Source organism: Ranitomeya variabilis, chromosome 7 (assembly GCF_051348905.1).
Source record: "Ranitomeya variabilis isolate aRanVar5 chromosome 7, aRanVar5.hap1, whole genome shotgun sequence".
Lineage (NCBI taxonomy): Eukaryota > Metazoa > Chordata > Amphibia > Anura > Dendrobatidae > Ranitomeya > Ranitomeya variabilis.
This window is the reverse complement of record NC_135238.1, coordinates 1,266,543-1,536,109: the sequence shown is the minus strand read 5'-3', so window position 1 is coordinate 1,536,109 and position 269,567 is coordinate 1,266,543. Positions and strand designations below refer to the sequence as shown.

At 47.4% G+C, this 269,567-nt stretch overlaps 2 protein-coding genes and 1 long non-coding RNA gene across 5 annotated transcripts; 1 reads left to right on the top strand and 2 right to left on the bottom strand.

Annotated features, from left to right (window-relative positions):
- Window positions 1-39,752: 39,752 nt before the first annotated feature.
- On the bottom strand, window positions 39,753-44,641 carry TMEM265 (transmembrane protein 265). The gene is made up of 3 exons (XM_077273602.1): window positions 44,487-44,641; window positions 43,780-44,004; window positions 39,753-40,807 (listed from the first exon to the last, which is right to left on the bottom strand). Exons 1-3 carry the CDS (start codon window positions 44,508-44,510, stop codon window positions 40,655-40,657), a joined length of 402 nt encoding a protein of 133 aa, XP_077129717.1. The 5' UTR covers window positions 44,511-44,641; the 3' UTR covers window positions 39,753-40,654.
- Window positions 44,642-44,660: 19 nt separating this feature from the next.
- On the top strand, window positions 44,661-76,285 carry LOC143784982 (uncharacterized). The gene is made up of 3 exons (XR_013217935.1): window positions 44,661-44,810; window positions 75,502-75,605; window positions 75,917-76,285. It is a non-coding gene; the product is annotated as an uncharacterized LOC143784982 (long non-coding RNA).
- Window positions 76,286-79,389: 3,104 nt separating this feature from the next.
- On the bottom strand, window positions 79,390-148,369 carry SRCAP (Snf2 related CREBBP activator protein). 3 transcript variants are annotated; one of them, XM_077273601.1, is made up of 33 exons: window positions 148,153-148,369; window positions 112,861-113,017; window positions 112,329-112,529; window positions 111,968-112,153; window positions 110,607-110,747; window positions 110,209-110,428; window positions 109,685-109,896; window positions 105,755-105,845; window positions 95,257-95,346; window positions 93,341-93,445; window positions 93,075-93,262; window positions 92,773-92,950; window positions 92,562-92,698; window positions 92,257-92,426; window positions 91,956-92,148; window positions 91,745-91,881; window positions 91,467-91,653; window positions 91,202-91,371; window positions 90,961-91,124; window positions 90,736-90,888; window positions 90,495-90,659; window positions 87,501-87,734; window positions 87,234-87,404; window positions 84,406-87,155; window positions 84,111-84,325; window positions 83,830-84,032; window positions 83,568-83,737; window positions 83,279-83,475; window positions 83,090-83,204; window positions 82,731-82,856; window positions 82,229-82,390; window positions 82,063-82,146; window positions 79,390-81,971 (listed from the first exon to the last, which is right to left on the bottom strand). In XM_077273601.1, the coding sequence occupies exons 2-33, from the start codon at window positions 112,888-112,890 to the stop codon at window positions 79,953-79,955; spliced, it is 9,564 nt and encodes a 3,187-aa protein (XP_077129716.1). In that variant the 5' UTR covers window positions 112,891-113,017; window positions 148,153-148,369; the 3' UTR covers window positions 79,390-79,952. The 3 variants fall into 3 exon arrangements, with proteins under 3 accessions (XP_077129716.1, XP_077129714.1, XP_077129713.1); XM_077273599.1 differs by having other exon boundaries at window positions 109,685-109,899; window positions 148,077-148,368; XM_077273598.1 differs by having other exon boundaries at window positions 109,685-109,899; window positions 148,153-148,368.
- Window positions 148,370-269,567: the final 121,198 nt, after the last annotated feature.

Below are 269,567 nucleotides of genomic sequence, written 5' to 3'. Positions count from 1 at the left end.
TCGTCGCCATGGCAACCATTATGACATCTACGTCGATACTATGCCCGTCGCTGATTGGTCGAGGCCTGGCGGCCTCGACCAATCAGAGACGCGGGATTTCCATTATGACATCATCGTCGCCATGCTGTGCCCGTCTCTGATTGGTCGAGGCCTGGGGGCCTCGACCAGAGACGCGGGATTTCCAGGACAGACAGACAGACAGACAGACAGACAGACAGACGGAAAAACCCTTAGACAATTATATATATAGATATATATATATATATATATACAGGGGCTCAACGGTCAGTGTATATACTGTATACACAGGGCGCTCTACGGTCAGTGTATATACTGTATATACAGGGGGCTCTCCGGTCAGTGTATATATATATACAGGGGGCTCTATGGTCAGTGTATATACTGTATACACAGGGCGCTCTACGGTCAGTGTATATACTGTATATACAGGGGGCTCTCCGGTCAGTGTATATATATATACAGGGGGCTCTCCGGTCAGTGTATATATATATACAGGGGGCTCTATGGTCAGTGTATATACTGTATATACAGGGGGCTCTATGGTCAGTGTATATATATATACAGGGGGCTCTACGGTCAGTGTATATATATATACAGGGGGCTCTACGGTCAGTGTATATATATATATATATATATATATATACAGGGGGCTCTACGGTCAGTGTATATATATATATACAGGGGGCTCTACGGTCAGTGTATATATATAAATATATATACAGGGGGCTCTACGGTCAGTGTATATACTGTATATACAGGGGGCTCTATGGTCAGTGTATATATATATACAGGGGGCTCTATGGTCAGTGTATATATATATACAGGGGGCTCTATGGTCAGTGTATATACTGTATATACAGAGGGCTCTCCGGTCAGTGTATATATACAGGGGGCTCTACGGTCAGTGTATATATATATATATATATACAGGGGCTCAACGGTCAGTGTATATACTGTATACACAGGGGGCTCTACGGTCAGTGTATATACTGTATACACAGGGCGCTCTACGGTCAGTGTATATACTGTATATACAGGGGGCTCTCCGGTCAGTGTATATATATATATACAGGGGGCTCTCCGGTCAGTGTATATATATATACAGGGGGCTCTATGGTCAGTGTATATACTGTATACACAGGGCGCTCTACGGTCAGTGTATATACTGTATATACAGGGGGCTCTCCGGTCAGTGTATATATATATACAGGGGGCTCTCCGGTCAGTGTATATATATATACAGGGGGCTCTATTGTCAGTGTATATACTGTATACACAGGGCGCTCTACGGTCAGTGTATATATATATACAGGGGGCTCTACGGTCAGTGTATATATATATATATATTCAGGGGGCTCTACGGTCAGTGTATATATATATATATATACAGGGGGCTCTACGGTCAGTGTATATATATATATATACAGGGGGCTCTACGGTCAGTGTATATATATATATATATATACAGGGGGCTCTACGGTCAGTGTATATATATATACTAGATTGTGGCCCGATTCTAACGCATCGGGTATTCTAGAATATGCATGTCCCCGTAGTATATGGACAATGATGATTCCAGAATTCGTGGCAGACTGAGCCCGTCGCTGATTGGTCGAGGCAACCTTTATGACATCATCATCGCCATGGCAACCATTATGACATCTATGTCGATACTGTGCCCGTCGCTGATTGGTTGAGGCCTGGCGGCCTCGACCAATCAGAGACGCGGGATTTCCAGGACAGACAGAAAGACAGACAGACAGACAGAAAGACAGACAGACAGACAGACGGAAAAACCCTTAGACAATTATATATATAGATATAATCCCACGTCTCTGATTGGTCGAGGCCGCCAGGCCCCAACCAATCAGCGACGGGCACAGTATCGACATAGATGTCATAATGGTTGCCATGGCGATGATGATGTCATAAAGGTTGCCTCGACCAATCAGCGACGGGCTCAGTCTGCCACAAATTCTGGAATCATCATTGTCCATATACTACGGGGACATGCATATTCTAGAATACCCGATGCGTTAGAATCGGGCCACAATCTAGTATATATATATACAGGGGGCTCTACGGTCAGTGTATATACTGTATATTCAGGGGGCTCTATGGTCAGTGTATATATATACAGGGGGCTCTACGGTCAGTGTATGTATATATATATATATATATATATATATATATATATACAGGGGGCTCTATGGTCAGTGTATATATATATATACAGGGGGCTCTATGGTCAGTGTATATACTGTATATACAGAGGGCTCTCCGGTCAGTGTATATATACAGGGGGCTCTACGGTCAGTGTATATATATATATATATATATACAGGGGCTTAACGGTCAGTGTATATATACAGGGGGCTCTACGGTCAGTGTATATACTGTATACACAGGGCGCTCTACGGTCAGTGTATATACTGTATATACAGGGGGCTCTCCGGTCAGTGTATATATATATATACAGGGGGGTCTCCGGTCAGTGTATATATATATATATATATATATATATATATATATATATATACAGGGGGCTCTATGGTCAGTGTATATACTGTATACACAGGGCGCTCTACGGTCAGTGTATATATATATATATACAGGGGGCTCTACGGTCAGTGTATATATATATATATATATACTAGACTGTGGCCCGATTCTAACGCATCGGGTATTCTAGAATATGCATGTCCTCGTAGTATATGGACAATGATGATTCCAGAATTCGCGACAGACTGTGCCCGTCGCTGATTGGTCGAGGCAAGCTTTATGACATCATCATCGCCATGGCAACCATTATGACATCTACGTCGATACTGTGCCCGTCGCTGATTGGTCGAGGCGAATTCACGGCAGACTGTGCCCGTCGCTGATTGGTCAAGGCAACCTTTATGACATCATCGTCGCCATGCTGCGACCTCGACCAATCAGAGACGCGGGATTTCCAGGACAGACAGACAGACAGACAGACAGACAGAAAGACAGACAGACAGACGGAAAAACCCTTAGACAATTATATATATAGATACAGGGGGCTCTACGGTCAGTGTATATATATATATATATATATACAGGGGGCTCTACGGTCAGTGTATATATATATATATACAGGGGGCTCTACGGTCAGTGTATATATATATATATATACAGGGGCTCTACGGTCAGTGTATATACTGTATACACAGGGGGCTCTACGGTCAGTGTATATACAGGGGGCTCTACGGTTAGTGTATATATATATATATATACAGGGGGCTCTACGGTCAGTGTATATACTGTATATTCAGGGGGCTCTATGTTCAGTGTATATATATATATACAGGGGGCTCTACGGTCAGTGTATATATATATATATATATGAACGGCAGAAGAACGGCTTATTTCCAGCAGAGCTGCGGGGTCAGACAAGGCTGCAGCCTAAGTCCAACACTCTTCAACATTTACATCAACGAGCTGGCTACCGTCCTGGAATCCTCCTCAGCACCAGGTCTCACCCTCCACGACACGCAGGTGAAATTCCTGCTGTATGCAGATGACCTGCTGCTGCTGTCACCAACCGAGAAAGGCCTCCAGGACAACCTAAAAATCCTAGAGAAATTCAGCTCCACCTGGGCCCTACCGGTCAACCTAAAGAAAACCAACACCATGGTGTTCCAGAGGAGAAAGAGAAAATCAGACCAGCACCCATCATTTGTCCTCAACAACTGCGACCTCACAGGAACGGACAAATATACCTACCTGGGCCTAGAGATTCACCGGTCAGGGAGCTTCAAACAAGCCATAGAGACCCTGAAAGACAAGGCCTGCAAAACCTTCTATGCCATCCAAAGGAAACTCTACCATCTGAAGCCACCAGTGAGGGTCTGGCTAAAAATCTTCGACTCCATCATCGCCCCAATCCTCCTGTATGGCAGCGAAGTCTGGGGTCCCCACACCTACCCAGACTGGTCAAGGTGGGATTCCAGTCCAACAGAAATATTCCACCTGGAATTCTGCAAGCACCTTCTCCAGGTCCATCGGAGCACCTCCAACACTGCTTGTCGGGCCGAGCTGGGCAGATTCCCTCTACACCTAACAGTTCTAAAGAGGGCGCTGTCATTCCGGGCTCACCTGCATAGGAGCAATCCAAGCTCCCATCACCATAAAGCCCTGATACATGTAGGTGAAACAGAAAAACCAGAACCCTCGGAACAGCCCAGCCAAACCCAACCGGACCAGAACACCAATCACAACAACCTGACAAAAGCCGGAATCAGGAAGATGGCAGACGAAGGCCAGGAGAGGTATGTCAGTGACTGGAAGAATGATATCAACAACTCACAGAAACTGAACACGTACCGGAGTCTACAGAGAGACTACAGACTGGCCCCATATCTGGAGAAACTCCCGGACCCCAGAGATCGCAAGATCCTGAGCCGATATAGACTCAGTGCCCACAGTCTGGCCATCGAATGTGGCCGACACAGGCAGAACTACAAGCCCAGGGAGGAAAGACTGTGCCAACACTGTGATCAGGAGGCCATAGAGGACGAAACCCACTTCCTGCTACACTGCTCTAAATACTCAGCAGTGAGGGACACTCACTTCAGGAGACTCTCACATCTCTTCCCGGACTTCATCACCATGAAGGAGGAAGAGAAGACATATATCCTGCTGGGAGAAGAAGAGAGCGCAGTGGAGATAGCAGCACGGTATGTGAGCGAATGTCATAGACTGCGAGAAAGACAGCCATGATGCCATGGACTATAGCCCCCACAATGGATCTGCCCCCATCCACCTTCCCTATGCCATGGACTATAGCCCCCACCCTGGATCTGCCCCATCCACCTCCCCTATGCCATGGACTATAGCCCCCACCCTGGATCTGCCCTATCCACCTCCCCTATGCCATGGACTATAGCCCCCACAATGGATCTGCCCCCATCCACCTCCCCTATGCCATGGACTATAGCCCCCACCCTGGATCTGCCCCCATCCACCTCCCCTATGCCATGGACTATAGCCCCCACCCTGGATCTGCCCCCATCCACCTCCCTTATGCCATGGACTATAGCCCCCACCCTGGATCTGCCCCCATCCACCTCCCCTACAGCTCCTACCCAACATCCCCACAGTCCCTATTCCCATTGCCTTTATACACTTGCTTTGGCAAAACTGATGTGTATTTGGTCCTGCCAATATAGCTTCTTTGAATCTTGAATCTACTGTATATACAGGGGGCTCTGTGGTCAGTGTATATACAGGGGGCTCTATGATCAGTGTATATATATATATATATATATATATATATACAGGGGGCTCTATGGTCAGTGTATACAGTATATATACATATATATATGTATATACACGGGGCTCTATGGTCAGTGTATATATATATATATATATATATATATATATATATATATATATATATATATATATATATATATATATATATATATATACAGGGGGGCTCTATGGTCAGTGTATATATATATATATATATATATATATATATATATATACAGGGGGCTCTCCGGTCAGTGTATATATATATATATATATATATATATATATATATATATATATATACAGGGGGATCTATGGTCAGTGTATATATATATATATATACAGGGGGCTCTCCGGTCAGTGTATATACTGTATATACAGGGGGCTCTATGGTCAGTGTATATATATATACAGGGGGCTCTATGGTCAGTGTATATACTGTATATACAGGGGGCTCTATGGTCAGTGTATATACAGGGGGCTCTATGATCAGTGTATATATATATATATATATATATATATATATATACAGGGGGCTCTATGGTCAGTGTATATATACAGTTAGGTCCATATATATTTGGACAGAGACAACATTTTTCTAATTTTGGTTATAGACATTACCACAATGAATTTTAAACAAAACAATTCAGATGCAGTTGAAGTTCAGACTTTCAGCTTTCATTTGAGGGTATCCACATTAAAATTGGATGAAGGGTTTAGGAGTTTCAGCTCCTTAACATGTGCCACCCTGTTTTTAAAGGGACGAAAAGTAATTGGACAATTGACTCCAAGGCTATTTCATGGACAGGTGTGGGCAGTCCCTTCGTTATGTCATTCCCAATTAAGCAGATAAAAGGCCTGGAGTTGATTTGAGGTGTGGTGCTGCATTTGGAAGGTTTTGCTGTGAAGTAAACATGCGGTAAAGGAGCTCTCCATGCAGGTGAAACAAGCCATCCTTAAGCTGCGAAAACAGAAAAAAAAACAAGCCGAGAAATTGCTACAATATTAGGAGTGGCAAAATCTACAGTTTGGTACATCCTGAGAAAGAAAGAAAGCACTGGTGAACTCATCAATGCAAAAAGACCTGGGCGCCCACGGAAGACAACAGTGGTGGATGATGGCAGAATAATCTCCATGGTGAAGAGAAACCTCTTCACAACAGCCAACCAAGTGACCAACACTCTCCAGGAGGTCGGCGTATCAATATCCAAATCTACCATAAAGAGAAGACTGCATGAAAGTAACTACAGAGGGTTCACTGCACGGTGCAGCCACTCATAAGAATCAAGAATAAAAAGGCTAAAAACATCTAAAAAAGCCAGCACAGTTCTGGAAGAACATTCTGTGGACAGATGAAACCAAGATCAACCTCTACCAGAATGATGGAAAGAGAAAAGTATGGCGAAGGCGTGGTACAGCTCATGATCCAAAGCATACCACATCATCTGTAAAACCCGGCGGAGGCAGTGTGATGGCTTGGGCATGCATGGCTGCCAGTGGCACTGGGTCACTAGTGTTTATGGATGATGTGACACAGGAATGAATTCTGAGGTATTCAGAGCCATACTGTGTGCTCAGATCCAGCCAAATGCAGCCAAACTGATTGGTCGTCGTTTCATACTACAGATGGACAATGATCCAAAACATGAAGCCAAAGCAACCCAGGAGTTTATTAAAGCAAAGAAGTGGAATATTCCGGAATGGCCAAGTCAGTCACCTGATCTCAGCCCAATTGAGCAGCATTTTACTTGTTAAAGACTAAACTTCAGACAGAAAGGCCACAAACAAACAGCAACTGAAAACCACCGCAGTGAAGGCCTGGGGAGCATCAAAAAGGAGGAAACACAGCGTCTGGTGATGTCCATGAGGTCAAGACTTCAGGCAGTCATTGCCAACAAAGGGTTTTCAACCAAGTACTAAAAATAAACATTTTATTTAAAATTATTGAATCTGTCCAATTACTTTTGGTCCTTTTAAAAACAGGGTGGCACATGTTAAGGAGCTGAAACTCCTAAACCCTTCATCCAATTTTAATGAGGATACCCTCAAATGAAAGCTGAAAGTCTGAACTTCAACTGCATCTGAACTGTTTTGTTTAAAATTCATTGTGGTAATGTCTATAACCAAAACTAGAAAAATGTTGTCTCTGTCCAAATATATATGGACCTAACTGTATATATATATATATATACAGGGGGCTCTATGATCAGTATATATATATATATATATATATATATATATATATATATATATATATATATATACAGGGGGCTCTATGGTCAGTGTATATATATATATATATATATATACACAGTACAGACCAAAAGTTTGGACACACCTTCTCATTTAAAGATTTTTCTGTATTTTCATGACTATGAAAATTGTACATTCACACTGAAGGCTTCAAAACTATGAATTATCACATGTGGAATTATATACTTAACAAAAAAGTGTGAAACAACTGAAATGATGTCTTATATTCTAGGTTCTTCAAAGTATCCACCTTTTGCTTTGATGACTGCTTTGCACACTCTTGGCATTCTCTTGATGAGCTTCAAGAGGTAGTCACCGGGAATGGTCTTCCAACAATCTTGAAGGAGTTCCCAGAGATGCTTAGCACTTGTTGGCCCTTTTGCCTTCACTCTGCGGTCCAGCTCACCCCAAACCATCTCGATTGGGTTCAGGTCTGGTGACTGTGGAGGCCAGGTCATCTGGTGTAGCACCCATCACTCTCCTTCTTGGTCAAATAGCCCTTACACAGCCTGGAGGTGTGTTTGGGGTCATTGTCCTGTTGAAAAATAAATGATGGTCCAACTAAACGCCAACCGGAAGGAATAGCATGCCGCTGCAAGATGCTGTGGTAGCCATGCTGGTTCAGTATGCCTTCAATTTTGAAAAAATCCCCAACAGTGTCACCAGCAAAGCCCCCCCACACCATCACACCTCCTCCTCCATGCTTCACGGTGGGAACCAGGCATGTAGAGTCCATCCGTTCACCTTTTCTATACTGTATATACAGGGGGCTCTATGGTCAGTGTATATATATATATCTATATATATATATATATATATATATACAGGGGGCTCTATGGTCAGTGTATATATATATATATTGTCATGAATCCCCAATGGCTAGGGATAGCACAGGACAAGCAAAGTACAAATAAATAACGGACGAGCTCTAGGGTGATGGAACCTGGGCTGACCGCTGCCCTACGCCTGACAAACGCAACTAGAGATAGCCAGGGAGCGTGCCTACGTTGGTTCTAGACGCCACGCACCAGCCTAAGAGCTAACTAGTACTGCAGAGAAAATAAAGACCTCACTTGCCTCCAGAGGAATGAACCCCAAAAGATATAGTTGCCCCCTCACATGTATTGACGGTGAAATGAGAGGAAGGCACACACATAGAGATGATATATATAGATTTAGCAAATTGAGGCCCGCTGTAAACTAGAAAGCAGAACGATACAAAAGGGGACTGAGCGGTCAGCAAAAAACCCTAATCAAAAAACCATCCTGAGATTACAAGAACCCATGTGCCAACTCATGGCACATGGGGAGAACCTCAGTCCACTAGAGCTACCAGCTAGCATAGAGACATAATAAGCAAGCTGGACAAAAAAAACAAACAACTGAAAATCAGCACTTAGCTTATCCTGAAAGATCTGGGAGCAGGTAGGCAGGAACCAAACAGAGCACATCTGAATACATTGATAGCCGGCAAGGAAATGACAGAAAGGCCAGGTAAAATAGGAAACACCCAGCCTCTGATGGACAGGTGGAAACCAAAGGCCGCAACCCACCAAAGTCACCCAGTACCAGCAGTAACCACCAGAGGGAGCCCACAAACAGAATCCACAACAGTACCCCCCCCCTTGAGGAGGGGTCACCGAACCCTCACGAGAACCCCCAGGGCGATCAGGGTGAGCTCTATGGAAGGCGCGAACCAAATCAGTCGCATGAACATCGGAGGCGATCACCCAGGAATTATCCTCCTGACCATAACCCTTCCACTTAACCAAATACTGGAGTTTGCGTCTGGAAACACGAGAATCCAAGATCTTCTCAACAACATACTCCAATTCTCCCTCCACCAGCACCGGAGCAGGAGGCTCAACCGAAGGAACAACGGGCACCTCATACCTCCGCAACAACGACCGATGGAACACATTATGAATAGCAAACGATGCTGGGAGATCCAAACGAAAAGATACAGGGTTAAGAATCTCCGAGATCCTATAAGGACCGATGAACCGAGGCTTGAACTTAGGAGAAGAGACCTTCATAGGGACAAAACGAGAAGACAACCACACCAAATCCCCAACAAGAAGTCGGGGACCCACGCGGCGACGGCGATTAGCAAACTGCTGAGTCTTCTCCTGAGATAACTTCAAATTGTCCACCACCTGATTCCAAATCTGATGTAGCCTGTCCACCACCATGTCCACTCCAGGACAATCCGAAGACTCCACCTGACCAGAGGAAAAACGAGGATGAAACCCCGAATTACAAAAAAAAGGAGAGACCAACGTGGCAGAACTAGCCCGATTATTAAGAGCAAATTCGGCCAGTGGCAAAAAAGCAACCCAGTCATCTTGGTCAGCAGAAACAAAACACCTCAAATAAGTTTCCAAGGTCTGATTAGTTCGCTCCGTCTGGCCATTCGTCTGAGGATGGAATGCAGACGAGAAAGACAAATCAATGCCCATCTTGGCACAAAACGTCCGCCAAAATCTAGACACAAACTGGGATCCCCTGTCAGAAACGATATTCTCCGGAATCCCATGCAAACGAACCACGTTCTGAAAAAATAAAGGGACCAACTCAGAGGAGGAAGGCAACTTAGGCAAGGGCACCAAATGAACCATCTTAGAAAAGCGGTCACACACAACCCAGATAACGGACATTTTCTGTGAAACCGGGAGATCAGAAATAAAATCCATGGAAATGTGCGTCCAAGGCCTCTTCGGGATGGGCAAGGATAACAACAACCCACTGGCCCGAGAACAGCAAGGCTTAGCTCGAGCACACACTTCACAAGACTGCACAAAGGTACGCACATCCCTAGACAAGGAAGGCCACCAAAAAGACCTGGCCACCAAGTCTCTAGTACCAAATATTCCAGGATGACCAGCCAACACAGAAGAATGGACCTCGGAGATGACTCTACTGGTCCAATCATCCGGAACAAACAGTCTTTCTGGTGGACAACGATCCGGTTTATCCACCTGAAACTCCTGCAATGCACGTCGCAAGTCTGGGGATACGGCGGACAATATTACCCCATCCCTAAGGATACCAGTAGGCCCAGAGTCTCCAGGAGAGTCAGGCACAAAACTCCTGGAAAGAGCATCTGCCTTCACATTCTTTGAACCTGGCAGGTATGAAACCACGAAATTGAAACGAGAAAAAAATAATGACCAACGAGCCTGTCTAGGATTCAAACGCCTGGCAGACTCAAGGTAAATGAGATTCTTGTGATCAGTCAAGACCACCACACGATGTTTAGCACCCTCAAGCCAATGACGCCACTCCTCAAATGCCCACTTCATGGCCAAAAGCTCCCGATTACCCACATCATAATTGCGCTCGGCGGGCGAGAATTTTCTAGAGAAGAATGCACATGGCTTCATCACCGAGCCATCAGAACTTCTCTGTGACAAAACCGCCCCCGCTCCAATCTCGGAAGCATCAACCTCAACCTGAAAAGGAAGTGAAACATCTGGTTGACACAACACAGGAGCAGAAGAAAACCGGCGCTTAAGTTCCTGAAAGGCCCCCACAGCCGCAGGAGACCAATTAGCAACATCAGCACCCTTTTTAGTTAAATCAGTCAAAGGTTTAACAATACTGGAAAAATTTGCAATGAACCGATGATAAAAATTAGCAAACCCCAAGAACTTCTGTAGGCTCTTAACAGATGTAGGTTGTGTCCAGTCACAAATTGCCTGAACCTTAACGGGATCCATCTCAATAGTAGAAGGAGAAAAAATGTACCCCAAAAAAGAAATCTTCTGGACTCCGAAGAGACACTTTGAGCCCTTCACAAACAGAGAATTGGCACGCAAAACCTGAAACACCTTCCTGACCTGTAGAACATGAGACTCCCAGTCATCAGAAAACACCAAAATATCATCCAAATACACAATCATAAACTTATCCAGATATTCACGGAAAATATTGTGCATAAAGGACTGAAAGACTGACGGAGCATTGGAGAGTCCAAAAGGCATTACCAAATACTCAAAATGGCCCTCAGGCGTATTAAATGCGGTTTTCCACTCATCACCTTGTTTTATCCGCACCAGATTATACGCACCGCGAAGATCTATCTTAGTGAACCACCTAGCCCCCTTAATGCGAGCAAACAAGTCAGTCAATAATGGCAATGGATACTGATATTTGACTGTAATCTTATTCAGAAGGCGATAATCTATACAAGGCCTCAGGGAACCATCTTTTTTTGCCACGAAAAAAAAACCTGCTCCCAGAGGGGACGAAGATGGACGAATATGTCCCTTTTCCAAGGACTCCTTAATATAATTCCGCATAGCAGTATGCTCTGGCAGTGACAGATTAAATAAACGACCCTTAGGGAACTTACTGCCAGGAATCAATTCTATAGCACAGTCACACTCTCTATGAGGAGGGAGCGAATTGAGCTTAGGCTCCTCAAAAACATCCCTATAGTCAGACAAAAACTCAGGGACCTCAGAAGGAGTAGATGAAGCTATTGAAATCAGAGGTGCATCATCATGAACCCCCTGACATCCCCAGCTTAACACAGACATTGTTTTCCAGTCCAGGACAGGATTATGAGTTTGTAACCATGGCAGACCCAGCACTAGTACATCATGTAAATTATACAGTACAAGGAAGCGAATCACCTCCTGATGAACGGGAGTCATGCGCATGGTCACTTGTGTCTAATACTGCGGTTTATTCATAGCCAATGGTGTAGAGTCAATTCCCTTCAGAGGAATAGGGACTTCCAGAGGCTCCAGACTAAAACCGCAGCGTTTAGCAAATGACTAATCCATAAGACTCAGGGCAGCGCCCGAATCCACATAGGCATCAACGGAAATGGAAGACAGTGAAAAAATCAGAGTCACAGACAAAATGAACTTAGGCTGCAGAGTACCAATGGCAAAAGATTTATCAAGCTTTTTTGTGCGTTTAGAGCATGCTGATATAACATGAGCTGAATCACCACAATAAAAACACAATCCATTTTTCCGCCTATAATTTTGCCGTTCACTTCTGGACTGAATTCTATCACATTGCATAGTCTCAGGTGCCTGTTCAGAAGACACCGCCAACTGGTGCACGGGTTTGCGCTCCCGCAAACGCCGATCAATCTGAATGGCCATAGCCATAGACTCATTCAGACCTGTAGGCGTAGGGAACCCCACCATAATATCCTTAATGGCCTCAGAAAGACCATTTCTGAAGTTTGCAGCCAGGGCGCACTCATTCCACTGAGTAAGCACCGACCATTTCCGAAATTTTTGACAATATATTTCCGCTTCATCATGCCCCTGAGAGAGGGCTAATAAAGCCTTTTCAGCCTGAATCTCCAGGTTGGGTTCCTCATAGAGCAATCCCAATGCCAGAAAAAACGCATCCACACTGAGCAATGCAGGATCCCCTGGTGCCAATGCAAATGCCCAATTCTGAGGGTCGCCCCGCAGGAAAGATATTACAATCCTGATCTGTTGAGCAGGGTCTCCAGAGGAGCGAGATTTTAAAGAAAGAAACAATTTACAATTGTTCCTGAAATTCAGGAAGGTAGATCTATCTCCAGAGAAGAACTCTGGAATAGGAATTCTAGGTTCAGACATGGGAGTGTGAACAACAAAATCCTGTATGTTTTGAACTTTTGCCGCGAGATTACTCAGGCTGGAAGCCAAACTCTGGACATCCATGTTAAACAGCTAAGATCAGAGCCATTCAAGGGTTAAGAGGAGGTAAGAAGCAGCTAGACAGCAATTAAGGGCTAGGCAGCAAAACTCTGAAGGGAAAAAAAAAAAAAAAAAAAATTCCCTTAAACACTTCTTTTTCTCCTGCTTCAGCCCAAACAATTAACACTTTGTGGGCCGGCTATACTGTCATGAATCCCCAATGGCTAGGGATAGCACAGGACAAGCAAAGTACAAATAAATAACGGACGAGCTCTAGGGTGATGGAACCTGGGCTGACCGCTGCCCTACGCCTGACAAACGCAACTAGAGATAGCCAGGGAGCGTGCCTACGTTGGTTCTAGACGCCACGCACCAGCCTAAGAGCTAACTAGTACTGCAGAGAAAATAAAGACCTCACTTGCCTCCAGAGGAATGAACCCCAAAAGATATAGTTGCCCCCTCACATGTATTGACGGTGAAATGAGAGGAAGGCACACACATAGAGATGATATATATAGATTTAGCAAATTGAGGCCCGCTGTAAACTAGAAAGCAGAACGATACAAAAGGGGACTGAGCGGTCAGCAAAAAACCCTAATCAAAAAACCATCCTGAGATTACAAGAACCCATGTGCCAACTCATGGCACATGGGGAGAACCTCAGTCCACTAGAGCTACCAGCTAGCATAGAGACATAATAAGCAAGCTGGACAAAAAAAACAAACAACTGAAAATCAGCACTTAGCTTATCCTGAAAGATCTGGGAGCAGGTAGGCAGGAACCAAACAGAGCACATCTGAATACATTGATAGCCGGCAAGGAAATGACAGAAAGGCCAGGTAAAATAGGAAACACCCAGCCTCTGATGGACAGATGGAAACCAAAGGCCGCAACCCACCAAAGTCACCCAGTACCAGCAGTAACCACCAGAGGGAGCCCACAAACAGAATCCACAACAATATATATCTATATCTATATATATACAGGGGGCTCTATGGTCAGTGTGTGTATATATATATATATATATATATATACAGTGGGGCAAAAAAGTATTTAGTCATTCAGCAATAGTGCAAGTTCCACCACTTAAAAAGATGAGAGGCGTCTGTAATTTACATCATAGGTAGACCTCAACTATGGGAGACAAACTGAGAAAAAAAAATCCAGAAAATCACATTTTCTGTTTTTTTATCATTTTATTTGCATATTATGGTGGAAAATAAGTATTTGGTCAGAAACAAACAATCAAGATTTCTGGCTCTCACAGACCTGTAACTTCTTCTTTAAGAGGCTCCTCTGTCCTCCACTCATTGCCTGTAGTAATGGCACCTGTTTAAACTTGTTATCAGTATAAAAAGACACCTGTGCACACCCTCTAACAGTCTGACTCCAAACTCCACTATGGTGAAGACCAAAGAGCTGTCAAAGGACACCAGAAACAAAATTGTAGCCCTGCACCAGGCTGGGAAGACTGAATCTGCAATAGCCAACCAGCTTGGAGTGAAGAAATCAACAGTGGGAGCAATAATTAGAAAATGGAAGACATACAAGACCACTGATAATCTCCCTCGATCTGGGGCTCCACGCAAAATCCCACCCCGTGGGGTCAGAATGATCACAAGAACGGTGAGCAAAAATCCCAGAACCACGCGGGGGGACCTAGTGAATGAACTGCAGAGAGCTGGGACCAATGTAACAAGACCTACCATAAGTAACACACTACGCCACCATGGACTCAGATCCTGCAGTGCCAGACGTGTCCCACTGCTTAAGCCAGTACATGTCCGGGCCCGTCTGAAGTTTGCTAGAGAGCATTTGGATGATCCAGAGGAGTTTTGGGAGAATGTCCTGTGGTCTGATGAAACCAAACTGGAACTGTTTGGTAGAAACACAACTTGTCGTGTTTGGAGGAAAAAGAATACTGAGTTGCATCCATCAAACACCATACCTACTGTAAACCATGGTGGTGGAAACATCATGCTTTGGGGCTGTTTCTCTGCAAAGGGGCCAGGACGACTGATCCGGGTACATGAAAGAATGAATGGGGCCATGTATCGTGAGATTTTGAGTGCAAACCTCCTTCCATCAGCAAGGGCATTGAAGATGAAACGTGGCTGGGTCTTTCAACATGACAATGATCCAAAGCACACCGCCAGGGCAACGAAGGAGTGGCTTTGTAAGAAGCATTTCAAGGTCCTGGAGTGGCCTAGCCAGTCTCCAGATCTCAACCCTATAGAAAACCTTTGGAGGAGTTGAAAGTCTGTGTTGCCAAGCGAAAAGCCAAAAACATCACTGCTCTAGAGGAGATCTGCATGGAGGAATGGGCCAACATACCACCAACAGTGTGTGGCAACCTTGTGAAGACTTACAGAAAACGTTTGACCTCTGTCATTGCCAACAAAGGATATATTACAAAGTATTGAGATGAAATTTTGTTTCTGACCAAATACTTATTTTCCACCATAATATGCAAATAAAATGATAAAAAAACAGACAATGTGATTTTCTGGATTTTTTTTTCTCAGTTTGTCTCCCATAGTTGAGGTCTACCTATGATGTAAATTACAGACGCCTCTCATCTTTTTAAGTGGTGGAACTTGCACTATTGCTGACTGACTAAATACTTTTTTGCCCCACTGTATATACAGGGGGCTCTATGGTCAGTGTATATATATATATATATATATATATATATATATATATATATATATATATATATATATATATATACAGGGGGCTCTATGGTCAGTGTATGTATATATATATATATATATATATATATATACAGGGGGATCTATGGTCAGTGTGTATATATATATATACAGGGGGCTCTATGGTCAGTATAAATATATATATACAGTGGGCTCTATGGTCAGTGTATATATATATACAGGGGGCTCTCCGGTCAGTGTATATACTGTATATACAGGGGGCTCTATGGTCAGTATATATATATATACAGGGGGCTCTATGGTCAGTGTATATATATATACAGGGGGCTCTCCGGTCAGTGTATATACTGTATATACAGGGGGCTCTATGGTCAGTATATATATATATATACAGGGGGCTATATGGTCAGTGTATATATATATACAGGGGGCTCTCCGGTCAGTGTATATACTGTATATACAGGGGGCTCTATGGTCAGTATATATATATATACAGGGGGCTCTATGGTCAGTGTGTGTATATATATATATATATATATATATATATATATAGGGGGCTCTATGGTCAGTGTATATATATATACAGGGGGCTCTCCGGTCAGTGTATATACTGTATATACATGGGGCTCTATGGTCAGTATATATATACAGGGGGCTCTATGGTCAGTGTATATATATATACAGGGCGCTCTCCGGTCAGTGTATATACTGTATATACAGGGGGCTCTATGGTCAGTATATATATATACAGGGGGCTCTATGGTCAGTGTATATATATATATATATATATATATATATATATATATATATATATATATATATATATATATATATATACAGGAAAGAAATATATCTGGGTACCGTGTTAGCCAGTAGATAGAAAAATATTTAGAATTGAGAGTCCTCAGTGGTTGATACCTTTTAATGGCGAACTGAAAAGATGGTAAAAAATTGCAGCTTTCGAGACTACTCAGGTCTCTTCATCAGGCAAAGACTAAAACAAATTCTGAAGAATCACATATTTATGGACAACATAGCACAGAAAAAAAAAAAAAATCATGGATAAGCCAGGTGACATGAAGCAGAATTACCATGAGTGATAAACAGTTATGTCCATAAATATCGGGCCAGTTCTTAGATAAGGAATGTTTTATTGGGGTCTGGTTCTGTTGTGATGACCCCACATGGTCTGATGGGCAAGTTCCTTAGTTGATGTAAAAAGACATAAATCCGTGTGACACATTCATTCCTGCACTGAGACAGTCAAAGGTCGTCATCAGTTTATATTCCCAGACTATTCTGTCTCTGAGATTTGAAGTTACCCTTTAATACAAGTAATTTCAGGTCCATGGTGCTGTGATTTGGGAGACAGACATGTTTGGCCACAGGTAGATCCATTCTTTTTTCTCTTATTGTGTGGTGGTGAGAGTTCATCCTTGTTCTCAGTTTCTGCCCTGTCTCCCCCACATACAGACCCCCAGTTGGACATTTAGTACATATAATTAGGTACACCACATTAGAAGTGACGCAGCTGAATGTACCTGGGATCTTGTAGTCCTGATGTGAGTTGTGATCTTTATCTTGTCCGTGGTCATTATAAATGGACAGGTTTTACATTTTTTCTGGTTGCAGGTTCCTGCAGCTGTTGGAGAGGACAGGGAGCTTCTGACAATGATGCTTCATACATTTGGGGGCTGCCTAAAACACAGTAGTGGGGGGTCTGGAAACATGGATTGTAATCGGGCATCTTTTTGCAGTAAAGGCTGTAATTTCCATGCAGCTCCCCTTAGCACCTCCAGATTTGGATTGTAGGTAACTACTAGAGGCACCCGGTTATTTCCTTCTTTAGCTTTGTAATGTAGCAGGTGGCTCAAAAAGGGGAGCATTGTGCTGTTCCAGTTTTTTCTATCTATATATATATATATATATATACAGGGGGCTCTCCGGTCAGTATATATATATATATATATATATATATATATATATATATATATATATACAGGGGGCTCTATGGTCAGTGTACACTCACCGGCCACTTTATTAGGTACACCTGTCCAACTTCTTGTTAACACTTAATTTCTAATCAGCCAATCACATGGCGGCAACTCAGTGCATTTAGGCATGTAGACATGGTCAAGACAATCTCCTGCAGTTCAAACCGAGCATCAGTATGGGGAAGAAAGGTGATTTGAGTGCCTTTGAACGTGGCATGGTTGTTGGTGCCAGAAGGGCTGGTCTGAGTATTTCAGAAACTGCTGATCTACTGGGATTTTCACGCACAACCATCTCTAGGGTTTACAGAGAATGGTCCGAAAAAGAAAAAAAATCCAGTGAGCGGCAGTTCTGTGGGCGGAAATGCCTTGTTGATGCCAGAGGTCAGAGGAGAATGGGCAGACTGGTTCGAGCTGATAGAAAGGCAACAGTGACTCAAATCGCCACCCGTTACAACCAAGGTAGGCCTAAGAGCATCTCTGAACGCACAGTGCGTCGAACTTTGAGGCAGATGGGCTACAGCAGCAGAAGACCACACCGGGTACCACTCCTTTCAGCTAAGAACAGGAAACTGAGGCTACAATTTGTACAAGCTCATCGAAATTGGACAGTAGAAGATTGGAAAAACGTTGCTTGGTCTGATGAGTCTCGATTTCTGCTGCGACATTCGGATGGTAGGGTCAGAATTTGGCGTAAACAACATGAAAGCATGGATCCATCCTGCCTTGTATGGAGCATCTTTGGGATGTGCAGCCGACAAATCTGCGGCAACTGTGTGATGCCATCATGTCAATATGGACCAAAATCTCTGAGGAATGCTTCCAGCACCTTGTTGAATCTATGCCACGAAGAATTGAGGCAGTTCTGAAGGCAAAAGGGGGTCCAACCCGTTACTAGCATGGTGTACCTAATAAAGTGGCCGGTGAGTGTATATATATATACAGGGGGCTCTCCGGTCAGTGTATATATATATATATACACAGGGGGCTCTCCGGTCAGTGTATATATATACAGGAGGCTCTATGGTCAGTGTATATATATATATATATATATATATATACAGGGGGCTCTATGGTCAGTGTATATATATATATATATATATATAGGGGGCTCTATGGTCAGTGTATATATATATATATATATATATATATATATATATAAAGGGGCCTCTATGGTCAGTGTATATATACAGTATATACTGGGGGCTCTACGGTCAGTGTATATATATATAAATGGGGCTCTACGGTCAGTGTATATATATATATATATATATATATATATATAGGGGGCTCTATGGTCAGTGTATATATATATATATATAAAGGGGCCTCTATGGTCAGTGTATATATACAGTATATACTGGGGGCTCTACGGTCAGTGTATATATATATACAGGGGGCTCTACGGTCAGTGTATATACTGTATACACAGGGCGCTCTACGGTCAGTGTATATATATATACAGGGGGCTCTATGGTCAGTGTATATATATATATACAGGGGGCTCTATGGTCAGTGTGTATATATATATATATATATATATATATATATATATATATATATACTAGACTGTGGCCCGATTCTAACGCATCGGGTATTCTAGAATATGCATGTCCCCGTAGTATATGGACAATGATGATTCCGACTGTGCCCGTTGCTGATTGGTCGAGGCAACCTTTTTGACATCATCGTCACCATGGCAACCATTATGACATCTACGTCGATACTGTGCCCGTCGCTGATTGGTCGAGGCGAATTCGCGGCAGACTGTGCCCATCGCTGATTGGTCGAGGCAACCTTTATGACATCATCGTCGCCATGCTATGCCCGTCGCTGATTGGTCGAGGCCCAGGCAGCCTCGACCAATCAGAGAATGAATAAACGGGACAGACAGACAGACGGAAAAACCCTTAGACAATTATATATATATATACAGGGGGCTCTCCGGTCAGTATATATATATATACTAGACTGTGGCCCGATTCTAACGCATCGGGTATTCTAGAATATGCATGTCCCCGTAGTATGTGATTCGCGGCAGACTGTGCCCGTCGCTGATTGGTTGAGGCAACCTTTATGACATCATCGTCGCCATGGCAACCATTATGACATCTACGTCGATACTGTGCCCGTCGCCTGGCGGCCTCGACCAATCAGCGACGGGCACAGTCTGCCGCGAATCACATACTGATCTAGAAGTTCTAGAATATGCATGTCCCCGTAGTATGTGATTCGCGGCAGACTGTGCCCGTCGCTGATTGGTCGAGGCAACCTTTATGACATCATCGTCACCATGGCAACCATTATGACATCATCGTCGCCATGCTGTGCCCATCTCTGATTGGTCGAGGCCGCCCGACAAACCGTCGACCACTCCATATAAGGTATGGTCTACAAACCGCCGACCACTCCATATAAGGTATGGTCTACAAACCGCCGACCACTCCATATAAGGTATGGTCTACAAACCGCCGACCACTCCATATAAGGTATGGTCTACAAACCGCCGACCACTCCATATAAGGTATCCTGTTTGTAGACCATACCTTATATGGAGTGATTTCCAGGACAGACAGACAGACAGACAGACAGACAGAAAGACAGACAGACAGACAGACAGACAGACGGAAAAACCCTTAGACAATTATATATATAGATACTAGACTGTGGCCCGATTCTAACGCATCGGGTATTCTAGAATATGCATGTCCCCATAGTATATGGACAATGATGATTCCAGAATTCGCGGCAGACTGTGCCCGTCGCTGATTGGTCGAGGCAACCTTTATGACATCATCGTCACCATGGCAACCATTATGACATCTACGTCGATACTGTGCCCATCGCTGATTGGTCGAGGCGAATTCGCGGCAGACTGTGCCCATCGCTGATTGGTCGAGGCAACCTTTATGACATCATCGTCGCCATGCTGTGCCCGTCGCTAGATTGTGGCCCGATTCTAACGCATCGGGTATTCTAGAATATGCATGTCCCCGTAGTATGTGATTCGCGGCAGACTGTGCCCGTCGCTGATTGGTTGAGGCAACCTTTTTGACATCATCGTCACCATGGCAACCATTATGACATCTACGTCGATACTGTGCCCGTCGCCTGGCGGCCTCGACCAATCAGCGACGGGCACAGTCTGCCGCGAATCACATACTGATCTAGAAGTTCTAGAATATGCATGTCCCCGTAGTATGTGATTCGCGGCAGACTGTGCCCGTCGCTGATTGGTCGAGGCAACCTTTATGACATCATCGTCACCATGGCAACCATTATGACATCATCGTCGCCATGCTGTGCCCATCTCTGATTGGTCGAGGCCGCCCGACAAACCGTCGACCACTCCATATAAGGTATGGTCTACAAACCGCCGACCACTCCATATAAGGTATGGTCTACAAACCGCCGACCACTCCATATAAGGTATGGTCTACAAACCGCCGACCACTCCATATAAGGTATGGTCTACAAACCGCCGACCACTCCATATAAGGTATCCTGTTTGTAGACCATACCTTATATGGAGTGATTTCCAGGACAGACAGACAGACAGACAGACAGACAGAAAGACAGACAGACAGACAGACAGACAGACGGAAAAACCCTTAGACAATTATATATATAGACTAGACTGTGGCCCGATTCTAACGCATCGGGTATTCTAGAATATGCATGTCCCCGTAGTATATGGACAATGATGATTCCAGAATTCGCGGCAGACTGTGCCCGTCGCTGATTGGTCGAGGCAGCCTTTATGACATAATCGTCGCCATGGCAACCATTATGACATCTACGTCGATACTGTGCCCGTCGCTGATTGGTCGAGGCCTGGCGGCCTCAACCAATCAGAGACGCGGGATTTCCATTATGACATCATCGTCGCCATGCTGTGCCCGTCTCTGATTGGTCGAGGCCCGGCGGCCTCGACCAATCAGAGAGGCGGGATTTCCAGGACAGACAGACAGACAGACAGACAGACGGAAAAACCCTTAGACAATTATATATATACTAGATTGTGGCCCGATTCTAACGCATCGGGTATTCTAGAATATGCATGTCCCCGTAGTATATGGACAATGATGATTCCAGAATTCGCGGCAGACTGTGCCCGTCGCTGATTGGTCGAGGCAACCTTTATGACATCATCGTCGCCATGGCAACCATTATGACATCTACGTCGATACTGTGCCCGTCGCTGATTGGTCGAGGCGAATTCGCGGCAGACTGTGCCCGTCGCTGATTGGTCAAGGCAACCTTTATGACATCATCGTCGCCATGGCAACCATTATGACATCTACGTTGATACTGTGCCCGTTGCTGATTGGTCGAGGCCGCCAGGCCTCGACCAATCAGAGACGCGGGATTTCCATTATGACATCATCGTCGCCATGCTGTGCCCGTCGCTGATTGGTCGAGGCCTGGCGGCCTCGACCAATCAGAGACGCGGGATTTCCTGGACAGACAGACAGAAAGACAGACAGACAGACAGACGGAAAAACCCTTAGACAATTATATATATAGATATATATATATATATATATATATATATATACAGGGGGCTCTATGGTCAGTGTATATATATATATATATATATATACTAGAATGTGGCCCGATTCTAACGCATCGGGTATTCTAGAATATGCATGTCCCCGTAGCATATGGACAATGATGATTCCAGAATTCGCGGCAGACTGTGCCCGTCGCTGATTGGTCGAGGCAACCTTTATGACATCATCGTCGCCATGGCAACCATTATGCCATCTACGTCGATACTGTGCCCGTCGCTGATTGGTCGAGGCCTGGCGGCCTCGACCAATCAGAGACGCGGGATTTCCAGGACAGACAGACAGACAGACAGACAGACAGACAGACAGACGGAAAAACCCTTAGACAATTATATATATAGATATATATATATAGGGGGCTCTCTGTTGTGATTTTGCTTTTTGCTCCCTCTAGTGGTCATTAGTGATTTGACTCTGGAGCGTCTGTCTTTTCCTATATCCTCACCTGGGCCGTTAGTTCAGGGGCGTTGCCATATTAGCTCCCTGGACCTTCAGTTCAATGCCTGGCATCGTTGAAATCAGAGCTAATCTGTTGTGCTCTTTGTCATGATTCTCAATGGCGAGAGAACATAGCCCAGCATATATGAGAACTAGCTCTTGGAAGATGGAAACTATACTGACCATGAACTAAACCTGCCGCACAACTAGAAGTGGCCGGGTAGCATGCCTACGTTTTTTATCCCTAGATGCCCAGCGCCAGCCGGAGAACTACCTAATCCTAGCAGAGGAAAAGACAGTCCTGGCTCACCTCTAGAGAAATTTTCCCAAAAGGCAGACAGAGGCCCCCACATATATTGGCGGTGATTTTAGATGAAATGACAAACGTAGTATGAAAATAGGTTTAGCAAAATCGAGGTCCGCTTACTAGATAGCATGAAGACAGAAAGGGCACTTTCATGGTCAGCAGAAAACCCTATCAAAACACCATCCAGAAATTACTTTAAGACTCTAGCATTAACTCATAACACCAGAGTGGCAATTTCCGCTCACAAGAGCTTTCCAGACACAGTAACGAAACAGCAGCTGTGAACAGGAACAAAATGCAAAAACACACAAGGACAAAAGTCCAACTTAGCTAGGAGTTGTCTAGTAGCAGGAACATGCACAGAAGGCTTCTGATTACATTGTTGACCGGCATGAAACTGACAGAGGAGCAAGGTTATATAGCGACTCCCACATCCTGATAGGAGCAGGTGAACAGAGGGGATGATGCACACAAGTACAATTCCACAAGTGGCCACCGGGGGAGCCCAGAATCCAATTTCACAACAGCTCTTGTCCTCTGATCCTGGTTCCTGTTTTTCAAGCTAAGTCTGCTTCTTTGCTTTTTGCTTTTGTTTTGTTTGGTATTTTTGTCCAGCTTGTTCCTATCTGTATCCTGACCTTTGCTGGAAGCTCTAGGGGGCTGGTGTTCTCCCCCCGGACCGTTAGACGGTTCGGGGGTTCTTGAATCTCCAGCGTGGATTTTTATAGGGTTTTTGTTGACCAGATAAGTTATCTTGCTATATTCTGCTATTAGTAAGCTGGCCTCTCTGTGCTGAACCTGGTTCATTTCTGTGTTTGTCATTTCCTCTTACCTCACCGTTATTATTTGTGGGGGGCTTGTATCTTGCTTTGGGGTCCCTTTCTCTGGAGGCAAGAGAGGTCTTTGTTTTCTTCTCCTAGGGGTAGTTAGATTCTCCGGCTGGCGCGAGTCATCTAGCGATCACCGTAGGCATGATCCCCGGCTACTTCTAGTGTTGGCGTTAGGAGTAGCTATTTGGTCAACCCAGTTACCACAGCCCTATGAGCTGGATTTTTGTATCTTGCAGACTTACACGTTCCTCTGAGACCCTGTCCACTGGGGTCATAACAGTATGCCAGGCCAGTATTAAATGTTTAATGCATTGCAGAAGTGGGATTATAAGAAAGAAAATTTTGAGTTTTTTTTTTTCCCTCTCTCATTTTTTTTTTCTTTTCCCCTTTACCTCAGAGTGGCTTAAGCTTGCTGCAGACATGAATGTCCAGACCTTGATTACAAGTGTGGACCAGCTTGCCGCTCGTGTGCAGGGTATACAAGATTATGTTACCAGAAATCCTAGGTCTGAACCCAAGATTCCGATTCCTGAACTGTTTTCAGGAGACCGATTTAAGTTTAGGAATTTCAGGAATAATTGTAAATTATTTTTGTCCCTGAAACCTTGTTCGTCTGGAGACTCCGCTCAGCAAGTGAAAATTGTTATTTCTTTTTTACGGGGTGACCCTCAGGATTGGGCTTTCTCACTGGCGCCAGGAGATCCGGCATTGGCTGATATTGATGCGTTTTTTCTGGCGCTCGGTTTACTTTATGAGGAACCCAATCTTGAGATTCAGGCAGAGAAAGCCTTGCTGGCTATGTCTCAGGGCCAGGACGAGGCTGAGGTGTATTGCCAAAAATTTCGGAAATGGTCCGTGCTGACACATTGGAACGAGTGTGCACTGGCCGCTAATTTTAGAAATGGCCTTTCTGAGGCCATTAAGAATGTTATGGTGGGTTTTCCCATTCCCACAGGTCTGAATGATACCATGTCCCTGGCTATTCAAATTGACCGGCGGTTGCGGGAGCGCAAAACCGCAAATTCCCTCATGTTGTTGTCTGAACAGACACCTGATGTGATGCAATGTGATAGAAAAACCGCAAATTCCCTCATGGTGTTGTCTGAACGGACACCTGATTTGATGCAATGTGATAGAATCCTGACTAGAAATGAGAGGAAAATTCATAGACGCCGGAATGGCTTGTGCTACTACTGTGGTGATTCTACACATGTTATCTCAGCATGCTCTAAACGTATATCTAAGGTTGTTAGTCCTGTCACTGTTGGTAATTTGCATCCTAAGTTTATTCTGTCTGTAACTTTGATTTGCTCACTGTCATCTTATCCTGTCATGGCGTTTGTAGATTCAGGTGCTGCCCTGAGTCTTATGGATCTCTCATTTGCTAAGCTCTGTGGTTTTGTTCTTGAACCATTGGAAAATCCTATCCCTCTTAGGGGTATTGATGCTACGCCATTGGCAGAAAATAAGCCGCAGTATTGGACACAGGTTACCATGTGCATGACTCCTGAACACCGCGAGGTGATACGTTTTCTCGTTCTACATAAAATGCATGATTTGGTTGTTTTGGGGCTGCCATGGTTACAGACCCATAATCCAGTCCTTGACTGGAAGGCTATGTCAGTGTCTAGTTGGGGCTGTCGTGGTATTCATGAGGATTCCCTGCCTGTGTCTATTGCTTCTTCTACGCCTTCGGAAGTTCCGGAGTACTTGTCTGATTATCAGGATGTCTTTAGCGAGTCCAGGTCCAGTGCACTGCCTCCTCATAGGGACTGTGACTGTGCTATAGATTTGATCCCAGGCAGTAAATTTCCTAAGGGAAGACTGTTTAATCTGTCGGTACCTGAACATACCGCTATGCGTTCATATATCAAGGAGTCTCTGGAGAAAGGACACATCCGTCCGTCTTCTTCCCCTCTTGGTGCGGGATTCTTTTTTGTGGCTAAAAAGGACGGATCTTTGAGGCCTTGTATTGACTATCGGCTTTTAAATAAGATCACTATCAAATTTCAGTATCCTTTGCCGCTGTTGTCTGACTTGTTTGCCCGGATTAAAGGTGCCAAGTGGTTCACCAAGATAGACCTTCGTGGTGCGTACAACCTTGTGCGCATTAAGCAAGGGGATGAATGGAAAACCGCATTCAATACGCCCGAAGGTCATTTTGAGTACTTGGTGATGCCTTTTGGGCTCTCTAATGCCCCTTCAGTTTTTCAGTCCTTTATGCATGACATTTTCCGGAACTATCTGGATAAATTTCTGATCGTTTATCTGGATGATATTCTGTTTTTTTCTGATAATTGGGACTCGCATGTGGAGCAGGTCAGGATGGTCTTTAAAATTTTGCGTGAAAATTCTTTGTTTGTCAAGGGCTCAAAGTGTCTTTTTGGTGTACAGAAGGTTCCCTTTTTGGGGTTCATTTTTTCCCCTTCTGCTGTGGAGATGGACCCAGTCAAGGTCCGAGCTATTCTTGATTGGACTCAGCCCTCGTCAGTTAAGAGTCTTCAGAAGTTCTTGGGTTTCGCTAACTTCTACCGTCGTTTTATCGCTAACTTTTCTAGCATTGTGAAACCTTTGACGGATATGACCAAGAAGGGCTCCGATGTGGTTAATTGGGCTCCTGCTGCCGTGGAGGCTTTCCAGGAGTTGAAACGTCGGTTTACTTCGGCGCCTGTTTTGTGCCAGCCTGATGTCTCGCTTCCCTTTCAAGTTGAGGTGGATGCTTCAGAGATTGGAGCAGGGGCCGTTTTGTCGCAGAGAGGCCCTGGTTGCTCTGTTATGAGACCTTGCGCCTTTTTCTCTAGGAAGTTTTCGCCTGCGGAGCGAAATTATGATGTGGGCAATCGGGAGTTGTTGGCCATGAAATGGGCATTTGAGGAGTGGCGTCATTGGCTCGAGGGTGCTAAGCATCGTGTGGTGGTCTTGACTGATCACAAAAATCTGATGTATCTCGAGTCTGCTAAACGCCTGAATCCTAGACAGGCCCGCTGGTCATTGTTTTTCTCCCGTTTTGACTTTGTGGTCTCGTATTTACCAGGTTCAAAGAATGTGAAGGCCGATGCTCTTTCCAGGAGCTTTGTGCCTGATGCTCCTGGAGTCGCTGAACCTGTTGGTATTCTTAAGGATGGTATTATCTTGTCAGCTATATCTCCTGATCTGCGACGTGTGTTGCAGAGATTTCAGGCTGATAGGCCTGATTCTTGTCCACCTGACAGACTGTTTGTGCCTGATAAGTGGACCAGCAGAGTCATTTCCGAGGTTCATTCCTCGGTGTTGGCAGGTCACCCAGGAATTTTTGGCACCAGAGATCTGGTGGCCAGATCCTTTTGGTGGCCTTCCTTGTCTAGGGATGTGCGGTCATTTGTACAGTCCTGTGGGACTTGTGCTCGAGCTAAGCCTTGCTGTTCTCGTGCCAGCGGGTTGCTCTTGCCCTTGCCTGTCCCTAAGAGACCTTGGACACATATCTCCATGGATTTCATTTCTGATCTTCCGGTGTCTCAGGGCATGTCTGTTATCTGGGTGATATGTGATCGCTTCTCCAAGATGGTCCATTTGGTTCCTTTGCCTAAACTGCCTTCCTCTTCCGATCTGGTTCCTGTGTTTTTCCAGAACGTGGTTCGTTTGCACGGCATCCCTGAGAATATTGTGTCAGACAGAGGATCCCAGTTCGTTTCCAGATTCTGGCGATCCTTTTGTAGTAGGATGGGCATTGACTTGTCGTTTTCGTCTGCTTTCCATCCTCAGACTAATGGACAGACGGAGCGAACTAATCAGACTTTGGAGGCTTATTTGAGGTGTTTTGTCTCTGCTGATCAGGACGATTGGGTGACCTTCTTGCCGTTAGCTGAGTTTGCCCTTAATAATCGGGCTAGTTCCGCCACCTTGGTTTCGCCGTTTTTCTGCAACTCTGGTTTCCACCCTCGTTTTTCTTCGGGTCATGTGGAACCTTCTGACTGCCCTGGGGTGGATTCTGTGGTGGATAGGTTGCAGCGGATCTGGAATCTTGTGGTGGACAACTTGAAGTTGTCACAGGAGAGGGCTCAGCGCTTTGCCAACCGCCGCCGCGGTGTGGGTTCCTGACTACGTGTTGGGGATTTGGTGTGGCTTTCTTCCCGCTTTGTTCCTATGAAGGTTTCCTCTCCCAAATTTAAACCTCGTTTTATTGGTCCTTACAAGATATTGGAAATTCTTAATCCTGTATCCTTTCGCCTGGATCTACCTGTGTCGTTTGCTATCCACAACGTGTTTCATAGGTCCTTGTTGCGGCGGTACGTTGTGCCTGTGGTTCCGTCTGCTGAGCCTCCTGCTCCGGTGTTGGTTGAGGGCGAGTTGGAGTACGTGGTGGAGAAGATCTTGGATTCTCGTCTCTCCAGGCGGAGGCTTCAGTACCTGGTCAAGTGGAAGGGCTATGGTCAGGAAGATAATTCCTGGGTGGTCGCCTCTGATGTTCATGCGGCCGATTTAGTTCGTGCCTTTCACGCCGCTCATCCTGATCGCCCTGGTGGTCATGGTGAGGGTTCGGTGACCCCTCACTAAGGGGGGGGTACTGTTGTGATTTTGCTTTTTGCTCCCTCTAGTGGTCATTAGTGATTTGACTCTGGAGCGTCTGTCTTTTCCTATATCCTCACCTGGGCCGTTAGTTCAGGGGCGTTGCTATATTAGCTCCCTGGACCTTCAGTTCAATGCCTGGCATCGTTGAAATCAGAGCTAATCTGTTGTGCTCTTGTCCTCTGATCCTGGTTCCTGTTTTTCAAGCTAAGTCTGCTTCTTTGCTTTTTGCTTTTGTTTTGTTTGGTATTTTTGTCCAGCTTGTTCCTATCTGTATCCTGACCTTTGCTGGAAGCTCTAGGGGGCTGGTGTTCTCCCCCCGGACCGTTAGACGGTTCGGGGGTTCTTGAATCTCCAGCGTGGATTTTTATAGGGTTTTTGTTGACCAGATAAGTTATCTTGCTATATTCTGCTATTAGTAAGCTGGCCTCTCTGTGCTGAACCTGGTTCATTTCTGTGTTTGTCATTTCCTCTTACCTCACCGTTATTATTTGTGGGGGGCTTGTATCTTGCTTTGGGGTCCCTTTCTCTGGAGGCAAGAGAGGTCTTTGTTTTCTTCTCCTAGGGGTAGTTAGATTCTCCGGCTGGCGCGAGTCATCTAGCGATCACCGTAGGCATGATCCCCGGCTACTTCTAGTGTTGGCGTTAGGAGTAGCTATTTGGTCAACCCAGTTACCACAGCCCTATGAGCTGGATTTTTGTATCTTGCAGACTTACACGTTCCTCTGAGACCCTGTCCACTGGGGTCATAACAGCTCTCCAGTCAGTGTGTATATATATATATATATATATATATATATATATATATATATATATATATATATATATATATATATATATATACAGGGGGCTCTCCGGTCAGTGTGTGTATATATATATATATATATATATATATATATATATATATACAGGGGGCTCTATGGTCAGTGTATATATATATATATATATATATATATATATATATATATATATATATATATATATATATATATATATATATATATAGGGGGCTCTCCAGTCAGTGTGTATATATATATATACAGGGGGCTCTCCAGTTAGTGTATATATATATATATATATATATATATATATATATATATATACAGGGGGCTCTATGGTCAGTGTATATATATATATATATATATATATATATATATATATATATATATATATATATATATACAGGGGGCTCTCCGGTCAGTGTATATATATATATATACAGGGGGCTCTCCAGTTAGTGTATATATATATATATATATATATATATATATATATATACAGGGGGCTCTATGGTCAGTGTATATATATATATATATATATATATATATATATATATACAGGGGGCTCTCCAGTCAGTGTGTATATATATATATATATATATACAGGGCGCTCTCCGGTCAGTGTATATACTGTATATACAGGGGGCTCTCCGGTTAGTGTATATATATATATATATATATATATATATATATATATATATATATATATATATACACAGGGGGCTCTATGGTCAGTGTATATATACAGTATATACAGGGGGCTCTACGGTCAGTGTATATATATCTGTTCCTTCCTCAGCCCACAATCTACTAAGACTTTTGTGCATGTCCTCATCATCTCCCGCCTCGATTACTGCAACACCCTCCTCTGGCCTCCCCGCTAACTCTCTTGCACCGCTCCAGTCTGTCCTCAACTCTGCTGCCTGCCTAATCCACCTCTCTCCTCGCTACTCCCCTGCTTCTCCCCTCTGCAAATGCCTCCACTGGCTCCCAATTCCCAACGAATCCAGTTCAAACTACTAACACTGATCTACAAAGCCATCCACAACCTGTCCCCTCCCTATATCTCTGATCTAAATACCATCTGTGACCACAAGAGGGAGCCTGAAAATGGAGTTCACAACAGTAACTGGGCAATATACTACGTCACTGGGCAATGTACTACGTAACTGGGCAATATACTACGTGACTTGGCAATATACTACGTCACTGGGCAATATACTATGTAACTGGCAATATACTACGTAACTGGGCAATGTACTACGTGACTGGGCAATATACTACGTGGCTGTGCAATATACTACGTGGCTGGGCAATATACTACGTAACTGGGCAATATACTACGTGGCTGGGCAATATACTACGTGGCTGTGCAATATACTACGTGGCTGGGCAATATACTACGTAACTGGGCAATATACTACGTGACTTGGCAATATACTACGTCACTGGGCAATATACTACGTAACTGGGCAATATACTACGTGACTTGGCAATATACTACGTCACTGGGCAATGTACTACGTAACTGGGCAATATACTACGTGGCTGGGCAATATACTACGTCACTGGGCAATATACTATGTAACTGGGCAATATACTACGTAACTGGGCAATGTACTACGTGACTGGGCAATATACTACGTGGCTGGGCAATATACTACGTCACTGGGCAATATACTACGTCACTGGGCAATATACTACGTGGCTGGGCAATATACTACGTCACTGGGCAATATACTACGTGGCTGGGCAATATACTACGTCACTGGGCAATATACTACGTCACTGGGCAATATACTACGTGGCTGGGCAATATACTACGTCACTGGGCAATATACTACGTAACTGGGCAATATACTACGTAACTGGGCAATATACTACGTGGCTGGGCAATATACTACGTCGCTGGGCAATATACTACGTGGCTGGGCAATATACTACGTGGCTGGGCAATATACTACGTCACTGGGCAATATACTACGTAACTGGGCAATATACTACGTGGCTGGGCAATATACTACGTGGCTGGGCAATATACTACGTAATGGGCAATATACTACGTGGCTGGGCAATATACTACGTAACTGGGCAATATACTACGTAACTGGGCAATATACTACGTAATGGGCAATATACTACGTGGCTGGGCAATATACTACGTGGCTGGGCAATATACTACGTAACTGGGCAATATACTACATAACTGGGCAATATACTACGTGGCTGGGCAATATACTACGTAATGGGCAATATACTACGTGGCTGGGCAATATACTACGTGGCTGGGCAATATACTACGTAACTGGGCAATATACTACGTAACTGGGCAATATACTACGTGGCTGGGCAATATACTACGTAATGGGCAATATACTACGTGGCTGGGCAATATACTACGTGGCTGGGCAATATACTACGTAACTGGGCAATATACTACGTAACTGGGCAATATACTACGTGGCTGGGCAATATACTACGTGGACATGCATATTCTAGAATACCCGATGCGTTAGAATTGGGCCACAATCTAGTGTATATATATATATATATATATATATATATATATATATATACATATACATATATATATATATATATATATATATATATACATACAGGGGGCTCAAGATTCAAGATTCAAAGAAGCTTTATTGGCAGGACCAAATACACATCAGTTTTGCCAAAGCAGGTGTATAAAGGCAATAGGAGTAGGGACTGTGGGGATGTTGGGTAGGAGCTGTAGGGGAGGTGGATGGGGGCAGATCCATTGTGGGGGCTATAGTCCATGGCATAGGGGAGGTGGATAGGGCAGATCCAGGGTGGGGGCTATAGTCCATGGCATAGGGGAGGTGGATGGGGGCAGATCCAGGGTGGGGGCTATAGTCCATGGCATAGGGGAGGTGGATGGGGGCAGATCCAGGGTGGGGGCTGTAGTCCATGGCATAGGGGAGGTGGATGGGGCAGATCCAGGGTGGGGGCTATAGTCCATGGCATAGGGAAGGTGGATGGGGCAGATCCATTGTGGGGGCTATAGTCCATGGCATCATGGCTGTCTTTCTCGCAGTCTATGACATTCGCTCACATACCGCGCTGCTATCTCCACTGCTCTCTCTTCTTCTCCCAGCAGGATATATGTCTTCTCTTCCTCCTTCATGGTGATGAAGTCCGGGAAGAGATGTGAGAGTCTCCTGAAGTGAGTGTCCCTCACTGCTGAGTATTTGGAGCAGTGTAGCAGGAAGTGGGTTTCGTCCTCTATGGCCTCCTGATCACAGTGTTGGCACAGTCTTTCCTCCCTGGGCTTGTAGTTCTGCCTGTGTCGGCCACATTCGATGGCCAGACTGTGGGCACTGAGTCTATATTGGCTCAGGATCTTGCGATCTCTGGGGTCCGGGAGTTTCTCCAGATATGGGGCCAGTCTGTAGTCTCTCTGTAGACTCCGGTACGTGTTCAGTTTCTGTGAGTTGTTGATATCATTCTTCCAGTCACTGACATACCTCTCCTGGCCTTCGTCTGCCATCTTCCTGATTCCGGCTTTTGTCAGGTTGTTGTGATTGGTGTTCTGGTCCGGTTGGGTTTGGCTGGGCTTTACGGTCAGTGTATATATATATATATATATATATATACAGGGGGCTCTATGGTCAGTGTATATATATATATATATATATATATATATATATATATATATATATATATATATATATATATATATATATATATATACAGGGGGCTCTATGGTCAGTGTATATATATATATATATATATATATATACAGTGGGGCAAAAAAGTATTTAGTCAGTCAGCAATAGTGCAAGTTCCACCACTTAAAAAGATGAGAGGCATCTGTAATTTACATCATAGGTAGACCTCAACTATGGGAGACAAACTGAGAAAAAAAAATCCAGAAAATCACATTGTCTGTTTTTTTTATCATTTTATTTGCATTTTATGGTGGAAAATAAGTATTTGGTCAGAAACAAAATTTCATCTCAATACTTTGTAATATATCCTTTGTTGGCAATGACAGAGGTCAAACGTTTTCTGTAAGTCTTCACAAGGTTGCCACACACTGTTGTTGGTATGTTGGCCCATTCCTCCATGCAGATCTCCTCTAGAGCAGTGATGTTTTTGGCTTTTCGCTTGGCAACACGGACTTTCAACTCCCTCCAAAGGTTTTCTATAGGGTTGAGATCTGGAGACTGGCTAGGCCACTCCAGGACCTTGAAATGCTTCTTACGAAGCCACTCCTTCGTTGCCCTGGCAGTGTGCTTTGGATCATTGTCATGTTGAAACACCCAGCCACGTTTCATCTTCAATGCCCTTGCTGATGGAAGGAGGTTTGCACTCAAAATCTCACGATACATGGCCCCATTCATTCTTTCATGTACCCGGATCAGTCGTCCTGGCCCCTTTGCAGAGAAACAGCCCCAAAGCATGATGTTTCCACCACCATGCTTTACAGTAGGTATGGTGTTTGATGGATGCAACTCAGTATTCTTTTTCCTCCAAACACGACAAGTTGTGTTTCTACCAAACAGTTCCAGTTTGGTTTCATCAGACCATAGGACATTCTCCCAAAACTCCTCTGGATCATCCAAATGCTCTCTAGCAAACTTCAGACGGGCCCGGACATGTACTGGCTTAAGCAGTGGGACACGTCTGGCACTGCAGGATCTGAGTCCATGGTGGCGTAGTGTGTTACTTATGGTAGGCCTTGTTACATTGGTCCCAGCTCTCTGCAGTTCATTCACTAGGTCCCCCCGCGTGGTTCTGGGATTTTTGCTCACCGTTCTTGTGATCATTCTGACCCCACGGGGTGGGATTTTGCGTGGAGCCCCAGATCGAGGGAGATTATCAGTGGTCTTGAATGTCTTCCATTTTCTAATTATTGCTCCCACTGTTGATTTCTTCACTCCAAGCTGGTTGGCTATTGCAGATTCAGTCTTCCCAGCCTGGTGCAGGGCTACAGTTTTGTTTCTGGTGTCCTTTGACAGCTCTTTGGTCTTCACCATAGTGGAGTTTGGAGTCAGACTGTTTGAGGGTGTGCACAGGTGTCTTTTTATACTGATAACAAGTTTAAACAGGAGCCATTACTACAGGTAATGAGTGGAGGAAAGAGGAGACTCTTAAAGAAGAAGTTACAGGTCTGTGAGAGCCAGAAATCTGGATTGTTTGTTTCTGACCAAATACTTATTTTCCACCATAATATGCAAATAAAATGATAAAAAAACAGAAAATGTGATTTTCTGGATTTTTTGTTCTCAGTTTGTCTCCCATAGTTGAGGTCTACCTATGATGTAAATTACAGACGCCTCTCATCTTTTTAAGTGGTGGAACTTGCACTATTGCTGACTGACTAAATACTTTTTTGCCCCACTGTATATATATATATATATATACAGGGGGCTCTATGGTCAGTGTATATATATATATACAGGGGGCTCTCCGGTCAGTGTATATATATATATATATATATATATATATATATATATATATATATATATATATATATATATATATACAGGGGGCTCTCCGGTCAGTGTATATATATATATACAGGTCCTTCTCAAAAAATTAGCATATAGTGTTAAATTTCATTATTTACCATAATGTAATGATTACAATTAAACTTTCATATATTATAGATTCATTATCCACCAACTGAAATTTGTCAGGTCTTTTATTGTTTTAATACTGATGATTTTGGCCTACAACTCCTGATAACCCAAAAAACCTGTCTCAATAAATTAGCATATCAAGAAAAGGTTCTCTAAACGACCTATTACCCTAATCTTCTGAATCAACTAATTAACTCTAAACACATGCAAAAGATACCTGAGGCTTTTAAAAACTCCCTGCCTGGTTCATTACTCAAAACCCCCATCATGGGTAAGACTAGCGACCTGACAGATGTCAAGAAGGCCATCATTGACACCCTCAAGCAAGAGGGTAAGACCCAGAAAGAAATTTCTCAACAAATAGGCTGTTCCCAGAGTGCTGTATCAAGGCACCTCAATGGTAAGTCTGTTGGAAGGAAACAATGTGGCAGAAAACGCTGTACAACGAGAAGAGGTGACCGGACCCTGAGGAAGATTGTGGAAAAGGACCGATTCCAGACCTTGGGGAACCTGAGGAAGCAGTGGACCGAGTCTGGTGTGGAAACATCCAGAGCCACCGTGCACAGGCGTGTGCAGGAAATGGGCTACAGGTGCCGCATTCCCCAGGTAAACAGCGGCAGAAGCGCCTGACCTGGGCTACAGAGAAGCAGCACTGGACTGTTGCTAAGTGGTCCCAAGTACTTTTTTCTGATGAAAGCAAATTTTGCATGTCATTCGGAAATCAAGGTGCCAGAGTCTGGAGGAAGACTGGGGAGAAGGAAATGCCAAAATGCCTGAAGTCCAGTGTCAAGTACCCAGTCAGTGATGGTGTGGGGTGCCATGTCAGCTGCTGGTGTTGGTCCACTGTGTTTCATCAAGGGCAGGGTCAATGCAGCTAGCTATCAGGAGATTTTGGAGCACTTCATGCTTCCTGGCACCTGCTCACAGTGCCAAAACCACTGGTAAATGGTTTACTGACCATGGTATTACTGTGCTCAATTGGCCTGCCAACTCTCCTGACCTGAACCCCATAGAGAATCTGTGGGATATTGTGAAGAGAAAGTTGAGAGACACAAGACCCAACACTCTGGATGAGCTTAAAGCCGCTATTGAAGCATCCTGGGCCTCCATAACATCTCAGCAGTGTCACAGGCTGATTGCCTCCATGCCACGCCGCATTGAAGCAGTCATTTCTGCCAAAGGATTCCCGACCAAGTATTGAGTACATAACTGAACATTATTATTTGATGTTTTTTTTGTTTGTTATTAAAAAACACTTTTATTTGATTGGACGGTTGAAATATGCTAATTTATTGAGACAGGTTTTTTGGGTTATCAGGAGTTGTAGGCCAAAATCATCAGTATTAAAACAATAAAAGACCTGACAAATTTCAGTTGGTGGATAATGAATCTATAATATATGAAAGTTTAATTGTAATCATTACATTATGGTAAATAATGAAATTTAACACTATATGCTAATTTTTTGAGAAGGACCTGTATATATACAGTTAGGTCCATATATATTTGGACAGAGACAACATTTTTCTAGTTTTGGTTATAGACATTACCACAATTAGTTTTAAACAAAACAATTCAGATGCAGTTGAAGTTCAGACTTTCAGCTTTCGTTTGAGGGTATCCACATTAAAATCGGATGAAGGGTTTAAGAGTTTCAGCTCCTTAACATGTGCCACCCTGTTTTTAAAAGGACCAAAAGTAATTGGACAGATTCAATAATTTTAAATAAAATGTTCATTTTTAGTACTTGGTTGAAAACCCTTTGTTGGCAATGACTGCCTGAAGTCTTGAACTCATGGACATCACCAGACGCTGTGTTTCCTCCTTTTTGATGCTCTGTCAGGCCTTCACTGCGGTGGTTTTCAGTTGCTGTTTGTTTGTGGCCTTTCTGTCTGCAGTTTAGTCTTTAACAAGTGAAATGCTGCTCAATTGGGTTGAGATCAGGTGACTGACTTGGCCATTCAGGAATATTCCACTTCTTTGATTTAATTAACTCCTGGGTTGCTTTGGCTTCATGTTTTGGGTCATTGTCTATCTGTAGGATGAAACGACGACCAATCAGTTTGGCTGCATTTGGCTGGATCTGAGCACACAGTATGGCGGCTCTGAAGACCTCAGAATTCATTCCTGTGTCACATCATCAATAAACACTAGTGACCCAGTGCCACTGGCAGCCATGCATGCCCAAGCCATCACACTGCCTCCGCCGTGGTTACAGATGATGTGGTATGCTTTGGATCATGAGCTGGACCTCGCCTTCGCCATACTTTTCTCTTTCCATCATTCTGGTAGAGGTTGATCTTGGTTTCATCTGTCCACAGAATGTTCTTCCAGAACTGTGCTGGCTTTTTTAGATGTTTTTTAGCCTTTTTCTTCTTGATGCTTATGAGTGGCTGCACCGTGCAGTGAACCCTCTGTAGTTACTTTCATGCAGTCTTCTCTTTATGGTAGATGTGGATATTGATACGCCGACCTCCTGGAGAGTGTTGGTCACTTGGTTGGCTGTTGTGAAGGGGTTTCTCTTCACCATGGAGATTATTCTGCGATCATCCCCCACTGTTGTCTTCCGTGGGCGCCCAGGTCTTTTTGCATTGATGAGTTCACCAGTGCTTTCTTTCTTTCTCAGGATGTTCCAAACTGTAGATTTTGCCACTCCTAATATTGTAGCAATTTCTCGGATGGGTTTTTTCTGTTTTCGCAGCTTAAGGATGGCTTGTTTCACCTGCATGGAGAGATCCTTTACCGCATGTTTACTTCACAGCAAAACCTTCCAAATGCAGCACCGCACCTCAAATCAACTCCAGGCCTTTTATCTGCTTAATTGAGAATGACATAACGAAGGGATTGCCCACACCTGTCCATGAAATAGCCTTGGAGTCAATTGTCCAATTACTTTTGGTCCCTTTAAAAACAGGGTCGCACATGTTAAGGAGCTGAAACTCCTAAACCCTTCATCCAATTTTATTGTGGATACCCTCAAATGAAAGCTGAAAGTCTGAACTTCAACTGCATCTGAATTGTATTGTTTAAAATTCATTGTGGTAATGTCTATAACCAAAATTAGAAAAATGTTGTCTCTGTCCAAATATATATGGACCTAACTGTATATATATATATATATATATATATATATATATATATATATATATACAGGGGGCTCTACGGTCAGATGTCATAGATGGCAAATGTCATAGACTGCGAGAAAGAGAACTATGATGCCATGGACTATAGCCCCCACCCTGGATCTGCCCCCATCCACCTCCCCTACAGCTCCTACCCAACATCCCCACAGTCCCTATCCCTATTGCCTTTATACACTTGCTTTGGCAAAACTGATGTGTATTTGGTCCTGCCAATAAAGCTTCTTTGAATCTATATACACAGGGCTCTCCGGTCAGTGTATATATATATATATATATATATATATATATATATATATATATATATATATATATATATATACAGGGGGCTCTACGGTCAGTGTATATATATACAGGGGGCTCTACGGTCAGTGTATATACTGTATATACAGGGGGCTCTACGGTCAGTGTATATACTGTATATACAGGGGGCTCTCTGGTCAGTGTATATATATATATATATATATATATATATATATATATATATATATATATATACAGGGGGTTCTACGGTCAGTGTGTATATATATACAGGGGCTCTCTGGTCAGTGTATATATATATATATATATATATATACAGGGGGCTCTACGGTCAGTGTATATATATATATATATACAGGGGGCTCTATGGTCGGTGTGTATATATATATATACAGGGGGATCTATGGTCAGTGTATATATATATATATATATATATATATATATATATATATATATATATATATACAGGGGGTTCTACGGTCAGTGTGTATATATATACAGGGGCTCTCTGGTCAGTGTATATATATATATATATATATATATATACAGGGGGCTCTACGGTCAGTGTATATATATATATATATACAGGGGGCTCTATGGTCGGTGTGTATATATATATATACAGGGGACTCTCCGGTCAGTGTATATATATATACAGGGGGCTCTCCAGTCAGGGTGTATATACAGGGCCCCTCTCCGGTCAGGGTGTATATACAGGGTCCCTCTCCGGTCAGGGTGTATATACAAGGCCCCTCTCCAGTCACTGGGTATATACAGGTCCCCTCTCCGGTCAGGGTGTATATACAGGTCCCCTCTCCGGTCAGGGTGTATATACAGGGCCCCTCTCCGGTCAGGGTGTATATACAGGGCCCCTCTCCGGTCAGGGTGTATATACAGGGCCCCTCTCCGGTCAGGGTGTATATACAGGGCCCCTCTCCGGTCAGGGTGTATATACAAGGCCCCTCTCCAGTCACTGGGTATATACAGGTCCCCTCTCCGGTCAGGGTGTATATACAGGTCCCCTCTCCAGTCACTGGGTATATACAGGTCCCCTCTCCGGTCAGGGTTTATATACAGGTCCCCTCTCCGGTCAGGGTGTATATACAGGGCCCCTCTCCGGTCAGGGTGTATATACAGGGCCCCTCTCCGGTCAGGGTGTATATACAGGGCCCCTCTCCGGTCAGGGTGTATATACAGGGCCCCTCTCCGGTCGGGGTGTATATACAGGGCCCCTCTCCGGTCAGGGTGTATATACAGGGCCCCTCTCCGGTCAGGGTGTATATACAGGGCCCCTCTCCGGTCAGGGTGTATATACAGGGCCCCTCTCCGGTCAGGGTGTATATACAGGTCCCCTCTCCAGTCACTGGGTATATACAGGTCCCCTCTCCGGTCAGGGTTTATATACAGGTCCCCTCTCCGGTCAGGGTGTATATACAGGTCCCCTCTCCGGTCACTGTGTATATACAGGGCCCCTCTCCGGTCACTGTGTATATACAGGGCCCCTCTCCGGTCACTGTGTATATACAGGGCCCCTCTCCGGTCACTGTGTATATACAGGGCCCCTCTCCGGTCACTGTGTATATACAGGGCCCCTCTCCGGTCAGGGTGTATCGCGTTGCTCACCCCTTGACACATTTCTTTCAGTTCAGGCCTTTATTATATACACATTCAGTATAAAATCTTCGATATTTTGAGTCTTTGTACAGATTTTGGGCTCCGCTCAGGGTGTATATACAGGGCCCCTCTCCGGTCAGGGTGTATATACAGGGCCCCCCCTCCGGTCAGGGTGTATACACAGGGGTCCTCTCCGGTCAGGGTGTATATACAGGGGTCCTCTCCGGTCAGGGTGTATATACAGGGCCCCCTCTCCGGTCAGGGTGTATATACAGGGCCCCCCCTCCGGTCAGGGTGTATACACAGGGGTCCTCTCCGGTCAGGGTGTATATACAGGGCCACTCTCCGGTCAGGGTGTATACACAGGGCCCCTCTCCAGTCAGGGTGTATACACAGGGGTCCTCTCCGGTCAGGGTGTATATACAGGGCCCCTCTCCGGTCAGGGTGTATATACAGGGCCCCCCCTCCGGTCAGGGTGTATACACAGGGGTCCTCTCCGGTCAGGGTGTATACACAGGGGTCCTCTCCGGTCAGGGTGTATATACAGGGCCCCTCTCCGGTCAGGGTGTATACACAGGGGTCCTCTCCAGTCAGGGTGTATACACAGGGCCCCTCTCCGGTCAGGGTGTATACACAGGGCCCCTCTCCGGTCATGGCGGTGTCCTCAGTCCTTGCTGCAGATGTCACTCGATCAGAGTCATCAGGTAGGAGAAGAGGACCAGGAGGAAGGGCAGAGACAACAGGAAGCCGAAAAACAGCAGGATACTCAGGACAGAGAACCTCCGGGAGCGGCGGGAGAGGGCGCTCTTCATCTCCTGGTCACATGCCTGCTCTGCCTGTGAGCAACAAATCAGAGGGTCAGAGAGCACGGACAGAGAGTGGGGGGCTCTGCAGAGGCGGACAGGGTGCGGGGGGCACTGCACAGGCGGACATGGTGCAGGGGGCTCTGCAGAGACGGACAGGGTGCGGGGGGCACTGCACAGGCGGACATGGTGCGGGAGGCTCTGCACAGGAGGACAGGGTGCGGGGGCTCCGCACAAGAGGACAGGGTGTGGGGGCTCTGCACAGGAGGACAGGGTGCGGGGGCTCTGCACAGGAGGACAGGGTGCCGGAGGCTCTGCACAGGAGGACAGGGTGCTGGGGGGCTCTGCAGGGACGGACAGGGTGCGGGGGGCTCTGCACAGGAGGACAGGGTGCAGGGGCTCTGCACAGGAAGACAGGGTGTGGGGGCTCTGAACAGGAGGACAGGGTGCGGGGGCTCTGCACAGGAGGACAGGGTGTGGAGGGGCTCTGCACAGGAGGACAGGGTGCAGGGGGGCTCTGCTCAGGAGGACAAGGTGCGGGGGGCTCTGCAGGGATGGACAGGGTGCGGGGGGGTCTGCACAGGAGTACAGGGTGCGGAGGGCTCTGCACAGGAGGACAGGGTGCAGGGGGCTCTGCACAGGAGGACAGGGTGCTGGGGGCTCTGCACAGGACAGGGTGCGGGGGGCTCTGCACAGGACAGGGTGCGGGGGGCCCTGCACAGGAGGACAGGGTGCGGGGGGGCCCTGCACAGGAGGACAGGGTGCGGGGGGCTCTGCTCAGGAGGACAGGGTGCGGGGGGCTCTGCACAGGAGGACAGGGTGCGGGGGGGCTCTGCACAGGAGGACAGGGTGTGGAGGGGCTCTGCACAGGAGGACAGGGTGTGGGGGGGCTCTGCACAGGAGGACAGGGTGTGGAGGGGCTCTGCACAGGAGGACAGGGTGTGGGGGGGCTCTGCACAGGAGGACAGGGTGTGGGGGGGCTCTGCACAGGAGGACAGGGTGTGGGGGGGCTCTGCACAGGAGGACAGGGTGCGGGGGGCTCTGCAGGGACGGACAGGGTGCGGGGGGCTCTGCACAGGAGGACAGGGTGCGGGGGGCTCTGCACAGGAGGACAGGGTGCGGGGGGGCTCTGCACAGGAGGACAGGGTGCGGGGGGGCTCTGCACAGGAGGACAGGGTGCGGGGGGGCTCTGCACAGGAGGACAGCGTGTGGGGGGCTCTACACCAGAGGACAGGGTGCGGGGGGCTCTGCACAGGAGGACAGGGTGCGGGGGGCTCTGCACAGGAGGACAGGGTGCGGGGGGCTCTGCACAGGAGGACAGGGTGCGGGGGGCTCTGCACAGGAGGACAGGGTGCGGAGGGCTCTGCACAGGAGGACAGGGTGCGGGGCGCTCTGCACAAGAGGACGGGGTGCTGGGGGCTCTGCACAGGAGCACGGGGTGCTGGGGGCTCTGCACCGGAGGACAGGGTGCGGGGGGCTCTGCACTGGAGGACAGGGTGCGGAGGGCTCTGCACTGGAGGACAGGGTGCGGGGGGCTCTGCACAGGACAGGGTGCGGGGGCTCTGCACAGGAGGACAGGGGGTGCGGGGGGCTCTGCACCGGAGGACAGGGTGCGGGGGGCTCTGCACAGGAGGACAGGGTGCGGGGTGCTCTGCACCAGAGGACAGGGTGCGGGGGCCTCTGCACAGGAGGACAGGGTGCGGGGGGCTCTGCACCGGAGGAGAGGGTGCGGGGGGCTCTGCACAGGAGGACAGGGTGCTGGGGGGCTCTGCAGGGACGGACAGGGTGCGGGGGGCTCTGCACAGGAGGACAGGGTGCGGGGGCTCTGCACAGGAAGACAGGGTGTGGGGGCTCTGAACAGGAGGACAGGGTGCGGGGGCTCTGCACAGGAGGACAGGGTGTGGAGGGGCTCTGCACAGGAGGACAGGGTGCAGGGGGGCTCTGCTCAGGAGGACAAGGTGCGGGGGGCTCTGCACAAGAGGACGGGGTGCTGGGGGCTCTGCACAGGAGCACGGGGTGCTGGGGGCTCTGCACCGGAGGACAGGGTGCGGGGGGCTCTGCACAAGAGGACGGGGTGCTGGGGGCTCTGCACAGGAGCACGGGGTGCTGGGGGCTCTGCACTGGAGGACAGGGTGTGGAGGGCTCTGCACTGGAGGACAGGGTGCGGGGGGCTCTGCACAGGACAGGGTGCGGGGGCTCTGCACAGGAGGACAGGGGGTGCGGGGGGCTCTGCACCGGAGGACAGGGTGCGGGGGGCTCTGCACAGGAGGACAGGGTGCGGGGGGCTCTGCACCAGAGGACAGGGTGCGGGGGCCTCTGCACAGGAGGACAGGGTGCGGGGGGCTCTGCACCGGAGGAGAGGGTGCGGGGGGCTCTGCACAGGAGGACAGGGTGCTGGGGGTCTCTGCAGGGACGGACAGGGTGCGGGGGGCTCTGCACAGGAGGACAGGGTGCAGGGGCTCTGCACAGGAAGACAGGGTGTGGGGGCTCTGAACAGGAGGACAGGGTGCGGGGGCTCTGCACAGGAGGACAGGGTGTGGAGGGGCTCTGCACAGGAGGACAGGGTGCAGGGGGGCTCTGCTCAGGAGGACAAGGTGCGGGGGGCTCTGCAGGGATGGACAGGGTGCGGGGGGGTCTGCACAGGAGTACAGGGTGCGGAGGGCTCTGCACAGGAGGACAGGGTGCAGGGGGCTCTGCACAGGAGGACAGGGTGCTGGGGGCTCTGCACAGGACAGGGTGCGGGGGGCTCTGCACATGACAGGGTGCGGGGGGCCCTGCACAGGAGGACAGGGTGCGGGGGGGCCCTGCACAGGAGGACAGGGTGCGGGGGGGCTCTGCTCAGGAGGACAGGGTGCGGGGGGCTCTGCACAGGAGGACAGGGTGCGGGGGGCTCTGCACCTGAGGACAGGGTGCGGGGAGCTCTGCACCGGAGGACAGGGTGCGGGGGGCTCTGCACCGGAGGACAGGGTGCGGGGGGCTCTGCATCACGTTATTACTGGATGTACCTGCAGAGCCAGGATTAAGGCTCGGATCCCCACGCAGGAGACCCCGCAGATGATGCTCACTATGGCCAATCTTCGCAGACTGCAGGACGGCTGACGTGTGGGATGGTCCTGTCTGTGCTGCCGACTGTCTGGGGGACTTGTGGGCTCTGGCACCGGTCTGATGAAGATCTCGATTTCCTCATCTGCTCCATTTTGAAGCTTCTGATTCTCAGACATTGGCCGAGCCTAGGATTAGAGACGTGTTAGGTGAGATCGCTGCTCCCCATCCCGTTATATTGCAGCACGTTAGGACGACGGCCCCATGACAGCACTATATGTACTGGACCATCCGCAGCCCACCCAAGTGCCAGCAGATCTCAGGCTCCTCCGGGAGCCCACGTCCCCTCTGTGCTCCTTCACCGTGGCCCCTATCCATGCAGGGCCACAGACCCCGGAGTGACATGGCGGCCCCTAACCTGTGGCTGCCCCCTCACCTGTGGGTGCCCCCTCACCTGTGGCGGCCCCCTCACCTGTGGCTGCCCCCTCACCTGTGGCTGCTCCCTCACCTGTGGCTGCTCCCTCACCTGTGGCGGCCCCCTCACCTGTGGCTGCCCCCTCACCTGTGGCTGCCCCCTCACCTGTGGCTGCCCCCTCACCTGTGGCGGCCCCCTCACCTGTGGCGGCCCCCTTACCTGTGGCGGCCCCCTCACCTGTGGCTGCTCCCTCACCTGTGGCTGCTGTGCCTCAGTCATGTCCTCTCATCCTGCAGGGCGCTCAGCTGCTGGCGGAGGTCGGGTGCTCACTGCCGTCACTGCCGACGATGACTCAATGGGACAGGTATGAAATACCTGGGGAAGGTGCGGGACTCTCCGTGACTCACACAGCCCGGAATGAGAGCACATTCCACAGCGCAGACCCAGCCCACTGTGGACGAGGGCGAAGGACGAGGACGGGCGGGAAATTATACCGGTGAATCACTGGAGGGACGTTATGTGCAGAATGAGGAGGCGACCAGGGACTGATCCTTACAGCAGCATTCTGTATAGTGTAAGGTGTGAGGACTGTTCATTCTGTATAGTGTAAGGTATGAGGACTGTTCATCCTGTATAGTGTAAGGTATGAGGACTGTTCATTCCGTATAGTGTAAGGTATGAGGACTGTTCATTCTGTATAGTGTAAGGTATGAGGACTGTTCATTCCGTATAGTGTAAGGTATGAGGACTGTTCATTCCGTATAGTGTAAGGTATGAGGACTGTTCATTCTGTATAGTGTAAGGTATGAGGACTGTTCATTCCGTATAGTGTAAGGTATGAGGACTGTTCATTCTGTATAGTGTAAGGTATGAGGACTGTTCATTCTGTATAGTGTAAGGTATGAGGACTGTTCATTCTGTATAGTGTAAGGTATGAGGACTGTTCATTCTGTATAGTGTAAGGTATGAGGACTGTTCATTCTGTATAGTGTAAGGTATGAAGACTGTTCATTCTGTATAGTGTAAGGTATGAGGACTGCTCATTCTGTATAGTGTAAGGTATGAGGACTGTTCATTCTGTATAGTGTAAGGTATGAGGACTGTTCATTCCGTATAGTGTAAGGTATGAGGACTGCTCATTCTGTATAGTGTAAGGTATGAGGACTGTGCATTCTGTATAGTGTAAGGTGTGAGGACTGTTCATCCTGTATAGTGTAAGGTATGAGGACTGTTCATTCCGTATAGTGTAAGGTATGAGGACTGCTCATTCTGTATAGTGTAAGGTATGAGGACTGTTCATTCCGTATAGTGTAAGGTATGAGGACTGCTCATTCTGTATAGTGTAAGGTATGAGGACTGTTCATTCTGTATAGTGTAAGGTATGAGGACTGTTCATTCCGTATAGTGTAAGGTATGAGGACTGCTCATTCTGTATAGTGTAAGGTATGAGGACTGTGCATTCTGTATAGTGTAAGGTGTGAGGACTGTTCATCCTGTATAGTGTAAGGTATGAGGACTGTTCATTCCGTATAGTGTAAGGTATGAGGACTGCTCATTCTGTATAGTGTAAGGTATGAGGACTGTTCATTCCGTATAGTGTAAGGTATGAGGACTGTTCATTCCGTATAGTGTAAGGTATGAGGACTGCTCATTCTGTATAGTGTAAGGTATGAGGACTGTTCATTCTGTATAGTGTAAGGTATGAGCACTGTCCATTCTGTATAGTGTAAGGTATGAGGACTGCTCATTCTGTGTAGTGTAAGGTGTGAGGACTGCTCATTCTGTGTAGTGTAAGGTGTGAGGACTGTCCATTCTGTATAGTGTAAGGTATGAGGACTGCCCACTCTGTATAGTGTAAGGTATGAGGACTGTTCATTCTGTATAGTGTAAGGTATGAGGACTGCTCATTCTGTATAGTGTAAGGTATGAGGACTGCTCATTCTGTATAGTGTAAGGTATGAGGACTGTCCATTCTGTATAGTGTAAGGTATGAGGACTGGTCATTCTGTATAGTGTAAGGTATGAGGACTGTCCACTCTGTATAGTGTAAGGTGTGAGGACTGTTCATTCTATATAGTGTAAGGTATGAGGACTGCTCACTCTGTATAGTGTAAGGTATGAGGACTGTGCATTCTGTATAGTGTAAGGTATGAGGACTGCCCACTCTGTATAGTGTAAGGTATGAGGACTGTCCACTCTGTATAGTGTAAGGTATGAGGACTGCTCATTCTGTATAGTGTAAGGTATGAGGACTGCTCATTCTGTATAGTGTAAGGTATGAGGACTGTTCATTCCGTATAGTGTAAGGTATGAGGACTGTTCATTCCGTATAGTGTAAGGTATGAGGACTGCTCATTCTGTATAGTGTAAGGTATGAGGACTGTGCATTCTGTATAGTGTAAGGTGTGAGGACTGTTCATCCTGTATAGTGTAAGGTATGAGGACTGTTCATTCCGTATAGTGTAAGGTATGAGGACTGCTCATTCTGTATAGTGTAAGGTATGAGGACTGTTCATTCCGTATAGTGTAAGGTATGAGGACTGTTCATTCCGTATAGTGTAAGGTATGAGGACTGCTCATTCTGTATAGTGTAAGGTATGAGGACTGTTCATTCTGTATAGTGTAAGGTATGAGCACTGTCCATTCTGTATAGTGTAAGGTATGAGGACTGCTCATTCTGTGTAGTGTAAGGTGTGAGGACTGTCCATTCTGTATAGTGTAAGGTATGAGGACTGTCCATTCTGTATAGTGTAAGGTATGAGGACTGCCCACTCTGTATAGTGTAAGGTATGAGGACTGTTCATTCTGTATAGTGTAAGGTATGAGGACTGCTCATTCTGTATAGTGTAAGGTATGAGGACTGCTCATTCTGTATAGTGTAAGGTATGAGGACTGTCCATTCTGTATAGTGTAAGGTATGAGGACTGGTCATTCTGTATAGTGTAAGGTATGAGGACTGTCCACTCTGTATAGTGTAAGGTGTGAGGACTGCTCATTCTGTATAGTGTAAGGTATGAGGACTGCCCACTCTGTATAGTGTAAGGTATGAGGACTGTCCACTCTGTATAGTGTAAGGTATGAGGACTGCTCATTCTGTATAGTGTAAGGTATGAGGACTGCTCATTCTGTATAGTGTAAGGTATGAGGACTGCCCACTCTATATAGTGTAAGGTATGAGGACTGTTCATTCTGTATAGTGTAAGGTATGAGGACTGCTCATTCTGTATAGTGTAAGGTATGAGCACTGTCCATTCTGTATGGAGTAAGGTGTGAGGACTGCTCATTCTGTATAGTGTAAGGTATGAGGACTGCGCATTCTGTATAGTGTAAGGTATGAGGACTGCTCATTCTGTATAGTGTAAGGTATGAGGACTGCTCATTCTGTATAGTGTAAGGTATGAGGACTGTTATGACCCCAATGGCAGAGGGTCTCAAAAGTACATACCAAGTCTGCAAACACAAAAAACCAGCTCATAGGGCAGTGGTAACTGGGCTGACCATATATCTAATCCTAGCACCACAAATAGCAGCAGCCGGGGAACGTGCCTACGTTGGTTCTAGACGTCTCGCACCAGCCGGAGAACTAACTAACCCTAGAAGGGAAAAGATAGACCTTTCTTGCCTCCAGAGAAAAGACCCCAAAAGTTGGATACAAGCCCCCAACAAATAATAACGGTGAGGTAAGGAGAAAAGACAAACGTAAGAATGAACTAGATATTTAGCAAAGAGAGGCCCACTGACTAATAGCAGAATATAGTAAGATGACTTATACGGTCAGCAAAAACCCTATCAAAATTTCCACGCTGGATATTCAAGAACCCCCGAACCGTCTAACGGCCCGGGGGGAGAACACCAGCCCCCCAGAGCTTCCAGCAAAATCAGGAATCACATTTAGTACAAGCTGGACAAAAAATAAGAGCAAAGCAAATAGCCAAAAAACAAGGAAGCAGGACTTAGCTTAATTTTGCAAGATCCAGGACCAGCAGACAGGAGCAAACAGAAAGGAACTGATTACAACGATGCCAGGCACTGGACTGAGAATCCAGGAAGTTTATATAGCAACACCCCTGGACTAACGACCCAGGTGGGTGCCAAACTGAGGAAAGACAATCCCAGAGTCATATCACTAGTGACCACAAGAGGGAGCCAAAAAGGTCTAATTCACAACAGTACCCCCCCTTTAAGGAGGGGTCACCGAACCCTCACCAAGACCACCAGGGCGATCAGGATGAGCAGCGTGAAAGGCACGAACTAAATCGGCCGCATGCACATCAGAGGCAACCACCCAGGAATTATCCTCCTGACCATAGCCCTTCCACTTGACCAGATACTGAAGCCTCCGCCTGGAGAGACGAGAATCCAAGATCTTCTCCACCACCTACTCCAACTCGCCCTCAACCAACACCGGAGCAGGAGGCTCAACAGAAGGAACCACAGGTACAACGTACCGCCGCAACAAAGACCTATGGAACACGTTGTGAATGGCAAACGACACCGGAAGATCCAAGCGAAAGGACACAGGATTAAGGATTTCCAATATCTTGTAAGGACCGATGAAGCGAGGCTTAAATTTAGGAGAGGAGACCTTCATAGGAACAAATCGAGAAGACAGCCATACCAAATCCCCAACACGAAGTCGGGGACCCACACCGCGGCGGCGGTTGGCAAAACGCTGAGCCTTCTCCTGTGACAACTTCAAGTTGTCCACCACATGATTCCAGATCTGCTGCAACCTATCCACCACGGAATCTACCCCAGGACAGTCAGAAGGCTCCACATGTCTCGAGGAAAAACGAGGATGGAAACCAGAGTTGCAAAAAAAAGGCGAAACCAAGGTAGCGGAACTAGCCCGATTATTAAGGGCAAACTCAGCCAACGGCAAGAAGGTCACCCAATCATCCTGATCTGCAGAAACAAAACACCTCAAATAAGCCTCCAGAGTCTGATTAGTTCGCTCCGTTTGTCCATTAGTCTGAGGATGAAAGGCAGACGAAAACGACAAATCAATGCCCATCCTAGCACAAAAGGATCGCCAGAACCTGGAAACAAACTGGGATCCTCTGTCAGACACGATATTTTCAGGAATGCCGTGTAAACGAACCACATTCTGAAAGAACACAGGAACCAGATCGGAAGAGGAAGGCAGCTTAGGCAAAGATACCAAATGGACCATCTTGGAAAAGCGATCACATACCACCCAGATGACAGACATTCCTTGAGACACCGGAAGATCTGAAATGAAATCCATGGAAATGTGTGTCCAAGGCCTCTTCGGGACAGGCAAGGGCAAGAGCAAGCCGCTGGCACGAGAACAGCAAGGCTTAGCCCGAGCACAAGTCCCACAGGGACTGCACAAATGACCGCACATCCCGTGACAAGGAAGGCCACCAAAAGGACCTAGCCACCAGATCTCTGGTGCCAAAAATTCCCGGATGCCCTGCCAACACCGAGGAATGAACCTCGGAAATGACTCTGCTGGTCCACTTATCAGGAACAAACAGTCTGTCAGGTGGACAAGAGTCAGGTCTACCAGCCTGAAATCTCTGCAACACACGTCGCAAATCCGGAGAAATGGCTGACAAGATTACTCCCTCTTTAAGAATACCAACTGGTTCTGCGACTCCAGGAGAGTCAGGCACAAAGCTCCTTGAAAGAGCATCAGCCTTCACATTCTTTGAACCTGGTAAATACGAGACCACAAAGTCAAAACGGGAGAAAAACAATGACCAACGGGCCTGTCTAGGATTCAGGCGTTTAGCAGACTCGAGATACATCAGATTCTTGTGATCAGTCAAGACCACCACACGATGCTTAGCACCCTCGAGCCAATGACGCCACTCCTCAAATGCCCACTTCATGGCCAGCAACTCCCGATTGCCAACATCATAATTCCGCTCAGCAGGCGAAAACTTCCTAGAGAAGAAAGCACATGGTCTCATTACAGAGCAACCAGGGCCTCTCTGCGACAAAACGGCCCCTGCCCCAATCTCAGAAGCATCCACTTCAACCTGAAAGGGAAGTGAGACATCAGGCTGGCACAAAACAGGCGCCGAAGTAAACCGGCGCTTCAACTCTTGAAAAGCTTCCACGGCTGCAGGAGCCCAGTTAGCAACATCAGAACCTTTCTTGGTCATATCCGTCAAAGGTTTAACAACGCTAGAAAAATTAGCGATAAAACGACGGTAGAAGTTAGCAAAACCCAAGAACTTCTGAAGACTCTTAACTGACGTGGGTTGAGTCCAATCATGAATAGCTCGGACCTTGACTGGGTCCATCTCCACCGCAGAAGGGGAAAAAATAAAACCCAAAAAGGGAACCTTCTGTACTCCAAAGAGACACTTTGATCCCTTAACAAACAAAGCATTCTCACGCAAAACCTGAAACACCATCCTGACCTGCTCTACATGCGAGTCCCAATCATCAGAAAAAAACAGAATATCATCCAGATAAACAATCATAAATTTATCCAGATACTTCCGGAAAATGTCATGCATAAAGGACTGAAACACTGAAGGAGCATTAGAGAGCCCGAAAGGCATCACCAAGTACTCAAAATGACCTTCGGGCGTATTAAATGCAGTTTTCCATTCATCTCCTTGCTTAATGCGCACAAGGTTGTACGCACCACGAAGATCTATCTTGGTGAACCACTTGGCACCTTTAATCCGGGCAAACAAGTCCGACAACAGAGGCAAAGGATACTGAAATTTAACAGTGATTTTATTCAGAAGCCGATAGTCAATACAAGGTCTCAAAGATCCGTCCTTCTTGGCCACAAAAAAGAATCCCGCACCAAGAGGGGAAGAGGATGGATGGATATGCCCCTTCTCCAGAGATTCCTTGATATACGAACGCATTGCGGTATGCTCAGGTACAGACAGATTAAATAATCTTCCCTTAGGAAATTTACTACCTGGAATCAAATCTATAGCGCAGTCACAGTCCCTATGAGGAGGAAGAGCACTGGAGCTGGACTCGCTGAATACATCCTGGTAATCAGACAAATACTCAGGAACTTCCGAAGGAGTAGAGGAAGCAATAGACACCGGCGGGGAATCATCATGAATTCCCTGACAGCCCCAACTTGACACAGACATTGCCTTCCAATCCAAGACTGGATTATGGGTCTGTAACCATGGCAGACCCAAAACGACCAAATCATGCATTTTATGCAGAACAAGAAAACGAATCACCTCCCGATGTTCAGGAGTCATGCACATGGTTACCTGTGTCCAAAACTGCGGTTTATTTTCCGCCAATGGCGTAGCATCAATACCTCTAAGAGGGATAGGATTTACCAACGGCTCAAGAACAAAACCACAGCGCTTGGCAAATGACAGATCCATAAGACTCAGGGCAGCACCTGAATCCACAAACGCCATAACAGGGTAAGAAGACAATGAGCAAATTAAAGTCACAGACAAAATAAATTTAGGTTGCAAATTACCAATGGCGACAGGACTAACAACCCTAGTTAGGCGTTTAGAGCATGCTGATATAACATGTGTAGAATCACCACAGTAAAAACACAACCCATTCTGACGTCTATGATTTTTCCGTTCATTTCTAGTCTGAATTCTACCACATTGCATTAAATCAGGTGTTTGTTCAGACAACACCACCAGAGGATTCGCGGCTTTGCGCTCCCGCAAACGCCGGTCAATTTGAATAGCCAGCGCCATGGAATCATTCAGACCTGTAGGAATGGAGAAACCCACCATCACATTCTTAATGGCTTCAGAAAGGCCATTTCAGAAATTTGCGGCCAGAGCACACTCATTCCACTGAGTAAGCACGGACCATTTCCGAAATTTTTGCCAATACACTTCAGCTTCATCCTGCCCCTGAGAAATAGCCAACAAGGCTTTTTCTGCCTGAATTTCAAGATTGGGTTCCTCGTAAAGCAATCCGAGCGCCAGAAAAAACGCATCAATATTTGCCAATGCCGGATCTCCTGGCGCTAGCGAGAAGGCCCAATCCTGAGGGTCGCCCCGTAAGAAAGAGATAACAATTTTTACTTGCTGAGCTGAATCTCCAGATGAACGGGGTCTCAGAGATAGAAACAATTTACAATTATTCCTGAAATTCCTAAACTTAAATCGGTCTCCAGAGAACAGCTCAGGAATAGGTATTTTAGGTTCAGACATTGGACTACTGGTAACAAAATCTTGTATACCCTGCACACGAGCAGCAAGCTGATCCACACTTGTAATCAAAGTCTGGACATTCATGTCTGCAGCAAGCACAAGCCACTCAGAGGTAAAGGGGAGGAAAAAAGAGAGGAAAGAAAAAAAAAAAAAAAAAACTCAGACTTTCCTTTCTTGTAATCCCACTTCTGCAATGCATTAAACATTCAACCTTGGCCTGGCATACTGTTATGACCCCAATGGCAGAGGGTCTCAAAAGTAAATACCAAGTCTGCAAACACAAAAAACCAGCTCATAGGGCAGTGGTAACTGGGCTGACCATATATCTAATCCTAGCACCACAAATAGCAGCAGCCGGGGAACGTGCCTATGTTGGTTCTAGACGTCTCGCGCCAGCCGGAGAACTAACTAACCCTAGAAGGGAAAAGATAGACCTTTCTTGCCTCCAGAGAAAAGACCCCAAAAGTTGGATACAAGCCCCCAACAAATAATAACGGTGAGGTAAGGAGAAAAGACAAACGTAAGAATGAACTAGATATTTAGCAAAGAGAGGCCCACTGACTAATAGCAGAATATAGTAAGATGACTTATACGGTCAGCAAAAACCCTATCAAACTTTCCACGCTGGATATTCAAGAACCCCCGAACCGTCTAACGGCCCGGGGGGAGAACACCAGCCCCCCAGAGCTTCCAGCAAAATCAGGAATCACATTTAGTACAAGCTGGACAAAAAATAAGAGCAAAGCAAATAGCCAAAAAACAAGGAGGCAGGACTTAGCTTAATTTTGCAAGATCCAGGACCAGCAGACAGGAGCAAACAGAAAGGAACTGATTACAACGATGCCAGGCACTGGACTGAGAATCCAGGAAGTTTATATAGCAACACCCCTGGACTAACGACCCAGGTGGGTGCCAAACTGAAGAAAGACAATCCCAGAGTCATATCACTAGTGACCACAAGAGGGAGCCAAAAAGTCTAATTCACAACAGAGGACTGCCCACTCTGTATAGTGTAAGGTATGAGGACTGTTCATTCTGTATAGTGTAAGGTATGAGGACTGCTCATTCTGTATAGTGTAAGGTATGAGCACTGTCCATTCTGTATAGAGTAAGGTGTGAGGACTGTTCATTCTGTATAGTGTAAGGTATGAGGACTGCTCATTCTGTATAGTGTAAGGTATGAGGACTACTCATTCTGTATAGTGTAAGGTATGAGGACTGTCCATTCTGTATAGTGTAAGGTATGAGGACTACTCATTCTGTATAGTGTAAGGTATGAGGACTGTTCATTCTGTATAGTGTAAGGTATAAGGACTGTCCATTCTGTATAGTGTAAGGTATGAGGACTGTTCATTCTGTATAGAGTAAGGTATGAGGACTGTCCATTCTGTATAGTGTAAGGTGTGAGGACTGTTCATTCTGTATAGTGTAAGGTATGAGGACTGCGCATTCTGTATAGTGTAAGGTATGAGGACTGTCCATTCTGTATAGTGTAAGGTATGAGGACTGCGCATTCTGTATAGTGTAAGGTATGAGGACTGTCCATTCTGTATAGTGTAAGGTATGAGGACTGCTCATTCTGTATAGTGTAAGGTATGAGGACTGTCCATTCTGTATAGTGTAAGGTATGAGGACTGCGCATTCTGTATAGTGTAAGGTATGAGCACTGTCCATTCTGTATAGAGTAAGGTGTGAGGACTGTTCATTCTGTATAGTGTAAGGTATGAGGACTGTCCATTCTGTATAGTGTAAGGTGTGAGGACTGCTCATTCTGTATAGTGTAAGGTGTGAGGACTGTCCATTCTGTATAGTGTAAGGTGTGAGGACTGCCCACTCTGTATAGTGTAAGGTATGAGGACTGCTCACTCTGTATAGGGTAAGGTATGAGGACTGCTCATTCTGTATAGGGTAAGGTATGAGGACTGCTCATTCTGTATAGTGCAAGGTGTGAGGACTGCGCATTCTGTATAGTGTAAGGTATGAGGACTGTCCATTCTGTATAGAGTAAGGTATGAGGACTGTCCATTCTGTATAGTGTAAGGTATGAGGACTGTTCATTCTGTATAGTGTAAGGTATGAGGACTGTCCATTCTGTATAGAGTAAGGTGTGAGGACTGTTCATTCTATATAGTGTAAGGTATGAGGACTGTTCATTCTGTATAGTGTAAGGTATGAGGACTGCTAATTCTGTATAGTGTAAGGTATGAGGACTACCCATTCTGTATAGTGTAGGGTATGAGCACTGTCCATTCTGTATAGAGTAAGGTGTGAGGACTGTCCATTCTGTATAGAGTAAGGTATGAGGACTGTCCATTCTGTATAGTGTAAGGTGTGAGGACTGTTCATTCTGTATAGTGTAAGGTATGAGGACTGCTAAATATGTATAGTGTAAGGTATGAGGACTACTCATTCTGTATAGTGTAGGGTATGAGCACTGTCCATTCTGTATAGAGTAAGGTGTGAGGACTGTCCATTCTGTATAGAGTAAGGTATGAGGACTGTCCATTCTGTATAGTGTAAGGTGTGAGGACTGCTCATTCTGTATAGTGTAAGGTATGAGGACTGCGCATTCTGTATAGTGTAAGGTATGAGGACTGTCCATTCTGTATAGTTTAAGGTATGAGGACTGCACATTCTGTATAGTGTAAGGTATGAGGACTGTCCATTCTGTATAGAGTAAGGTGTGAGGACTGTTCATTCTGTATAGTGTAAGGTATGAGGACTGTCCATTCTGTATAGTGTAAGGTATGAGGACTGCTCATTCTGTATAGTGTAAGGTATGAGGACTGTCCATTCTGTATAGAGTAAGGTATGAGGACTGTCCATTCTGTATAGTGTAAGGTATGAGGACTGCTCATTCTGTATAGTGTAAGGTATGAGCACTGTCCATTCTGTATAGAGTAAGGTGTGAGGACTGTCCATTCTGTATAGTGTAAGGTGTGAGGACTGTTCATTCCGTATAGTGTAAGGTATGAGGACTGCTCATTCTGTATAGAGTAAGGTATGAGGACTGTCCATTCTGTATAGAGTAAGGTGTGAGGACTGTCCATTCTGTATAGTGTAAGGTGTGAGGACTGTTCATTCCGTATAGTGTAAGGTATGAGGACTGTTCATTCTGTATAGAGTAAGGTATGAGGACTGCTCACTCTGTATAATGTATGGTATGAGGACTGTCCACTCTGTATAGTGTAAGGTATGAGGACTGTGCATTCTGTATAATGTATGGTATGAGGACTGTCCACTCTGTATAGTGTAAGGTATGAGGACTGTGCATTCTGTATAGTGTAAGGTATGAGGACTGTGCATCCTGTATAGTGTAAGGTATGAGGACTGTCCATTCTGTATAGTGTAAGGTATGAGGACTGCTCACTCTGTATAGTGTAAGGTATGAGGACTGTGCATTCCGTATAGTGTAAGGTATGAGGACTGTGCATTCTGTATAGTGTAAGGTATGAGGACTGCTCACTCTGTATAGTGTAAGGTATGAGGACTGTCCATTCTGTATAGTGTAAGGTATGAGGACTGTCCACTCTGTATAGTGTAAGGTATGAGGACTGCTCATTCTGTATAGTGTAAGGTATGAGGACTGCTCATTCTGTATAGTGTAAGGTATGAGGACTGCTCATTCTGTATAGTGTAAGGTATGAGGACTGTCCACTCTGTATAGTGTAAGGTATGAGGACTGCTCACTCTGTATAGTGTAAGGTATGAGGACTGTGCATTCTGTATAGTGTAAGGTATGAGGACTGTCCACTCTGTATAGTGTAAGGTATGAGGACTGTTCATTCCGTATAGTGTAAGGTATGAGGACTGCGCATTCCGTATAGTGTAAGGTGTGAGGACTGCGCATTCCGTATAGTGTAAGGTATGAGCACTGTCCATTCTGTATAGTGTAAGGTATGAGGACTGCTCACTCTGTATAGTGTAAGGTATGAGGACTGTGCATTCTGTATAGTGTAAGGTATGAGGACTGTCCACTCTGTATAGTGTAAGGTATGAGGACTGTTCATTCCGTATAGTGTAAGGTATGAGGACTGTTCATTCCATATAGTGTAAGGTATGAGGACTGCGCATTCTGTATAGTGTAAGGTATGAGGACTGCTCATTCTGTATAGTGTAAGGTATGAGGACTGCTCATTCCGTATAGTGTAAGGTATGAGGACTGTGCATTCTGTATGGTGTAAGGTATGAGGACTGTCCACTCTGTATAGTGTAAGGTATGAGGACTGTTCATTCCGTATAGTGTAAGGTATGAGGACTGTTCATTCCATATAGTGTAAGGTATGAGGACTGCGCATTCTGTATAGTGTAAGGTATGAGGACTGCTCACTCTGTATAGTGTAAGGTATGAGGACTGTGCATTGTGTATGGTGTAAGGTATGAGGACTGTCCACTCTGTATAGTGTAAGGTATGAGGACTGCTCACTCTGTATAGTGTAAGGTATGAGGACTGTGCATTCTGTATGGTGTAAGGTATGAGGACTGTCCACTCTGTATAGTGTAAGGTATGAGGACTGTTCATTCCGTATAGTGTAAGGTATGAGGACTGTTCATTCCATATAGTGTAAGGTATGAGGACTGCGCATTCTGTATAGTGTAAGGTATGAGGACTGCTCATTCTGTATAGTGTAAGGTATGAGGACTGCCCACTCTGTATAGTGTAAGGTATGAGGACTGCTCATTCTGTATAGTGTAAGGTATGAGGACTGCCCACTCTGTATAGTGTAAGGTATGAGGACTGCTCACTCTGTATAGTGTAAGGTATGAGGACTGTGCATTCTGTATAGTGTAAGGTATGAGGACTGCTCATTCTGTATAGTGTAAGGTATGAGGACTGCTCACTCTGTATAGTGTAAGGTATGAGGACTGTGCATTCTGTATGGTGTAAGGTATGAGGACTGTCCACTCTGTATAGTGTAAGGTATGAGGACTGCTCACTCTGTATAGTGTAAGGTATGAGGACTGTTCATTCCGTATAGTGTAAGGTATGAGGACTGTTCATTCCATATAGTGTAAGGTATGAGGACTGCGCATTCTGTATAGTGTAAGGTATGAGGACTGCTCACTCTGTATAGTGTAAGGTATGAGGACTGTGCATTCTGTATGGTGTAAGGTATGAGGACTGTCCATTCTGTATAGTGTAAGGTATGAGGACTGGTCACTCTGTATAGTGTAAGGTATGAGGACTGCTCATTCTGTATAGTGTAAGGTATGAGGACTGCCCACTCTGTATAGTGTAAGGTATGAGGACTGCTCACTCTGTATAGTGTAAGGTATGAGGACTGTGCATTCTGTATAGTGTAAGGTATGAGGACTGCTCATTCTGTATAGTGTAAGGTATGAGGACTGCTCACTCTGTATAGTGTAAGGTATGAGGACTGTGCATTCTGTATGGTGTAAGGTATGAGGACTGTCCACTCTGTATAGTGTAAGGTATGAGGACTGCTCACTCTGTATAGTGTAAGGTATGAGGACTGTTCATTCCGTATAGTGTAAGGTATGAGGACTGTTCATTCCATATAGTGTAAGGTATGAGGACTGCGCATTCTGTATAGTGTAAGGTATGAGGACTGCTCACTCTGTATAGTGTAAGGTATGAGGACTGTGCATTCTGTATGGTGTAAGGTATGAGGACTGTCCATTCTGTATAGTGTAAGGTATGAGGACTGGTCACTCTGTATAGTGTAAGGTATGAGGACTGTGCATTCTGTATGGTGTAAGGTATGAGGACTGTCCACTCTGTATAGTGTAAGGTATGAGGACTGTTCATTCCGTATAGTGTAAGGTATGAGGACTGTCCATTCCATATAGTGTAAGGTATGAGGACTGCGCATTCTGTATAGTGTAAGGTATGAGGACTGCCCACTCTGTATAGTGTAAGGTATGAGGACTGCCCACTCTGTATAGTGTAAGGTATGAGGACTGCCCACTCTGTATAGTGTAAGGTATGAGGACTGCCCACTCTGTATAGTGTAAGGTATGAGGACTGTTCATTCCATATAGTGTAAGGTATGAGGACTGCGCATTCTGTATAGTGTAAGGTGTGAGGACTGCGCATTCCGTATAGTGTAAGGTGTGAGGACTGCGCATTCCGTATAGTGTAAGGTATGAGGACTGCCCACTCTGTATAGTGTAAGGTATGAGGACTGCCCACTCTGTATAGTGTAAGGTATGAGGACTGTTCATTCCATATAGTGTAAGGTATGAGGACTGCTCATTCTGTATAGTGTAAGGTATGAGGACTGCCCACTCTGTATAGTGTAAGGTATGAGGACTACTCATTCTGTATAGTGAACGTAGAGCAAAAGAACTCAAGGAGAGTTTCCAGGAATGTGGTTACAATAACCACTCCCTAAAAATGCATTTAACAGGGTCAAAAACTCTAGTCGTCATGGCCTCGTCTATGCTTCCCATGCGTGTCCACCCAATACAAAAATCCCTATAATTGCACAGTATCATTCTCTCTGGCACTTGATGAAGAAATCGTTGGAGAAATAGTTTCTAATTTTTTTAGGGGAGAAAACACAACCAATATTTGTTTCCTAAACCTGATATTTTTGCGAGATGCAGCAAAAGCTTGAGGGTCCTGCTGGTGCAGAGTCATTGCAGCTACACCAATCAGATGACCTTGTCTTTTGCTCGCACACATGTTCCAAGTTGGGAATGTTCTCCATGTGGGAAGTGTGTGGTGTGCCCCAATATTGAAAAAAACAACCACTTTCTATTTCTTTGATGGCCTCACTGAGTTTAAGGTTTAAGGTCACTCAATTCATCACGTGTTCTACAAAGGTTGCAGTTTATTGTACCAGCTGCCCCAAAATATACAAAGGACTTACTACGCGGGCTTTACAAGTGCGTGTTCAGGAACATGTGCGGGATATCCTAGCAGCGAAAGAAGTGAGTAAGGTGGAGAATCTACGCACGTTACCAAAACACTTTACAAGTCCACCTAACTGTAGTGAATGCCTGTTGTCTCATATCATAGGCTGTATTGGATATCTATTGTCTTAGGTGCTCTTATACCTTTATGGTTTATGTCAGAGGTCCCCAACCTTTCTGACCTTGAGAGCCACAGCCAGCTCCTCCCCCACTCTCAGTAGTGACACCGAGAGCCTCCATCACACCAAGGTAGTATGCCAAGCTCCACTGTTTCCTATCTCACTCCCATTCAAATCTGCTCTTCTGTCCAGAGCTACACACAAAAGTAACCATTTAGGGATCTTCTCTTAATAGTTATTTACATCTGGTGATAATGCACCAAGCTGGCAGGCAGCCACGAGCCACACATCATGGGCTCGCGAGCCACATGTGGCTCCCGAGCTACAGCTTGGGGACCCCTGGTTTATGTGAAAGGGTAGGCCAGGGCGGTAGTCATGGCTGAAGACTCCGGCTTCATCGCACCCTGACCTCCCCTCACATAAACAAGGTGCTCCTTACTCAGCATACGTGTGTCTTCAGGTCCAGCATCATCAGGTTCTCTTCAGCGCCACTGAAGGCTGTCTGCAGACGCTTTTCCAAGAATTGAGACACAGTTCATTCCAACTTTAAACTGAACACTTTACAGTTTCCATTTCTCAGCACATCCAAGTATTTCACAGCATTAACCACAGATTGCACAGCACATGTATCTTCACCTTTCCCTGCACTACTTGCCACGTCCTCCAATACATTATGGGTAATAGTGCCTTTGGCGGCACTGCAGCGTCCTCCATATCCAGACTCACTGTATTTGGGGTTCTCCTCGTCCGTTTCGCACCAGAACAAAGGATATCAACCCATTCAATGACCTGCCACATATTGGACAATCTGCGCCTTGTATTATTCTTTCTGTCACACAGTACGTATCCGGGACGGACCGTACCTTTCGATCCGTCAGCACTCCCCCTTTTCAGCTGTCACGGTCCGGCGTCCTGCAGTCTGTTTCACCCCAGACACATGAACTTCAGCCCCTGAAGTCAGCTGCAAAATGGTGAGTGACCTGCCCTTCTATGCTGGTGTAACGTCACCTGCTGTTCTTCAGCCTCTGTTCCAACCCTGCTGTAGCCTGCTGCTGTGAACTTTTCCAGCAGCTCCAATTCTCATTAACCCCTTAAGCCCCAAGGGTGGTTTGCACGCTAATGACCAGGCCAATTTTTACAATTCTGACCCCTGTCCCTTTATGAGGTTATAACTCTGGAACGCTTCAACGGATCCCAGTGATTCTGACAATGTTTTCTTGTGACATATTGTACTTCATGATAGTGGTAACATTTCTTTGATATAACTTGCGTTGATTTGTGAAAAAAAGACATTTTCCAACTTTGAATTTTTATGCCCTTAAATCACAGATGTCACACAAAATAATAAGTAACATTTCCCACATGTCTACTTTACATCAGCACAATTTTGGAACCAATTTTTTTTTTTTGTTAGGGAGTTATAAGGGTTAAAAGTTGGCCAGCAATTTCTAACTTTTACAACACCAATATTTTTTAGGGACCACATCCCATTTTAAGTCATTTTGAGGGGTCTATATGATAGAAAATAACCAAGTGTGACACCATTCTAAAAACTGCACCCCTCAAGGTGCTCAAAACCACATTCAAGAAGTTTATTAACCCTTGAGGTGTTTTACAGGAATTTTTGGAATGTTTAAAAAAATATGAACATTGAACTTTTTTTCACAAAAAATTAATTTCAGCTCCAATTTGTTTTATTTTACCAAGGGTAACAGGAGAAAATGGACCCCAAAAAATGTTGTACAATTTGTTCTGAGTATGCTGATACCCCATATGTGGGGGTAAACTACTGTTTGGGTGCATGGCAAAGCTCGGAAGGGAAGGAGCGCCGTTTGACTTTTCAATGCAAAATTGACTGGAATTGAGATGGGATGCCATGTTGCGTTTGGAGAGCCCCTGATGTGCCTAAACATTGAAACCCCCCACAAGTGACACCGTTTTGAAAAGTAGATCCCCTAAGGAACTTATCTAGATGTGTGGTGAGCACTTTGACCCACCATGTACTTCACAGAAGTTTATAATGCAGAGCCGTCAAAATAAAAAATCATTTTTTCACAAATATGATATTTTCGCCCCCAATTTTTTATTTTCCCAAGGGTAAGAGAAGAAATTGGACCCCAAAAGTTGTTGTGCCATTTGTCCCGAGTACGCCGATACCCCATATGTGGGGGTAAACCACTGTTTGGGCGCATGGCAGAGCTCGGAAGGGAAGGAGCGCCATTTGACTTTTCAACGCAAAATTGACTGGAATTGAGATGGGACACCATGTCACATTTGGAGACCCCCTAAGGAACTTATCTAGATGTGTTTTGACAGCTTTGAACCCCCAAGTGTTTCACTACAGTTTATAACGCAGAGCCGTGAAAATAGAAATTCCTTTTTTTTTTTCACAAAAATTATTTTCTAGCCCCCAGTTTTGTATTTTCCCAAGGGTAAAAGGAGAAATTCGACCCCAAAAGTTGTTATCCAATTTGTCCTGAGTACGCTGATACCCCATATGTGGGGGGGAACCACCATTTGGGCGCATGGCAGAGCTCGGAAGGGAAGGAGCGCCATTTGGAATGCAGACTTAGATGGATTGGTCTGCGGGCGTCACACGTTGCATTTGCAGAGCCCCTGATGCACCTAAACAGTAGAAACCCCCCACAAGTGACACCATTTTGGAAACTAGACCCCCCAAGGAACTTATCTAGATGCAGGGGTGGGATTCAGCCGGTACGACCCGGTACGGGGCAGCCGTTTACTAAAATTTCTATCTGCCAGCGTTCCGGGAGCCGGCTCTGCAGCGTGAGTGAACCGACTCTTTTTTTTTTTTTTTCCTTGTCTGGCGCCTGCAGCCTATCAGATTCAGCGAGCTCAGTGAAGTGTGACTGTGAGTCATGTGGGAGGAGCAGACAGGAGAGAGGGAGATGTGAGTCTGTGGAGTGTAAAGAAATGCCGGTGAGTCCAGTGATGTGATCACAAAATCAGTCCCCACTCCCTAGGAAGGCACAGCCGGTGCGGTTGAAGTGTCGCTGTATTGTTCCCCTCAGCACCCGGGCATTCACCTCACACAGGTACCGCAGCTGTGCAGCCTGTAGCCTCCCGTCAGGCCAGGCTTGTGCTGGAGAGGTGGCCAGGCTTGTGCTGGAGAGGTGGCCATGCTGTTAGTATCAGCTCCCTCTAATAACGGCTGCAGTTCTGTGCCATCTCCAATTATCTGACACTCTGCAGCTCTTCTTGTCTTTACACTTTTGCAACCTTTTTAATGCACCCAAAATATCTGCAAATCATGGTGATTAACCCCTTCATGTTGCAGCTATTGTTCTTTTTCTGCCACACCTTTCAGGAGCCTTTGTAAGGGCTTGGGGTTTTGTTTTTCTTTTTTGCAGGACAAGTTTTAGTTCTGAATGAGCCCATTTTACCATATAATGTCCTGAAAAACCAGGAAAAAAAAAGTTCACAGTGAGGTAAAATGAAGGTGGGGAAGCAATTCCACCGTATAGTTTGGTGGATTTGTTTTGCGTAGTTCAGAGTGCACGGTTTCATTTGAGGTGGTCTCACACGTGGCATCACAGGAGGCTGGGGCTGCACTCGCTTCTCTGCAGCGTCTCGCCACATTGATCACCTACAGTAAGGGTACCGTCTCACAGTGGCACTTTGGTCGCTACGACGGTACGATCCGTGACGTTCCAGCGATATCCATACGATATCGCTGTGTCTGACACGCAGCAGCGATCAGGGACCGATCAGAATCGTACGTCGTAGCAGATCGTTTGGAACTTTCTTTCGTCGCTGGATCTCCCGCTGACATCGCTGGATCGACATGTGTGACACCGATCCAGCGATGTGTTCGCTTGTAACCAGGGTAAACATCGGGTTACTAAGCGCAGGGCCGCGCTTAGTAACCCGATGTTTACCCTGGTTGCCATTGTAAATGTAAAAAAAACCAAAAACACTCACCTTCTGATGTCTGTCACGTCCCTCGCCGTCTGCTTCCCGCACTGACTGTGAGCGCCGGCCGTAAAGTAAAAGCAGAGCACAGCGGTGACGTCACTGCTGTGCTGTGCTTTACGGCCGGCACTAACAGTCAGTGCGGGAAGCCGCCGGCGGGGGACATGACAGACATCAGAATGTAAGTATGTAGTATTTGTTTTTTTTTACACTTACAATGGTAACTAGGGTAAACATCGGGTTACTAACCGCAGCCCTGCGCTTAGTAACCCGATGTTTACCCTGGTTACCCGGGACCTCGGCATCGTTGGTCGCTGGAGAGCGGTCTGTGTGACAGCTCCCCAGCGACCACACAACCACTTACCAACGATCACGGCCAGGTCGTATCGCTGGTCGTGATCGTTGGTAAATCATTTAGTGTAACGGTACCTTAAGGCCAGGCCATCAATGTTAGTCATGGACAATCTCTTTAAACTTGTTCTATCTGTAATACTACCTCAATCATATTTACTGTAACTTAACTGTTAATAAAGTTGGTATGTAACTAGGGTTGCAGTGCCATATTCTGTTTGACTTGCTGGGATTTGTAGTGCTGTGCACCACCAGCAGGAGTTGATGGTATAGTAGCATTTATACATTTCTGTTCCACGTTGTGTTGAAATAAACTGAGTTTACTATTCCGTATGCTTTGCACAGCGTGTGTGTGTGTGTGTTTGTGTGTGTACAGTGTATACATTGCGTATGTACACAGTGTATGTGTGTGTAGTGTGTGTACAGTGTGTGTATACAGTGTGCGTGTAAGGCTACTTTCACACTAGCGTTGTTTGGTGTACGTCGCAATGTGTTGTTTTGGAGAAAAAACGCATCCTGCAGAATTATCTGCACGATGCGTTTTTTCTCCATAGACTTTTATTAGCGACGCATTGCGATGTAAGGCCACACGTCGCATCCATCGTGCGACGGATGCGTTGTGTTTTGGTGGACCGTCGGCACAAAAAAAGTTCCATGTAACTTTTTTTGTGCGTCACATCTGCCATTTTCGACTGCGCCCCCTCCTCCCCAGACCTTACAATGGGCAACGGATGCATTGAAAAACTGCATCCGCTGCCCACGTTGTTCATTTCTTTCACAACGTGCGTCAGTACATCGGGCTGACGCATGGCGACGGCCCCGTACCGACGCTAGTGTGAAAGTAGCCTTAGCACAGTGCTTGCAGCATGCCTTTATTTTTATGAATTACAATCTTATACAGCACCAACATATAGCACAGCACTTACTAATTCAGAAAGGACGTGTACAAAAACCGGCAAATATTACAAAGTAATACAGGTTAGGCCGGGTTCACATTGCGTTAGTGGCGTCTGTTAGACGGACTACGTTACACAGCGGCATAAACGCGGTGTAACGCAGTCCGTTACGGCCACCATTGACTCCATTGTCGGACGCATCACTAGCGCCCACCCACAATGGGCGAGCGCTAGGGATATGCCATCATTGAGTGATGGACCCGGAGCCGCGGGCTGCAGCGTTTCCGGGTCCGTCACTGCTAGCGCAGATAGAGCTAGAAGATGCTCTATCTGCGCTAGCGCGATGTAACGTCGGCACTTGCGTTAACAGCAGCCCGTTACCGTATGTGCTGAGCGGGCTGCTGCTAACGCAGTGTGAACCCGGCCTTAGGACTACAACCGAGGAGCGCGGGCTCTGTTCACAAGAGCCAACAATCTGCGGAAACAGCAATGCTAAAAAACAGTCTGCACTGCTTCACTAGATACTTACACAGGTGTATCATGAGGCTGTCACTTTACAGGCAAAGAGTGGGAACGATGACAGAGTAAAATCTAGTTTTATTTAAAAAAAGAGCCGGTTCACTAGCCGAAAGAGCCGGCTCTTTATAGTGAGCGGAGCCGAAAGAGCCGGATCACCAAAAAGAGCCGGACTGCCCATCACTAGCTCTCAGCGACTGCACGACTGCAGCTCGCCCTGTGTGAGCGGTCACATGGTGCCGCCTCATTAAGGTGATGAATATTCATCATCTTAAATGACCGTTACCACCTGACCGCGGCGCTCACACAGGACGAGGAGGACGGTGCAGTGCTGCGCAGGGACAGAGCGAGGTGGAGGATTCCGTTCCTCTGCTACGCGGTGTGTGAGCCTGTGAGGTGACTCAGGTGAGTATGAATCATTCCAGCCAGGGAGGACGGGGGAGCCGGCGGGGAGGAGGAGGCCTGCGGTGGACGGCCAGGACGGGGAGCCATGCCCATGAATGATACAAGATGGGACTGGGAGCGTCGGGGAGCCGGCGATGAGCCACGCATGGGGGGGGGGGGGGCGGCGGGATGAATCATGAATCATTCCAGGCAGGCAGCCAGGGAGGATGAAGGGAGCCGGCGGCGAGCATGTAGGAGGTCCGCGGTGGACGGGGAGCCATGATACAAGATGGGACTGGGGAGCCGCGCCGGCGATGGGCCACGCATACGGGGGGGGGGGGGGGGGATGGGAGGTGAGCCAGTGCCTGAGCCACCCATGCATACATAACGTATTCTTGTCATTAAGGGAGACAAACTGCTCCCAAAAATATGAATCGTGCCACTGGGCGTGGCTTATTAGTATGGGCGGGGTTATTGAAAATGGGCGTGGCCAAAATTCTGGCGACTTAGAGGACCTGTTGTTAAAAATTTGAATCCCACCCCTGTCTAGATGTGTTGTGAGAACTTTGAACCCCCAAGTGTTTCACTACAGTTTATAACGCAGAGCCGTGAAAATAAAAAAAACTTTCCCACAAAAATGTTTTTTTTAGCCCCCCAAATTTTTATTTTCTCAAGGGTAACAAAAGAAATTGGACCCCAATTGTTGTTGTCCAATTTGTCCTGAGTATGCTGATACCCCAGATGTTGGGGTAAACCCGTTTTGGTGCACGGGAGAGCTCGGAAGGGAAGGAGCACTGTTTTACTTTTTCAACGCAGAATTGGCTGGAATTGAGATCGGACACCATGTCGCTTTTCGGGAGCCCTGATGTGCCTAAACAGTGGAAACCCCCAATTCTAACTGAAACCCTATCCCAAACACACCCCTAACCCTAATCCCAACCATAACCCTAACCACACCCCTAACCCTGACAAACCCCTAACCCTAATCCCAACCGTAAATGTAATCCAAACCCTAACTTTAGCCCTAACCCTAACTTTAGCCCCAACCCTAACTCTAACTTTGGCCCCAACCCTAACCCTAACTTTAGCCCCAACCCTAACCCTAACTTTAGCCCCAACCCTAACCCAAACCCTAGCCGTAGCCCTAACCCTAGTCCTAACCCTAATGGGAAAATGGAAATATAAAAAAATTAAAGAAAATGTATTTATTTCCGTAACTTAGGGGGTGATGAAGGGGGGAGGGTTTGATTTACTTTTATAGCGGGTTTTTTAGCGGATTTTTATGATTGGCAGCCGTCACACACTAAAAGACGCTTTTTATTGCAAAAAAAAATATTTTTTGCGTTACCACATTTTGAGACCTATAATTTTTCCATGTTTTGGTCCACAGAGTCATGTGAGGTCTTGTTTTTTGCGGGACAACTTGATGTTTTTATTGGTACCATTTTTGGGCATGTGACATTTTTTGATCGCTTTTTATTCTGATTTTTGTGAGGCAGAATGACCAAAAACCAGCTATTCATGAATTTCTTTTGGGGGGGGGGTTTATAACGTTCCACGTTTGGTAAAATGGATAAAGCAGTTTTATTCTTTGGGTCAGTACGATTACAGTGATACCCCATTTACATTTTTTTTGTTTTGGCGCTTTTATACGATAAAAACTTTTATAGAAAAAATAATTGTTTTTGCATCGCTTTATTCTGAGGACTATAACTTTTTTATTTTTTTGCTGATGATGCTGTATGGCTGCTCGTTTTTTGCGGGACAAGATGTCGTTTTCAGCAGTACCATGGATATTTATATCCGTCTTTTTGATCGCGTGTTATTCCACTTTTTGTTCGGCGGTATGATAAGCATTGTTTTTTGCCTTTTTTTTAGGTGTTCACTGAAGGGGTTAACTAGAGGGACAGTTTTATAGGTCAGGTCGTTACGGACGCGGCAATACTAAATATGTGTACTTTTATTTATTTTTTATTTAGATAAAGAAATGTATTTATGGGAACAATATATATATTTTTTTCTTTATTTAGGAATTTTTTTACACATTTAATTTTTTTTTTTTACTTTGTCCCAGGGGGGACATCACTGTATAGTGACAGATCGCTGATCTGACACTTTGCAGAGCACTGTGTTAGATCAGCGATCTGACATGCAGGGCTCCTGGCTTACCAGCGCCTGCTCTGAGCAGGCACTTGGTAAGCCACCTCCCTGCAGGACCTGGAAATAGCCCCGTGGCCATTTTGAATCCGGGGCCTGCAGGGAGGAGACGCTCGGTATAAGGTGAGCACATCGCCTTGTACCGATTGTCTCAGGGAAGCCCGCAGGGAGCCCCCTCCCTGCGCGATGCTTCCCTGTACCGCCGGAACACCACGATCATGTTTGATCGCGGTGTGCTAGGGGTTAATGTACTGGGAGCGGTCACAGACCGCTCCTGGCACATAGTGCCGGATGTCAGCTGCGATAGCTGACACCCGGCCGCACTCCCCCCGTGAGCGCGGCCGATCGCATGATGTACTATCCCGTCACTGGCAATTAAGTCCCAGGTCACCTTGACGGGATAGTACGTCATATGGGATTAAGGGGTTAAATACTGTCATTGCTGCTGGTCCTGGATGGCTGAGCTTCTCCCTTGGTAACATTACATGGCCACTGTGTTGTTCTGGACATTAAGCCTGTCACGATTCACACCGTGCTGCCAACAATATGTCACGGATCCCAACAATATGTCAGGGATCCCAGGGGGGATATTTTTATTATCTTTATCATCCCCACTACCCACACCAATTTGTCATGAACTGGGGTTGCTTTGGTTACCCCGGTTCCTTCTGAAGGGGATTTAGCTACATCCCACTTCCCAGTTCCGGTTTGGAACTTGCAGCTCTCTGGCCAGAGACTAATCAGGTCAGATTAGGTACTACACCTAGGGTAATAAGTCACCAGAAAGGCTGCCTGCTATGTACTGGCTATTGGGCACGATGCAGCAAGGGCAATATAACTACTCCCACTCAGGCAGGAACAATAATTATCAACGCCGCCATCGCTACGAAGATTTCCAATCGCACAGAACAAGGTCGCTGCCACCAGCTCCAATTTTCACCAGAGGTTAAAGGGGCCGGAGCCAACCCAAATCAGTAGCATAATTCACCTCAGAGGACACACAGTCATATAGAGCATGAAGAGACAAGCTAGTAAAATTTTATAGTTTACTCCATAAAAGATAGGCAGTATTTACAAAAATCCTGAGAAGGGCAAGACTAGCTGGAATGTGTTATCTTGTGTGCGCCAGAGTACAAGAAAAATACCCAATGCAGATTGACTTAATATTCAAATAGTGAGGGTTAACCTCATCCCATCTTCTGCCTGACCTGTGGATGATGGCCTGGATGACAGCTGTGGGTATAAAACAGGACCTTTATCCTTCTGCAATGAGACTCTACAGAATAACAGCTAAGGCACTATGGCTCTATCAAGAGGAAGACAGATTTGTAAAGCAGTCAATACAAGAGAAGATAGTATTCTGCTACAGGTGGATCTGGATAAGTTGGAAACTTGGGCCGAAAGGTGGCAGATGCGGTTTAACAATGATAAATGTAAGGTTTTACACATGGGAAGAAGGAATCAATATCACCATTACACACTGAACGGGAAACCACTGGGTAAATCTGACATGGAGAAGGACTTGGGGATCCTAGTTAATGATAAACTTACCTGGAGCAGCCAGTGGCAGGCAGCAGCTGCCAAGGCAAACAGGATCATGGAGTGCATTAAAAGAGGTCTGGATCCACATGATGAGAGCATTATACTGCCTCTGTACAAGCCAGTATGGTGTTGGTGGCCAAGACAGACAAAAGCACTCGCTTCTGTGTAAATTATAGGCGACTCAATGAGGTTACCAATACAGATGCCTACCCCATGCCTCAGGTGGATGAACTACTAGACAGATTAGGAAGATCTCGGTTCATATCTACCATCGATTTGAGCATGGGATACTGGCAGATCCCACTCACACAGAGGCTCAAGAGAAATCTGCTTTGATCATCGCTTTTGGCCTGTATGAGTTTACCAGCATGTCATTTTGGATAAAGAATGCCCTGGATACCTTCCAAAGGATGGTGGTTATAGAGGGATGTCAGTGGTATGCCCAGGCCTACCTGGATGACATCGCTATCTTGAGTGACAACTGGGAAGAGCATCTTCAGGATGTTTCCCAGGTTCTGCAGAGGGTAGCCAAAGCCCAGCTTACCATCAGTACTATACTTCGGACATCGGGTGGACAGTGGGCGTGCATTATCCCAAACCTGCAAAAGTAGAAACCATTACCCAGTGGCCTCACCCAGCCAACCAAAAACAGGTCCGTGCATTCCTAGGGACAGCAAACTATCATTGAAAGTTTATCCCTAATTACAACACAGTAGCAAAGCCCCTCACTGACCTCACTATCAAGAGTTATGCCCGCAATCTTATCTGGACATCAGAATGTGAGTCCACATTTCTCCAGTTGATAACCCAGTTAGCCCAAAGCCTAGTCCTAACTTCTGCTGATGTTTCATTTTCAAACATACGCATGGGATACTGGATTGGGAGCCATACTCCATCAAGTGGGGGCCAACGGTCAGGAACACCCGGTAGCCTGTTTCCAGGAAGCTGTTGGATTGGGAGAAGGCATACACGACAATAAAAAAAGGAATGCTTGGCCATATTCTGAACCGTGTAAAAAATTGCAGCTATACCCTATAGCAAGGAATTCATGGTCATAACCGACCACAATCCTTTATGTTGGCTAAATCGGACTGCTGGGGACAATTGACGTTTACTCAGACTCTGGCCTTACAGTACTGGGGGCAGTGGGTGCTCTAGTCCGTTAGCTGAAACCGCATGGACCAGGGATCATCCCACCAAACGCCAGCTCTCCTTTTACAATAGGCATAATACCACTCAGACAACACAGGGTGAGGGTAACACTGTTAAAATAATTTATTGATCCAAAAAACAGGCAAATAACGCATAGAACAGTCCCAGCAAAATACCCAAGATGGTGAAAAATTAGAGTCTATCCCTTTCGCTGATTCACCAGGATGAGGAGCTGGGACTTCAGAGCTTCCAGGTCCACCTACCCCCACCTGTGGCACGCACATAGAGGAGGTAACGACAAGCTTAGGAAGCTGCCAGTCCATTGAGGTACAAGGCCAGATGGCCGAAGGGTCACAACCTGGCTTCTCTAAACATTACCATGGAGCCAGGTGACCAGTGGGTCCCATTCCTGGCTTTCTCAAGCGTATCCATGGGGCTCAGGTGACTGGTGGGTCCAAATCCTAACAAGCCAAACATGAATGGGTTCAGTGATGATCAATGGAATAGATCATTCAGCTGTGGTCCCCTAAGCTGGCATCCTGTAGAACAGTGTTTGTCAACTCCAGTCCTCGAGACCCACCAACAGGTCAAGTTTTCAGGATATCCTTAGTACTGCACAGGTGATAATTTCATCACCTGCTCAAGCATTAATTCCATCACCTACGCAATACTAAAGAAAGCCTGGAAACATGACCTGTTGGTGGGTCCTGAGGACTGGAGTTGAGAAACACTGCTGTAGAATGTCAAATCTGTCCCTCATGATGGAGCCATGATTTGGCAGCTGTCCCGTAGTGTTCCTGGCTATGGTTTTGTAAGGAGTCTCTGGGGTATTTGGATGTATATTGTTAGAGGCATATCCCACTTATATAGCTCACAACTGTTGTACTTCAAGCCAGCATCCAGAGGTCAAGAGGAAGATGTGATGAGATTAATGCATTTGACTTTTTAATCACAATAGCTCAATGGGATTGAGATCTGGTGACTGCACTGGCCACTCCATTACAGATAGAATATCAGCTGCCTGCTTCTTCCCTAAATAGTTCTTGCATCATTTGGAGGTGTGCTTTGGGTCATTGTTCTGCTGTAGGATGAAATTGGCTCCAATCAAGCGCTGTCCATAGGGTATGGCATGGCGGTGCAGAATGGAGTGATAGCCTTCCTTATTCAAAATCCCCTTTACCTTGTACAAATCTCCCACTTTACCAGCACCAAAGCAAATATCATATTACCTCTGTGACGGGGTGTACGGCAGAGCAGAAAGGGACAACAGGCCAAGGGACGATCCAACGAGATTTATTAAAGCAGGGAGCATACAACATCAAATATCCATAATGTCCTTCAAGTCCACGAGAAGTCCAAGTAAAGAAACAGATCTGGAGGTGCTTTCCAGTAATCCCGCACCCGATAAACGAAACAATAGTCCTTCCACGAGTCCAAAAGATCCACCACAATCACACGGATACCGATTGCTTCCTCAGAGAGCTTCGGTTCCTTCTCTTCCAGTATCCAACCCACAACTGACTAGATCACACATGGGTCTCTTGTCTGTGCTCCTGGGGTCAGCCCATGTGTGTGTAGGGGAGGAGGGTTCATCCGAAGCTTCTAGAATGGTAGGCTCCGGTGTGTCTAGAAGTTTGTGTATTTGGAGTTATCTTCTGTTTACGAAAACAATGGGGAAATTCCCCTAGCTGTTGGCACAAGCCTGAATTAAATTAAGGTCAAGGTACACAATTCTTGTGGAAAGGAGACAGGTTACTTACATAATTACATTAGAGTCCAGGAATGCAATTGTTGGGGAGACATATTGTTACAGGTGAACTCCCAGCACAAGAAAATACATAAATTACAGCTAATAGAAACCTGAGAACAGTTACATACATCAAATGGCATATTATTCAAATACAGGACAAGGCAAAAGTACATATCATGACAACCTCCACCATGCTTGACAGATGGCGTCACACTCTTCCAGCATCTCTTCAGTTGTTCTGCGTCTCACAAATGTTCTTCTGTGATCCAAACACATTAAACTTGGATTCTGTCATACTCGCGCCCAGACTGGTTGGCGCGGGCGTGCGGGGGAGTGGCCCCACTGGACCACAGACCAAACTTCCCAGGAAGGGGCGTAACTAAGTAGCTTCCTAGGTGTTCGCTGGAGCCTCTGATGGTGAGGTCAGACTTGTGCAATAGGGAGCTACCAGGTACCACTCCAGGGTGGAGTCTGGTTGTGGCTGCTGATCCCACCGGGGAACGGAACATAGACAAGCAAGCGGGCACGGCTGGCACATAGGCAGGCAGACGGGTACAACAGGAACACTGTCAGGCAGGCGGGCACGGCTGGCTCTCAGGTAGGCAGGCACGGCTGGCTCTCTGGCAGGACTGGTGGACAAGACTGGCATACTGGAAGAACCAGTAGGGACCGGTCTGCAGGCAGGTATGTAGAACGGGTAAGAACCTGTTCAGACACGAGGACTTAGGAATAAGTAGAAAAAGACCGCAAGAGCGGATGCAGAGCGAAAGCACAGGAGCTAGAGGCAAGAACAGAAGTGCAGGAGGCGGAGCCAAGAGCAAAACCGCAGGAGGCGGAGCCAAGAGCTGGAGGCGGAGCCAAGTGCAAACAGGCAGGAGGCGGAGCCAAGAGCTGGAGCCAAGTGCAGATAGGCAGGAGGTGGAGCCAAGAGCAGACAGGCAGGAGGCGGAGCCAAGAGCTGGCGGCGGAGCCAAGTGCAGGAGAAGTAGAACCGCAAAGAGCGGAGCCAGGTAGAACCGCAAGGAGCGGAGCCAGGTAGAACCGCAAGGAGCGGAGCCAGGTAGAACCGCAAGGAGCGGAGCCAGGTAGAACCGCAAGGAGCGGAGCCAGGTAGAACCGCAAGGAGCGGAGCCAGGTAGAACCGCAAGGAGCGGAGCCAGGTAGAACCGCAAGGAGCGGAGCCAGGTAGAACCGCAAGGAGCGGAGAGGAGCTGCAGGAGGGGTCTCTGCAGCAAAGCTGAGCAGAGCCACAAGGAATGTTGAGAGAAGCTGCAGCAAGGGATAACTGCAACAGCAGAAGATAAGCTGAGAAGAAAGGAGCAGAAACGCAGAAGTGAGGAGCAGAGGTAAAGTCACAAAGGTTCAAAGCAGGCAGAGCTGCAAGAGTGCGGAGTGAAAGCAGACTGAGAATACAAGGAAAGACAACAGGGAAGGAAGCCAAAGACTAGGAGACCGAGGGAAGACTAAGTGCAGACAAGGCAATGGAACAAGACACAAGGACAAAGACACTGGGACCAGGATATTCTGCCTCCTGGTGAGCGGACAACAAGACCAAGGAATTAACACAGAGAATCCTCCAGAGAGGGAGTAACTCAGAGAAAGGCCAGGCAAACTCAGAAGCAAGACACTAACTGAGCTAACACATTGCACAGGCCCAGACCACTGGGTGGAGCTGCACTATATACTGGAGGCCTCTTGGTAATTGGTCAGGAACAGATTGGACAGATGCACCTGATTCCTATAAGAACCAGAGTTCAGGCGCCGGCCCCCTATACACACACAGCCATGAAGCATGCAGGAGAGCAGAGACATAGAACATGGTGCTGGCAAGAAACAGAAACCACAACATGACCTGGAGCAGTGGGTAAGATAGTGTGAGAGATGTGAGGCCATGCCGTGATGCCAGCAGAGTTGTTACAGATTCGTCTGTCCATAACACTTTCTTCCAATCTTCCTCTGTCCAATGTCTCTGTTCTTTTGCCCGTATTAATCTTTTCCTTTTACTAGCCAGTCTCAGATATGGCTTTTTCTTTGCCACTATGCCCTGAAGGTCAGCATCCCTGAGTCGCCTCTTCATTGTAGACGTTGACACTGGCAGTTTGTTTGTACTATTTAATGAAGCTGCCAGTTAAGGACCTGTGAGGCGATGACTTCTCAAACTACAGACTCTAATGCACTTGTCTTGTTGCTCGGTTGTGCAGCAGGGCTTCCCACTTATCTTTCTCTTCCTACATAGTCCAATCCAGTCTGGACTGGACTATGACTTAATTGTTTTAATGTTATTTGAAGCTATGGATTAAAAGAAAATGGATTTTATGGACTTACAGAGCTGGACTTATTCCTTTCAAGTTCTGAAAAACTTGCTGCGCTGCGCTGCGCAGCGCGCTCTAGGGGTTGGTGAGCAGACACTACATTTTTTTGTATAACAAATGTAATGATCCAGATTCTCAACTAGCTCAGAGGAAGGTCAGGTTTATAGGTTCTCTAATCAGCCAAACTGTTTTCAGCTGTGCTAACATACTTGCACAAGGGTTTTCAAGGGTATTCTAACCATCCATTAGCCTTCTTACACAGTTAGACACAGTTAGCAAACACAAAGTACCATAAGAAAACTGGAGTGATGGCTGTTAGAAATGAGCCTCTATACACCTATGAAGATATTGCATTACAAACCAGACTTTTGCAGCTAGAATAGTCATTTACAACATTAACAATGTATAGTGTATTTCTGAATCATTTAATGTTAGATTCATTGGAAAAAAATGTGCTTTTCTTTCAAAGAAAATAAGTAAATTTCTAAGTGATCCTAAACTTTTGAACGGTAGTGTATGCATGAATTCAAAAGTCAACATATAGATAAGAGTCTATTACTCCTGGCTTACTGAAAATAGATGTCTGGTTAAGATAAAATGCAGTCTCGTCACAGTATATTTTCAGTATGCCAGAAGAATGACTATTGTTCATGAGTCTGAACGTTGACTCTTGAAATGATTGTGTTGCCATCTTTGGATGCCAGGGACGCAGGGTCATTGAACAATCGATGTTTGCTAATATGTTGCTTAACTATTGTATGACTCCATGTAATTTGTTAACCTGCAAAATAGTGATGAACAAACTATGCAGATTGATTAAATACTTTAACAATAAGATTTAACCTCATTACACCTTCCACTTGACCTGCGGATGATGGCCTGGGAGGTAGGGCTGTAGAGTAGGTTAGCCAAACCTCAGGCGCCTCAATTTCCCTGACTTCTTCATACATGCTTCACTACTGAGCATATATATATATAAAGTGTAGCACACATTCATCTAAACTAAAAGATCCTTAAATCAGGAATACAACAGACATTTTTAGGACATTTCATAATTTTCCCAATTTTTTATGAAAAAATATTCAGCACATATTGCACTGAACTACTGTACCCAATTTATTATATATTTTAGGCATCAGTTCATTCAGACTCCACAGCCCTGTTTGGAGGACAGCTGTCGATGTAGAAAGGGACCTTTATCTTTCTGCAGTGAGACTCTACAGAACAACAGCTAAGGCTACGTTCACATTTGCGGTGTGCGCCGCAGCGTCGGCGCCGCAGCGCACAACGCAAACAAAAACGCGGCAAAACGCACGCTAAAACGCTGCGTTTTGCGCCGCATGCGTCCTTTTTGGCCGAAAGTTGGACGCAAAAAAAATGCAACTTGAAGCGTTTCTTGCGTCCAACGCTTGCGGCCATGCGGCGCAAAACGCAGCACAACGCATGTCCATGCGTCCCCATGTTAAATATAGGGGCGCATGACGCATGCGGCGCCGCTGCGGCGCCCGACGCTGCGGCGCTGACCGCAAATGTGAACGTAGCCTTAGGCACCATCCAGAGGAATACAGATTTGACATTTTACAGGATTCCAGCTTAAGAGACCACGGCCCAGCTGGAGGAATACAGATCTGCTTCTCTTGATCATCACTAAACCCATAGACTCTCCCGTCCCCTGGCAACCAGGTTGGGAAAATCGTGTCACCTGAATTGAATGTCAACTTCGTAAGCTTGCCGTTACCTCTTCTCTGTGGGTGCCTGCCAAATACGTGGAGCCCTGGAAACCCCAGCTGCTCTAATTCCGGCGAGCCAGAGGAAGGGTGAAAATCCATCATTTCCACCATCTTGGGTATTTGCTGGGACTGTTCTATACATTGTCAGTTGGTAGTTCAATAAATTGCCACACTGTTTTACCCTCACTGAGTTGTCTGAGTGGTATTCTGCTCATGGGAAAGGCGTGCGGGCATTCAGTGGGATGACCCCTGGTCCATGTGGTCTTAAGACAGCCGGGCCAGCGGACGAGAGCACCCACTGACCCTCATGTCTCCACAGCTGGTTATGTATTGTGCCTCTCGTTCACGCAAGTCCAGGCAGAAGACAGTAAAACAAACAAAAAAAGACACTTCTTGAGGATTGTGCGATAGCCCTTGTTCAATTAAAACTGGAGAACCCGGAGAAAAGCCACACAAACATGGGGAGAATATACAAACTACTTGTATATGTTGTCCTTGGTCGGATTTGAACCCAGGATTCCAGAGCTACAAGGCTGCAGTGCTAACCACTGAGCCACCGTGCTTGCCATACTTCTCTATAAGGTAAAAAGCTAAAGTATCTATTTTGAGGACTTCCACTACAGCCGAAAATGACTGAAAAGGATGTTACTTGTAAGGTTATTGGTTCCAGTTGCACCGAAACAGAACCAGACAGAAGATAAATATATATTATTGGGCTTCTTCTGCCCCCGAAGCCCAATGAGCGAACCATGCGTTGGGGCACTGTCCTGGACGGTCATCCGGCATATTTTCCCACATGGGTAATCACTACATGCACTTTCCCTGCATTTTAGGAGAGGGATTAAGCTATACTTCATGACACTTTCTTCTTTCTTTCCTTTTTGACTTGTTTCCTTCCCCCTACTCAAGATCAATAATATATACGGTATTTATCTTGTCTGGTTCTGCTTCGGTGCCTGTTTACTTTCTTGGCACGGCCTATAAAAATTTGCACTTGATACATGAACTGCAGTTGTTTAAAGGAAATCTGTCACCCCAAAAATCGTGTATGAGCTAAGGCCACCAGCATCAGGGGTTTATCTACAGCATTCTGTAATGCATACTGTAATGCTGTAGACAAGCCCCCGATGTATCCTGAAAGAGGAGAAAAAAGGTTAGATTATACTCACCCAGGGGCGTTCCCGATGTGGTCCGGGGCCTCCCATATTCATAGGATGACGTCCTCTTCTTGTCTTCCTGCCGTGGCTCCGGCGCACTTTGCCCTGTTGAGGCAGAGCAAAGTACTGCAGTGCGCAGGCACTGGGAAAGGTCAGAGAGGCCCAGCACCTGTGCACTGCAATACTTTACTCTGCCCTCAACAGGGCAAATCAGTACTCCGGAGCCGCAGTGTGAAGACCAGAAGAGGACGTCATCGTATGAAGATGGGAGGCCCCGGACCGGACCGCGACCCCATCGGACCAGACCACAGCGGGACCGCCCCTGGGTGAGTATAATCTAACCTCTTTTTCTCATCTTTCAGGATACATCGGGGGTAGAATGCTGTAGATAAGCCCCTGATGACGGTGGCCTTAACTCATATACGATATTTGGGGTGATGGATTCCCTTTAAGCGGTAGCAGAACTAGACTTAAGAAAGTAGTACCTGACATCTATTGATCTAAGGGGTCTCTGGCATTATTAAAGGGAATTTGTGCAGCATCTGTGCAATTGCTGGATTTCACCTTCAGGTTCTATTTTGTATCATCACCTACACTAATTTGTAATTACTGTTTTTGTCTCTTAAATTTGATTCCAATAAAAGGTATATTTTTATTCATATCTGTAGTCTTTATATACTTGTCCTATAGGGCTCTATGCTTCCTTTTGCTGCAGGTTTCTTTGAACATTAGGCCTGACATTAGGCTAGGCCAAGTAGTAAATTCCTTCCAGCCTGACCTCACTGCCTGACCTGCTGCATGCGCTATGACCTCACTGCCTGACCTGCTACATGCGCTATGGCCTCACTGCCTGACCTGCTACATGCGCTATGGCCTCACTGCCTGACCTGCTACATGCGCTATGGCCTCACTGCCTGACCTGCTACATGCGCTATGGCCTCACTGCCTGACCTGCTACATGCGCTATGACCTCACTGCCTGACCTGCTACATGCGCTATGACCTCACTGCCTAACCTGCTACATGCGCTATGGCCTCACTGCCTGACCTGCTACATGCGCTATGACCTCACTGCCTGACCTGCTACATGCGCTATGGCCTCACTGCCTGACCTGCTACATGCGCTATGGCCTCACTGCCTGACCTGCTACATGCGCTATGACCTCACTGCCTGACCTGCTACATGCGCTATGACCTCACTGCCTAACCTGCTACATTTATTATTATTATTCATTTTTATAGCGCCATTTATTCCATGGCGCTTTACATGTGAAATACGGGGCAAATATAGACAAATACATTAGACATGAGCAAAAAAAAACAAGGCACATGGGTACATAAGGAGGGAGGACCCTGCCCGCGAGGGCTCACAATCTGCAGGGGATGGGTGATGATACACTAGGAGAGGGCAGTTTTTGTCTCTTAAATTTGATTCCAATAAAAGGTATATTTTTATTCATATCTGTAGTCTTTATATACTTGTCCTATAGGGCTCTATGCTTCCTTTTGCTGCAGGTTTCTTTGAACATTAGGCCTGACATTAGGCTAGGCCAAGTTGTAAATTCCTTCCAGCCTGACCTCACTGCCTGACCTGCTGCATGCGCTATGACCTCACTGCCTGACCTGCTACATGCGCTATGGCCTCACTGCCTGACCTGCTACATGCGCTATGGCCTCACTGCCTGACCTGCTACATGCACTATGACCTCACTGCCTGACCTGCTACATGCGCTATGACCTCTCTGCTCAGCTGAAAATACCGTGGTGACCCAAGTAAAACTGAAAGATTGAGGCCAGAAATCAGACAAATGCAAATGGATTATACGCTGGTTTTAGACGCCCATCTCATAACAATGCAGAGTAACCATTTCAGCTCCAAAGCAATCTGAAGGGCGAAGAGAATCTATCATGAAGGGAATGCAGTCCAATGCTCGCCCGTGGTCCCGGAGACTCACACCACGCATGATGCTCTACATTCATCTACATATGAGGGTATTTTATGCTTGTGCTTAATATTCGAATCATTTACTCCATGTTGCACTCACTGCCCTATAGTCATGGACGCATGAGCACTATCAGTCAATGCAGCACCTAATTAAAAGTTCTGAGTGAAGAAGCCAGCTCGGACATTAGGGAGAGGAAGGCGACACCATCAACAACTTTATTCCAATGATACAACAGACAAAAATAGAGAATTTCATGTGCATTGCTAGTTCTCGGAATCAGACCAGACTGTGCTAATATAGTAAAACAATACAGTTCATGGTAGATTCCCTACAGCAACATACAGAGACCGCCGCCGCTCACCCTGACAGAGGGGCCTCTCCACACACAGCGGACGTCACTCAACACTTTATTTTCAGGACAGAAATACAGTAAATTCTGTAGAAACAAGTCCAAAGCATTGAGGCTGTGAGTGCCCATGACATGCCCACCCCCCAGTGACACCTAATACTACAGGGCCTGACAACCCAGAACACCGAGAGAGCGTAGTGCCTGATCCCCTGCAACATATTGAGTCCATCCCATCTTCTTGCATAGATTGTAGTTTCCAGTAACAGGGCTGCAGGTTTACAGCCAACACTTGGCCAATCTCAAAACAAATCTGTGGTCAAACATCGGGACCCCTTCTCCTGCTCTTAAGTAATTTGTTATGGTGGCCTTTCCAAAGAAAACATTGGTCACTGCCAATTGCACTCACGTTTTGGCCTTTCTGCCTTTGTGGCTACTTGGAGAATTAAGGAGAGGGGAACGTGACGAGCGAGTGTTACTCGCAGGGTTGGCAGTAAGGGAGCTGCGCAGAACCCGCTCTGCAGGGGGACAAGGACGCTTCCTGCTTTCGCTGGAACTGCCATGTGGAGGAGAAGAGGAAGATGGGCTGGGAGAACTCACACTCTGAGGCTTCCTTTTTTTGGTGGGAAGTTTTTCCTGGATAGGAATTGTGTGTGGAGAACGTCCACAGGGAGATTTGGAAGATACAACAGAGTTCTGAATGACTACAGGAGGTCTCTGGTTTGTGCTCTGTAGTCTAGTCCTGACATTACGTGTCAAAGGGGCGCTCACAGTAACCTCCTCATCAGAAGAATCATCAGTGTCAGCAAGGTAGGAGTTCTGCTCCATCGGATCCAGGGGTTCCACCTTAAGTGGTTTGCAATTTCTCTGTAGAGAAGTCCTTGTGACTTGGTGCCTGGGAGATCTTTCTGGAGAACTGTCAACTATGGGTAACATAGGACTAGAGTTGATTTGGAGCACAGGACGAACCTTGGGAGGGCGGCCACGTTTACGCTTTGGAGGGGACATGGGCTCCTCAGCACAACTGCTGCTTGTACCTTCAGCTGGCACCGTGGGAATGTTGGAAGATACACTGGGAATGATGGGATCAGGAGACTGACCAGACAACAATGAAGACTCATTCTGTCCATCAGATTTACTGCGGGCAAAAACTGAAGAGCAAGTTCCTCGAGTTGTGTCTCTGTCATGGACCTCAGGTGTGGAGTCTCTGTGAGGAAACAATGGCGATACAAGGATAGGCTCCCCCACTAAATCTTCATGTTTCTTGGGCGAGACTAATGATGCAAAAGTGGACTCTTCATGCAGTTTGGAGGATGCCAGTAAAGGAGCACAAGAAGTTGAGTCAAGTTTATGGGGTGACATAGGGGTGGCATATGTTTTGGGAGGTCGCCCTCTTTTTCTTTTCTCAATAGGTGATTTACTTACAATTTCAGAACTCGTCTTTATATAACTATTTGGACTTCCTGGAGTCTGGACTACAACAGAAGACGTCACCAAATCTATGGTGGGTCTTTGAAAAGCAGTGCCGAGATCTAGAGACGTGTGGGCAGAGGAGTCCACAGGGAGCATATCAATAGGGAAACAAGTTGGCGACATGTCTCCTCTTGTTTTCGGGGGTCTTCCTCTCTTTCGCTTTGGTGGAGGACTGCCTGTTTCAGAAGTCTCTTCAGATAATCGATCATGAGGAGAGCTATGAGAAATGGGGATAGTAGAATTCTGACTGTCATTCCCAGTAGCTATTTGGCATCCTCTACCCCTATTTTGGCGCCGAGGACTGGGAAGCCATTCTTGTACTATGGTAACGAGACGCCCTGGCAGCCGCCTAAGCACTTTAGCAGTTGGCGAGTCCTCTGAAGCCCCAGCAAGCATAATCTCAGAGTCTGCAAAGACTTTCCTGCGAGGTGTGCGGGGTGGAATGGGGCTGCCTGGCACTGCACTCACTGGGCTGCCTGGCACAGACCCCGTATCTGCTACATTTTCCATCACAAGTACCTCAGCATCTTCCTTGCGTACAGGAACAGTTTCCTCCTCAGAGACACCAATAGGGGGCAAGGTAGTGGACAGTGGGTCCATTGTAAGAACCTGGGTGGCTGTGATATCTGCACTTGGACTGGCATCATCGGGCTCTGGAGTGGCTTGATTACTCCGGGTGGGGGGTGGACTGTCATGGACAACTTCGTCTTCCTGGGATTGGGGTGCAGTGTCTGGAATGGTCAGGTTCTCCATGTGGTCCAAACTTTCAATTGGTCTGCTTCCTCTTAACCGTTCACTTGTGCGAACCCCAACACGTTCTAGAGGTTTGTTGGGCACTGGAGTCTTCACTTTACGATTTCTTCTGCTGTCGTCATCCCATTTCTCTTCTGTCATCAGTCCTACCTCATCTTTAGAAAGGAAAAGGTCTTTGCGTGCAGCCTCCACCTGCTCCTGGAAAGGAATGAGGGGAAACCTGATTAGATTGTTGTAGAGATTAGGAAAGCACCAGTGAGTGCAGTGGAGACGAGCTGCAGTCACTTACCTCTGCCTGCTTCAGCTCCTCTTTACTGACCTCTTCCAATGAAGCTTCCAGATAGTACATAGCATATCTCTCAATAGGCGTCAGCTGGGGGTGACAAACGCATGCATTACTGATCATTACTACCATCACAAATTCACCATTTTCATGCTGTCATTTCTAGCATTACCTGTTCCACCAAAGCAGATATTTCCTGCTCCGCCCGGCTCTGCTCCTCTTCTTCTGGCTCCAAAGGAACATTTTCATTAAATTCTGCAAGATCTGCAACTTGCTCGGCTCGAACCAGAGAGGCAGCAAGGGTATCCTCCTCATCCTCGGCACCACACAGCGCCTGCACAAGGCAAACACACGGTGGGCAGTGAGTGCAATGCTGCCGCTGTACACCGAGCAGACTTCAATGGGTTTGTCACTTTCTTTGGGGCTGCCCAAAACCACCGATACTCAGAAACATTATTTACACTGCGCCATGTATAGTTATGATGGACAAAAAAGCCAAGTGTATGACACTACATGCCTGTGCCCTGCATGATAAAGGGGGCGAAGTACAGGTGTGCGTACTGTTTAAAAACAGGTCCCACCTCACCCTACACAGAGAGTCAGAATAAGTGTCAGTCAGCAGAGCGACCTACAATAACGCCCCTGGTCACATACCCAATGGCCGCAGGACTTACTTGCTCCAGTATATTCTCTTGTCGAGATGTTGCTCCCTCCTCTGTGTTATGGTCTGGGGATGCATTACGGGTCTCCACCTCCTTGCGTGATGTATCTTCCATATCAAACAGTTCCCTGATCGTGTGCTAAAATAAAAGAAATATATAGATCGGTCATCACAAGCGTCACACAAAGCGGTGGAGGCTCCTGTAGATCCCTTTCTTACATTATGTATAGGAAACAGAAGGCAGCCATAACAAGTCGCAACAGATTCTACAAGTGACCAAGTATTAGACTAGAATAGTCCTGAATGCCCTGGAAAGCAGGCTTCGATCTCACAGAGGACAGGCTGGCCCATCAGGAAAATTCCAAGTCTTACCTGTTTGAAGTAAGCCGTAGTGAAGTTTCCACCCTCAATGGCCATGTCTCCCAGCAAACGCTTCTGCTGGGCTTTCTTCAGAATGTTTTCTTCCACTGTTCGTTCACTGACCAGCCTGCAACGAGGACGGGGGCAAATGTAGCCGAGATCACAGGACAGGCTGCAGCACGAGACAACTGCACGACATACCTGTATATGTGCACGTCCCGTGTCTGCCCGATGCGGTGACAGCGGTCCTGAGCTTGTGCATCCATTGTGGGATTCCAGTCACTGTCATAAAAAATGACAGTATCTGCCCCCGTTAGGTTCACTCCGACCCCTCCACTGCGTGTAGAAAGAATGAAGCAGAAGATGCGCTTGTCCATGTTGAATCGTTCCATCAGCACCTGGAAGTGAGCGAGAATAGAATGACACCGCGGCGCACACCCTCACTGCACCATAAGCCAAGCACCCTCCACTGCAGTCACCACCACGTTACCTGTCTCTGCTCCACACGTGTAGATCCATCTAGGCGCACATAAATGTGGCCGTGATAATTCAGGAACTGCTCCAGGACATCTAACATCCGTGTCATCTGCGTGAATATGAGCACCCGATGGCCACCAGATTTCAGCTGACGCAGCAGGCGATCCATGGTCTGTAGCTTTCCTGTATACAACCACATTCACAAATGTACCATCACTACACATACAGCCCAAGAAGTTTCAGGACTAATGGAGGATTGGTCCTTGTATGCTTACCGCAGTCATACTGGATGAGGCGCAGGTCAGGGAACTGTGTCCTCATATTGGAGATAATGCCGTGAAGGCAGCGAGTGTGTGGGGTCAGCCCCTGGGACAGGGTATCTCTGAAGACCGACTCTTGCAGCACCAGGGAGGGTGGTGGGTGTGAGGTGTGGAGAGTAATCTGTGGGGCCTCCACGGGAGGCATAGCAAATATAAACCTAGAAGAACAATATAAATGCAGATGTGGAAGACAGCCAGAAAGCTACAGTGCTCCCATGAAGGACCTATCCACCCACCTCTCGATGATGGGGGCCAGCTGTTCCAAGCGCTGCTCTGCAGTGAAGGTGCATCTACGGAAAGCGTCCGTCTGCTGGCTGGAGAAAGGTATGGCGCAGGCCTCTAGCACCTCTGTCCCATAGATCGGAGCTAGGCTGCTTCTCCTCTCGTTCAGATGAAAAATCCTGTCAAGTCTCTCCAATTTCTGTCTTCTCCGTCGTTCCTCTAGTGGCTCCTGACGAGAGAAGACTCGGAACTCTCACATCATCTCGTGCATCAGTACAGCCAGCATATCCTCACAAAAGTTTCACTTACCAAGTAGAAAGGAGACCGAGGTGGGGGTGGCAGCTGACGTCGAGGTCGCACACAAGCCGATGTCACGGCACTGTGCAATGGCCGTTCGTCTTCCATTGTGCCGTCAGACTCTGCAGCTGAGCCAAGTGTCATGCTGATGGTTGGAGGGTCAGCCACAGAAAGTGACAGAGATGGCTCCTGGACACTGGAGGGCAGAAGGCTATTGACAGGTAGCGTGGACTGAGTGTCTGGTGTGGGAGAAGCCGCAGCGATGGAGGCGGCAGCGGGGAATACACTACTTTCTACTGCCGTGACGGGCCCTGGACAGGATGGGATGGGCTTCGCATGCAGGGCAGCTGATGGTGACTGGGGAGGGAGCACCGAAGCAGCGAGTACAGGAAGGTGAGAATGAGAAGACACTGCTAATGAAGGGGAGGAAGCAGCCAGTGTCAGGGGAGCAGAAAACGAGATCACCAGAGGATGGGGAGCCGGGGGAGGCGTCAGGAGTGAGGCGGAGGGAGAGTCTACAGGCTGTGCACAAGCAGAAACAGAGGACGACAAATCAGGGGCTGGAGAGGGCAGTAGCAACAGTGAGGCTGGATCCAAGGACGATGCCGACAAGGAGTTCATAGGTGAAGGTGTGGAGGCTGGCAACAGGGGCAAAGGAATAGGAGTGGAGGCAGGCATTGAGGGCATGGGTGCTGGCATTGAAGGTGGCTGTGTGGACACTGGCAAAGAAGGCTGTGGAGCTGGAATCCTAACAGACAGGCAGGGGAGTGCGGACTGAGAGAAGCCAGAAATGACCGGCGGCACAGACGACACACCAGCTGCCTCCAGAGCAGGAAGCAAGGTGACCTGGCCATCAGCCGAGGCAGGAGGCAAAGTAACCTGGGCTTTAGCGGTCAGTGGGGTCTGCGCCTCGGCGGGGACAGAGGGCAAAGTCATCATCTTTGTCATCACAGCAGGCACAGGGGTGGATGAGGGAGGACATGAGCCAGGGGCAGAATGCCTCATTGATGCTAGGGCTATAGGAGCAGGTATCAGTATGGAATGCGAGGAGAGCGGGTCACCGGGCAAACAGGACGGCCCAGCACCCGCCAGCAGAGGAAGGGGCGCTGTCTGAGGGGCAGAGAGCAAGCATGATGGCTGGAGCCCTGCTGTGGAGGGAGCAGAGGTGGCGTTAACCATGGGGATTGACATCTTCGCAGAAGCTGCTGCCAGGAGAGGAACTGTACCAGAGGCAGACAACAAAGGCACAGAGGATGGTGCTGCAGAGCACAACTTCAGAGATGACAAGGAATCAGATGCAAAGGCTTCTCGCAGAGGCACAGAGGCAGAATCAGAGGACAGAACAAGAGGCTGGCTACCAGCAGCCTCCAGGATAGCTGGGGGCAGTGCAGACCGTCCCAGGAGAGGAGTGGCCGCACCAGAAGGTGGGGCAGACCATAGCGGGAGAGGAGTGGCCGCACCAGAAGGTGGGGCAGACCGTAGCGGGAAAGGAGTGGTCGCACCAGAAGGTGGGGCAGACCGTAGCGGGAAAGGAGTGGTCACACCAAAAGGTGGCGCAGACCGTAGCAGGAGAGGAGTGGTCGTACTAGCAGGCGGAGCAGACATAGGAAGGAGGGCAGTAGCAACAGGAGGTGGAGAAGACAGCAGAGGGGCAGTAGCCCGAGGTGGTGCAGACTGCAGAGGAAAGGGCGCGGTAGTCAGAAGCGGGACAGACTGCAGAGGCAGGGCAGCTGTAGTCAGAGGCGGGACAGACTGCAAAGGCAGGGGGGAGGGAGCCGCAGGTGGAACAGACTGCACAGGCAGGGAGATGGTAGCTGACATCAGTGGCAGGGGAGCGGCAGCCGCAGGTGGGGCAGACTGCGGAGGCATGGGACCAGCAGCTGGGGGCGGGGCAGACAGAGAGAGGGAGGAGACTGTTGTAGCAGGTAGACTTCCAGCTGCTGATAATGGCATTATATGGGATGGAGTCTCAACAGACAATGAACTCTGGGTGGAGGAGGACACGGGCAGAGGAGCTGTGAATGACACAGGAGCTGTGAGTAATGGCAGAGAGGCAGACACTGAGGCTGCAGGGAAGGCGGTGGCACCAGGTGCAGTGTACAGCACCGAGGTGGCCCCACTGTTGCTAGAAGGTAGAGGAGACAGCGCGAGTAGAGACACTGGACTGGTTAGGAACCGAGCAGGGATGGGGTAAGAGCTGGACACTGTACTGGGACCTGAGTTTGCTAAAAGAGCAGGCACTAAACTCAGGTTGTATGTGGGGGTGGCAGTGGTAATTTTGGAGATGTTGGCAGAAGGAGGAGAAGGAGGATTTGTGAGGAGATTAACATACAAAGCACTGTCTGCAGAGCTAGTGGGGGTTGTTACAGGCTGCGACACCTGGACTGCTGTACCATTACCATTCTGCACAGATTGAGGGTCCTGGGCACCAACACGGGAAGGACAGGGTGTAGCATCTGGACATACAGTGTGTGTGGAGGAGCAGTTGGAGATGCTGGGGTTCTGGATGGGGGTAGGACAACAGTTGGGAAGAGACGGACTCTGAGTGTGTCTAGGAGGAGATGAGTGGTGGTTTGTCAGCTGTACTCCTGCAGACGTTGTCAGAAGCCGTAAGGCTACACCAGACATGGGGGGCACAGAGGACTCTTCTATATTCGGCTGAGCAGGATGAGGAGAAGGGAGCCTTGAGGACAGTCCTGGGCTGGACATCATAAGCAGCGGACTTGTTGCCAGAGTCAAGGTGGAGGAGGATACGACCGGAGCTGCATAAAAAAAATCCACAAACCCTAGTCAGTAATATCTGGATAGGACACAAGAAAGTGTATGAAAAAAGGACATACCTGCTCGCTGCTCCCCGGGTCCTTCTCGGGCTGTAGACTGTTCTGCAGATGGACCAGGAACAACTCTGAGAAGAGGCCGCACCGGTGGGGCCACGGGATGGTGCAGAGGAGATGCAGGAACGTCTCTGGTAGTTTGTCTTACCACAATCTTCACCACCCCTGGGGACGGTGCTTAAAAAAAAAAAAAAAAAAAAAAGAAAAAAGGGGTATCATCCCTTGCGCAGAGAGAAGTAGGAAAGGAGGCACCACCCAAGCACCTGAACTCACCTTGCCCTGGAGAAGCTGCGGGAAGGCTGGAGCTGTTCACCAATGTGTGCTGCAGGGACTGCAGAGACATGGCCTGAACCCCAATCTGCGCCTGACTGGTATTCTGTACCAAATGAGGCACCGGTGGTGCTGGCGATGCTGCCTGCTGTGCCAAGGCCTGGATGAGCGCGAGCTGGGCAGGCTGGCTAAGCAGATGATGCTGTCCACCAGACGAGACGAGGTGAAGCACGTTACCTGTGACAAAATAAAGTCAGTTCCCTACAGGGTAACATTGCACATTCACAATCCTCACTTCTGCTCCTCTCCAACCAAAACTCCCCACCTTTAAATGAAACCACAGATCTCATTACTCCCTGTAAGCCTCACGGGCAGGGTCCCTCTCATTACTCCCCTGTAAGCCTCGCGGGCAGGGTCCCTCTCATTTCTCCCCCGTAAGCCTCACGGGCAGGGTCCCTCTCATTACTCCCCTGTAAGCCTCGCGGGCAGGGTCCCTCTCATTTCTCCCCCGTAAGCCTCACGGGCAGGGTCCCTCTCATTACTCCCCTGTAAGCCTCGCGGGCAGGGTCCCTCTCATTTCTCCCCCGTAAGCCTCACGGGCAGGGTCCCTCTCATTACTCCCCTGTAAGCCTCGCGGGCAGGGTCCCTCTCATTTCTCCCCCGTAAGCCTCGCGGGCAGGGTCCCTCTCATTTATCCCCCGTAAGCCTCGCGGGCAGGGTCCCTCTCATTTCTCCCCCGTAAGCCTCGCGGGCAGGGTCCCTCTCATTTCTCCCCCGTAAGCCTCGCGGGCAGGGTCCCTCTCATTTCTCCCCCGTAAGCCTCGCGGGCAGGGTCCCTCTCATTTCTCCCCCGTAAGCCTCGCGGGCAGGGTCTCTCTCATTTCTCCCCCGTAAGCCTCGCGGGCAGGGTCCCTCTCATTTCTCCCCCGTAAGCCTCGCGGGCAGGGTCTCTCTCATTTCTCCCCCGTAAGCCTCGCGGGCAGGGTCCCTCTCATTTCTCCCCCGTAAGCCTCGCGGGCAGGGTCCCTCTCATTTCTCCCCCGTAAGCCTCGCGGGCAGGGTCCCTCTCATTTCTCCCCCGTAAGCCTCGCGGGCAGGGTCCCTCTCATTTCTCCCCCGTAAGCCTCGCAGGCAGGGTCCCTCATTTCTCCCCCGTAAGCCTCGCGGGCAGGGTCTCTCTCATTTCTCCCCCGTAAGCCTCGCGGGCAGGGTCCCTCTCATTTCTCCCCCGTAAGCCTCGCGGGCAGGGTCTCTCTCATTTCTCCCCCGTAAGCCTCGCGGGCAGGGTCCCTCTCATTTCTCCCCCGTAAGCCTCGCGGGCAGGGTCCCTCTCATTTCTCCCCCGTAAGCCTCGCGGGCAGGGTCCCTCTCATTTCTCCCCTGTAAGACTCGCGGGCAGGGTCCCTCTCATTTCTCCCCTGTAAGACTCACGGGCAGGGTCCCTCTCATTTCTCCCCCGTAAGCCTCGCAGGCAGGGTCCCTCTCATTTCTCTCCTGTAAGACTCGCGGGCAGGGTCCCTCTCATTTCTCCCCTGTAAGACTCACGGGCAGGGTCCCTCTCATTTCTCCCCCGTAAGACTCGAGGGCAGGGTCACTCCCATGATGCCTCTGTAAGCCTCACACGCGGGCAGGGTCACTCCCATGGCGCCCTGTAAGCCTCGCAGGCAGGGTCCCTCTCATTTCTCCCCCGTAAGCCTCGCAGGCAGGGTCCCTCTCATTTCTCCCCCGTAAGCCTCGCGGGCAGGGTCCCTCTCATTTCTCCCCCGTAAGCCTCGCGGGCAGGGTCCCTCTCATTTCTCCCCCGTAACCCTCGCGGGCAGGGTCCCTCTCATTACTCCCCTGTAAGACTCGCGGGCAGGGTCCCTCTCATTTCTCCCCCGTAAGACTCGAGGGCAGGGTCACTCCCCATGATGCCTCTGTAAGCCTCGCGCAGGCAGGGTCACTCCCATGACGCCCTGTAAGCCTCGCGCAGGCAGGGTCACTCCCATGACGCCCTGTAAGCCTCGCAGGCAGGGTCCCTCATTACTCCCCCGTAAGCCTCGCAGGCAGGGTCCCTCATTACTCCCCCGTAAGCCTCGCGGGCAGGGTCCCTCTCATTTTTTCCCCCGTAAGCCTCGCGGGCAGGGTCCCTCTCATTTTTTCCCCCGTAAGCCTCGCGGGCAGGGTCCCTCTCATTTTTCCCCCCGTAAGCCTCGCGGGCAGGGTCCCTCATTTCTCCCCCGTAAGCCTCGCGGGCAGGGTCACTCCCATGATGCCTCTGTAAGCCTCGCGGGCAGGGTCACTCCCATGACGCCCTGTAAGCCTCGCAGGCAGGGTCCCTCATTACTCCCCCGTAAGCCTCGCGGGCAGGGTCCCTCATTTCTCCCCTGTAAGACTTGCGGGCAGGGTCTTCTCATTACTCCCACAGATGCCTCGAGGGCAGTCACTACCATGACGCCCCCATAAGCCTCGCGGGCAGGGTCCCTCATTTCTCCCCTGTAAGACTTGCGGGCAGGGTCTTCTCATTACTCCCACAGATGCCTCGAGGGCAGTCACTACCATGACGCCCCCATAAGCCTCGCGGGCAGGGTACTCATTACTCCCACAGAAGCCTCAAAGCAATCACTCCTATGACGCCCTCATAAGCCTCGCGGGCAGGGACTCTCCCATGACTCCCACCTTAAGCCTCGCGGGCAGGGTCCTCTCATTACTCCCCCAGAAGCCTTGAGGGCAGGGTCCTCTCATTACTCCCCCATAAGCCTCGCGGGCAGGGTCCTCTCATTACTCCCACAGAAGCCTTGAGGGCAGAGTCACTCCCATGACTCCCCCATAAGCCTCGCGAGCAGAGTCTCTTCCATGACTCCCACCTTAAGCCTCGCGGGCAGGGTCCTCTCATTACTTCCCCAGAAGCCTTGAGGGCAGGGTCCTCTCTCACTTTGTGCCAGTCACTAATTTAGTCATGTTTAGTTCTGCTTTTGAGCTCTGGAATTAAGGACACTATAATAAACGATGATTTACCCTGCAGCGGTCGAGGTTGCCCCACTCCGAGGGGCCGCACTGGAGCACCACCTAAAGTCAGTTTGGCACCCTGAAGCTGCAGTGTAAGTGGCTTTGTGATGGACTGACTTTGGATGGGTCTTCCCCCAAGGGTTGCCAATTGTGCCAGGCTGATGACTTCTCCGGCTAGAAAACAAACACGTCAGTGAATAAGAAGCGCACGAGCAGGCTCATGTACTGTGCAGGCGTTACCGCTACTTACAGGGCAGGCGTGCTTGCATTTCAGGGGTCAGTATGAGCCTCTGGGGAGCCGCACACACCGGCTGAGCGTTCTGTACAGGAACAGATTTAACAGCCCCGATGGACACTGGAGTCACAGATGTGACAGCTGGACAGGACTGGACAGAGAGAGGAGCTGCACACAGCAAATGACACAATGGTTATTAACACAAAGCTACGAGCCCCAGGCTGTGGGCACACAACTCACCCTTCAGGGCAGGCGGCAGAGGAGGAGTACAGTTACTGGATGCCAACAGAGGAGCCGCTGGCTGGGGGGCGGCAGAGGGGAGCACGTCCGGAGACTTCTGAGCCAGACGAGAATTGTTCACTACCACTACCGAGCGAGGGTCAGGCTTCACAGGCTGGAACATCCTGAGGGAAGAGGGCCGTGTCAGCAAATCTCCAAGGACAGACATGTGGATGAAATGGCGCCCCTCAGGTAAACACACCTGTTCACCTTCATCTTAAGCGTCCGAGGTCTAGGAGGTGGCTCCGGGGATTCTGCAATCTCTTGGATCAGGGAACGCGAATGCTTGTACTGGGGCAGGAAAACGTCCCGCTCATAACGGCTCACCCGCCCCTCCATGTTAATGAAGTCAAACAAAGACATGTCCATATGCTGGGGACAGAGGAAGAAGACACCATTGTAGCCCTCAAAACTCCATGTAAGCAGTAACATCCGCAGTCCGCACCCCCTGTGGGCCCTGTACCTGCCTCGAGTGGATGGCGCTGCAGAGCACGAAGAACCAAGGAAGGGACTGTGTAGCAGATGCCGCTGGTTATGAAGGGCGAATGGATTGGACGCGGATCAAACAGATTGGGATGATTGCACACCTTGCGGAGCTGCATCAGGATGTTAATGACACTCATGAAATGCCCGCTGGCCAGAGTCTCCCGGGTCCTGTGGAGAAAGAGTCAAGACATGGAAGAGTGCAAACGGAGGAAGTGAGAGGAAACGTGGGGAGCCCTCACTACAGGCCGCTGCGACTTACGCTGCTTGTGACATGAAGTCATCATACAAGAAGCGCTGGCGCTTAGACAGACGGCAGTAGACAATATGCTCATATTTTTTGGGCATCTGCTTTTCCACATCCAGCTTAATCCTGCGGAGGAGGAATGGGCGCAGCACCTGTGGATAACACGGGAAAATCAGCAAGCCGGCCACAGTCCGAGCAACAATGTAAGCGGCGTCAGCTCTCCCACCTTGTGCAGTCGGCGCACTAGACCCTCGTTGTACTCCTGACTCCCTTCTATCATGCCGGTCAGGGGATTAGAGAACCATTCCTTAAACTCTCGGTGAGACTGGAAGACGTGAGGCATCAAAAAGTGCATGAGTGACCACAGCTCCATCAGAGAGTTCTGCAGCGGCGTCCCGGTGAGCAGCAGCCGCCTCTGACTGGGGAGAACAGCAGGGTCAGAATGGGACCCCTGAGAAGGGGGCCACTCCGTCACCCCCCATGCAGCTGCCGGGCTGGGGGACCCCCAGCAGCACACTCTTTCTCACCTGTTGAAGTTAAGGAGACTCTGCCACCGCTGAGACTTAAAGTTCTTGATGTTTTGTGCCTCATCCAGGATCAGATACTTCCAGTTCTTTCTACGGAAGGCCTGGTGATCCTGTAGAACCAGCTTGTAAGAGGTGATGCACACGTGGAAAGCGTTGGCTTTTGTCCATCCCTATCAATGGAAAAGATAAATTAAGCATATCAGTCAAACCACCCAGAGCCCCCCATACACCATAGACAGAGCCCACCTGACCTCCCATAGCCAAAGGCACCCCCCATAATGAGAGGCCCACCACCATCAACCTACCTGTCTTTTCAGCTTCCGCTCTTTCTGGGAGCCATAATACGTCAATATTTTAAAACTGGGACACCAGCGTTTCAGCTCCATTTCCCAGTTCAAAATGACACTGGTGGGAACAATGATGAGATGAGGTCCCCAATTACCTGGAAAATAAAATGGAGATATGTACCACCTGCTAGAAGCTGCGCACAGCAGGACCACGCGCCACCACACTCACCTCTCTCACATGCCAGATGCGCCAGCAGGGAGATGGTCTGAATGGTTTTCCCAAGCCCCATCTCATCGGCCAGGATGCCATTAAGCTTCTTTTCGTACATGGTCACGAGCCACTCCAGACCAATGTGCTGGTATTCCCGGAGCTCCCCGCGCAGTAGGAAAGGAACCGCCGTCTTCACCTGGAAGAAAAGGAGGACAGATCACAGTCCGCTAAGAGTGCACACCACCTGTCCTCCGCCCCCATATCCGAGCCCTGAGAAGACGGCCCCCACAATGTCTGCACTGCATGCTCAGCAGTGGTACCTGAGTGGTGGCCAACGTGTACCCCTTTGGCTGCAGAGATTCGGCCGTAGCAGCAATATCTGTGATTTCTTTCTTGGGCTCAGGAGGATCATGGGTTAAGTGGTCACTTCCGGGGTCGTCCTCATCCTGTTTGACAAGAAACTCCACTCCTTCAGATTCACAATCCGAGGGGTGGCAATCAGAAGAGTCTGAAAGGTAACGAGACGTATAAACCTCATCCCTGACCGACCAGCTGACCCTCCGAGTATTGCCATGCACCCACTCACCATAGTCCTCATTTCCCACGCTGTCACGCTCGCTCGGGCTAGTGCTCTCTTGATCTGATGGCAGCACAGAGTATTTCAGCAGCAGCTCCTCTAATGACATCTCTCCTGTGAAAATTTGTTAAAATTTGTTAAGTGAATCATTAGAAGGATGTGGTCATTTATAACCTCCCTAATTACTGCTGTAGGGTGACTGGTGCCGCGTCTCTGCATGGCCCCCGTTCATTCATCTACTCGCAGAATGTGAACGCTCTCACATCACCCCGATATCCTGTCTAGAGAGTGCAGCCCTGCCAGGAGAGGTGGGAGGCACAAGGAAGGGGTTAGTCACACATGTATAAAGCCCCTCTTAGTGAGCACATGGTGGCTGCAGTCACCTCCTCCTCTCAAGTCACACACCGAGTCCACCATGGTCAGACAGCGCTGATCACGGCTCGGGCAAACTACCAAAGGCCGTGATTCCGCCTCATGACTGCCAGCACTGCTGCGGTGGGCCACTTAGATACGAGGATGGCACTTGACGTTCACAAGGTTTGGAACCGCGGGTCCCGTCTCCGGACACATAGTGGATATGGGACTTCTTGAAATCCACTATGTTGTAACATCTGTCCACTACGGGTCTGTCACCTCAGAAGTACGTAGGGTCAAAACCGCAGCAACTCCAGATCGTGGACACATACCCTTACTGATGAATGAGGGGCCATCCGCCGTCCCGCCAGACACGTGGGGCCCTCCGCTGTCTCCCAAACCACCCCCTCCCCGAGAAACGAGGGGCCCTCCGCCATCCCAGCATTAGGATTACTGCGGACCACCTTGGTACACCACGCTTACAATCACGGAGGATGCAGGCCACCTCTGTACACCACGCTTACAATCACGGAAGCTGCAGACCACCTCTGTACACCACGCTTACAATCACGGAGGATGCAGGCCACCTCTGTACACCACGTTTACAATCACGGAAGCTGCAGACCACCTCTGTACACCACGCTTACAATCACGGAAGCTGCAGACCACCTCTGTACACCACGTTTACAATCACGGAGGCTGCAGACCACCTCTGTACACCACGTTTACAATCACGTAGGCTGCGGACCACCTCTGTACACCACGCTTACAATCACGGAAGCTGCAGACCATCTCTGTACACCACGTTTACAATCACGGAGGCTGCAGACCACCTCTGTACACCAGGTTTACAATCACGGAAGCTGCAGACCACCTCTGTACACCACGCTTACAATCACGGAGGATGCAGACCACCTCTGTACACCACGCTTACAATCACGGAGGATGCAGACCACCTCTGTACACCACGCTTACAATCATGGAGGCTGCGGACCACCTCTGTACACCACGCTTACAATCACGGAGGATGCAGACCACCTCTGTACACCACGCTTACAATCACGGAGGATGCAGACCACCACTGTACACCACGCTTACAATCACGGAGGATGCAGACCACCTCTGTACACCACGCTTACAATCACGGAGGATGCAGACCACCTCGGTACACCACGCTTACAATCACAGAAGCTGCAGACCACCTCTGTACACCAAGTTTAGAATCACAGAAGCTGCAGACCACCTCTGTACACCACGATTACAATCACGGAAGCTGCAGACCACCTCTGTACACGTTTACAATCACGGAAGCTGCAGACCAGCTCTGTACACCACGTTTACAATATCGGAGGCTGAAGACCACCTCTATACACCACTTTATAATCACGGAGGCTGCGGACCACCTCTGTACACGTTTACAATCACGGAAGCTGCCGACCACCTCGGTACACCACGTTTACAATCACGGAAGCTGCAGACCACCTCGGTACACCACGTTTACAATCAAGGAGGCTGCGGACCACCTCTGTACGTGCAGAGATAAGAGTATGGAGGTAATGCCTAGCACCTACCTTCTCTAGCCAGCTGGGAGAGCTCCTCGGCATGATCCTGCTTTCCTGCCATCTCCTCCTCTGCTTCAATTGTGTCCTCCTCGTCCTCAGCTGCAAAAAGCACACAATGTACAGTGAGCTAACTGAAGGAACAGAAAAAGCAGGAGACTCCAAAAACGCATTGCCCATCACCCACTGTATGACCCTGGTTGCAGGAGGCACTGGCTGCACAAGCCACTTGTTATGTACTCACCTAAACATCCTGCTCTGTGAACACACTGGGGGCACAAGACCGCGAGTAAATGTCATGCTAGCAGGTGAAAGTGTTCACTTCGCACGGTGGGCTTCCGTCATTCTCTCCGCAGACAAAAGGCAGCTCAGTTTAGTGCCAAAAGCAGGAGAGGAACACGAAAACCAGATAAAGTAACACAAAACCTGTCAGGAACCAACATGACCTGAACCCAGGGAAGACCACCACAGGCAACGAGAACTGACCCACAGGTAGGACCACCAGGAAGTCGGGTGGGAGCAGTGCTCCCCAATACATTCATGACAAAGTGATTTTACGCCAAGTAGAAAAATCCAATTTTCTCTGTAACCTGGGAAATACAGGACCATGAGACGTCCCAATGAGTGGGAAAAGAACAAAAGCTGACAGTGGGCCACTGACCAGGGCGACGTGACGTCACAAGCCAGCATTGACAGAAGCCAGAGGGGATTTTGTACAATTTTATGATGGGTGTGGATGGCCAACAGACCCTTCTGTAGACCTTCAGGGATTGCTAAAAGGGAATCAGAACGCCAAAAGATGGATCCAGTCAGCGCTAACCAGATCCAGAAGATGGAGGAGAGGGCAGGAGGACAATGTACGGAGTGATGACGAAGGCAGACAACACCCATGGAAGAGAGGATGGTATAGGGTCCTACAGGAAATGGCAGCGAGCTCAGACACTCGGAGAATGGAGGTTACACTCACAAGACATGCCAACGTCCACCAAATAAAGATGGGGACATACAGTAAAAGGCCTTACAGGGGTGATCCAAAACCAACATTAAAGCGCTTGTCATCAGGATTGTGCTCAGTTACTACAGTGGCAGGTCAGCGCCGTTATACTGATTACACGGATACCTGCTGATGAAATCCGTCTTGTGGTTGTTGTGTGATCTCTATTGTCAGTTAATGAGTTTCTTGTGCGCTGGGGAACCCTGTGTGCGGGGTTTTATGTGGTGCTCTACTTACGTACATATTCATCTGTAAGGCTTATGACAGGTGACTGATCCCTCACGGACCCACCCCATATTTTACATACTATATATATGTATATCATAGTGCTCGCTTTGGAAAAAAAATAAAAATAACCTCATTGTAGCAACTACACAAGTATCCTCAGGAGGCATTCCTCTTCCCACAGGGAGACATCCTTGTACCATACAAGTATCCTCAGGAGACGTTCCTCATCACACAGGGAGACGTCCTTGCACTACACAAGCGTCCTCAGGAGACGTTCCTCATCACACAGGGAGACATCCTTGTACCATACAAGTATCCTCAGGAGACGTTCCTCATCACACAGGGAGACATCCTTGTACCATACAAGTATCCTCAGGAGGTATTCCTCATCACACAGGGAGACAACCTTGTACCATACAAGTATCCTCAGGAGACGTTCCTCATCACACAGGGAGACATCCTTGTACCATACAAGTATCCTCAGGAGGTATTCCTCATCACACAGGGAGACATCCTTGTACCATACAAGTATCCTCAGGAGACATTCCTCATCACACAGGGAGACATCCTTGTACCATACAAGTATCCTCAGGAGGTATTCCTCATCACACAGGGAGACAACCTTGTACCATACAAGTATCCTCAGGAGGTGTTCCTCACCACAAAGGGAGACATCCTTGTACTACACAAGTATCCTCAGGAGGTGTTCCTCATCACACAGGGAGGCATCCTTGTACCATACAAGTATCCTCAGGAGGCGTTCCTCATCACACAGGGAGACATCCTTGTACCATACAAGTATCCTCAGGAGGTGTTCCTCATCACACAGGGAGACATCCTTGTACTACACAAGTATCCTCAGGAGGCGTTCCTCATCACACAGGGAGGCATCCTTGTACCATACAAGTATCCTCAGGAGGCGTTCCTCATCACACAGGGAGACGTCCTTGTACTACACAAGTATCCTCAGGAGGTATTCCTCATCACACAGGGAGACATCCTTGTACTACACAAGTATCCTCAGGAGGTATTCCTCATCACACAGGGAGACATCCTTGTACTACACAAGTATCCTCAGGAGGCGTTCCTCATCACACAGGGAGACATCCTTGTACGATACAAGTATCCTCAGGAGGCGTTCCTCATCACACAGGGAGACATCCTTGTACCATACAAGTATCCTCAGGAGGCGTTCCTCATCACACAGGGAGACATCCTTGTACCATACAAGTATCCTCAGGAGGCGTTCCTCATCACACAGGGAGACATCCTTGTACCATACAAGTATCCTCAGGAGGTATTCCTCATCACACAGGGAGACATCCTTGTACCATACAAGTATCCTCAGGAGATATTCCTCATCACACAGGGAGACATCCTTGTACCATACAAGTATCCTCAGGAGGCGTTCCTCATCACACAGGGAGGCATCCTTGTACCATACAAGTATCCTCAGGAGGTATTCCTCATCACACAGGGAGACATCCTTGTACCATACAAGTATCCTCAGGAGGTGTTCCTCACCACAAAGGGAGACATCCTTGTACTACACAAGTATCCTCAGGAGGCGTTCCTCATCACACAGGGAGGCATCCCTGTACCAAACAAGTATCCTCAGGAGGCGTTCCTCATCACACAGGGAGACATCCTTGTACCATACAAGTATCCTCAGGAGGTGTTCCTCATCACAAAGGGAGACATCCTTGTACTACACAAGTATCCTCAGGAGGCGTTCCTCATCACACAGGGAGATGTCCTTGTACTACACAAGTATCCTCAGGAGGTGTTCCTCATCACACAGGGAGACGTCCTTGTACTACACAAGTATCCTCAGGAGGTGTTCCTCATCACACAGGGAGACGTCCTTGTACCATACAAGTATCCTCAGGAGGTGTTCCTCATCACACAGGGAGACATCCTTGTACCATACAAGTATCCTCAGGAGGCGTTCCTCATCACACAGGGAGGCGTCCTTGTACTACACAAGTATCCTCAGGCTGCGTTCCTCATCACACAGGGAGACATCCTTGTACTACACAAGTATCCTCAGGAGGTGTTCCTCATCACACAGGGAGACGTCCTTGTACTACACAAGTATCCTCAGGAGGTGTTCCTCATCACACAGGGAGACGTCCTTGTACTACACAAGTATCCTCAGGAGGTGTTCCTCTTCCCACAGGGAGACATCCTTGTACCATACAAGTATCCTCAGGAGGTATTCCTCATCACACAGGGAGACATCCTTGTACTACACAAGTATCCTCAGGCTGCGTTCCTCATCACACAGGGAGGCGTCCTTGTACTACACAAGTATCCTCAGGAGGCGTTCCTCATCACACAGGGAGACATCCTTGTACCATACAAGTATTCTCAGGAGGCGTTCCTCATCACACAGGGAGACATCCTTGTACCATACAAGTATTCTCAGGAGGCGTTCCTCATCACACAGGGAGACATCCTTGTACTACACAAGTATCCTCAGGCTGCGTTCCTCATCACACAGGGAGACATCCTTGTACTACACAAGTATCCTCAGGAGGCGTTCCTCATCACACAGGGAGACATCCTTGTACCATACAAGTATCCTCAGGAGGCGTTCCTCATCACACAGGGAGACATCCTTGTACCATACAAGTATACTCAGGAGGCGTTCCTCATCACACAGGGAGACATCCTTGTACCATACAAGTATCCTCAGGAGGTGTTCCTCATCACACAGGGAGACATCCTTGTACCATACAAGTATCCTCAGGAGGTATTCCTCATCACACAGGGAGACGTCCTTGTACCATACAAGTATCCTCAGGAGACGTTCCTCATCACACAGGGAGACATCCTTGTACCATACAAGTATCCTCAGGAGGTATTCCTCATCACACAGGGAGACATCCTTGTACCATACAAGTATCCTCAGGAGGTATTCCTCTTCCCACAGGGAGACATCCTTGTACCATACAAGTATCCTCAGGAGGCGTTCCTCATCACACAGGGAGACGTCCTTGTACCATACAAGTATCATCAGGAGGCGTTCCTCATCACACAGGGAGACGTCCTTGTACCATACAAGTATCCTCAAGAGGCGTTCCTCATCACACAGGGAGACATCCTTGTACCATACAAGTATCCTCAGGAGGTATTCCTCATCACACAGGGAGACATCCTTGTACCATACAAGTATCCCCAGGAAGTATTCCTCATCACACAGGGAGACGTCCTTGTACTACACAAGCGTCCTCAGGAGGTGTTCCTCATCACACAGGGAGACATCCTTGTACTACACAAGTATCCTCAGGAGGCATTCCTCATCACACAGGGAGGCGTCCTTGTACTACACAAGTATCCTCAGGAGGTATTCCTCATCACACAGGGAGACATCCTTGTACCATACAAGTATCCTCAGGAGGTGTTCCTCATCACACAGGGAGACATCCTTGTACCATACAAGTATCCTCAGGAGGTGTTCCTCATCACACAGGGAGACATCCTTGTACCATACAAGTATCCTCAGGAGGCGTTCCTCATCACACAGGGAGACATCCTTGTACTACACAAGTATCCTCAGGAGGCGTTCCTCATCACACAGGGAGACATCTTTGTACTACACAAGTATCCTCAGGAGGTATTCCTCATCACACAGGGAGACATCCTTGTACCATACAAGTATCCTCAGGAGGTATTCCTCATCACACAGGGAGACATCCTTGTACCATACAAGTATCCTCAGGAGGCGTTCCTCATCACACAGGGAGACATCCTTGTACCATACAAGTATCCTCAGGAGGCGTTCCTCATCACACAGGGAGACATCCTTGTACCATACAAGTATCCTCAGGAGGTATTCCTCATCACACAGGGAGACATCCTTGTACCATACAAGTATCCTCAGGAGGCGTTCCTCATCACACAGGGAGACATCCTTGTACCATACAAGTATCCTCAGGAGGCGTTCCTCATCACACAGGGAGACATCCTTGTACCATACAAGTATCCACAGGAGGCGTTCCTCATCACACAGGGAGACATCCTTGTACCATACAAGTATCCTCAGGAGGCGTTCCTCATCACACAGGGAGACATCCTTGTACCATACAAGTATCCTCAGGAGGCGTTCCTCATCACACAGGGAGACATCCTTGTACTACACAAGTATCCTCAGGAGGTGTTCCTCATCACACAGGGAGACATCCTTGTACTACACAAGTATCCTCAGGAGGTGTTCCTCATCACACAGGGAGACATCCTTGTACCATACAAGTATCCTCAGGAGGTATTCCTCATCACACAGGGAGACATCCTTGTACCATACAAGTATCCTCAGGAGGCGTTCCTCATCACACAGGGAGACGTCCTTGTACTACACAAGTATCCTCAGGAGGTATTCCTCATCACACAGGGAGACATCCTTGTACTACACAAGTATCCTCAGGAGGTATTCCTCATCACACAGGGAGACGTCCTTATACCATACAAGTATCCTCAGGAGGCGTTCCTCATCACACAGGGAGACATCCTTGTACCATACAAGTATCCTCAGGAGGTATTCCTCATCACACAGGGAGACATCCTTGTACCATACAAGTATCCTCAGGAGGTATTCCTCATCACACAGGGAGACATCCTTGTACCATACAAGTATCCTCAGGAGGTATTCCTCATCACACAGGGAGACGTCCTTGTACTACACAAGTATCCTCAGGAGGCGTTCCTCATCACACAGGGAGACGTCCTTGTACCATACAAGTATCCTCAGGAGACGTTCCTCATCACACAGGGAGACGTCCTTGTACTACACAAGCGTCCTCAGGAGACGTTCTTCATCACACAGGGAGACATCCTTGTACCATACAAGTATCCTCAGGAGGCGTTCCTCATCACACAGGGAGACATCCTTGTACTACACAAGTATCCTCAGGCTGCGTTCCTCATCACACAGGGAGACATCCTTGTACTACACAAGTATCCTCAGGAGGCGTTCCTCATCACACAGGGAGACGTCCTTGTGCCATACAAGTATTCTCAGGAGGCGTTCCTCATCACACAGGGAGACATCCTTGTACTACACAAGTATCCTCAGGAGGCGTTCCTCATCACACAGGGAGACATCCTTGTACCATACAAGTATCCTCAGGAGGCGTTCCTCATCACACAGGGAGACATCCTTGTACCATACAACTATCCTCAGGAGGCGTTCCTCATCACACAGGGAGACATCCTTGTACCATACAAGTATTCTCAGGAGGCGTTCCTCATCACACAGGGAGACATCCTTGTACCATACAAGTATCCTCAGGAGGTATTCCTCATCACACAGGGAGACATCCTTGTACTACACAAGCGTCCTCAGGAGGTGTTCCTCATCACACAGGGAGACATCCTTGTACTACACAAGTATCCTCAGGAGGCGTTCCTCATCACACAGGGAGACATCCTTGTACCATACAAGTATTCTCAGGAGGCGTTCCTCATCACACAGGGAGACATCCTTGTACCATACAAGTATTCTCAGGAGGCGTTCCTCATCACACAGGGAGACATCCTTGTACCATACAAGTATCCTCAGGAGGCGTTCCTCATCACACAGGGAGACATCCTTGTACTACACAAGTATCCTCAGGCTGCGTTCCTCATCACACAGGGAGACATCCTTGTACTACACAAGTATCCTCAGGAGGCGTTCCTCATCACACAGGGAGACATCCTTGTACCATACAAGTATCCTCAGGAGGCGTTCCTCATCACACAGGGAGACATCCTTGTACCATACAAGTATACTCAGGAGGCGTTCCTCATCACACAGGGAGACATCCTTGTACCATACAAGTATCCTCAGGAGGTGTTCCTCATCACACAGGGAGACATCCTTGTACCACACAAGTATCCTCAGGAGGTATTCCTCATCACACAGGGAGACATCCTTGTACCATACAAGTATCCTCAGGAGGTATTCCTCATCACACAGGGAGACGTCCTTGTACCATACAAGTATCCTCAGGAGACGTTCCTCATCACACAGGGAGACATCCTTGTACCATACAAGTATCCTCAGGAGGTATTCCTCATCACACAGGGAGACATCCTTGTACCATACAAGTATCCTCAGGAGGTATTCCTCATCACACAGGGAGACATCCTTGTACTACACAAGTATCCTCAGGAGGCGTTCCTCATCACACAGGGAGACATCTTTGTACTACACAAGTATCCTCAGGAGGTATTCCTCATCACACAGGGAGACATCCTTGTACCATACAAGTATCCTCAGGAGGTATTCCTCATCACACAGGGAGACATCCTTGTACCATACAAGTATCCTCAGGAGGCGTTCCTCATCACACAGGGAGACATCCTTGTACCATACAAGTATCCTCAGGAGGCGTTCCTCATCACACAGGGAGACATCCTTGTACCATACAAGTATCCTCAGGAGGTATTCCTCATCACACAGGGAGACATCCTTGTACCATACAAGTATCCTCAGGAGGCGTTCCTCATCACACAGGGAGACATCCTTGTACCATACAAGTATCCTCAGGAGGCGTTCCTCATCACACAGGGAGACATCCTTGTACCATACAAGTATCCACAGGAGGCGTTCCTCATCACACAGGGAGACATCCTTGTACCATACAAGTATCCTCAGGAGGCGTTCCTCATCACACAGGGAGACATCCTTGTACCATACAAGTATCCTCAGGAGGCGTTCCTCATCACACAGGGAGACATCCTTGTACTACACAAGTATCCTCAGGAGGTGTTCCTCATCACACAGGGAGACATCCTTGTACTACACAAGTATCCTCAGGAGGTGTTCCTCATCACACAGGGAGACATCCTTGTACTACACAAGTATCCTCAGGAGGTATTCCTCATCACACAGGGAGACGTCCTTATACCATACAAGTATTCTCAGGAGGTGTTCCTCATCACACAGGGAGACATCCTTGTACCATACAAGTATCCTCAGGAGGTATTCCTCATCACACAGGGAGACATCCTTGTACCATACAAGTATCCTCAGGAGGCGTTCCTCATCACACAGGGAGACGTCCTTGTACTACACAAGTATCCTCAGGAGGTATTCCTCATCACACAGGGAGACATCCTTGTACTACACAAGTATCCTCAGGAGGTATTCCTCATCACACAGGGAGACGTCCTTATACCATACAAGTATCCTCAGGAGGCGTTCCTCATCACACAGGGAGACATCCTTGTACCATACAAGTATCCTCAGGAGGTATTCCTCATCACACAGGGAGACATCCTTGTACCATACAAGTATCCTCAGGAGGTATTCCTCATCACACAGGGAGACATCCTTGTACCATACAAGTATCCTCAGGAGGTATTCCTCATCACACAGGGAGACGTCCTTGTACTACACAAGTATCCTCAGGAGGCGTTCCTCATCACACAGGGAGACGTCCTTGTACCATACAAGTATCCTCAGGAGACGTTCCTCATCACACAGGGAGACGTCCTTGTACTACACAAGCGTCCTCAGGAGACGTTCTTCATCACACAGGGAGACATCCTTGTACCATACAAGTATCCTCAGGAGGCGTTCCTCATCACACAGGGAGACATCCTTGTACTACACAAGTATCCTCAGGCTGCGTTCCTCATCACACAGGGAGACATCCTTGTACTACACAAGTATCCTCAGGAGGCGTTCCTCATCACACAGGGAGACGTCCTTGTGCCATACAAGTATTCTCAGGAGGCGTTCCTCATCACACAGGGAGACATCCTTGTACTACACAAGTATCCTCAGGAGGCGTTCCTCATCACACAGGGAGACATCCTTGTACCATACAAGTATCCTCAGGAGGCGTTCCTCATCACACAGGGAGACATCCTTGTACCATACAACTATCCTCAGGAGGCGTTCCTCATCACACAGGGAGACATCCTTGTACCATACAAGTATCCTCAGGAGGCGTTCCTCATCACACAGGGAGACATCCTTGTACCATACAACTATCCTCAGGCTGCGTTCCTCATCACACAGGGAGACATCCTTATACCATACAAGTATCCTCAGGAGGCGTTCCTCATCACACAGGGAGACATCCTTGTACCATACAACTATCCTCAGGCTGCGTTCCTCATCACACAGGGAGACATCCTTATACCATACAAGTATCCTCAGGAGGCGTTCCTCATCACACAGGGAGACATCCTTGTACCATACAAGTATCCTCAGGAGGCGTTCCTCATCACACAGGGAGACATCCTTGTACCATACAAGTATCCTCAGGAGGTATTCCTCATCACACAGGGAGACGTCCTTGTACTACACAAGTATCCTCAGGAGGCGTTCCTCATCACACAGGGAGACATCCTTGTACTACACAAGTATCCTCAGGAGGCGTTCCTCATCACACAGGGAGACGTCCTTGTGCCATACAAGTATTCTCAGGAGGCGTTCCTCATCACACAGGGAGACATCCTTGTACCATACAAGTATCCTCAGGAGGCGTTCCTCATCACACAGGGAGACATCCTTGTACCATACAACTATCCTCAGGAGGCGTTCCTCATCACACAGGGAGACATCCTTGTACCATACAAGTATCCTCAGGAGGTATTCCTCATCACACAGGGAGACATCCTTGTACCATACAAGTATCCTCAGGAGGCGTTCCTCATCACACAGGGAGACGTCCTTATACCATACAAGTATCCTCAGGAGGTGTTTCTCATCACACAGGGAGACATCCTTGTACTACACAAGCGTCCTCAGGAGACGTTCCTCATCACACAGGGAGACATCCTTGTACCACACAAGTATCTTCAGGAGGCGTTCCTCATCACACAGGGAGACGTCCTTGTGCCATACAAGTATCCTCAGGAGGTATTCCTCATCACACAGGGAGACATCCTTGTACTACACAAGTATCCTCAGGAGGTGTTCCTCATCACACAGGGAGACATCCTTGTACCACACAAGTATCTTCAGGAGGCGTTCCTCATCACACAGGGAGACGTCCTTGTGCCATACAAGTATTCTCAGGAGGCGTTCCTCATCACACAGGGAGACGTCCTTATACCATACAAGTATCCTCAGGAGGCGTTCCTCATCACACAGGGAGACATCCTTGTACCATACAAGTATTCTCAGGAGGCGTTCCTCATCACACAGGGAGACATCCTTGTACCATACAAGTATCCTCAGGAGGCGTTCCTCATCACACAGGGAGACGTCCTTGTACCATACAAGGATGTCTACAGAGGAGAATGGTCGACCATGACACAAACAAGTAAAAAGTAAAATGCTGAACTCACCGTCATCCTCGTTTGCAGTGAACTCATCGTCGTTCTCCACTTTTCCTTGTTCTACCTCCTCCTCAGTTTCTTCATCACTGGAAACAAGGTCCTAAAAAAATAAACCGATCCAACAATCTCCAGCCAATCCTATGATGTTCTAGACTCCAGCGTCAGGAGACAGTAAGGGGCGAGAAGAGGCGGCCGACGAAGGCACGAAAAGGGGGCGAGACGAGGCGGCCGACGGAGGCACGAAGAGGGGGCGAGAAAAGGCGGCCGACGAAGGCACGAAGAGGGGGCGAGACGAGGCGGCCGACGGAGGCACGAAGAGTGGGCGAGACGAGTGGGCGAGACGAGGCGGCCGACGGAGGCACGAAGAGGCGGCCGACGGAGGCACTAAGAGGGGGCGAGACGAGGCGGCCGACGGAGGCACGAAGAGGGGGCGAGACGAGGCGGCCGACGGAGGCACGAAGAGTGGGCGAGACGAGGCGGCCGACGGAGGCACGAAGAGGGGGCGAGACGAGGCGGCCGACGGAGGCACGAAGAGGGGGCGAGACGAGGCGGCCGACGGAGGCACGAAGAGTGGGCGAGACGAGTGGGCGAGACGAGGCGGCCGACGGAGGCACGAAGAGGCGGCCGACGGAGGCACGAAGAGGCGGCCGACGGAGGCACGAAGAGGCGGCCGACGGAGGCACTAAGAGGGGCGAGACGAGGCGGCCGACGGAGGCACTAAGAGGGGGCGAGACGAGGCGGCCGACGGAGGCACGAAGAGGGGGCGAGACGAGGCGGCCGACGGAGGAACGAAGAGGGGGCGAGACGAGGCGGCCGACGGAGGAACGAAGAGGGGGCGAGACGAGGCGGCCGACGGAGGAACGAAGAGGGGGCGAGACGAGGCGGCCGACGGAGGCACGGAGAGGGGGCGAGACGAGGCGGCCGACGGAGGCACGAAGAGGGGGCGAGACGAGGCGGCCGACGGAGGCACGAAGAGGGGGCGAGACGAGACGGCCGACGGAGGCACGAAGTGGGGGCGAGACGAGGCGGCCGACGGAGGCACGAAGAGGGGGCGAGACGAGGCGGCCGACGGAGGCACGAAGAGGGGGCGAGACGAGGCGGCCGACGGAGGCACGAAGAGGGGGCGAGACGAGGCGGCCGACGGAGGCACGAAGAGGGGGCGAGACGAGGCGGCCGACGGAGGCACGAAGAGGGGGCGAGACGAGGCGGCCGACGGAGGCACGAAGAGGGGGCGAGACGAGGGGGCGAGACGAGGCGGCCGACGGAGGCACGAAGAGGGGGCGAGACGAGGCGGCCGACGGAGGCACGAAGAGGCGGCCGACGGAGGCACGAAGAGGGGGCGAGACGAGGCGGCCGACGGAGGCACGAAGAGGGGGCGAGACGAGGCGGCCGACGGAGGCACGAAGAGGAGGCACGAAGAGGGGGCGAGACGAGGCGGCCGACGGAGGCACGAAGAGGGGGCGAGACGAGGCGGCCGACGGAGGCACGAAGAGGGGGCGAGACGAGGCGGCCGACGGAGGCACGAAGAGGGGGCGAGACGAGGCGGCCGACGGAGGCACGAAGAGGGGGCGAGACGAGGCGGCCGACGGAGGCACGAAGAGGGGGCGAGACGAGGCGGCCGACGGAGGCACGAAGAGGGGGCGAGACGAGGCGGCCGACGGAGGCACGAAGAGGGGGCGAGACGAGGCGGCCGACGGAGGCACGAAGAGGGGGCGAGACGAGGCGGCCGACGGAGGCACGAAGAGGGGGCGAGACGAGGCGGCCGACGGAGGCACGAAGAGGGGGCGAGACGAGGCGGCCGACGGAGGCAGGAAGAGGGGGCGAGACGAGGCGGCCGACGGAGGCACGAAGAGTGGGCGAGACGAGTGGGCGAGACGAGGCGGCCGACGGAGGCACGAAGAGGCGGCCGACGGAGGCACAAAGAGGCCGCCGACGGAGGCACTAAGAGGGGGCGAGACGAGGCGGCCGACGGAGGCACTAAGAGGGGGCGAGACGAGGCGGCCGACGGAGGCACGAAGAGGGGGCGAGACGAGGCGGCCGACGGAGGAACGAAGAGGGGGCGAGACGAGGCGGCCGACGGAGGCACGGAGAGGGGGCGAGACGAGGCGGCCGACGGAGGCACGAAGAGGGGGCGAGACGAGGCGGCCGACGGAGGCACGAAGAGGGGGCGAGACGAGGCGGCCAACGGAGGCACGAAGAGGGGGCGAGACGAGGCGGCCGACGGAGGCACGAAGAGGGGGCGAGACGAGGCGGCCGACGGAGGCACGAAGAGGGGGCGAGACGAGGCGGCCGACGGAGGCACGAAGAGGGGGCGAGACGAGGCGGCCGACGGAGGCACGAAGAGGGGGCGAGACGAGGCGGCCGACGGAGGCACGAAGAGGGGGCACGAAGAGGGGGCGAGACGAGGCGGCCGACGGAGGCACGAAGAGGGGGCGAGACGAGGCGGCCGACGGAGGCACGAAGAGGGGGCGAGACGAGGCGGCCGACGGAGGCACGAAGAGGGGGCGAGACGAGGCGGCCGACGGAGGCACGAAGAGGGGGCGAGACGAGACGGCCGACGGAGGCACGAAGTGGGGGCGAGACGAGGCGGCCGACGGAGGCACGAAGAGGGGGCGAGACGAGGCGGCCGACGGAGGCACGAAGAGGGGGCGAGACGAGGCGGCCGACGGAGGCACTAAGAGGGGGCGAGACGAGGGGGCGAGACGAGGCGGCCGACGGAGGCACGAAGAGGGGGCGAGACGAGGCGGCCGACGGAGGCACGAAGAGGCGGCCGACGGAGGCACGAAGAGGCGGCCGACGGAGGCACGAAGAGGGGGCGAGACGAGGCGGCCGACGGAGGCACGAAGAGGGGGCGAGACGAGGCGGCCGACGGAGGCACGAAGAGGGGGCGAGACGAGGCGGCCGACGGAGGCACGAAGAGGGGGCGAGACGAGGCGGCCGACGGAGGCACGAAGAGGGGGCGAGACGAGGCGGCCGACGGAGGCACGAAGAGGGGGCGAGACGAGGCGGCCGACGGAGGCACGAAGAGGGGGCGAGACGAGGCGGCCGACGGAGGCACGAAGAGGGGGCGAGACGAGGCGGCCGACGGAGGCACGAAGAGGGGGCGAGACGAGGCGGCCGACGGAGGCACGAAGAGGGGGCGAGACGAGGCGGCCGACGGAGGCACGAAGAGGGGGCGAGACGAGGCGGCCGACGGAGGCACGAAGAGGGGGCGAGACGAGGCGGCCGACGGAGGCACGAAGAGGGGGCGAGACGAGGCGGCCGACGGAGGCACGAAGAGGGGGCGAGACGAGGCGGCCGACGGAGGCACGAAGAGTGGGCGAGACGAGGCGGCCGACGGAGGCACGAAGAGTGGGCGAGACGAGGCGGCCGACGGAGGCACGAAGAGGGGGCGAGACGAGGCGGCCGACGGAGGCACGAAGAGGGGGCGAGACGAGGCGGCCGACGGAGGCACGAAGAGGGGGCGAGACGAGGCGGCCGACGGAGGCACGAAGAGGGGGCGAGACGAGGCGGCCGACGGAGGCACGAAGAGGGGGCGAGACGAGGCGGCCGACGGAGGCACGAAGAGGGGGCGAGACGAGGCGGCCGACGGAGGCACGAAGAGGGGGCGAGACGAGGCGGCCGACGGAGGCACGAAGAGGGGGCGAGACGAGGCGGCCGACGGAGGCACGAAGAGGGGACGAGACGAGGCGGCCGACGGAGGCACGAAGAGGGGACGAGACGAGGCAGCCGACGGAGGCACGAAGAGGGGGCGAGAAAACAGGAATGACAACGGAGAAGAGGGGAACATTTTGAAGCCAGAACTTCATCCTAAAGGAACGCTCACATTTAACTTTACAATTGAAGTTGGAATGAAAAAGCAAGGACCCCATTTATAGATTACTACAGTGAATCTTTCTAACCCACAGTCAATCATTTTTCGAACGAGAGCAGTTTTACCTGCACAGGAGAGCAGTCCTGCAGGATCTCCGGAGGCAGGTTCTGCAGCAGCTCATCCAGGGGAAGCTCACTCTCCTGTCTGAGAAGCTCCAGCTCTAGACGATGAGCCTCAGCATCATTACCCTCCTGCTGCTCCTCTAACTCTATGGTCTCCTCATCGTCCTCCTCTTCAGCTTCAATCTCAAGGGGGAGAAAGTCGCCATCAACGTCTGCTGCTGGAAAAAGGGCAAAGAGATATCCCCGTCACCAACCAATAATACAACAATCATGGTACATGTCCCTCCATGTAGAGGGTACAGGGTCACCCCAGGCAAGTGTTCCTGTTTCCATGTGACTAGATTCCTCACCCCATTGGAGTGCATGTCCCTCTCTGCCTGTTTCGGCGTCACTAAGATGACACTTAACTACAGTAGAGAGAAGTTTCTATGGCACCAGCTACCAAATCCGAGCCTACAGAGCCAGGCGGGGACCTGTTTTATCAGTGCGCATCGTTGTAGCATGGACTACTTTGTCCCTCTGCTCACCTTTCTGACAGATGGACGGGGTTGGGCTGGTCCTCAGCGAACCCCCCTGAGATGATCCAACACACGAGGAGCTTGTCTTGCTAACAGGAAGAGTTTCACTTAGACTCTGGCTGAGAAGATCAGAATACTTTTCAGTCTGGCCAACAATAAAGTCGAGCTGCAGGTCCAGAGCCTTCTTCCTTTTCTCTTCTAGACGAGACTGCTGCTTAAATTGCACCACCTGAAACACCATGCACAGTCATGGCACACACTGTGGGAGGGTGACGAGGCGGTGTAGGCCTGAGGGGAGGGTGAAGATGCGGCGCACACAAAGTGGGGAGAGGGAAGGGGCAGCGCAGACCTGGTGGGAAGGGGGGGGGTTGGACAGGCGAGAGGTTGCACAGCCCCAGAAAGCCCACCTTCTCCACGTTGCTCCAGAACTGGCGCACTTCTTTAGCAATAGAGGTAGCGATGCGCCTCAGCTTGGCCTGCTCATCTCTCCGAGCCCTCTCCTCTTTCTGCTTGAGCTCCTCATGATGACGGGCCACCATCCTCACAACCTGCACAGAACAAGAGCAGCAGAAAAGTTACAGACCAGAATAAAACCTGCCCCAAATGCGTGGATACCATACAGCAGAAGAAATTTTACCATGTACCAGAGTGTATCCTTCTAATAATGTTCCAGAAAAGGGCTGGCAGACAGCTTATAGCAAAACCAGGACCTGCCACAACACATGAAAGGCTCTGCTGCATCGAGCACAGGCCCAGGAAAGCCACTGGGCCAGCACGACACGCTGTACATCCAACAGCTTGGAACATACAGCAAAAAAACCCTGAACCTTGGAAACATGATGAGAAGTGAGTATAGGTCTGCCCTCCCCCCATCATGGTACATGCCTCCATCCCCCAGTAATACCCGCCGTCTACCATTGTGCATATGTCCTCCCTGCCCTGTTAATCCTCCCCCAGGACCGGTCCATCATGGTACATACTTCCTGCCCCTCAGTAACTGTGCTGGTTTCACGTGTCCCTTGTTTACGTTCCCCATTGGGGCACACGTCCCCCTCCGTATGTCTAGTTTCCTCTGCCCATCGGAGAAAATGTCCCTCCCAGTATGTCTTGCTTACGCTCCTCATTTGGGCACACGTCCCTCCCCATATGTCATATGTCTCGTTTCCTATGCCCATCGGAGGAAATGTCCCTCCCCGTATGTCTTGTTTACGCTCCCCATTGGGGCACATGTCCCTCCCCATATGTCTAGTTTCCTCTGCCCATTGGAGGAAATGTCCCTCCCAGTATGTCTTGCTTACGCTCCCCATTGGGGCACACGTCCTTCCCCATATGTCTAGTTTCCTCTGCCCATCGGAGGACATGTCCCTCCCAGTATGTCTTCTTTACGCACCCCATTGGGGCACATGTCCCTCCCCATATGTCTCGTTTCCTCTGCCCATCGGAGGAAATGTCCCTCCCAGTATGTCTTGCTTACGCTCCCCATTGGGGCACACGTCCCTCCCCATATGTCTAGTTTCCTCTGCCCATCGGAAATGTCCCTCCCAGTATGTCTTGTTTCCTCTCCCCATTGGGGAATGTGTCCTTCTCCATAAGTCTCATTTCCTCCCCCAATTGGAGCGTGTCTTTCTAAGGCACCAGCTACCAGATCTCAGCCTACAGAGCCAGGCGGGGACCTGTTTTATAATTGCGCTGTGCTGACAACGCCCCAGAACAGCGCACTATTCTCTACCACCCAACAACAACGTGCATTATAGGTCCTGGCGCCCACCTTCCTGGCCACGCCTCTTTTCCAGCGCCGCTCTTGGCCAAAGTCAGCAGATAGCCACTGCATCTCCTCACACAAATAGTCCCAATGGACTTTGGGACGAGTGGGTTCAGGAAATTTTGACAGGCGGCGTGGGGTCCAGAAGCCCTCCTTCCGCAGCTCTGCAATTCTATTCTCTATCTCTGCTTCCTGCTCAAGAAATGGAGAAACAAAATGAGCAGACGAAGGGGTCGGGTTACGCCGGGGGGACTCGAGCGGCTGGCGCCGGGGGGACTCGAGCGGCTGGCGCCGGGGGGACTCGAGCGGCTGGCGCGGGGGGGGGGGGGGGGGGGGGGGGACGGGGACGACTCGGGCGGGTACTCACATGTTTGGCCTGCTCTGCAATTTCTGTATGGTTGTCCCATTTCTGTCCTGCGGAACTGTCTTGCTGGTTTCCGTCCAGTCCATCATCTGTGGGGGAACCAGGGCATATATCCCCTATGTCACCTGAGAGGTCAAAGGGTGACAGTTCCCCGCTGGAGTCTGGAGACATGGGGGGTATGCCGCTGGTCAATACATCCGATGCCTGTAAGACAGAGCAGTCAATAATGGGCACTCACAAGCATCTCTTACAGGGGGTGCTTGAGAGTCCAATAAGGGGGCTGCCCTAATGTGTATGCCCCAATCGCCCCAGTGCAGATGGTTTACGTCAGACCCGAGACACACAATAAGGAGAGGATACTTAGATGTAAAGTGCAGGGACATACTCATATCCTGCCCACGTCTACAAACAGGAAATATAGTTTGTGGAATAATTATGCAAAAATGAAAATGATGTCGTTAAGGGGTTGACAATCGCCCCCAAACCTCCACTAGTGAGAATGTGACGCCACCGTCATAAATGGTCCTGAACCCACCGGCATGTGCCTCCGAGGACAGGGCTCCATTGTGGGGCGTCTGGCAGACTCTTCTTTCTCTCGATACTCCAGTAAGGGGAGAGTGACTTGCCGCGGTGCATGCTGGGATGCCGCCTCATCCTGGGCCGGACTCTCCAGCCTCCACTCGTGTAAAGGGCTAGAAGAAAAAAAATAATGGCATGAGAGGACACGTAAACATGGCGGAGGCACATATGAGAGCCATGTACATCCCCCTTCAACCAGTCCACAGGCACAGCACTGTGCAAAAGTTACAGACAGATGCGGAGTCACAAGTGTCACACAGAGAAGGGGAAAGGGATTAGTTAACAAAATACAAAGAATGAAGAAATGAAGAGTAAATCCCGTTGCAGAAGTACGCGCCCTACTGAAAACCATCTGCTAAAATCCACATCGACAAAAAACGGAGCTTCAACTGCCAATATCTCTGCAATGAAGAGGAGCAAAACAAACAATCAACAGACAATTACTTCTGTGGCCACTATTACATCCTATGTCCAGTTCAGCATGAAAAATTTGGTGAAAAGACCTCCAGGAACGATTTTCGGAGTAAAGTACAAGGAGTTCTAGGGATGATGATCTGGCCCCGGAGCCCTGACCTTACTTCATCCGTCTGCCTGGGATCACATGGAGAGATCTACACAACCCTCACACACAGAACACCTGGGGGTGATGATCCGCCCCCGGAGCCCTGATCTTACTTCATCCGTCTGCCTGGGATCACATGGAGAGATCCACATAACCCTCATACACAGAACACCTGGGGGTGATGATCCGGCCCCGGAGCCCTGACCTTACTTCATCCGTCTGCCTGGGATCACATGGAGAGATCCACACAACCCTCAGGGTATGTGCACACGTTCAGGATTTCTTGCAGAAATTTCCTGAAGAAAACCGGAAATTTTCTGCAAGAAATCCGCATTTTTTTTTTTGCGTTTTTTTTCCGTTTTTTTCGCGTTTTTTTAGCATTCTGCAAGCGTAATTAGCTTGCAGAATGCTAAGTTTTCCAAGCGATCTGTAGCATCGCTTGGAAAACTGACTGACAAGTTGGTCACACTTGTCAAACATACTGTTTGACAAGTGTGACCAACTTTTTACTATAGATGCTGCCTATGCAGCATCTATAGTAAAAGATAGAATGTTTAAAAAAAATAAAAAAATGCTTATACTCACCCAGACATCTCATCAGCGGCGTCCGTTCGTCTTCCTATAGCTGGTGTGTGCGCGCAGGACCTTCCGTGACGTCACGGTCACGTGAGCGGTCACATGACCGCTCACGACCAATCACAGGACAGTGACATCATCGGTGAGGTCCTTCGCCGCACATCAGCTACAGGAACCGAACGGCAGCGTGCAGTGGAGGCGGGAACACTGCGCGGGACATCGAGGGTGAGTATATCGCTATTTTTTATTTTATTTCTTATTTTTTGACCACTTATATGGTGCCCAGTGCGTGGAGGAGAGTCTCCTCTCCTCCACCCTGGGTACCAACCGCACATAATCTGCTTACTTCCCGCATGGTGGGCACAGCCCCGTGCGGGAAGTAAGCAGATCAATGGACCCCTAGGTGTGCGGAATCCCTGCAATTCCGCATTTTTAATGAACATGTTGCTTTTTTTTCCGCTATGCGATTTTTTCACGGAAAAAATCGCAACATTTGCACAAAAAATGCGGAATACCTTGTAAATAATAGGAGGCATAGGTTAGCGTTTTTTTCGCGTTTTTATCACGTTTTTATAGCGAAAAAACGCGAAAAAAACGCTAAAAATCCTGAACGTGTGCACATGGCCTCATACACAGAACACCTGGGGGTGATGATCCGGCCCCGGAGCCCTGACCTTACTTCATCCGTCTGCCTGGGATCACATGGAGAGATCTACACAACCCTCACACACAGAACACCTGGGGGTGATGATCCGCCCCCGGAGCCCTGATCTTACTTCATCCGTCTGCCTGGGATCACATGGAGAGATCTACACAACCCTCATACACAGAACACCTGGGGGTGATGATCCGGCCCCGGAGCCCTGACCTTACTTCATCCGTCTGCCTGGGATCACATGGAGAGATCCACACAACCCTCATACACAGAACACCTGGGGGTGATGATCCGGCCCCGGAGCCCTGATCTTACTTCATCCGTCTGCCTGGGATCACATGGAGAGATCCACACAAGCCTCATACACAGAACACCTGGGGGTGATGATCCGGCCCCAGAGCCCTGATCTTACTTCATCCGTCTGCCTGGGATCACATGGAGAGATCTGCACAACCCTCATACACAGAACACCTGGGGGGTGATGATCCGGCCCCGGAGCCCTGACCTTACTTCATCCGTCTGCCTGGGATCACATGGAGAGATCCACACAACCCTCATACACAGAACACCTGGGGGTGATGATCCGGCCCCGGAGCCCTGACCTTACTTCATCCATCTGCCTGAGATCACATGGAGAGATCCGCACAACCCTCATACACAGAACACCTGGGGGTGATGATCCGGCCCCGGAGCCCTGATCTTACTTCATCCGTCTGCCTGAGAGCACATGGAGAGATCCACACAACCCTCATACACAGAACACCTGGGGGTGATGATCCGGCCCCGGAGCCCTGATCTTACTTCATCCGTCTGCCTGAGAGCACATGGAGAGATCCACACAACCCTCATACACAGAACACCTGGGGGTGATGATCCGGCCTCGGAGCCCTGATCTTACTTCATCCGTCTGCTTGAGAGCACATGGAGAGATCCACATAACTCTCATACACAGAACACCTGGGGGTGATGATCCGGCCCCGGAGCCCTGATCTAAGGGTACCGTCACACATTGAAATTTCCATCGCTACGACGTTACGATTCGTGACGTTCTAGCGATATCGTTACGATATCGCAGTGTCTGACACGCAGCAGCGATCAGGGATCCTGCTGAGAATCGTACGTCGTAGCAGATCGTATGGAACTTTCTTTCGTCGCTTGATCACCCGCTGACATCGCTGGATCGTTGTGTGTGACAGCGATCCAGCGATGTCTTCGCTTGTAACCAGGGTAAACATCGGGTAACTAAGCGCAGGGCCGCGCTTAGTAACCCGATGTTTACCCTGGTTACAAGCGTAAACGTAAAAAAACAAACCGTACATACTCACCCGTCGGTGTCCTTCAGGTCCCTTGCAGTCTGCTTCCTGCTCTGAGTGCCGGCCGGAAAGTGAGAGCAGATCACAGCGGTGCTGCGCTCTGCTCACTGTACGGCTGCACTCAGAGCAGGAAGCAGACGGCAAGGGACCTGAAGGACACCGACGGGTGAGTATGTACTGTTTGTTTTTTTTACGTTTACGCTGGTAACCAGGGTAAACATCGGGTTACTAAGCGCGGCCCTGCGCTTAGTTACCCGATGTTTACCCTGGTTACCCGGGGACTTCGGCATCGCTCCAGCGCCGTGATTACAACGTGTGACCGCAGTCTACGACGCTGGAGCGATATTCATACGATCGCTGCGACGTCACGGATCGTGCCGTCGCAGCGATGAAAATTTCAATGTGTGACGGTACCCTTACTTCATCCGTCTGCCTGAGAGCACATGGAGAGATCCACACAACCCTCATTCACAGAACACCTGGGGGTGATGATCCGGCCCCGGAGCCCTGACCTTACTTCATCCGTCTGCCTGAGATCACATGGAGAGATCCGCACAAGCCTCAAACAGAACACCTGGGGGAAGTTCTCCAAGATGTTTGGAACAACCTCAATTTCCAATTACGTGTTAGGCTATGTGCACACGTTCAGGAATTCTTGCAGAAAATTCCTGAGAAAAAACTGAAATTTTCTGCAAGAAATCTGCATGCGTTTTTTGCGCGTTTTTGATGCGTTTTTTTCCGGACATTTCCCAATGCATTTTATAGTGGGAAATCCGCGAAAAACCCAGCAAAATTAATGAACATGCTGCGTTTTTTACAGCGATGCGTTTTTTTCGTGGAAAAAAAAGCCGCATCATGTGCACAATACATGCGGAATTCATTCTAAACGATGGGATGCATATTGTATGCTGTTTATTTGCGGTTTTATAGCGTTTTTATCGGGAAAAAAACGTGAAAAAAAAGAGAAAAATCAGCAACGTGTGCACACAAGCCTTATTGTTTTTTCTTCCTTTCTTCCAAAAGACAGAACTTTTTCATTTTTCAGCCTATTTCCTTCTACATAGCAGTATGAGAGACCACTCATTTTACTGTGCATCATACTGGAAATCATGAAAAAAATTCCAAGTGCAATGAAATGTACGGTTCGGTACAGGTATGGGGATACCACATTTGTTCAGGATTTTCTTCTATTTCAGTGAAGAAAATAAAAGTCTGAAATCTGTAAAGAAAAAAATGACTGCTGCCATATTCTGAGAGCTTGGACTCTTTATTCGACCTTGGAGCCGAGTGGGGGGCTTGTTCTCCTCTGCTGCGGAGCGGATTGTTGTATTAATACCATATAGGGGGACAAAGAACTTGAGGGCGTCGGATTAGATTTTAGGGAGTTTAGGGCAACCAACATACAATTATGGCGTCATACCACATATGTTAAGAAACATCAAAATTGTCAAAAATTAAGGGTTAAAAAGAAGGGCGAGAATGACTTCATTTAAGGATTTCACTTTAAACATTTTTTATAATTTGTATTATACTAGATGGAGGCGCGAGTTATCGCATCAGGAGGGCGGTAATGTCGCGATAGAGATACATTACACATCTGTATACTCCCATTATCCTCTGTATACTGTATATACACATCCTCCATCTATACATTACACATCTGTATACTCCCATTATCCTCTGTATACTGTATATACACATCCTCCATCTATACATTACACATCTGTATACTCCCATTATCCTCTGTATACTATATATACACATCCTCCATCTATACATTACACATCTGTATACTCCCATTATTCTCTGTATACTATATATACACATCTGTATACTCCCATTATCCTCTATATAAAATATATACACATCCTCCATCTATACATTACACATCTGTATACTCCCATTATCCTCTATATACTATATATACACATCCTCCATCTATACATTACACATCTGTATACTCCCATTATCCTCTGTATACTGTATATACACATCCTCCATCTATACATTACACATCTGTATACTCCCATTAACCTCTGTATACTATATAAACATCCTCCATCTATACATTACACATCTGTATACTCCCATTATCCTCTGTATACTATATATATACACATCCTCCATCTATACATTACACATCTCTATACTCCCATTATCCTCTGTATACTGTATATACACATCCTCCATCTATACATTACACATCTGTATACTCCCATTATCCTCTGTATACTATATATATATACACATCCTCCATCTATACATTACACATCTGTATACTCCCATTATTCTCTGTATACTATATATACACATCCTCCATCTATACATTACACATCTGTATACTCCCATTATCCTCTATATAAAATATATACACATCCTCCATCTATACATTACACATCTGTATACTCCCATTATTCTCTGTATACTATATACACATCCTCCCTCTATACATTACACATCTGTATACTCCCATTATCCTCTGTATACTATATACACATCCTCCATCTATACATTACACATCTGTATACTCCCATTATTCTCTGTATACTATATATACACATCCTCCATCTATACATTACACATCTGTATACTCCCATTATCCTCTGTATACTATATACACATCCTCCATCTATACATTACACATCTGTATACTCCCATTATTCTCTGTATACTATATACACATCCTCCCTCTATACATTACACATCTGTATACTCCCATTATCCTCTGTATACTATATACACATCCTCCATCTATACATTACACATCTGTATACTCCCATTATTCTCTGTATACTATATATACACATCCTCCATCTATACATTACACATCTGTATACTCCCATTATCCTCTATATAAAATATATACACATCCTCCATCTATACATTACACATCTGTATACTCCCATTATCCTCTGTATACTATATACACATCCTCCATCTATACATTACACATCTGTATACTCCCATTATCCTCTGTATACTATATATACACATCCTCCATCTATACATTACACATCTGTATACACCCATTATCCTCTGTATACTATATACACACATCCTCCATCTATACATTACACATCTGTATACTCCCATTATCCTCTGTATACTATATATACACATCCTCCATCTATACATTACACATCTGTATACACCCATTATCCTCTGTATACTATATACACATCCTCTATCTATACATTACACATCTGTATACTCCCATTATCCTCTGTATACTATATATACACATCCTCCATCTATACATTACACATCTGTATACACCCATTATCCTCTGTATACTATATACACATCCTCTATCTATACATTACACATCTGTATACTCCCATTATCCTCTGTATACTATATATACACATCCTCCATCTATACATTACACATCTGTATACACCCATTATCCTCTGTATACTATATACACATCCTCCATCTATACATTACACATCTGTATACTCCCATTATCCTCTGTATACTATATATACACATCCTCCATCTATACATTACACATCTGTATACTCCCATTATCCTCTGTATACTATATACACACATCCTCCATCTATACATTACACATCTGTATACTCCCATTATCCTCTATATACTATATACACATCCTCCATCTATACATTACACATCTGTATACTCCCATTATCCTCTGTATACTATATACACACATCCTCCATCTATACATTACACATCTGTATACTCCCATTATCCTCTATATACTATATACACATCCTCCATCTATACATTACACATCTGTATACTCCCATTATCCTCTATATACTATATACACACATCCTCCATCTATACATTACACATCTGTATACTCCCATTATCCTCTGTATACTATATACACACATCCTCCATCTATACATTACACATCTGTATACTCCCATTATCCTCTATATACTATATACACATCCTCCATCTATACATTACACATCTGTATACTCCCATTATCCTCTGTATACTATATATACACATCCTCCATCTATACATTACACATCTGTATACTCCCATTATCCTCTGTATACTATATACACATCCTCTATCTATACATTACACATCTGTATACTCCCATTATCCTCTGTATACTATATATACACATCCTCCATCTATACACTACACATCTGTATACTCCCATTATTCTCTGTATACTATATATACACATCCTCCATCTATACATTACACATCTGTATACTCCCATTATCATCTGTACACTATATACACATCCTCCATCTATACATTACACATCTGTATACTCCCATTATCCTCTGTATACTATATATACACATCCTCCATCTATACATTACACATCTGTATACTCCCATTATCCTCTGTATACTATATACACATCCTCCATCTATACATTACACATCTGTATACTCCCATTATCCTCTGTATACTGTATATACACATCCTCCATCTATACATTACACATCTGTATACTCCCATTATCCTCTGTATACTATATACACATCCTCCATCTATACATTACACATCTGTATACTCCCATTATCCTCTGTATACTATATACACATCCTCCATCTATACATTACACATCTGTATACTCCCATTATCCTCTGTATACTGTATATACACATCCTCCATCTATACATTACACATTTGTATACTCCCATTATCCTCTGTATACTATATACACATCCTCCATCTATACATTACACATCTGTATACTCCCATTATCCTCTATATACTATATATACACATCCTCCATCTATACATTACACATCTGTATACTCCCATTATCCTCTGTATACTATATACACATCCTCCATCTATACATTACACATCTGTATACTCCCATTATCCTCTGTATACTATATATACACATCCTCCATCTATACATTACACATCTGTATACTCCCATTATCCTCTATATACTATATACACACATCCTCCATCTATACATTACACATCTGTATACTCCCATTATCCTCTATATACTATATATACACATCCTCCATCTATACATTACACATCTGTATACTCCCATTATCCTCTGTATACTATATATACACACATCCTCCATCTATACATTACACATCTGTATACTCCCATTATCCTCTATATACTATATATACACATCCTCCATCTATACATTACACATCTGTATACTCCCATTATCCTCTGTATACTATATATACACATCCTCCATCTATACATTACACATCTGTATACTCCCATTATCCTCTGTATACTGTATATACACATCCTCCATCTATACATTACACATTTGTATACTCCCATTATCCTCTGTATACTATATACACATCCTCCGTCTATACATTACACATCTGTATACTGCCATTATCCTCTATATACTATATATACACATCCTCCATCTATACATTACACATCTGTATACTCCCATTATCCTCTGTATACTATATACACATCCTCCGTCTATACATTACACATCTGTATACTCCCATTATCCTCTGTATACTATATATACACATCCTCCATCTATACATTACACATCTGTATACTCCCATTATCCTCTGTATACTATATATACACATCCTCCATCTATACATTACACATCTGTATACTCCCATTATCCTCTGTATACACATCCTCCATCTATACATTACACATCTGTATACTCCCATTATCCTCTGTATGCTATATACACATCCTCCATCTATACATTACACATCTGTATACTCCCATTATCCTCTGTATACTATATACACATCCTCCATCTATACATTACACATTTGTATACTCCCATTATCCTCTGTATACTATATATACGCATCCTCCATCTATACATTACACATCTGTATACTCCCATTATCCTCTATATACTATATATACACATCCTCCATCTATACATTACACATCTGTATACACCCATTATCCTCTGTATACTATATATACACATCCTCCATCTATACATTACACATCTGTATACTCTCATTATCCTCTGTATACTATATACACACATCCTCCATCTATACATTACACATCTGTATACACCCATTATCCTCTATATACTATATACACATCCTCCATCTATACATTACACATCTGTATACACCCATTATCCTCTATATACTATATATACACATCCTCCATCTATACATTACACATCTGTATACTCCCATTATCCTCTATATACTATATATACACATCCTCCATCTATACATTACACATCTGTATACTCTCATTATCCTCTGTATACTATATATATACACATCCTCCATCTATACATTACACATCTGTATACTCCCATTATCCTCTGTATACTATATACACACATCCTCCGTCTATACATTACACATCTGTATACACCCATTATCCTCTGTATACTATATACACATCCTCCATCTATACATTACACATCTGTATACTCCCATTATCCTCTGTATACTATATACACATCCTCCATCTATACATTACACATCTGTATACTCCCATTATCCTCTGTATACTATATACACACATCCTCCATCTATACATTACACATCTGTATACTCCCATTATCCTCTGTATAGTATATACACATCCTCCATCTATACATTACACATCTGTATACACCCATTATCCTCTGTATACAAATCAAATCAAAGAAGCTTTATTGGCAGGACCAAATACACATCAGTTTTGCTAAAGCAGGTGTATAAAGGCAATAGGAGTAGGGACTGTGGGGATGTTGGGTAGGAGCTGTAGGGGAGGTGGATGGGGGCAGATCCATTGTGGGGGCTATAGTCCATGGCATAGGGGAGGTGGATGGGGGCAGATCCAGGGTGGGGGCTATAGTCCATGGCATAGGGGAGGTGGATGGGGGCAGATCCAGGGTGGGGGCTATAGTCCATGGCATAGGGAAGGTGGATGGGGGCAGATCCATTATGGGGGCTATAGTCCATGGCATCATAGTTCTCTTTCTCGCAGTCTATGACATTCGCTCACATACCGCGCTGCTATCTCCACTGCTCTCTCTTCTTCTCCCAGCAGGATATATGTCTTCTCTTCCTCCTTCATGGTGATGAAGTCCGGGAAGAGATGTGAGAGTCTCTTGAAGTGAGTGTCCCTCACTGCTGAGTATTTGGAGCAGTGTAGCAGGAAGTGGGTTTCGTCCTCTATGGCCTCCTGATCACAGTGTTGGCACAGTCTTTCCTCCCTGGGCTTGTAGTTCTGCCTGTGTCGGCCACATTCGATGGCCAGACTGTGGGCACTGAGTCTATATTGGCTCAGGATCTTGCGATCTCTGGGGTCCGGGAGTTTCTCCAGATATGGGGCCAGTCTGTAGTCTCTCTGTAGACTCCGGTACGTGTTCAGTTTCTGTGAGTTGTTGATATCATTCTTCCAGTCACTGACATACCTCTCCTGGCCTTCGTCTGCCATCTTCCTGATTCCGGCTTTTGTCAGGTTGTTGTGATTGGTGTTCTGGTCCGGTTGGGTTTGGCTTGGCTGTTCCGAGGGTTCTGGTTTTTCTGTTTCACCTGCATGTATCAGGGCTTTATGGTGATGGGAGCTTGGATTGCTCCTATGCAGGTGAGCCCGGAATGACAGCGCCGTCTTTAGAACTGTTAGGTGTAGAGGGAATCTGCCCAGCTCGGCCCGACAAGCACTGTTGGAGGTGCTCCGATGGACCTGGAGAAGGTGCTTGCAGAATTCCAGGTGGAATATTTCTGTTGGACTGTAATCCCACCTTGACCAGTCTGGGTAGGTGTGGGGACCCCAGACTTCGCTGCCATACAGGAGGATTGGGGCGATGATGGAGTCGAAGATTTTTAGCCAGACCCTCACTGGTGGCTTCAGATGGTAGAGTTTCCTTTGGATGGCATAGAAGGTTTTGCAGGCCTTGTCTTTCAGGGTCTCTATGGCTTGTTTGAAGCTCCCTGACCGGTGAATCTCTAGGCCCAGGTAGGTATATTTGTCCGTTCCTGTGAGGTCGCAGTTGTTGAGGACAAATGATGGGTGCTGGTCTGATTTTCTCTTTCTCCTCTGGAACACCATGGTGTTGGTTTTCTTTAGGTTGACCGGTAGGGCCCAGGTGGAGCTGAATTTCTCTAGGATTTTCAGGTTGTCTTGAAGACCTTTCTCGGTTGGTGACAGCAGCAGCAGGTCATCTGCATACAGCAGGAATTTCACCTGCGTGTCGTGGAGGGTGAGACCTGGTGCTGAGGAGGATTCCAGGACGGTAGCCAGCTCGTTGATGTAAATGTTGAAGAGTGTTGGACTTAGGCTGCAGCCTTGTCTGACCCCGCGGCTCTGCTGGAAATAAGCCGTTCTTCTGCCGTTCACACTCACGCTGCAGCGGTTCTCGGTGTAGGAGCTTTTGATGACATCATAGGTCTTTCCTCCTATTCCGCTCTCCAGCAGTTTCAGGAATAAGCCCGGGTGCCACACTGAATCAAAGGCCTTTTTAAAGTCCACAAAGCAGGCGTATATCTTCCCATTCTTTGTATTGTAGACGTGTCTCTGAATGAGGCTGTGCAGAGTGTAGATGTGGTCAGTGGTCAGTGGTCGGTGGTTCGGCATGAACCCTGCTTGGCTCTTGCTGAGGACGTTGTGCTCGGTGAGGAAGGTGAGGATCCTCTTGTTCAGGATACTGTTGAACAGTTTTCCCAGGTTGCTGCTGACACATATGCCTCTGTAGTTGGCTGGGTCATACCTGTCCCCACTCTTGTGGATGGGTGTGATGAGGCCTTGGTTCCAGGTACGAGGGAAGTAGCCAGCACTCAGCACAATATTGAAGAGTTTAACCATTGCAGCCTGTATTTCTGGTGGGCTGTACTTCAGCATTTCTGGTAGGATTCCGTCCAGGCCACCGGCTTTTCTACATCTTATGGAGGAGAGTCTCTCGGCTACTTCCTGTAGTGTTATAGGTGTATCCACCGGGTTTTGGAAGTTTTTGATTTTTTCCTCCATTGCTTTTAGTTTCGCCATTATGTTTTCCTGTTCTTGGCTTAGCTCTTCCTTTGGAATGTCTTTATAGAGGTCTCTGAAGTATTGGAGCCAGAGGTTGCCATTTTGGATATGGGTGTTGTTTTTCTTGTCTTTGGTGCCCATGTGGTTCCATAGTTCCCAGAAGGAGTTGTCTTGGAGGGCGTCTCGGAGTTGGTTAAGCTTGGTAGAGATGTAACTCTGCTTCTTCCTCCTGAGGAGGGTTTTGTACTGCCTTTGTATGGAGTCATAGGCTTCCCTCAGACCCAGGTGGTTGGGGTCTCTGTGTTTCTTGTTGGAGGCTGTTCTCAGGGTCTTCCGTACAGCTTTACATTCTTTGTCAAACCAGCCATTGACCTGTGTTTCTTTTGGTCTCTTGTAGTAGACTTTTTTAAGGTCGGACAGTCTGGCCATTGCGTAGAATATATTGTTGAGGTCCTTTGCGGCTTGGCTCACTCCCTCTGAGTTTGGCTTGTACTCGAGGTTGTAGAAGTGGTGCAGCATCCGCTGTATTTCAGGTCTGCTGGAAGCTTCTTTATACTTTAGTGCCGACATTTTGGACCATTTTGTATACTATATACACACATCCTCCATCTATACATTACACATCTGTATACACCCATTATCCTCTGTATACTATACACATCCTCCATCTATACATTACACATCTGTATACTCCCATTATCCTCTGTATACTATATATACACACATCCTCCATCTATACATTACACATCTGTATACTCCCATTATCCTCTGTATACTATATATACACATCCTCCATCTATACATTACACATCTGTATACTCCCATTATCCTCTGTATACTATATACACATCCTCCATCTATACATTACACATCTGTATACTCCCATTATCCTCTGTATACTATATACACACATCCTCCATCTATACATTACACATCTGTATACTCCCATTATCCTCTGTATACTATATACACACATCCTCCATCTATACATTACACATCTGTATACTCCCATTATTCTCTGTATACTATATATACACACATCCTCCATCTATACATTACACATCTGTACACACCCATTATTCTCTGTATACTATATATACACATCCTCCATCTATACATTACACATCTGTATACTCCCATTATCCTCTGTATACTATATACACACATCCTCCATCTATACATTACACATCTGTATACTCCCATTATCCTCTGTATACTATATACACATCCTCCATCTATACATTACACATCTGTATACTCCCATTATTCTCTGTATACTATATACACATCCTCCATCTATACATTACACATCTGTATACTCCCATTATTCTCTGTATACTATATACACATCCTCCATCTATACATTACACATCTGTATACTCCCATTATCCTCTGTATACTATATACACACATCCTCCATCTATACATTACACATCTGTATACTCCCATTATCCTCTGTATACTATATATACACATCCTCCATCTATACATTACACATCTGTATACTCCCATTATTCTCTGTATACTATATACACATCCTCCATCTATACATTACACATCTGTATACTCCCATTATCCTCTGTATACTATATATACACATCCTCCATCTATACATTACACATCTGTATACTCCCATTATCCTCTGTATACTATATATACACATCCTCCATCTATACATTACACATCTGTATACTCCCATTATCCTCTGTATACTATATATACACATCCTCCATCTATACATTACACATCTGTATACTCCCATTATCCTCTGTATACTATATATACACATCCTCCATCTATACATTACACATCTGTATACTCCCATTATTCTCTGTATACTATATACACATCCTCCATCTATACATTACACATCTGTATACTCCCATTATCCTCTGTATACTATATATACACATCCTCCATCTATACATTACACATCTGTATACTCCCATTATCCTCTGTATACTATATATACACATCCTCCATCTATACATTACACATCTGTATACTCCCATTATCCTTTGTATACTATATATACACATCCTCCATCTATACATTACACATCTGTATACACCCATTATTCTCTATATACTATATACACATCCTCCATCTATACATTACACATCTGTATACTCCCATTATTCTCTATATACTATATACACATCCTCCATCTATACATTACACATCTGTATACTCCCATTATCCTCTGTATATACACATCCTCCATCTATACATTACACATCTGTATACTCCCATTATCCTTTGTATACTATATATACACATCCTCCATCTATACATTACACATCTGTATACTCCCATTATCCTCTGTATACTATATATACACATCCTCCATCTATACATTACACATCTGTATACTCCCATTATCCTCTGTATACTGTATATACACATCCTCCATCTATACATTACACATCTGTATACTCCCATTATCCTCTGTATACTATATATACACATCCTCCATCTATACATTACACATCTGTATACTCTCATTATCCTCTATATACTATATACACACATCCTCCATCTATACATTACACATCTGTATACTCCCATTATCCTCTGTATACTATATATACACATCCTCCATCTATACATTACACATCTGTATACTCCCATTATCCTCTATATACTATATATACACATCCTCCATCTATACATTACACATCTGTATACTCCCAATATCCTCTGTATACTATATATACACATCCTCCATCTATACATTACACATCTGTATACTCCCATTATCCTCTGTATACTATATATACACATCCTCCATCTATACATTACACATCTGTATACTCCCATTATCCTCTGTATACTATATATACACATCCTCCATCTATACATTACACATCTGTATACTCCCATTATTCTCTGTATACTATATACACACATCCTCCATCTATACATTACACATCTGTATACTCCCATTATTCTCTGTATACTATATACACATCCTCCATCTATACATTACACATCTGTATACTCCCATTATTCTCTGTATACTATATATACACATCCTCCATCTATACATTACACATCTGTATACTCCCATTATCCTCTGTATACTATATATACACATCCTCCATCTATACATTACACATCTGTATACTCCCATTATTCTCTGTATACTATATACACACATCCTCCATCTATACATTACACATCTGTATACTCCCATTATTCTCTGTATACTATATACACATCCTCCATCTATACATTACACATCTGTATACTCCCATTATTCTCTGTATACTATATACACACATCCTCCATCTATACATTACACATCTGTATACTCCCATTATTCTCTGTATACTATATATACACATCCTCCATCTATACATTACACATCTGTATACTCCCATTATCCTCTTTATACTATATATACACATCCTACATCTATACATTACACATCTGTATACTCCCATTATCCTCTGTATACTATACACACACATCCTCCATCTATACATTACACATCTGTATACTCCCATTATCCTCTTTATACTATATATACACATCCTACATCTATACATTACACATCTGTATACTCCCATTATCCTCTGTATACCAAATCAAATCAAATCAAATCAAATCAGCTTTATTGGCAGGACCAAATAAACATCAGTTTTGCCAAAGCACAAGTACAATAGGGAATAGGGAGCAGGGACTGTGGGGATAATGGGTGAGGACTGTGGGGACGATGGATGGGGTGCAGGGTGGGGGTAAGGAAGTCCATGGCATATCATGGTTGTCTTTCTCGCAGTCTATGGCAAGCGCTCACATACTGGGCTGCTATCTCCACCGCGCTCTCTTCTTCCCCCAGCAGGATATATGTTTTCTCTTCCTCCTTCATGGAGCTGAAATCCGGGAAGAGATGTGAGAGTCTCCTGAAGTGAATGTCCCTCACTGCTGAGTATTTGGGGCAGTGTAGCAGGAAGTGGGTCTCATCCTCCAGGGTCTCCAAGTCACAGTGTAGGCACAGTCTGTCTTCTCTGGGCTTGTAGCTCTGTCTGTGCCGGCCGACCTCGATGGCCAGATTGTGGGCACTGAGTCTATACCGGCTCAGGATCTGGCGGTCTCTGGGATCTGAGAGTTTCTCCAGATATGGGGCCAGTCTGTAGTCTCTCTGTAGACTCTGGTACACTATATATACTATATACATATATATATACTATATATACACATCCTCCATCTATACATTACACATCTGTATACTCCCATTATCCTCTTTATACTATATATACACATCCTACATCTATACATTACACATCTGTATACTCCCATTATCCTCTGTATACTATATATACACATCCTCCATCTATACATTACACATCTGTATACTCCCATTATCCTCTGTATACTATATATACACATCCTCCATCTATACATTACACATCTGTATACACCCATTATCCTCTGTATACTATATACACACATCCTCTATCTATACATTACACATCTGTATACTCCCATTATCCTCTGTATACTATACACACATCCTCCATCTATACATTACACATCTGTATACTCCCATTATCCTCTGTATACTATATACACACCCTCCATCTATACATTACACATCTGTATACTCCCATTATCCTCTATATACTATATATACACATCCTCCATCTATACATTACACATCTGTATACTCCCATTATCCTCTGTATACTATATATACACATCCTCCATCTATACATTACACATCTGTATACTCCCATTATCCTCTGTATACTATATACACATCCTCTATCTATACATTACACATCTGTATACTCCCATTATCCTCTGTATACTATATACACATCCTCCATCTATACATTACACATCTGTATACTCCCATTATCCTCTATATACTATATATACACATCCTCCATCTATACATTACACATCTGTATACTCCCATTATCCTCTGTATACTATATACACATCCTCCATCTATACATTACACATCTGTATACTCCCATTATCCTCTATATACACACATCCTCCATCTATACATTACACATCTGTATACTCCCATTATTCTCTGTATACTATATATACACATCCTCCATCTATACATTACACATCTGTATACTCCCATTATCCTCTGTATACTATATACACATCCTCCATCTATACATTACACATCTGTATACTCCCATTATCCTCTATATACTATATATACACATCCTCCATCTATACATTACACATCTGTATACACCCATTATCCTCTGTATACTATATACACACATCCTCCATCTATACATTACACATCTGTATACTCCCATTATCCTCTATATACTGTATATACACACATCCTCCATCTATACATTACACATCTGTATACTCCCATTATCCTCTGTATACTATATACACATCCTCCATCTATACATTACACATCTGTATACTCCCATTATCCTCTGTATACTATATACACACATCCTCCATCTATACATTACACATCTGTATACTCTCATTATCCTCTGTATACTATATACACATCCTCCATCTATACATTACACATCTGTATACTCCCATTATCCTCTATATACTATATATACACATCCTCCATCTATACATTACACATCTGTATACTCCCATCATCCTCTATATACTATATATACACATCCTCCATCTATACATTACACATCTGTATACTCCCATTATCCTCTGTATACTATATATATACACATCCTCCATCTATACATTACACATCTGTATACTCCCATTATCCTCTGTATACTGTATATACACATCCTCCATCTATACATTACACATCTGTATACTCCCATTATCCTCTGTATACTATATATATACACATCCTCCATCTATACATTACACATCTGTATACTCCCATTATCCTCTGTATACTATATACACACATCCTCCATCTATACATTACACATCTGTATACTCCCATTATCCTCTGTATACTATATATACACATCCTCCATCTATACATTACACATCTGTATACACCCATTATCCTCTGTATACTATATATACACATCCTCCATCTATACATTACACATCTGTATACTCCCATTATTCTCTGTATACTATATACACATCCTACATCTATACATTACACATCTGTATACTCCCATTATCCTCTGTATACTATATACACACATCCTCCATCTATACATTACACATCTGTATACTCCCAATATCCTCTGTATACTATATATACACATCCTCCGTCTATACATTACACATCTGTATACTCCCATTATCCTCTGTATACTATATACACACATCCTCCATCTATACATTACACATCTGTATACACCCATTATCCTCTGTATACTATACACACATCCTCCATCTATACATTACACATCTGTATACTCTCATTATCCTCTATATACTATATACACACATCCTCCATCTATACATTACACATCTGTATACTCCCATTATCCTCTGTATACTATATATACACATCCTCCATCTATACATTACACATCTGTATACTCCCATTATTCTCTGTATACTATATACACATCCTCCATCTATACATTACACATCTGTATACTCCCATTATCCTCTGTATACTATATATACACATCCTCCATCTATACATTACACATCTGTATACTCCCATTATCCTCTGTATACTATATATACACATCCTCCATCTATACATTACACATCTGTATACTCCCATTATTCTCTGTATACTATATACACATCCTCCATCTATACATTACACATCTGTATACTCCCATTATCCTCTGTATACTATATATACACATCCTCCATCTATACATTACACATCTGTATACTCCCATTATCCTCTGTATACTATATATACACATCCTCCATCTATACATTACACATCTGTATACTCCCATTATCCTTTGTATACTATATATACACATCCTCCATCTATACATTACACATCTGTATACACCCATTATTCTCTATATACTATATACACATCCTCCATCTATACATTACACATCTGTATACTCCCATTATTCTCTATATACTATATACACATCCTCCATCTATACATTACACATCTGTATACTCCCATTATCCTCTGTATATACACATCCTCCATCTATACATTACACATCTGTATACTCCCATTATCCTTTGTATACTATATATACACATCCTCCATCTATACATTACACATCTGTATACTCCCATTATCCTCTGTATACTATATATACACACATCCTCCATCTATACATTACACATCTGTATACTCCCATTATCCTCTGTATACTGTATATACACATCCTCCATCTATACATTACACATCTGTATACTCCCATTATCCTCTGTATACTATATATACACATCCTCCATCTATACATTACACATCTGTATACTCTCATTATCCCCTATATACTATATACACACATCCTCCATCTATACATTACACATCTGTATACTCCCATTATCCTCTGTATACTATATATACACATCCTCCATCTATACATTACACATCTGTATACTCCCATTATCCTCTATATACTATATATACACATCCTCCATCTATACATTACACATCTGTATACTCCCAATATCCTCTGTATACTATATATACACATCCTCCATCTATACATTACACATCTGTATACTCCCATTATCCTCTGTATACTATATATACACATCCTCCATCTATACATTACACATCTGTATACTCCCATTATTCTCTGTATACTATATACACACATCCTCCATCTATACATTACACATCTGTATACTCCCATTATTCTCTGTATACTATATACACATCCTCCATCTATACATTACACATCTGTATACTCCCATTATTCTCTGTATACTATATATACACATCCTCCATCTATACATTACACATCTGTATACTCCCATTATCCTCTGTATACTATATATACACATCCTCCATCTATACATTACACATCTGTATACTCCCATTATTCTCTGTATACTATATACACACATCCTCCATCTATACATTACACATCTGTATACTCCCATTATTCTCTGTATACTATATACACACATCCTCCATCTATACATTACACATCTGTATACTCCCATTATCCTCTATATACACACATCCTCCATCTATACATTACACATCTGTATACTCCCATTATTCTCTGTATACTATATATACACATCCTCCATCTATACATTACACATCTGTATACTCCCATTATCCTCTGTATACTATATACACATCCTCCATCTATACATTACACATCTGTATACTCCCATTATCCTCTATATACTATATATACACATCCTCCATCTATACATTACACATCTGTATACACCCATTATCCTCTGTATACTATATACACACATCCTCCATCTATACATTACACATCTGTATACTCCCATTATCCTCTATATACTGTATATACACACATCCTCTATCTATACATTACACATCTGTATACACCCATTATCCTCTGTATACTATATACACATCCTCCATCTATACATTACACATCTGTATACTCCCATTATCCTCTGTATACTATATACACATCCTCCATCTATACATTACACATCTGTATACTCCCATTATCCTCTATATACTATATATACACATCCTCCATCTATACATTACACATCTGTATACACCCATTATCCTCTGTATACTATATACACACATCCTCCATCTATACATTACACATCTGTATACTCCCATTATCCTCTGTATACTATATACACATCCTCCATCTATACATTACACATCTGTATACTCCCATTATCCTCTGTATACTATATACACACATCCTCCATCTATACATTACACATCTGTATACTCTCATTATCCTCTGTATACTATATACACATCCTCCATCTATACATTACACATCTGTATACTCCCATTATCCTCTATATACTATATATACACATCCTCCATCTATACATTACACATCTGTATACTCCCATCATCCTCTATATACTATATATACACATCCTCCATCTATACATTACACATCTGTATACTCCCATTATCCTCTGTATACTATATATATACACATCCTCCATCTATACATTACACATCTGTATACTCCCATTATCCTCTGTATACTGTATATACACATCCTCCATCTATACATTACACATCTGTATACTCCCATTATCCTCTGTATACTATATATATATACACATCCTCCATCTATACATTACACATCTGTATACTCCCATTATCCTCTGTATACTATATACACACATCCTCCATCTATACATTACACATCTGTATACTCCCATTATCCTTTGTATACTATATATACACATCCTCCATCTATACATTACACATCTGTATACACCCATTATTCTCTATATACTATATACACATCCTCCATCTATACATTACACATCTGTATACTCCCATTATTCTCTATATACTATATACACATCCTCCATCTATACATTACACATCTGTATACTCCCATTATCCTCTGTATATACACATCCTCCATCTATACATTACACATCTGTATACTCCCATTATCCTTTGTATACTATATATACACATCCTCCATCTATACATTACACATCTGTATACTCCCATTATCCTCTGTATACTATATATACACACATCCTCCATCTATACATTACACATCTGTATACTCCCATTATCCTCTGTATACTGTATATACACATCCTCCATCTATACATTACACATCTGTATACTCCCATTATCCTCTGTATACTATATATACACATCCTCCATCTATACATTACACATCTGTATACTCTCATTATCCCCTATATACTATATACACACATCCTCCATCTATACATTACACATCTGTATACTCCCATTATCCTCTGTATACTATATATACACATCCTCCATCTATACATTACACATCTGTATACTCCCATTATCCTCTATATACTATATATACACATCCTCCATCTATACATTACACATCTGTATACTCCCAATATCCTCTGTATACTATATATACACATCCTCCATCTATACATTACACATCTGTATACTCCCATTATCCTCTATATACTATATATACACATCCTCCATCTATACATTACACATCTGTATACTCCCAATATCCTCTGTATACTATATATACACATCCTCCATCTATACATTACACATCTGTATACTCCCATTATCCTCTGTATACTATATATACACATCCTCCATCTATACATTACACATCTGTATACTCCCATTATTCTCTGTATACTATATACACACATCCTCCATCTATACATTACACATCTGTATACTCCCATTATTCTCTGTATACTATATACACATCCTCCATCTATACATTACACATCTGTATACTCCCATTATTCTCTGTATACTATATATACACATCCTCCATCTATACATTACACATCTGTATACTCCCATTATCCTCTGTATACTATATATACACATCCTCCATCTATACATTACACATCTGTATACTCCCATTATTCTCTGTATACTATATACACACATCCTCCATCTATACATTACACATCTGTATACTCCCATTATTCTCTGTATACTATATACACATCCTCCATCTATACATTACACATCTGTATACTCCCATTATTCTCTGTATACTATATACACACATCCTCCATCTATACATTACACATCTGTATACTCCCATTATTCTCTGTATACTATATATACACATCCTCCATCTATACATTACACATCTGTATACTCCCATTATCCTCTGTATACTATATACACATCCTCCATCTATACATTACACATCTGTATACTCTCATTATCCTCTATATACTATATACACACATCCTCCATCTATACATTACACATCTGTATACTCCCATTATCCTCTGTATACTATATATACACATCCTCCATCTATACATTACACATCTGTATACACCCATTATCCTCTGTATACTATATACACATCCTCCATCTATACATTACACATCTGTATACTCCCATTATCCTCTGTATACTATATACACACATCCTCCATCTATACATTACACATCTGTATACTCCCATTATCCTCTGTATACTATATATACACATCCTCCATCTATACATTACACATCTGTATACTCCCATTATCCTCTGTATACTATATACACACATCCTCCATCTATACATTACACATCTGTATACTCCCATTATCCTCTGTATACTGTATATACACATCCTCCATCTATACATTACACATCTGTATACTCCCAATATCCTCTGTATACTATATATACACATCCTCCATCTATACATTACACATCTGTATACTCCCATTATCCTCTGTATACTGTATATACACATCCTCCATCTATACATTACACATCTGTATACTCCCATTATCCTCTGTATACTGTATATACACATCCTCCATCTATACATTACACATCTGTATACTCCCATTATCCTCTATATACTATATATACACATCCTCCATCTATACATTACACATCTGTATACTCCCATTATCCTCTGTATACTGTATATACACATCCTCCATCTATACATTACACATCTGTATACTCCCAATATCCTCTGTATACTGTATACACACATCCTCCATCTATACATTACACATCTGTATATTCCCATTATTCTCTGTATACTGTATATACACATCCTCCATCTATACATTACACATCTGTATACTCCCAATATCCTCTGTATACTGTATACACACATCCTCCATCTATACATTACACATCTGTATACTCCCATTATTCTCTATACTATATATACACATCCTCCATCTATACATTACACATCTGTATACTCCCATTATCCTCTATATACTATATATACACATCCTCCATCTATACATTACACATCTGTATACTCCCATTATCCTCTGTATACTGTATATACACATCCTCCATCTATACATTACACATCTGTATACTCCCAATATCCTCTGTATACTGTATACACACATCCTCCATCTATACATTACACATCTGTATACTCCCATTATCCTCTGTATACTGTATATACACATCCTCCATCTATACATTACACATCTGTATACTCCCATTATCCTCTGTATACTGTATATACACATCCTCCATCTATACATTACACATCTGTATACTCCCATTATCCTCTGTATACTGTATATACACATCCTCCATCTATACATTACACATCTGTATACTCCCAATATCCTCTGTATACTGTATACACACATCCTCCATCTATACATTACACATCTGTATACTCCCATTATTCTCTGTATACTATATACACATCCTCCATCTATACATTACACATCTGTATACTCCCATTATTCTCTGTATACTATATACACACATCCTCCATCTATACATTACACATCTGTATACTCCCATTATCCTCTGTATACTATATACACACATCCTCCATCTATACATTACACATCTGTATACTCCCATTATCCTCTGTATACTATATACACACATCCTCCATCTATACATTACACATCTGTATACTCCCATTATCCTCTGTATACTATATATACACAACCTCCATCTATACATTACACATCTGTATACTCCCAATATCCTCTGTATACTATATATACACATCCTCCATCTATACATTACACATCTGTATACTCCCATTATCCTCTGTATACTATATATACACATCCTCCATCTATACATTACACATCTGTATACTCCCATTATCCTCTGTATACTATATACACACATCCTCCATCTATACATTACACATCTGTATACTCCCATTATCCTCTGTATACTGTATATACACATCCTCCATCTATACATTACACATCTGTATACTCCCATTATCCTCTATATACTATATACACACATCCTCCATCTATACATTACACATCTGTATACTCCCATTATCCTCTATATACTATATATACACATCCTCCATCTATACATTACACATCTGTATACTCCCAATATCCTCTGTATACTATATATACACATCCTCCATCTATACATTACACATCTGTATACTCCCATTATCCTCTGTATACTGTATATACACATCCTCCATCTATACATTACACATCTGTATACTCCCATTATCCTCTGTATACTATATATACACATCCTCCATCTATACATTACACATCTGTATACTCCCATTATCCTCTGTATACTATATATACACATCCTCCATCTATACATTACACATCTGTATACTCCCATTATCCTCTGTATACTGTATATACACATCCTCCATCTATACATTACACATCTGTATACTCCCATTATCCTCTGTATACTATATACACACATCCTCCATCTATACATTACACATCTGTATACTCTCATTATCCTCTGTATACTATATATATACACATCCTCCATCTATACATTACACATCTGTATACTCCCATTATCCTCTATATACTGTATATACACACATCCTCCATCTATACATTACACATCTGTATACTCCCATTATCCTCTATATACTATATACACACATCCTCCATCTATACATTACACATCTGTATACTCCCATTATCCTCTGTATACTATATATACACATCCTCCATCTATACATTACACATCTGTATACTCCCATTATCCTCTGTATACTATATACACATCCTCCATCTATACATTACACATCTGTATACTCCCATTATCCTCTGTATACTATATACACACATCCTCCATCTATACATTACACATCTGTATACTCCCATTATCCTCTGTATACTATATACACATCCTCCATCTATACATTACACATCTGTATACACCCATTATCCTCTGTATACTATATATACACATCCTCCATCTATACATTACACATCTGTATACTCCCATTATCCTCTGTATACTATATACACATCCTCCATCTATACATTACACATCTGTATACTCCCATTATCCTCTGTATACTATATATACACATCCTCCATCTATACATTACACATCTGTATACTCCCATTATCCTCTGTATACTATATATACACATCCTCCATCTATACATTACACATCTGTATACTCCCATTATCCTCTGTATACTATATACACACATCCTCCATCTATACATTACACATCTGTATACTCCCATTATTCTCTGTATACTATATATACACACATCCTCCATCTATACATTACACATCTGTATACACCCATTATCCTCTATATACTATATATACACATCCTCCATCTATACATTACACATCTGTATACTCCCATTATCCTCTGTATACTGTATATACACATCCTCCATCTATACATTACACATCTGTATACACCCATTATCCTCTGTATACTATATACACATCCTCCATCTATACATTACACATCTGTATACTCCCATTATTCTCTGTATACTATATATACACATCCTCCATCTATACATTACACATCTGTATACTCCCATTATTCTCTGTATACTATATATACACATCCTCCATCTATACATTACACATCTGTATACTCCCATTATCCTCTGTATACTATATACACACATCCTCCATCTATACATTACACATCTGTATACTCCCATTATCCTCTATATACTATATATACACATCCTCCCTCTATACATTACACATCTGTATACTCCCATTATCCTCTGTATACTATATATACACATCCTCCATCTATACATTACACATCTGTATACTCCCATTATCCTCTATATACTATATATACACATCCTCCATCTATACATTACACATCTGTATACTCCCATTATCCTCTGTATACTATATATACACATCCTCCATCTATACATTACACATCTGTATACTCCCATTATCCTCTGTATACTATATACACACATCCTCCATCTATACATTACACATCTGTATACTCCCATTATCCTCTGTATACTATATATACACATCCTCCATCTATACATTACACATCTGTATACTCCCATTATCCTCTGTATACTGTATATACACATCCTCCATCTATACATTACACATCTGTATACTCCCATTATTCTCTGTATACTATATATACACACATCCTCCATCTATACATTACACATCTGTATACTCCCATTATCCTCTGTATACTATATACACATCCTCCATATATACATTACACATCTGTATACTCCCATTATCCTCTGTATACTGTATATACACATCCTCCATCTATACATTACACATCTGTATACTCCCATTATCCTCTGTATACTATATACACATCCTCCGTCTATACATTACACATCTGTATACTCCCATTATCCTCTGTATACTATATACACACATCCTCCATCTATACATTACACATCTGTATACTCCCAATATCATCTGTATACTGTATATACACATCCTCCATCTATACATTACACATCTGTATACTCCCATTATCCTCTATATACTATATATACACATCCTCCATCTATACATTACACATCTGTATACTCCCATTATCCTCTGTATACTATATACACATCCTCCATCTATACATTACACATCTGTATACTCCCATTATCCTCTGTATACTATATACACACATCCTCCATCTATACATTACACATCTGTATACTCCCATTATCCTCTGTATACTGTATATACACATCCTCCGTCTATACATTACACATCTGTATACTCCCATTATCCTCTGTATACTATATACACACATCCTCCATCTATACATTACACATCTGTATACTCCCATTATCCTCTGTATACTGTATATACACATCCTCCATCTATACATTACACATCTGTATACTCCCATTATCCTCTATATACTATATATACACATCCTCCATCTATACATTACACATCTGTATACACCCATTATCCTCTATATACACATCCTCCATCTATACATTACACATCTGTATACTCCCATTATCCTCTGTATACTATATACACACATCCTCCATCTATACATTACACATCTGTATACTCCCATTATCCTCTGTATACTATATATACACATCCTCCATCTATACATTACACATCTGTATACTCCCATTATCCTCTGTATACTATATACACACATCCTCCATCTATACATTACACATCTGTATACTCCCATTATCCTCTGTATACTATATATACACATCCTCCATCTATACATTACACATCTGTATACTCCCATTATCCTCTGTATACTATATACACACATCCTCCATCTATACATTACACATCTGTATACACCCATTATCCTCTGTATACTATATACACATCCTCCATCTATACATTACACATCTGTATACACCCATTATCCTCTGTATACTATATACACATCCTCCATCTATACATTACACATCTGTATACTCCCATTATCCTCTGTATACTGTATATACACATCCTCCATCTATACATTACACATCTGTATACTCCCATTATCCTCTGTATACTATATATACACATCCTCCATCTATACATTACACATCTGTATACTCCCATTATCCTCTGTATACTATATACACATCTGTATACTCCCATTATCCTCTGTATACTATATATACACATCCTCCATCTATACATTACACATCTGTATACTCCCATTATCCTCTGTATACTATATACACACATCCTCCATCTATACATTACACATCTGTATACTCCCATTATCCTCTATATACTATATATACACATCCTCCCTCTATACATTACACATCTGTATACTCCCATTATCCTCTGTATACTATATATACACATCCTCCATCTATACATTACACATCTGTATACTCCCATTATCCTCTGTATACTGTATATACACATCCTCCATCTGTACATTACACATCTGTATACTCCCATTATCCTCTGTATACTATATACACACATCCTCCATCTATACATTACACATCTGTATACTCCCATTATCCTCTGTATACTATATATACACATCCTCCATCTATACATTACACATCTGTATACTCCCATTATCCTCTGTATACTATATATACACATCCTCCATCTATACATTACACATCTGTATACTCCCATTATCCTCTGTATACTATATATACACATCCTCCATCTATACATTACACATCTGTATACTCCCATTATCCTCTGTATACTATATATACACATCCTCCATCTATACATTACACAGCTATACACTATACACCCATTATCCTCTGTATACTATATACACATCCTCCATCTATACATTACACATCTGTATACTCCCATTATCCTCTGTATACTATATATACACATCCTCCATCTATACATTACACAGCTATACACTATACACCCATTATCCTCTGTATACTATATACACATCCTCCATCTATACATTACACATCTGTATACTCCCATTATCCTCTGTATACTGTATATACACATCCTCCATCTGTACATTACACATCTGTATACTCCCATTATCCTCTGTATACTATATATACACATCCTCCATCTATACATTACACATCTGTATACTCCCATTATCCTCTGTATACTATATACACACATCCTCCATCTATACATTACACATCTGTATACTCCCAATATCCTCTGTATACTGTATACACACATCCTCCATCTATACATTACACATCTGTATACTCCCATCATCCTCTATATACTATATATACACATCCTCCATCTATACATTACACATCTGTATACTCCCATTATCCTCTATATACTATATACACACATCCTCCATCTATACATTACACATCTGTATACACCCATTATCCTCTGTATACTATATACACACATCCTCCATCTATACATTACACATCTGTATACTCCCATTATCCTCTATATACTATATATACACATCCTCCCTCTATACATTACACATCTGTATACTCCCATTATCCTCTGTATACTATATATACACATCCTCCATCTATACATTACACATCTGTATACTCCCATTATCCTCTGTATACTATATACACACATCCTCCATCTATACATTACACATCTGTATACTCTCATTATCCTCTGTATACTATATATACACATCCTCCATCTATACATTACACATCTGTATACTCCCATTATTCTCTGTATACTATATACACACATCCTCCATCTATACATTACACATCTGTATACTCCCATTATTCTCTGTATACTATATATACACATCCTCCATCTATACATTACACATCTGTATACTCCCATTATCCTCTATATACTATATATACACATCCTCCCTCTATACATTACACATCTGTATACTCCCATTATCCTCTGTATACTATATATACACATCCTCCATCTATACATTACACATCTGTATACTCCCATTATTCTCTGTATACTATATACACATCCTCCATCTGTACATTACACATCTGTATACTCCCATTATCCTCTGTATACTATATACACACATCCTCCATCTATACATTACACATCTGTATACTCCCATTATCCTCTGTATACTATATATACACATCCTCCATCTATACATTACACATCTGTATACTCCCATTATCCTCTGTATACTATATATACACATCCTCCATCTATACATTACACATCTGTATACTCCCATTATCCTCTGTATACTATATATACACATCCTCCATCTATACATTACACATCTGTATACTCCCATTATCCTCTGTATACTATATATACACATCCTCCATCTATACATTACACAGCTATACACTATACACCCATTATCCTCTGTATACTATATACACATCCTCCATCTATACATTACACATCTGTATACTCCCATTATCCTCTGTATACTGTATATACACATCCTCCATCTGTACATTACACATCTGTATACTCCCATTATCCTCTATATACTATATACACATCCTCCATCTATACATTACACATCTGTATACTCCCATTATCCTCTGTATACTATATATACACATCCTCCATCTATACATTACACATCTGTATACTCCCATTATCCTCTGTATACACATCCTCCATCTATACATTACACATCTGTATACACCCATTATCCTCTGTATACTATATACACATCCTCCATCTATACATTACACATCTGTATACTCCCATTATCCTCTGTATACTATATATACACATCCTCCATCTATACATTACACATCTGTATACTCCCATTATCCTCTGTATACTATATACACATCCTCCATCTATACATTACACATCTGTATACACCCATTATCCTCTGTATACTATATATACACATCCTCCATCTATACATTACACATCTGTATACTCCCATTATCCTCTGTATACTATATATACACATCCTCCATCTATACATTACACATCTGTATACTCCCATTATCCTCTATATACTATATATACACATCCTCCATCTATACATTACACATCTGTATACTCTCATTATCCTCTATATACTATATACACACATCCTCCATCTATACATTACACATCTGTATACACCCATTATCCTCTGTATACTATATATACACATCCTCCATCTATACATTACACATCTGTATACTCCCATTATCCTCTGTATACTATATATACACATCCTCCATCTATACATTACACATCTGTATACTCCCATTATCCTCTATATACTATATATACACATCCTCCATCTATACATTACACATCTGTATACTCTCATTATCCTCTATATACTATATACACACATCCTCCATCTATACATTACACATCTGTATACACCCATTATCCTCTATATACTATATATACACATCCTCCATCTATACATTACACATCTGTATACTCTCATTATCCTCTATATACTATATACACATCCTCCATCTATACATTACACATCTGTATACACCCATTATCCTCTGTATACTATATATACACATCCTCCATCTATACATTACACATCTGTATACTCCCATTATCCTCTGTATACTATATACACACATCCTCCATCTGTACATTACACATCTGTATACTCCCATTATCCTCTGTATACTATATATACACATCCTCCATCTATACATTACACATCTGTATACTCCCATTATCCTCTGTATACTATATACACATCCTCCATCTATACATCACACATCTGTATACTCCCATTATCCTCTGTATACTATATACACATCCTCCATCTATACATTACACATCTGTATACTCCCATTATCCTCTGTATACTATATATACACATCCTCCATCTATACATTACACATCTGTATACTCCCATTATCCTCTGTATACTATATACACATCCTCCATCTATACATTACACATCTGTATACTCCCATTATTCTCTGTATACTATATATACACATCCTCCATCTGTACATTACACATCTGTATACTCCCATTATCCTCTGTATACTATATACACACATCCTCCATCTATACATTACACATCTGTATACTCCCATTATCCTCTGTATACTATATACACATCCTCCCTCTATACATTACACATCTGTATACTCCCATTATCCTCTGTATACTATATATACACATCCTCCATCTATACATTACACATCTGTATACTCCCATTATCCTCTGTATACTATATATACACATCCTCCATCTATACATTACACATCTGTATACTCCCATTATCCTCTGTATACTGTATATACACATCCTCCATCTATACATTACACATCTGTATACTCCCATTATCCTCTGTATACTATATATACACATCCTCCATCTATACATTACACATCTGTATACTCCCATTATCCTCTGTATACTATATACACATCCTCCATCTATACATTACACATCTGTATACTCCCATTATCCTCTGTATACTATATATACACATCCTCCATCTATACATTACACATCTGTATACTCCCATTATCCTCTGTATACTATATACACATCCTCCATCTATACATTACACATCTGTATACTCCCATTATCCTCTGTATACTATATATACACATCCTCCATCTATACATTACACATCTGTATACTCCCATTATCCTCTGTATACTATATATACACATCCTCCATCTATACATTACACATCTGTATACTCCCATTATCCTCTGTATACTATATACACATCCTCCATCTATACATTACACATCTGTATACTCCCATTATCCTCTGTATACTATATATACACATCCTCCATCTATACATTACACATCTGTATACTCCCATTATCCTCTGTATACTATATATACACATCCTCCATCTATACATTACACATCTGTATACACCCATTATCCTCTGTATACTATATATACACATCCTCCATCTATACATTACACATCTGTATACTCCCATTATCCTCTATATACTATATATACACATCCTCCCTCTATACATTACACATCTGTATACTCCCATTATCCTCTGTATACTGTATATACACATCCTCCATCTATACATTACACATCTGTATACTCCCATTATCCTCTATATACTATATATACACATCCTACATCTATACATTACACATCTGTATACACCCATTATCCTCTGTATACTATATACACACACATCCTCCATCTATACATTACACATCTGTATACTCCCATTATCCTCTATATACTATATATACACATCCTCCATCTATACATTACACATCTGTATACTCCCATTATCCTCTGTATACTATATATACACATCCTCCATCTATACATTACACATCTGTATACTCCCATTATCCTCTATATACTATATACACACATCCTCCATCTATACATTACACATCTGTATACTCCCATTATCCTCTGTATACTATATATACACATCCTCCATCTATACATTACACATCTGTATACTCCCATTATCCTCTGTATACTATATACACACATCCTCCATCTATACATTACACATCTGTATACTCCCATTATCCTCTGTATACTATATATACACATCCTCCATCTATACATTACACATCTGTATACTCCCATTATCCTCTGTATACTATATATACACATCCTCCATCTATACATTACACATCTGTATACTCCCATTATCCTCTGTATACTATATACACACATCCTCCATCTATACATTACACATCTGTATACTCCCATTATCCTCTGTATACTATATATACACATCCTCCATCTATACATTACACATCTGTATACTCCCATTATCCTCTGTATACTATATACACATCCTCCATCTATACATTACACATCTGTATACTCCCATTATCCTCTGTATACTATATACACATCCTCCATCTATACATTACACATCTGTATACTCCCATTATCCTCTGTATACTATATACACATCCTCCATCTATACATTACACATCTGTATACTCCCAATATCCTCTGTATACTATATACACACATCCTCCATCTATACATTACACATCTGTATACTCCCAATATCCTCTGTATACTGTATATACACATCCTCCATCTATACATTACACATCTGTATACTCCCATTATCCTCTGTATACTATATACACACATCCTCCATCTATACATTACACATCTGTATACTCCCATTATCCTCTGTATACTATATACACATCCTCCATCTATACATTACACATCTGTATACTCCCATTATCCTCTGTATACTATATACACATCCTCCATCTATACATTACACATCTGTATACTCCCAATATCCTCTGTATACTATATACACACATCCTCCATCTATACATTACACATCTGTATACTCCCATTATCCTCTGTATACTATATACACACATCCTCCATCTATACATTACACATCTGTATACTCCCATTATCCTCTGTATACTATATACACACATCCTCCATCTATACATTACACATCTGTATACTCCCATTATCCTCTGTATACTATATACACATCCTCCATCTATACATTACACATCTGTATACTCCCATTATCCTCTGTATACTATATATACACATCCTCCATCTATACATTACACATCTGTATACTCCCAATATCCTCTGTATACTATATACACACATCCTCCATCTATACATTACACATCTGTATACTCCCATTATCCTCTGTATACTATATACACATCCTCCATCTATACATTACACATCTGTATACTCCCATTATCCTCTGTATACTATATACACATCCTCCATCTATACATTACACATCTGTATACTCCCAATATCCTCTGTATACTATATACACACATCCTCCATCTATACATTACACATCTGTATACTCCCATTATCCTCTGTATACTATATATACACATCCTCCATCTATACATTACACATCTGTATACTCCCATTATTCTCTATATACTATATACACACATCCTCCATCTATACATTACACATCTGTATACACCCATTATTCTCTATATACTATATATACACATCCTCCATCTATACATTACACAGCTATACACTATATACACACATCCTCACACTGGATATGACACATCACTATACTCACACCGTGTCCTCCCCCACTGCACACCACAGCCTGTCCGTGCACTCTCTCCTCGGCCGCCATCTTGTCTGATCCTCACCTGCGCGCTTTCTGGTGCGCTCCCGGTTCCGCTCAGCGGTCACAATCCGGCGCCATCCGTGTCGGTAGTTGGTGAGGGTGCGCTGGCGCTCAGGGGGCGGGCAGCGGGCGGCACGGGGGCCGGTGAGCACTCGGAGGTGGTCGTTACACTCAGCCAACAAACGACTTTCCTGTCAGCTGGACGGAGCCGGCGCTCACTGCGCAAAATGGCGACGTGGGCGGAGACTCAGGGCTTTTTACGAAGGGCGGGGATTTCTACGTCATGTTCCTTAGAGCATGCTGGGAAACTTGGGCGTGGCTCCGCTTCTTCACTGAGGGCCGGGGAAGAGCGGGAAATTACAAGTGTGTCTGTCTTCCCGTGTGTATATACCTCTCTCACCGTGTGTGACCTGTGTGTATATACCGCCCTCACCGTGTGTATATACCTTCCTCACCGTGTGTGACCCGTGTGTATAGAGCGCCCTCACCGTGTGTGACCTGTGTATATACCTCCCTCACCGTGTGTGACCCGTGTGTATATACCTCCCTCACCGTGTGTATGTACCTTCCTCACCGTGTGTGACCCGTGTGTATATACCTCCCTCACCGTGTGTGACCTGTGTATATACTGCCCTCACCGTGTGTGTATACCTCTCTCACCGTGTGTATGTACTGCCCTCACCGTGTGTGACCCGTGTGTATATACCTCTCTCACCGTGTGTGATCTGTGTGTATATACCGCCCTCACCGCGTGTATATACTGCCCTCACCGTGTGTGACCCGTGTGTATATACCGCTCTCACCATGTGTATATACCTCCCTCACCGTGTGTGACCCGTGTGTATATACCGCTCTCACCATGTGTATATACCTCCCTCACCATGTGTATATACCTCTCTCACCATGTGTGACCCGTGTGTATATACCGCTCTCACCATGTGTGTATATACCTCTCTCACCATGTGTGACCCGTGTATATACCCCCCTCACTGTGTGTATGTACTGCCCTCACTGTGTGTATATACCTCTCTCACCGTGTGTGTATATACCGCCCTCACCGTGTGTGACCTGTGTATATACCTCTCTCACCGTGTGTGTATATACCGCCCTCACCGTGTGTGACCTGTGTATATACCTCCCTCACCGTGTGTATATACTGCCCTCACCGTGTGACCCGTGTGTATATACCGCTCTCACCATGTGTGTATATACCTCCCTCACCGTGTGTGACCCGTGTGTATATACCTCTGTCACCGTGTGTATGTACCGCCCTCACCGTGTGTGTATGTACCGCCCTCACCGTGTGTGTATGTACCGCCCTCACCGTGTGTGTATGTACCGCCCTCACCGTGTGTGTATGTACCGCCCTCACCGTGTGTGTATGTACCGCCCTCACCGTGTGTGACCCGTGTGTATGTACCGCCCTCACCGTGTGTGACCCGTGTGTATGTACCGCCGTCACCGTGTGTGTATGTACCGCCGTCACCGTGTGTGTATGTACCGCCCTCACCGTGTGTGTATGTACCGCCCTCACCGTGTGTGACCCGTGTGTATATACCTCTCTCACCGTGTGACCCGTGTGTATGTACCTTCCTCACCGTGTGTGACCCGTGTGTATATACCTCTCTCACCGTGTGTGATCCATGTGTATATACCGCCCTCACCGTGTGTGACCTGTGTATATACCTCCCTCGCCGTGTGTATATACTGCCCTCACCGTGTGTATATACTGCCCTCACCGTGTGTATATACTGCCCTCACCGTGTGTGACCCGTGTGTATATACCACTCTCACCATGTGTGTATATACCTCTCTCACCGTGTGTGACTCGTGTGTATATACCTCTGTCACCGTGTGTATGTAACTCCCTTACCGTGTGTGACCCTTGTGTATATACCTCCCTCACCGTGTGTGACCCTTGTGTATATACCGCCCTCACCGTGTGTGACCTGTGTATATACCTCTCATCGTGTGTGATCCGTGTGTATATACCTCACCGTGTGTGATCCGTGTGTATATACCGCCCTCTCCGTGTGTGACACATGTATATACCTCCCTTACTGTGTGACCTGTGTATATACTTCCCTCACCGTCTGTATATACCGCCCTCACCGTGTGTGACCTGTGTATATACCTCCCTCACCGTGTGTATACCTCCCTCACCGTGTGTGACCTGTGTGTATACCTCCCTCACCGTGTGTATATACCGCCCTCACCGTGTGTGACCCGTGTGTATATACCTCCCTCACCGTGTGTGACTCGTGTGTATATACCTCCCTCACCGTGTGTATGTACCGCCCTCACCGTGTGTGACCTGTGTATATACCTCCCTTACCGTGTGTGACCCATTTGTATATACCTCCCTCGCCGTGTGTGACCTGTGTGTATATACCTCTCTCACCGTGTGTGACCCGTGTATATACCGCCCTCACTGTGTGCCCTGTGTGTATATACCTCCCTCACTGTGTGTGACCCGTGTATATACCTCCCTCACCTTGTGTATATACCTCCCTCACCGTGTGTGACCTGTGTATATACCGCCCTCACCGTGTGTGACTCGTGTGTATATACCTCCCTCACCGTGTGTATATACCTCCCTCACCGTGTGTATATACCTCCCTCACCGTGTGTATATACTTCCCTCACCGTGTGTATATACTTCCCTCACCGTGTGTATATACTTCCCTCACCGTGTGTATATACTTCCCTCACCGTGTGTATATACTTCCCTCACCGTGTGTATATACTTCCCTCACCGTGTGTATATACTTCCCTCACCGTGTGTATATACTTCCCTCACCGTGTGTATATACTTCCCTCACCGTGTGTATATACTTCCCTCACCGTGTGTATATACTTCCCTCACCGTGTGTATATACTTCCCTCACCGTGTGTATATACTTCCCTCACCGTGTGTATATACTTCCCTCACCGTGTGTATATACTTCCCTCACCGTGTGTATATACTTCCCTCACCGTGTGTATATACTTCCCTCACCGTGTGTATATACTTCCCTCACCGTGTGTATATACTTCCCTCACCGTGTGTATATACTTCCCTCACCGTGTGTATATACTTCCCTCACCGTGTGTATATACCTCCCTCACCGTGTGTATATACCTCCCTCACCGTGTGTATATACCTCCCTCACCGTGTGTATATACCTCCCTCACCGTGTGTATATACCTCCCTCACCGTGTGTATATACCTCCCTCACCGTGTGTATATACCTCCCTCACCGTGTGTATATACCTCCCTCACCGTGTGTATATACCTCCCTCCTCACCGTGTGTATATACCTCCCTCCTCACCGTGTGTATATACCGCCCCCCTCACCGTGTGTATATACCGCCCCCCTCACCGTGTGTATATACCGCCCCCCTCACCGTGTGTATATACCGCCCCCCTCACCGTGTGTATATACCGCCCCCCTCACCGTGTGTATATACCGCCCCCCTCACCGTGTGTATATACCGCCCCCTCACCGTGTGTATATACCGCCCCCCTCACCGTGTGTATATACCGCCCCCCTCACCGTGTGTATATACCGCCCCCCTCACCGTGTGTATATACCGCCCCCCTCACCGTGTGTATATACCGCCCCCCTCACCGTGTGTATATACCGCCCCCCTCACCGTGTGTATATACCGCCCCCCTCACCGTGTGTATATACCGCCCCCCTCACCGTGTGTATATACCGCCCCCCTCACCGTGTGTATATACCGCCCCCCTCACCGTGTGTATATACCGCCCCCCTCACCGTGTGTATATACCGCCCCCCTCACCGTGTGTATATACCGCCCCCCTCACCGTGTGTATATACCGCCCCCCTCACCGTGTGTATATACCGCCCCCCTCACCGTGTGTATATACCGCCCCCCTCACCGTGTGTATATACCGCCCCCCTCACCGTGTGTATATACCGCCCCCCTCACCGTGTGTATATACCGCCCCCCTCACCGTGTGTATATACCGCCCCCCTCACCGTGTGTATATACCGCCCCCCTCACCGTGTGTATATACCGCCCCCCTCACCGTGTGTATATACCGCCCCCCTCACCGTGTGTATATACCGCCCCCCTACCGTGTGTATATACCGCCCCCTCACCGTGTGTATATACCGCCCCCCTCACCGTGTGTATATACCGCCCCCCTCACCGTGTGTATATACCGCCCCCCTCACCGTGTGTATATACCGCCCCCCTCACCGTGTGTATATACCGCCCCCCTCACCGTGTGTATATACCGCCCCCCTCACCGTGTGTATATACCGCCCCCCTCACCGTGTGTATATACCGCCCCCCTCACCGTGTGTATATACCGCCCCCCTCACCGTGTGTATATACCGCCCCCCTCACCGTGTGTATATACCGCCCCCCTCACCGTGTGTATATACCGCCCCCCTCACCGTGTGTATATACCGCCCCCCTCACCGTGTGTATATACCGCCCCCCTCACCGTGTGTATATACCGCCCCCCTCACCGTGTGTGTCCCGTGTGTATATACCGCCCCCCTCACCGTGTGTGTCCCGTGTGTATATACCGCCCCCCTGACCGTGTGTGAACCATGTGTACACTGTGTTCCAAATTATTCTGCACATAGAGTTTAGGAGTGATAAGGTTAGAATTTTTTTGTTTGTCATTTAAACTCATTGATGGTGATGTGTGTCAGGGCTCTTTATATCACTGAATTGCAGAGACCTGTGCACATTAGTTTGGCCGGTGTGTCCAAATAAAGGCAAGACTACTTAAGAAGCCTGTTCCACATTATTAAGCAGCCTACATTTTTTGCCAAAATGGGAAAGAAAAAGGATGTGTCGGCTGCTGAGAAGCAACAAATTGTGGAGTATTTAGGTCAAGGCATGACTACAATCAACATTGCCAAGACACTTCATCGTGATCATCGCACAATCAAGAAGTATCTAGCTGATTCCCAGCACACACGTGTGCGTGCTGATAAGGACGAATTGAGGACTCTTTCCAACAGGCAATTGTGTAAGGTTAAAAGAGCAGCTGCAAAAATGCCTCGTCATAGCAGCAGACAAGTTTTTGAAGCTGCTGGTGCCTCCAACGTCCCCAGAACAACAAGATGCAGGGTCCTTCAGAGGTTTGCAGCTGTGCGTAAGCCGTCCTGTCAACCACCTCTATCCACTGCAACAAGCAGAAACGGCTCCAGTGGGCCAAACAATACATGAAGACTGACTTCCAAACTGTTTTGTTCACCGATGAGTGCCGTGCAACGCTCAATGGTCCAGATGGATGGAGTGGAGGATGGCTGGTTGATGGACACCCCATGAAAACACGGCTAAGGCACCAACAAGGAGGAGGTGGAGTAATGTTTTGGGCTGGAATCATGGGGAGAGAGATTGTCGGCCCCTTTATGATCCCTGAAGGGGTAAAGATGAACTCCATAATCTATGTGGATTTTCTAAAACAACACTTCCTGCCATGGTTCAAGAGGAAGAACTGTGCTTTCCACAGCAAGATCATTTTCATGCATGATAATGCACCGTCTCATGCTGCAAAAAACACATCTGCATCTCTGGCTGCTATGGGCATAAAAGAGGACAAACTTACGGTGTGGCCACCATCTTCCCCTGACCTCCACCCCATTGAGAACCTCTGGAGCATCATCAAAAGGAGTGTCTATGATGGCGGGAGGCAGTTCACATCTAAGCAACAGCTCTGGGGGGGATTCTGTCCACATGCAAAACAATTGAGGCAGAAACCATCCAAAAACTGACAAATTCAATGGACGAGAGAGTTCAGAAGCTTCTTTCCAACAAGGGGTCCTATGTGCAAATGTAACATCACCTAGAATAAAGGTTTCACTTGAAAACTGTATGATTTCATTTTGTAATAAGCTGATAATGTTTATAACTTCACAACTGACCATTTTTTTGTTCCAAATAAAAAAAAAAGGTTGAAAACTCTGCTGTGCATAATAATTTGGAACATGCATTTTGAGTGTTTATTTTTTTTAAAGATACTGATTTCATAGGTAGTTTGTTCCAAAACATTGCAATTATACTAGAATAGTAGATGACTGGAAAATAACAATGACTGCAATTCAGATGGGTAATTTAGAGAAAATAGGAGGAAATGTTACTTGCATAATAATTTGGAACACAGTGTATATACCTCCCTCACCGTGTGTGACCTTTGTGTATATACCTCCCTCACCGTGTGTGACCTTTGTGTATATACCGCCCTCACCGTGTGTATATTCCTCCCTCACCGTGTGTGACCTCTGTGTATATATTTATAGTGCTTTGGAACAAAGCACTATACTGTTATTCCATCGTGGATAACTTCTTATTATAGTGCTTTGGAACAAAGCACTATACTGTTATTCCACCGTGGTAAACTTCTTCTTCTTATTATTTTTCTTATTATTAGGCTTTTTTTCGCAGTTAATGCGGCCCGAACCGCTGAACGCACAGACTCCAGTGAGGTGTCATTTCGAAGCCAGCGTCCACGAGAGGTGTGCTAAGTTATTTTCATGTCGATCGGATTTGTAGTTTTGGCGCAATTTGCATTTGAAAATTGTTTCCCCCTCATTGGAAAGCATTGTTTCAATGCATTTCAATAGGGAAATTTTGCTATACGTTTAAAATGGGCTGGTTTCTGAGGCAATTTCTAAAAATAACTTAACTGCCAAATGCCACCTGGCTGATTAGCTCATTGATATGCGCAGTCAGACACAGTTACTATGCCAACGCCAACCAACTCCACCAGGTCACCGTTTTGTCAGATAATATCAGCTCTTAAAGTGACAGCACAGCACAATTCAAAAGGACTATCTGTAGTCTTATTATTATTACAGTATAAAGCGCAGAGCCCCGCAGTATACAGCGCAGAGCTCCGCATTATACAGCGCGGAGCCGCGCAGCATACAGCGCGGAGCCGCGCAGCATACAGCGCGGAGCCGCGCAGCATACAGCGCGGAGCCGCGCAGCATACAGCGCGGAGCCGCGCAGCATACAGCGCGGAGCCGCGCAGCATACAGCGCGGAGCCGCGCAGCATACAGCGCGGAGCCGCGCAGCATACAGCGCGGAGCCGCGCAGCATACAGCGCGGAGCCGCGCAGTATACAGCGCCCACCAAATCGGACCCAGAGTGGCTACAACTACCAAACCAGCGCCTGAGGGGCACCCAAGTGTGAAAGTCTTGCTGGGGCAACCCGGGCACCATTCCAAAGCACTATCTGTAGTTCCTTCAGGAAATACCCATCGTTTTCTCTCTGTTATCAGCCATTCCCCTGTCCTGCTGTCAGTCTATTTCTTTCTGTTATCAGCCATTCCCCTGTCCTGCTGTCAGTCTATTTCTCTCTGTTATCAGCCATTCCGCGTCCTGCTGTCAGTCTATTTCTCTCTGTTATCAACCATTCCCCTGTCCTGCTGTCAGTCTATTCTCTCTGTTATCAGCCATTCCCTTGTCCTGCTGTCAGTCTATTCTCTGTTATCAGCCATTCCCTTATCCTGCTGTCAGTCAGAGTGACCCGGCCCACCAAATCGGACCCAGAGTGGCCCGGGCCACCAAATCGGACCCAGAGTGGCCCGGGCCACCAAATCGGACCCAGAGTGGCCCGGGCCACCAAATCGGACCCAGAGTGGCCCGGGCCACCAAATCGGACCCAGAGTGGCCCGGGCCACCAAATCGGACCCAGAGTGGCCCGGGCCACCAAATCGGACCCAGAGTGGCCCGGCCCACCAAATCGGACCCAGAGTGGCCCGGCCCACCAAATCGGACCCAGAGTGGCCCGGCCCACCAACTCGGACCCAGAGTGGCCCGGGCCACCAAATCGGACCCAGAGTGGCCCGGGCCACCAAATCGGACCCAGAGTGGCCCGGCCCACCAAATCGGACCCAGAGTGGCCCGGCCCACCAAATCGGACCCAGAGTGGCCCGGCCCACCAAATCGGACCCAGAGTGGCCCGGCCCACCAAATCGGACCCAGAGTGGCCCGGCCCACCAAATCGGACCCAGAGTGGCCCGGCCCACCAAATCGGACCCAGAGTGGCCCGGCCCACCAAATCGGACCCAGAGTGGCCCGGCCCACCAAATCGGACCCAGAGTGGCCCGGCCCACCAAATCGGACCCAGAGTGGCCCGGCCCACCAAATCGGACCCAGAGTGGCCCGGCCCACCAAATCGGACCCAGAGTGGCCCGGCCCACCAAATCGGACCCAGAGTGGCCCGGCCCACCAAATCGGACCCAGAGTGGCCCGGCCCACCAAATCGGACCCAGAGTGGCCCGGCCCACCAAATCGGACCCAGAGTGGCCCCGCCCACCAAATCGGACCCAGAGTGGCCCGGCCCACCAAATCGGACCCAGAGTGGCCCGGCCCACCAAATCGGACCCAGAGTGGCCCGGCCCACCAAATCGGACCCAGAGTGGCCCGGCCCACCAAATCGGACCCAGAGTGGCCCGGCCCACCAAATCGGACCCAGAGTGGCCCGGCCCACCAAATCGGACCCAGAGTGGCCCGGCCCACCAAATCGGACCCAGAGTGGCCCCGCCCACCAAATCGGACCCAGAGTGGCCCGGCCCACCAAATCGGACCCAGAGTGGCCCCGCCCACCAAATCGGACCCAGAGTGGCCCGGCCCACCAAATCGGACCCAGAGTGGCCCGGCCCACCAAATCGGACCCAGAGTGGCCCCGCCCACCAAATCCTCAACCCTAAGGAGCTACAACTACCAAACCAGCATCTGAGGGGCACCCAAGTGTGAAAGTCTTGCTGGGGGCAGCCCGGGCACCATTCCAAAGCACTATCTGTAGTTCCTTCAGGAAATACCCATCTAGTTATAGTGCTTTGGAACAAAGCACTATACTGTTATTCCACCGTGGTAAACTTCTTCTTATTCTTATTATTCAGTCCGCACGTAATGCGGCCCGAACCGCTAAACTCACAGACTCCAGTGAGGTGTCATTTCGAAGCCAGCGTTCCTGAGAGGTGTGCTAAGTATTTTTCGTGTCGATCGGATTTGTAGTTTTTGCGCAATTTGTGTTTGAAAAAAGTCTTTCAATGCGTTTCAATGGAGAAATTTTCCTATACGTTTATAATGGGCTGGTTTCTGAGGCAATTTCTAAAAATAACTGCCACCTGGCTGATTAGCTCATTGATATGCGCAGTCAGACACAGTTACTATGCCAACTCCTATGAAATCTACATCAGCTCACCAGGTCACAAGTTTTGTCAGATAATATCAGCTCTTAAAGTGACAGTACAGCACAATTCCAAACCACTATCCGTAGTCTTATGATTATTAGACTGTGGCCCGATTCTAACTCATCGGGTATTCTAGAATATGCATGTCCACGTAGTATATTGCACAGCCACGCAGTATACAGTGCAGAGCCGTGCAGTACACAGCGCAGAGCCGCGCAGTACACAGCGCAGAGCCGCGCAGTACACAGCGCAGAGCCGCACAGTATAAAGCGCAGAGCCGCGCAGTACACAGCGCAGAGCCGCGCAGTACACAGCGCAGAGCCGCGCAGTACACAGTGCAGAGCCGCACAGTACACAGCACAGAGCCGCGCAGTACACAGCGCAGAGCCACCCAGTATACAGCGCAGAGCCGCGCAGTACGCAGCGTAGAGCCACGCAGTATGCAGCGCAGAGCCGCGCAGTATACAGCGCTGAGCCGCGTAGTATACAGCGCAGAGCCCCGCAGTATACAGCGCAGACACGCGCAGTACACAGCACGGACACGCGCAGTACACAGCGCAGAGCCGCGCAGTACACAGCGCAGAGCCGCGTAGTATACAGCGAAGAGCCACGCAGTATATAGCGCAGAGCCGCGCAGTACAAAGCGCAGAGCTGCGCAGAGCTGCGCAGTATACAGCGCAGAGCCGCGCAGTATACAGCGCAGAACGCGCAGTACACAGCGCAGAGCCGCGCAGTACACAGCGCAGAGCCGTGCAGTACACAGCGCAGAGCCGCGCAGTACACAGCGCAGAGCCGTGCAGTACACAGCGCAGAGCCACGCAGTATACAGCACAGAGCCACGCAGTATACAGCGCAGAGCCACGTAGTTATACTGCCCAGTCACGTAGTATATTGTCCAGTCACATAGTATACTGCATATCCCTGTTAAAAAAAAAAAGAATTAAAATAAAAAAGTTACATACTCACCTCCTGGAGCGGCCGGTATCTGATGGTTGTTGCACCTCCTAGAGCGGCCGGTACACGATGCTTGTTGCACCTGGAGTGGCCGGTACCCGATGCTTGTTGCGCGCTCCGGTCCCAAGAGTGCATTGCGGTCTCACGAGATGATGACGTAGCGGTGTTGTGAGACAGAAAGACGGAAGTGCCCTTAGATAATTAGATAGTAGATTACCCCGCTCACCAATTCGGAACCCGAGAGGCCCGGCCCACCAAATCGGACCCCGAGGGGCCCGGCCCACCAAATCGGACCCAGAGTGACCCCGCCCCCTAAATCAGACCCAGAGTGACCCCGCCCACCAAATCGGACCCAGAGTGGCTCCGCCCACCAAATCGGACCCAGAGTGACCCCTTCCACCAAATCAGACCCAGAGTGACCCCTTCCACCAAATCGGACCCAGAGTGACCCCTTCCACCAAATCGGGCCCAGAGTGACCCCGCCCACCAAATCGGACCCAGAGTGACCCCACCCACCAAATCGGACCCTGAGGTGCCCAGCCCACCAAATCAGACCCTGAGGTGCCCAGCCCACCAAATCGGACCGAGTGACCCCACCCACCAAATTGGTCCCTAAGGTGCCCCGCCCACCAAATCGGACCCAGAGTGGCTCCGCCCACCGAATCGGACCCAGAGTGGCCGCGCCCACAGAATCGGACCAAAAGTGACCCCGCCCACCGAATCGGACCTAGATTTACCCCGCCCACAAAATCAGACCCAGATTGACCCAACCCACCAAATCGGACCGCCTGAGGGGCACCCAAGTGTGAAAGTCTTGCAGGGGCAGCCCGGGCACCATTCCAAAGCACTATCTGTAGTTCCTTCAGGAAATACCCATCTAGTTATAGTGCTTTGGAACAAAGCACTATACTGTTATTCCACCGTGGTAAACTTCTTCTTATTCTTATTATTCAGTCCGCACGTAATGCGGCCCGAACCGCTAAACTCACAGACTCCAGTGAGGTGTCATTTCGAAGCCAGCGTTCCTGAGAGGTGTGCTAAGTATTTTTCGTGTCGATCGGATTTGTAGTTTTTGCGCAATTTGTGTTTGAAAAAAGTCTTTCAATGCGTTTCAATAGGGAAATTGTCCCATACGTTTATAATGGGCTGGTTTCTGAGGCAATTTCTAAAAATAACTGCCACCTGGCTGATTAGCTCATTGATATGCGCAGTCAGACACAGTTACTATGCCAACTCCTATGAACTCTACATCAGCTCACCAGGTCACAAGTTTTGTCAGATAATATCAGCTCTTAAAGTGACAGTACAGCACAATTCCAAACCACTATCCGTAGTCTTATGATTATTAGACTGTGGCCCGATTCTAACTCATCGGGTATTCTAGAATATGCATGTCCACGTAGTATATTGCACAGCCACGCAGTATACAGTGCAGAGCCGCGCAGTACACAGCGCAGAGCCGCGCAGTACACAGCGCAGAGCCGCGCAGTACACAGTGCAGAGCCGCGCAGTACACAGCGCAGAGCCGCGCAGTACACAGCGCAGAGCCGCGCAGTACACAGCGCAGAGCCGCGCAGTACACAGCGCAGAGCCGCGCAGTACACAGCGCAGAGCCGCGCAGTACACAGCGCAGAGCCGCGCAGTACACAGCGCAGAGCCGCGCAGTACACAGCGCAGAGCCGCGCAGTATAAAGCGCAGAGCCGTGCAGTACACAGCGCAGAGCCGCGCAGTACACAGCGCAGAGCCGCGCAGTACACAGCGCAGAGCCGCGCAGTATAAAGCGCAGAGCCGCGCAGTACACAGCGCAGAGCCGCGCAGTACACAGCGCAGAGCCGTGCAGTACACAGCGCAGAGCCGCGCAGTACACAGCGCAGAGCCATGCAGTACACAGCGCAGAGCCGCGCAGTATAAAGCGCAGAGCCGTGCAGTACACAGCGCAGAGCCGCGCAGTACACAGCGCAGAGCCGCGCAGTACACAGCGCAGAGCCGCGCAGTATAAAGCGCAGTACACAGCGCAGAGCCGTGCAGTACACAGCGCAGAGCCGCGCAGTATACAGCGCAGAGCCGTGCAGTACACAGCGCAGAGCCGTGCAGTACACAGCGCAGAGCCGCGCAGTACACAGCGCAGAGCCGCGCAGTACACAGCGCAGAGCCATGCAGTACACAGCGCAAAGCCGCGCAGTATAAAGCGCAGAGCCGCGCAGTACACAGCGCAGAGCCGCGCAGTATACAGCGCAGAGCCGCGCAGTACACAGCGCAGAGCCGCGCAGTACAGAGCGCAGAGCCGCACAGTATAAAGCGCAAAGCCGCGCAGTACACAGCGCAGAGCCGCGCAGTACACAGCGCAGAGCCGCGCAGTACACAGTGCAGAGCCGCACAGTACACAGCGCAGAGCCACCCAGTATGCAGCGCAGAGCCGCGCAGTACGCAGCGTAGAGCCACGCAGTATGCAGCGCAGAGCCGCGCAGTATACAGCGCTGAGCCGCGTAGTATACAGCGCAGAGCCCCGCAGTATACAGTGCAGAGCCCCGCAGTATACAGTGCAGAGCCGCGCAGTACACAGCGCAGAGCCGCGCAGTACACAGCACGGACACGCGCAGTACACAGCGCAGAGCCGCGCAGTACACAGCGCAGAGCCGCGTAGTATACAGCGAAGAGCCACGGAGTATATAGCGCAGAGCCGCGCAGTACAAAGCGCAGAGCCGCGCAGTATACAGCGCAGAGCCGCGCAGTATACAGCGCAGAACGCGCAGTACACAGTGCAGAGCCGCGCAGTACACAGCGCAGAGCCGTTCAGTACACAGCGCAGAGCCGCGCAGTACACAGCGCAGAGCCACGCAGTATACAGTGCAGAGCCGCGTAGTATACAGCGCAGAGCCGCGTAGTATACAGCGCAGAGCCACGCAGTATACAGCACAGAGCCACGCAGTATACAGCGCAGAGCCACGTAGTTATACTGCCCAGTCACGTAGTATATTGTCCAGTCACATAGTATACTGCATATCCCTGTTAAAAAAAAAAAAAGAATTAAAATAAAAAAGTTACATACTCACCTCCTGGAGCGGCCGGTATCTGATGGTTGTTGCACCTCCTAGAGCGTCCGGTACACGATGCTTGTTGCACCTGGAGTGGCCGGTACCCGATGCTTGTTGCGCGCTCCGGTCCCAAGAGTGCATTGCGGTCTCACGAGATGATGACGTAGCGGTGTTGTGAGACAGAAAGACGGAAGTGCCCTTAGACAATTAGATAGTAGATTACCCCGCTCACCAATTCGGAACCCGAGAGGCCCGGCCCACCAAATCGGACCCCGAGGGGCCCGGCCCACCAAATCGGACCCAGAGTGACCCCGCCCCTAAATCAGACCCAGAGTGACCCCGCCCACCAAATCGGACCCAGAGTGGCTCCGCCCACCAAATCGGACCCAGAGTGACCCCTTCCACCAAATCAGACCCAGAGTGACCCCTTCCACCAAATCGGACCCAGAGTGACCCCTTCCACCAAATCGGGCCCAGAGTGACCCCGCCCACCAAATCGGACCCAGAGTGACCCCACCCACCAAATCGGACCCTGAGGTGCCCAGCCCACCAAATCAGACCCTGAGGTGCCCAGCCCACCAAATCGGACCGAGTGACCCCACCCACCAAATTGGTCCCTAAGGTGCCCCGCCCACCAAATCGGACCCAGAGTGGCTCCGCCCACCGAATCGGACCCAGAGTAGCCGCGCCCACAGAATTGGACCAAAAGTGACCCCGCCCACCGAATCGGACCTAGATTTACCCCGCCCACAAAATCAGACCCAGATTGACCCAACCCACCAAATCGGACCGCCTGAGGGGCACCCAAGTGTCAAAGTCTTGCAGGGGCAGCCCGGGCACCATTCCAAAGCACTATCTGTAGTTCCTTCAGGAAATACCCATCTAGTTATAGTGCTTTGGAACAAAGCACTATACTGTTATTCCACCGTGGTAAACTTCTTCTTATTCTTATTATTCAGTCCGCACGTAATGCGGCCCGAACCGCTAAACTCACAGACTCCAGTGAGGTGTCATTTCGAAGCCAGCGTTCCTGAGAGGTGTGCTAAGTATTTTTCGTGTCGATCGGATTTGTAGTTTTTGCGCAATTTGTGTTTGAAAAAAGTCTTTCAATGCGTTTCAATGGAGAAATTTTCCTATACGTTTATAATGGGCTGGTTTCTGAGGCAATTTCTAAAAATAACTGCCACCTGGCTGATTAGCTCATTGATATGCGCAGTCAGACACAGTTACTATGCCAACTCCTATGAAATCTACATCAGCTCACCAGGTCACAAGTTTTGTCAGATAATATCAGCTCTTAAAGTGACAGTACAGCACAATTCCAAACCACTATCCGTAGTCTTATGATTATTAGACTGTGGCCCGATTCTAACTCATCGGGTATTCTAGAATATGCATGTCCACGTAGTATATTGCACAGCCACGCAGTATACAGTGCAGAGCCGCGCAGTACACAGCGCAGAGCCGCGCAGTACACAGCGCAGAGCCGCGCAGTACACAGCGCAGAGCCGCGCAGTACACAGCACAGAGCCGCGCAGTACACAGCGCAGAGCCGTGCAGTACACAGCGCAGAGCCGCGCAGTACACAGCGCAGAGCCGTGCAGTACACAGCGCAGAGCCGCGCAGTATAAAGCGCAGAGCCGCGCAGTACACAGAGCAGAGCCGCGCAGTACACAGCGCAGAGCCGTGCAGTACACAGCGCAGAGCCGCGCAGTATAAAGCGCAGAGCCGTGCAGTACACAGCGCAGAGCCGCGCAGTACACAGCGCAGAGCCGCGCAGTACACAGCGCAGAGCCGCGCAGTATAAAGCGGAGAGCCGCGTAGTACACAGCGCAGAGCCGCGCAGTACACAGCGCAGAGCCGCACAGTATAAAGCGCAGAGCCGCGCAGTACACAGCGCAGAGCCGCGCAGTACACAGTGCAGAGCCGCACAGTACACAGCACAGAGCCGCGCAGTACACAGCGCAGAGCCACCCAGTATACAGCGCAGAGCCGCGCAGTACGCAGCGTAGAGCCACGCAGTATGCAGCGCAGAGCCGCGCAGTATACAGCGCTGAGCCGCGTAGTATACAGCGCAGAGCCCCGCAGTATACAGCGCAGACACGCGCAGTACACAGCACGGACACGCGCAGTACACAGCGCAGAGCCGCGCAGTACACAGCGCAGAGCCGCGTAGTATACAGCGAAGAGCCACGCAGTATATAGCGCAGAGCCGCGCAGTACAAAGCGCAGAGCTGCGCAGAGCTGCGCAGTATACAGCGCAGAGCCGCGCAGTATACAGCGCAGAACGCGCAGTACACAGCGCAGAGCCGCGCAGTACACAGCGCAGAGCCGTGCAGTACACAGCGCAGAGCCGCGCAGTACACAGCGCAGAGCCGTGCAGTACACAGCGCAGAGCCACGCAGTATACAGCACAGAGCCACGCAGTATACAGCGCAGAGCCACGTAGTTATACTGCCCAGTCACGTAGTATATTGTCCAGTCACATAGTATACTGCATATCCCTGTTAAAAAAAAAAAGAATTAAAATAAAAAAGTTACATACTCACCTCCTGGAGCGGCCGGTATCTGATGGTTGTTGCACCTCCTAGAGCGGCCGGTACACGATGCTTGTTGCACCTGGAGTGGCCGGTACCCGATGCTTGTTGCGCGCTCCGGTCCCAAGAGTGCATTGCGGTCTCACGAGATGATGACGTAGCGGTGTTGTGAGACAGAAAGACGGAAGTGCCCTTAGATAATTAGATAGTAGATTACCCCGCTCACCAATTCGGAACCCGAGAGGCCCGGCCCACCAAATCGGACCCCGAGGGGCCCGGCCCACCAAATCGGACCCAGAGTGACCCCGCCCCCTAAATCAGACCCAGAGTGACCCCGCCCACCAAATCGGACCCAGAGTGGCTCCGCCCACCAAATCGGACCCAGAGTGACCCCTTCCACCAAATCAGACCCAGAGTGACCCCTTCCACCAAATCGGACCCAGAGTGACCCCTTCCACCAAATCGGGCCCAGAGTGACCCCGCCCACCAAATCGGACCCAGAGTGACCCCACCCACCAAATCGGACCCTGAGGTGCCCAGCCCACCAAATCAGACCCTGAGGTGCCCAGCCCACCAAATCGGACCGAGTGACCCCACCCACCAAATTGGTCCCTAAGGTGCCCCGCCCACCAAATCGGACCCAGAGTGGCTCCGCCCACCGAATCGGACCCAGAGTGGCCGCGCCCACAGAATCGGACCAAAAGTGACCCCGCCCACCGAATCGGACCTAGATTTACCCCGCCCACAAAATCAGACCCAGATTGACCCAACCCACCAAATCGGACCGCCTGAGGGGCACCCAAGTGTGAAAGTCTTGCAGGGGCAGCCCGGGCACCATTCCAAAGCACTATCTGTAGTTCCTTCAGGAAATACCCATCTAGTTATAGTGCTTTGGAACAAAGCACTATACTGTTATTCCACCGTGGTAAACTTCTTCTTATTCTTATTATTCAGTCCGCACGTAATGCGGCCCGAACCGCTAAACTCACAGACTCCAGTGAGGTGTCATTTCGAAGCCAGCGTTCCTGAGAGGTGTGCTAAGTATTTTTCGTGTCGATCGGATTTGTAGTTTTTGCGCAATTTGTGTTTGAAAAAAGTCTTTCAATGCGTTTCAATAGGGAAATTGTCCCATACGTTTATAATGGGCTGGTTTCTGAGGCAATTTCTAAAAATAACTGCCACCTGGCTGATTAGCTCATTGATATGCGCAGTCAGACACAGTTACTATGCCAACTCCTATGAACTCTACATCAGCTCACCAGGTCACAAGTTTTGTCAGATAATATCAGCTCTTAAAGTGACAGTACAGCACAATTCCAAACCACTATCCGTAGTCTTATGATTATTAGACTGTGGCCCGATTCTAACTCATCGGGTATTCTAGAATATGCATGTCCACGTAGTATATTGCACAGCCACGCAGTATACAGTGCAGAGCCGCGCAGTACACAGCGCAGAGCCGCGCAGTACACAGCGCAGAGCCGCGCAGTACACAGTGCAGAGCCGCGCAGTACACAGTGCAGAGCCGCGCAGTACACAGCGCAGAGCCGCGCAGTACACAGCGCAGAGCCGCGCAGTACACAGCGCAGAGCCGCGCAGTACACAGCGCAGAGCCGCGCAGTACACAGCGCAGAGCCGCGCAGTACACAGCGCAGAGCCGCGCAGTACACAGCGCAGAGCCGCGCAGTATAAAGCGCAGAGCCGTGCAGTACACAGCGCAGAGCCGCGCAGTACACAGCGCAGAGCCGCGCAGTACACAGCGCAGAGCCGCGCAGTATAAAGCGCAGAGCCGCGCAGTACACAGCGCAGAGCCGCGCAGTACACAGCGCAGAGCCGCGCAGTACACAGCGCAGAGCCGCGCAGTACACAGCGCAGAGCCATGCAGTACACAGCGCAGAGCCGCGCAGTATAAAGCGCAGAGCCGTGCAGTACACAGCGCAGAGCCGCGCAGTACACAGCGCAGAGCCGCGCAGTACACAGCGCAGAGCCGCGCAGTATAAAGCGCAGTACACAGCGCAGAGCCGTGCAGTACACAGCGCAGAGCCGCGCAGTATACAGCGCAGAGCCGTGCAGTACACAGCGCAGAGCCGTGCAGTACACAGCGCAGAGCCGCGCAGTACACAGCGCAGAGCCGCGCAGTACACAGCGCAGAGCCATGCAGTACACAGCGCAAAGCCGCGCAGTATAAAGCGCAGAGCCGCGCAGTACACAGCGCAGAGCCGCGCAGTACACAGCGCAGAGCCGCGCAGTACAGAGCGCAGAGCCGCACAGTATAAAGCGCAAAGCCGCGCAGTACACAGCGCAGAGCCGCGCAGTACACAGCGCAGAGCCGCGCAGTACACAGTGCAGAGCCGCACAGTACACAGCGCAGAGCCACCCAGTATGCAGCGCAGAGCCGCGCAGTACGCAGCGTAGAGCCACGCAGTATGCAGCGCAGAGCCGCGCAGTATACAGCGCTGAGCCGCGTAGTATACAGCGCAGAGCCCCGCAGTATACAGTGCAGAGCCCCGCAGTATACAGTGCAGAGCCGCGCAGTACACAGCGCAGAGCCGCGCAGTACACAGCACGGACACGCGCAGTACACAGCGCAGAGCCGCGCAGTACACAGCGCAGAGCCGCGTAGTATACAGCGAAGAGCCACGGAGTATATAGCGCAGAGCCGCGCAGTACAAAGCGCAGAGCCGCGCAGTATACAGCGCAGAGCCGCGCAGTATACAGCGCAGAACGCGCAGTACACAGTGCAGAGCCGCGCAGTACACAGCGCAGAGCCGTTCAGTACACAGCGCAGAGCCGCGCAGTACACAGCGCAGAGCCACGCAGTATACAGTGCAGAGCCGCGTAGTATACAGCGCAGAGCCGCGTAGTATACAGCGCAGAGCCACGCAGTATACAGCACAGAGCCACGCAGTATACAGCGCAGAGCCACGTAGTTATACTGCCCAGTCACGTAGTATATTGTCCAGTCACATAGTATACTGCATATCCCTGTTAAAAAAAAAAAAAGAATTAAAATAAAAAAGTTACATACTCACCTCCTGGAGCGGCCGGTATCTGATGGTTGTTGCACCTCCTAGAGCGGCCGGTACACGATGCTTGTTGCACCTGGAGTGGCCGGTACCCGATGCTTGTTGCGCGCTCCGGTCCCAAGAGTGCATTGCGGTCTCACGAGATGATGACGTAGCGGTGTTGTGAGACAGAAAGACGGAAGTGCCCTTAGACAATTAGATAGTAGATTACCCCGCTCACCAATTCGGAACCCGAGAGGCCCGGCCCACCAAATCGGACCCCGAGGGGCCCGGCCCACCAAATCGGACCCAGAGTGACCCCGCCCCTAAATCAGACCCAGAGTGACCCCGCCCACCAAATCGGACCCAGAGTGGCTCCGCCCACCAAATCGGACCCAGAGTGACCCCTTCCACCAAATCAGACCCAGAGTGACCCCTTCCACCAAATCGGACCCAGAGTGACCCCTTCCACCAAATCGGGCCCAGAGTGACCCCGCCCACCAAATCGGACCCAGAGTGACCCCACCCACCAAATCGGACCCTGAGGTGCCCAGCCCACCAAATCAGACCCTGAGGTGCCCAGCCCACCAAATCGGACCGAGTGACCCCACCCACCAAATTGGTCCCTAAGGTGCCCCGCCCACCAAATCGGACCCAGAGTGGCTCCGCCCACCGAATCGGACCCAGAGTAGCCGCGCCCACAGAATTGGACCAAAAGTGACCCCGCCCACCGAATCGGACCTAGATTTACCCCGCCCACAAAATCAGACCCAGATTGACCCAACCCACCAAATCGGACCGCCTGAGGGGCACCCAAGTGTCAAAGTCTTGCAGGGGCAGCCCGGGCACCATTCCAAAGCACTATCTGTAGTTCCTTCAGGAAATACCCATCTAGTTATAGTGCTTTGGAACAAAGCACTATACTGTTATTCCACCGTGGTAAACTTCTTCTTATTCTTATTATTCAGTCCGCACGTAATGCGGCCCGAACCGCTAAACTCACAGACTCCAGTGAGGTGTCATTTCGAAGCCAGCGTTCCTGAGAGGTGTGCTAAGTATTTTTCGTGTCGATCGGATTTGTAGTTTTTGCGCAATTTGTGTTTGAAAAAAGTCTTTCAATGCGTTTCAATGGAGAAATTTTCCTATACGTTTATAATGGGCTGGTTTCTGAGGCAATTTCTAAAAATAACTGCCACCTGGCTGATTAGCTCATTGATATGCGCAGTCAGACACAGTTACTATGCCAACTCCTATGAAATCTACATCAGCTCACCAGGTCACAAGTTTTGTCAGATAATATCAGCTCTTAAAGTGACAGTACAGCACAATTCCAAACCACTATCCGTAGTCTTATGATTATTAGACTGTGGCCCGATTCTAACTCATCGGGTATTCTAGAATATGCATGTCCACGTAGTATATTGCACAGCCACGCAGTATACAGTGCAGAGCCGCGCAGTACACAGCGCAGAGCCGCGCAGTACACAGCGCAGAGCCGCGCAGTACACAGCGCAGAGCCGCGCAGTACACAGCACAGAGCCGCGCAGTACACAGCGCAGAGCCGTGCAGTACACAGCGCAGAGCCGCGCAGTACACAGCGCAGAGCCGTGCAGTACACAGCGCAGAGCCGCGCAGTATAAAGCGCAGAGCCGCGCAGTACACAGAGCAGAGCCGCGCAGTACACAGCGCAGAGCCGTGCAGTACACAGCGCAGAGCCGCGCAGTATAAAGCGCAGAGCCGTGCAGTACACAGCGCAGAGCCGCGCAGTACACAGCCCAGAGCCGCGCAGTACACAGCGCAGAGCCGCGCAGTATAAAGCGGAGAGCCGCGTAGTACACAGCGCAGAGCCGCGCAGTACACAGCACAGAGCCGCGCAGTACACAGCGCAGAGCCACGCAGTACACAGCGCAGAGCCGAGCAGTACACAGCGCAGAGCCGCGCAGTACACAGCGCAGAGCCGCGCAGTACACAGCACAGAGCCGCGTAGTACACAGCGCAGAGCCGAGCAGTACACAGCGCAGAGCCGCGCAGTACACAGCGCAGAGCCGCGCAGTACACAGCACAGAGCCGCGTAGTACACAGCGCAGAGCCGAGCAGTACACAGCGCAGAACCGCGCAGTACACAGCACAGAGCCACGCAGTACACAGCGCAGAGCCGCGCAGTATAAAGCGGAGAGCCGCGCAGTACACAGTGCAGAGCCGAGCAGTACACAGCGCAGAGCTGCGCAATACACAGCGCAGAGCCGCGCAGTACACAGCGCAGAGCCGCGCAGTACACAGCGCAGAGCCGCGCAGTACACAGCGCAGAGCCGCGCAGTACACAGCGCAGAGCCGCGCAGTAAAAAGCGGAGAGCCACGCAGTACACAGCGCAGAGCCGAGCAGTACACAGCGCAGAGCCGCGCAGTACACAGCGCAGAGCCGCGCAGTACACAGCGCAGAGCCGCGCAGTACACAGCGGAGAGCCGCGCAGTACACAGCGCAGAGCCGAGCAGTACCCAGCGCAGAGCCGCGCAGTACACAGCGCAGAGCCGCGCAGTACACAGCGGAGAGCCGCGCAGTACACAGCGGAGAGCCGCGCAGTACACAGCGCAGAGACGCGCAGTACAGAGCGCAGAGCCGCGCAGTATAAAGCGCAGAGCCGCGCAGTACACAGCGCAGAGCCGCGCAGTACACAGCGCAGAGCCGCGCAGTACACAGCGCAGAGCCGCGCAGTACACAGCGCAGAGCCGCGCAGTACACAGCACAGAGCCGCGCAGTACACAGCGCAGAGCCACCCAGTATACAGCGCAGAGCCGCGCAGTATACAGCGCAGAGCCGCGCAGTACACAGCGTAGAGCCACGCAGTATGCAGCGCAGAGCCACGTAGTTATACTGCCCAGTCACGTAGTATATTGTCCAGTCACATAGTATACTGCATATCCCTGTTAAAAAAAAAAAAGAATTAAAATAAAAAAGTTACATACTCACCTCCTGGAGCGGCCGGTATCTGATGGTTGTTGCACCTCCTAGAGCGGCCGGTACACGATGCTTGTTGCACCTGGAGTGGCCGGTACCCGATGCTTGTTGCGCGCTCCGGTCCCAAGAGTGCATTGCGGTCTCACGAGATGATGACGTAGCGGTGTTGTGAGACAGAAAGACGGAAGTGCCCTTAGACAATTATATAGTAGATTACCCCGCTCACCAAATCGGACCCCGAGGGGCCCGGCTCACCAAATCAGACCCAGAGTGACCCCGCCCCCTAAATCAGTCCCAGAGTGACCCCGCCCACCAAATCGGACCCAGAGTGGCTCCGCCCACCAAATCGGACCCAGAGTGACCCCTTCCACCAAATCAGACCCAGAGTGACCCCTTCCACCAAATCGGACCCAGAGTGACCCCTTCCACCAAATCAGGCCCAGAGTGACCCCGCCCACCAAATCGGACCCAGAGTGACCCCACCCACCAAATCGGACCCTGAGGTGCCCAGCCCACCAAATCAGACCCTGAGGTGCCCAGCCCACCAAATCGGACCGAGTGACCCCACCCACCAAATTGGTCCCTAAGGTGCCCCGCCCACCAAATCGGACCCAGAGTGGCCGCGCCCACAGAATCGGACCAAAAGTGACCCCGCCCACCGAATCGGACCTAGATTTACCCCGCCCACAAAATCAGACCCAGATTGACCCAACCCACCAAATCGGACCGCCTGAGGGGCACCCAAGTGTCAAAGTCTTGCAGGGGCAGCCCGGGCACCATTCCAAAGCACTATCTGTAGTTCCTTCAGGAAATACCCATCTAGTTATAGTGCTTTGGAACAAAGCACTATACTGTTATTCCACCGTGGTAAACTTCTTCTTATTCTTATTATTCAGTCCGCACGTAATGCGGCCCGAACCGCTAAACTCACAGACTCCAGTGAGGTGTCATTTCGAAGCCAGCGTTCCTGAGAGGTGTGCTAAGTATTTTTCGTGTCGATCGGATTTGTAGTTTTTGCGCAATTTGTGTTTGAAAAAAGTCTTTCAATGCGTTTCAATGGAGAAATTTTCCTATACGTTTATAATGGGCTGGTTTCTGAGGCAATTTCTAAAAATAACTGCCACCTGGCTGATTAGCTCATTGATATGCGCAGTCAGACACAGTTACTATGCCAACTCCTATGAAATCTACATCAGCTCACCAGGTCACAAGTTTTGTCAGATAATATCAGCTCTTAAAGTGACAGTACAGCACAATTCCAAACCACTATCCGTAGTCTTATGATTATTAGACTGTGGCCCAATTCTAACTCATCGGGTATTCTAGAATATGCATGTCCACGTAGTATATTGCACAGCCACGCAGTATACAGTGCAGAGCCGTGCAGTACACAGCGCAGAGCCGCGCAGTACACAGCGCAGAGCCGCGCAGTACACAGCGCAGAGCCGCGCAGTATAAAGCGCAGAGCCGCGCAGTACACAGCGCAGAGCCGCGCAGTACACAGCGCAGAGCCGTGCAGTACACAGCGCAGAGCCGCGCAGTATAAAGCGCAGAGCCGTGCAGTACACAGCGCAGAGCCGCGCAGTACACAGCGCAGAGCCGTGCAGTACACAGCGCAGAGCCGTGCAGTACACAGCGCAGAGCCGCGCAGTACACAGCGCAGAGCCGCGCAGTACACAGCGCAGAGCCGCGCAGTATAAAGCGCAGAGCCGCGCAGTACACAGCGCAGAGCCGCGCAGTACACAGCGCAGAGCCGTGCAGTACACAGCGCAGAGCCGCGCAGTTTAAAGCGCAGAGCCGTGCAGTACACAGCGCAGAGCCGCGCAGTACACAGCGCAGAGCCGTGCAGTACACAGCGCAGAGCCGTGCAGTACACAGCGCAGAGCCGCGTAGTATACAGCGAAGAGCCACGCAGTATATAGCGCAGAGCCGCGCAGTACAAAGCGCAGAGCTGCGCAGAGCTGCGCAGTATACAGCGCAGAGCCGCGCAGTATACAGCGCAGAACGCGCAGTACACAGTGCAGAGCCGCGCAGTACACAGCGCAGAGCCGTGCAGTACACAGCGCAGAGCCGCGCAGTACACAGCGCAGAGCCACGCAGTATACAGCGCAGAGCCGCGTAGTATACAGCGCAGAGCCGCGTAGTATACAGCGCAGAGCCACGCAGTATACAGCACAGAGCCACGCAGTATACAGCGCAGAGCCACGTAGTTATACTGCCCAGTCACGTAGTATATTGTCCAGTCACATAGTATACTGCATATCCCTGTTAAAAAAAAAAAAGAATTAAAATAAAAAAGTTACATACTCACCTCCTGGAGCGGCCGGTATCTGATGGTTGTTGCACCTCCTAGAGCGGCCGGTACACGATGCTTGTTGCACCTGGAGTGGCCGGTACCCGATGCTTGTTGCGCGCTCCGGTCCCAAGAGTGCATTGCGGTCTCACGAGATGATGACGTAGCGGTGTTGTGAGACAGAAAGACGGAAGTGCCCTTAGATAATTAGATAGTAGATTACCCCGCTCACCAATTCGGAACCCGAGAGGCCCGGCCCACCAAATCGGACCCCGAGGGGCCCGGCCCACCAAATCGGACCCAGAGTGACCCCGCCCCCTAAATCAGACCCAGAGTGACCCCGCCCACCAAATCGGACCCAGAGTGGCTCCGCCCACCAAATCGGACCCAGAGTGACCCCTTCCACCAAATCAGACCCAGAGTGACCCCTTCCACCAAATCGGACCCAGAGTGACCCCTTCCACCAAATCGGGCCCAGAGTGACCCCGCCCACCAAATCGGACCCAGAGTGACCCCACCCACCAAATCGGACCCTGAGGTGCCCAGCCCACCAAATCAGACCCTGAGGTGCCCAGCCCACCAAATCGGACCGAGTGACCCCACCCACCAAATTGGTCCCTAAGGTGCCCCGCCCACCAAATCGGACCCAGAGTGGCTCCGCCCACCGAATCGGACCCAGAGTGGCCGCGCCCACAGAATCGGACCAAAAGTGACCCCGCCCACCGAATCGGCCCTAGATTTACCCCGCCCACAAAATCAGACCCAGATTGACCCAACCCACCAAATTGGACCGCCTGAGGGGCACCCAAGTGTGAAAGTCTTGCAGGGGCAGCCCGGGCACCATTCCAAAGCACTATCTGTAGTTCCTTCAGGAAATACCCATCTAGTTATAGTGCTTTGGAACAAAGCACTATACTGTTATTCCACCGTGGTAAACTTCTTCTTATTCTTATTATTCAGTCCGCACGTAATGCGGCCCGAACCGCTAAACTCACAGACTCCAGTGAGGTGTCATTTCGAAGCCAGCGTTCCTGAGAGGTGTGCTAAGTATTTTTCGTGTCGATCGGATTTGTAGTTTTTGCGCAATTTGTGTTTGAAAAAAGTCTTTCAATGCGTTTCAATGGAGAAATTTTCCTATACGTTTATAATGGGCTGGTTTCTGAGGCAATTTCTAAAAATAACTGCCACCTGGCTGATTAGCTCATTGATATGCGCAGTCAGACACAGTTACTATGCCAACTCCTATGAAATCTACATCAGCTCACCAGGTCACAAGTTTTGTCAGATAATATCAGCTCTTAAAGTGACAGTACAGCACAATTCCAAACCACTATCCGTAGTCTTATGATTATTAGACTGTGGCCCGATTCTAACTCATCGGGTATTCTAGAATATGCATGTCCACGTAGTATATTGCACAGCCACGCAGTATACAGTGCAGAGCCGTGCAGTACACAGCGCAGAGCCGCGCAGTACACAGCGCAGAGCCGCGCAGTACACAGCGCAGAGCCGCACAGTATAAAGCGCAGAGCCGCGCAGTACACAGCGCAGAGCCGCGCAGTACACAGCGCAGAGCCGCGCAGTACACAGTGCAGAGCCGCACAGTACACAGCACAGAGCCGCGCAGTACACAGCGCAGAGCCACCCAGTATACAGCGCAGAGCCGCGCAGTACGCAGCGTAGAGCCACGCAGTATGCAGCGCAGAGCCGCGCAGTATACAGCGCTGAGCCGCGTAGTATACAGCGCAGAGCCCCGCAGTATACAGCGCAGACACGCGCAGTACACAGCACGGACACGCGCAGTACACAGCGCAGAGCCGCGCAGTACACAGCGCAGAGCCGCGTAGTATACAGCGAAGAGCCACGCAGTATATAGCGCAGAGCCGCGCAGTACAAAGCGCAGAGCTGCGCAGAGCTGCGCAGTATACAGCGCAGAGCCGCGCAGTATACAGCGCAGAACGCGCAGTACACAGCGCAGAGCCGCGCAGTACACAGCGCAGAGCCGTGCAGTACACAGCGCAGAGCCGCGCAGTACACAGCGCAGAGCCGTGCAGTACACAGCGCAGAGCCACGCAGTATACAGCACAGAGCCACGCAGTATACAGCGCAGAGCCACGTAGTTATACTGCCCAGTCACGTAGTATATTGTCCAGTCACATAGTATACTGCATATCCCTGTTAAAAAAAAAAAGAATTAAAATAAAAAAGTTACATACTCACCTCCTGGAGCGGCCGGTATCTGATGGTTGTTGCACCTCCTAGAGCGGCCGGTACACGATGCTTGTTGCACCTGGAGTGGCCGGTACCCGATGCTTGTTGCGCGCTCCGGTCCCAAGAGTGCATTGCGGTCTCACGAGATGATGACGTAGCGGTGTTGTGAGACAGAAAGACGGAAGTGCCCTTAGATAATTAGATAGTAGATTACCCCGCTCACCAATTCGGAACCCGAGAGGCCCGGCCCACCAAATCGGACCCCGAGGGGCCCGGCCCACCAAATCGGACCCAGAGTGACCCCGCCCCCTAAATCAGACCCAGAGTGACCCCGCCCACCAAATCGGACCCAGAGTGGCTCCGCCCACCAAATCGGACCCAGAGTGACCCCTTCCACCAAATCAGACCCAGAGTGACCCCTTCCACCAAATCGGACCCAGAGTGACCCCTTCCACCAAATCGGGCCCAGAGTGACCCCGCCCACCAAATCGGACCCAGAGTGACCCCACCCACCAAATCGGACCCTGAGGTGCCCAGCCCACCAAATCAGACCCTGAGGTGCCCAGCCCACCAAATCGGACCGAGTGACCCCACCCACCAAATTGGTCCCTAAGGTGCCCCGCCCACCAAATCGGACCCAGAGTGGCTCCGCCCACCGAATCGGACCCAGAGTGGCCGCGCCCACAGAATCGGACCAAAAGTGACCCCGCCCACCGAATCGGACCTAGATTTACCCCGCCCACAAAATCAGACCCAGATTGACCCAACCCACCAAATCGGACCGCCTGAGGGGCACCCAAGTGTGAAAGTCTTGCAGGGGCAGCCCGGGCACCATTCCAAAGCACTATCTGTAGTTCCTTCAGGAAATACCCATCTAGTATTATTATTGTAATCCAAACTTGGTAAACTTATTATTTTTCAGTTTTTTTCCGCAATTAATGCGGCCCAAACCACTGCACGCACACACTCCAGTGAGGCGTCATTTCGAAGCCAGCGTCCACGAGAGGTGTGCTAAGTATTTTTCGTGTCGATCCGATTTGTAGTTTTTTTTTAAATTGCTTTTTAAAAAAAATCCCATAGGAAATAATGGCGAACTTTCCATTACCCCCAACTTGACCTTCCAAAGATGGCAGCTATGCAAATGTACTGTGTCCATTTTAGGACCTGATCATTTATCAAAGTCAAACATCAGAATAAAGTGACTATGACACCCACTCGTCCCGTGTGTGAAAAGAAAGTGGACCCCCGGTCCCGTGGGTGAAAACTAAGTGCACCCCAATCCCGTAGGTGAAAAGTAAGTGCACCGAGTGGCCCGCCCCCCAAATTGGATCCTGAGTGACCCCGCCCACCAAATCGGTCCCAGAGTGACCCCGCCCACCAAATCGGACCCAGAGTGACCCCGCCCACCAAATCGGACCCAGAGTGACCCCTCCCACCAAATCGGTCCCAGAGTGACCCCACCCACCAAATCGGTCCCAGAGTGACCCCGCCCAAAAAAATCAGTCCCAGAGTGACCCCGCCCACCAAATCGGTCTGAGTGACCCCGCCCACCAAATCGGTCCCAGAGTGACCCCGCCCACCATATCGGTCCCAGAGTGACCCCGCCCACCAAATCGGTCCCAGAGTGACCCCACCCACCAAATCGGTCCCAGAGTGACCCCGCCCAAAAAAAATCGGTCCCAGAGTGACCCCGCCCACCAAATCGGTCCCAGAGTGACCCCGCCCACCAAATCGGTCTGAGTGACCCCGCCCACCAAATCGGTCCCAGAGTGACCCCGCCCACCATATCGGTCCCAGGGTTCTTAGCCCACTAAATCGGACCCCGAGGTGCCCAGCCCACCAAATCGGACCCCGAGGTGCCCAGTCCACCAAATCCTCAACCCTGAGGGGCACCCAAGTGTGAAAGTCTTGCAGGGGCAGCCCGGGCACCATTCCAAAGCACTATCTGTAGTTCCTTCAGGAAATACCCATCTAGTTCTTCTTATTATTCAGTCCGCACGTAATGCGGCCCGAACCGCTTCACTCACAGACTCCAGTGAGGTGTCATTTCGAAGCCAGCGTCCCCAAGAGGTGTGCTAAGTATTTTTCGTGTCGATCGGATTTGTAGTTTTGGCGCAATTTGCGTTTGAAAATGTTTTTTCCCCTCATTGTAATGCATTTCAATAGGGAAATTTTCCCATAGGTTATAATGGCCGGGTTTCTGAGGCAATTTGAAATGTACCTGCCACCTGGCTGATTAGCTCATTGATATGCTCAGTCAGGCCCAGTTACTATGCCAACGCCTGCGAACTGTACATGACCCCAGCACAGTTTTGCCAGATAATATCAGCTCTTAAAGTGATAGCACAGCACAATTTCAAAGCACTATCAATAGTCTTATTATAATTATTGCCCCGCTCACCAAATCGGACCCAGAGTGGCGCCGCCCGCCAAATCGGACCCAGAGTGGCGCCGCCCGCCAAATCGGACCCAGAGTGGCGCCGCCCGCCAAATCGGACCCAGAGTGGCGCCGCCCGCCAAATCGGACCCAGAGTGGCGCCGCCCGCCAAATCGGACCCAGAGTGGCGCCGCCCGCCAAATCGGACCCAGAGTGGCGCCGCCCGCCAAATCGGACCCAGAGTGGCGCCGCCCGCCAAATCGGACCCGGAGTGGCGCCGCCCGCCAAATCGGACCCGGAGTGGCGCCGCCCGCCAAATCGGACTTGGAGCGGCGCCGCCCGCCAAATCGGACCCAGAGTGGCGCCGCCCGCCAAATCGGACCCAGAGTGGCTACAACTACCAAAACAGCGCCTGAGGGGCACCCAAGTGTGAAAGTCTTGCTGGGGGCAACCCGGGCACCATTCCAAAGCACTATCTGTAGTTCCTTCAGGAAATACCCATCTAGTTCTTATTATTATTCAGTCCGCACGTAATGCGGCCCGAACCGCTTCACTCACAGACTCCAGTGAGGTGTCATTTCGAAGCCAGCGTCCCCAAGAGGTGTGCTAAGTATTTTTCGTGTCGATCGGATTTGTAGTTTTGGCGCAATTTGCGTTTGAAAATGTTTTTTCCCCCTCATTGTAATGCATTTCAATAGGGAAATTTTCCCATAGGTTATAATGGCCGGGTTTCTGAGGCAATTTGAAATGTACCTGCCACCTGGCTGATTAGCTCATTGATATGCGCAGTCAGGCCCAGTTACTATGCCAACGCCTGCGAACTGTACATGACCCCAGCACAGTTTTGCCAGATAATATCAGCTCTTAAAGTGATAGCACAGCACAATTTCAAAGCACTATCTGTAGTCTTATTATAATTATTGCCCCGCTCACCAAATCGGACCCAGAGTGGCGCCGCCCGCCAAATCGGACCCAGAGTGGCGCCGCCCGCCAAATCGGACCCAGAGTGGCGCCGCCCGCCAAATCGGACCCAGAGTGGCGCCGCCCGCCAAATCGGACCCAGAGTGGCGCCGCCCGCCAAATCGGACCCAGAGTGGCGCCGCCCGCCAAATCGGACCCAGAGTGGCGCCGCCCGCCAAATCGGACCCAGAGTGGCGCCGCCCGCCAAATCGGACCCAGAGTGGCGCCGCCCGCCAAATCGGACCCAGAGTGGTGCCGCCCGCCAAATCGGACCCAGAGTGGCGCCGCCCGCCAAATCGGACCCAGTGTGGCGCCGCCCGCCAAATCGGACCCAGAGTGGCGCCGCCCGCCAAATCGGACCCAGAGTGGCGCCGCCCGCCAAATCGGACCCAGAGTGACCCCGCCCGCCAAATCGGACCCAGAGTGACCCCGCCCACCAAATCGGACCCAGTGACCCCGCCCACCAAATCGGACCCAGAGTGACCCCGCCCACCAAATCGGACCCAGAGTGGCCTCAAACCTGAGGGGCTACAACTACCAAACCAGCGCCTGAGGGGCACCCAAGTGTGAAAGTCTTGCAGGGGCAGCCCGGGCACCATTCCAAAGCACTATCTGTAGTTCCTTCAGGAAATACCCATCTAGTATTTATTACTATAGCACCATTTATTCCATGGCGCTTTACATGTGAGGAGGGGTATACATAATAAAAACAGGTACAATAATCTTGAACAATACAAGTCACAACTAGTACAGGAGGAGAGAGGACCCTGCCCGCGAGGGCTCACAATCTACAAGGGATGGGTGAGAATACAGTAGGTGAGGGTAGAGCTGGTTATGCAGTGGTTTGGTCGATCGGTGGATACTGCAGGTTGTAGGCTTGTCGGAAGAGGTAGATCTTCAGGTTCTTTTTGAAGGTTTCGATGGTAGGCGAGAGTCTGATATGTTGGGGTAGAGAGTTCCAGAGTATGGGGGATGCGCGGGAGAAATCTTGTATGCGATTGTGGTTAGAGGAGATAAGCGAGGAGTAGAGAAGGAGATCTTGTGAGGATCGGAGGTTGCGTGCAGGAAAGTACCGGGAGACAAGGTCACAGATCTATGTAGGAGACAGGTTGTGGATGGCTTTGTACGTCATGGTTAGGGTTTTGTACTGGAGTATCGCCCTCTCTGTGTGTATATACCTCCCTCACCGTGTGTGACCTGTGTGTATATACCTCCCTCACCGTGTGTGACCTGTGTGTATATACCTCCCTCACCGTGTGTGACCTGTGTGTATATACCTCCCTCACCGTGTGTATATACCTCCCTCACCGTGTGTGACCTCTGTGTATATACCTCCCTCACCGTGTGTGACCTGTGTGTATATACCTCCCTCACCGTGTGTGACCTGTGTGTATATACCTCCCTCACCGTGTGTGATCTCTGTATATACCTCCCTCACCGTGTGTGATCTGTGTGTATATACCTCCCTCACCGTGTGTGACGTGTGTATATACCTCCCTCACCGTGTGTATATACCTCCCTCACCGTGTGTGACCTCTGTGTATATACCTCCCTCACCGTGTGTGATCTGTGTGTTTATACCTCCCTCACCGTGTGTGACCTGTGTGTATATACCTCCCTCACTTTGTGTGCCCTGTGTTTATATACCTCCCTCACCGTGTGTGCCCTGTGTGTATATACCTCCCTCACCATGTGTGACCTCTAATAATAATAATAATAATAATAATTTTATTTATATAGCGCCAACATATTCCGCAGCGCTTTACAACTTATAGAGGGGACTTATACAGACAACAGACATTACAGCATAACAGAAATCACAGTTCAAAACAGATACCAGGAGGAATGAGGGCCCTGCTGCTCGCAAGCTTACAATCTATGAGGAAAAGGGGAGACACGAGAGGTGGATGGTAACAATTGCTTTAGTTATTTGGACCAGCCATAGTGTAAGGCTCGGGTGTTCATGTAAAGCTGCATGAACCAGTTAACTGCCTAAGTATGTAACAGTACAGACACAGAGGCTATTAACTGCATAAAGTGTATGAGAACATGATGCGAGGAACCTGATTATGGTTTAAGTTTTGTGAATGGGCCACACAGGGATAGTTAGGTTAATGCGTTGACCTCTGTGTATATACCTCCCTCACCGTGTGTGATCTGTGTGTATATACCTCCCTCACCGTGTGTGACCTGTGTGTATATACCTCTCTCACCGTGTGTGACCTCTGTATATATACCTCCCTCACCGTGTGTGATCTGTGTGTATATACCGCCCTCACCGTGTGTGACCTCTGTATATACCTCCCTCACCGTGTGTCCTGTGTTTATATACCTCCCTCACCGTGTATGACCTGTGTATATACTTCCCTCACCGTGTGTGATCTGTGTTTATATACCTCCCTCACCGTGTGTATATACCTCCCTCACTGTGTGTATATACCTCCCTCACCGTGTGTGACCTCTGTATGTATCTCCCTCACCGTGTGATCTGTGTGTATATACCTCCCTCATCGTGTGTGACCTGTGTGTATATACCTCCCTCACCGTGTGTATATACCTTCCTCACCGTGTGTGTCCCCGTGTGTATATACCTCCCTCACCGTGTTTGCCCTGTGTGTATAAACCTCCCTCACCGTGTGCCCTGTGTGTATATACCTCCCTCACCGTGTGTGCCCTGTGTGTATATACCTCCCTCACCGTGTGTGCCCTGTGTATATACCTCCCTCAGTGTGTGACCTGTGTATATACCTCCCTCACCGTGTGTATATACCTCCCTCACCGTGTGTAACCTGTGTGTATATACCTCCCTCACTGTGTGACCTGTGTGTATATACCTCCAGATCCGTGTGTGACTGTGTATATACCTCCCTCACCGTGTGTCTGTGTATATACCTCCCTCACCGTGTGTGACCTGTGTGTATATACCTCCCTCACCTTGTGACCTTTGTGTATGTACGTCCCTCACCGTGTGTGACCTGTGTATACACCTCTCACCGTGTGTTACCTGTGTGTATATACCTCCCTCACCGTGTGTGACCTGTATATACCTCCCTCTCCGTGTGACCTCTGTGTAGATACCTCTCTCACTGTGTGTGACCTCTGTGTAGACACCTCTCTGTCCGTGTGTGACCTCTGTGTATATACCACCCTCACCGTGTGTGACCTGTGTGTGTATATACCTCCCTCACTATGTGAGACCTGTGTATATACCTCCCTCACAGTGTGACCTGTGTGTATATACCTCCCTCAGTGTGTGACCTGTTGTGAATTTGGATTCTGGGCTCCCCCGGTGGCTACTGGTGGAATTGAACTGGTGTCTTCATCTTCTCTGTTCACCTGTTCCCATCAAGATGTGGGAGTCGCTATATAACCTTGCTGCTCTGTTAGTTGCTTGCCGGTCAACAATGTTATCAGAAGCCTCTCTGTGCTTGTTCCTGCTCCTAGACAACTACTAGATAAGTTGGACTCTTGTCCATGTTTGTTTTTGCATTTTTGTTCCAGTTCACAGCTGTAGTTTCGTTACTGTGTCTGGAAAGCTCTTGTGAACAGGAATTGCCACTCTGGTGTTATGAGTTAATGCCAGAGTTTTAAAGTAATTTCTGGATGGTGTTTTGATAGGGTTTTCAGCTGACCATGAAAGTGTCCTTTCTGTCTTCTGCTATGTAGTAAGTGGACCTCAAATTTGCTAAACCTATTTTCATACTACGTTTGTTATTTCTTCTTAACTCACCGCCAATACATGTGGGGGGCCTCTGTCTCCTTTCGGGGTATTTCTCTAGAGGTGAGTTAGGACTTATATTTTCCTCTGCTAGCTTTATTTAGTCCTCCGGCTGGTGCTGGGCATCTAGAATCAACGTAGGCATGCTACCCGGCCACTGCTAGTTGTGCGTTAGGTTTAGTTCATGGTCAGCTCAGTTCCCATCTTCCAAGAGCTAGTTCCAATATATGTTGATGCTATGTTCTCTTGCCATTGAGATCATGACAGTTGCTATGTTCTCTTGCCATTGAGATCATGACAGTTTGACCGGCACACTAAAGGGTTAAAATCCTTGGCTGAGAAAGGAGAGAAATAAGTAGTCTGCTGAAATTTTTTTTTTTTTTTTTTCTCTCCTTCTAATCTTTGAATGGCTCTGTGTCCACCTGTTTGTAATGGATCTTCAGAGTGTAACTGCAGGTTTGAATGATCTCGCCACGAAGGTACAAAAATTGCAAGATTTTGTTTGTCATGCACCTGTATCTGAGCCGAGAATTCCTTTGCCGGAATTTTTCTCGGGGAATAGATCTGGGTTTCAGAATTTTCGAAATAATTGCAAATTATTTTTGTCCCTGAAATCTCGCTCTGCCGGAGACCCTGCACAGCAGGTCAGGATTGTGATTTCCTTGCTCCGGGGCGACCCTCAAGACTGGGCTTTTTCATTGACACCAGGGGATCCTGCGTTGCTCAATGTGGATGCGTTTTTTCTGGCCTTGGGGTTGCTTTATGACGAACCTCATTTGGAGCTTCAGGCAGAAAAAACTTTGATGTCCCTATCTCAGGGGCAAGATGAAGCGGAAATTTACTGCCAAAGATTCCGTAAATGGTCTGTGCTTACTCAGTGGAATGAGTGCGCCCTGGCGGCGACTTTCAGAGAGGGTCTCTCTGATGCCATTAAGGATGTTATGGTGGGGTTCCCTGTGCCTGCGGGTCTGAATGAGTCCATGACAATGGCTATTCAGATCGATAGGCGTTTGCGGGAGCGCAAACCAGTGCACCATCTGGCGGTGTCCACTGAGAAGTCGCCAGAGAGTATGCAGTGTGATAGAATTCTGTCCCGAAGCGAGCGGCAGAATTTTAGACGGAAAAATGGGTTGTGTTTCTATTGTGGTGATTCTACTCATGTTATATCAGCATGCTCTAAGCGCACTAAAAAGCTTGGTAAATCTGTTTCCATTTGCACCTTACCGTCTAAGTTTATTCTATCTGTGACCCTGATTTGCTCTTTGTCATCTATTACCACGGACGCCTATGTCGACTCTGGCGCCGCTTTGAGTCTTATGGATTGGTCCTTTGCCAAACGCTGTGGGTATGATTTAGAGCCTTTGGAGACTTTTATTCCTCTGAAGGGGATTGACTCCACCCCATTGGCTAATAATAAACCACAATACTGGACACAAGTAACTATGCGTATTAATCCGGATCACCAGGAGATTATTCGTTTTCTGGTGCTGTATAATCTACATGATGATTTGGTGCTAGGATTGCCTTGGCTGCAATCTCACAACCCAGTCCTCGACTGGAGAGCTATGTCTGTGTTGAGCTGGGGATGTAAGGGGGCTCATGGGGATGTACCTGTGGTTTCCATTTCATCATCTATTCCCTCTGAAATTCCTGAGTTCCTGTCTGACTATCGTGATGTCTTTGAAGAATCCAAGCTTGGTTCGTTACCTCCGCACCGAGAGTGCGATTGTGCCATAGATTTGATTCCGGGTAGTAAATATCCAAAGGGTCGTTTATTTAATCTGTCTGTGCCTGAACATGCTGCTATGCGAGAATATATAAAGGAGTCCTTGGAAAAGGGACATATTCGTCCATCGTCATCTCCCTTAGGAGCCGGTTTTTTCTTTGTGTCAAAAAAAGACGGCTCTTTGAGACCATGTATTGATTATCGGCTTTTGAATAAAATCACTGTTAAATATCAATACCCATTGCCGTTGCTGACCGATTTGTTTGCTCGCATAAAGGGGGCCAAGTGGTTCTCTAAGATTGACCTTCGTGGGGCGTATAATTTGGTGCGAATCAGGCAGGGGGATGAGTGGAAAACCGCATTTAATACGCCCGAGGGCCACTTTGAGTATTTAGTGATGCCTTTTGGTCTTTCAAATGCTCCGTCAGTTTTCCAGTCCTTTATGCATGATATTTTTCGCGATTATTTGGATAAATTTATGATTGTGTATCTGGATGATATTCTGATTTTTTCGGATGACTGGGACTCTCATGTCCAGCAAGTCAGGAGGGTTTTTCAGGTTTTGCGGTCTAATTCTTTGTGTGTGAAGGGTTCTAAGTGTGTTTTTGGGGTACAGAGGATTTCCTTTTTAGGATATATTTTTTCCCCCTCTTCCATTGAAATGGATCCTGTCAAGGTTCAAGCTATTTGTGATTGGACGCAGCCCTCTTCTCTTAAGAGTCTTCAGAAATTTTTGGGCTTTGCTAACTTTTATCGTCGATTTATTGCTGGTTTTTCGGATATTGCCAAGCCATTGACCGATTTGACTAAGAAGGGTGCTGATGTTGCTGATTGGTCCCCTGATGCTGTGGAGGCCTTTCGGGAGCTTAAGCGCCGTTTTTCCTCTGCCCCTGTGTTGCGTCAGCCTGATGTTGCTCTACCTTTTCAGGTTGAGGTCGACGCTTCTGAGATCGGAGCTGGGGCAGTGTTGTCGCAGAAAAGTTCTGACTGCTCCGTGATGAGGCCTTGTGCCTTCTTTTCCCGTAAATTTTCGCCCGCTGAGCGGAATTATGATGTTGGGAATCGGGAGCTTTTGGCCATGAAGTGGGCTTTTGAGGAGTGGCGCCATTGGCTTGAGGGGGCCAGACATCAGGTGGTGGTATTGACTGACCACAAAAATTTGATTTATCTTGAGACCGCCAGGCGCCTGAATCCTAGACAGGCGCGCTGGTCATTATTTTTCTCTCGGTTTAATTTTGTGGTGTCATACCTACCGGGTTCTAAGAATGTTAAGGCGGATGCCCTTTCTAGGAGTTTTGAGCCTGACTCGCCTGGTAACTCTGAGCCCACAGGTATCCTTAAGGATGGAGTGGTATTGTCAGCCGTTTCTCCAGACCTGCGGCGGGCCTTGCAGGAGTTTCAGGCGGATAGACCTGATCGTTGCCCACCTGATAAACTGTTTGTTCCTGATGATTGGACCAGTAGAGTCATCTCTGAGGTTCATTCTTCTGCGTTGGCAGGTCATCCTGGCATTTTTGGTACCAGGGATTTGGTGGCAAGGTCCTTCTGGTGGCCTTCCCTGTCACGAGATGTGCGAGGCTTTGTGCAGTCTTGTGACGTTTGTGCTCGGGCCAAGCCTTGTTGTTCTCGGGCTAGTGGATTATTGTTGCCCTTGCCTATTCCTAAGAGGCCTTGGACGCACATCTCGATGGATTTTATTTCAGATCTGCCTGTCTCTCAGAAGATGTCTGTCATCTGGGTGGTGTGTGACCGTTTCTCTAAGATGGTCCATTTGGTTCCTCTGCCCAAGTTGCCTTCTTCTTCCGAGTTGGTTCCTCTGTTTTTTCAAAATGTTGTTCGTTTGCATGGTATTCCTGAGAATATCGTTTCTGACAGAGGGACCCAATTCGTGTCTAGATTTTGGCGGGCATTCTGTGCTAGGATGGGCATAGATTTATCTTTTTCGTCCGCTTTCCATCCTCAGACGAATGGCCAGACCGAGCGGATTAATCAGACCCTGGAGACATATCTGAGGTGTTTTGTGTCTGCTGACCAGGATGATTGGGTTGCTTTTTTGCCATTGGCGGAGTTCGCTCTCAATAATCGGGCCAGCTCTGCCACTTTGGTGTCCCCGTTTTTCTGTAATTCGGGGTTTCATCCTCGATTTTCCTCTGGTCAGGTGGAATCTTCGGATTGTCCTGGAGTGGATGCTGTGGTGGAGAGATTGCATCAGATCTGGGGGCAGGTGGTGGACAATTTGAGGTTGTCCCAGGAGAAGACTCAGCTTTTTGCCAACCGCCACCGTCGTGTTGGTCCTCGGCTTTGTGTTGGGGATTTGGTGTGGTTGTCTTCTCGTTTTGTCCCTATGAGGGTCTCTTCTCCTAAGTTTAAGCCTCGGTTCATCGGCCCGTATAAGATATTGGAGATTCTTAACCCTGTTTCCTTCCGTTTGGACCTCCCTGCATCCTTTTCTATTCATAACGTTTTTCATCGGTCATTATTGCGCAGGTATGAGGTACCGGTTGTGCCTTCCGTTGAGCCTCCTGCTCCGGTGTTGGTTGAGGGTGAGTTGGAGTACGTTGTGGAGAAAATCTTAGACTCTCGTGTTTCCAGACGGAGACTCCAGTATCTGGTCAAGTGGAAGGGATACGGCCAGGAGGATAATTCTTGGGTGAATGCATCTGATGTTCATGCCTCTGATCTGGTTCGTGCCTTTCATAGGGCCCATCCTGATCGCCCTGGTGGTTCTGGTGAGGGTTCGGTGCCCCCTCCTTGAGGGGGGGGTACTGTTGTGAATTTGGATTCTGGGCTCCCCCGGTGGCTACTGGTGGAATTGAACTGGTGTCTTCATCTTCTCTGTTCACCTGTTCCCATCAAGATGTGGGAGTCGCTATATAACCTTGCTGCTCTGTTAGTTGCTTGCCGGTCAACAATGTTATCAGAAGCCTCTCTGTGCTTGTTCCTGCTCCTAGACAACTACTAGATAAGTTGGACTCTTGTCCATGTTTGTTTTTGCATTTTTGTTCCAGTTCACAGCTGTAGTTTCGTTACTGTGTCTGGAAAGCTCTTGTGAACAGGAATTGCCACTCTGGTGTTATGAGTTAATGCCAGAGTTTTAAAGTAATTTCTGGATGGTGTTTTGATAGGGTTTTCAGCTGACCATGAAAGTGTCCTTTCTGTCTTCTGCTATGTAGTAAGTGGACCTCAAATTTGCTAAACCTATTTTCATACTACGTTTGTTATTTCTTCTTAACTCACCGCCAATACATGTGGGGGGCCTCTGTCTCCTTTCGGGGTATTTCTCTAGAGGTGAGTTAGGACTTATATTTTCCTCTGCTAGCTTTATTTAGTCCTCCGGCTGGTGCTGGGCATCTAGAATCAACGTAGGCATGCTACCCGGCCACTGCTAGTTGTGCATTAGGTTTAGTTCATGGTCAGCTCAGTTCCCATCTTCCAAGAGCTAGTTCCAATATATGTTGATGCTATGTTCTCTTGCCATTGAGATCATGACAGTTGCTATGTTCTCTTGCCATTGAGATCATGACAGTGACCTCTGTGTATATACCTCCCTCACCGTGTGTGACCTGTGTGTATATACCTCCCTCTCCATGTGTGGCCTGTGTGTATATACCTCCCTCACCGTGTGTGACCTCTGTGTATATAAGTCTCTCACCGTGTGTGACCTCTGTGTATATACCTTGTCACGAGATTGTATGAAATATAATATGATTTTGTATCTTTGCCTGTCAGACCCATGCTGCGGGCTAAAAAAAACCCCTTCCCTCTGTGTTTGTGTTTGCTGAGATGTGGATGTGTAGAAAAGGTTTTATTGCTCTAGTCGTAAATTCCAGGCTTTGGGCAACTTCCTCATCTCTCCTCCCATCTAGAAGCAGCTAGAACTGGTAAAGAAGTTTCCCAAGATCCATGAAGTCCTTTGTTCTAATATGATAAGATATTGGGCCAACGGTTTAAGCTAGGAAAATAATACGTTCAGTTTGTGAATCAACATCGGTGGATCTATCGGCCACGGTAAACGCGGCCTTCTAGTTCCAACAGGGACAGAGTATGGATTTCTCTGGAACTGTGTGTCACAAATAGCACAAATTTGCTCTCATTAGAACGCCAATGTTAATACAAGATGAATGCTGGGTGTGTTATGATTCTGACATGTTCTGTAGCGGAGATACAGGCATTAGACAAATGTGTTAAATTTACTAAGACTGAAGAGATAGGAGGGACTGAGGAAGCCAGCCCTGTTCGTGATGTCACAAGGCTGTGGTTATTTAAGTGACTCCACTTTACCCAGCCTCCAGAGTCTGTCTGAGTCTTATCAGAGGAGTCCTGACTGTCAGTCCTGATGCATTGGGACATATGGGAACTCCACCCACTAGCCTGGTTGCCTGCAATGTCCTGAGAATATGTGAGTGTTACCTTTTCTTATTTAATCCCTTTATTTTATAATTACCTTGCCCCTTTTCAATTGTCTCATATTGTAACATCTTTATATGCCTTTTTGTAAACACTGCCTTAAACTTTCGGAGTAAAATATATAAATTACTAGTTCGTTCTTCCTGTTCTAAAATGTTCCTTAAGCCTTCTGAAGGGAATTACGCTACTGTTTTGGGTTAGCTTCGGCCCCGTTTAATCGAAGCTGGGTGGCGGCATACCTTTGTACCTGGTAGTTGGGAGTCGTTGTAGTGACTGCGGCGTTGATAATTATTGTTGCTGCCTGAGTGGGAGTAGTTATATCGCCTCGCTGCAGCGTGCCCAATAGCCAGTACATAGCAGGCAGCCTTTCTGGCGACTACCCTAGGTGCAGTACCTAATCTGACCTGAGAGTAAGGGGGGCGCCAGAGAGCTGCAAGTTTCAAGTGGAACTGTAAGCGGGATATACATAAATCCCTGCAGTTTGTGGTATATTGAAGAGCAGTGGGATACCTAAAATAAGCCCCTGCTGTAAACTAAGAGGTCAATAGCCTTGTGTGTGTTTTCTCATCACATTGTAGCAGTGGAGGGATAACTAAGATAAGCCCCCCCTGCACATGTGATAGCCGTCTGTTGGCCTAAAGTCACCCCGATCCGTGACGTAGGGGTGACAGTCACGGTGTGGATCCATGACAAATTGGTGGCAGCGGTGTGGATTCATGACATACCTCCCTCACTGTGTGTGACCTGTGTGTATACCTCCCTCACCATGTGCGACCTCTGTGTATATACCTCCCTCACTGTGTGTGACCTGTGTATCTACCTCCCTCTCCATGTGTGGCCTGTGTGTATGTACCTCCCTCGACGTGTGTGACGTCTGTGTATATACCTCCCTCACCGTGTATGACCTGCGTGTATATACCTCTCTCACTGTGTGACCCGTGTATATACCTCTTTCCGTGTGTGACCTCTATGTATATACCTCCCTCACCGTGTGTGATCACTGTGTATATACCTCACTCTCCGTATGTGACCTGCATGTATATACCTCTCTCTGTGTGTGTGACCTCTGTGTATATACCTCCCTCACCGTGTGTGACCTGTGTGTATATACCTCTGTGTATGTGACCTCTGTATATACCACCCTCACCGTGTGACTGTTGTGTATATACCTCCCTCACCGTGTGTGTGACCTCTGTGTATATACCTCCCTCACCGTGTGTGACGTGTGTATATACCTCCCTCACTGTGTGTGTGACCTACATCTCCCTCACCGTGTGTGTGACCTGTGTGTGTATGTACCTCCCTCACCGTGTTTGACCTGTCTGTGTATGTACCTCCCTCACCGTGTGTGACCTGTGTGTATATACCTCCCTCACCGTATGTGTCGTGTGTATGTACCTCCCTCACCATGTGTGACCTGTGTGTATGTACTTCCCTCACCGTATGTGTGTATGTACCTCCCTCACCGTATGTGACGTGTGTGTATGTGACGTGTGTATATGTACCTCCCTTACCGTGTGTGTGTGTGTATATACACTGTACCTCCCTCATTGTGTGTGACCTGTGTGTGTATGTAGGAAGAATAGTAGTCTCTCTTGCGTGTCCCGGCCGGAACTGTCACTATTGTTGCCGGGGGAAGCACTTTCTGACTGGAGTACTCCTTTGCACCTGACTGCTGCGGGCGGGTGTGTTATAAAAGGGACTGCGCGGGAACGGGCTTTTGGCGTGTACCCAGCGTGTGCTACAGGAGAAGGTTGACTCCCTCTCTGCTGACAGATGCCAATTAACAAGGCCGCTTTGCAGCGCTCCATTCCCTGCGCATATAGACTGCATTACCCGAGATTAATTCCCCGTTACTCCCTGACCTTAATAGCACTAACTGGTCGGTACATCTGACACCTTCTGTCCCTCCTTGCGGGGCTGGTCTGGCGTTGCATGCAGTTGGTAATGGTGAGACTGCGGCCTCCAGTCCGGGACTGTGCACATCGTTAGCCGTGCAGCAGACCTTTCCTTGTTCCAGGATCACAAGACTACAGGAAAGAACAAGACGCTTCGTCGCAGTACAGAGACAGTGCTACACTTTCCTTCAGGACCTGCTCAGAGACTTCATGCGCCACCTACGCCACCAGATACTGGTAAGTTAACCTGTGTTAATCCATTGTAGTTACCGTATATACTCGAGTATAAGCCGAGACCCCTACCTAATTTTGCCGCAAAAAACTGGGAAAACTTAATGACTCGAGTATAAGCCTATGGTGGAAAATGCAGCAGCTAACGGTAAATGTCAAAAAATAAAAATAGATACCAATAAAAGTAAAATTAATTGACACATCAGTAGGTTGTGTTTTTGAATATCCATATTGAATCAGGAGCCCCATACAATGGTGTCATGTCGGATGCTGTTCAGACCAGGTCGTCCGACAGACAGCGGTAATTCCGCTTTTGACCACTATTTGCTCATTGGCGTCTGCTAGATTTTATCTAACTGTTCCGGGGTTAATTTACCTAATCCTCGGATTGGAAGTTGGGCCATTCCCATGGCCTTTAAATAGTTCTCCTGTTCATTGGGCGTCGCCGATTATAGCTTCTGTCTTGTGCTTTGTTATCTCGGTCTGGAGTGGAGAGCTGGTTGTTGGAGATTCGTTGCTGGTGGTGTATTTTCCTCTCTTATTTACTCCTTCCTATATTTGTATTATTTTGCCCTGCACGTTTATAGTGTATTCCTGAGTGACTGCGGCGTGGTGTATATTTTCCTTTATCCTTGTCTGTGCTAACTGTGGGTATTGGAATATTACCTCTTCACTGGGTGGAGGGCGGAGGTATCAGCCTAGGGTTAAAACAGGAGTCAGGGTGAGGTTCGAGGCCTAGACATGCACACCATCAGTGTAAACTTCAGGTAGAGGGTCAGTCAGCATTTCCCTAGTCTGAGGGAAACTGCAGGGGCCCGGGTTATTAGCTCTTGCTCACCTAGTCTCCCCGTGACATTATAATCGGCCCAACAACAACAAAAAAAAGGGGGTTTCTTTTTTTTTTTTTTTTTGTGTTTTGTCATGGATCCCATGACTTCCATAACCCGCCAGTTGGAGGCGCTGTCCCTACAGGTCACTGAGTTGAGGGAGGCAGTACAGCAACAGGGACTAGCAGTATCTAATGTTCAGGCTGGAGCGACAGGAGGAGTTGCTGAGCCTAAATTTCCTTTGCCTGAAAGATTTACTGGGGAACGCAGTAAATTTGTTTCTTTTCGTGAAGCTTGCAAACTATATTTCCGTATGCGCCCGACCTCCTCGGGTAATGAGGCTCAGCGTGTGGGCCTGGTGTTGTCATTGTTAAGCGGGGATCCCCAAACATGGGCGTTTTCTTTGCCATCTGATTCTGTTGCATTTGACTCTGTGGTGAGTTTTTTTTCTTCTCTTGGGAAAATCTACGATGAACCTGACAGAATGGCTCTAGCAGAATCTAAGATACGCACTATTCACCAGGGGGAGCGAGTTGCAGAGGATTACTGTTCTGAATTTCGTCGCTGGGCGATCGATACACAATGGAATGATCCAGCATTGCGGAGTCAGTTTATGCAAGGGATTTCTGGAAGGGGTAAAAAAGCCCTTCTGATGTACGAGACTCCTGCTTCTCTAGATTCCGCCATGAGTCTGGTTGTCCGCATAGATCGCCGTTTGCGTCAGGGGGAGCATGAAACACCGCCTATGGGAGAGGGCTTAGGTTCACGTGAGGTTGCTGCAGGTGAGCCCACGGAGCCTATGCAAATCGCAGGGGTGTCACATGTCAAGCGTCAAGCCCCTGAGCTCAGGAAGCAGGGAGCCTGTTTTTACTGTGGTAAAACTGGTCATTTTATTAACATCTATCCTCTGCTGTCTAAGAAAAACGCAACGGCGGAAAACTTCTAAGCTCAGAGGGTGTGGAGGAGACCAATCTGAGCTTATGTATATCCTCCATGGTGGTTTCTCAATGCATGCTCCCTGCTAAGGTTTTTATTGCTGGCAGTGAGCTGCCAATTACTGTTTTTGTGGATAGTGGTTCAGCCACAAATCTCATTGATGAGGAGTTTGTGCGCCCCGCAGGTTTTAGGATTGAAAAACTGTCTCATCCTATCCGCGTGGTCACCATCAATGCTGCTCCTCTCTCTCAGGGGGAGATAACTGAATTTGTGGCTGAGGTGAAACTCCACATAGGAGTTCTACTGTACATTCCGAGCGGGTTACATGTAAGGTGCTCAGGAATCTTCCTGCTCAGGTGGTTTTGGGTTTTCCTTGGTTGTCTATGCACAACCCGGTAATTGACTAGAAAACTCAGGACATAATTCAGTGGAGCGAGTTCTGCCAGGAGAATTGCCTGGCCACGTGTGGCTGCGGTGACTTCAAGAGTTCCGGAGTCACTTCTGGATTTTGTGGATGTATTCTCTGAGAAGGGTTGTTCAGAGTTGCCGCCACATCGTCCTTATGACTGTTCTATCAGGTTTGCCTAAAGCAAGGATGTTTAACATCTCCGGTCCGGAGAGACAAGCGTTAAAAGATTACATTGCTGAAAGCTTGAGCAAAGGGCACATCAGGCCGTCATCCTCGCCGGTGGCAGCAGGGTTCTTCTTCATGAAGAAGAAAGATGGCAGATTACACCCGTGTTTGGATTTCAGGGAGTTGAACCAGATTACGGTTCGTGATCCATACCCTATGCCTCTGATACCAGATTTGTTCAACCAGGTGGCAGGTGCTAAGTGGTTTACCAAGCTTGACCTCAGGGGGGCGTACAACCTCATAAGAGTCCGTCAAGGTGATGAGTGGAAGACAGGCTTTTAATACTCCTGAAGGTCATTTTGAAAATTTGGTGATGCCGTTTGGGTTGACTAACGCACCTGCAGTGTTCCAACATTTCATCAATGATGTGTTCTCGCATGTTTTGGGGAAATTCGTTATCGTGTATCTAGATGACATTCTCATATATTCTTGCGACCGTGATGCTCATTTAGATCATGTCAGGCAGGTGTTACAGCTTCTCAGAGAAAATAAGCTGTATGCTAAACTTGAGAAATGTGTATTTTCTGTTCAAGAGTTGCCTTTCTTGGGTTATATTGTGTCTGCTTCTGGGTTTAAAATGGACGCCGCTAAGGTGCAAGCGGTGCTGCATTGGGAACGTCCTGATAACCTGAAAGCACTTCAGCGGTTCCTTGGGTTTTCTAACTACTATAGGAAATTTATCAAGGATTTTTCCATCATTGCTAAACCGCTAACTGACATGACTAAAAAGGGTACCAATTTCTCCGTTTGGCCTGAGGCTGCTGTGCACGCATTTGAATTTCTTAAGAACAGTTTTGTTTCAGCCCCCATTCTTGTGCAGCCAGACGTATCTAAACCCTTTGTTGTGGAAGTCGATGCGTCTGAGGTTGGTGTGGGGGCGGTACTGTCTCAAGGCTCATCTTTGAGTGGTTTACGTCTGTGCGCCTATTTCTCCAAGAAACTGTCGTCCGCCGAACGTAACTACGATATCGGCAACAGGGAGTTGTTGGCAATTAAGTTGGCCTTTGAGGAATGGCGACACTTCTTGGAGGGGTCGGTACATCAGGTTACTGTTATTACCGATCATAAGAATCTGCTGTATTTGGAGTCACCCAAGCGTCTGTCCCCCAGGCAGGCTCGCTGGGCATTGTTTTTCACGCGGTTCAATTTTGTGGTCACTTACAGACCGGGGTCTAAAAACACTAAGGCGGATGCTCTGTCCAGGTGTTTTCCGGGGGGAGAACCTCGGGAGGATCCAGTACCCATCCTCCAAAAGGGTGTTGTGGTTTCTGCTCTCACTACCGAGGTTGAGGCTGAGATTGCCGAGGCTCAGGAGGAGGTACCATCTGAGCTTCCCGTCAACAAATCTTTTGTACCGCTTCATCTCCGCCTAAAGGTTTTGGCGGAGCATCATGATGCTGTCCTGGCTGGCCACCCAGGGGTTAGAGGTACCTTGGAGTTGGTGTCACGTCGGTTTTGGTGGCCCAAGATCCGACAGGACGTGGTCTCATACGTGTCGGCTTGTACCACGTGCGCTAGGGCTAAGACGACTCGCTCCCGTCCTGTTGGCACACTACTTCCTCTTGAGGTGCCTAGTAAGCCTTGGACGGAAATCTCCATGGATTTCATCACTGATTTGCCCTCATCAGCTGGGAACACGGTCATCTTGGTGATTGTTGATCGGTTTTCTAAAATGTCGCACTTTGTGTCTTTGCCTTCATTGCCTAACGCTAAGACTCTGGCTCAGCTATTTGTGCAGGAGGTGGTCAGACTTCATGGGGTTCCGTCTGACATCGTGTCTGATAGGGGGTCTCAGTTTGTGGCAAAATTTTGGAGAGCATTTTGCTCACAGCTGGGGATCAAGTTATCTCATTCTTCGGCGTTTCATCCTCAGTCAAATGGTCAGACTGAGCGTATGAACCAAAATTTGGAACAGTACTTACGCTGCTTTGTCTCTGATAACCAGGAGTGGTCTACCTTTCTTCCTTTGGCTGAGTTTGCCATCAATAATCACCGTCAGGATTCGTCTGGGGAGTCTCCGTTTTTTTGTGTTTACGGGCTACATCCTCAATTTTGTACCTTGAGTCAGAGGGGCTCTTCCGGCGTTCCGGTGGAGGACCAGTTGGGGACACAATTGTCATCAGTCTGGAGGAGAGTTAAGCAGCGCCTGTTGAATGTGGGTGCTAGGTACAAGCGTGTGGCTGACAGTAGGCGTGTGCCAGGTCCGGACCTGAGTGTGGATGACTGGGTGTGGTTATCCACAAAAAACATAAGACTCAAAATACCGTCCCTTAAATTGGGTCCACGGTTTATTGGTCCATTTAGGGTCACCGCCGTCATTAACCGTAGCGTACGGATTGGAGCTCCCTACGGTGTATAAGATACACAATGTGTTCCACAGGTCTCTTCTAAAGAAGGTGGTGGGTTCTGTGGACGCAGCGCCTATGCCACCTCCAGTCTTGGTGGATGGTAATTTGGAGTTTGAAGTCTCCAAGGTGGTTGACTCTCGTGTAGTGCGTCGCACTTTACAGTACTTGGTACACTGGCGTGGTTATGGGCCTGAGGAGAGGTCCTGGGTACCAGCCTCGGACATTCATGCGGATCGGCTTGTCAGGTTTTTTCATCGTCGCCATCCAGACAAGCCGGGTCCTATAAGCCGTGAGGGCCCTAGGGTCCCTCGTAGAAGGCGGGGTACTGTCATGTCGGACGCTGTTCAGACCAGGTCGTCCGACAGACAGCGGTAATTCCGCTTTTGACCACTATTTGCTCATTGGCGTCTGCTAGATTTTATCTAGCTGTTCCGGGGTTAATTTACCTAATCCTCGGATTGGAAGCTGGGCCATTCCCATGGCCTTTAAATAGTTCTCCTGTTCATTGGGCGTCGCCGATTATAGCTTCTGTCTTGTGCGTTGTTATCTCGGTCTGGAGTGGAGAGCTGGTTGTTGGAGATTCGTTGCTGGTGGTGTATTTTCCTCTGTCTTATTTACTCCTTCCTATATTTGTATTTATTTTGCCCTGCACATTTATAGTGTATTCCTGAGTGACTGCGGCGTGGTGTATATTTTCCTGTATCCTTGTCTGTGCTAACTGTGGGTATTGGAATATTACCTCTTCACTGGGTGGAGGGCGGAGGTATCAGCCTAGGGTTAAAACAGGAGTCAGGGTGAGGTTCAAGGCCTGGACATGCACACCATCAGTGTAAACTCCAGGTAGAGGGTCAGTCAGGATTTCCCTAGTCTGAGGGAAACTGCAGGGGCCCGGGTTATTAGCTCTTGCTCACCTAGTCTCCCCGTGACAAATGCTCCATACAGTTCATGATGGCTCCATAAGATGTTCCATACAAAATACGCCCCATATAATGCTCCGTACAGTTTATGATGGGCCCCATAAGATGCTCCATATTAACCCCTTTCTGACATTAGACGTACTATCCCGTCGAGGTGGGGTGGGCCCGTATGACCACCGAAGGGATAGTATGTCATATGCGATCGGCCGCGCTCACGGGGGGAGCGCGGCTGGGTGTCAGCTGACATCCGGCACTGTGTGCCAGGAGCGGTCACGGACCGCCCCCGGCACATTAACACCCGGCACACTGCGATCAAACATGATCGCAGTGTTCCGGTGGTATAGGGAAGCATCGCGCAGGGAGGGGGCCCCCTGCGTGCCTCCCTGAGACCCCCGGAGTAACGCGATGTGATCGCGTTGCTCCGAGGGTCTCTTACCTCCTCCTCCCTGCAGCAGGCCCGGATCCAAAATGGCCGCGGCATCCGGGTCCTGCAGGGAGGTGGCTTCACAGCGCCTGCTCAGAGCAGGCGCCGGGAAGCCTGGAGCTGTGCACGTCAGATCGCCGATCTGACACAGTGCACAGCAGTGTCAGATCAGCGATCATACACTATAACATAATGCCCCCCCCCCCCCCCCCCGGGGCCATGTAATAGTGTAAAAAAAAAAATATTCACGTGTAAAAAAAAAAAAAAAAAAATATTGTTCCTATAAATACATCTCTTTATCTAAATTAAAAAAACAATAAAAGTACACATATTTAGTATCGCCGCGTCTGTAACGACCCGACCTATAAAACTGTCCCACTAGTTAACTCCTTCAGTGAACATTGTAAAAAAAAAGAGGCAAAAAACCGCTTTATTATCATACCGTCAAACAAAAAGTGGAATAACACGCGATCAAAAAGACGGATATAAATAGCCATGGTACCGATGAAAACGTCATCTTGTCCCGCAAAAAACGAGCCGCCATACAGCGCCATCAAAGAAAAAATAAAAAAATTATAGTCCTCAGAATAAAGCGATGCAAAAATAATTATTTTGTCTATAAAATAGTTTTTATCGTATAAAAGCGCCAAAACATAAAAAAATGATATAAATGAGGTATCGCTGTAATCGTACTGACCCGAAGAATAAAACTGCTTTATCCATTTTACCTAACGCGGAACGGTATAAACGCCTCCCCCAAAAGAAATTCATGAATAGCTGGTTTTTGGTCATTCTGCCTCACAAAAATCAGAATAAAAAGTGATCAAAAAATGTCACGTGCCCGAAAATGTTATCAATAAAACGACAACTTGACCCGCAAAAAACAAGACCTCACATGACTCTGTGTTATGGTTCTCAATGGCAAGAGAACATAGCCCAGCAAACATACGAACTAGCTCTTGGAAGGATGGAAACTAAACTGACCATGAACTAAACCTGCCGCACAACTAACAGTAGCCGGGTAGCGTAGCCTGCGTTTTATCCCTAGACGCCCAGCGCCGGCCGGAGGACTAACTAATCCTGGCAGAGGAAAATATAGTCCTGGCTCACCTCTAGAGAAATTTCCCCGAAAGGCAGACAGAGGCCCCCACAAATATTGGCGGTGATTTTAGATGAAATGACAAACGTAGTATGAAAATAGGTTTAGCAAAATTGAGGTCCGCTTACTAGATAGCAGGAAGACAGAAAGGGCACTTTCATGGTCAGCTGAAAACCCTATCAAAATACCATCCTGAAATTACTTTAAGACTCTAGTATTAACTCATAACATCAGAGTGGCAATTTCAGATCACAAGAGCTTTCCAGACACAGAAACGAAACTACAGCTGTGAACTGGAACAAAATGCAAAAACAAACAAGGACTAAGTCCAACTTAGCTGGGAGTTGTCTAGCAGCAGGAACATGCACAGAAAGGCTTCTGATTACAATGTTGACCGGCATGGAAGTGACAGAGGAGCAAGGCTAAATAGCGACTCCCACATCCTGATGGAAACAGGTGAACAGAGAGGATGATGCACACCAGTTCAATTCCACCAGTGGCCACCGGGGGAGCCCAAAATCCAATTTCACAACAGTACCCCCCCCTCAAGGAGGGGGCACCGAACCCTCACCAGAACCACCAGGGCGATCAGGATGAGCCCTATGAAAGGCACGGACCAAATCGGAGGCATGAACATCAGAGGCAGTCACCCAAGAATTATCCTCCTGACCGTATCCCTTCCATTTGACCAGATACTGGAGTTTCCGTCTGGAAACACGGGAGTCCAAGATTTTTTCCACAACGTACTCCAACTCGCCCTCAACCAACACCGGAGCAGGAGGCTCAACGGAAGGCACAACCGGTACCTCATACCTGCGCAATAATGACCGATGAAAAACATTATGAATAGAAAAAGATGCAGGGAGGTCCAAACGGAAGGACACAGGGTTAAGAATCTCCAATATCTTGTACGGGCCGATGAACCGAGGCTTAAACTTGGGAGAAGAAACCCTCATAGGGACAAAACGAGAAGACAACCACACCAAGTCCCCAACACAAAGCCGAGGACCAACCCGACGCCGGCGGTTGGCAAAAAGCTGAGTCTTCTCCTGGGACAACTTCAAATTGTCCACTACCTGCCCCCAAATCTGATGCAACCTCTCCACCACAGCATCCACTCCAGGACAATCCGAAGATTCCACCTGACCAGAAGAAAATCGAGGATGAAACCCCGAATTACAGAAAAAGGGAGACACCAAGGTGGCAGAACTGGCCCGATTATTGAGGGCAAACTCCGCTAAAGGCAAAAAAGCAACCCAATCATCCTGATCTGCAGACACAAAACACCTCAAATATGTCTCCAAGGTCTGATTCGTCCGCTCGGTCTGGCCATTAGTCTGAGGATGGAAAGCAGACGAGAAAGACAAATCTATGCCCATCCTAGCACAGAATGCTCGCCAAAATCTAGACACGAATTGGGTACCTCTGTCAGAAACGATATTCTCCGGAATACCATGCAAACGGACCACATTTTGAAAAAACAGAGGAACCAACTCGGAAGAAGAAGGCAACTTAGGCAGGGGAACCAAATGGACCATCTTAGAGAAACGATCACACACCACCCAGATGACAGACATCTTCTGAGAAACAGGAAGATCCGAAATAAAATCCATCGAGATGTGCGTCCAGGGCCTCTTCGGGATAGGCAAGGGCAACAACAATCCACTAGCCCGAGAACAACAAGGCTTGGCCCGAGCACAAACGTCACAAGACTGCACGAAGCCTCGCACATCTCGAGACAGGGAAGGCCACCAGAAGGACCTTGCCACCAAATCCCTGGTACCAAAGATTCCAGGATGACCTGCCAACGCAGAAGAATGAACCTCAGAAATGACTTTACTGGTCCAATCATCAGGAACAAACAGTCTACCAGGTGGGCAACGATCAGGTCTATCCGCCTGAAACTCCTGCAAGGCCCGCCGCAGGTCTGGAGAAACGGCAGACAATATCACTCCATCCTTAAGGATACCTGTAGGTTCAGAATTACCAGGGGAGTCAGGCTCAAAAAACCTAGAAAGGGCATCCGCCTTAACATTCTTAGAACCCGGCAGGTAGGACACCACAAAATTAAACCGAGAGAAAAACAACGACCAGCGCGCCTGTCTAGGATTCAGGCGTCTGGCGGACTCAAGATAAATTAGATTTTTGTGGTCAGTCAATACCACCACCTGATGTCTAGCCCCCTCAAGCCAATGACGCCACTCCTCAAAAGCCCACTTCATGGCCAAAAGCTCCCGATTCCCAACATCATAATTCCGCTCGGCGGGCGAAAATTTACGCGAGAAAAAAGCACAAGGTCTCATCACGGAGCAATCGGAACTTCTCTGCGACAAAACCGCCCCAGCTCCGATTTCAGAAGCGTCGACCTCAACCTGAAAAGGAAGAGCAGCATCAGGCTGACGCAACACAGGGGCGGAAGAAAAGCGGCGCTTAAGCTCCCGAAAGGCCTCCACAGCAGCAGGGGACCAATCAGCAACATCAGCACCCTTCTTAGTCAATTCAGTCAATGGTTTAACAACATCAGAAAAACCAGCAATAAATCGACGATAAAAGTTAGCAAAGCCCAAAAATTTCTGAAGACTCTTAAGAGAAGAGGGTTGCGTCCAATCACAAATAGCCTGCACCTTGACAGGATCCATCTCGATGGAAGAGGGGGAAAAAATATATCCCAAAAAGGAAATCTTTTGAACCCCAAAAACGCACTTAGAACCCTTCACACACAAGGAATTAGACCGCAAAACCTGAAAAACCCTCCTGACCTGCTGGACATGAGAGTCCCAGTCATCCGAAAAAATCAAAATATCATCCAGATACACAATCATAAATTTATCCAAATAATCACGGAAAATGTCATGCATAAAGGACTGAAAGACTGAAGGGGCATTTGAAAGACCAAAAGGCATCACCAAATACTCAAAGTGGCCCTCGGGCGTATTAAATGCGGTTTTCCACTCATCCCCCTGCTTAATTCGCACCAAATTATACGCCCCACGGAGATCTATCTTAGAGAACCACCTGGCCCCCTTTATGCGAGCAAACAAATCAGTCAGCAGTGGCAACGGATATTGATATTTAACCGTGATTTTATTCAAAAGCCGATAATCAATGCACGGCCTCAAAGAGCCATCTTTCTTAGCCACAAAGAAAAAACCGGCTCCTAAGGGAGATGACGAAGGACGAATATGTCCCTTTTCCAAGGACTCCTTTATATATTCTCGCATAGCAGCATGTTCAGGCACAGACAGATTAAATAAACGACCCTTAGGGTATTTACTACCCGGAATCAAATCTATGGCACAATCGCACTCCCGGTGCGGAGGTAATGAACCAAGCTTAGGTTCTTCAAAAACGTCACGATATTCAGTCAAGAATTCAGGAATCTCAGAGGGAATAGATGATGAAATGGAAACCACAGGTACGTCCCCATGCGTCCCCTTACATCCCCAGCTTAACACAGACATAGCTTTCCAGTCAAGGACTGGGTTATGAGATTGCAGCCATGGCAATCCAAGCACCAACACATCATGTAGGTTATACAGCACAAGAAAGCGAATAATCTCCTGGTGATCCGGATTAATCCGCATAGTTACTTGTGTCCAGTATTGTGGTTTATTGCTAGCCAATGGGGTGGAGTCAATCCCCTTCAGGGGTATAGGAGTTTCAAGAGGCTCCAAATCATACCCACAGCGTTTGGCAAAGGACCAATCCATAAGACTCAAAGCGGCGCCAGAGTCGACATAGGCATCCGCGGTAATAGATGATAAAGAACAAATCAGGGTCACAGATAGAATAAACTTAGACTGTAAAGTGCCAATTGAAACAGACTTATCAAGCTTCTTAGTACGCTTAGAGCATGCTGATATAACATGAGTTGATTCACCGCAATAGAAGCACAACCCATTTTTTCGTCTAAAATTCTGCCGTTCACTTCTGGACAGAATTCTATCACATTGCATATTCTCTGGCGTCTTCTCAGTAGACACCGCCAAATGGTGCACAGGTTTGCGCTCCCGCAGACGCCTATCGATCTGGATAGCCATTGTCATGGACTCATTCAGACCCGCAGGCACAGGGAACCCCACCATAACATCCTTAATGGCATCAGAGAGACCCTCTCTGAAATTCGCCGCCAGGGCGCACTCATTCCACTGAGTAAGCACAGCCCATTTACGGAATTTCTGGCAGTATATTTCAGCTTCGTCTTGCCCCTGAGATAGGGACATCAAGGCCTTTTCCGCCTGAAGTTCTAACTGAGGTTCCTCATAAAGCAACCCCAAGGCCAGAAAAAACGCATCCACATTGAGCAACGCAGGATCCCCTGGAGCCAATGCAAAAGCCCAATCCTGAGGGTCGCCCCGGAGCAGAGAAATCACAATCCTGACCTGCTGAGCAGGATCTCCAGCAGAGCGAGATTTCAGGGACAAAAACAACTTGCAATTATTTTTGAAATTTTGAAAGCAAGATCTATTCCCCGAGAAAAATTCAGGCAAAGGAATTCTAGGTTCAGATATAGGAACATGAACAACAAAATCTTGTAAGTTTTGAACTTTCGTGGTGAGATTATTCAAACCTGCAGCTAAACTCTGAATATCCATTTTAAACAGGTGAACACAGAGCCATTCCAGGATTAGAAGGAGAGAGAGAGAGAAAGGCTGCAATATAGGCAGACTTGCAAGAGATTCAATTACAAGCACACTCAGAACTGAGAAAAAAAAAAAAAATCTTCAGCAGACTTCTCTTTTCTCTCCTTTCTCTGTCAATTAATTTAACCCTTTTCTGGCCGGTCAAACTGTTATGGTTCTCAATGGCAAGAGAACATAGCCCAGCAAACATACGAACTAGCTCTTGGAAGGATGGAAACTAAACTGACCATGAACTAAACCTGCCGCACAACTAACAGTAGCCGGGTAGCGTAGCCTGCGTTTTATCCCTAGATGCCCAGCGCCGGCCGGAGGACTAACTAATCCTGGCAGAGGAAAATATAGTCCTGGCTCACCTCTAGAGAAATTTCCCCGAAAGGCAGACAGAGGCCCCCACAAATATTGGCGGTGATTTTAGATGAAATGACAAACGTAGTATGAAAATAGGTTTAGCAAAATTGAGGTCCGCTTACTAGATAGCAGGAAGACAGAAAGGGCACTTTCATGGTCAGCTGAAAACCCTATCAAAATACCATCCTGAAATTACTTTAAGACTCTAGTATTAACTCATAACATCAGAGTGGCAATTTCAGATCACAAGAGCTTTCCAGACACAGAAACGAAACTACAGCTGTGAACTGGAACAAAATGCAAAAACAAACAAGGACTAAGTCCAACTTAGCTGGGAGTTGTCTAGCAGCAGGAACATGCACAGAAAGGCTTCTGATTACAATGTTGACCGGCATGGAAGTGACAGAGGAGCAAGGCTAAATAGCGACTCCCACATCCTGATGGAAACAGGTGAACAGAGAGGATGATGCACACCAGTTCAATTCCACCAGTGGCCACCGGGGGAGCCCAAAATCCAATTTCACAACAACTCTGTGGACCAAAATATGGAAAAATTATAGCTCTCAAAATGTGGTAACGCAAAAAATATTTTTTGCAATAAAAAGCGTCTTTCAGTGTGTGACGGCTTCCAATCATAAAAATCCGCTAAAAAACCTGCTATAAAAATAAATCAAACCCCCCTTCATCACCCCCTTAGTTAGCGAAAAATTAAAAAATTAAAAAAATGTATTTATTTCCATTTTCCCGTTAGGGCTAGGGTTAGGGCTAGGGTTAGGGCTAGGGTTAGGGTTTGGGCTATAGTTCGGGTTGGGGCTAAAGTTGGGTTAGGGTTGGGGCTAAAGTTAGGGTTTGGATTACATTTAGGGTTGGGATTAGGGTTAGGGGTGTGGTTAGGGTTACCGTTGGGATTAGGGTTAGGTATGTGTTTGGATTAGGGTTTATTATAATTGGGGGTTTCCACTGTTTAGGCACATCAGGGACTCTCCAAACGCGACATGGCGTCCGATCTCAATTCCAGCCAATTCTGCGTTGAAAAAGTAAAACAGTGCTCCTTCCCTTCCGAGCTCTCCCGTGCGCCCAAACAGGGGTTTACCCCAACATATGGAGTATCAGTGTACTCAGGACAAATTGGACAACAACTTTTGGGGTCCAATTTCTCCTGTTATCTTGGGAAAATACAAAACTGTGGGCTAAAAAATAATTTTTGTGGAAAAAAAAAGATTTTTTATTTTCACGGCTCTGCGCTATAAACTGTAGTGAAACACTTGGGGGTTCAAAGTTCTCACAACACATCTAGATAAGTTCCTTGGGGGGTCTAGTTTCCAATATGGGGTCACTTGTGGTGGGTTTCTACTGTTTAGGTACATTAGGGGCTCTGCAAACGCAATGTGACGCCTGCAGACCAATCCATCTACGTCCGCATTCCAAATGACGCTCCTTCCCTTCCGAGCTCTGCCATGCGCTCAAACGGGACAACAACTTTTGGGGTCTAATTTCAACTGTTACCCTTGGAAAAATACAAAACTGGGAGCTAAAAAATAATTTTTGTGGAAAAAAAATATTTTTTATTTTCACAGCTCTGCGTTATAAACTGTAGTGAAATACTTGGGGGTTCAAAGTTCTCACAACACATCTAGATGAGTTCCTTAGGGGGTATACTTTCCAAAATGGTGACATTTGTGGGGTTTTCAATGTTTAGGTACATCAGTGGCTCTCCAAACGCAACATGGCGTCCCATCTCAGTTCCTGTCAATTTTGCATTGAAAAGTCAAACGGCGCTCCTTCCCTTCTGAGCTCTCCCATGCGCCCAAACAGTGGTTTACCCCCATATATGGGGTATCAGCGTACTCAGGAAAAATTGGACAACAACTTTTGGGGTCTAATTTCTTCTCTTACCCTTGGGAAAATAAAAAATTGGAGCTGAAGTAAATTTTTTGTGAAAAAAAAGTTAAATGTTCATTTTTATTTAAACATTCCAAAAATTCCTGTGAAACACCTGAAGGGTTAATAAACTTCTTGAATGTAGTTTTGAGCACCTTGAGGGGTGCAGTTTTTTGAATGGTGTCACACTTGGGTATTTTCTATCATATAGACCCCTCAAAATAACTTCAAATGAGATGTGGTCCCTAAAAAAAAAAATGGTGTTGTAAAAATGAGAAATTGCTGGTCAACTTTTAACCCTTAACTCCCTAACAAAAAAAAAAAAATTGGTTCCAAAATTGTGCTGATGTAAAGTAGACATGTGGGAAATGTTACATATTAAGTATTTTGTGTGACATATCTCTGTGATTTAATTGCATAAAAATTCAAAGTTGGAAAATTGCGAAATTTTCGAAATTTTCGCCATATTTCCTTTTTTTCACAAATAAACGCAGGTAATATCAAAGAAATTTTACCACTATCATGAAGTACAATACGTCACAAGAAAACCGTGTCAGAATCACCGGGATCCGTTGAAGCGTTCCAGAGTTATAACCTCATAAAGGGACAGTGGTCAGAATTGTAAAAAATTGGCCTGGTCATTAACGTGCAAACCATCCGTGGAGGTAAAGGGGTTAAAATATGCCCCATATAATGCTGCACAAATGTTGATTATGGCCCCATAAGATGCTCCATACAGATATTTGCCCCATAAGATGCTCCATAAGACAATTGCCCCATATGCTGTTGCTGCGATTAGAAAAAAAATTACATACTCACCTCTCAGGCCCCCCGGCACTTGCTATATTCACCTGCTCCGCGTTCCACCGACGGGTGCCGCTGTGTCTTCCCCGTCCTCTGCACTGACTGTTCAGGGAGAGGTCGTGGCCCGCACACTAACGCGTCATTGCGCCCTCTGACATGAGCATCACTGCATCATGGTGGGGTGGTGCTACACCAGATGACCTGACCTCCAGTCACCAGACCTGAACCCAATCGAGATGGTTTGGGGTCAGCTGGACCGCAGAGTGAAGGCAAAAGGGCCAACAAGTGCTAAGCATCTGTGGGAACTCCTTCAAGATTGTTGGAAGACCATTCCCGGTGCCTACCTCTTGAATCTCATCAAGAGAATGCCAAGAGTGTGCAAAGCAGTCATCAAAGCAAAAGGTGGATACTTTGAAGAACCTAGAATATAAGATATATTTTCAGTTGTTTCACACATTGTTGTTAAGTATATAATTCCACATGTGTTAATTCATAGTTTTGATGCCTTCAGTGTGAAATTACAATTTTCATAGTCATGAAAATACAGAAAAATCTTTAAATGAGAAGTTGTGTCCAAACTTTTGGTCTGTACTGTATATAATATATATTCTACCTCCTTGGTCTGCCCCCTGCTCATCACTGCATCCCGCGTTCCTTCTAGTTCCTTACATTTGACGTAGTCGGCAGGATGCAGTCTAACAGCACGGAGGTGGAAGACCAAGCAGTTGGGGGAGGCCCTAGGTCCAGTATCTCGCTGGGGGCAATGTTGAATAATTTATCAAAGTTTATGGGAAGTAACACCATGTTGTGGAGCTGGACTGAGCGTATAAGGGGAATGATGAGGATGCACCCCATGACCCCTGCATTGGAAGCCGAAGTGGCTGTAATGGCGTTAGATGGAGAAGCCAGAGACTCCGTTATGTTGTGGACCCCCAGGGAGCGAGACACTTTTAATAAAGTGCTGCACATTCTGGAAGAGACCCATGGGGACCCCACAGACGTAGGGGAGCTGAAGACACGTTTCTTAAGTTGCATGCAGAGGGAGGGGGAGACCGTGAATCAGTACATGAACACACTGCAGGAATTACATACTGCGATTGTTAGGAAAGATGGCATTGGCATAGGCCGTACGGACATAATGCTGGGAGACCTTTTAGTGATAGGTTTGTGGGACGCTATGACGAAACAGACCCTGCAAGAGTCTGTGCGGGTAAACCCTCGAGTAACTTTTGCTGAGCTAGAAAGTGAAGTGCGCTCTCATGAACCGGAGAAGGGGGTGACAGTCCTGGTGGGGAACATCCGGAGTGGGGAGGTGACCGTAAATACAATCACCGAACCCCAATGGGATGGGTGGAAGAATTGAGGAGAGAGCTTCTGAATATTAAAGGAGAATTGGCTGATGTTAAAAATAAGTCAGAGACTGCCAAAAATGTTTCGGGAAATAGGGAAGGCCCGGAGTCCCACTGTGACACCAGAATGCTCTGTCGATACAGACCCCTCACTTGCTTTAATTGTGGCGAGAGTGCCCATATAGCGTGGGAGTGTACATGGCGGGAAATAGTTACACTCTGTCGTCCGTTGTTAAACTAATAGGCTCCGAGCCAGGGTGACGCCGCCCGTTGCCAAAACAGATGCAGAGGAGTAGTGGAAGTCCCACAGCGTCAGCGTGCCCTCTAGATTGGGCCAAATTTCATGGTCGTGCAGTGCGCTGCATGGTGGACACAGGTTCACAAGTAACAACGATGCCAGAAACTTCCGGTGACATTTTCCTGAAGCAAGGTGGCTCAGTAATAAAGTTAATGGCTGCCAACCAACTGCCCATTCTGGTCGCAGGGGTGGTGTGTATGCACAACTCCATTTGTGGAAAGGACCTGGGATGGAAAGGTGTGGTGCTGACCCAGGAAGAAGTGAGTAGCGAACATACAGTCACTTTAGGGATGAACGTGTTGAAGGAATTCGGGAGTCTCATAAATGAACCCTCCAATGAGACTCTGAAGCAATAGAGTCCACATACGTCTCAAAGAAGAGTGTTCCAGCAGTTAGTGCATGCAGCTCAAGAAGCTTGCTGTGAAGGAGGAGTTTTGGGTAAAGTAAATGTTCCTGCTTCTTCCAAACTCATTCTACCACCCGGACAAACATTACTCAGTCTGCCCGTCCAAGCTCGCGTCTCATCAAAATGATTTGAGATTCAAATTGAGCCTTCTTCCTCGGAGCAACTTCCCTCGGGATTCTTGTTAGCCATTGCACGCGATGGACTCTTCCTGTACGCTGTGTCAAATTAGAGGATCAACAAGACATCACAGTTCTCCCCAAATTCGAAGTATCCTGGATCGTGAGAATGCCTGAAGAGAGAGTACCATCTCAGTCTGCACAGCTTTAGGTTCAGCAGGGAGACCCTTGGACTGTGCCGGTTAACTCCTCTTTGTCACTAGAGCTCCAACACATTTAGGATGGATGACTTGTTCTGGAACAAATGTGGTCCGAATTGGCTGGACTCACTCAGGCACAAGTGCTACAGGTGGAAGCTCTGATAGGGCGATATAGGGGTGTGTTCGCTTGCCATGAAGACTATTTTGGCTGCACCACGGCTATCACACATGAGATACCTACTGGAAATAACACGCCCATTAGAGAAGGCTATTGCTATATGCTGCTGAAAGGTGTCATCAGAGAGAGTCTGAGTCCCGGGGCTGCTCCGATCCTGCTAGTGCGGAAGGACGGGACTCTGCGTTTTTGTGTGTGTCACGATATGGTATGAAATATCATATAAGTTTAGTTTCTCTTGTCAGCCCAGGATGTGGGCTAAGAAACCCCCCTTCTCTTTTTCTTCAGAGTTGAGCTGCCTTTCCACTGTGCATGGGGGAAGAGAGTTTTATTGACGAAAGGCATTTACGACCGGTATTTCCTGTAGTAGACAGTGCTCAGCTTTAACTGTTAGAGAAGATTCTAGAATCATGAAAGTCCTTTGTTCTGTTTTTGAAAGATATTAGGCAAACGATTTAAAATACGAACACAAAAATATATCGTCATAATCACACTCGGAGGATCTACCCATCCCTCGAAACACAGGTTTCTAGCCCCCTCTGGTACAGAGGTAGGGATTTCTCGGTCAGTGTGCGTGACAAATAGGACTTATTTGATCTCATCGGAATGCCCACGATACTACGAGATGAATGATGGGTATGGTGCGATTATTTTATGTTCTGTAGCGAAGTTACGGGCATCAGATATATTTAATGCCCAGTGAGTAATACTGAAAAAGTAGGAGGGGTTGGAAAAGCCAGCCCTTTCTGTGAGGTCACAGCCTGCAGGTTTTAAGTTGCTGGGAGACTTTCAGGAGGCAGAGTTGTGAGTTTTTACCTGAAGCGACCAGACTGCGAGTGCCAATGCACTGGGATAGGTGGAAAGCTCTCCTAGCCTAGCCTGCAATGCAATGATCTAAGAACATGTGAGTGTTATCTTTTCTTCCTTTAATCCTTTTATTTTCATAATTACCTTGTACATATTGGCAATTGTCTCATTTGTAACATCTTTGTAAAATATTTTATAAACACTGCCTAAAAATCATTTATGGGGTATAATATTTATTACTAGTTCGTTTCCATGCTCTAAAAACGTACCCTGTCTTTGAAGGGAATTTACGCTACTGTTTTGGGTTAGCAGCCGGACCCGTTTAATCGGCGCTGGTGGCAGCTTACCGTGTGCCGGCTTTTGGGGGTCACTGTAGCGACTGCGGCTTGATAATTATTGTTCCTGCCTGAGTGGGAGTAGTTATCGCGTCGCTGCAGTGCACCCAATAGCCAGTACATAGCAGGCAGCGTTTCTGGCGACTAATTACCCTAGGTGCAGTACCTAATCTGACCTGAGAGTAAGGGGGGCGCCAGAGAGCTGCAAGTGTTAAGTGGAACTGTAAGCGGGATAGACACAAATCCCTGCAGTTCATGGTATATTGAAGAGCAGTGGGATACCTAAAATAAGCCCCTGCTGTAAACTAAGAGGTCAATAGCCTCGTGTGTGTGTGTGGTTTTTTTTTCATCACATTGTGGCAGTGGAGGGATAACTAGGATAAGCCCCCTGCACATGTGACAGCCGTCTGCTGGTCTAAAGTCACCCCGATCCGTGACCTATTGTGGGCAGCGGCTGAGGGATCTTGACAGTCACGGTGTGAATCGTGACAATTGGTGGCAAGGCGGTGGGATATTAGAGCATTAGTGATTTGGTTTGAGCAATCATTCCTCTCACTAAAAACTTGCAGAAAGTTCTTGCGAGAACTCTGCGCAAATAAGTTTGGAGAACGAACTCAGTGTTTATTAGTCTTGAGACAATTGTGTACTGGTGATTATCCCCTCCCTTTTTCTTCGTTTTTCTATCCTATCTTTTATTTGGCAACCATGGCAACGAAAGGAGAAGCCTGGTACACCCAGCAGAAGAGGGACACTCTTGCTGTGATATGCATGTACCATGGCCTGAAACCCCAGGACAAGTCCAAGGCTCAAATGGTCGCTGAACTGGTGCAATTTGAAGCAGACCAAGCCAGGCCACAGAGCCCAGAGGCCGCAGAAGCCGGCACAAGCGAGCATGGTGCTGCAGCCGAGGTCCAACCACAGAATACGGGCCCTACTGGCAACCAGGGGGGTGCAGACCCCCTCCTGCAGCTGGCTCTGCAACAATGCTCCGCAGATGACCTGGAGAGACGTCTGCAGCTGATCCAGCAATACCAGGAGCGAGCCGAGGCCCGAGCCGAGCGAGAGGCCCAAGCGCAGCGGGAGTACCAGCTGCAGATGGCCCAACTGCAAATGCAGGGGTCGTCCCAGTCCAGCCGTGAGCCCAGCAGCGCTCAGACACCAAAGCCCCGGCCCGACCACTTTCCTGTTATGGAAAAGGATGGGGACTTGGACACTTTTCTGCGGGCCTTTGAGAAAGCCTGCAGACAGTACCAGCTGCCTACACAAGAATGGGCACGATACCTGACACCAGGGCTGAGAGGAAAAGCTCTGGAGGCGTTTGCTGCACTCCCTCAAGAACAAGATGGTGACTATGAGGCCATCAAGCAGGCTCTCATAGCTAAGTACCAGCTTACACCCGAGGTGTACCGCAAAAAGTTTCGGACCCTCCAACGTGGCCCACACGACAGTTACAGTGATGTGGTGCATGGACTGGGGACCCACTTTGACCAGTGGACCCAAGGACTGTCAGTGACCACCTTTGCACAGCTGCGAGACCTGATGATCAAAGACCAGTTCTTCCGTCTTTGCCCAACTGAGGTGCGACAGTTCGTGATGGACAGAGAACCCAAAGACGTGACGAAAGCAGCGCAGATTGCCGATGCCTATGAGGCCAACCGTAGATCGGAAGTGCGGAAGCCAGTCACCACCAGCTGGAGAGGGGGTAAGCCTGCAGCCAACGCCAGTACCCCTGCCAGCCAACACACCAGAGGTCCTGTCCCCGTGGCCAACAGCACCAGACCTACCACCGAACTTCGCCAGTGTTACCACTGCAGGCAGACTGGACACCTCAGTCACCAATGTCCAGCCAAGCAGAAGAACCCCTCATCCCAGGGCCTAATGCAGCTGTTCTTTTGGTGGGTGGTGTGGTTGGGAGGGTGTGTGACAACGTACAGCCCGTCACTGTGGGAGGTCGTGTTGCTACAGGCCTCAAGGACACCGGGGCTGAACGAACCCTCATCCGACCCGAACTGGTGGCCCCTGAAGAAATCATTCCGGGGAAAACCCTAACTGTCACTGGGATTGGGGGCATCAGCTGTCCCTTACCGATGGCCCGGGTTTTTATTGATTGGGGTGCCGGGAGCGGGGTGAAGGAAGTGGGGCTGTCTGATAATTTGCCCACTGATGTTTTGTTGGGGACTGATTTGGGGAGGTTGGTTGCATACTTCGTGGATGACCCTCCTCCCCAATCTACTAATGAGGGTAAAGTTAACCCTGGTGATGATGATGATGATGATGATGGGAAATCGCATGTGTTACCTGACCATGCTTTATCTTGTAGTGATGCATCGGCTAACCATTTTTTCCCTAGGATTGATGGTGAAAATGTTGTACCTGTGCCAACTGTATCTGATAATGATGTTTCTGTGAAAGTTGATGTGTCCATAGGTACAGGAATGCTCAGCCACGTCGCTCTGCGGAGTGAGACGGCTGAGGAACCCCTAGCAGGGGCAAGTGTTGGTGCTACAAGAAATGGGGAGATACATGGGAACCGTGAGCAAGGTGATGCCATGCAATTGACCAGGGCCACCGAGGAAGGTAACTGGCCCATATGTAGCAATGCTCCTGAGGTAATGGGGGTGGATGGGGAGGTAGAGCCCATAGCAGCGACGGCTGTTGGGTCTGTAGAAATCCCCGGGGAGACAGCCTACGTAGCTGCTGTCACCCGCAGTCAGAGTGCCCGGAACGCAGATAACTGTCTGCCTTCCGGACCCTCCTCAGTCATCAGTGTGACTGAACCAGAGGTGGACCCAGAGCAGGTCCAAGAGGGTTCCCGTGGGGAAGGGACCCTGACGTCGCTTTTGGCTTCCCCTAGCCAGGAGTTTCAGGCCGCTCTGCACACAGATGCGAGCCTAGAGAGTTTGAGACAACTCGCCGGGACGCGCTTCTCCGAGACTGATAAGGAGAAGGTGTTCTGGGAAGGAGGAAGGTTGTACCGGGAGACAGTACCCGGAGAATCACAAAAGGAGTGGTTGAGGGAAAGACAGCTGGTCGTCCCACAGCAATTCCGGGGTGAGTTGCGGATTGCCCATGAGATCCCGCTAGCTGGACACTTGGGTATCAGCAAAACTAAGGCCCGGCTGTCTCAACACTTCTATTGGCCTAAGATGGGGACAGATGTGTCAAACTACTGCCGCTCCTGTGTCACCTGTCAAAGAGTGGGGAAGGCGGGGCCTGCTCTTAAGGCTCCCCTGATCCCTTTGCCAGTGATAGAGGAGCCTTTCCAGAGGATTGCGGTGGACATTGTGGGCCCGCTGGCCGTCTCCAGCAGCTCTGGAAAGCGATTTATTCTTACTGTGGTAGACTACGCTACCCGGTACCCAGAGGCAGTAGCTCTGTCGTCAACTAGGGCAGATAAGGTGGCGGATGCCCTGTTGGCCATCTTTTCACGGGTAGGATTTCCCAGGGAAATGCTTACTGATCGAGGGACCCAATTTATGTCTCACCTAATGGAGGCTCTCTGTAAGAAAATGCAGGTGAAGCACCTGGTATCGAGTGCGTATCACCCACAGACCAATGGCTTGTGTGAACGTTTCAATGGTACCCTCAAACAGATGCTACGCATGCTGGTTGAGACACAAGGGCGCGACTGGGAGCGGTACCTCCCACACCTGCTATTCGCTTACAGAGAGGTTCCGCAGGCCTCGACGGGGTTCTCCCCCTTTGAGCTCCTGTACGGCAGGCGAGTCCGGGGACCCCTTGGGTTGGTAAGAGAATCCTGGGAAGAGGAGCCGAACCCTTCTGAAGTGTCCATAGTGGAGTATGTCATGCGCTTCCGTGACAAGATGCAGACCTTGACGCAGTTGGTGCATGACAACATGACGCAGGCTCAGGCTGATCAGAAGCACTGGTACGACCAGAACGCCCGGGAGCGGACCTACCACGTGAGTCAAAAGGTGTGGGTGCTGGTTCCTGTACCAACGGATAAGCTTCAGGCAGCCTGGGAGGGCCCGTACGTCGTCCACCAACAGCTCAACCCGGTCACCTATGTGGTCACGCTTGACCACACTCGGGGTAGGCGAAAGGCCTTTCGCGTCAACATGATGAAGGCTCATCACGAACGCGAACCTTTCATCCTACCGGTCTGCAGCGCACCCGAAGACGGGGAGGAAGACGCCCTCCTGGACATGCTGGCCCAAGCCAAGGCCCGTGGGTCCATTGAGGATGTGGAGGTAAGCGCCTTGCTAGATGAACCACAGCGGTTGCAGTTGCAAACCACACTGGAACCCTTCCGGGTCGTGTTCTCCAACCGGCCTGGAAGGACTGAGTTAGCGGTCCACGAGGTGGACACCGGGAATCACGCCCCACTATGGCGAACACCCTATCGAATCTCTGACCAGGTGCAGCAGATTATGCGCCAGGAGATCGATGAGATGTTACAGCTGGGGGTGATTCGACGGTCAAAGAGCGCGTGGGCCTCACCTGTAGTTCTCGTGCCAAAGAAGGACCGGACCACCCGGTTCTGCGTGGACTACAGGGGGCTCAACGCCATTACAGCCTCTGACGCGCACCCAATGCCGCGCATCGAGGAGCTGCTTGAGAAGTTAGCTGGCGCAGAATACCTGACAATAATGGATCTGAGTCGCGGATACTGGCAGATTCCCCTGAGCCCCGAGGCGCAGGAGAAGTCCGCCTTTATCACACCCTTTGGACTGTACGAGTCCACGGTCATGCCCTTCGACATGAAGAATACCCCTGCCACTTTCCAGCGGATGGTCAATCTCCTGCTTCAGGGACTGGAGAAGTACGCTGTGGCGTACTTAGATGACATTGCCATCTTCAGTCCCTCCTGGGATGAACACCTGCAGCATCTCGAGGAGGTGCTTGGGCGAATTCACCGAGCAGGACTGACTATCAAGCCGGGAAAGTGCCAGATGGGCATGAGGGAGGTTCACTACCTGGGGCACCGGGTAGGTGGAAACACCCTAAAGCCAGAGCCTGACAAAGTGGGCGTGATCGTGAACTGGCCCACTCCCAGGAACAAGAAACAGGTGATGTCCTTCCTGGGCACTGCAGGGTACTATAGGCGCTTCGTGCAGCACTATAGTAGCCTGGCAAAACCTTTGACGGACCTCACCAGGAAGAAGCTACCCCACATCGTCAACTGGACAGATGGCTGTGAGGGGGCCTTCCAGGCGTTGAAAACCGCACTGTGCAACGCCCCTGTGTTGAAAGCAGTCGACAGCAGTCGACCATTCTTGGTACAGACCGACGCCAGCGAGTTTGGCCTTGGTGCTGTGCTCAGCCAGGTGGACTCGGAGGACCAAGAGCACCCCGTGTTGTACCTGAGCCGGAAACTTTTGCCGAGGGAAGTGGCCTACTCCACCATTGAGAAGGAGTGCCTGGCCATAGTCTGGGCCCTGCAGCGCTTGCAGCCCTACTTGTACGGTCGCACCTTCACGGTGGTGACCGACCACAACCCTCTGCGCTGGCTAAGCACCATGTGTGGAACCAATGGCAGGTTGCTACGCTGGAGCCTTGCCCTTCAGCAATTTGACTTCACCATTAAACACAAAGCGGGCAAAGAGCATGGGAATGCAGATGGACTCTCCCGCCAGGGTGAACCCACGGAGGTGCGCATGGAGGCATACCGAGAGGTTCTGCCGCCGTAGCGCACGCTAAAAGGGGGAGGTGTCACGATATGGTATGAAATATCATATAAGTTTAGTTTCTCTTGTCAGCCCAGGATGTGGGCTAAGAAACCCCCCTTCTCTTTTTCTTCAGAGTTGAGCTGCCTTTCCACTGTGCATGGGGGAAGAGAGTTTTATTGACGAAAGGCATTTACGACCGGTATTTCCTGTAGTAGACAGTGCTCAGCTTTAACTGTTAGAGAAGATTCTAGAATCATGAAAGTCCTTTGTTCTGTTTTTGAAAGATATTAGGCAAACGATTTAAAATACGAACACAAAAATATATCGTCATAATCACACTCGGAGGATCTACCCATCCCTCGAAACACAGGTTTCTAGCCCCCTCTGGTACAGAGGTAGGGATTTCTCGGTCAGTGTGCGTGACAAATAGGACTTATTTGATCTCATCGTAATGCCCACGATACTATGAGATGAATGATGGGTATGGTGCGATTATTTTATGTTCTGTAGCGAAGTTACGGGCATCAGATATATTTAATGCCCAGTGAGTAATACTGAAGAAGTAGGAGGGGTTGGAAAAGCCAGCCCTTTCTGTGAGGTCACAGCCTGCAGGTTTTAAGTTGCTGGGAGACTTTCAGGAGGCAGAGTTGTGAGTTTTTACCTGAAGCGACCAGACTGCGAGTGCCAATGCACTGGGATAGGTGGAAAGCTCTCCTAGCCTAGCCTGCAATGCAATGATCTAAGAACATGTGAGTGTTATCTTTTCTTCCTTTAATCCTTTTATTTTCATAATTACCTTGTACATATTTGCAATTGTCTCATTTGTAACATCTTTGTAAAATATTTTATAAACACTGCCTAAAAATCATTTATGGGGTATAATATTTATTACTAGTTCGTTTCCATGCTCTAAAAACGTACCCTGTCTTTGAAGGGAATTTACGCTACTGTTTTGGGTTAGCAGCCGGACCCGTTTAATCGGCGCTGGTGGCAGCTTACCGTGTGCCGGCTTTTGGGGGTCACTGTAGCGACTGCGGCTTGATAATTATTGTTCCTGCCTGAGTGGGAGTAGTTATCGCGTCGCTGCAGTGCACCCAATAGCCAGTACATAGCAGGCAGCGTTTCTGGCGACTAATTACCCTAGGTGCAGTACCTAATCTGACCTGAGAGTAAGGGGGGCGCCAGAGAGCTGCAAGTGTTAAGTGGAACTGTAAGCGGGATAGACACAAATCCCTGCAGTTCATGGTATATTGAAGAGCAGTGGGATACCTAAAATAAGCCCCTGCTGTAAACTAAGAGGTCAATAGCCTCGTGTGTGTGTGTGGTTTTTTTTTCATCACATTGTGGCAGTGGAGGGATAACTAGGATAAGCCCCCTGCACATGTGACAGCCGTCTGCTGGTCTAAAGTCACCCCGATCCGTGACCTATTGTGGGCAGCGGCTGAGGGATCTTGACAGTCACGGTGTGAATCGTGACAGTGTGAATTACCGGAAACTCAATGGTTGTACCGTGAGAAACTCATACCCTTTACCCAGGATTGAAGAATTCCTGTCCGCGCTGGGAAAAGCCAAATTCTTTTCTACAATGAATCTCGCCAGTGACTATTGGCAAGTGCCAATGTCCAAACTGGATCGAGTGAAGACCACTTTCATTCTACCCATGGGCCTGTTTGAATTCAACCGAATGCCGTTCGGCTTGGCCAACGCTCCTGGAACTTTTCAGCGTCTCATGGAAAAGTGTCTGGGCGACTTGAATTTTGAAGCCACCCTAATCTATCTAGACGACATTATAGTCTACACTAATTCATTTGAGGAACATCTCCGATGACTGGAACAGGTGTTTTCGCCTCCAAAAGCACGGATTAAAGGTGAAACCTCAAAAATGTAATTTGTTCCGTACACAGATTGAGTACTTGGGCCATGTTGTTTCTGCAGATGGGGTGAAACTATTCCGAGAAAAGATCGCGGTGATACAGGATTGGCCCACTCCAGAGATGTGAAAGATGTCCGAGTGTTTCTGGGATTAACCAGGTATTACTGCTGCTTTGTGAATAATTTTGCCCGCCAAGCAAGACCGCTGCAGGAGCTGCTTAAAGGGATGCCCTCTGGTGCAAAGAACTGGAGCATTCATTGGAAGGAACATCAGGAGGAAGCTTTTCAAGATTTGAAGAAAGCATTGACGGAAGCTCCTGTGTTGGCCTACGTGGACCTTTCTCAACCGTTTATTCTCCACACTGATGGAAGTTTGCTGGAACTTGGGGCTGTGTCACAGATACATGACGGGAGAGAGAGGGTGATCTCTTACGCAAGTCGGTCCCTTCACGATTTCAAACATAATCCGGACAATTACAGTTCTTTTAAGTTAGAACTGCTGGCGTTGGTGTGGGCTATGACTGAGAGGTTCACAGAATATTTGATGGGTTCCAAAGTGCTGGTGTGCACCGATAACAACCCATTGGCTCACCTGGAAAATGCGAGGCTGGGAGCTCTGGAACAACGATGGGTAGCTAGGATGGCAAAGTTTCATTACAAAATTGCCTACAAAAGGGAGCAGAGAACACTCATGTAGATGCCCTTTTGTGATGATAATGTATAATATGATTTTTATTTTCCCTTATCACACACGCTGCGGGCTAGTCCGACTTCCCACTCTTCGCTTCTGCTGCTGTGTGTTTGAATCCCAAACCTCTCATTCCCTCCTCCCAAAAGAATGTTTATGGCCCCTGTAGCTGCAGTAGACAATTCTCCCATCTAGTACCAGCTGAAACTGGTATAGTCTCTCAAAAGACATGAGGTTGTTTGTTCTATTAGAGTGAGATATTGGGCCACCGATTTGGGCTAGGAAAATGAGTACATATTGTGAATTTCCATCGGTAGATCTGTCAATCACTGTAAGCGCTAGCAGCTAAACGCAACGAGTACAAAGTGCGGATTTCTCCTGAACCATGTGGAACAACTAGTCTGAGTGCGGTATCATTAGAAAGCTAATTGCAATATAAGATGAGTGATGTGTGTGCCATTACTCTGCTAGGTTCTTAAGCCAAGTTATGAGAATTATAGGTATTGCTGATAAATCTATAACTCAGAGGAAAGGGGAGGGCGAGGGTAACTCAACCCCCTTTAGTGATGTTACTGCCAGTGAACCCAGCACTCACTCTTGCCTGGGACTTCACACCAAGAAGACTCTCTGATGAATTGGGACATTTGGCTCCGCCCTCCAGCATGGTTAGCTAGGATGATCTGAGCACATGTGAGTGTTAATTTCTGTTTATTTTGTGATTGCTTTGTACATACTTTAAATTGTCTCATATTGTAAAACCTTTATATACCTTTTATAAACACTGCCTAATCTTTTATGGAGTAAAATATAAAACTACTAGCTTTGTTTTCCTTGCTCTAAAACGTACCCTAAGTCCTCTGAAGTTAATTACGCTACTAATTTGGGTTGGTTCTGAACCCCTCTGTGGAGAAATCTGAGCTGGTGGCAGTGAAGTGTGTTCTGGGCCAGGCAGGTGAGCTGGCAGTGACGGAACGGGGTTTTATTAGCTATTGTCTGGCTGCGGCCTGAGCATTTATATTTCCCTTGCTGCAGCGTGCCTGCTAGCCAGTCCACAGTGAAGCAGCCCAACCGGCGACCAATTATCCTAGGTTTAGTTCCCTGACTGACCAGAGGGTAAGGGGGGCTCCGGAGAGCTGCAAGTTCTGAAGCGGAACTGGAAAGCGGGATATACATAAATCACTGCAGTTCGTGATATATTGTAGCAGCAGTGGGATAACTAAAATAAGCCCCTGTGGTAAATTGATAGGTCAATAGCCTTGTTTGTGTTTGCATCACATTGTAGCAGTGGTGGGATAACTAAGACAAGCCCCCTGTACATGTGATAACTGTGTGCTGGCCAAAGGTCACCCCCGATTCGTGACATATTGGTGGCAGAGCAGTGGGATTATAGAGCATTAGTGATTTGGTTTGAGCAATCATTCCTCTCACTAAAACTAGCACGGTTCTTCCAGGGACCCTGCAGCAATAGTTTGGAGAATGAATTTGGTGTTTACTAGTCCTGAGACAATTGTGTGTACTTGCAACTACCCCCTCCCTTTCACTTGGTTTTTCTATCCTATCTTTTATTTGAAAGCCATGGCTGTAAAGGGAGAAGACTGGTATAAGCAGCTTAAGAAGGACGCTCTTATTGCCCTTTGCGGGGTGTGGCGGATCGACACCACGAACAAAAACAAAGGCCAACTAGTCGTGGCTCTGGTGCAACGGGAAAACGGCCAGAGCCCAGCGGGCGCAGAACCCAGCCCAAGCAGATGTGGTGCTGCAGCAGAGGTCCAACCACTGAATGCTGGCCCTACTAGCAACCACGGCAAATTGGACCCCCACCTGCTGATGGCCTTGGAACAACTCCACGCTGACTACCGTGATGGACGTCTGCAGCTGATCCAGCAGTAACGGCAGGAGGCCCCAGCCGAGCGAGAGGCCCAGCGATCCAAGCGCCAAGCCCAGCGAGAATATGAACTGGAGATGGTCTGGCAGGGGGGATACCCTCCACCGCCCGGAGCCGTGAGCCCAACAGTGCTCAGATACCAAAGCCCTGGCCCGAGCACTTTCCTGTGATGGAAAAGGACGGGGACTTGGACACTTTTCTGCCGGCCTTTGAGAAAGCCTGCAGACAGTATGGGCTGCCTGGGGACCAATAGGCACGATACCTGACCCCAGGGCTGAGAGGCAAAGCTCTGGAGGCGTTTGTTGCCCTCCCTCACGAATTAGATGGTGACTGAGGCCATCAAGTAGGCCCTGATAACAAAGTACCAGCTTACACCTGAGGTTTACTGTAGAAGGTTCCGGAACCTCCAACGTGGCCCACACGACAGCTACAGCGATGTGGTGCATGGACTCAGGACCCACTTTAACTAGTGGATCCAAGGACTGTCAGTGACCACCTTTTGAGCAGCTGGGAGACCTGATGATTAAAGACCAGTTCCTACATCTTTGCCCAGCTGAGGTGCGACAGTTCGTGATGGACAAAGAACCCAAAGACGTTACGAAAGCAGCGCAGATTGCCGATGCCTATGAGGCCAACAGTAGATTGGAAGTGCGGAAGCCAGTCACCACCAGCTGGAGAGGGGGTAAGCCTGCAACCAATGCCAGTACCCCTGCCAGCCACACAACGGAGGCCCTGTCCTCATTGCCAACAGCACCAGACCTACCACCGACCGCCAGTGTTATGTTTGCAAATGGACTGGTCATATCAGTCCCTACTGTCCGGAGAAGCAGAAGAACCCACCAGCCAAGGCCCCAGGGCCTAATGGCGCAGTTCTTTTGGTGGGTGGGGCGGTTGGTAGAGGGTGTGACAACGTGCAGCACGTCACCTTGGGGGGCCATGTCGCTACAGGCCTCAAGGACACCAAGGCTGAACGGACCCTCATCCGACCCGAACTGGTGGCCCCTGAAGAGATCATTCCGGAGAAAACCCTAACTGTCACTGGGATTGGGGGCATCTGCTGTCTTTTGCCGATGGCCTGGGTTTTCATTGATTGGGGTGCTGGGAGTGGGGTGAAGGAAGTGGGGGTGTCTGAAAACCTGCCCACTGATGTTTTGTTGGGGACTGATTTGGGAAGGATGGTTGCATACTATGTCCCTAACACCCCTCCCCAATCTGATAAGGGTAATGCTAACCATGATGATGATGGGAAACTAAATGTGTTACATGATAATGCTTTATCGAGTAATGATGCATCTGTTAACCATTTTTTCTCTAGGAATGATGCTGAAAATGATGAAAATGTGCCAACTGAACCTGATAATGATTTTTCTGCAAACGTTGATTTGTCCATAGGCGCAGGAGAGCTCAGCTACTTTGCTCTGCGGAGAGAGATGGCTGAAGAACCCATAGCAGGGGCAAGCGCTGGTGCTACAGGAAATGGGGAGATTAGAAAGGTGATGCCATGCAACTGACCAGTGCCACCGAGGAAGGTAACTGGCCCACAAGTAGCACTGACCCTGAAGTAGTGGGGGTGGATGGAGAGGTAGAGCCCATAGCAGCGCCGGCTGATGGGTCTGTGGAAATCTCCGGGGAGACAGCCTACGTAGCTGCTGTCACCCCCAGTCAGAGTGACCGGAACGCAGATAACGGTCTGCCTTCCGGACCCTCCTCAGTCATCGTTGTGACTGAACCAGAGATGGACTCAGAGCAGGTCCCAGAGGGTTCCCGTGGGGAAGGGACCCTGTCGCTTCTGGCTTCCCCTATCCAGGAGTTTCAGGCCTCTCTGCGCACAGATGCGAGCCTAGAGAATTTGAGACAACTTGTTGAGACGCCCACCTCCGTGACTGATAAGGAGAGGTGTTCTGGGAACGAGGGAGGTTGTACCGGGAGACAGTACCCGGAAAATCGCAAAAGGAGTGGTTGAGGGAAAGACAGCTGGTCGTCCCGTAGCAATTCCGGAGTGAGTTGCGGATTACCCATGAGATCCCGCTCGCTGGACACTTGGGGATCAGCAAAACTAAGGCCCGGCTGTCTCAACACTTCTATTGCCCAAGATGGGGACAGATGTGACAAACTATTGCCGCTCCTGTATCGCCTGTCAGAGTGGGGAAGGCGGGGCCTGCTCTTAAGGTGCCCCTGATCCCTTCGCCAGTGATAGAGGAGCCTTTCCAGAGGATTGCGGTGGACATTGTGGGCCCGCTGGCCGTCCCCAGCAGCTCTGTAAAGCAATACATCCTTACTGTGGTAGACTACGCTACCCAGTACCCAGAGGCAGTGGCTCTGTCCTCAACTAGGGCAGATGTATAAATCCCTGCAGTTTGTGATATATTGTAGCAGCAGTGGGATAACTTAAATAAGCCTATGCAGTAAATTGATAGGTCAATAGCCTTGTTTGTGTTTGCATCACATTGTAGCAGTCATGGGATAACTAAGATAAGCCCCCTGCACTTGTGATAACTGTGCTGGCCAAAGGTCACCCCCGATCCGTGACACCTTTCTAGGGCAAAACATGCTAAATCTGAGGGGAATAGAAATGAAGAACTGGAAAGTGAGGATGTCCCCACATTCCTACTCCTCGCCGGTGTGGTGGTGGCATCGCTGGACCAGGTACAGATCCCTACTCAGGGGGGCATCTTGGGCCGACCTCGGGATTAGTTGGTCCGGTTACAACTAGAAGATAGTGAGCTTGCTCTGCTTAGATGGTGTGTGATCTTAAAGAAACCTCCCAGTATGGCAGAGAGAAGTCCCCTGTCTCAGGAAACCCTGAGGATTCTTTGAAAAGGGGTGCAGTTTGGCCAGGAGAAGACCTTTCAGTGGTTGCAATGGTTCATTTTTCATCCTCTGTTAAAAGCGGTCGTGGAAGAGACTTGTACAGGGTGGGCCATTTATATGGATACACCTAAATAAAATTGGAATGCTTGGTGATATTAACTTCCTGTTTGTGGGACATTAGTGCATGGGAGGGGAGAAAATTTTCAAGATTTGTGGGTGTCACAGGGTCCTTCTCTGGCACCACACAATCAACAGAGCCAGTGAAGAGTGAACAATCCCAAGACCTAGATTTAGGCAAAAGTACGAAAGGTCCATATACGATCCACCACACAAAGGATAAAATATTCCAGAACACGAATGCAGTTCAGTTACAGAATAAAAGTCCAACAATCCAGCACAGAGGATAGCAGTCCATATTCCCTTCTTTCTCTCTCTCTGAAGTGCTGTCTTCACATCATGGGTCCACACAGGATCTGAATTCCCCCCAGCTCCTGTCCTTATGTCCAGGAGTAGTCAGACAGGTTGGGGTGGTTTTCAGGCCTCCCACACCTGGCAAAAGTGCCTGGTGGATTAAGGCACTACAGAGGGTCATTGTTACAACAAGCTAGTTCAATATGTCATTAGCATATTAGCAAACAGGTTTATTCACTGACCCTGTGGAGAGATAACAGTACAGGAATGTGGGGGCTGATGTCAGATGGCAAATAGCAGCAATTCATCAATTGGCAAATAACTCATACTATGAGGCCATGTGCACACGTTCAGGATTTTTAGCGTTTTTTTCGCGTTTTTTCGCTATAAAAACGTGATAAAAACGCGAAAAAAACGCTAACATATGCCTCCTATTATTTACAAGGTATTCCGCATTTTTTGTGCAAATGTTGCGATTTTTTCCGCGAAAAAATCGCATAGCGGAAAAAAAAGCAACATGTTCATTAAAAATGCGGAATTGCAGGGATTCCGCACACCTAGGAGTCCATTGATCTGCTTACTTCCCGCACGGGGCTGTGCACACCATGCGGGAAGTAAGCAGATTATGTGCGGTTGGTACCCAGGGTGGAGGAGAGGAGACTCTCCTCCACGCACTGGGCACCATATAACTGGTCAAAAAATAAGAAATAAAATAAAAAACAGTCCTATACTCACCCTCGATGTCCCGCGCAGTGTTCCCGCCTCACCGCTGCACGCTGCCGTTCGGTTCCTGTAGCTGGTGTGCGGCGAAGGACCTTGCCGATGACGTCACTGTCCTGTGATTGGTCGTGAGCGGTCATGTGACCGCTCACGTGACCGTGACGTCACGGAAGGCCCTGTGCGCACAGACCAGCTATAGGAAGACGAACGGACGCCGCTTATGAGATGTCTGGGTGAGTATAAGCATTTTTTTATTTTTTTTATTATTTTTAAACATTCTATCTTTTACTATAGATGCTGCATAAGCTGCATCTATTGTAAAAAGTTGGTCACACTTGTCAAACAGTATGTTTGACAAGTGTGACCAACTTGTCAGTCAGTTTTCCAAGCGATGCTACAGATCGCTTGGAAAACTTTAGCATTCTGCAAGCTAATTACGCTTGCAGAATGCTAAAAAAACGCGAAAAAAAACGGAAAAAAAACGCAAAAAAAAAATGCGGATTTCTTGCAGAAAATTTCCGGTTTTCTTCAGGAAATTTCTGCAAGAAATCCGCAACGTGTGCACATACCCTAAGAGAACACATGATAATCAGTAAAATAGAAATATACACAAAATGATACCCACATAACATATCCCACCATCACAACCTCTCCCCCCTCATAAGTGAACACGCCATGAGGCCTACACAGACCTCTGGCCTGCTCACTTTAGTCCCCATTGCTCAATAGTTTACAGTTCCTTGTACAGTGGCAGGGGTAGGTCGGCCTGGGAAGCCTATGGGTCTTGTCGAGACAGTCCATCAGCGTTCTGGTGTTGGCTTCCCCGCTTGTATTGGATGGGGAAGCTGTAGGGTTGTAAGGACAAGCTCCACCGCAGCAATCTTCCATTGTCCCCTGAAATGCGGTTCAGCCATGTGAGGGGGTTGTGGTCGGTAATAATTGTAAAGTCTCTGTCATACAAGTATGGCAGCAATTTTTTTTAGTGCCCATACGATGGCAAGGCACTCCTTTTCAACAGTAGCATAGGCAACTTCCCGATCCTGTAGTTTCTGACTGACAAAAGCAACAGGATGTTCTCCGGCGGCGTTCACTTGGCTAAGTACTTCCCCAATACCAAAGGTGGATGCATCTGTCTGCACGAGGAAACTTCGCTTATAATCAGGGGCAGCCAAGACAGAAGCAGTGATGAGGGCGGTCTTTAACGCTGAAAAGGCATCCTCGCATGCAGTTGTCCATGTCACATTCCCAGGCATGTTCTTGCGGGTCAGGTCGGTTAGTGGCTTGGCCAAGGTGCTGAAGTTAGAAACAAATTTTCGATAGTAACCAGAAGTTCCTAAAAATGCAAGTACCTGCTTTTTAGTCTGGGGTCTACACCAGTTGCTAATGGTTTCCACCTTGGCAGGCTCAGGCCTTAGGGTTCCACCCCCTACTCTATGCCCGAGGTACTGCACCTCAGCCATCCCTATTTGGCATTTATCAGGGCAAATGGTCAGTCCTGCAGCAAGGATACAGTCTAGCACTATGCCCAAGTGTTTAAGATGTTCCAGGTGGTGCTAAAAATGGCAATGTCATCTAAATAAGCACAGGCAAACTCCTGACATTGTTGCAACAGTTGATCTACCAGTCTCTGGAAAGTAGCGGGTGTATTTTTCATCCCAAAGGGCATTCCAGGAACTCAAAAAGCCCAAATGGAGTAATGAAGGCCGAGCGCTCCCGAGCGTCCTCCGTTAGGGGTATCTGCCAGTACCCCTTGCTCAAGTCTAACGTGGTCACAAATTGGGCACTGGCCAGACGATCCAATAGACCATCAATCCTGGGCATGGGGTAAGCATCACTCTTGATGGCATCATTTAATCGTCTGTAATCAACGCAGAATCGTGTTGTACCATCCCTCTTGGGGACCAGGACGTCAGGAGAGGCCCAAGAACTGTGAGATGGCTGAACAACTCCCAGTCGTTTCATCTCCTCCAGTTCATTCTTTATCATACCTTGAACAGCCTCTGGAACCCGGTAGGCAGTCTGCTGGATGGGGCGTTGTCCGGGAGTTTCCACATGGTGGCTGGTGAAAGTAGTCTTCCCTGGCTTTGAAGAGAAAGCAGCAGCCCTCGGCCTTAGTATGGCGAAAATATCGTCCTTTTGTATATCCGATAAATGGGAGCCCAGGGGAACTTGTTCCAGTGATTCTCCCGCTTGGGCGACCTGGAGAAGATCGGGGAGATACTCGTCGTTGGCGGTATCACTAGTGTGGCAGACGGCTAGAACAGGCAGAGATCGATCGTCGTAGTCTTTCAGCATGTTAATGTGGACAGTTTTCTGTTGTCGACCACTAGAGTCCCAGGCAATAACATAGTGTCATTAATTTTCTTGACAACCTGATAAGGGCCTTCCCACACTGCTTGAAGCTTGTTGGCAGGGGAAGCAGTAATCATGAGCACTTGTTGTCCTTCCATAAATTCCCGGGTCCTGGCATTACGGTCATACCAGGTTTTTTGTCTGGACTGGGCCATTCGCTGATGTTCTTTAGCCAAGGTAGCTAGCTGGGTGAGACGGTCTCTGAACTCCAGAACATAGAAAATGATGGGCATTCCGGTGTCTGAGATATCTCCCTCCAAATGTTCTTTCAGAAGAGTGAGAGGCCCACGGACCTTCCAGCTAAACAGTAGTTCGAAGGGAGAGAATCCAGTGGACTCTTGGGGAACCTCCCGATAGGTGAAGAGGAGATGTGGCAGGTATTTTTCCCAGTCTTTTTCAACTTCAACAAAAGCCGTCAGCATATTTTTTTTAGGGTTCCATTAAAGCGTTCACATAGTCCGTTGGTCTGCGGGTGGTATGGGGTGGTGCGAATGGCTCGAACACCACAGGTATGCCATAGGGATTGGACCAGATCTGACATGAACTGAGTGCCTTGATCTGATATTTTACTAGGAAACCCTACCCGGGTAAATATGGTAACAAGGGCCTCGGCTACCTTTACTGCTGTAATACTGGACAGGGCCACAGCTTCAGGATACCTAGTGGCATTGTCCACCACTGTCAGGATATATTTTTTCCCCGACCGGCTGGTGTGGGCCAGAGGACCTATGATGTCAACAGCTACACGTTGAAATGGTTATTCAATTATGGGCAGGGATTGCAGGGGTACCTTATGTCAAGCTCCTGGATGCCGCATTCGCTGGCACACATCGCAGGTGCGGCAATAATGGGCTACCGACTGCGAGATGCCAGGCCAGTAAAAACTTTGGGTGAGTCTCTTTTCAGTCATTTTCCTCCTTTGATGCCCAGCCAAGGGGATGTCATGGGCCAGTTGGAGTAGCTGTGCCCTGTACTTCTGAGGGACAATGAGTTGCCTAGTCTTTGCGTCAGGGTTGCCCCTGTCACTGACCTTTGTTATAAGATAATACAGTCCGTTTTCTTGAATGAAGCCATCCCCATTATCTCCCATGTGCCCAGTTTCTGCCCTTAGCCTAAGGGCTGCTAAGGTAGTGTCATCCTCTATTTCTCTCCTAAACTCCTCTCTATCCCAAGACTCTCCCAATGTAGCAGCAAACGTATTGCTTACCAACTCTGATGCGGTTCGTGGTGGTTGCTCCCCGTTGTGGTCCGGATGACGAAGTGCTTGAAGGGCCTGTAGTCGGGTGACTGCTCCCACAAATTGTCACTGTAACTCCCCAATGTCATTCCCAAGGAGGATATCTGCAGGAAGTCCTCCCATAACTCCAATCCAACACAGTTTTTCTCCACAACCATAATCTAAACGCACAGAAGCTCGCTGTATATATTTGCGGGCACCCCCCGCCAAGACAATGGGAATTCCCAGACCCTGGTAAATTGCCTCGGGTCGAACCACACGGGGGTCAGCGATAGTCAGGAATGCCCCCGTGTCTCTAAATCCGGACACTTTGTATCAATCAATTAAGACATCCAGCAGGTGGCTTTGCCGTTGCTCTGGGTAGCTAAAGGACAAAGGCCAGACTCCGTACATTCCAAGAGGGTTATCTATGGTGCCGTGGTCGGTGGTCCACTCTGGTGGGGGTGGTGGTAGCTCTTCCTCAGGCGGGATGGAGTGTACAGGATGCACTGGACGAGGTGGGGCTCCCTCCGAATCCTTGAGGGACAGCCAGACTACAAATATCCAGGTTGCCCACACCCATAACATCTCTCTGATACCCCCAGGTCGTGGTCGGAACTGTTGGGGCCCAGGATTGTGAGACGTGATTGTCATTGGCTTGCGACTAGGTGAAATGGCAGATATAATCGGAGGGGGCCGGGGCGCGGGAACAGGCCGTGGTTCATTGTCCAGAAGCCTCCTCCATTGTGGCCGGATAGTAAGGGCTTCATCAGCCAGGGCTGCAGCTCTATCCACGGTGCACGGCGTGCGCTCCTGGACCCATTCCCGTACCTCTGCGGGGCACTTGGCAAGAAATTGTTCTATAAGGAACGCCTGTATAACATCTTCCACAGTAAAGGCATTTTCTGCTTCCAGCCATCTCCGACATGCCTGAGACATCTTATGTGCATACATCCTAAACGATCCCCCCGTAGTGCATGGGAGGTCTCAGAACTTGGCCCTATATGAGTCTGGGGTGATAGCATGGTAATCCAGGATAGTCCGCTTTACAATGTTATAATCCCAGTTCCGCTGGGAGTCAATGGTTCGGTAAGCCTCCGCCATGCTACCGTTCAGGAGTCCCACTAACAAACGCATCCAGCCAGAGTGGGGCACCTCCATCACAGCACACTGTGCTCAAAGTCCTTGAAGAACCCCTCCACATCTCCTGAAACCTCATCAAATGGCTTAAAGTCTGTCCGGGTGATCCGTACAGGCTCCCGGATCGTTGGGTTTACATTCTACATCGCGTTACTCCCTCTTTCAAGCTCCATTGCTTCTTGTCTCCGCTGTGCCCGGTGGGCAGCCTCCTCCTTGTACTGAGAGACGCCTGGGCCCAGAACCGCCATCTCTTCTTTGTACCACAACACCCTCTGGCTTTTTGGGGTGGGGAACCCTGTCTCCTGCGCTTGTCCTTCAGACATATGGGAGGAGGTGGTCTGGTTAGCACCCACCAGTAGATCAGTTAAGTCTTCTTTAGTCAGTCCCTGGTAGTTCAGGCCCAGGTCTCTGGCTCTCTCCTGTAAACTGCATACAGTCCAATTTCTGTACTCACTCTGTGGGTGGTTCTCTATTAGGTTACACTCTGTTGATCCCGCTGCTTGCCACCAGTTGTCACAGGGTCCTTCTCTGGTACCACACAATCAACAGAGCCAGCGAAGAGTGAACAATCCCAAGACCTTTATTTAGGCAAAAGTACGAAAGGTCCATATACGATCCACCACACAAAGGATAAAATATTCCAGAACACGAATGCAGTTCAGTAACAGAATAAAAGTCCAACAATCCAGCACAGAGGATAGCAGTCCATATTCCCTTCTTTCTCTCTCTCTGAAGTGCTGTCTTCACATCATGGGTCCACACAGGATCTGAATTCCCCCCAGCTCCTGTCCTTATGTCCAGTAGTAGTCAGACAGGTTGGGGTGGTTTTCAGGCCTCCCACACCTGACAAAGGTGCCTGGTGGATTAAGGCACTACAGGGGGTCATTGTTTCAACAAGCTAGATCAATATGTCATTAGCATATTAGCAAACAGGTTTATTCACTGACCCTGTGGAGAGATAACAGTACAGGAATGTGGGGGCTGTTGTCAGATGGCAAATAACAGCAATTCATCAATTGGTAAATAGCTCATACTACAAGAGAACACATGATAATCAGTAAAATAGAAATATACACAAAATGATACCCACATAACATATCCCACCATCACAGTGGGGACCATGGTGGCCATTTTGGATCCAACTTTATTTTTTTCAATGGGACTTAAAAAACGTATTTAGAATTTCACAAGAAAAACAATTGTGTGCTTGGTTTTAACATAACTTTATTCTTTCATGAGTTATTTACAAGTTTATGACCACTCATAAAATGTGTTCAAAGTGCTGCCCGTTGTGTTGGATTGTCAATGCAACCCTCTTTTCCCACTCTTGACACACTGATGGCAACACTGCGGAAGAAATGCTGGCAAAGGCTTCCAGTATCCATTGTTTCAGATGCTTTGGCCTTGTCTATCAAAAGACCCAGTACGATCAGAAGAGATCCCAGAGACTCCTGAGCCAGTTCCCCCGATAGAGGAAGAAGAGGATGAGGAGAGTGAGGAACCAAGACCCGGGGTCTCCGAAGAATCTGATCCCGGGAATACAGAGGCACTATTGCTCCCTTCGGTGCAACCTGATTCTACCACTCAAGAGGACTCCACTACTCCTTCCAATTTACTACGCTCCGAACGAACAACAGCAGGCAAACCCCCCAATCTTTTTGATCAGGAACATTTGATTTGGCAACAAAATGTACTAAAGAAAAGTCGGCAATGTGATTCACAAGAACCCTCACCCGTGGAATGGCAAGCTAAAGAAGTGGGGGAAGATGGACCAGAATAGTAGTCTCTCCTGCATGTCTGGGCCGCAACTGTCGGGACTGTCACCATTGTTGCCGGGGGGGGGGGGGGGAAGTACTTTCTGACTGGAGTAGACCTTTGCACCTGACTGCTGGGGGCATGTGTGATACAAAAGGGACTGCGCCCGACGTACCGACGGATGTTGTGCTAAATTTAGCAGTTTTACAATGCACCCGCTGCCCATTGTGATGAGTGGGGAGGAGGGGGCAGAGTTCCGGCCGCGCATGCGCGGTCGAAATGTCGGATCCAACGGACAGAAAAACGTTACATTGAATGTTTTTTTGTCACGACGGACTGCTAAAACATGACGCATCCGTCGCACGACGGATGCGACGTGTGGCCATCGGTCGTCCATTAAAGTGTATGGTAAAAAAACATTTGCAGGATCCGTTTTTTTGCCATAACGACGAATTGCGACGGAGGCAAAAAGACGGAAGTGTGAAAGAGGCCTAAGCGATCTGTACATCTGACGCCTTCTGTCCCTCCTTGAGGCAGTGGTCTGGCGGTGCACGTGGTTCATAATGGTGAGACTGCAATCTCCAGTCTGGGACTGTGCACATCGTTAGCCGTACAGCAGACCTTTCCCCATTCATCACCTTGTTTCAGGATCACAAGACCACAGGAAAGAAAAACAGGACGCTTCGTCGCAGTACAGAGAAAGTACACTTTCTCAGTCGCCCATGACAGCACTACCAGAGAGAGGGGATCTGCTCTTCAGGGACAGGAAACGTATAGGATAAAAGGGCGGTACCTCTCCCCTGCATCAGTTTGGCTTCCTGTCCCTGATGGGGAACCTTCTAGGAGTTGGTACCTAAGAAGAACCCGGAGCCGGCCAGTCGGGTTATGGCAGCGGGGAGGCCTCTGTCCCGGCTGGTGCGGTGTCCGATGCCACCACTGCTGTGACCGACGGGTCTGCAGAGTGCGCGGTGGAAGCGCAGCCGCCATTCCGGATAGGAGGTAGGGGCTTCAGGGACCCGGACGCCAGGAAGACAGCGGGCAGAATGGGCACTTCTGGTTTTGGGTCGGCACGTGTTCATGGTGTGCTTAGGGTACACCAAGATGGCCGCCACCCCGGATATAGTGCCTTTCCATTTCTGGGTCCCGGGCAGTGGTGCATGCGCAGAAGAGGGGAAAAAAAATATGGAGATCAGCGCTTTCCTGGTGACGCAGCCTTGGAGGAGGGGGCTGGTATTGGCGCCATGTTTAACCCCTTCGCGACCTGTAACACCACGTGGCGTCATGAAAGTCAGTGCCAATCTGACCTGTGATGCCTATGTGGCATCATGGAGGGATCGCGTCCCTGCAGATCGGGTGAAAGGGTTAACTCCAATTTCACCCGATCTGCAGGGACAGGGGGAGTGGTACTTCAGCCCAGGGGGGGTGGCTTTGCCCCCACGTGGCTACGATCGCTCTGATTGGCTGTTGAAAGTGAAACAGCCAATCAGCGATTTGTAATATTTCACCTATGAAAATGGTGAAATATTACAATCCAGCCATGGCCGATGCTGCAATATCATCGGCCATGGCTTTAAACCCTGATCTGCCCCCCCCCCACCGCCACCGATCGCCTCCAGTCCTCCATCCTGTGCTCCGCTCCCCTCCGTCCGCCTGTCCGCTCCCCCGTGCTCCGATCCCACTGCCGTGCTCCGATCCCCCCTCCCGTGCTCCGATCCCCCCCTCATACTTTCCGAGCCTCCCGGTGTCCGTCCGTCTTCTCCATGGGTGCCGCCATCTTCCAAAATGGTGGGCGCATGCGCAGTGCACCCGCCGAATCTGCCGGCCGGCAGATTCGTTCCATGTACATTTTGATCACTGTGATAGGTTTTATCACAGTGATCAAAGTAAAAAAAAATAGTAAATGAACCCCCCCTTTATCACCCCCATAGGTAGGGACAATAATAAAAATAAAGAAAATATATTTACTTTTATTTTTACACAAGGTTAGGGTTAGAATTAGGGTTAGGGTTAGAATTAGGGTATGTGCACACGCTGCGGATTTCGCTGCGGAACGTGGAACCGCAGCTTTTCCGCAGCTGCAGGTCCGCAGCAGTTTCCCATAATTTTATAGTACAATGTAAACCTATGGGAAACGAAATCTGCAGTGCACATGCTGTGGAAAAAACCATGCGGAAACGCAGCGGTTTATATTCCACAGCATGTCAATTCTTTGTGCGGATTCCGCTGCGGGTTTACACCTGCTCCAATAGAAAACTGCAGGTGTAAACCCACAGTAGAAACCACACTAGAAACAGCAATAAATCCGCAGTAAAAACCGCAGTGGTTTTGCAATGCGCATTTATCAATTCTGCTGCAGAAAATTCCGCAATGGAATCCGCAGCGTGGGCACATACCCTAAGGCTATGTGCACACGGTGCAGATTTGGCTGCGGATCCACGGTGGATTGGCAGCAGTTTTCCATCAGGTTTACAGTACCATGTAAACCTATGGAAAACCAAATCGGCTGTGCCCATGGTGCAAAAAATACCGCGCGGAAACGCTGCATTGTATTTTCCGCAGCATGTCAATTCTTTGTGCGGATTCCATAGCGTTTTACACCTGTTCCTCAACAGGAATCCACAGGTGAAATCCGCACAAAAAACGCTGGAAATCCGCAGGTAAAACGCAGTGCATTTTACCTGCAGATTTTTCAAAAATGGTGCAGAAAAATCTCACTCGAATCCGCAACGTGGGCACATAGCCTTAGGGTTAGGGTTGGAATTACAGTTAGGGTTGGAATTGGAAATAGGGTTAAGATTAGGCTTGTGGTTAGGGTTAGGGGTGTGTTGGGGTTAGGGTTGTGGTTAGGGTTGGGATTAGGGTTAGGATTAGGGTTGGGATTAGGGTTAGGGGTGTGTCGGGGTTAGGGTTGTGGTTAGGGGTGTGTTGGGGTTAGGGTTGTGATTAGGGTTATGGCTAGAGTTGGGATTAGGGTTAGGGGTATGTTGGGGTTAGTGTGTTAGTGTTTGAGTTAGAATTGAGGGGTTTCCACTGTTTAGGCACATCAGGGGTCTCCAAACGCAACATGGCGCCACCATTGATTCCAGCCAATCTTGCGTTCAAAAAGTCAAATGGTGCTCCCTCCCTTCCGAGCCCTGACGTGCGCCCAAACAGGGGTTTACTCCCACATATGGGGTACTAGCGTACTCAGGACAAACTGGGCAACAACTATTGGGGTCCAATTTCTCCTGTTACCCTTGCGAAAATAAAAAATTGCTTGCTAAAACATAATTTTTGAGGAAAGAAAAATGATTTTTTATTTTCATGGCTCTGCGTTATAAACTTCTGTGAAGCACTTGGGGGTTCAAAGTGCTCACAACACATCTGGATAAGTTCCTTGGGGGGTCTAGTTTACAAACTGGGGTCACTTGAGGGGAGGTTTCTACTGTTTAGGCACATCAGGGGCTCTGCAAACGCAACGTGACGCCCGCAGACCATTCCATCAAAGTCTGCATTTCAAAACGTCACTACTTCCCTTCTGAGCCCCGATGTATGCCCAAACAGTGGTTTACCCCCACATGTGGGGTACAAACATACTCAGGACAAACTGGGCAGCAAATATTGCGGTCTAATTTCTCCTGTTACCCTTGTGAAAATAAAAAATTGCTTGCTGAAACATAATTTTTGAGGAAAGAAAAATGATTTTTTATTTTCACGGCTCTGCGTTATAAACTTCTGTGAAGCACTTGGGGGTTTAAAGTGGTCACCGCACATCTAGATTAGTTCCATGGGAGGTCTAGTTTCCAAAAAGGGGTCACTTATGGGGGAGCTCCAATGTTTAGGCACACAGGGGCTCTCCAAACACGACATGGTGTCTGCTAACGATTGGAGCTATTTTTTCATTCAAAAAGTCAAATGGCGCTCCTTCCCTTCCAAGCCCTGCCGTGTGCCCAAACAGTGGTTTACCCCCACATGTGAGGTATTGGTGCACTCAGGAGAAATTGCCCAATAAATGTTAGGATCCATTTTATCATGTTGCCCATGTGGAAATGAACAAATTGAGGCTAAAAGAATTTTTTTGTGAAAAAAAAGTACTTTTTCATTTTTACGGATCAATTTGTGAAGCACCTGGGGGTTCAAAGTGCTCATTATGCATCTAGATAAGTTCCTTGAGGGGTCTAGTTTACAAAATGGGGTCACTTGTGGGGGAGCTCTAATCTTTAGGTACACAGGGGCTCTCCAAACGCGACATGGTGTCCGCTAACGATTGGAGCTAATTTTTCATTCAAAAAGTCAAATGGCACTCCTTCCCTTCCAAGCCCTGCCGTGTGCCCACACAGTGGTTTACCCCCACATGTGAGGTATCGGTGTACTCAGGAGAAATTGCCCAACACATTTTACGATCCATTTTATCCTGTTGCCCATGTGAAAATGAAAAAATTGAGGCTAAAAGAAATTTTTTGTGAAAAAAAGTACTTTTTAATTTTTACGGATCAATTTGTGAATCACCTGGGGGTTCAAAGTGCTCACTATGCATCTAGATAAGCTCCTTGGGGGGTCTAGTTTCCAAAATGGGGTCACCTGTGGGGCAGCTCCAATGCTAAAGATTGGAGCCAATTTTTCATTGAAAAAGTCAAATGGCGCTCCTTCCCTTCCGAGCCCTGTTGTGCGCCCAAACAGTGGTTCCCCCTCATATGGGGTATCGGCGTAATCAGGACATATTGTACAATAACTTTTGGGTTCCAGTTTCTCTTTTTACCCTTTGGAAAATAAAAAAAATGTTGCTAAAAGATCATTTTTGTGACTAAAAAGTTAAATGTTCATTTTTTCCTTCCATGTTGCTTCTGCTGCTGTGAAGCACTTGAAGGGTTAATAAACTTTTTGAATGTGGTTTTGAGCACCTTGAGGGGTGCAGTTTTTAGAATGGTGTCACTTTTGGGTATTTTCAGCCATATAGACCCTTCAAACTGACTTCAAATGTGAGGTGGTCCCTAAAAAAAATGGTTTTGTAAGTTTCGTTGTAAAAATGAGAAATCGCTGGTCAAATTTTAACCCTTATAATTTCCTAGCAAAAAATTTCCAAAATTGTGCTGATGTAAAGTAGACATGTGGGTAATGTTATTTATTAACTATTTTGTGTCACATAACTCTCTCGTTTAACAGAATAAAAATTCAAAATTTGAAAATTGCGAAATTTTCAAATTTTTCGCTACATTTTCATTTTTTTTCACAAGTAAATGCAAAAATTATCGACCTAAATTTACCACTAACATCAAGCCCAATATGTCATGAAAAAAAATCTCAGAACCGCTAGGATCCGTTGAAGCGTACCTGAGTTATTACCTCATAAAGGGACACTGGTCAGAATTGCAAAAAACGGCCAGGTCATTAAGGTCAAAATAGGCTGGGTCATGAAGGGGTTAAAATGAGGTGTGAGGCGCAATTCGTTGCTGCATGCCGTCCAAAGCCATGGAGGACAGCGATCAGCAGCTCCAGCCGCCGCAGCCACTACAGCTGCAGCAGCAGCGCCACCATCAGCATAAGCTGGATGTACAAAGGAAGAGGTCCTCTGTCGACACTCGCAATACCCGGTCCAGCAGCCATTCCACACAACGTAGCAAAGGCTCCAGTGTTGTAAACCAGCTGATACCACCACCTGCGGATCTGATACAGGATCCTACACCTCCTCCAGAACCAGTACCTGTGGCTGCGCAAGATGGGTGAGTGATCTTCGTGAAAGTTCACTAGTGTAATGGGGTCCCCTCTTCTCCGTTTATTTTAGGCAAGGAAATTAACGGGGAAAACTAAACACAGAACCTGCCCACTGTGTGAAAAACCCTTACCGCAGTCCTGGGATAAGAAGTTGTGTGATTCCTGTATAGGACAAGTCCTCTGTGAGGAAACCCCAAACTTCGCCTCTGAATTACGATCAGTAATAAAATCAGAGGTAGAGACAGTGTTTAAATCCCTTAAAGGAGAAAGGGTTAAGGAGAAAACACCCATACCCTATTCCTACTCTAATTCCTCTAGTTCTGACATTGGAGACTCAGACAGGATTCCTCCTCCTCCTTCCTCGGATAACGAGAGTGGAGGTCGCCACTGCTTTCCTTTAGATGAAGTCGATGCACTTGTGAAAGCAGTAAGGTCGACCATGGGCGTCCTAGATCCCCGGGCTGACAAGACAGTACAGGACATAATGTTTGGAGGATTAGGTCAAAAAAAGCGCAGGGTATTTCCTATTAATGAAAACATCCAAGCCTTAATTAAAAGGGGGTGGGAAAAGCCAGAGAGAAAAAACTCAGGTACCATCCCTTAAAAGGAAATATCCCTTCGAGGAAGAGGCTTTTACTTCATGGGATAAGGCCCCTAAACTTGACGTAGCAGTAGCCAAGGCCTCAAAAAAATTTGATTTGCCCTTTGAGGACATGGGAACTCTGAAGGATCCTCTTGACAAAAGAGCGGATACCTTCCTTAACCCCTTCCCGACCCATGACGCCACGTAGGCGTCATGAAAACCCGTGCCAATCCGACCCATGACGCCTATATGGCGTCATGGAATGATCGCGTCCCTGCAGATCGGGTGAAGGGGTTAACTCCTATTTTACCCGATCTGCAGGGAGAGGGGGAGTGGTGCTTCAGCCCAGGGGGGGGTGGCTTCACCCCCCCGTGGCTACAATCGCTCTGATTGGCTGTTGAAAGTGAAACTGCCAATCAGAGCGATTTGTAATATTTCACCTAAAAAACTGGTGAAATATTACAATCCAGCCATGGCCGATGCTGCAATATCATTGGCCATGGCTGGAAAACCTGAAGTCACCCCCCCCCCACACCCACCGATCGCCCCCCCAGTCCTCCGTTAGTCCTCCGGTCCCCTCCGTCCGCCTGCCGGCTCCCCCGTCCTGCTGTCCGCTCCCCCCTGTGGTCCGATCACCCCCCCTGTGCTCCAATCACCCCCCCTGTGCTCCAATCCACCCCCCCACCACTCCTTCATACTTACCGATCCTCCCGGTGTCCGTACGCCTCCTCGCTGGGCGCCGCCATCTTGCAAAATGGCGGGCGCATGCTCAGTACGCCCGCCGAATCTGCCAGCCGGCAGATTCCTTACAGGTACATTTTGATCGCTGTGGTAGGTTCTATCACAGCGATCAAAATAAAAAAATAATAAATAAACCCCCCCCTTTATCACCCCCATAGGTAGGGACAATAATAAAATAAAGAAAATATTTTTTTTTCTTTTTCCACTAGGGTTAGGGTTAGAACTAGGGTTAGAACTAGGGGTAGGGTTAGGGGTAGGGTTAGGGTTACGGGTAGGGTTAGGGTTAGGGGTAGGGTTATGGCATGTGCACACAGAGCGGATCGGCCGCGGATCCGCAGCAGATCCGCAGCGGATCGGCAGCGGATCCGCAGCGGATCGGCAGCGGATCGGCCGCGGATCCGCAGCGGATCGGCCGCGGATCCGCAGCGGATCGGCCGCGGATCCGCAGCGGATCGGCCGCGGATCGGCAGCGGATCGGCCGCGGATCCGCAGCGGATTGGCCGCTGCGAATTCGAAGCAGTTTTCCATCAGGTTTACAGTACCATGTACACCTAAGGAAAACCAAATCCGCTGTGCCCATGGTGCGGAAAATTCCGTGCAGAAACGCTGCGTTGTATTTTCCGCAGCATGTCAATTCTTTGTGCGGATTCCGCAGCGTTTTACACCTGTTCCTCAATAGGAATCCGCAGGTGAAATCCGCACAAAAAAAACACTGGAAATCTGCTGTAAATCCGCAGGTAAAACGCAGTGCCTTTTACCTGCAGATTTTTCAAAAATCGTGCGGAAAAATCTCACACGAATCCGCAACGTGGGCACATAGCCTTAGGGTTAGGGTTGGAATTAGAGTTAGGGTTGGAATTAGGGCTAGGGTTTGAAATAGGGTTAAGATTAGGCTTGTGGTTAGGGTTACGGATAGGGTTAGGGGTGTGTTGGGGTTACAGTTGTGGTTAGGGTTGGGATTAGGGTTACGGTTGGGATTAGGGTTAGGATTAGGGTTGGAATTAGGGTTACGGGTGTGTTGCGGTTAGGGTTGTGGTTAGGGGTTTGTTGGGGTTAGGGTTGTGATTAGGGTTATGGCTACAGTTGGGATTAGGATTAGGGGTGTGTTGGGGTTAGTGTTGAAGTTAGAATTGAGGGGTTTCCACTGTTTAGGCACATCAGGGGTCTCCAAACGCAACATGGCGCCACCATTGATTCCAGCCAATCTTGCGTTCAAAAAGTCAAATGGTGCTCCCGCCCTTCCAAGCCCCGACGTGCGCCCAAACAGTGGTTTACCCCCACATTTGGGGTACCAGCGTACTCAGGACAAACTGGGCAACAACTGTTGGGGTCCAATTTCTCCTGTTACCCTTGCAAAAATAAAAAACTACTTGCTAAAACATAATTTTTGAGGAAAGAACAATTATTTTTTATTTTCACGGCTCTGCGTTATAAACTTCTGTGAAGCACTTGGGGGTTGAAAGTGCTCACCACACATCTAGATAAGTTCCTTCGGGGGTCTAGTTTCCAAAATGGGGTCACTTGTGGGGTGTTTCTACTGTTTAGGCACATCAGGGGCTCTGCAAATGCAATGTGACGCCCGCAGACCATTCCATCAAAGTCTGCATTTCAAATGTCACTACTTCCCTTCCGAGCCCTGACGTGTGCCCAAACAGTGGTTTACCCCCACTTATGGGGTATCAGCGTACTCACAACAAACTGGGCAACAAATATTGGGGTCCAAATTCTCCTGTTACCCTTGTGAAAATAAAAAATTGCTTGCTAAAACATCTTTTTTGAGGAAAGAAAAATGATTTTTTATTTTCACGGCTCTGCGTTGTAAACTTCTGTGAAGCACTTGGGGGTTCAACGTGCTCACCACACATCTAGATAAGTTCCTTGGGGGGTCTAGTTTCCAAAATGGGGTCACTTGTGGGGGGTTTCTACTGTTTAGGCATATCAGGGGCTCTGCAAACGTAACATGATGCCCGCAGACCATTCCATCAAAGTCTGCATTCCAAAACGTCACTACTTCCCTTCCGAGCCCCGGCATGTGCCCAAACAGTGGTTTACCCCCACATATGGGGTATCAGCGTACTCAGGAGAAACTGGACAACAACTTTTGGGGTCCAATTTCTCCTGTTACTCTTGCAAAAATAAAAAAATTCTGGGCTAAAAAAATATTTTTGAGGAAAGGAAACACATTTTTTATTTTCACGGCTCTGCGTTATAAACTTCTGTGAAGCACTTGGGGGTTCAAAGTGCTCACTACACATCTAGATAAGTTCCCTTGGGGAACTTGGGGGTCTAGTTTCCAAAATGGAGTCAATTGTGGGGAGTTCCTACTGTTTAGGCACATCAGGGGCTCTGCAAACGCAACCTGACGCCCGCAGAGCATTCCATCAAAGTCTGCATTTCAAAACGTCACTACTTCCCTTCCGAACCCCGACGTGTGCCAAAACAGTGGTTTACCCCCACATATGGGGTATCAGCGTACTCAGGAGAAACTGGACAACAACTTTTGGGGTCCAATTTCTCCTGTTACCCTTGGGAAAATAAAAAATTGTGGGCTAAAAAATCATTTTTGAGAAAAGAAAAATTATTTTTTATTTTCATGGCTCTGCGTTATAAACTTCTGTGAAGCACTTGGGGGTTCAAAGTGCTCACCACACATCTAGATTAGTTCCTTGCGAGGTCTAGTTTCCAAAATGGGGTCACTTGTGCGGGAGCTCCAATGTTTAGGCACACAGGGGCTCTTCAAACGCGACATGGTGTCCGCTAATGATTGGAGCTAATTTTCCATTCAAAAAGCCAAATGGCGTGCCTTCCCTTCCGAGCCCTGCCGTGCGCCCAAACAGTGGTTTACCCCCACATATGGGGTATCATCGTACTCAGGACAAACTGGACAACAACATTTGGGGTCCAATTTCTCCTATTACCCTTGGGAAAATAAAAAATTCTGGGCTAAAAATCATTTTTGAGGAAAGAAAAATTATTTTTTTATTTTCACGGCTCTGCGTTATAAACTTCTGTGAAGCACCTGGGGGCTATAAGTGCTCACTATGCATCTAGATAAGTTCCTTGGGGGGTCTAGTTTCCAAAATGGGGTCACTTGTAGGGGAGCTCCAATGTTTAGGCACACAGGGGCTCTCCAAATGCGACATGGTGTCCGCTAACGATTGGAGCTAATTTTCCATTCAAAAAGTCAAATGGCACGCCTCCCCTTCCGAGCCTTGCCGTGCACCCAAACAGTGGTTTACCCCCACATATGAGGTATCGGCATACTCAGGAGAAATTGCCCAACAAATTTTAGGATCCATTTTATCCTGTTGCCCATGTGAAAATGAAAGAATTGAGGCTAAAAGAAATTTTGTGTGAAAAAAAAGTACTTTTTCATTTTTGCGCATCAATTTGTGAAGCACCTGGGGGTTTAAAGTGCTCACTATGCCTCTAGATGAGTTCCTTGGGGGGTCTAGTTTCCAAAATGGGGTCACTTGTGGAGGAGCTCCAATGTTTAGGCACACAGGGGCTTTCCAAACGCGACATGGTGTCCGCTAACGATGGAGATAATTTTTCACTCAAAAAGTCAAATGGCGCTCCTTCCCTTCCGAGCCTTACCATGTGCCCAAACAGTGGTTTACCCCCACATGTGAGGTATCGGTGTACTCAGGAGAAATTGCCCAACAAATTTTAGGATCCATTTTATCCTGTTGCCCATGTAAAAAATGAAAAAATTGAGGCTAAAATAATTTTTTTGTGAAAAAAAAGTACTTTTTCATTTTTACGGATCAATTTGTGAAGCACCTGGGGGTTTAAAGTGCTCACTATGCTTCTAGATAAGTTCCTTGGGGGGTCTAGTTTCCAAAATGGGGTCACTTGTGGGGGAGCTCCAATGTTTAGGCACACGGGGGCTCTCCAAACGCGACATGGTGTCCGCTAAAGATTGGAGCCAATTTTTAATTGAAAAAGTCATATGGCGCTCCTTCCCTTCCGAGCCCTGCCGTGCGCCCAAACAGTGGTTTACCCCCACATATGAGGTATCAGCGTACTCAGGACAAATTGGACAACAACGTCCGTGGTCCAGTTTCTCCTTTTACCCTTGGGAAAATAAAAAAATTGTTGCTAAAAGATCATTTTTGTGACTAAAAAGTTAAATGTTCATTTTTTACTTCCATGTTGCTTCTGCTGCTGTGAAACACCTGAAGGGTTAATAAACTTCTTGAATGTGGTTTTGAGCACCTTGAGGGGTGCAGTTTTTAGAATGGTGTCACTTTTGGGTATTTTCAGCCATATAGAACCCTCAAAATGACTTCAAATGTGAGGTGGTCCCTAAAAAAAATGGTTTTGTAAATTTTGTTGTAAAAATGAGAAATCACTGGTCAAATTTTAACCCTTATAACTTCCTAGCAAAAAAAAAATTTGTTTCCAAAATTGTGCTGATGTAAAGTAGACATGTGGGAAACGTTATTTATTAACTATCTTGTGTCACATAACTCTCTGGTTTAACAGAATAAAAATTCAAAATGTGAAAATTGCGAAATTTTCAAAATTTTCGCCAAATTTCCGTTTTTTTTCACAAATAAACTCAGAAATTATCGACCTAAATTTACCACTAACATGAAGCCCAATATGTCACGAAAAAACAATCTCAGAATCGCTAGGATCCGTTGAAGCGTTCCTGAGTTATTACCTCATAAAGGGACACTGGTCAGAATTGCAAAAAACGGCAAGGTCATTAAGGCCAAAATAGGCTGTGTCATGAAGGGGTTAAGTCCTGTTTCACACGTCAGTGGCTCCGGTATGTGTGGTGACAGTTTCCTCACGTACCGGAGACACTGACACACGTAGACACATTAAAATCAATGTGTCTGCACATGTCAGTGATTTTTCGCGGACCGTGTGTCCGTGTGCAAAACATGTCCGTTTTTCTCCGGCAGCACGGTCCGCGAAGCGTCCCGCACACGTTCACATGGAGAACAGTGTGCCCTCTCCTCCGTGGGCACGTACCGCCGCAGGAGAAACAGCGCTACAGTAAGCGCTGTCCCTCCTGCGTGTGGTGCTGAAGCAGACATTCATTCCTTCTCCCCAGAATGCCGGCTTCAGCACCCAAAGCAGGGGTCAGCTCTTAACTCTAGCACTGTCTCCTGCACGGTCCGTGTGGTCCTCAGTCGGCACACGGCTGCCGCACGTGTGCCACACTGATGTGCCACGTGAGCACATGGACATGAATAACTCCGGTACCGATTTTTCCGGTACTGGAATTATCTGGACGTGTGAGACTGTAACGCCCCCTGAGGAAGGACATCTCCGAAACGCGCGTTGGGGTGGGCTTGGAGTGCGCGGTCTCCCTGTGTCATCAGCTGATCAGGTACCTTACTGGGTTACTATTTTACCTATGTGCCATTTGGTTCTTTATCTTAGCAGGCTCTTCTTACCTTTTTGTTACTATTAAGCACTTTTACTATGGGGTCTGCAGTGGCTATTGGTGCCCTTTGTTCCAAATGCACAGTGCCTGGCTGCTGTCGCAGTGGAGATCCTGCATTTCCATGCGTTCTGTGTATTCTGTAGCAGATTTTAACCCATTACTACTGTTTGATTCTTGTTTTGTATATTTATATTTAATAAAGATTTTGGCATAATTCTTTGGACTTTGTTGCACCAATTTTTTGTGGTTTCTTTACGTGTGAGACTGGCCTAAAGGGGCATGGAAATCGGCAGGCGGATGCTTAAGGCCAGCAATAGCAGCCGCATACACTTCCAGATACCTAATGATTTGGATTGATAATTTGGAAAAACAACTAAGGGATGGCGTATCGAGAAATAAAGTAATAAAATCTATTCCCATGATTAGAGGGGCGGCAGCCTTTCTGGCAGACTCATCAGCTGACTCCGTTAAACTCACTTCTAAATCAGCAGCCCTATCAAATGCAGCCCGTAGGACTGTATTGTTAAAAAGCTGGCCAGGCGACCTACAAACAAAACAGAAACTTTGCTCAATCCCATGTGAAGGAAAATTTTTGTTTGGGGAGACCCTGGATGATATTTTACAAAAAGCAGGAGACAAGAAAAAAGGGTTCCCCATCCTGGCCGCACCATTTGCTAAACGGCCCTTTCGAAATAGAAAATTTTTCTGGAGACAGCCACCAAGAGAGCAGAACAGATGGGATGATGAGAAAAGGAGAGATAGGGGCTTCCTTTTCGGTAATTCCCCAAGAGATAAAAAGACCACAAAGTGACACCTCCCCCAGGGTGGGAGGGAGGTTATCTCAATTCCTCCCGGCCTGGGAAAAAATCTCAACCAGTGTTTGGATATTGAAATTGATAAAATTGGGACTTCAAATAGACTTTACTTCCCTTCCTCCAAAAAATTATGTGGTCACCCCGCTAAAATCCTCACCTCAACAACAGTCGTTAGAACAGGAGGTTATGAAGCTCATAAACAAAGCTGTCATCCAGGAAGTTCCCATAGGGGAAAAAGGAACAGGTTTTTATTCCCCGTTGTTCCTAGTTCCAAAACCGGACGGATCCTTCCGCACGATAATAAACTTGAGGAAGCTGAAAAGCTATGTAAAGAACCAAAGGTTCAAAATGGAGTCAAATTAATCAACAATAAAAAAACCTGTTTCCGGACTGTTTCATGATGGTGTTGGATCTCAGCGACGCGTATTATCACGTCCCCATCCACAAGAACTCCCAGAAATATCTCAGACTAGCAGTAGTCATGGGAGGGGAAGTAAGGGAATATCAATACAAAGCTCTTCCCTTTGGCATATCAGTGGCACCCCGCATATTTACCAAATTGATTGCGGAAATGATGGCCCACTTGAGAGAAAAAGACATTTTGATAATTCCATATTTGGACGACTTTCTGATTGTAAGCAATTCAGCCCAACACTGCCGTCAACAATGCGACAGAGTGATAGAAACTCTTAACAGAGTTAGGGTGGCTTATAAATCTTCAGAAATCAAAATTAGAACCGACCAGAGTTCAAGAGTTTTTGGGCCTAACCTTGGACTCAATAACACGGGAATGTCGCCTTCCAGACCAGGAAAAACAAAAAATATTAAATCTTGTTTCAAAAGCTCGCTCAAACCCTCGTATGACCCTAAGAAGGGCAATGTCATTGCTGGGGTCCCTTTCTGCCTGCTTCCCAGCAGTCCAGTGGGCACAACTCCACACAAGAGACCTCCAGTGTTAAAAGGGGGTCCCTTGGGTAATAGAGGTATCTCGAATAGTTACCACAGATGCCAGTCCCACGGGGTGGGGAGCTCACCTGGGCAACAGTGTCACTCAGGGAATCTGGAGGGGTCAGGAATACAAAGCTTCCTCAAACCAAAAAGAACTCTGGGCGGTGGGCCGCGCTCTATTATCCTTCCTTCACAACCTACAGGGGCATCATGTCCGGGTGTTTTCGGACAATCAGGTAGTGGTAGCCTACCTGAATCACCAGGGGGGGACCAGATCTCACACCCTTATGAAGGCCACTTCCAAAATATTCAGTTTAGCGGAGAACAGCTTCCTATCCCTTTCTGCACTACACATAAGAGGAGTAGAAAATCAGAAAGCAGACTTCTTAAGCCATACCCATTTAAGACGGGGAATGGACTCTAAATCAAAGCATCTTCGATCAGATCCCAAAGCTTTGGGGGCTCCCTGTAATAGACCTTTTTGCCGATGTAAAAAACAGAAAAGTAAAAGAATTTTGTTCTCTAGACCCCAAGGGGGCCCTCAGGCGCTGGATGCATTCACGATTCCCTGAACTCAGGGTCTCGCATATGCTTTTCCCCCTCCTATGCTTATTCCAGCAGTTCTGCGGAAAATCAGACAGGACAGGGCAAGACTCATTCTAATAGCCCCCTTCTGGCCCAAAAGGACCTGGTTTTCCTGGCTGAGGATGCTATTGGTCACCGATCCCTGGGTTCTTCCGGATCTTCCGGACCTCCTATCACAGGGACTGGTGCTCCACCCTCAGTCAGAGAATCTCCACTTGACAGCGTAGAACTTGAGAGGTCACTACTAAAAGGAAGGGGCTTTTCGGATAAATTAGTTTCCACACTATTAAAAAGTAGGAAAACGGTAACCACCAAAATATACGGCAAAACTTGGAAAAAGTTTCTGTCCACCTCTGGGGTGAAATTACAAGATGGGGTCCAAATTCCTAAGGTGTTAGAATTTCTACAAAAAGGTTTAGACCTGGGCCTCTCAGTAAGCACCCTGAAAGTGCAAATAGCGGCCTTGGGGGCATTATACAGTGAAAACAGCTGCTAATCCATGGGTAACACGGTTTATCAAAGCTGCTATAAGATCGGAACCCATAAACATAAAAAGACTACCAACTTGGGACTTAAACCTAGTCTTGTCAGCTCTAACAGAACCCCCGTTTGAGCCTATAGATTCAATATCCCTTAAAACGTTATCACTTAAAACAGCCCTTCTAACAGCCTTAACATCTGCCAGTAGAATAAGTAATCTCCAGGTTCTATCTGCAAGGCCTCCCTTTACACAAATCCTGGATGATAGGGTTATCCTGAGAACAGACCCTGCCTATCTACCCAAGGTTGCGTCCAAATTTCACCAGTATACAGGCAGAGATGCTTACCTGTCCAAGGCCTCCAACAATTGCACTAACCATCTTAACTTGGGTCCGCTGCACCTTGGTTAATGCAATTGTTGGAGGCCTTGGACAGGTAAGCATCTCTGCCTGTATACTGGTGTTTTTTTGTCTAGAATAGTCGAGGTTTTTCCTCTTATGGTGTGTTTTTAGATTAGGACTGCCAATATGTAAGGACCCTTGACGCGGGTTGGCAGCTTAAATATTGTGGCCATAATATCGACCAATACCTTGCATACATTGTTATGTTTTTGGTGCACTGTATATTTTTCCAGGGTGCGGCTGGGCCCTGGATGGCTCTGTACACTCTGGCCTCTGTTCACACAGGATGCATCATGGTGAGCCCGCAACATGGCGTCATTAATAGGCTTTGAGCCATATACTTTGCATTCCTGTGTGAACACGCCACATACAGACTATTTGTTTGCACAGGTGCACCAAGCGGCCAATTCCTGATTGTATGGTGGCTGCCTTATCGGTATTATTGCACCTGTGTATTTGCCATCTTAACTTGGGTCCGCTGCACCTTGGTTAGTGCAATTGTTGAAGGCCTTGGACAGGTAAGCATCTCTGCCTGTATACTGGTGTTTTTTTGTCTAGAATAGTGGAGGTTTTTCCTCTTATGGTGTTTTTTTGTGGCCAAATTTCACAGGTCCCAGGAGATAATCCTTCCTTCCTTCTGCCCAGACCCTAAAAATAAAAAAGAGGAAAAATTCCACACATTAGATGTGAGAAGGTGTCTAGCTCAATACTTAGAATCTACCCAGTGGCATAGGAAGGAAGGGTCTCTCTTTGTCTGTTTCCAGGGACCCAGGAAAGGACTCAAAGCCTCCAAGGACACTATAGCACGCTGGATAACAGATGCGATAGCCTTGGCGTACTCGTCCACAGGAAACACAGTTCCCGAGGGGCTGAAAGCGCACTCTACAAGAGCTATGGCGACCTCCTGGGCCGAAAGGTCGGAGGTATCAATAGACCAAATCTGTAAGGCGGCCACCTAATAATAATAATAATAATCTTTATTTATATAGCGCCAACATATTCCACAGCGCTTTACAGTTTAACAGTTTCAAACACAACAGTCATAGGTAACAACGTTAACAATACAGTAATAAAGCAAAATAAGACAAAATAAGCCGCCCCTGCTCGTGAGAGCTTACAATCTACAATGAGGTGGGGGAGATACAAAGTGCAGGTGTGTATTTACAAGGCCACCTGGTCATCACCTTCAAACTTTTTTGGACACTACCGTTTAGACCTAGCCTCTTCATCTGACTTAACCTTCGGAAGAAGGGTTCTGCAGGCTGTGGTCCCTCCCTAAGCAATAATCTCTGCAATTCTCTCTGGTAGTGCTGTCATGGACGACTGAGAAAAGCATAGTTACTTACCGATAACGGTATTTCTCAGAGCCCATGACAGCACCTGCTTATTCCCCCCCTCATCACGTGTGCGGTGAGCACTTTTATTTAAACAAAGTGTGTTTTTCTAATATAGACACGGTGTATACCTGATAAGCAATATGTTAAAAGTGTATATTTTTCTTGTCACTAACCTGGAGGACCTCAGATGCTCTGTAAACCAAACTGATGCAGGGGAGAGGTATCGCCCTTTTACCCTATAGGTTTCCTGTCCCTGAAGGGCGGATCCCCTCTCTCTGGTAGTGCTGTCATGGTCTCTGAGAAACACCGTTATCGGTAAGTAAGGGTATGTGTCCACGTTCAGGATTGCATCAGGATTGGGTCAGGATTTTCCATCAGTATTTGTAAGCCAAAACCAGGAGTGGGTGATAAATGCAAAAGTGGAGCATAGGTTTCTGTTATACTTTTCCTCTAATTGTTCCACTCCTGGTTTTGGCTTACAAATACTGATGAAAAATCCTGACCAAATCCTGATGCAATCCTGAATGTGGACACATACCCTAACTATGCTTTTCCTTTAGGACCGGCTCAGAGACTTCACGCGCCACCTACGGCGCCATCATGGGATTTTCCAGCCACCATCGTCCAGGAACCAGAGACTGATAAGTTATCCTGTTATTTCACCCATTGTAGTTACTGCATTGCTATATATATATATATATATATATATATATATATATATATATATATACACATATATATATACATATATATATAAACAAAACAATCAGCACTCCCAATGTGAACACGTGCAAACTGCAACACATAGATAAAAAAAGATCACAGCAGCACATGTACATGAATCGGCCATGTGAAAACACAGACAAATATACATTTCTCAAAAATATTTTTTCATAAAAAATTTAATTTTTTTTTTTTTTTCATAAAACTTACAGTTAAAGGGCCACTGTCACCCCCCTCCAGCCATTATAAACTAAAAGAGCCACCTTGTGCAGCAGTAATGCTGCATTCTAACAAGGTGGCTCTTTTAGTTTTTGGTTCAAGTATTCCGAAAATAAAGCGTTTTTAAACTTAGTCAAAATACCTGTCTTTAGACAGGGAGGCGGGTCCTCACTCCCCAGCTTCAACCGCTACTTTGCCGTCACTCCAATCTTCAGTGGCTTTCGGCGCCGCCCCCTCAGCGCTTTTTAGGCTTCAAAACCGGCACCTGCGCTGTGTACTACTGTGCCACTCTTGGGCCACTAGCCTACAACTCTGGACAAAACATGTCACTCTGGGCTAAACCTACAATTTATGGGCAGGCAGAGTTGATTACCGCCACCTGCAAGGTCAATGGGAGGAGTGCAAGATAAGTCTGGATGCTGCCACATCCATACAAATAGAGGAAAAAAAACAATCAGCACTCCCAATGTGAACACGTGCAAGCTGCAAACTGCAACAGATAGATAAAAAAAGATCACAGCAGCACATGTACATGAATCGGCCATGTGAAAACACAGACAAATATACATTTCTCAAAAATATTTTTTCATAAAACTTCTCGGGGATATCACCTTGCCGTGGTTGATGGGCACACATGAATTGGCCAATTTATGCGCTAAGAATCTCTATTTCATCCTTAACTGTAAGTTTTATGAAAAAATATTTTTGAGAAATGTATATTTGTCTGTGTTTTCACATGGCCGATTCATGTACATGTGCTGCTGTGATCTTTTTATATATACAGTTAGGTCCATATATATTTGGACAGAGACAACATTTTTCTAATTTTGGTTATAGACATTACCACAATGAATTTTAAACAAAACAAACAATTCAGATGCAGTTGAAGTTCAGACTTTCAGCTTTCATTTGAGGGTATCCACAATAAAATTGGATGAAGGGTTTAGGAGTTTCAGCTCCTTAACATGTGCGACCCTGTTTTTAAAGGGACCAAAAGTAATTGGACAATTGACTCCAAGGCTATTTCATGGACAGGTGTGGGTAATCCCTTCGTTATGTCATTCTCAATTAAGCAGATAAAAGGCCTGGAGTTGATTTGAGGTGTGGTGCTGCATTTGGAAGGTTTTGCTGTGAAGTAAACATGCGGTAAAGGAGCTCTCCATGCAGGTGAAACAAGCCATCCTTAAGCTGCGAAAACAGAAAAAACCCATCCGAGAAATTGCTACATTATTAGGAGTGGCAAAATCTACAGTTTGGTACATCCTGAGAAGGAAAGAAAGCACTGGTGAACTCATCAATGCAAAAAGACCTGGGCGCCCACGGAAGACAACAGTGGTGGATGATGGCAGAATAATCTCCATGGTGAAGAGAAACCCCTTCACAACAGCCGACCAAGTGACCAACACTCTCCAGGAGGTCGGCGTATCAATATCCAAATCTACCATAAAGAGAAGACTGCATGAAAGTAACTACAGACGGTTCACTGCACGGTGCAGCCACTCATAAGCATCAAGAAGAAAAAGGCTAAAAAACATCTAAAAAGCCGGCACAGTTCTGGAAGAACATTCTTTGGACAGATGAAACCAAGATCAACCTCTACCAGAATGATGGAAAGAGAAAAGTATGGCGTGGTCCAGCTCATGATCCAAAGCATACCACGTCATCTGTAAAACACGGCGGAGGCAGTGTGATGGCTTGGGCATGCATGGCTGCCAGTGGCACTGGGTCACTAGTGTTTATTGATGATGTGACACAGGAATGAATTCTGAGGTATTCAGAGCCTCCATACTGTGTGCTCAGATCCAGCCAAATGCAGCCAAACTGATTGGTCGTCATTTCATACTACAGATGGACAATGACCCAAAACATGAAGCCAAAGCAACCCAGGAGTTTATTAAAGCAAAGAAGTGGAATATTCCTGAATGGCCAAGTCAGTCACCTGATCTCAACCCAATTGAGCAGCATTTCACTTGTTAAAGACTAAACTTCAGACAGAAAGGCCACAAACAAACAGCAACTGAAAACCACCGCAGTGAAGGCCTGGGGAGCATCAAAAAGGAGGAAACACAGCGTCTGGTGATGTCCATGAGCTCAAGACTTCAGGCAGTCATTGCCAACAAAGGGTTTTCAACCAAGTACTAAAAATAAACATTTTATTTAAAATTATTGAATCTGTCCAATTACTTTTGGTCCTTTTAAAAACAGGGTGGCACATGTTAAGGAGCTGAAACTCTTAAACCCTTCATCCGATCTGTTAACTCTTGCTCTTCCTCCTGCTCGTCACTGCATCCCGCGTTCCAGCTAGTACCTTACATGTACAGCTATATGAAAAAGTTTGGGCACCCCTATTAATCTTAAGCTTAATGTTTTATAAAAATAGGTTTTTTTTGCAACAGCTATTTCAGTTTCATATATCTAATAACTGTTGGACACAGTAATGTTTCTGCCTTGAAATGAGGTTTATTGTACTAACAGAAAATGTGCAATCTGCTTTCAAACAAAATTTGACAGGTGCATAAGTATGGGCACCTCACCAGAAAAGGGACATTAATATTTAGTAGATCCTCCTTTTGCAAAAATAACAGCCTCTAGTCGCTTCCTGTAGCTTTTAATGAGTTCCTGGATCCTGGATGAAGGTATTTTTGACCATTCCTCTTTACAAAACAATTCCAGTTCAGTTAAGTTTGATGGTCGCCGAGCATGGACAGCCCTCTTCAAATGGTCCCACAGATGTTCAATGATATTCAGGTCTGGGGACTGGGATGGCCATTCCAGAACAGTGTAATTATTCCTCTGCATGAATGCCTGAGTAGATTTGGAGCGGTGTTTTAGATCATTGTCTTGCTGAAAGATCCATCCCCTGCGTAACTTCAACTTTGTCACTGATTCATGAACATTATTATCAAGAATCTGCTGATACTGAGAGGAATCCATGCGTCCCTCAACTTTAACAAGATTCCCGATGCCGGCATTGGCCACACAGCCCCAAAGCATGATGGAACCTCCACCAAATTTTACTGTGGGTGGCAAGTGTTTTTCTTGGAATGCTGTGTTTTTTTGCCGCCATGCATAACGCCTTTTTGTATGACCAAACAACTCAATCTTGGTTTCATCAGTCCACAGGACCTTCTTCCAAAAAGAAATTGACTTCTCCAAATGTGCTTTTGCATACCTCAGCCGACTCTGTTTGTGGCGTGCTTGCAGAAACGGCTTCTTTCGCATCACTCTCCCATACAGCTTCTCCTTGTGCAAAGTGCGTTGTATAGTTGACCGATGCACAGTGACACCATCTGCAGCAAGTTGATGCTGCAGCTCTCTGGAGGTGGTCTGAGGATTGTCCTTGACTGATCTCACCATTCTTCTTCTCTGCCTTTCTGATGTTTTTCTTGGCCTGCCACTTCTGGCCTTAACAAGAACTGTACCTGTGTTCTTCCATTTCCTTACTATGTTCCTCACAGTGGAAATTGACAGGTTAAATCTCTGAGACAGCTTTTTGTATCCTTCCCCTGAACAACTATGTTGAATAATCTTTGTTTTCAGATCATTTGACAGTTTTGAAACTGAAATAGCTGTTGCAAAAAAAAAACAATTTTTATAAAACATTAAGCTTAGGATTAATAGGGGTGCCCAAACTTTTGCATATAACTGTATGTACCTCCCTCACCATATGTGACCTGTGTGTGTATGTACCTCCCTCACCGTGTGGGACCCGTGTATGTACCTGTTAAATATTAATTATTTTTTACTTATTCTTATTCTCGATTCTGTACTGAGCACATTGCCTTTCGCTGACAGTTCAGAAGCTATTCCTGTATATTTAGCTCAGAATATAAGTTAACACCATATAGAGTGAACACGTGCTCTATGGGACATATAACCGAGACTCACAGGAGGGTGGGGGCTGTCACCTGCCTGCTCCTTCACTCTCCCCGGACTTCAGACTACTCACAGAAGGAATGAACAGCTGGTAGCCATGATGACTTCTACTCCATGACAAAGAGACACCATTTACCATTCAGAATCTCAAATGGATAATCTCTTTGTAACTACTTCTCCTATTTTATAAACCAATCCGAATAAACGGAAGCAAAATGCCAAACTAAATTTAAATACTTTATTGTAGACAATATTTAATAACAAAAAATGCAAAAATTAAAAAATGAAGATACAACTGCACAATACAGGCGCTTTACTAGGTAGCACACCCCTTTTGTATCCTAACTGTCACCATTAAGTTAAGGCCCATTAGGCTAAGCACCATATATACACTAGAAATAATTAATCACTATAATGCCCCATTATATATGTTACTTGTATCTTAAGTGGACAAAAAAGGTAGCGGGCACCACAAAGCATAAGTGAGTCAGGGATCAACCATATGCATATGAGAAAGACTATGAAGAAAAACTAAGAAAAAGGATATGCATAACACTGGGATCGACCATGAAAAGATAACAACTTTATTCAAAAAGGCACATCAAAACGAGACATACATTTAAAAACATTTAAAAACAGAAAAAACAGCACATAGCTAGTAGGCTACATGCAACCCCCCAGACAGTTGGAGACAAATGTCATTTTAGCACTGAACAATGTGACAAATATTTAGAGAAGGTGCGTGCATATGAATTGAAACACGTACACTAATAAATACTCATACCACCAAATTATACCATACAGACATCAAACAGTATTGTGGACAAAGGTATAATATATACAATATTTAGGCTCAGAGTATGCCCCCTCATGCACCATAAGAATTCCAATGAAAGCAAAACAACCTATAGGATGTTAACCAAAGAACTGGGGGTAAGATAACCACATATTAGATAAAGATATACCACCCAGAAACAATAGCCAAGTTGTAAAGGAATATATCACCTAAAGACCAGGAGCGAGGCAGATAGTAAACTCCAAAGGAGCCCAAAGTGCAAAGATGCCAAGTAGAAATGAGGTAGTTCAAATATAAAGTGCTAATGCTGGGGAGAACTGGAGCCCCACGCATATCGATGCTACAAGGGCTTCTTTGTATCTTAAGTGGCTTATCTCAAGCCTACAAAAAACTCTATGGGTTCATTTCTAGAAGATTAGTATGACTATCCAAAAGCTATACATATGATGCTAACAATGAACATAGATAGTTGCTGATAAATTAATACCACAGAATAAAGTGCAAAGTGCTAACATAAAAACTGTCACATATCATATATCAAATTTAGCAGGGTAACAAAAGATCCCATATAGTTGTAATGTGGCAGTCTCAAATAATAACAGACTATAAATAAAGTGTACTGTACTCAAATCAAGGCAAATACCAGAATATAGTCACACTGTGACAGACACATGAAATGCATACATTCAATAATGCTGGAGCACGCGTCTCTAAATGAGTAAAAGATGGAAGGGTATACGACCTAGTATGGCGGCGTGGGTCCCCGACGCGCGTTTCGCGTTCAGCTTCTTCCTGGGGGTTTCTTACCTAGTAAAGCGGCTGTATTGTGCAGTTCTATCTTCATTTTTTAATTTTTGCATTTTTTGTTATTAAATATTGTCTACAATAAAGTATTTAAATTTTATTTTGGCATTTTGCTTCCGTTTATTCGGATTGGTTTATATATTGTTGTGGGAAGCGCCACTAATTAAGCCTAGTTTTGTTTATAGGTTCTCCTATTTTATGTTTCATGCCTTCCGTGGAAGCTGAACATCGAGGTGCCTGCATGCTGCCCTGCCACATACTGCGATCGCCACCGCCGCTGCAGTTATGCAGTTACCGCCGCCGGTGCCATCACTGCCTCCGCCAGGTACTCCCCTCTGCTTCTCTTCCCCCACTGCCTTGCGATTCCACGCCCCCAACCTTCGCTCCCTCCCTCTTGCCCCCCCGGTGATCACCCCCTCCCCCTGCCCCGGAGATCACCCACCCTGCTGCTGCCGGCTGCATTTCCTCCTGCTGCATCACACCTGACAGCCCCCGCCCCAGTGATCCTCCTGATCTTCCCCACTGATCACCCCCCTGATCTTCCCCACTGATCACCCCCCTGATCGCCCCGATCTTCCCCACTGATCTTCCCCACTGATCACCCCCCTGATTTTCCCCACTGATCGCCTCCCTGATCTTCCCCCCCGATCTCCCCCCCGATCTTCCCCCCCGATCTTCCCCCCCGATCTTCCCCCCTGATCTTCCTCCCTGATCGCCCCCTGATCTTCCCCACTGATCGCCCCCCTGATCTTCCCCACTGATCTTTCCCCCTGATCTTTCACACTGATCTTCCCCACTGATCGCCCCCCTGATCTTCCCCACTGATCTTCCCCACTGATCGCCCCCCTGATCTTCCCCCCTGATCGCCCCCCTGATCGCCCCCTGATCTTCCCCACTTATCACCCCCCTGATCTGCCCCCCTGATTTTCCCCCCTGATCGCCCCCCGATCTTCCCCACTGATCTGCCCCCCTGATCGCCCCCTGATCTTCCCCACTGATTGCCCCCTTGATCTTCCCCCCTGATCTTCCCCCCTGATCTTCCCCCCTGATCTTCCCCCCTGATCTTTCCCACTGATCTTCCCCACTGATCGCCCCCTGATCTTCCCCACTGATCGCCCCCTTGATCTTCCCCACTGATCGCCCCCCTGATCTTCCCCACTGATCGCCCCCCTGATCTTCCCCACTGATCGCCCCCCTGATCTTCCCCACTGATCGCCCCCCCTGATTTTCCCCACTGATCGCCCCCCTGATCTTCCCCACTGATCGCCCCCCCTGATCTTCCCCCCTGATCTTCCCCCCTGATCTTCCCCACTGATCTGCCCCCCTGATCTGCCCCCCTGATCTTCCCCCCTGATCTTCCCCCCTGATCTTCCCCACTGATCGCCCCCCTGATCTTCCCCACTGATCGCCCCCCTGATCTTCCCCACTGATCGCCCCCCTGATCTTCCCCACCGATCGCCCCCCTGATCTTCCCCACCGATCGCCCCCCTGATCTTCCCCACCGATCGCCCCACTGATCTTCCCCACTGATCGCCCCCTTGATCTTCCCCACTGATCGCCCCCCTGATCTTCCCCACTGATCGCCCCCTGATCTTCCCCACTGATCGCCCCCCTGATCTTCCCCACTGATCGCCCCCCTGATCTTCCCCCCGATCTTCCCCCTGATCTTCCCCACTGATCGCCCCCTGATCTTTCCCACTGATCTTCCCCACTGATCGCCCCCCTGATCTTCCCCACTGATCGCCCCCCTGATCTTCCCCACCGATCGCCCCCCTGATCTTCCCCACTGATCGCCCCACTGATCTTCCCCACTGATCGCCCCCTTGATCTTCCCCACTGATCGCCCCCCTGATCTTCCCCACTGATCGCCCCCCTGATCTTCCCCACTGATCGCCCCTCTGATCTTCCCCCCTGATCTTCCCCCCTGATCTTCCCCCCGATCTTCCCCCTGATCTTCCCCACTGATCGCCCCCTGATCTTTCCCACTGATCTTCCCCACTGATCGCCCCCCTGATCTTCCCTACTGATCGCCCCCCTGATCTTCCCCCACTGATCGCCCCCTGATCTTCCCCACTGATCGCCCCCCTAATTTTCCCCACTGATCGCCCCCTTGATCTTCCCCACTGATCGCCCGCTGATCTTCCCCACTGATCGCCCTCCTGATCTTCCCCACCGATCGCCCCCCTGATCTTCCCCACTGATCGCCCCCCTGATCTTCCCCACTGATCACCCCCCTGACCTGTCCCCCTGATCTTTCCCACTGATCTTCCCCACTGATCGCCCCCCTGATCTTCCCCACTGATCGCCCCCCCGATCTTCCCCACTGATCGCCCCCCTGATCTTCCCCACTGATCGCCCCCTGATCTTCCCCACTAATCGCCCCCCTGATCTTCCCCACTGATCGCCCCCCTAATCTTCCCCACTGATCGCCCCCTGATCTTCCCCACTGATCGCCCCCTGATCTTCCCCACTGATCGCCCCCCTGATCTTCCCCACTGATCGCCCCCCTGATCTTCCCCACTGATTGCCCCCTTGATCTTCCCCCCTGATCTTCCCCCCTGATCTTCCCCCCTGATCTTTCCCACTGATCTTCCCCACTGATCGCCCCCTGATCTTCCCCACTGATCGCCCCCTTGATCTTCCCCACTGATCGCCCCCCTGATCTTCCCCACTGATCGCCCCCCTGATCTTCCCCACTGATCGCCCCCCTGATCTTCCCCACTGATCGCCCCCCCTGATTTTCCCCACTGATCGCCCCCCTGATCTTCCCCACTGATCGCCCCCCCTGATCTTCCCCACTGATCTGCCCCCCTGATCTGCCCCCCTGATCTTCCCCCCTGATCTTCCCCACTGATCGCCCCCCTGATCTTCCCCACTGATCGCCCCCCTGATCTTCCCCACTGATCGCCCCCCTGATCTTCCCCACCGATCGCCCCCCTGATCTTCCCCACCGATCGCCCCACTGATCTTCCCCACTGATCGCCCCCCTGATCTTCCCCACTGATCGCCCCCTGATCTTCCCCACTGATCGCCCCCCTGATCTTCCCCACTGATCGCCCCCCTGATCTTCCCCCCGATCTTCCCCCTGATCTTCCCCACTGATCGCCCCCTGATCTTTCCCACTGATCTTCCCCACTGATCGCCCCCCTGATCTTCCCCACTGATCGCCCCCCTGATCTTCCCCACCGATCGCCCCCCTGATCTTCCCCACTGATCGCCCCACTGATCTTCCCCACTGATCGCCCCCTTGATCTTCCCCACTGATCGCCCCCCTGATCTTCCCCCCTGATCTTCCCCCCTGATCTTCCCCCCTGATCTTCCCCCCTGATCTTCCCCCCTGATCTTCCCCCCTGATCTTCCCCCCGATCTTCCCCCTGATCTTCCCCCTGATCTTCCCCACTGATCGCCCCCTGATCTTTCCCACTGATCTTCCCCACTGATCGCCCCCCTGATCTTCCCTACTGATCGCCCCCCTGATCTTCCCCCACTGATCGCCCCCTGATCTTCCCCACTGATCGCCCCCCTAATTTTCCCCACTGATCGCCCCCTTGATCTTCCCCACTGATCGCCCCCTGATCTTCCCCACTGATCGCCCTCCTGATCTTCCCCACCGATCGCCCCCCTGATCTTCCCCACCGATCGCCCCCCTGATCTTCCCCACTGATCGCCCCCCTGATCTTCCCCACTGATCACCCCCCTGACCTGTCCCCCTGATCTTTCCCACTGATCTTCCCCACTGATCGCCCCCCTGATCTTCCCCACTGATCGCCCCCCCGATCTTCCCCACTGATCGCCCCCCTGATCTTCCCCACTGATCGCCCCCTGATCTTCCCCACTAATCGCCCCCCTGATCTTCCCCACTGATCGCCCCCCTAATCTTCCCCACTGATCGCCCCCTGATCTTCCCCACTGATCGCCCCCTGATCTTCCACACTGATCGCCCCCCTGATCTTCCCCACTGATCGCCCCCCTGATCTTCCCCACTGATCTTCCCTCCTGATCTTCCCCACTGATCACCCCCCTGACCTGCCCCCCTGATCTTTCCCACTGATCTTCCCCACTGATCGCCCCTCTGATCTTCCCCACTGATTGCCCCCCTGATCTTCCCCACTGATTGCCCCCCTGATCTTCCCCACTGATCGCCCCCTGATCTTCCCCACTAATCGCCCCCCTGATCTTCCCCACTGGTCGCCCCCCTGATCTTCCCGATTGCCCCCCTGATCTTCCCCACTGATCGCCCCCCTGATCTTCCCCAATGATCTTCCCCACTGATCGCCCCCTGATCTTCCCCACTGATCTTCCCTCCTGATCACCCCCCTGACCTGCCCCCCTGATCTTTCCCACTGATCACCCCCCTGACCTGCCCCCCTGATCTTTCCCACTGATCTTCCCGACTGATCACCCCCCTGATCTTCCCCACTGATTGCCCCCCTGATCTTCCCCACTGATCGCCCCTTTGATCTTCCCCACTGATCGCCCCCCTGATCTTCCTCACTGATTGCCCCCGATCTTCCCCACTGATCTCCCCCCTGATTGCCCCCCCCGGATCGCCCCCTGCCCCGCTGATGTCCCCGCTGCCCCGCTGCTGTCCTCCCCTGCCCCGCTGCTGTCCTCCCCTGCCCCGCTGCTGTCCTCCCCTGCCCCACTGCTGTCCTACCCTGCTCTGCTGTTGTCCTCCACTTCCCCGCTGCTGTCCCCTCTGCCCCGTTGATGTCCTCCCATGCCCCGCTAATGTCCCCCCTGCCCTGTGGATCGCCCCCTGCTCCGCTGATGTCCTCCCTTGCCCTGCTGATGTCCTCCTGTGCCCTGCTGATGTCCTCCCCTGCCCCGCTGATGTCCTCCCCTGCCCCGCTGATGTCCTCACCTGCCCTGCTGATGTCCTCCCCTGCCCTGCTGATGTCCTCCCCTGCTCCGCTGATGTCCTCCCCTGCCCTGCTGATGGAGGGTTAGGGTTGGTGCTAAAGTTAGGGTTGGGATTAGGGGTAGGGTTAGGATTAGGGTTGGGATTAGGGGTAGGGTTGGGGTTAGGGTTGGAGTTAGAATTGGGAGGTTTCCACTGTTTAGGCACATCAGGGGCTCTCCAAACGCAACATGATGCCCGCAGACTATTCCATCAAAGTCTGCATTTCAAAACGTCACTACTTCCTTTCCGAGCCCCGACGTGTGCCCAAACAGTGGTTTACCCCCACATATGGGGTATCAGCGTACTCAGGACAAACTGGACAAAAACTTTTGGGACCAATTTCTCCTGTTACCCTTGTGAAAATAAAAAATTGCAGGCTAAAAATATTTTTTGAGGGAAAAAAAAGCATTTTTTTATTTTCACGGCTCTGCATTATAAACTTATGTGAAGTACGTGGGGGTTCAAAGTGGTCACCACACATCTAGATAAGTTCCTTGGGGGGTCTAGTTTCCAAAATGGGGTCACTTGTGGAGGGTTTCTACTGTTTAGGCACATCAGGGGCTCTGCAAACGTAACATGACGCCAGCAGACCATTCCATCAAAGTATGCATTTCAAAACGTCACTACTTCCCTTCCGAGCCCCGACGTGTGCCCAAACAGTGGTTTACCCCCACATATGTTGTATCAGCGTACTCAGGACAAACTGGGCAACAACTATTGGGGTCCAATTTCTCCTGTTACCCTTGTGAAAATACAAAAATACTTGCTAAAACATAATTTTTGAGGAAAGAAAAATGATTTTTTATTTTCACGGCTCTGCGTTGTAAACTTCTGTGAAGCACTTGGGGGTTTAAAGTGGTCATCGCACATCTAGATTAGTTCCTTGGGAGGTATAGTTTCCAAAATGGGGTCACTTATGGGGGAGCTCCAATGTTTAGGCACACAGGGGCTCTCCAAACGCGACATGGTGTCCGCTAACGATTGGAGCTAATTTTTCATTCAAAAAGTCAAATGGCGCTCCTTCCCTTCCAAGCCCTGCCGTGTGCCCAAACAGTGGTTTACCCCCACATGTGAGGTATTGGTGTACTCAGGAGAAATTGCCCAATAAATTTTATGATCCATTTTATCCTGTTGCCTATGTGGAAATGGACAAATTGAGGCTAAAAGGAATTTTTTGTGAAAAAAAGTACCGTATATACTCGAGTATAAGCTGACCCGAGTATAAGCCGACCCCCCTAATTTTGCCACAAAAAACTGGGAAAACTTATTGACTCGAGTATAAGCCTAGGGTGGAAAATGCAACAGCTACCGGTGAATTTCAAAAATAAAAATAGATGCTCCATACTGTTCATTATGGCCCCATAGCTGTGCCATATAGTGCTCTGCACCATTATTGCCCCATAGCTGTGCCATATAGTGCTCTGCACCATTATTGCCCCATAGCTGTGCCATACAGTGCTCTGCACCATTACTGCCCCATAGCTGTGCCATATAGTGCTCTGCACCATTATTGCCCCATAGCTGTGCCATACAGTGCTCTGCACCATTACTGCCCCATAGCTGTGCCATATAGTGCTCTGCACCATTATTGCCCCATAGCTGTGCCATACAGTGCTCTGCACCATTACTGCCCCATAGCTGTGCCATACAGTGCTCTGCACCATTACTGCCCCATAGCTGTGCCATATAGTGCTCTGCACCATTACTGCCCCATAGCTGTGCCATACAGTGCTCTGCACCATTACTGCCCCATAGCTGTGCCATATAGTGCTCTGCACCATTACTGCCCCATAGCTGTGCCATACAGTGCTCTGCACCATTACTGCCCCATAGCTGTGCCATATAGTGCTCTGCACCATTGCCCCATAGCTCTGCCATATAATGCTCTGCACCGTCCATTATTGCCCCATAGCTGTGCTGCTGCTGCTGCAATAAAAATAATAAAACACATACTCACCTGTCTTGCTTGCAGCTTCTCGGCGCCATCTTCCCGGCGTCTCCCTGCACTGACTGATCAGGCAGAGGGCGGCGCGCACAGTATATGCGTCATCGCGCCCTCTGCCTGCAGTCAGTGAGGAGAGAGAGACGCCGGGAAGATGGAGACAGCGCCCGGCGTGTGGAACCAGGACAGGTGAATATGACATACTTACCTGCTCCCGGCGTCCCGCTCCTTCCCCCTGCCTGTGTTCGGTGCCGCAGCCTCTTCCTCTGTCAGCGGTCACCGGCACCGCTTCATTAGAGAAATGAATAGGCGGCTCCGCCCCTATGGGAGGTGGAGCAGCCTATTCATTTCTCTAATGAGCGGTCCCACGTGACCGCTCAGGGGAAGAGGCTGCTGCACCCGGAGACCGTGGGACGGGCAGGGGGAGCGTCAGGATCGCCGGGACTAGGTAAGTATGCCTCAGCGCCCTCTCCCCCTCACCCGCCGACCCTGCCACAGACCGTGACTCGAGTATAAGCCGAGGGGGCACTTTCAGCCAAAAAATTTGGGCTGAAAATCTCGGCTTATACTCGAGTATATACGGTACTTTTTCATTTTTACGGATCAAATTGTGAAGCTCCTGGGGGTTCAAAGTGCTCACTATGCATCTAGATAAGTTCCTTTGGGGGTCTAGTTTCCAAAATGGGGTCACTTGTGGGGGATCACCATTGTTTAGGCACACAGGGGCTCTCCAAACGCGACATGGTGTCCGCTAACAATTGGAGCTAATTTTTCATTCAAAAGTCAAATGGCGCTCCTTCCCTTCCAAACCTTGCCGTGTACCTAAACAGTGGTTTACCCCTCATATGGGGTATCGGCGTACTCAGGACATATTGTACAATAACTTTTGGGCTCCAGTTTCTCTTTTTACCCTTGGGAAAATAAAAAAATTGTTGCTAAAAGATCATTTTTGTGGCTAAAAAGTTAAATGTTCATTTTTTTCCATCCATGTTGCTTTTGCTGCTGTGAAGCACCTGAAGGGTTAATAAACTTCTTGAATGTGGTTTTGAGCACAGTGAGGGGTGCAGTTTTTAGAATGGTGTCACTTTTGGGTATTTTCAGCCATATAGACCCTTCAAACTGACTTCAAATGTGAGGTGGTCCCTAAAAAAATGGTTTTGTATATTTCGTTGTAAAAGTGAGAAATCGCTGGTCAAATTTTAACACTTAATAACTTCCTAACAAAAAAAAATTTTGTTTCCAAAATTGTGCTGATGTAAAGTAGACATGTGGGTAATGTTATTTATTAATTATTTTGTGTCACATAACTCTCTTAACAGAATAAAAATTCAAAATTTGAAACATGCAAAATTTTCAACATTTTAGCCAAATTTCCATTTTTTTCACTAGTAAACGCAAAAATTATCAACCTAAATTTATCACTAACATGAAGCCCAATATGTCACGAAAAAACAATCTCAGAACCGCTAGGATCCGTTTAAGCATTCCTGAGTTATAGCCTTATAAATGGACACTGGTCAGAATTGCAAAAAATGACCAGGTCATTAAGGTCAAAATAGGCTGAGTCATGAAGGGGTTAAGAATATTGCATCTGGTAAAGAGTCCTGATTAAATAAATGTGTGAAGTAAGCATATTTAACATTTGGCCAAGCCAGCCAGATCTGATTTTTTTTGTGGTATTTTTGCGTGGATTTCTTTCTCCTTGCACACGGGGGAAGAGAAGAGCTTCGCTAAACATCAATTGTGCAAGTTTTCAGGAATGCCACTACAACACTTCAAGTCACAAGGATCACACAGAACCTACGAGGGAGGACTAACAGGTGCCAGATGGATTGACAAGTAGTAGAAGTACAAGTGCCAGATGTACTGAAGACAGACAGACGTGCTGATGACCAGAGCCCAGCGTTGTCCAACAAAGGAACTACAAGCTGAGATATTTTAAGGTAAGAAAAATGGATTTAATTAATTCATATTCTAAGTCAAGTCAGCTGAAATTTTTAACTTTATACGAGTCTAAATTAGATATCTTTTGGCTGAGTTTATATACAGAATGCAAGATAGCAAATCTAAAGATAGATTCTAAGCTAATATCCAGAGAAAAAGAGAAATTGAAAACTATTATACATTTGGTTGACGTATTTCACAAGTTTGTGTCAGAGAAATCCAAAAATGACCGTGTAAAAATAGTATCAGATGATACTAGTGATGTTCCCAAGATTGACTAATGTGGAGAGAGAACAAGATGTGAGACATGTGACTGTAATGGCCACTCAAGGTGACCTTGTGTCTCATGATAAAAAAAAAGATGGCGGAGACATGAGAACTGACGAAGATGATGTACAAGGAACAGATGTACAAGGGCCACTAAAAATGGAAGATGTATCAGAGGCCCAACTCCAAACTAAAGTTGGGAAAAACTTAAAATTATGCAAAATCATTCCTGTTTATGATCACAAAATCCATGTGTGCTTAAATTCAGATATATTTGAGAGTTTTGCTAATAAGTTTGATTTGACTAATGAGGAGAAAAATCAGTTAAATCAGTTAATTAAAATGTGGCTTACTGCAACTTTTTCCAGAAGGTTATTATTGAAAATTCAGAATGATGATGAGTGCTACGAAGAATTACCGTATATACTCGAGTATAAGCCGAGATTTTCAGCCCAAATTTTTGGGCTGAAAGTGCCCCCTCGGCTTATACTCGAGTCACGGTCGGCGGGTGAGGGGGAGAGGGCGCTGAGGCATACTTACCTGCTTCCGGGGCTCCTGGCGCTCCCCCTGCCCGTCCCACGGTCTTCGGTGCCGCAGCTCTTCCCCTGTTCAGCGGTCACATGGGACCGCTCATTAGAGAAATGAATAGGCGGCTCCACCTCCCATAGGGGCGGAGCCGCATAATTCATTTCTCTAATCAGCGGTGCCGGTGACCGCTGACAGAGGAAGAGGCTGCGGCACCGAAGACCAGCTGTCCGGGGGAAGGAGTGGGACGCCGGGAGCAGGTAAGTATTACATATTTACCTTCCCTCGTTCCACCCGCCGGGCGCCGCTCAGTCTTCGCGTCCTCTTGTTCTGACTGTTCAGGTCAGAGGGCGCGATGACGCATATAGTGTGCGCGCCGCCCTCTGCCTGATCAGTCAGTGCGGAGAGACGCCAGGACGGGACGCTGAGGAGCTGCAAGCAAGAGAGGTGAGTATGTGTTTTGTTTTTTTTATTGCAGCAGCAGCAGCAATGGCACAGATTTATGTGGAGTATCTATGGGGCAACGGTGCAGAGCATTATATATAAGGCACAGCTTTATGTGGAGCATCTATGGGGCAACGGTGCAGAGCACTATATATAAGGCACAGCTTTATGTGGAGCATCTATGGGGCAACGGTGCAGAGCATTATATATAAGGCACAGCTTTATGTGGAGCATCTATGGGGCAACAGTGCAGAGCACTATATATAAGGCACAGCTTTATGTGGAGCATCTATGGGGCAACGGTGCAGAGCACTATATATAAGGCACAGCTTTATGTGGAGCATCTATGGGGCAACGGTGCAGAGCATTATATATAAGGCACAGCTTTATGTGGAGCATCTATGGGGCCATAATCAAAGGTCAAAGGTGCAGAGCATTCTATATGGCACAGCTATCTATGGGGCCATAATCAAAGGTGCAGAGCATTATATATGGCACAGCTTTCTATGGGGCCATAATCAAAGGTGCAGAGCATTGTATATGGCACAGCTATCTATGGGGCCATAATCAAAGGTGCAGAGCATTATATATGGCACAGCTATCTATGGGGCCATAATCAAAGGTGCAGGGCATTATATATGGCACAGCTATCTATGGGGCCATAATCAAAGGTGCAGAACATTGTATATGGCACAGCTTTCTATGGAGCATCTATGGGGCCATAATGAACTGTGCAGAGCATTATATATGGCACAGCTTTATGTGGAGCATCTATGGGGCCATAATGAACGGTGCAGAGCATTATATGTGGCACAGCTTTATGTCGAGCATCTATGGGGCCATAATGAACGGTATGGAGCATCTATTTTTAATTTTGAAATTCACCGGTAGCTGCTGCATTTTCCACCCTAGGCTTATACTCGAGTCAATAAGTTTTCCCAGTTTTTTGTGGCAAAATTAGGGGGGTCGGCTTATAGTTATTAAGGTTGAAGGAAGACTTTAAGTCCATCTAGTTCAACCCATAGCCTAGCATGCCCTAACATGTGGATCCAGGGGAAGGCAAAAAAAACCCATGTGGTAAGAGTAAGCTCCATCATGGGGAAAAAAATTCCTTCCCGACCCCACATACGGCAATCAGACTAGTTCCCTGGATCAACGCCTTATCAAGGAATCTAATGTATATACCCTGTAACATTATACTTTTCCAGAAAGGCATCCAGTCCCCTCTTAAATTTAAGTAACGAATCACTCATTACAACATCATACGGCAGAGAGTTCCATAGTCTCACTGCTCTTACAGTAAAGAATCCGCGTCTGTTATTATGCTTAAACCTTCTTTCCTCCAGACGTAGAGGATGCCCCCTTGTCCCTGTCTCAGGTCTATGATTAAAAAGATCATCAGAAAGGTCTTTGTACTGTCCCCTCATATATTTATACATTAACATAAGATCACCCCTTAGTCTTCGTTTTTCCAAACTAAATAGCCCCAAGTGTAATAACCTATCTTGGTATTGCAGACCCCCCGGTCCTCTAATAACCTTGGTCGCTCTTCTCTGCACCCGCTCCAGTTCAGCTATGTCTTTCTTATACACCGGAGACCAGAACTGTGCACAGTATTCTAAGTGTGGTCGCACTAGTGACTTGTATAGAGGTAACATTATGTTCTCCTCATGAGCATCTATGCCTCTTTTAATGCATCCCATTATTTTATTTGCCTTTGTAGCAGCTGCCTGACACTGGCCACTGAATATGAGTTTGTCATCCACCCATACACCCAGGTCTTTTTCATTGATGGTTTTGCCCAGAGTTTTAGAATTAAGCACATAGTTATACATCTTATTACTTCTACCCAAGTGCATGACCTTACATTTATCCCCATTACAGCTCATTTGCCATTTATCAGCCCAAGCTTCTAGTTTACATAATTCATCCTGTAATATAAAATTGTCCTCCCCTGTATTGATTACCCTGCAGAGTTTAGTGTCATCTGCAAATATTGAAATTCTACTCTGAATTCCCCCTACAAGGTCATTAATAAATATGTTAAAAAGAAGAGGGCCCAATACTGACCCCTGTGGTACCCCACTACTAACCGTGACCCAGTCCGAGTGTGCTCCATTAATAACCACCCTTTGTTTCCTATCCCTGAGCCAGCTCTCAACCCACTTGCACATATTTTCCCCTATCCCCATTATTCTCATTTTATGTATCAACCTTTTGTGTGGCACCATATCAAAAGCTTTGGAAAAGTCCATATACACTACATCCACTGGGCTCCCTTGGTCCAGTCCGGAACTTACCTCTTCATAGAAGCTGATCAAATTAGTCTGACATGAACGGTCCCTAGTAAACCCGTGCTGATACTGGGTCATGAGGTTATTCCTCATCAGATACTCCAGTATAGCATCCCTCGGGTCGGCTTATACTCGAGTATATACGGTAACCGATATAGAAGGATTAAGAATTCTGATATTCTATGAATTAAAAGAAGAGTATCCAGAAATTGATCATCTTCTAAAATAAAGGATTGGCCGGAAAGAATGTACTTTTACATTCATGTCCATATTTGAAAGGTTGTACAGAATTGTCATTACAAATTTCAATACACAATCAATGATAAATTGTTTTGTAAAGAAATTTGGATTCCTAAAGTTTTTATCTCGTGTTATTGCGTCACAAAAAGATTATTTGAATGTGCGCAATCCCTTGATTTTTCTAGAAAACATGAGAATCTTGAAAGGAAAATAAATCATACTAAGTTTTTGAAAACAGAGTAACATTTTACCAAAAGCCAAAAGCGAAATCTCCAAAACTGAGTTATCCCCTAAATCAAATCCATGAAGTACAAAGAAAATTACATATTTGTTATAAGCCCTACCAAAAGATGCAAGAGTGCACTGAAGAAGTTGCACAGAAAGAGTTAAAAATTCAAGGTTCAGATCTCTCTGTAAGACAAATGGCATAAATTGACAAACAGGAGCAGGTGTCTTCACAAAGCCACATTATGGAAGGTAAGCTGAAGACTCCATTATCAGAGCTTTTCAAAGAATCCAGAAGTCTAAAAATGACGATTTTAAATCGAGCTTTTCAAGACATTATCGACAGGGAGATAAGATTTGCTAAAAATGTAATTATATTATATGTTGTGTAAATGTGTTATACAATGTATTATTTAGTAATTATTTTAAACAGTAATTCTGAAGTTCTATCTATACATAAAGTATACAGTAAATACTGTAGAATATTTGTATAAGTAGAGATTGTATAACTGTATTTTTATATGTATAGTGAAATAATCAAAATTCACTCCAGTAATAATACTTAGAACTACATTAAATACATACTGCATATTAAATATATACATATTTATAAGATATTTAAATTATTTTGTTTCTGAATGAATATGAAATTAACCTTTATCTTTTATTTTTCCTTAGAATTTTCATTTCAAAGCAGGAATTGATCATAACCCTCTTACATGGATTTATGTCTTTATTTACACAGGAAAGAAATATATCTGGGTACCGTGTTAGCCAGTAGATAGAAAAATATTTAGAATTGAGAGTCCTCAGTGGTTGATACCTTTTAATGTCTGACTGAAAAGATGGTAACAAATTGCAAGCTTTCGAGACTACATACGTCTCTTCATCAGGCATAGACCTGCCTATGCCTGATGAAGGGACCTGAGTAGTCTCGAAAGCTGCAATTTGTTACCATCTTTTCAGTTAGCCATTAAAAGGTATCAACCACTGAGGACTCTCAATTCTAAATATTTTTTTATTTACACAGGAAGTTATAATAATTGCATGATTTTATATATAAATTTAACACTTAAAAGAAATAATACATAACTAACAATCTAAAATTTGTGTACTATTAACATTTCTGTAACATAATGCAGAGATAATTCTTTGCATGGTACTAAATATATAGATATATATCTATATAGATATCTATATATATAGATATCTATATACAGTTAGGTCCATATATATTTGGACAGAGACAAGATTTTTCTAATTTTGGTTCTAGACATTACCACAATGAATTTTAAACAAAACAGTTCAGATGCAGTTGAAGTTCAGACTTTCAGCTTTCATTTGAGGGAATCCACATTAAAATTGGATGAAGGGTTTAGGAGTTTCAGCTCCTTAACATGTGCCACCCTGTTTTTAAAGGGACCAAAAGTAATTGGACAGATTCAATAATTTTAAATAAAATGTTTATTTCTAGTACTCGGTTGAAAACCCTTTGTTGGCAATGACTGCCTGAAGTCTTGAACTCATGGACATCACCAGACGCTGTGTTTCCTCCTTTTTGATGCTCGGCCAGGCCTTCACTGCGGTGGTTTTCAGTTGCTGTTTGTTTGTGGCCTTTCTGTCTGAAGTTTAGTCTTTAACAAGTGAAATGCTGCTCAATTGGGTTGAGATCAGGTGACTGACTTGGCCATTCCAGAATATTCCACTTCTTTGCTTTAATAAACTCCTGGGTTGCTTTGGCTTTATGTTTTGGGTCATTGTCCATCTGTAGTATGAAATGACGACCAATCAATTTGGCTGCATTTGGCTGGATCTGAGCACACAGTATGGCGGCTCTGAAGACCTCAGAATTCATTCCTGTGTCACATCATCCATAAACACTAGTGACCCAGTGCCACTGGCAGCCATGCATGCCCAAGCCATCACACTGCCTCCGCCGGGTTTTACAGATGATGTGGTATGCTTTGGATCATGAGCTGTACCACGCCTTCGCCATACTTTTCTCTTTCCATCATTTTGGTAGAGGCTGATCTTGATCTTGATCTGTCCACAGAATGTTCTTCCAGAAATGTGCTGGCTTTTTTAGATGTTTTTAGCCTTTTTCTTCTTGATGCTTATGAGTGGCTGCACCGTGCAGTGAACCCTCTGTATTTACTTTCATGCAGTCTTCTCTTTATGGTAGATTTGGATATTGATACGCCGACCTCCTGGAGAGTGTTGGTCACTTGGTTGGCTGTTGTGAAGGGGTTTCTCTTCACCATGGAGATTATTCTGCCATCATCCACCACTGCTGTCTTTCGTGGGCGCCAGGTCTTTTTGCATTGAGTTCACCAGTGCTTTCTTTCTTTCTCAGGATGTACCAAACTGTAGATTTTGCCACTCCTAATATTGTAGCAATTTCTCGGATGGGTTTTTTCTGTTTTCGCAGCTTAAGGATGGCTTGTTTCACCTGCATGGAGAGCTCCTTTGACCACATGTTTACTCCACAGCAAAACCTTCCAAATGCAAGCACCACACCTCAACTCAACCCCAGGCCTTTTATCTGCTTAATTGAGAATGACATAAAGAAGGGATTACCCACACCTGTCCATGAAATAGCCTTGGAGTCAATTGTCCAATTACTTTAGGTCCCTTTAACAACAGGGTGGCACATGTTAAGGAGCTGAAACTCCTAAACCCTTCATCTAATTTTAATGTGGATACCCTCAAATGAAAGCTGAAAGTCTGAACTTCAACTGCATCTGAATTGTTTTGTTTAAAATTCATTGTGGTAATGTCTATAACCAAAATTAGAAAAATGTTGTCTCTGTCCAAATATACACTCACCGGCCACTTTATTAGGTACACCTGTCCAACTTCTTGTTAACACTTAATTTCTAATCAGCCAATCACATGGCGGCAACTCAGTGCATTTAGGCATGTAGACATGGTCAAGACAATCTCCTGCAGTTCAAACCGAGCATCAGTATGGGGAAGAAAGGTGATTTGAGTGCCTTTGAACGTGGCATGGTTGTTGGTGCCAGAAGGGCTGGTCTGAGTATTTCAGAAACTGCTGATCTACTGGGATTTTCACGCACAACCATCTCTAGGGTTTACAGAGAATGGTCCGAAAAAGAAAAAAAATCCAGTGAGCGGCAGTTCTGTGGGCGGAAATGCCTTGTTGATGCCAGAGGTCAGAGGAGAATGGGCAGAATGGTTCGAGCTGATAGAAAGGCAACAGTGACTCAAATCGCCACCCGTTACAACCAAGGTAGGCCTAAGAGCATCTCTGAACGCACAGTGCGTCGAACTTTGAGGCAGATGGGCTACAGCAGCAGAAGACCACACCGGGTACCACTCCTTTCAGCTAAGAACAGGAAACTGAGGCTACAATTTGTACAAGCTCATCGAAATTGGACAGTAGAAGATTGGAAAAACGTTGCTTGGTCTGATGAGTCTCGATTTCTGCTGCGACATTCGGATGGTAGGGTCAGAATTTGGCGTAAACAACATGAAAGCATGGATCCATCCTGCCTTGTATGGAGCATCTTTGGGATGTGCAGCCGACAAATCTGCGGCAACTGTGTGATGCCATCATGTCAATATGGACCAAAATCTCTGAGGAATGCTTCCAGCACCTTGTTGAATCTATGCCACGAAGAATTGAGGCAGTTCTGAAGGCAAAAGGGGGTCCAACCCGTTACTAGCATGGTGTACCTAATAAAGTGGCCGGTGAGTGTATATATGGACCTAACTGTATCTATATATATATATACAGTATATAGATATCTATATAGATATCTATATATCTATCTATATATAGATAGATATATCTATATCTATATATATATATATTTATATTTATTTTACTGCATGGCGTGAAATGACATCTGAACTGTGGGCTAATAAAAAGGATACCATACACCCCTGTTTCAGTTTAAAACTGGTAACCTCAGTAGGAAGAACTTTTGAGAAGCCCTCGGCCTTTGCAAGTAAAAGGAATTCTTTAGGCCAAAGTTTCAGGGTTCAGTTACAATTGCAAACCCTTGCACCAAATATAAGGTTTCTTATGAGTCCTTCTATCTATAGAATGGTTTACAAAGTGTTAGGTCATGTGTATTTGGGGAATATTCAAATATTAAATTTAACAGTTTATAAATGCGCATTGATAATTAGGATACAATAATTTGGGTTAACATACATGTATTCATATCTTTGTATGTAACATAGTAACATAGTAACATAGTAAGGCCGAAAAAAGACATTTGTCCATCCAGTTCAGCCTATATTCCTATATTCCATCATAATAAATCCCCAGATCTACACCCTTCTACAGAACCTAATAATTGTATGATACAATATTGTTCTGCTCCAGGAAGACATCCAGGCCTCTCCTGAACCCCTCGACTGAGTTCGCCATCACCACCTCCTCAGGCAAGCAATTCCAGATTCTCACTGCCCTAACAGTAAAGAATCCTCTTCTATGTTGGTGGAAAAACCTTCTCTCCTCCAGACGCAAAGAATGCCTCCTTGTGCCCATCACCTTCCTTGGTATAAACAGATCCTCAGCGAGATATTTGTATTGTCCCCTTATATACTTATACATGGTTATTAGATCGCCCCTCAGTCGTCTTTTTTCTAGACTAATTAATCCTAATTTCGCTAATCTATCTGGGTATTGTAGTTCTCCCATCCCCTTTATTAACTTTGTTGCCCTCCTTTGTACTCTCTCTAGTTCCATTATATCCTTCCTGAGCACCG

Bases quoted from the DNA above. Each gene is read 5' to 3' on its own strand.
- TMEM265 (XM_077273602.1), bottom strand. From the start codon at position 44,510: ATGACTGAGGCACAGCAGCCACAG. The intron at 44,005-44,486 runs GTGAGGGAGCAG...CTCTAATCCTAG, and splicing joins CTGAGGCACAGCAGCCACAG to GCTCGGCCAATGTCTGAGAA. The intron at 40,808-43,779 runs GTACATCCAGTA...TGTTGCTCACAG, and splicing joins CCTTAATCCTGGCTCTGCAG to GCAGAGCAGGCATGTGACCA.
- SRCAP (XM_077273599.1), bottom strand. From the start codon at position 112,890: ATGGAGCCCTGTCCTCGGAGGCACATGCCG. The intron at 92,951-93,074 runs GTACCACTGCTG...CTTTTCTTCCAG, and splicing joins ACACGTTGGCCACCACTCAG to GTGAAGACGGCGGTTCCTTT. The intron at 91,882-91,955 runs GTGGGAGAGCTG...TGTTATCCACAG, and splicing joins TAGTGCGCCGACTGCACAAG to GTGCTGCGCCCATTCCTCCT.